Source organism: Leucoraja erinacea, chromosome 11, assembly GCF_028641065.1.
Source record: "Leucoraja erinacea ecotype New England chromosome 11, Leri_hhj_1, whole genome shotgun sequence".
Classification (NCBI taxonomy): domain Eukaryota; kingdom Metazoa; phylum Chordata; class Chondrichthyes; order Rajiformes; family Rajidae; genus Leucoraja; species Leucoraja erinaceus.
Window position 1 is genome coordinate 22,083,134 of NC_073387.1, and position 288,358 is coordinate 22,371,491.

The 288,358-nt window shown below is 44.3% G+C and overlaps 1 protein-coding gene across 1 annotated transcript; it reads right to left on the reverse strand.

Annotated features, from left to right (window-relative positions):
* Nucleotides 1-2,888: 2,888 nt before the first annotated feature.
* Nucleotides 2,889-182,334, reverse strand: LOC129701539 (protocadherin-10-like). The gene is made up of 3 exons (XM_055642787.1): nucleotides 179,600-182,334; nucleotides 22,340-22,435; nucleotides 2,889-4,345 (listed from the first exon to the last, which is right to left on the reverse strand). The coding sequence occupies exons 1-3, from the start codon at nucleotides 182,141-182,143 to the stop codon at nucleotides 4,280-4,282; spliced, it is 2,706 nt and encodes a 901-aa protein (XP_055498762.1). The 5' UTR covers nucleotides 182,144-182,334; the 3' UTR covers nucleotides 2,889-4,279.
* Between the last annotated feature and the right edge of the window lie 106,024 nt (nucleotides 182,335-288,358).

Consider the following 288,358-nt stretch of genomic DNA (forward strand, 5'->3'; position numbering starts at 1 on the left):
CCTGACCGGTCTCAGATCAATACTGACCCCCCCAATCAACAGAGTGAACCAAATTATCAAACAAGAAAAGAAACGTATTTGGAACATTGGGATAAAGAAACCAAAAGCCAAAGCAGATTAGAATGTTACCATGCCCTAAAAAGAGATTAGAAATTGGCAGACTATCTCTCAACTGTTAGAGACATAAAGCAGAGACAGACCCTCATCAAATACAGGTTAAGTGACCACTATTTGGTAGTTGAAAAAGGAAGACAGAAGAGATTCTGGCAACCAAGCCAGGATAATCCAGAGACAGTCAGCACTGCCTCTCCAAGTGCAAAGCTGAGCCACCAGAATAAACTTGTACCATTAAGGGCTCTGTCCCACTTTCCAGAGTTATTCACAAATTCTCTCTAGTTTTCCCCTTGATTCAAACCCGCAGAATGTCCGTAGGAGTCCGTAGATATATCATAGCAGCTCGTTGTGCCAGCCGTAGTTACTTGGGGCATCAGGAAAGTCAGGACTTTTTTTCCAGCCTGATGAAAAGTGTCCACGAGTAACAAAACAGGAGAAAAATTGCAACTCTCAAGGCAAGGGCGAACTGCAGGCAAACTAGAAGTGGCCCAGAAGGCTGAGATTGCCACGCATCCTCCTTCAAAGACCAGGACATTAGTCCCACCTGCTTGAGTTTGTCCCATATCCCTCCAAACCTATCCTATCCATGTATCTGTCTAAATGTTTCTTAAATGTTGCAATAGTACCTGCCTCAACTTCCCCCTCCGGCAACTCGTTCCATACACGCACCACCCTTTATGTGAATAAGTTACCCCTCCGGTTCCTATTAAATCTTTCTCCCCTCACTTTAAACCTATATCCTCGGGTCCATGATCTGAAATGGAAGTCCCTGTGCTTGTTGCCTCAATCAAATTCAGAAACAAAGTACATGGTTATTGGATACAACACATTTATTGCAACAGAAACAAAATGCATTTCACACACAAAATATTTGGCTATTTTAATTTCATTTTAATATATTAATCTCATTTTGGTTGCCGAATACAACTCTCATAATCAACATGTAAATAATTACATATACACAAAGGATGGTAGTTTGTGGCAGAAAAACACATTCCCTTCACATTTTCTTTTCATAATTCATGTACAGTTTTTATTTTTCTAATTAATGTATAGTTTCTGAATCTTAATTTCATTGAACCTCAATTTTTATTAAAAACAATAGAGATAAATTGGTAGAATGGATTAGTTCAAGTATTGCTTTGCAACCTGGCATTAATCATGAAGATAATCTTAATTTATAAAAGCAAAAAAATAATAATTTGATGATATTGAAAGCATAAAGTTTCATATCTTGAAACCAGTGATTTTTACAAATCAACATTTGAAATAGTGTTCTAATTTTGTTTTAAACTTTCTAACTAATCTATCTCATCCATTTCCACAGTGGCACAGCCAAGAAAACTGCAGCCTCACAATTCGATCCTGACCACGGGCGCTGTCTGTGTGGAGTTTGTCAAGCAACCACAAGAGTTCTCTGCGGGTGCTCTGGTTTCCACCCACATCTCAAGGACATGTGGGTTTGTTGATTAATTAGCTACTGTAAGATTATCCCGAATGTGCAGGATAGGATTAGTGTACCAGTGATAGCTGGTCATAAACATACAGATAATATATCATATCATATCTCTATACTTATAAAACTCAGATCTTGGACGTGAATTTATTTTTGTGTGTGCATTTGTTTGTGTGTAATCACATCTTCGCAAAAAAACGATGTATTAACGGTAAAATGTTTACATATTCCAGTAGACATTTTTCCCGTGGATTCCAAAATCGCCTTATCTGAAAATGTCATGCTTTATTTCTCGAGTTATTCCTAACATTGTTCAAAAATCTGACAAAAGTTTGAATTTAAGAACGACTGTCTTCCACTGATGATGCAACAATGGGACTGCGTGCCGTTCTTCCTCGCGCTGCGAGTGATATCATCCCAGCAAATCGGTTCCTGTACTCGCCCCGGGTCCTTGCAACTGGACCTGGGCTGGGGCAGAGCCTGGAGCTAGAGTGAGGGAGTATTGCGTTCAGGAACCTGCCCTCCCCTGTGATGCTGTGCATGCATGGTGTAATGCCCCCCACCCCTCAAACTCTGACCACCTCTCTCTTAGCCCCCGCTCCCTCTCTGCCCCTCCCCCACTCCCTCTCTGCCCATCCCCCTCAGTCTCTGTCCTCTGTCTCTGCCCTCTATCCTCTGCCTCTGCCTCTGCCCTGTAGTTGCCCTCTGTCTTTACCCTCTTTCTCTGCCCACTGTCTCTGCTCCTGCCCTCCATCTGCCCTCCCTCTGCCCCTGCCCTTCCTCTGCCCTCCCTCTTCCCCTGCCCTCTCTCTGCCCTCCTTCTGCCCCTGCACTCCCTCTGCCCCTGCCCTCCCTCTAATCCCACACACTCTCTCCGCCTCTGCCTGCTCTCTGCCCCTGCCCCCCTCCCTCTCCCTCTCTAGCCGCACCTGCGAGTAGGGGGCTATGTGTGTGGATAGGGTGGGGCTTGGGGTAAAAGGAGCAAATGAATAATATTAATATAATATCAAGGTGGGTGGTTAGTGTAGGCGTGTATGTGGGGGGTGTGTGTGGGGGGGGGGGGGTGGTGTGTGTGTGTGACACCTCAGGCTGCCCCCCCCCCCCCCCCCCCCCCCCATTCAATGAGTCCCACTTGGTCTAGTACCTATTAAAAGTCTGATCTTGGATGTGTGTGTGTGTGTGTGTGTGTGTGTGTGTGTGTGTGTGTGTGTGTGTGTGTGTGTGTGTGTGTGTGTGTGTGTGTGTGTGTGTGTGTGTGTGTGTGTGTGTGTGTGTGTGCGTGTGTGTGTGTGTGTGTGTGTGTGTGTGTGTTGTTTGTTTGTTTGTGTATAATCACATCTTCATGAGAAAACAACGCGCTAATGGTGAAATTTTTACATATTCTGGTAGAGATTTTTCCCATGGAGTCCGAAATCTGAAAATGTCATGCTTTATTTCTCGAGTTATTACTGAAAATTTTAAATAAATATGACTTGTCTTTCTCTGACAACGTCACAATGGGTCTGCTTGCTGCCATCGTTCTCGCGCTGAGAGTGACATCCCGAAGCTGTGCGGGTATATAGGTTAATTGGCCCTCTGTAAATTGAACCTAGTGTGTCGAGAGTGGATGAGAAAGTGGGATAACATAGAACTATTGTAAACACGTGATGGATGGGTCGGCAGGGACTTTTCACTTCTAACTTTTGCCAGTTTCAATGAAATCACCTCAAAATGAGACTTTAGATCTCTTTATATTTGACATGCTGCCTGTCCTTCTGCGTATTTCCAGCATTTTCTGTTTTGGCATAAGATGCCCAGTATTTACAGTATTCAATGGTTTTGCAACTTAATGAGCAAAGATACTATGCCATCAGTAACAAAGATGAATGTAAAGTCCCCTTGCATTGGAAAGCTTGCTCAACAAGTACAGTTAGATGTCCTTCAGTGGAAATTAATAAAGTTTAGTTTAGTTTAGAGACACAGCGTGAAAACATTCCCTTCGGCCCACTGAGTCCATGCCGACCGGCAACCCCCATACAGAAGCACTTTGCTACACACAAGGTACAATTTACAATTTTTACCGAACCTAAATTAACCTGTAAACCTGTACATCTATGGAGTGTGGGAGGAAATCGGACATGGTCACAAAGTGAACATCCAAACTGCATACATACAGCACCAGTGGTCAGGATCAAACCTGGGTCTCTGGCGTTGTTAGGCAGCAACTCGACTGCTGTGCCACCCTTCTCAGCAAATTTCCATTTCCTTATAAGAATCAAGTGGAAAAAATACCACAACATTTTGGAACATTATCTTGCTGAAGCAACCACTCTGAAATATTGAGAATGCCCTCTCCCATAAGGAGTGTGATATTTATACCCCTCTCCTCACCCATGGCCACACACCAAGAATAAATAGGCTAGTGAAATAATGGAAGCCACTTCCCCCCAATGCCTGTCCTCCCCCATTTTAAAATGTCACTAGAAAAACATAATTCAATTCATTTTCCAATTTCAATTATTTTCTTACATACGATCATCAATTATATTACAATGGTCACTGTTCATCAAAGTGGAACACACTTAAATATCGAGTTCAAAGCAATTTTTGTTTAGAACCTTTATTACATAATATTTTCATCACTGCTTGGAGATACAACTTCCCAGTGGCATTGTGAACATGAAGATGTTTGCCATATTGACGTGTATATCCATGTAGTCATTTGGAATGTCAAGGAGGTCCATACTTGGAAATCTGGTCTTCGGTCTCCCAGAGATAATGATGTGAAACCATATTCTGAATAAGATAAAAGTTTGCAGAAATCATTATTTTAATAATCAAGCTTTTTGCTTCTCATAAATACTGCCTAAGTTTGGTATGTTCCCAACAATCCTCACCAACTTCTAAAGATGCACTGTAGAAAGTAAGGCCACCGGCATAATCAAGGACCAGTCTCACCCGGTCACTTCCTATTCTCCTCTCTCCCATTAGGGAAGAGGTACAGAAGTTCCAGATTCAGGAACCGTTTCTTCCCAGCTGTTATCAGGTAATTGAATGGACCTCTCATCAGCTAGAGTGCAATCCTGAGCTCCAGTTTAAATCATTGGAGACCTTTGTACCATCTATAATCGGACTTTATTTTACTTCAATGTTATATCTTCCACTAAATGTTGTACTTCATCATTTATCTGTGCACTGTGAACGATTTGTAATCAAGTATAGCCTTTTCTTTGACTGGATAGTACTCAAACAAAAGTTTTTCACTGTACTTTGGGGACACATGACAATAATAAACTAGACTGATTATTTTGGTTTAAGCTCTTGTTTTTTATCTAGTATGTTAACTTATCTTCAGAAAATATTCAATATATATATAGATGTGACAAATAATTGGAGACACGAGGAACTACAGGTGTTGGATCTTGATTAAAACACAAAGTGTTGGAGGAACTCAACGAGTCAGGCAACATCCCTGACTGTCATGGATAGGCATTGTTTTGGGTTTGGATCCTTCTCCAAACAATTAACATAGAAAATAGAAAATACGTCACAGAAACAGCACATTGGCCACAATGTCTGTGTCGAACATGATGCCAAGACAAAATGTTATCACTTTAGATATACAGCATGGGAACAGGCCCTTCAGCCCACCGAGTCAATGCCGACCAGTGTTCACCCTGTACACTAACACTATCTTACACACTAGGAACAATTTACAATTTTACCAAAGCCAATTAACCTACAAACCTGTATGTCTTTGGACTGTGGGAGGAAATGGGAGTATCTGGAGAAACCCCATGCGTTCACAGTGAGAACGTACAAACTTTGTATAGACAACACCTGTAGTCAGGATCAAAACCAGATCTCTGGCACTGTAGGGCAGCAGTTCCACCATGGTGCCCTTTATCTCCCTGCATGTGATCAATGTCCCTCCATTCCCTGCATATCCATGTGCCTGTCCAAAAGCCTCTTCAATGCCAGTATGATATCTGCCTCCACAACCACCCCTGGCAGCACATTTCAGGCACCCACAACCCTCTTTGTAAAACAGCTGCCCCACACATATCTTTTAAGCTTTGTCTCTCTCACCATGTTTGTTGTTTCCATTCAGGGGGAAAAAGTTCTAACGGTCTACCCTACACTAATTAATGAATACTTTTTTCTTGTAAACTAGCTTTTTAAATGTTTGCTTTAATTTTCTCTCACCAGTTGCGTATGATATAATTAACTGTGAAATGCATTGACATTACTCACCTAGACTACTTTAACAACACCTGACAAACCCAAGAACACTAGCACCAAGAAAGACAAGAGATGCAAGTACCACCACCTGCTGGTTCAACTCTAAATCACACACCGATGAACATGGACATTTTTTGTTCAAAATCATTCCCCAGCAACAGCATGGGAGTATCAGAAAGGCAGTAGTGGATCAAAACTGCCTATTCAAGGGTAGTTAAAGAAAGGCAATCAATGCTGCTCATAATGCAGGGTTGAGATCTCAACAATGAGCGATATAAGAAACTGAAGTAAAAGTATGATGAGCATTTGACAACTCTGGGCCTGTATTCGCTGGAGTTTAGAAGGAAAAGGGGAGACCTCATTGAAAGTTACCGCATAATATAAAGCCTGGATAGAATGGAGTGGAGAGGATGTTTACACTAGTGGGAGAGAGTAAGACTAGAGGGCACAGCCTCAGAATAAAAGGACGTACCTTTAGCATGGAAATGAAGAGGAATTTCTTTAGGCAGAGGGTGGTGAATCTGTGGAATTCATTGCCTCAGGCAGCTGTGGAGGCCATCGTTGGATATTTTTATGCAGAGATTGACAGGTACTTGGTTTATAATGGTGTAAAAGGTTACAGGGAGATGGCAGGGGAAAGGGGTTAAGAGGGAAATATAGATCAGTCACGATTGAATGGGAGAGCAGACAATAGGCCAAATAGCATATTTCTGCTCCTCTGACATGAACATGAACATGCATTTGTTTATCAGAACTTAAAAATAATTCACAGCCACATAACATTTTTGACATTGTGTCACTGATGCAATGTAGATAGCCCAACAATCAATCAATCTGCAAAGGTTCAGCTTTAGGCTAAGATTTATTATTGTCACGTGTACTGCAGGTTCAGTGAAGATCTTTGTTTTGCATGCTATCTAATCGGATCAGACATATCATTCATAAATACAATCAGGACAAACACAAGCACAATAGGTAGAGCGAAGGGGAAGATACAGAGTGCAGAATATAGTTCTCAGCATTGTAGCACATCACAAAATCCAATGTCCACAATAGGGTAGAGGTGAATCAGACAGTGGCCTAGTTTATGGATGGACCGTTCAGAAGCATGGTGACAGATGGGAGAGACGGTTCCCGAATCTGGTGGTGCGTGCTTTCAAGCTTCTGTACCTTTACCGGATGGGAATAGGGAGACAAAGGTGGGACAAGTCTTTTATTAACTTGGCTGCTTTTCTGAGAGTGTAAATTGAGTAAATGGTGGGTAGTCTGATCTAATGGACAGGATTACATCTACTACACTTTGTAATTTGTGGCACTCCTGGACAGAGCTGTTCCGAAATAAAACTGTGATGCAACCCATAAATATTCTTTCTACTCCGCATCTGTGGAAGTTTATAGGTGTTATTGAAGGCATAACAAATGTTCTCAGTCTCCTCAGGAAGTTGAGGCATTCATTGGTGTGCCATCTTGGCTGTATCAATGTGGTCGGTCCACATTGGAGGGCGACCTGGAGTATATATGTTCTTCTTCAAACAACATAAAGGATATTCAAAGGGCTTTGAAACCGCATCTTCATTAATATAATGCTCCTCGTGCAATGAACTAACAACCCGTTTTCGATGTTCCCAATCACTTCCATTCCAAGATCATAATACCAATGTGGAGCAATATAACAAAATTAAATCAACTTTACTTTGTATTTTAAAATGAATTCATGTGTAAATTTGGATGTGAATGTTAATAATGCATGAAACAGACACAAGGAATGATTCATTGCAGACACACCGAACTGCAGCTGCAGGTTTACATAAAAAGACTAAAAAAAAGTGCTGGAGTAACTGCGCATCATCTCGGAAGAACCAGGTTCGGTGATGAAGAAGGATCCTGACCTGAAATATCACCTATCCATGGTACACAAAAAAGCTGGAGAAACTCAGCGGGTGCAGCAGCATCTATGGAGTGAAGGAAATGGGCAACGTTTCGGGCCGAAACCCTCCTTCAGACTGATAGGGGGTGGCGGGGAGAAGGAAGGAAAAAGGAGGAGGTGGAGCCCGAGGGCTGGGGGATGGGAGGAGACAGCCCGAGGGCTAAGGAAGAGGAGGAGACAGCAAGGGCTAACAAAATTGGGAGAATTCAATGTTCATGCCCGCAGGCTGCAGACTCCCCAAGCGGAATATAAGGTGCTGTTCCTCCAATTTCCAGTGTTGCCCGCTCTGGCCATGGAGGAGGCCCAGGACAGAGAGGTCTGATTCGGAGTGGGAGGGGGAGTTGAAGTGCTGAGCCACCGGGAGGTCAGGTAGGTTCTTGCGGACTGAGCGGAGGTGTTCGGCGAAACGATCGCCCAACCTCCGCTTGGTCTCACCGATGTAGATCAGCTGGCAGCTAGAGCAGCAGATGCAGTAGATGAGGTTGGAGGAGATACAGGTGGACTCTGTCGCACCTGGAACGACTGCTTGGGTCCTTGAATGGAGTCAAGGGGGGAGGTAAAGGGACAGGTGTTGCATTTCTTGCGGTTGCAACGGAAAGTGCCCGGGGAGGGTGTGGTACGGGAGGGAAGGGAAGAATTGACAAGGGAGTTGCGGAGGGAGCGGTCTTTGCGGAAGGCAGACATGGGGGGAGATGGGAAGATGTGGCGAGTGGTGGGGTCACGTTGGAGGTGGCGGAAATGACGGAGGATTATTTGTTGTATGTGACGGCTGGTGGGGTGAAAGGTGAGGACTAGGGGGACTCTGCCCTTGTTGCGAGTGTGGGGATGGGGAGAGAGAGCAGTGTTACAGGGTATGGAAGACACCCTGGTGCGAGCCTCATCTATGGTGGAGGAGGGGAACCCCCGTTCCCTGAAGAATGAGGACATTTCGGATGCCCTGGTGTGGAACACCTCATCCTGGGAGCAGATGCGGCGTAGGTGGTGGAATTTGGAGTAGGGGATGGAGTCCTTACAGGAAGCAGGGTGGCAATAAGTGTAGTCTAGATAGCCATGGGAGTCAGTGGGTTTATAGTGGATGTTGGTCAGAAATCTATCACCTGCGATGGAGATAGTGTCTCCAGAGTGGCTGCCAGACCCATTAAGTTACTCCAGCACTCTGAGTCGTTTTTTAGTAGTTCATATTAATGGACAGTTTGGTTAACAACAAAGATATTTTGAAATATTAGGCAGCACAGTCCTCTATCTTTCTATTTTATTTGGAAATTTCAAGCCAGCTAATAGCTCAAGGATGAGACATGCACAGTGCAATAATGATAAATGTGGGATATTAACACAATGGGTGTTCTGGCACCACTATAAGAAACATTCCATTAGTGTTGGAAGCATTTCATTTAACAATCATTGTCTTACATAAATAATGTAGGAGTAAAAATATATTCTGGTGAAACTCTTTGCTATCAGAACTTTCAGAATGTTATTCAGACAACAGAGAATTGTTTGAAAAAATGAAATTGTTAATTATTTTGTCTCTGTCTATGAGTGGAACAGTGGCGCTGTGGTAGAGTTGCTGCCTTACAGCGCCAGGCACCTGAGTTCAATTGTGACCAAGGGTCCTGACTTTACAGAGCTTGTACATTCTCTCTGTGACCGCATGGGTTTTACATAAATACATAGATACATAGACTATAGGTGCAGGATTAGGTCATTCGGCTGTTTGTGCCAGCACCACCATTCAATGTGATCATGGCTGATCATCCACTATCAGTACCCCGTTCCTGCCTTCTTCCTATATCCCTTGATTCCGCTAGCCCTAAGAGCACTATCTCTCTCAATGCATCCAGTGAATCGCTGAGGCAGAGAATTCCACAGATACACAATACTCTGTGAAATTTTTTTTCCTCATCTCAGTTCTAAATGGCCTACCCCTTATTCTTAAAGTGTGATCCCTGGTTCTGGACTCCCCCAACATCAGGAACATGTTTCCTGTAGCGTTTCCGAGCCCTTAATAATTTTACATGTTTCTATAAGATATCCTCTCATCCTTCTAAATTCTAGTGAATACAAGCCAAGTCGCTCCATTTTTCATCATTTGACAGTCCCGCCATCCCGGGAGTTAATCTCGTGAGCCTATGCTGCACTCTCTCAATAGCAAGAATGTCCCTCCTCAAATTAGGAGACCAAAACTGCACACGATACTCCAGGTGTGGTCTCACCAGGGCCCTGTACAACTGCAGAAGGACCTCTTTGCTCCTATACTTAACTCCTCTCGTTATGAAGGCCAACATGCCATTAGCTTTATTCATTGTCTGCTGTACCTGCATGCTTACTTTCAGTGACTGATGAACAAGGACACCCAGGTCTCATTGTACTTCCCTGTTTCCCAACTTGACACCATTCAGATAATAATCTGCCTTTGCTATTCTTGCCACCAAAGTGGATAACCTCACATTTATCCACATTATACTTAATCTGCCATGCATCTGCCCACTCACCCAACCTGTCCAAGCCACCCCGCATCCTCATAGCATCCTCTTCACAGTTCACACTGCCACCCAGCTTTGTCATCTGAAAATTTGCTAATATTACTTTTTAATTCCTTCAACTACAGTAAATCATTAATATATATTGTAAGTAGCTGCAGTCCAATTCCGAGCCTTGCGGCACCCAACTGGTCACTGCCTGCCATTCTGAAATGGACCAGTTAATCACTACTCTTTATTTCCTGTCTGCCAACCAGTTTTCTATCCATGTCAATACCCTATCCCCAATGCTATGTGCTCCCATTTTGCCTACTAATCTCCTGTGGGACCTTACCAAAGGCTTTCTGAAAGTCCATGTACACCACATCCACTGGCTCTCCCTCGTCCATTTTACTTGTTACATCCTCAAAAAACTCCAGAAGATTTGTCTCCAGGTGCTTCGGTTTTCTCCCACATCCCAAAGATGTGCAGTTTTGTAGGTTAATTGGCTTCTGTAAATTGTCCCCAATGTGTACGATAGAACTAGTGTCTGGGTGAATGTGTGTTGTTGCAGACTTGGTGGGCCGAAAACACTGTCATTGAATTAAACTAAATTACGATGTTGACTGCCCATTGAAAAAAAAAAAAAAGGACACATAATGCCGGAATAACTCAGCAGGTCAGGCAGTATCCATGGGGAACATGGATATGTGCTGGAGTAGCTCAGCAGGTCGGGCAGCATCTTTGGGAAACATAGATAGGTGGTGTTTCGGGTTGCGACCCTTCAAGCTTAAGCAATGAAACACTTTGTACTTTGCATCACTGAAGGAAGTCAAAGCAACCAAGATTTCTGTGTTTTACTTGGTCAATAACCTAAAAATATGCACATCACATGACAAAGGTTAGGTTTTGCTGGGAAATGTCAATATTTCGACATCATATCCAGATCATTAACTGAAATCATGTGATTTCTGAATATCCTTCCCTTCTACACCAGAAGATGGCAATATTGTCCACGTTTTTCATAATTCCACCTGAAATACACAGTTCTGTTGGAAATGTATGCCTCTGTCCATTATAAAAATAAGACAGCTAATATTAGTCACCAGCCCTCCCCCCCCCCCCCCCCCCCCCCCCCCCCCCCCCCCCACTTACATTCAGGGTCCGAACCCAAAACATCATCTATCTTTTATCTCCCGAGTGGCTGCCTGACCCATTGTGTCACCGCGGCGCTTTGTGTCTATCTTAGGTATAAACCAGCATCTCAGTTCTTTGTTCCAACATTTTGGCTTGCTTCACTGAGAAATCTCCTCAAGGTATGCTTACTTTGAAGAGGTTCTCCTCCTCTCTCGGACGGGAGTTCTGCAAAACTATCTCTCACTACTACCACTCACCACATCTTCCCATCTCTCCCAATGTCTGCCTTCCGCACAGACCACTCCCTTCCGCAACTCCCTTGTCAATTCTTCCCTTCCCTCCCGTACCACCCCCCCCCCCCCCCCCCCCCCCCCATGGGCACTTTCCGTTGCAACCGCAAGAAATGCAACACCTGTCCCTTTACCTCTCCCCCTCGACTCCATTCAAGGACCCAAGCAGTCGTTCCAGGTGCGACAGAGGTTCACCTGTATCTCCTCCAACCTCATCTACTGCATCCACTGCTCTAGATGTCAGCTGATCTACATCGGTGAGACTAAGCGGAGGGTGGGCGATCGTTTCGCCGAACACCTCTGCTCGGTCCGCAAGAACCTACCTGACCTCCCGGTGGCTCAACTTCCCCTCCCATTCCCAATCCAACCTCTCTGTCCTGGGTCTCCTCCATTGCCAGAGTGAGCAACACCGGAAATTGGAGGAACAGCACCTCACATTCCGCTTGGGGAGCCTGCATCCGGCGGGCATGAACATTGAATTCTCCTAATTTTGTTAGCCCTTGCTGTCTCCTCCCCTTCCTTAGCCCTCGAGCTGTCTCCTCCCATCCCCCAGCCCTCGGGCTCCTCCTCCTCCCTTTTTCCTTCCTTCTCCCCGCCACCCCCTATCAGTCTGAAGAAGGGTTTTGGCCCGAAACGTTACCTATCTCCTTCGCTCCATAGATGCTGCTGCACCCGCCGAGTTTCTCCAGCATTTTTGTGTACCTTCTCACTACTATTTGTCCCGGTCTTTTCTCGCCTCCAGTTCTTTCCCTCACCATCATCCCCTCTTTACTGAGGAGATTCTGACCCAAAACGTCACCTATGCACCTATCCTTTTTCTCCAGAACCCATTGGAGTTACTCCACACTTTGTGTCTATCTTTTTTTTTTAATCTGCATCTGCAGTTCTTTGTTTCTACTTCTTATAATTGTACTCTCACTTGTCCACTTTAAAGCTGAACACAAATGATCAATTGGATTTAATTTAATTTTGTTTAATTTAATTTGTTTGTTCACAAGACATGGGCTGTACTGCCAATGGTCTGCTTTTATTTACCATCAATAGTTGTCCCTAACTGAGAAGGCAAGTAAGAAACAGGCACATTTCTGAGCATTGAGTGACTTATAGGCCAGGCCATGAATGTATGGAATATCTCGGCCAATAAAGGACAATGATGACTTAGACGACATTTTTCGTAACAATCAGTTTCATGGTTATATTTTACTGAGACTGATACCTCTTTTTACAAACTTAGGTTGTTTTCGTTAAAGTGTCAATGAGGAGGGATTATAAATCCACCATTTGCATCAATGGTACTCAAATTCAACCTCTGATTAATGACAGACCTCTAGGTCATTTGACCAGCATCAATTCCATATATGTTATACTGTATACCCAGGTTTCCAGTGAAAGAAAGACAAAAAACTTACAATGTTCATGGTCAGAAAATCCCAAAATACTTTATTGCCAGTTTATGTTAACAGCTAAAGTATGATGACTGGTGTAAAGTGGGAAATGTGGCAGACAGCATGTGCATTGAAAACTCCCAAATACATCAGCAACAGGAAAGAGAAAAAACTAAACTCAGACTCACATTCTGATGAATAGTATTTCTCCTGGAATGTTAATAAAGTCATAGGGCATGGAAATAGGCCATTCAGCCCAACTTACCCACGCTGACCACAAGCCCCATCAACACTTGTCTCACCTGCTTGCAATTGGCCCATGTCCCTCTACAACTATCCTATCCATATACCTGTACAAATGTTTTATTTCATGTTGTTATAGTACCTGCCTTAACTACCTCCTCAGGCAGCTCGTTCCATATATCTACCACCCTTAGTGTAAAAAGGTTGCCCTTCGGGTTCCAATTAAATCTTTCCCCCCTCAAATCATTGAGCTCAGGTTCTCAGATTCAGATTCAATTTCGAGCAGAATAGGTTCTTGATTCCCCTACACGTGGTAAAAGACTCTGTGCAATTACCTTGTCTATTCCTCTCATGATCTTAATGTTAATGTTTTAGAAAGTAAGCCTGGAAATTAATAATAGAAATCAAGCAAATGCCAGGGGATATAAAGAGACATTAAGCATCATTCAACAGAAATAAAAATAACACCCCAGAATTAGTTCTAAAAGTGGAAAATTCAAGGTGAAAAGGGCATAGCTTTAAGATGAAAGGATAAAAGTTTAAAGGAGATGTGCAGGCCAAGTTTTTACACAGAGGATAGTATGTGCCTGGAATGTGCTACCAGGAGTCGTGGTGGAGGCACTGATTGATTGATTGGTATGATTGGATAGTTGTGTTTAAGATATGCAGGGAATATGTAGGCCTCTGTAAATTGCCCCAAATGTGTCCGTAGTGGATGAGAAAGTGAGATAACATTGAACTAGTGTGAATGGGTGATCGATGGTTGGGATGGACTAGGTGGGTTAAAGGACTTGTTTCCATGCTGTATTTCTGAACTAAACTAAATAGAGGGATATGGATCACATGCCAGCAGATGAGATTAGTTTAACTTGACATCATGTTTGGCAGGCATATTGTGAGCCAAAGAGCCTGTTCATGCACTGTACATTGCTATGTTCTATGTTCTATATGTTCTAATTGGATTAAACTGAGGAATCCGGAGAGATAATTTTTAATGCACTGGATTTTAATTCATTGTGAATGTTACAAATCTGGCAGCTGCTTTGGTCTAAAATATCGAGGACTGACTCCAAATACAATTTAGTAAGTAAGCAAGCTTTTGATAATATGAAGCAGGTGGAGTCACTGTCATTGGCTAGTATGAAATAGACAATCTACATCTTTCCTTGTAGAAACAAAAGAAGCATCGGTGGCTAAGCAATACAGGTGGAATGTTAATAATACATTTGCAAAATTACACAAAATCGCCATATCTAACGGGTATAACCAATGGCCTGCAAACCCATCCGGCCCGTGTGTGGTACGAGTCCGCCTCACCTCCTTTCACTGGAGAAGATACCGGGTAGAAAAATGGGGAAACAGCCGGCAACCCGACGGGGAGAGAGGATGCCGAGATAGGCGAGCTAGTCGCCAAATGCCGCGGGGAGACCAGGATGGAAACGATAGGTGGCAGCGGGGCCAACTGTGGGAGGGTACATGAAACGCCATACACCAGGATATGGAGTCGCTGGACGCAGTTCCTTCACCGGAAGGATATGTTGACGGTTTGGTCTGTAGATGGCTCCGTCCACTTCGACCACATAAGAGAGCGGCTCTTTAGCAGGGCCGGAGATGAGTCCCAGACAGGCTTAGCCCTTGTTTGTCTGGAGACGGACCACTTATCCACGTGCGAGAGGTTTGTGTGACTTGCTGGATTTGTCAAATAAGTTTCTGCGTGTCACGTTTGAATTGTGGTTGCTTCTGAACTGCAGGCGGGGAACGAACTTGTGACTGCAAAAGCTACTGGGACACAGGCTGTGGAGCACGGGTTTGGCGAGACACCAGTTGTTGGGCTGGAGAACCCAATATGGGATCTTGTGCAATATTCCTTAGGTTGAGCAAGTCCAGGTACACGTCTGATTTAGCAAGGTATGACCGCTCCATGAGTTGTTTTGCACTCCGACAGCACGCTCGGCAAGACCGTTGGACTGTGGGAACTCAGGGCTGCTGGTGATATGTTGAAAGTCCCATCGTTTTGCAAAGTTTTTAAAACTGTCTGCCATTGTCGGACTGGATATGTGCAGGGGAGCCATGCACCGAGAGGTGACACTGCAACTTCTCGATAACTGATTCAGAAATAGTGGTTTAAAGTAAATCGATTTCATACCAGCTCAAGTAAGAGTCAACAAGAACCAGATAGTGTTTTCCATGCCATTCGAAGATGCCGGTGGCTAACGTGGACCATGGGAGAGGAGGGACCGGAAGCGGCAGTAAAGGCTGCTTTTGCTGATGTGGCGTCAGGCTTTTGCAGATGGTGCAAACTTTGTTTTTTTTCTCGTATGTATTTGGTCATTCCGGGACAGTAAAACATGCTTTGCGCCCTTTGGAGGGTTGTCTCCATGCCAGGGTGACCCCTGTGGATGTCGTCAAAGTATTTTTCCCAGAGGGCTGCTGGAACCACCGCCTTGTGGCCCTTGACAATAATTCCGTCCTGTAATACTAGTTCATCGTGAACCAGGAAGTATGGGTGGATTTCAAGCAGGGTGTGGTATTGTTTGGCTGTCCATAAACTCTGTCTCGCTGACAGGTCCTCTCAACAGCTACTCTCTCAATACAAAGAACTGTTTAACAATGAGCTTGGCAAGTTGCCAATCAAATACCGCATTGCTGTTGATCCCAAAGTCACTCCTGTGGTCTGAGTGCCACATCGCGTTCCGTATGCCATCCGTGACCGAATACACAATGAATTCAAGCACATGGTCTCCATGGGTGTTATTGCTGATGTTTCTGACCCGTCTGACTGGGTTTCCACCATGGTGGTTGCAACATAGAAAAACAAGGAGGAGATCCATATCTGCATCAAACCCAGAGATCTTAACACTGCCATCAAACGCCCGCATTACCCAATGCGAACGACAGAATAAATCACTGCCCAGATAGGCAACGCAGCAGTATTCTCAGTTCTGGATGCCAAAAGCTCATTTTGGTAGATTCCACTGGGCCTAGACTCATCCAATCTCACTATGTTCGGCACCCCTTTGGCCGATACAAATTTCTGAGAATGCCCTTTGGCATTGTAGTGTATTTTGGGTACTTGGAACTGACTTAAAAGAACTCTCAGATACAGGAGTAAACTAACCAGCTTCTTTATTGCTGGACGCCACCATGAGTCTCCTCCAGCGCATGCATCCCCTCGCACAAGACATAACATATGCTAATTACATTATATACATTACACTGCTCCCCATTTAACTTGGAGGCAGGTTACACCATTTACATTATATACATTACATAGAAACATAGAAACATAGAAATTAGGTGCAGAAGTAGGCCATTCGGCCCTTCGAGCCCGCACCGCCATTCAATATGATCATGGCTGATCATCCAACTCAGTATCCCGTACCTGCCTTCTCTCCATACCCCCTGATCCCCTTAGCCACAAGGGCCACATCTAACTCCATCTTAAATATAGCCAATGAACTGGCCTCAACTACCCTCTGTGGCAGAGAGTTCCAGAGATTCACCACTCTCTGTGTGAAAAAGGTTCTTCTCATCTCGGTTTTAAAGGATTTCCCCCTTATCCTTAAGCTGTGACCCCTTGTCCTGGACTTCCCCAACATCGGGAACAATCTTCCTGCATCTAGCCTGTCCAACCCCTTAAGAATTTTGTAAGTTTCTATAAGATCCCCTCTCAATCTCCTAAATTCTAGAGAGTATAAACCAAGTCTATCCAGTCTTTCTTCATAAGACAGTCCTGACATCCCAGGAATCAGTCTGGTGAACCGTCTCTGCACTCCCTCTATGGCAATAATGTCAATAATGTCCTTCCTCAGATTCTATGGCAATAATGTCCTTCCTCAGATTACACTGCTCCCCCTTTAGCTTGGAGGCGAATAACACCATTTCTAGTACGTTAAATATAATTGATTAACACACAGTTGCAAAATTATATTATTGCAGTCATCTTACATTACATCCTCATAACTGTAATAATCGTACTAAAACTTAGCACATAATGGTTCATTCCACTCATCTTTCTAATCACTCTAGCTCTACCTGTATCTCTGCCTCTTGCCTTTTTAAATATCCTAATCTAATTTGCAGATTTCTTCCTGTTCTTGAAATTCTGCTAAAGTTAACATTTCCTCTGTTTCTGTTCTTTATTTGTAGGTGGGATCTGACACATGACTGCAGGTTTTCGTTTTTCAGTCGCTCTCTGTCGCTCAATTTCCTGGCGCTACGTATTTATCTGCTCTTGGTGTATAATGACATTCTGCAATGCATAAACATTTGTCCATTGCTCAGTGAAGGAAGCTCCATGCTGGACTATACTGAATTGTTCAAAACCGTAATCGGTCCTGCATACTTTTGTCTCGACCGATAAGCCTCTCTTCTTTAGACTTTTCTATTAACAGTGTTTTGCTCATCGTCACACATTTATTTAACCGTTCTTTGCAACGTTTAAGCATTTTCTGTTGTTCGTCTATTTGTCTTCTTAAATCACCTTTCTGGTTATTCATCAAGAAGTAGGACCTATATTGTCCTTGTCATACAACAGTGGCTTTGATTTGCGCTCTGTATATTTCTCTTACTACATAAGCACGGTAGTGATACTGCACTACAACTGCTGTATAAATCGGTTTGAGGAAGTCTTTCCTATATCGTTTAAGCCTTTTGTATCGTTTCAGCCTTTTCTGTTGTGCGTCTATTTGTCTCCTTAGGTCATTCCTATACCAACTCATACGGAGTAATGACTGCACTTTTACAGTAGCTCTCTTTTGCTTAACCACCATACTCTTGTAGGCAGTTTGAACAGTAATAGTTGCATCCCTCATTGACTGATATTGCACAAACTGGGAATGCCCTATTTTATATGCTTTGTACTATCTCTGGATCGAAATGACTGCTTGTCGCATAGCTCTGTACCGTACCCTTAATCGGTAACCACGGTATGCAGTTTGCAGAGTGACTACAGCCGCCTTTTGCATCAAGAAATGCTTTCTTGTAATGCACATTCTTATGAATGACTTCATACAGCGTGCTGCCTTGGTTTTCTCTACCAATACTCTGGCTTTGATCCCACGGTACAAGGCCTGAATACACACCACCGCTTCTCTCAAACTCTTATACTGTCTCACTTGGACATCTCTTATCTGGCATGCTCTGTATCGTTGCTGTACAGCAATGGCAGACCGGCGTAGTTTCTTAAAATACTGACGCTGTTTATACATCTGATAATAAGTCTGTATGACCTTGACAGATTTATGCATGCCCCGCAGTTGCCTTCGAACAAGCATTCCACGGTAGGCTGCCTGAAGCAGTACAACGCTTCTGTGTACCTTCATGTAAGTTTTGCGATCACTTTCCATTTGAAGGTGTGCCCTATAATGGGTTTGTACTATTATAGCTGCCAATCTCATTGCCTTGTATTGACGGTATACTCTGTGCCTTCTAAATGCTGCTTGTATTACCGTTGCTGCCTTCTGTTTGTTCCGGATCTCTCTCCGTACATTCATACCCCTGAATGCAGCTTGAATAGCTAGGGTTGCCCTTTGGATGGCAATTTCTCTTTGCCTTTGACTTCTGCCACTTTGCATTTGCCCTTTGTCCCTTAGCACTTGACCTGTGTCATTTTACACTTGACTTGTGTCCCTTTGCACTTGACGTGTCCCTTTGCAATTGACTTGTGTCCCTTTGCACTTGACCTTTGTCCATTTGCACTTGACCTTTGTCCTTTTGCACTTGACCTTTGTCCTTTTGCACTTGACCTTGGTCCTTTGAGAGACTCCCTGCCCTCTTTAGTTCAGGCCCCTTGCCTCTGGATGCCCTTGGAGGTTTTGGCGAGAAATGAGCCATTAAAGCCTCCTTACACTCCTCATACATTTTATCCGTGGGCTTTGCTGGCAGCAGTAACATGAGTAAGGTCTGATAACCCTCTCTTCCTAAGCCTAATATGAACCATGCCCTCTTCTTCTCCTCTGCAGCAATATCATTGGAAATGAAACAAGCCTCCAAGACTTTGGTCCATTTCTCAAAATTACACCCATAATCTAACTGGGGCACGTTTCCTACAATTTGAAAAGCCATGCTACCCGTTGCTATTCAGGTGCACTATTTTCTTTCCTCTCACTGTGTATTCTGCACTAGACTTAATCCTTCTACACACTAAGAAGTGATCCAGCCCACTGACTATTACTAATTCTTATAATAATAGATTTATACTATTAACCAACATTTCATGTTAATAGACATTTAGAACATTTTAACCATATTCCTGCTATGCACACAGATTTACTATTAATAACAGTGACCAATGCATTACATCCAAACAGTCCCGCTTTTACTGTGAAGGAATAATGAACAACGCATAACATTCAACAGTCCTGCTTTTACTTTGAAGAATTTCACCGGTCCAGCTTGTCGACCTATGGACTCAAGTGCCTTCTCGACCTCTCGAGCTGTCCCCACCAGTACTTTTGCTGCTGGCCTCACCAGACCTCCCCTTTTACTGCTTTTGCTGGCTCCTCCGGGCTTCACCGTTACTTTTGCTGCCGCTGGCTCGCTGCCAAGTCGACTTCTGCTGCTCTGCTGATTTGCCTGCCCGCTGTCCCCACAGCCCTCATGACCGCTACTGGACCCGCTGCTCGGCTTGTCACTAGTTCCCGTGGACACCCTACGGAAGGTGTGTCGCTGCTAGTTACTGCTGCTAGTCCCTGCTGTTCCAAGCATCAGGACTGTGCCCCGCCATCTGGGGCTGGCTAACCGCTGTGTCCCGCTTCTCTTCGCGCGGACCCGCGTCTCCCTCGGCCAGCTTTCTCTCGCAACCGGGTTTTTTCCACTTTCTCCTCACGACCAGGCTGACTCGACTCCCGACCGGGCTGAAGTGCTTGAGTGCTGTCCTGCTTCTCTCGTGCGGACCCACTCTTTGCTCGGGGCTGGACTTCCTCCCACGTCCGGGCTTTCCCCCTCGGCCAGTCCGCTTCTCTTACGCGGCCGGACCCTCTTTTCTGCTCACGGTCGGGCTGACTCTACTCCCGACCGGGCTTTCTTTCACAACCGGTCCGCTTCTCTCACGGCCAGTTTTCTTTTACTCTCTTTTACTCCGCTTTTATTTTTTCCGCTGCTGGACCGCTTCTCACGCGGCCGGCTTTCTCCCTCGACCGGGTTGACTCTTCTCCCAGCCGGGCTGACTCCGTTTCGTCGGTGGCTTCACTGGACCTGTCCGTGATGTACCCGGTACTAGGCCCTCACTCGACGTCGTTGGCAGCTCCTGGGCCTGGCTGTGGGCTACACAGCGCTGGAAAACGCCCGAAGTTGGTGGCGGCTACTGGGTCTCTTCTGCCCCTTTGCCTTGGCTACACAGCCCTGGAAAATGTTCCAGGTAAGTTGACACCGTCACTGTCCTGCTGGTTAGGCTTCCAGCTTTCGGCTGCTTTCGTCGGTGACACTTACTTACTGCCACACCTGTTTTCCTTGCTTCCTGTTCTGACTTTTCTTTTCATTGGCGCCAATTCAAAACCATTTGGCGCCAAATCTTTTGGCTTGGTGCCGTTCCACTTTGTTTCCAAACACAACCTTTTTTTTCTGACGGACCTTCTTCTTTCCTTTTATGTTCTTTTATCCTCTTCGTGCTGTTGTTGTGTGTTTTGGTGTAACAATTCACCTAAAACTTATACAAAGACTATTCAGCTTGAGGAATTTGACAAAAAGAAAACAACTCAGTCTGAAATGAGTAACAATCCGAAGGACGACATCTTGCCATGTAGACACAACATAGAGATAGCCTGACAAAAGTCACCGACTTGTACAGCTGATGTTTTAAATGCAGTCCCCGGCATAGAGGGATCTGCAGGCCTCTCTTGTCCAGCTCGCAAACAACTGCGACACAACTCCGTATCTACAGTTCAAACTGTTAAACAATCCTGTGTGTTGCAAAACAGTCCTGCGGATGAGTTCACAAACTCTATCCCATCCTCGTCGCCAATTGTAGTGTATTTTGGGTACTTGGAATTGACTTAAAAGAACTCTCAGATACAGGAGTAAACTAACAAGCTTCTTTATTGCTGGATGCCATCATGAGTCTCCTCCAGCACATGCGGCCCCTCGCACAAGACATAACATATGCTAATTACATTATATACATTACAGGCATCAACTCCGCCAGCGAAGTTTTCCAGCGCAGTATGGAACAATTGTTTGCAGAGTACCCATGCGCCATCATTGTTGATGATATTCTCATCTGCAGACGCGATCTGGCTGAACATGACGTAAATCTGAAGAAAGCACTTGACCATGCCAAAGATATTCTGAGCTGAATCCCCTGAAGTACTGGTTTCGAGTTCCAGAGGTTACTTACGTCGGACATGTAATCACAAATTATGGTCTCAGAACAGACCCTTTTGTAAGCTGCAGCTATCAACGAAATGCTTGTTCCTACTGACGTTGTGCTTACAAAAATTCCTCAGAATGGTCAACTACCTGGGAAAATTTATGCCCACACTGACTCTGTGCCCCTCAGTCATGATTCGCAGCAGTGTCAATCTTACAGACTTCTCCTCTTACAAACAATCTTACAGACCTCCCCACACCGGGTCTGCTGTTCGTTGTCAAAATTGCAACAATTTCCATACTACGGGTCGTCAATTCCATGCTGCCTATGGGAAAGCCTGAAATATCTGCTAGAAATTAAACCACTTTGCTCAGTGCTGTCGTTCCCGTGTGACTCCTGTAGCTTCAAGGATGAGCCTGCACCTGCTTCAACATGAGCTTACAGATAATTATTTCCAAGAGCCTGACATGCCATCCCCCGCACCAGTCTCAGAGAGTACATATCCCACTTCCGCACGGGGCCTATCCTGTTATCAAAATTCAGAACTCAATCATTTTGTTTGCACTGTGATGAGATTGAAATTCTTGGTCCCAGAAATTTTGTAGCACCCACTAATCCTGGTGGTGCTGTCAGAGTGACCAAAGGGGGTCTTAGTTGTCATTCCTTAGGATTGACTCTGGGTCTGAGGGCACAGAAATACTCTCCACAGAAGGAACTTATTTTTCTCTCTTTCTTCCTTTACTCCCTCCCTCGCCCACCTATCTTGGTGTAAGATTAGAAACCCCTCCAGAGCACTTACCATGTGCTGAGCTTCATTACTTGGGGCTGTGGGTCGCAGCTGGTTCCTGCTCCAACTTCCGATTTCTTCCACCAGTCCTGACATCACTCCCATGCGCTTTGTAGAAAAGATAGATTTAAACATCAACCAAGCTTAAATCCCGTCATAAACTGCACATTCCCTCCCACCATCCAGACAATCACGCTACACAGATTCACCGCAGCAATAATTCATCCCAGCTTCTCTTCAGATACGGGGCAGCACAGTGTACAGTGGTAGAGTTGCTGCCTTTTAGCGCCAGACACTCGGGTCTGATCTACAGGTGCTATCTGTATGGCGATTGTACATTCTTCCTGTGACCGCGTGGTTTTTCTCCGGTGCTCAGGTTTCCTTCCACAAAGAATTGTGGGTTTTGTAGGTTTATTGGCTTCTATAAATTGTCCCTTGGGTGGAGGATAGATCAGTGGTCGGTGCTGACTCGGTGGGCTGAAGGGCCTGTTTGCATGCTGTATCTCTAAACTAAACTAAGTACTTCAAGATCTGAAAGAAATAATTTGCATTTTCAGATTTTATAAAAGTATGTTCAATCAGATTTTTGTATGCTACTAACACGATGTAGTTTTACTTAGGATAATTTGTTGTTATTTCTGATAAAGGAGATTTGCTATGCCGACAAATACTCTATCAAACTTCTACGGGTGCACAGTAGAGAGCATACTGACTGGTTGCATCATGGCCTGGTTAGGGAACTCGAATGTCCAGGAATTAAGGAGATTGGAGAGAGGGTGGTGGACATTGCCTGCTCCATCACAGGTACTGGCTTCCCCACCATAAGGCAATACAGTGGAGTAGCTGGCAGAACTACTGCCTCATAGTGCCAGAGACCCGGGATTGATCCCGACCTTGGGTGGTGCCTGTGTAGAGTTTGCAGGTTTTTCCCTGGGATCATGTGGGTTTTCTTTGGGTGCTGCGGTTTCCTCCCACAATCCAAAGACATCAACTTTGTAAGTTTATTGGCTTCTGTAAATTGTACATTGTCCCTAGTGCGTAGAATAGTACTAAGTATGGGGTCATTGCTAGTCGGTGCAGGCTCGGTGGACCAAAGGCCTGTTTCCGCACTGCATCTCCAAAGATAGTGTGAAAACAGACCCTTCGGCCCATTAAGTATGAGACAACCAATGGTCACCCACACACTAGTTCTATGTTATCCCAGTTTCGCTTCTTAAACACTAGGGGCAATTTGCAGAAGTAAATTAACCTCCAAACTTGCACGTCCTTGGAAAGTGAGAGGAATCCGGAAACCCGGAGACGACCATAGTCACAAGGAGAATGTACGAACTTCATACTGACAGCACCCGTAGTCAGGATCGAACCCGGGTCTCTGGCGCTGTGAGACCGCAGCTCTACCACTGCATCATTGTGCAGCCCCAAACTGGTTCTCCCATTTTTTGTTTGTAGTTTGCCTGCGTAAATTGCCCCTAATATGTAGGGAGTGGATGCAAAAGCATAAAACTAGTGTGAAGGGGTGCTGTAGAGTCATACAACATTGAATCAGGCCCTTCGGTCCAATTTGCACAAGCTGACCAAGATGCCCATTCTACACTAGGCCCAGCTGCCCACATTCGAACCATATCCCTCTGGTCCACATGGACTTATTGGGTTGAAGGCCCCGTTTCCATGATGTATCTCTAAACGAAACTATTGTGGTGGCTCCCAAGGGTCGGGCCATTTCCACTATCGAACCCCACAACACGGGAATAGATGAGTCCGGGGGCGGCCGTTAGCTACAGGGATAAAGGGCAGGGGCTTAGGTGCAATCTCCCTCTTGCAGACTCGTCTGGTCAGGAGAAGGACAGCAAAATAAATACATCCCGAAACACCTGGCTCCTCGACTTCATTTCGGGATTATCGTCATGCTACACTATCAAAGTTGTAGGGTGTCGCTTTACTGAGTCCAGTAGTAGCGTTTTAAAACAATTTATTCAAGCACAACAGTCCTACAGCATCAGAGCAAACCATTATAATATCTGCAGACCTTAACTAAGAATTAATCATATCATAACTAATAAAACAAAGAAACCTTGGAACTGTAACTAAAGGACTGAAGACTGAGCATGACTGGTAGACAAAAGACACTGGACATTCACACAGGACTTCTACACAGATTACTCTGCTGAGAAACAAGCTTCCTTATCTATCTGGGGTGTTGGTGGTACTTATGACAATTAAACACTCTTGACTTTTGACTGAAGGATTAAATCTGAATCTTAACAAATATTGGATATCCAGATTGCAGTTCCAGCTATTACCACAAGGTGGCTTTGTCCTAGATTAAATAACTGGAACATTAAATGCTGGCGTAACCATATAACCATATAATAATCATATAACAATTACAGCACGGAAACAGGCCATCTCGACCCTTCTAGTCCGTGCTGAACACATAATCTCCCCTAGTCCCATATACCTGCGCTCAGACCATAACCCTCCATTCCCTTCCCATCCATATAACTATCCAATTTATTTTTAAATGATAAAAATGAACCTGCCTCCACCACCTTCACTGGAAGCTCATTCCACACAGCTACCACTCTCTGAGTAAAGAAGTTCCCCCTCATGTTACCCCTAAACTTCAGTCCCTTAATTCTCAAGTCATGTCCCCTGTTTGAATCTTCCCTACTCTCAGTGGGAAAAGCTTTGGGTCTCGATCCATTTTCCAAAAAAAACTCGCCAAGTCCCCCCATAACCTTTTACTGCTCCAAAGAATAAAGCCCACTTGTTACTCTCAGTAACTTAGTTGCTGTCCCAGGCAACTCTAGTAAATCTCCTCTACTCTCTCTATTTGTTGACATCCTTCCTATAATTAGGCGACCAAATTGTACACCATACTATTGGCCTCAAATGCCTTGTACAATTTTAACATTACATCCCAACTCAGCAAGTCAGGCAGCATCTCTTGACGACATAGATTGGAGATGTTTTTGGTCATGACTCTTCTTCAGAGTCTCTGTCTGTCTGCATTTCAGATGACAAGGTATAGACTAATGTCCAGTCTGAAGATGGATCACGATCCAAAACGTCGCCTGTCTATGTCCTCCATAGATACTGCCTGACCCACTGAGTTACTCCAGCACTTGGTGTCTTACTCAGTATTCTAGCATATGTATCCAAATAAATAACATTTAAAATGCCATAATCAGCAACAATGGGCGTGTGGGAAGGATTCCAGCCTGGAACTAAATCTAATGTTGCACATTAAAATAACCCAATTGTATTCATTTGGTAAATAATGATGAAGACAAACTAAATAAAAACAGCAAATTCTGGAAAAACAGGTCAAGATGCATCTGTGGGCAATTGCATTTCCAACAAAGGAAGCCATTTGGCCCACCAGATCCATGCTGGCCCACAGTAGAACAACCGCATCAATATTGTGGATTGACACAACGTGCTGGAGTAACTCAACAAGTCAGGTAACATCTCTGGAGAAAAGGAAGAGGTGTCATTTTGGGTCGGAATCCTCCTTCAGACCCGTTGAGTTACTCCAACATTTTATGTTCATCTCCAATATAAACTTTCTAATCAATAATCTGTCAATCTCCACCTTCAAAATATCCATTAACTTGGCCTCCACAGCCGTCTGTGGCAATGAATTCCACACATTCACCACCCTCTGACTAAAGAAATTCCTCATCTCCGCTCTAAAGGTTTGTCCTTTTATTCAGAGGCTATGGCCTCTGCTCCTCGACTCTCCCACTAGTGGAAACATCCTCTCCACATTCACTCTATCCAACCCTTTCACTAGTCAGTAAATTTCAATTTCATCCTTCTAAATTCCAGCGAGTACAGGCCCAGTGTCATCAAACGCTCATCATATGGAGAGATTAAGTCAGAGATAGATAGATTCTTGATTAATACGGGTGTCACGGATTATGGGGAGAAGGCAGGAGAATGGTGTTAGGAGGGAGAGATAGATCAGCCATGATTGAATATCGGAGTTGACTTAATGGGCCGAATGGCCTAATTCTGCTACTATCATTTATGACCTTATGATATGTTAACCCAATCATTCCTGGGATAATTATTGTAAACTTTTAGATCCTCTCCAATAACAGCACATCCATCCTCAGAAATGGGCACCAAATACTGTATATCGCCTGATTCAGTATTTGCAATATTTTTTCTGGCTTCTAGCATCTGATGCTTTTTGCTTTTATATTTTATATTCTATGATTAAAAAGAAGCATCCAAGAAAGTGGTCACCCCACTACAGGAAGGGTGTGGGAAATTTGATGAGGATGCAGAAGAGGTTTACTATAATGCTGCCTGAAGGAGAGGGTATTAACTATGAGGAAAGGATGGATAGATTTGGATTGTTTCCTCTGGAGCATCGGAGGATGCGGGGGAACCTGATGGAAGTATATAAACTTATGATAGACAGTCAGAATCTTTTCCCCAGGGTAAAAATGTCAAAGACTAGAGGGCATAGCTTTAAGGTGACAGGAAAAAAGTTCCAAGTAGATGTAAGGGGCAAGTTTTTACATGGAGGTAGGTGGGTGCCTGGAACACACTGCCAGGGTTGGAGGCGGAGGCAGATACAATAGTGGCATTTACAAGGCTTTTATATAGTCACATGCATAGGGAATGAGGGATGTGGATCACGTGCGAGCAGAGGTAAAGGGCCTGTCCCACTGCGGCGACCTAATTCGCGAGTTTAGAAGAGTTTACCCTCGACTCATACTCGCAGCATGGTCCACACGAGGTCCTAGGAGTTCTTTGTAACTCTCCTTCATGCTCGAGAGTAGTCCCCACATACTCGAGGCCCCAGCTAGGTCCCAGCATTTTTTTCAACATGCTGAAAAATGCCCGCAAGTAAAAAAAGGTCGCCATGGAAAAAAAAATATATTTTTTTACTCATGGATATAGTCGAGGTAGGTCGTAGTAGGTCATACTGCTATCATAGGTAATCAAAGGCAATCAAAGGTAATCAAAGGTAGTCGAAGGTAAATTGAGAAAAAAAAGGTAAGTAAACCGATTGTTGAATGTTAGTAATGAAATAATGTTAAATGACCGCTAAACTTTATTAAAAGTTGTCTGGTTCCTTAAACGTGGCTCCACTCCTACTCCCCCCCTCTCCCCCTCATTCCCCTTCTCCCCCCTTCTCTCCCCTTCTTTCCCCCTCTCTCCCCGTCTCCCCCCCCCACGCTCTCTAAAGAACTTACCGTAACTGTGCCAGCGGGTGTGTATTTCCTCCTGTTCATCGCGGGTGTGAATTTCAGACAGCGCTCCCCCGCTTTCCTGGCCCCTGCCTTTGCTATGTGTTTGTGTGTGCGTGTGCATGTGCGTGTGCGTGTGCGTGTGTGCATGTGTGTGCGTGTGCATGTGTGTGTGTGTGTGCGCGCGCAGACGGTCGATCCGGCTTGCGGTTTCATCGCTGACGGTCAATCCAGCTCGAGGTTTTTTCAGGGAAGTGCCCTCGAGGTTGAAGGTCGCAGACAGTCGCTGAAAAGTCAAGTCAGTGGGACAGGCCCTTTAGTTTAACTTGGCATTATGTTTGGAAAGGACATTGTGAGCCAAATTACCTGTTTCTGTGCTGTACTATGTTCTAAAGTGGCTGGTGCAATGAATACAAATATGTTTAATAGACAACATTAACAAAAAGATACACATGTTAGAAATTTGAGCTACATGATACAAATAATGGTGTGTGCAATTGTACTGATTTATATGCAGACAGTTGCATATAAAGGGCGACACAGTGCCAGACACCCGAGTTCGATCCTGACCACGGTTGCTGTCCGTACTGAGTTTGTACGTTCTCCCAGTGCCCTGCGTAGGTTTTCTCCGGGAGCTCCGGTTTACCCCCACTGTCCAAAGGCACATACTGTAGGTTTGTAGGCTAATTGGCTTGGTAAAATTCAAAACTGTCCCTAGTGTGTGTAGGGTAGTGTTAGTGTGCGAGAATCGGTGAGCCAAAGGACCTGTTTCCGCACTATCTCTCTACATTAATGTAAAAAAAAGTTGCACGTCAAAAGCCATATCAAACCCTTATCAAAGGCTTTAGGCTTTATTTTGCAAGGCAGTTCATACCATTCTCTGTTACTTACACATGTATTTAATGTTTTGAAATGTTTTGCCCACAAATTTGGTGGAAATGGGAGCTGAAAACAGCAGTAAAATATCTGACAATCATCAGCTGTAGCAAATATATTTGGAGTATTGATTCTAAGTCATAGATCTTCTGTCATGTGCACTTTTCATAACTGGTTACATAGCGTCAGAGAAAAATACTGTGAATGTCAGAAATCTTGAGCGACGAATATGTTGAAAATACTTGGCAGATCAGGGACATCAGTGAACAGAAAATCTATTAAATGGTGGTATCAAGAGGAATTTATAACATGGAATGTGAATGTGAGTGAAATAGCAAGAACCAGGAAATTAACTTGTGCATTTGCTGTTTATGACAAGAGAGTTGGAGCACAGTGTTAGAGCTAGTGCCCGACAGCATCAGAGACCTGGTTCGATCCTGACCTCAGGTGTTGTCTGTCAAGTTTGCACATTCTCCTCGTATGGGTTTTCTCCTGGTGCTCTGATTTCCAGCCAAACATGGACGGTTTTGTAGGTTAATTGGCCTCTGTAAATTGCTCCATGTGTGTGGGGAGTGGATTTGAAAGTTGGATTGCGCAGAACTAGTGTGAACGGGTGATCAATGGTTGGCATGGACCTCTCTACATACTTTAGGAACAAAGAAGTACAGATGTTACAATATGCAAAAGGACACAAAATGCTGAAGTAACAGCAGATCAGGCAGCTTCTCTGTATGTATAGCTCTCTATATCAAAGGTTCAAAGGTACCAATTAAGGTATACGTTTTGGCATTCTACAATTTTGTACAGTGCTTTTCAATTCCAATAACTAACCAGCTATAGATGTAGCTTGTTTGACACTATGTAAACCCATTTAGTGATTATGGTTATTAAAGCATCTTACTCGTACTCAAAACACAGTTAAAGGTATTTCATAATACAAATAGAGTAAATTAACAAACCCATTCAGTCTGCAATTAAAGCTATAGAACACTTGAGATGGTTCATTTCAAGTCAAGAGGTACAGGTAGAATCAGTGGGTCGTGACACATATGGGGGTCATTTGAGGCATTTCCGGGGGTCATGAAGGGGACACAAATAACATATCAATTTGCTGAGTCCATGTTTAGGAACCTAACAAAGGAACATACCACATACAATATTTTGTTTGCGTATGTGTGTACTGGTGCCAAAAAGGTTAAGAACCACTGGAATGATAATCTTGCTTGCAGCAACATCACAGTGGCGCAGCAGTAGAGTTTCTGCCTCACAATGCCAGAGACCCAGATTCGATCTTGACTACAGTTGCTGCTTGTATGGAGTTTGTATGCTCTCCCTGTGACCACATGAGTTTTCTCCAGGAGCTCCGGGTTTCTCCCACGCTCCAAAGATGTACAGGTTTGCAGGGCAGCTAACTGGTTTCAGTGAAATTGAAAATTGTAGCTAGTGTGTAGGATAATGTTAGTTCGTGGGGTGATCGCTGGTCAGCGCGGATTGGGTGGGCCAAAGGGCCTGTTTTTGTGCTGCATCTCTAAAGTCTGAAGTGTAAATTCTAATTCTACCAGAATAGTAGGGCATCTGATCATTTGAGTCAACTCCACCACTCACCAGCATCTTGACTGATCCTGCACCAATCTCCCATACCAAGCTCGTATCCTTTCAGTTTAGTTTGGTTTAGTTTAGAGATACAAGGTGGAAGCGTCACCCATTCCTTCTATCCAGAGATGCTGCCTGTCCCACTGAGTTAATCCAGCATTTTGTGTCTATCTTCGACTCTACCACTGCGCCATGGTGCCATCCTCACCTTGTTCTGAAACTGTGACCTCTGGCTCTAGACTCTGCAGCCAGAGGAAATATCCTCACTGCCTCTCATTTGTCAAAACCTTTAACAATTTTTTTAAAGTTTCAGTGATATCACCATTCATTCCTTTAACCTCTGGAGAGTATAGGCCTTGTACACTCTGTCACTCCTGGTCTGGAAAACCTACCACCCCTGGAACCAAGGAAGGCACAAAGAGCTGGAGTAACTCAACGGGTCAGCCAGAATCTCCAGAGAACATGGATAGGCGATGTTTCGGGACGAGATATTTCTATAAACGACGACGTCACCAATCCACGTTTTTACTATCACAGCCTATGATCTTATAGAGGTGAATAAAATCATGAGATTTAATAGGAATTTATTGTGTAACTTTTTCAGCTGCCAGAGGAGGTGGTTTAGGCAGGGACTATCGCAATGCTTAAGATGCAACTAGACAGATACATGGATAGGACCCGTTTAGAGGGATGTGGGCCAAACGCGGGCAGGTGGGACTAGTGCAGCTGGGACATGTTGGCGGGTGTGGACATGTTGGCAGGTGTGGGCAAGTTGAGCCAAAGGGCCTCTTTCTACTCTATGACTATAACTGTGAATCACAACCACGTGGGCATTGTCCAATATCGAGGATAACACTAGGTTAGCACCTCAGCATTCAGTTTAACGATGGTTAGCTGTGAAGTCTGCACAAAATCCGTGGGCTGCATGGGCCAAGATCAGAGAGTTTTTCAGATGACACACCAACTCTAATTACCCATTAGCATGCCTTTGCAATTCACATATATACATTTGGGATATAATTCACAGAATATTTGTTAAAAGGTGTGATTTACAGTCATGCTGGGTTTTTTTACACAGAAGCAGTAAATTAAGATCATTTCCAGTAGGTTCAGAAAGCAAATTTTACTTACTTAAGGTAATAGACTTCAATTTAGACTTTAGAATTTAGAGATACAGCGCGGAAACAGCCCCTTCGGCCCACAGAGTCTGTGCCGTCAAGCAATCCACACAAAACTAAATGATCACCCAATGAAGCATTACACTCCTAGACTTCCTACCTGAATATTTTGCAGGCTGAAGATTGCCTTTCTTGTTCATATTGTTACATCGAACAAAAGATATACTTTGACTGTTATCAGTCCTGAGCTACTATCCTCCTCATTGGGACATTCAGACTATCTTTAGTCAGATTTTACAGGACTTTATTTTGCATTAAATGTTACTGCCTCTATCATGTACCTGTACATAGCGAATAGCTGAATTGTGCTCATGTATAAGTTTTTCACTGTACCATGGTACATGTGTCAATAAATTAAACTAAATTAAGTGGTAGAGTTGCTGCCTACCAGCGCCAGAGGCCCGGGTTTGGCCTAGATTCTGGGTGCTGTCTTTACTGAGTTGTACCTCCTCCCTGTAACCAGCTTGGATTTTCTCCGGATGCTCCAGCTTCCTTTCACACTCCAAAGATGAACAGGTTTGTCAGCTAATTGGCTAGGTAAAATTGTGAATTGTCACTATTGTGTGTAGGATGGTGTTTGCATATGGGGATCGCTGGCCGGCGCAGTTTCGGTGGACCAAAGGGCCTGTTCCCACACAGTATCTGTAAACTGAATTAAAGTCGACAAATGAGTTAGGAAGGAACTGCAGATGCTGGTTTAAAGCAAAGATAGACACAAAAGCCTGGAGTAACTCTGCGGGTCAGGCAGCATCTCCGGAAAAAAGTAATAGATGACGTTCTGTGACAAGACCCTTCTTCAGGCTGAATCAGGGGAAAGGGAATGAGAAATATAGACGGTACATAGGATAAATTAATTTTCTTCTTCTTGTGTACGGCGTGCACAGCCTAAAGTTGTAGGACAACTTGTTCTCTTTGATCTTATTTGATGGTGCACACCAGGTTGATTGCATTCGTCAAAACGTAAAGGTTGCTATCTCCCGCCCTGGATAAATGAATGAAAGATATGCAATAAGCAATGATGATCAAGGAAAGGTGGAGGCCACGATGGTCCATCTTAGGCTGTGGGGTAGACGATAATGAGTTACACACATAGTGAAACTCAACAGGACAACAGTGAAACTAGTACGACGACTAGGGTGGGAGAGGAGATGGAAGCATTACTTGCAGTTAGAGAAATTAATATTCATACCACTAGGTTGTAAGCTGTCCAAGCGAAATATGAGGTGCTGTTTCTCCAATTTGCATTGGGCTTCACTCTGACAATGGAGAACGCCCAGGACAGAAAGGTCAGTATGGAAATGGGAAGGGAAGTTAAAGTGTTTGGCAACCGGGAACAAAAGTCCTTCAACTCTCCCTGCAATTCCAAACTTAGCCACCATGTGGCGGCGTTGTCCTCCTAGTCTGAAACACTGGAAGTGGTAATGAAGGCGCATGCCAGTTAAAGGCAAATGATCCCAGCAGCAGTTTGGGAAATCTCTGGCAGGTGTACAGTTCCTGCCTGATGAATGTCTGCCATGAAACGGCTGCCAGGCATCAGAGCAGGTGGTGCGCTTATTACAGAGAACATTACAACTCCTTTCATAATGTAACACCATATGATTGATTGCCGTGCAACACCACTGCACAAAAGTCCCAGTTTACTTTTTTCTAAGCGAATTCCTTTCTGGAAGATGTAAATTTTTGCTATCTGCAGATTTTCACTTCTCTCTGACGTGCAGGAAGTGACCCGGCATATAGTTTTAGGATGGATTCTTTCAGTCACATCTGCTGTTGAAATGTTTGACTGATTCAATTTACTGCAATACCCGATGATCTCTCCTCCTGAATGCTCTTACTCCCCAGAGAACCGCCCCGGCTATACCTATTCCAGATGTGTCCCCACTGATACACTGTCACTCACCTGTTAGGGAGGCACAGTGGCGTAGCTGGTAAAACTGCTGCCAGGGCGAAAGAGCCCGGGGTTCGATCCTGACTTCGGCTGTGTGGACTTCTGTCTGTGGAGTTTGCACGTTCTCCCTGTGATCCAATGGGTTTCCTCCAGGTGCTCTGGTTTCCTCCCACTTCCCAAAGACTTGCAGGTTTATAGGATTCTGTGAATTGCCACTAAGGTGTAGGGAGTGGATGAGAAAATGGTGTGAATGGGTAATCGATGTTCGGTGTAGTATCGATGGGGCAAAGGGTCTGTGTCCGTGCTGTATTTCTGAACTCTAAATAACTTTCAGCAATAATGAGTACTCACAAACCTCATTTGAGTACAGAGAACAGTTACGATGAGTTTACCAGCCTGGGTGCAGTCTTGACCTTTCTACCACATTGGCTACCTTTGAACTATCTTGAATCGGACTTTATTGAACTTTATCTTGCACTAAATGTCATGCCTTTTATCTGTACACTGTGGCCAACTTGATTGTAATCACAGATAGTCTTTTTGGTGACTGGGTAGCATGCAAACAAAAGCTTTATATTGTACCTACTGTACACATGACAATAATAATCTAAACTAATGTACAATGAAAATCTTGTTTGCAGCAGCACTTGAGGCAAACATACAAAAAATGAATTATGCATAAATTATATATAAATTACACTTAAAGCATGAAAAAGAAAGGAGACTGCTAAAAAAAAAGCAAGGTATCTGTACAGAAACATAATTAGAAAGTAAAACAAGTCCATGGTAGCACAAATCGTAGTCCGTAGTGTTCAGTTGTCAAGGTAGGAATGGGGTGTGCAGAAGATAGACACAAAGTGCTGGAGTAACTCAGCAGGTCAGGCAGCATCTCTTGAGAAAGAGGATGGGTGACGTTTCGGGTCGGAACCTAAAGGAGGGTCCCAACCAAAACGTTACCCATCCTGTTTTGGCACACATCCACAGATGCTGTCTGATCCGTTGACTACTCCTGCATTTTGTGTCTATCTGCGGTTTAAACCAATATCTCCAGTTCCATTCTACACATTGCGATTGTGCATGTTGGCTCAGGAACTTGCTAGCTGTAGGAAAGTGGCTGTTCCTGAACCTGGTGATGTGGGACTTTAGGCTTCTGTACCTCCTGCCCGACGGTAGCAGCAAGAAGAGGACACGACCCGAAGAGTGGGATCCTTGATGATAGATGCCACATTTTTGAGGCAGTGTCTGGTGTTAATACTTTCGATAGTGGGGAGAGCTGTGCCTGCAATGGACCAGGCTGAGTCCACCACTCTCTGCAGCCTCTTGCTTTCCTACTCAATGATCATCCATACACTAGTGCTACCCTACACACGAGGGACAATATACAGAAGCCAATTATCCCACAAACCTGCGTGCCTTTGGAATGTGGAAGGAACCCGGAGCACCCAGAGGAAACCCACGTGTTCACAGGGAGAAAGTTCAAACTCTGTACAGACAGTGGCCGTAGTCTGGATCGAATCCGGGTCACTGTCGCTGTAAGGCAGCAATTCTACTGCTGTGCCACTGTGCCACCCCTGGTACCACCAGCTTTGTTGGTGTTGTTTTGACCCTTCCAGCGGTGGCAAATGATAACAATGAAAAATTTGCCTAGTAATGTGCAGCGTACAGGCACAGCTGATATACCTGCTGCCTCATAACACCATAGATCAGGTTTGAATCCTGACCTCGGGCACTGTTTGTGTGGAGTTCACATGTCCTCTTTGTGATCGCATGGTTCTCCTCTAGGCACATTGATTTCCCCACAAACCCCCAAAACGAGCAAGTCGGTAGGTAATAGACACAAAATGCTGCAGTAACTCAACAGGACAGGCAGCATCCCTGGAGACAATAGATAGGTGAAGCTTCGGGTCTGAAGAAGGTTCCCAACACGAAACGTCATCCATCCTTGTTCTCCAGGTCTGATCCGCTAAGTTACTTCAGCATTTTCTGTCTTTTTTCGTGTTAAAGATCATCTGCGTTCCCTGTTTCTAAGTTCGTAGGTTAATTGACATCTGTAAAATTTCCTCTAATGTGTGGGTGAATGTCAGAAACTGGGGGAGAATAAAATGGGATTAATATTTGATCACTATAACATGGGAGGTTGATGGCCAGCACCTACGGTGAGCTGAAGGGCCTGTTTTCAGTACCTCACTCCACTGTTCCTGAGACACCATAGCCTCATGCAATGGAGTTTGGCAAAACTGATTCAAACTGGCACAAAGTTTATGACTTTCAACAAAGATTTTGAACCGGCATTTTGGAGTCAAGCAGTGGCATTATAACGGCCAAAAAGGGCAAAGTCAAATCTCTCGGCCAAGTTGATGAAAGCAAAAAAGCATTGAGGTGTGGGATTGTATAGAAAGTAAAAAACAACTCAAGTCATTAATCAGCTTGTGTAACAAATGGTAGTTTCAACCCTTATTGCTAATTGAGTTTGCATATCAACAAAGTACACAGAGAACACAGTGATGCATTGTGCTCAGGCTTGTCCTACACAATTAAAGCTTAAGTAAATGTAGTTTATTGGAGTTCCTCAGGGACAATAACCAAGTATTCTTCAGACTAAATTTAAGCCGTTAATATGCCCTGCATGGAAATCACAAAAGGATAAAATTCAATAAAAAGGAATTGCACATGCTGGTTTATACCAAGGATTGACAGAAAATGTTGGAGTACCTCAGCAGGTGAGGCAGCATCTCTAGAGAAAATGGATGTAACGTTTTGGGTCAATACCCTTCTTCGGGCTTCTGAAGGGTCCCAACCCAAAATGTCAGAGCAGAGATTTGTGGATGTATCATGCAAACCAATGCATGATACAGTGCATTGACTCCATCTGCACTTCACGCTGCCTCACCAAGACCACCAGCATAATCAAGGGCCAGTTGCAAGCTGGTCACTCCCTCTTCTCTCCTCTCCCATCAGGCAAGAGGCACAGAATTCTGGAAACGTACACCTCCAGATTCAGGGAGTTTCTTCCCAGCTGTTATTCAGGCAACTGAACTACCCTATCACCAATTAGAGAGCGGTGCTGACCTCCCATCTACCTCATTGGAGATCCTCGGACTATCTTTAACCGGACTTTACAGTACTTTATCTTGCACTAAATGATATATTGGTTATCCTGTCAGTGTACACTGTGGATGGCTTGATCTTAATCATGCATAGTCTTTTCACTGACTGGATATACTGCAACATATAAGTTTTTCACAGTACCTCAGTACACGTGACAAGAAACTACATTTCTGCTTCAAATATTTGTGATTTAAAGCAATAATGTGGCTGAGAGGAGTGGATATTTTTAAGGTGGATATTGATACAGTCTAGATTAGTACGGGTGTCAGGGATTATGGGGAGAAGGCAGGAGAATGGGGTTGAGAGGGAAATATAGATCAACCATGATTGAATGGTGGAGTACAGTTGATGGGCCAAATGGCTTAATTCTTTCCTATAACTTATGAACTTATGAACTTCTGTTATGTTCACAAATTTACTGTTAATACAAAACCAGGAAGGGCGACGGGTAGGGAGGAAGATATAAATAGGCCTCAAGTGAGTTAACAAATGGAATATAATGCACAAAAACGCAAGATCATGCATTTTCATGCATTTAAGAGGAAGGCAGAGGATTTTTAAATATGAGAGATTAGGAAAGGATTGCATGTGTGGAATAAGATAGATGGCATACACGGACACACGGCAGGCTGAATTACCACCACCAGTGCAATACGCATTCAATGATTCTGAAGATAGACACAAAATGCTGGAGTAACTCAGTGGGTCAGGCAGCATCACTGGAGAGAAGGAATAGATGATGTGACTAAGAATGGTGGAGTCCCTCTCTCGCTGTACCCCCTCTGTGTTCCTTCCTCCATTTTCAATGATTATGTGTGGATTCTATGAAAAACGCTCTTTTGTGTTCTGTAGGTTTTGTCACTGATGCTTCAGTCTGAATGCTTAAGGAGCTGTATTCTCTGTTCCTTCAGGGACAAACAACAGAGAGGCACACACAACAAGTGTGAAATACTACAAAATGCCCACGGTCAAACACAAGAATAATGAAAGCTCAGTTCTCAGTTCACCATTGACACCAGAATCCAACATTATGTGCGTCTTTCATCTTATTCTAAAGCAGCTAACCGGGCCAGTTATATAACTGTCATAAAAAGGAACTGCAGATGCTGGTTTATACCAAAGATCGACACAAAATGCTGGAGTAACTCAGCAAGGTCAGGCAGCATCTCTGGAGAAAATGGACAGGTGATGTTTCACTCTTTTAATGTCTTCTCCTACCATCAGCCTTCCGGGATCACAGAGAAACTGACAATAAATGCCTCCCTTTCCACATCCTGTAAATAACCCTTTGCAATCAAATAAGGGTGGCACAGTAGCACGGCTGGTAGAGCTGCTGCCTCACTGCCAGAGACCTGGGTTCGATCCTTCCTGTTGTTATCAGGCAACTGAACATTCCTCTCATCAACTAGACAGTGGTCCTGACCTCCCATCTCCCTCATTGGAGATCTTTGAACGATCTTTAATTGGATGTTCCTGGACTTCAATATTATCTTTTTGTACTAAATGCTGTACCCTTTATTCTTTGTCATTACACTGTGGATGGCTTGATTACAATCATGTATAGTCTTTTCCTTGACTGGATGGCAAGCGAACCAAAGCTTTTCACTGTACCTCGATCACGTTACAATAATAAACCAAACAAAAAAAAGTTATTGTCCTTTGGCTAAAAGTTGGTTCTGTGATTCATAGCCAGATATATCAGACGATCAAACACTTAGGTCTAACATCAGAAATTTCGAATATGTGGAAATACATTGCTTAGCTTTGTCCTGCTATATCGCTCCATAATTTTAATGCCCCTTGTTATGTCAGTTCTCTTTCCTCGCAAAGAGCATCACTGCGGGTTCAATCGCTCCTGTGGTGCTGGAGTCCTTTTAAATCTTTTGCGCTTTTCCCAGAGCATCTATTTCATTTTTGCAATAAAAGCTGTTGGTGGAGAGCATTCCTTTGTTGCATTCAGCACACATGTTGTGTGCAATCATTATCATCAACATTGGTTTTACTCAGGAAACCTCAGCAGTCTTCAACACAAACTCTTTGCTTCTTCTCCCCAGCTGAAATAAAGCCGTTTTATGTGGTTTCTTAATTCATTTAGAACCTTTTCAGTTAATTAAATGAATGCCAATAGCAATAACAAGAATGACTTGCAAGTACATTTTCATTTTCAGCAGAGCCCAACAGCAGAGACAATAATACAAATAAACTCACTGATGAATTCAGGAATCTATTCTTATCACACCCCCAGATTCAGGAACGGTTTCTTCCCAGCTCTTATCAGGCAACTGAACCATCCTACCAACAACTAGAGATCAGCACTGAGCTACCACCTCCTCATTGGAGACCCTCGGACTATCTTTCATTGGACTTTACTGAACTTTATCTTGCACTAAACGCTATTCACGTTATTCCTTTTATCATGTATCTGTACACTGCGGATGGCTTGTTTGTAATCATGTATAGTCCTTCCGCTGACTAGTTATAGACAATAGACAATTGACAATAGGTGCAGGAGTAGGCCATTCGGCCCTTCGAGCCAGCATCACCATTCAATGTGATCATGGCTGATCATCCCCAATCAGTATCCCGTTCCTGCCTTCTCCCCATATCCCCTGACTCTGCTATTTTTAAGAGCCCTATCTAGCTCTTTCTTGAAAGCATGCAGAGAACCTGCCTCCGCCGCCCTCTGAGGCAGAAAATTCCACAGACTCACCACTCTCTGTGAGAAAAAGTGTTTCACGTTTCCATTCTAAATGGTCCACTCCTTATTCTTAAACTGTGGCCCCTGGTTCTGGACTCTCCCAACATCAGGAACATGTTTCCTGCCTCTAGCATGTCCAAACCCTTAACAATCTTATATGTTTCAATGAGATCCCCTCTCATTCTTCTAAACTCCAGAGTGTACAAGCCCAGCTGCTCCATTCTCTCAGCATATGACAGTCCCGCCATCCCGGGAATTAACCTTGTAAAACCTACGCTGCACTCCCTCAATAGCAAGAATGTCCTTTCTCAAATTAGGGGGCCAAAACTGCACACAATACTCCAGGTGTGATCTCACTAGGGCTCTGTACATCTGCAGAAGGGACCTCTTTGCTCCTATATTCGATTCCTCTTGTTATAAAGGCCAACATGCCATTCGCTTTCATCACTGCCTGCTGTACCTGCATGCTTACTTTCATAGATGGATGTACAAGGACCCCCAGATCCCATTGTACTTCCCCTTTTCCCAACTTGATGCCATTAATCTGCCTTCCTATTTTTGCTACCAAAGTGGATAACCTCACATTTATCTGCATTAAACTTCATCTGCCATGTATCTGCCCACTCCCCCACCCTGTCCAAGTCACCCTGCATTCTCATAGCATCTTCCTCACAGTTCACACTGCCACCAGGTTTGTGTTATCTGCAAATTTGCTAATGTTATTTTGAACCCCTACATCCAACCTTCGTACCTCATCTTTGCTCCCCATATTGTCTTTTTGGTTATCTTCTGTTGTTGTTTAAACATTACCCAATCTTCTTGCTTCCTGCTCATCTTTGCTACGTTGTACTTCTTCACTTTTTAATTTTTATACCATCCCTGACGTCCCTTGTCAGCCATGGTCGTCCCTTTCTCCCCTTGGAATCTTTCTTCCTCCTATGAATGAACTGACCCTGCACCTTCTGTATTATTCCTAGAAATACCTGCCATTTTTGTTCCACTGTCATCCCTGCTAGTGTATCTTTCCAGTCAACTTTGGCCAGCTCCTCCCTCATGGTCCCATAGTCCCCTTTATTCAACTGCAACTCTAACACCTACGATCTACCCTTCTCCCTCTCCAATTGTAGATTAAACCTGACCATGTTATGGTCACTGCCTCCTAATGGCTCATTAACCTCGAGGTCCTTTATCAAATCCGGTTCATTACATAACACTAAATACAGAATTGCCTTCTCCCTGGTAGGCTCCATTACAAGCTGTTCTAAGAATCCATCACGAAGGCACTCTACAAAGTCCCTTTCTTGGGGTCCAGTACCAACCTGATTTTCCCAGTCTACCTGAATGTTGAAATCTCCCATAACAACCACTGCATTACTTTTGCTACATGCCAATTTTAACTCCTGATTCAACTTGCACCCTATGTCCAGGCTGCTGTTTGGGGGCCTGTAGATTAGTCCCATTAGGGTCTTTTCACCCTTACAATTCCTTAGTTCTATCCATACTGACTCCACATCTCCTGTTTCAATGTCACCCCTTGCAAGGGACAGAATTTCATTCCTCACCAACAGGACAACCCCAACCCCTCTGCCCACCTGTCTGTCTTTTCGATAGGAGGTATACCCTTGAATATTCAGTTCCCAGCCCTGGTCCTCTTTCAGCCATGTCTCAGTAATTCCCACAACATCATACTTGCCAATTTCTAACTGAGCCTCAAGCTCGTCCACTTTATTCCTTATACTTCGTGCATTTATATACAGCACTTTGACCTCCGTATTCACTTCGCCCCCTCGCACCGCTCGCATTTGGCCCTGAACTTACTATGTTGTCCCTTCTTGAGCTTTCCTTCCCATTAATTCGAGAATCTTTTGTAATTTCTCCTGTAGTCACTTCCCTTTCAACTCCATCTTTATACTCCCAACTTGTCAATCCCCCCCCCCCACTATTTAGTTTAAACCCACACATGTAGCCCTAACAAACCTGCCTGCCACATGGCAACATGTCTGTCCCCCTCCAGTTAAGGTGTAACCCGTCCCTTTTGTACAGGTGGCCCCTACCCCAGAAGAGATCCCAGTGGTCTATAAATCTAAATCCTTGCTCCCTTGTCCAGCCCCTCAGCCACACATACAGATTCCCTATCTCCCTGTTCCTGTCCTCACTAGCACGAGGTACTGGAAGCAATCCAGAGATAACCACCCTAGAAGTCCAGTATTTCATTCTTCCCAACTCTCTGAACTCATGTTGGAGAACCTCCTTCCTCTTCTTCCCGATGTCGTTTGTGCCCACGTGCACAACTACTACTGGCAGTTCACCTTCTCTCTCGAGGATGTTCTGAATTCGACTCGTGACATCCTGAACCCTGGCACCAGGGAGGCAACAGACCATCCTAGCATCTCGTCTGCTGCCACAGAATCTCCTGTCCTCGGACAATGGAGTCACCCACCACTAGGGCTCTGCCCAATATCGGTCTCGCCGGTCGAGTCCCATCTCTAGTTAGCATGCACGTTTTTCACTGTACCTCGATATGTGACAATAAACTAAACTCAAAGTGAAAATAAACTGAACTCAAGAGAATGGTGAGATGACAAGACAACAGAGAAATGAGGGGTACATTTGGAGATTTGTTACTACAGTATCATAACATTTAAGTGACAGGTACATGGATAGGATAGGTTTAGAGGGTAGACAAAAAACGCTGGAGTAACTTGGCGGGTCAAGAAGCATCTCTAGAGATAAAGGACGGGTGACGTTTCGGGACTGGACCCTTCTTCAGACTCCATAGTGGAGCAGATAAAGTGCGTAGAAAGGAACTGCTGATGCTGGTTTATATCAAAGATAGACACAAAGTGCGGGAATAACTCAGTGGGTCAGGCAGCATCTCTGGAGGAAAGGGATGGGGTAGAATTTCAGTCTCCATCTGAAGAAGGGTCCCAACCGGTTACTCTAGCTGTCTCAACTACTTCCTCTGGCCACCTGTTCCATACACCCACCGACTCTTTGTGTGAAAAAGTTACCCCTCAGATTTCTATTAAATATTTCCCCCCTCACCTTAAACCTAAGTCCATAGGTTCTCGATTCCCCTACTCTGGGCAAAAGACTCGGAGCTAGTACCCGATCTATTCCTCTCATGATTTTGTTTGGCTGAACAAGTTTTAGAGATACAGCATGGAAATAGGCCCTTTATCCCAGCGAGTCCATGCCAACCAAAGATCACCTGTACACTGGTTCTACACACAAAATATCCGACACACAAGGGGCAATTTAAAGAGGCCATTAACTGATAAACCCGCACATCTTTGGAATGTTTTCTCTGAAGCTTCGAGGCTGAGGGGAAACCTGATAGGACTTTATAAAGTTATGAGCTGCATAAATAGAGTCAGAACCATTTATGAGGCTGGAAATATCAAGGGTTAGAAGAGGCAAATTTTAAATGAGATGTGCTGGCAAATTTATTTCAAGAGTGAGTGGTAAGTGCCTGGAACGCACTGCCAGGGGTGGTGATGGAGGCAGATAAGATAGTGGTCTTCAAGAGGCTTTTGAATTGGCACATGGATATGCAGGGAATGGATGGATATACAGTGGCTTGCAAAAGTATTCATACCTCTTGAACTTTTCCACATTTTGTCACATTACAACCACAAACGTAAATGTATTTTATTGGGATTTTATGTGATAGACCAACACAAAGTGGCGCATAATTGTGAAGTGGAAGGAAAATGATACATGGTTTTCAAATTTTTTTACAAATAAAAAACTGAAAAGTGTGGCGTGCAAAAGTATTCAGCCCCCTTTACTCTGATACCCCTAAATAAAATCCAGTGCAACCAATTGCCTTCAGAAGTCACCTAATTAGTAAATAGAGTCCATGTGTGTAATCTAATCTCAGTATAAATACAGGTGTTCTGTGAAGGCCTCAGAGGTTTGTTAGAGAACATTAGTCAACAAACAGCATCATGAAGACCAAGGAACACACCAGACAGGTCAGGTATAAAGTTGTGGAGAAGTTTAAAGCAGGGTTAGGTTATAAAAAAAATATCCCAAGCTTTGAACATCTCACAGAGCACTGTTCAATCCATCATCCGAAAATGGAAAGAGTATGGCACAACTGCAAACCTACCAGGACATGGCCGTCCACCTAAAGTGACAGGCCGGGCAAGGAGAGCATTGATCAGAGAAGCAGCCAAGAGGAGGAGCTGCAGAGATCCACAGCTCAGGTGGGAGAATCTGTCCACAGGACAACTATTAGTTGTGCACTCCACAAATCGGGCCTTTATGGAAGAGTGGCAAGAAGAAAGCCATTGTTGAAAAAAAGCCATAAGAAGTCCCGTTTGCAGTTTGCCACAAGCCATGTGGGGGACACAGCAAACATGTGGAAGAAGGTGCTCCGGTCAGATGAGACCAAAATTGAAGTTTTTGGCCTAAATGCAAAACGCTATGTGTGGCGGAAAACTAACACTGCACATCACCCTGAACACACCATCCCCACTGTGAAACATGATGGTGGCAGCATTATGCTGTGGGGATGCTTTTCTTCAGCAGGGACACGGAAGCTGGTCAGAGTTGATGGGAAGATGGATGGAGCCAAATACAGGGCAATCTTGGAAGAAAACCTGTTAGAGTCTGCAAAAGACTTGAGACTGGGGCGGAGGTTCACCTTCCAGCAGGACAACGACCCTAAACATACAGCCAGAGCTACAATGGAATGGTTTAGATCAAAGCATATTCATGTGTTAGAATGGCCCAGTCAAAGTCCAGACTTAAATCCAATTGAGAATCTCTGGCAAGACTTGAAAATTGCTGTTCACAGACGCTCTCCATCCAATCTGACTGAGCTTGAGCTATTTTGCAAAGAAGAATGGGCAAAAATTTCAGTCTCTAGATGTGCAAAGCTGGTAGAGACATACCCCAAAAGACTTGCAGCAGTAATTGCAGCGAAAGGTGGTTCTACAAAGTATTGACTCAGGGGGGATGAATACTTTTGCACGCCACACTTTTCAGTTTTTTATTTGTAAAAAAAATTTGAAAACTATGTATCATTTTCCTTCCACTTCACAATTATGCACCACTTTGTGTTGGTCTATCACATAAAATCCCAATAAAATAGATTTACGTTTGTGGTTGTAACGTGACAAAATGTGGAAAAGTTCAAGGGGTATAAAAACTTTTGCAAGCCACTGTAGATCAAATGCAGGTAGAGGAGAATAGTTTAATTCAGCATGATGTTCTGAACTACAATGTGAGCCAAAGGGCCTGCTTCTGTACTGTACTGTTGTTTGTTCTAATACCTTGATATTTTGTTTTTTTAATATTCCTTCGAAGCATTATGGAATATTTTACAATGGTAAATAACAATGAGAATACAAGGTGTTGTTCATTCCTATCATGCTATACTCTAACATGTGCTATGGTCAAATGATTTATGCACTGTCACCGAAAACATTATTTAATCCCAAATGCAACTATTTCACAATTTACACATATTCGGTCTTGAAAAGTTGTCAGCATTTCTAACTCCATTTTAATTATTTTATTTCCCTTCTGCCAATGGAAGATATGATACTTCTGAGCAGATGTGCAGGGAAATAGTGAAATACATGCCACAGATTAATTATAATCAAAGTGTAATTTTGGTTTAATCCAAAATTTGGAACATCTGTGTAAATAAGGCTGCTCATTTATGCTTAGCAACATGGGACATACTACAGTGTTTGGTGTGTAAAGCAATTGAGATGGATCTGCACTTTATTATTAATAAAAATGTGTGTGTTTGCTTATATACTCATTATACTTCAAAGAAATCTAAAAAACATGTGCCAGGTGGCAACGTTTCAACACTTCAAACTACTGATTTATTGCCAAATTGGGGAAGTGACCTGTCAAATATTAATTCTTAGACTTTAATATTTTAGTTCATTTCTGCTGAAAGCAAGCAGGAAGGAAGAAAGTGAAGGGTGCATTTTAGTATCCATTTTCAATGTTACTCATGCGTCACTGCTGAACGTAAAATCCGCCAGAGTTAGAATATTCATTAGCATGGCACAGTGCCGCAGCTGATAAAGCTGCTGTCTCATGCCCAGGTTCAATCCTGACATTGGGTGCTGTTTGTTTGTGGAGTTTGCACGTTCTCCCTATGACTGCGTGGGTTTCCTCCGGGTGCTTCAATTTCCTCCCGCATCCCAAAGACCTGCAGTTTTCTAGGTTAATATGTATCTGTATATTGCCCCTACTGCCTCACAGCACCAGAGAGCTGGGGTTGATCCTGTCCTCGGGTGCCGCCTGTGTGTGTGTGTATGGAGTTTGCACATTCTCCCTGTGACCGTAAGGGCATCCTTTGGTTTCCTCCCACAACCCAAAGATGTGTGGGTTTGTAGGTTAATTAGACTCTGTAAATTGCCCCCTTGTGTGTAGGGAGTGGATGAGAAAGTAGGAAAAGTAAGTACGTAAGTTTATTGGCCAAGTATTCACAGACAAGGAATTTGCCTTGGTGCTCCGCCCACAAGTAACAACATGACATACAGTGACAGTGACAGATAATAGAACTAGTGTGAACGGGTGATCGATGGAGGACAGGACTCGGTGGGCCAAATGGTCTGTATTTGTGCTGCATCTTTCAATCAATTTGATCCGTCAAGATTGAACATTAAGCATGGGCATTTGAAACGGAATCAGGCCAGCAAGCAAGGATCCAAAGGAACAGACACAAAGTGCTGGAGTAATTCAGCGGGTCAGGCAGATTTTTTTTTTTAAATTGTAAATTAATGTGTAGGATCGTGCTAATGTATGGGGTGATCACTGGTTGACATGGACTCAGTGGGGAGGAGGACATGTTTCCACGCTGTATGTCTAAAGTAAAGTCTCAAGGCTCCGCCTCTGGAGAACATGGATAGGTTACGTTTCAGATCCCAACCAGATTCTTCAGATGTGTTGCTCATCAAGAAACATTGTCAGAGATATTAAACAAAGTTCTAGGACACATTATCTTTGGAATGAACATGCGGGACAGTTACATAAAAATGATCAGTGAAGATTTAAATACGACCACCACATGGGATGGACCAGGCTTGTATTCTCTTGAAGATGGATAAATAATGGACAATTAGATTGTGATTGTGGTAGATGGAGATAAACGTTTTTAGTCCATAGGGGAATCATAGAATCAGGATGGAAACAGGCCCTTTAGCCCAACTGACCCACGCAGACCAAGCTGCCCCATCTACACTAGTCCCACCTGCCTGCATTTGGCCTATATCCCTCAAAACCATCCCTACCATGTACCTGTCCAAATGTGTTTTAAACATTGTCATAGTACCTGCCTCAACTACCTCCTCTGGCAATTCTTTCCCTATAGCTACCTCTGTGCAGTAAAAAAGAGGGCACTCCGGTACATTGCATCTTTTTTTGCAAACCAGCATCTGCAGTTCCTTGTGTTTCCAATCATTTTCTGAGGTTTTCATATTTCTAGGCCATGGTAATTAGGTACACGGAAGAAACCAGTTAACTTGAACACAAGCCAGTCATTATCTAATGGACTTTGGCATGTAGGGGCAAGAGAACAGAGGGACCCAGCGTGGGGGAGAAGGGGCCACCATGAATGAAGAGGGACAGGGGCAGGGTGGTGTGGGCGGGGTGGTGTGCATGGGGGTTGTGTGGACAGGAGGGTGTGGGTGGGAGGGGTGTGGGGGGGGGTGTGTGGGTCGGGGGGGTGTGGGTCGGGGGGTGTGGGTCGGGGGGGTTGTGTGGGGGGGGGGGTCGGGGGGTGTGGGCAGGGGGGGTGTGGGTCGGGGGGTGTGGGGGGGGGGGGTGGGCGGGTGGGTGTGGGCAGGGGGGGGTGTAGGCAGGGGGGTGTGCAGGCTGGGGTGTGTGGGTTCAGAGAAAAGACGGGAGAAGAGCCTGGGCGAGAGGGGGGTATTACGGGGGAAGGGGGGGGAGGAGCCAGCGAGGGGGATCAGAGGGGTAGTGGCTGGAATTGGTGGTGCGATGGGGACTCACAGCGATCGCTGGTCGCTGGTCGCTGGTCGTTCTCCTCCGCCGGGATCAGAGTCTCCACTTTCCGTTTGGCAGCAACGGCGAGATCTCCGACTGGGCTGGGCAGGGTCTCCGACGCTGGGCTAGGTCTCTGACACGGTGTCTCTGATGCTGGGTCTCCGACGTTGGGCTGCTTGGGGTTGGGCTGTTTCGGGTCCCTCCGAAATTTGTGTCTGGTTGGAAACCGCCGTCGACCATCCTCAACTCCAATAAAGACGCGATGGCGCAGGAAGGGGCGGACCGTCCTGGTGAGTGACAGGTGAAGAGACTAATCCACGCTGCGCTGAACGGCAGGAGAAGAGATCGATTTGCGTCCGCACGGTTTTTAAGATTTTTTAAACCTCGCTAACTTTTATGACATGCAACCGATCGGAACAAAACTTGGTGCAATCGCAGCATAGGAGAACGGCAAGTGAACTGGCGAAAAATCATAGCGCTATCGCGAACAGTTTTTGCTCAAAAAGAAAGACCGCACAAGCCAGAAGATAACAAGATCAGAGTTTTAGAGATAGATAGATAGACAGACAGACAGACAGACAGACAGACAGACAGACAGACAGACAGACAGACAGACAGACAGACAGACAGACAGACGCATGCTATTGTGGGGTTTGAACTTCTGCCTCTGGATTGTTGGTCCAGAAAATGGACTACTTGCCAATTGCCCCTTGTCACACTATTACACCTTATTGAAGAAACAAGGAACTGCAGACACTAGTTTACCAAAGAAAGTCACAAAATGCTGGAGTAACACATTGGGTCAGGAAACATCCTGATGTTTCAGGTTGGGACCCTCCTTCAGGGTCTGAAGAAGCTGAAGAAGGGTCCCCACGTGAAACATGTTCTCCAGAGAAGCTTCCGCACCCACTAATTTAAACCAGCATCTGCAGTTCCTTATGTCTCCACTTACTTTCCGAGGTTTTGTTTCTGGGCCATGGTAATAAAGAAACATGGAAGAAATCAGTGCAATTTTTCACAGGTATGACACCATCTAAATGAAATGGGCTAGAGGAGCTGATTTGACCCACCCCGAATCCTATAATGCTATAGCTGTGAATGTGTGAATAGACTTCATGAAACATAAAGAATAATGATCAATAATTCATGGTAGCAATCAATGTTCAGATTTAGTTTAATTTAGAGATAGAGCACAGAAACTGGCCCACCAAGTCTGCACCGACCAACGATCTCCACTCACCAGCACTCTCCGACACACTAGGGACAATTTACTACTTCACCAAAGCCAATTAACCTACAAACCTGTACATCTGTGGAGTGTGGGAGGAAACCGGAGGACCCCGGGAAAACCCAGGCGGTCACAGGGAGAACGTAAACCTCCGTACAGACAGCACCCGTAGTCAGATGCTGTAAGGCAGCAACTCTACCGCTGCGCCACCATGCTGCTTTAAAGTAATTGCATATTTCTTGTGCACTGACTATGCAGATCTTTCTGTAATACATTTAATAATATTTATAAATATGTATGACAAGATCCTTGCAGGTAATTGCATAATATATTCAATATTAAGCAAATTTCTTCTTGCTGATTGGATCAAATAGTAATATATTCATTTGGGATTTGGATTTAAAACTCCAAATCCATCACACTGCTGGGAGAAAAAATTTCCAAATCACTTTATCTAATGTATTTTTCCTTAGGATCCAAAATATCCTGAAGGTTTTAATTTGAACAGCACTTGAAAAAGTAATTATTTCATAATAAAATTATAATGAACAAATAATATATTTCATGCTATTTCAGATGCTCCCAAAACACTTTGCAAGAATTAAACACTATTGAATTGCTCCGGTAACATAAGAAATGTAGAAAATGGAACACAGAACAATACAGCACGGTAAATGGCCCTGCTGCCCACAATGACCATGCCGAACATGGGGAGATGGTAGAAGAATCTGAGTGGGAAAGTTAGATCAGCCACGATTGAATGGCAGAGTAGACTGGATTTGGTAAGTTTCAACGAAGTTCCCCCCTCATCTTTCTAAAATCCAGCGAGTACAGGCCCAGTGCCATTAAACGCTCATCATATCTTATCTATACTATTACTAATACTCTCATCTTGACCACTTCCGGTCTGCGTTGTAATTAAATTTGCGCAAAAACGATCCCCCATAGCGCTACGATTTTTCACCACCTTACTCACCATTCTCCTCTTCTGCAAATCAAATAAGTTTTGTTCCAATCGGTGAAATGGTACAAAAGTTATGAAGGTTTAGAAATCGTAAAATCGCCCCTTCCAGAACCCGCTGTCACTAATGCGGCGAGGGGAATAAAAAGGTGAAGTGGGCGCAGTGTGTTGAACAGCTTGTGGAGAGTCAGCGGCTCACGGCATGCTTCTGCAGCGACCAGCACGACCAGCCGGAAGTTGCTGAGTTCAACCGGAAGCCTCTGAGTGGAGCCGGAGTGAGACCGGGATCTGCTACGTGAGGCCGAAAGCTGAAGGTGCGAGGTGAGCAGAGTGCAAGTCCCTCCTCCCCACACCCCCCCTTCCCCCCCCCCCCTTCCCCTACCCCCTTTCCCCACACACTCCCCTCCTCCACACTCCCCATTCCTCTACTCGTAACAAGGACAGAGTCCCCCTTGTCCTCACCATCAGCCGTCGCATACAACATATAATCCTCCAACATTTTTGCCACCTCCAATGAGATCCTAACACTAGCCACATATTCCCATCTCCTCTCCTTTCTGCTTTCTGCAGAGATCGTTCTCTCCGTATCTCCCTGGTCAATTCGTCCCTTCCTACCCAAACCACCCCCTCCTCGGGTACTTTCACCTGCAACTGCAGGAAATGCTACACTTGTCGCTTTACCTCCCCCCTCGACTCCATCCAAGAATCAGTCTTTCCAGGTGAGGCAGAGGTTCAACTGCACCTCCTCCAACCTCATCTATTGCATCCACTGTTCCAGGTGCCAACTACTCTACATCGGCGAGAAAAAGCGTAGGCTTGGCGATCGTTTCACCCAACAGCTCTGCTCAGTTCGTATTAACCAACTTGATCCCCTGGTTGCTCAGCACTTCAACTCCCCCTCCCATTCCCAATCTGACCTTTCTGTCCTGGGCCTCCTCCATTGCCAGAGTGAGGCTCAGCGTAAATTGGAGGAACAGCACCTCATATTTTGCTTAGGTAGTTTACACCCCAGCGGTATGAACATTGACTTCTCTAATTTTAGATATCCCTTGCTTTCTCCCTCCTTCCCCCCACACCCCCCCCTTCCCAGCTCTCCCACAAAGCCTACTGTCTCCGTCCCTTCCTTTCTTTTTCCCGCACCCCCCACCCCCCGACATCAATCTGAAGAAGAGTCTCGACCCGAAACATCGCCTATTTCTTCACTCCATAGATGCTGCTTCACCCGCTGAGTTTCTCCAGCATTTTTTGTCTACCTTTGATTTTTCCAGCATCTGCAGTTCTTTCTTAAACATCATATATTAACCCAATCATTCCTGGGATCATTCTCATCAACCTCCTCTAGACCCTCTCCAACACCAGCACATTATTCCTCAATATGGGGCCCAAAACTGCTCACAATACTCTAAATGCAGTCAGGTTTAATCAAAAATAGGAAAATCTGTCGTATTTCACACCGCCTTGAAGATAAGGATATTGCGGTTGTCAAGAATGATTTAAAATCCTCAATTTGTCCTGCACCAAAGTAGACTGGGTCAGCCTTAAACCAGTTCCAAACAAATGGGAGGAAAAGATTGCTTGTCAACGTCATTAATTCATGATGATTTGACATCCTAATTCAATAACACAACAGAACGCAGGGAATGAAAGTATTATGTTGGTTCAGCAGAGGGCACCTGTCAGTAGACTGGAGAAACATAGCCAAGGGAAAAGGCATGGAGGTTTTTGCAACCCTGAGCCCATATTACCTGACCTGAAACTGCTGATTGAAGGGGGAAAAAATATATATATTTCCCAGTCCTGCCAAAACTTGATAGATTATGGATGTAAATTATTTTAAAATACAACTTCAAACTATTTTCCAATTACTTGGTGTGCTCTGCATCAATTCACAGGCTCGAAAGAAACTAGAAGTGCCAGCGCAGAACTTTTTCCTAACTCTACCATAACTAGTATTGACTCAAATTGGAATCTGGGCTTGAGAAGCAGAAGCATTAAGGTCTATTCAATGTCATTGAATTCAGTGGTTTTGAATTTTAGAAGCATAGTTTAGTGAACCTCATTACTTCATCTTTTGGCAACTGCAACAGATATTTTTCCCTTAGAGAGTGAAAACAAAATCAGGAAGTTATACCATTGGGCAAAGGATTAATGGCAAGACCCTTAACAGGATTAATGTCAAAGAGCCATTGAGCCATACAGCATGGTAATAGGGTATTGGTTTATCAGTTGGCTGGACCTTGCCCGAAGGCTTGGCAGTCGACGGGAGCGGAACCTGTCCAAAGTCTCGTCCAACAGCGTAATGGGGAGGTAGCTGGGGATCTCGGATGTGAGGAGTGTGGGCAGGTTGGAGGGTGAACCGGGCATTTGTGGGGGTAAAGAAACCGATGCAAGGTCTCAAGCCAAAATGCCGGCAATTCTTTCCACTATAGATGCAGCCTGACCTGCTAGGTTTCTCCAAGAGTTTGATTTTTACTGTAGATTCCAGCAGTCGCAGTCTCTTGTGTCTCCATTACGTGAAATGACACGTGATAGTTATGCAATTTTTTGGAAATGGAGTATGTTTTGTGTAATACCCACACTGATCTAGTCAATTAGGGGTGGCACAGTGGTGCAGAGGTAAAGTTAAAGCCTTACAACATCAGAGACCCAGGCTCGATCCTGACTACAGGTGCTGTCTGTACAAAGTTTGCATGTTCTCCCTGTGACTGCATGGGTTTTGTCCAGATGCTTCGGTTTCTTCCCACATTCCAAAGACGAGAGGGTTTGTAGGTTAATTTGCTTCAAATGTAGTATAGAATTAGTGTATGGGGATCGTTGGACGGCGAGGTCTCAGTGGGTCGAAAGGCCTGTTTGCGCGCTGTATCACCAAACTAAACTAATCTAAACGAAACATTAAACCAAAATCTAATCTAAAAACTAAACTAAAATAAAAACTAAAGTTAAACTCTTGTGAAGTTCTTTCAACACTGTGGAAATTCCTTGGGGCATCACAGCTGGTAATGATGTCCTTGACAACCTTGTCTAAATTGTGCTTCGTCAACTCCTAGAGTCTCCCAGGCTCCTTAGTTTCCAGTTTTAGTTTTTAGTTTTAGAGATACAGCGTGGAAACAGGGTCTTCAGCCCACTGAGTCCACACCGACCCCGCTGAGTTTCATCAATCAACCAACCGTTCATACTAGTTCTATGTTATCCTAATTTTCTCATGCACTCCCTACACATTAGGGGGAATTTACAATCTACAAGCCCACACATCTTTGGGATGTGGGAGGAAACCAGAGCACCCAGAAGAAACCAGCGCAGGTAAAGGGAAACGTGCAAACTCCACACAGACAGCACTGAGGTCAGTATTAAACCCATGTCTCTGGCACTGTGAGACAGCACCTCTACGAACTGTGTCACTGTGCTGCCCTTCTCTTCAACTAGAAATCCTTCCTCTCTCTCCGTCCCTCTTTCTCAATGAGATGTTTGTCCTCTGGCCAGTCTCTCTCATCCCTCCCACTCTCACAGGTGAGGATATCCATGCACTAGCTGGTGTTTAGCAGTATCTTGTTGCTCGAGCAATCACCCCGTACACCAGCACTATCCCACACACTAGGGCCGATTTACAATTTTAACGAAGCCAATTAACGTACAAACCTGCACGTCTTTGGAGTGTGCGAGGAAACTGGAGCACACGGAGAAAACCCACGCAGTCACAGGGAGAACGTATAAACTCCGAACAGACAGCACCCATAGTTAGGATCAAAGTTGGGTATCTGGTTCTGTGAGGCAGCATCACTACCATTGCACCACTGTACAGCCCACAAATCTGTACGTCTTTGGAAATTGGGAGGAAACTGGAGCTACCGGAGAAAACCCACGCAGTCACAGGGAGAACATACGAACTGCACACATACAGCGTCAATCATCAGGATCCAATCCAGGTGTCTGGCGCGGTGAGGCAACAACTCTAGCACTGAGCCACTGTGCCGCCCCTGTAGATATATTCAGTCAGTGTAGATATATTCAGCTGGTGTATGGAATTTTTGAAAGCTAACATGCAGGTCTCTCAGTGCCAATTCAAAAAACAAACAGCACAATTGACCCTGCTTAATTTCTCAAATATTTGCATAGAGTGCGCAAACAAATTTCACATTTGAACACAAGTGCAACCTGTCACGGTTATCTATACCTTGGTATCTCCCCAGGGTAATCAAGCTTCTAGCCTTTTCCAGTCTAAAATCTCAATACCAGAGTAACTGCAATTACCAAGCACGTTGCAAGCCAATGCCATAAACAAGGCTGTTGCAAAATAGCTATGAAAGGACAAAAACATGTTCAGAATGTGTCTTTACATCTACAAAAAAATGCATAAAACTAAAACTGGTCCCAGATAGCCCCAGTCAATTGAGTTGCAAACAATAAATCAGAGCCCATTGGGTCCTTTTCCAAATGAAAACAAGCAATGAATTTGGACCCCATATCAAATGTGTGACACTGTAAAAAGGAAATTGTAGCGGTTCGTGTGGAGAATGATACACCATAAACCATTGCCACATTTAGTTCCTTGGACACAACGTAAAGAGCTCCATAAATGCCAAATCTATACTAAATCAAAAGACTTAAAGGAGGAAATAAAAATGCTGCTGTAAAATTAATGGGAAGGAATGGGAGGTAAATTGTGGGAAAAAGTATTTATAATCTGCCGAGAGAAGGAGAGGTTATGGAGGATGGAAAATGTTGGCTCAATAATCAAGAAAACCAGGCCACTGAATTGCCCATTGTGTCTACTCTAGTATTCAAACGTGGCTGATCTATCTTACCTGCTCAACCCTATGCATTGTCCCCATAACCCCTGACACCCTTGCCAATCAAGAAACTGTCAATCTCCACTTTAAAAATACCCAATGACTTGGCCTCCACCGCCGTCTGTGGCAATAAATTCCACAGTCACCATCATCTGACTAAAAAAAATTCCTCCTCATCTCCTTTCTGAGAATATGTCCTTTTATTCTGAGGCTGTGCCCTCTGGTCCTAGACTCTCCCACTACTGTAAACATCTTCTTCGCATCCATTCTTTTCAGTCCTTTCACTATTCGGTATGTTTCAATGAGGTCCCCCCTTTATCTTCTAAACTCCAGCGAGTACAGGCCCAGTGCCATCAAACACTCTGATGGCCAGATGACTTTCTAACCAACAGACCCCAGTCTGTGAGGTTAGACAAGCACACCTCTTCAACCCTCACCCTGAACACCGGCGTTCCTCAGGGCTGTGTGCTGAGCCCCCTCCTCTACTCCCTCTTCACCTATGACTGCACACCTGTACATGGTACTGACACCATCGTCAAGTATGCAGATGATACAACGGTGATTGGCCTCATCAGCAACAACGATGAGCTGGCCTACAGGGAGGAGGTCCAGCACTTAGCAGCATGGTGCGCTGACAACAACCTGGCCCTTAACTCCAAGAAGACCAAGGAGCTCATTGTAGACTTCAGGAAGTCCAGAGGTGGCACGCACACCCCCATCCACATTAACGGGACGGAGGTGGAACGTGTTTCTAGCTTCAGGTTCCTGGGAGTCAACATCTCCGATGACCTCTCTTGGACCCACAATACCTCTACTCTGATCAAGAAGGCTCATCAGCGTCTCTTCTTCCTGAGGAGACTGAAGAAGGTCCATCTGTCTCCTCAGATCCTGGTGAACTTCTACCGCTGCACCATCGAGAGCATCCTTACCAACTGCATCACAGTATGGTATGGCAACTGCTCTGTCTCCGACCGGAAGGCATTGCAGAGGGTGGTGAAAATTGCCCAACGCATCACCGGTTCCACGCTCCCCTCCATTGAGTCTGTCCAAAGCAAGCGCTGTCTGCGGAGGGCGCTCAGCATCGCCAAGGACTGCTCTCACCCCAGCCATGGACTGTTTACCCTCCTACCATCCGGGAGGCGCTACAGGTCTCTCCGTTGCCGAACCAGCAGGTCGAGGAACAGCTTATTTCTGAGAAGGCTGTCACTCTACTCAACGACGTACCTTGGTGACTGCCGCCAATCACCCCCCCCCCCCCCCCCCCCCGGACACGGACACTTATTTTTTATTCAAATCGTTTGCTATGTCGCTCTTCAAGAGAGATGCTAAATGCATTTCGTTGTCTCTGTACTGTACACTGACAATGACAATTAAAATTGAATCTGAATCTGAATCTGAGATAGAAACATAGAAACATAGAAATTAGGTGCAGGAGTAGGCCATTCGGCCCTTCGAGCCTGCACCGCCATTTAATATGATCATGGCTGATCATCCAACTCAGTATCCCGTACCTGCCTTTTCTCCATACCCTCTGATCCCCTTGGCCATAAGGGCCACATCTAACTCCCTCTTAAATATAGCCAATGAACTGGCCTCAACTACCCGCTGTGGCAGAGAGTTCCAGAGATTCACCACTCTCTGTGTGAAAAAAGTTCTCCTCATCTCGGTTTTAAAGGATTTCCCCCTTATCCTTAAGCTGTGACCCCTTGTCCTGGACTTCCCCAACATCGGAAACAATCTTCCTGCATCTAGCCTGTCCAACCCCTTAAGAATTTTGTAAGTTTCTATAAGATCCCCTCTCAATCTCCTAAACTCTAGAGAGTATAAACCAAGTCTATCCAGTCTTTCTTCATAAGACAGTCCTGACATCCCAGGAATCAGTCTGGTGAACCTTCTCTGCACTCCCTCTATGGCAATAATGTCCTTCCTCAGATTTGGAGACCAAAACTGCACGCAATACTCCAGGTGTGGTCTCACCAAGACCCTATACAACTGCAGTAGAACCTCCCTGCTCCTATACTCAAATCCTCTTGCTATGAAAGCCACATGCCATTCGCTTTCTTTACTGCCTGCTGCACCTGCATGCCTACCTTCAATGACTGGTGTACCATGACACCCAGGTCTCGCTGCATCTCCCCCTTTCCCAATCGGCCACCGTTTAGATAATAATCTGCTTTCCCGTTTTTGCCACCAAAATGGATAACCTCACATTTATCCACATTAAACTGCATCTGCCAAACATTTGCCCACTCACCCAGCCTATCCAAGTCACCCTGCAGTCTCCTAGCATCCTCCTCACACCTAACACTGCCCCCCCAGCTTAGTGTCATCCGCAAACTTGGAGATATTGCCTTCAATTCCCTCATCCAGATCATTAATATATATTGTAAATAGCTGGGGTCCCAGTACTGAGCCTTGCGGTACCCCACTAGTCACTGCCTGCCATTGTGAAAAGGACCCGTTTACTCCTACTCTTTGCTTCCTGTTTGCCAGCCAGTTCTCTATCCACATCAATACTGAACCCCCAATGCCATGTGCTTTAAGTTTGTATACTAATCTCTTATGTGGGACCTTGTCGAAAGCCTTCTGGAAGTCCAGATACACCACATCCACTGGTTCTCCCCTATCCACGCTACTAGTTACATCCTCGAAAAATTCTATAAGATTCGTCAGACATGATTTACCTTTCTGTGCCTGACCTGCTGAGTTACTCCAACAGTTTGTGTTTTGCCCAAGATTCCAGCATTTGCAGTTCCTTGTTTCTACAATCTGACCTCTATTGATTGTTTAAGGCGGGACCACAAGCTGATGGTTTCAGACATGTCCCTGTGTGCATGGTCCTCCACTACGCCAATATTCAGGTTCACTAAAGTCAATGCAATTAAATATTGGGCATGACTTTTACAAACAGCATCGATGAAACACAATTGATTTTATATCCCGGCTGATCCAATATTATTCTACTTAAGTTTTCAGTGAATTAAAACATTTATGCTTTAAATGAGTTTAGTTTAGAGATACAGCGTGGAAACAGGCCCTTCGGCCCACCATCTTACTTCCTAGAGGCAGCACGGTGGCACAGCGGTAGAGGTGCTGCCTTATAGCGCCAGAAACCTGGGTTCAATTATGAATATGAGTGCTGTGTGTATGGAATTTGCACGTTCTCTCTCTGACCACGTGGGTTTTCTCCAGGTGCTTCGGTCTCCTCCCACACTCTAAAGACGTACAGGTGTGTCAGGTAATTGGCTTTGGTAAATTTGTAAATTGTCCCTAGTGTGCAGGAGAGTGGTAGGGTAGGGGTTATCGCTCGTTGGCGCAGACTCAGTGAGCCGAAGGGCCTATTTCCGCACTGTATCTCTAATGTTAAAAGTCTAAAGAGTCCACACAAAGTGCTGGAGTAACTCAGCAGTCCAGGCAGCATCTCTGGAGATAAAGGATTGGGGACATTTTGGGTGGGACCCTTCCATGCTGGATCTTTCTATTCAATTCAATGTCATTGTTTGGTTGTCAGGACATGTGACAATCCTGAACCTTTTTTCTCAGAATGGAAATGTCCAATATGAGAGGACAGTTTAGGAATGAGAGGGGAAACGTTGAAGGGAGATGGGTGAGACAATTTTTTTTACACGGATTGTGGTGAGTGCCTGGAACATGCTGCCAGGGGTGATGGTTGAGGCAGATACGATAGTGGCATTTAACAGATTTTTGTCCTTGGCTCTTGACTTTCCTTTCCATCAGATTTCTGCTTGGTTTTGGCACTACCTGTACATATGTACAAACATAACAATTAGGTGGAACAGTCTCTAGCCTGCGCCAGCACTTAATAGGGTCATGGCTGATCTGATCCCAAGTGCTATCCCAGTAAATCTTTTCTAAATTACTTTCAATGCTTCAACGTTCTTCCTTAAATAAGGAGATCTATCTTGTATGCAGTGCTCCTGGTGTGGCCTCACGAATGTCCTATAAAATTGGAAATTGTTCCTTTCTACCAATATAATCAATTTTCCTTGCAATAAATACTAGCAATTTGTCGGCTTTCCTAATTATTGTTGGGCTGCATACTAGCCTTGTGCATCAGGATATCTAGATCCCACTGTATCTCAGAATTCTGCAATCTATCATCATTTAGATTATGTTTTATTTTTATTTGTCCTTCCAAAATGACAATTGCGCATTTACCCACAAAATGCTGTTTGGCAGATCTTTGTTTGCTTATATAAGCTTAGGTTTATTTTTGAGATGCCATTTGGCCCACCTAGTCCATGCTGACCATCGATTACCCTTTCACACTCATTCTATGTTATCCCACTTTCACATCCACTCCCTACACACTAGGGACTGTTAATAGATGTCAATGAATCTACAAACCCGCACATCTTAGGGATGTGGGAGGAAACTGGAGCACCCGGTGGAAAGCCATGCAGTCACAGGGAGAACGTGTAAACTCCATACAGACAGCACATGAGGTAAGGATCAAACCTGTGTTTCTGGCTCTGTGAGGGAACAATATTACCAGCTGCACCACTGTGCTGCCCTAAGAAATGCTTACTTGCAGCAACATAACACAATGTAACATAATAAACATAGGTAATATATAATAAATAAAAATTCTATAAATAAATTAATAATCCCAGTGCAAACAAAAAAGGTCCTTAGTGCAACCAAAGACAATCCATAGTTCGTTGCTAATTTTCAATACTACCCCCTAAATCAGAACAGTAACTATAGACAGCACAGTGGCGCAGCAGTAGAGTTGCTGCCTTGCAGTGCCAGCGACCCAGGTTCAATCCTGACCCAGGGTGCTGTCTGTACAGAGTTTAAACATTCTCCATGTGACCGCGTGGGTTTCCTCCAGGCACTCCGCTTTCCTCACACACGTCCGTGCAGGTTGTAGGTTAATTGGCTTCGCTAAAATTGTAAACTGTCCCTAGTGTGTGGGATAGTGCTAGTATATGGGATGGTCAGCACAGACTTGGTGCACCGATGGGCCTGTTTCCATGCTATATCTCTAAACTAAACTAACAAAAAAGTAATGAGCTGGAAATCATCCCTAAATTGTTGTGTCATGCCTTCTGATTCTCTTTTGGTAATTTAACATAGTTCTAACATTCCAATTATACACTTGCCTCGTTAATTTAATTACTCGAATTATCTCTTCCCAAGTTCAAGTCTCACTTCGCGAATAAGAGCACATAATTTATGCTAACACTTCAGTACAATAGTGACAGGGTGCTGTACTGTCAGAAATATGACACTTTGGGTGAGGTAATAAACAGAGGCACTGTCTGCCTTGTCTGTAGGGTGTAGGGAAATAGCAGTGAAATGTTTTGGACCAAAATCTATCTCTAAATCCGCGCACCAAAAAATAATATCACTGTGATAATGCCACTGCCATTATCAGGCCGGCAGAGTGGCGCAACGGTAGAGTTGCTGCCTTACCGCGCCAGAGTCCCGGGTTCGATCCTATCTATGGGTTCTTTCTGTACGGAGTTTGTACGTTCTTCCTGTGACCACGTGGGTTTTCTCTGGGTTTCCTCCCACATTCAAAAGACGTACAGGTTTGTAGGTTAACTGGCTTCTGTAAAATTCTCCCTAGTGTGTAGGGGTGTAGTGTACAGGTGATCATGGACGGCGCGGACTCGGTTGGCCGAAGGGCCTGTTTCCACTATATCTCTGAACAGAACCAAACTAAACTGGACACAAAATGTTGAAGTAACTGCGCAGATCAGGCAACATCCCTGGAGAACATGGATAGATGATGTTTTGGGTTGAGACTCTTTTTCATCCATGTTCTCCAGGGATGCTGCTTGACACACTGAGTTGGTCCAAAACTTTGTCTTTTTTTGGAAACCAGCATCTGTAGTTCCTAGTTTCTACATAGTCCCCAATAGGAACAAATAGTTAACATTGTAATAAATGGCTGAGGCAGTACCATATAGTTGGAAGGCCTGTTCTACATGTGAGATATGTAGATCTTTATGCCTGTGATGGTGTTACAATCAGGTCTCTTATTGTAAATGCAAGAAACTGCAGATGTTGGCATCTGGAGCCAAACATAAAGATCTGGAGGAACTCAACAGGTCAGGCAGCATCTGTGGAAGGGATCCGTGGGGCATCCTGGGGTTGTTATGTAACTCTTTGCCCAAACCTTTTGTAGCGTGCCTTGATCTCTCCCTACCTTGGATAGAGTAGATGTGGAGAGAATGTTTGTAGGACCAGAGGTCATAGCCTCAGAATTAAAGAACATTCTTCAAGGAAGTAGATGAGGAGGAATTTAATTAGTCAGAGGGTGGTGAATCTGTGGAATTCTTTTCCACTGAAGGCTGTGGAGGCAAAGTCAGTGGATATATTTAAGCAGAGAAATATAGATACTTGATTTGTACAGGTGTCAGAGGCTATAAGGAGAAGGCAAGAGAATGAGGTTAGGAGGGAGAGATAGATCAGCCATCATTTAATGGCAGAGTAGATTTGATGGGCAGAAGAGCCTAATTCTACTAACACTTATGATCTTATGATCTTATGACCTATGTCAATGCCAGGTTTTGTGAAAATTCCTTGCTGCATTGGCCCAATTTAATGTAACTTGTTTCCATTGAAACATAACACAAAGTGCTGGAAGAACTCAGCAGGTTTAGTTTAGTTTAGAGATACAGCATGGAAACAGGCACTACAGCACACTGAGTCCGCACCAATCAGCGATCACACTGTACACTAGCACTATCCTACACACAAGGGACAATTTACTATTTTTACCAAAGTCAATTAACTTACAAACCTGTATGTCTTTGGTATGTGCACCCGAGAAAACCCACGTGATCACAGGGAGAACGTGCAAACTCCATACAGACAGCACCCATACTCAGGATCGAACCCAGGTCTCTGATGTTGTCAGGCAGCAACTCTAACCTGCGCCACCGAGCCATCCCACATCAGGCAGCATCTGTGGAGGGAATGGACTGACAACGTTTCAGGTCGTGACCCTTCTTCAGACTGATTCAATCAACCTTCCATTCCCTCCACAAAAGCTGCCTGACCTGTTGAGTTCTTCCAGCACTTTTTGTTTTGATCAAGATTCCAGCATCTGCAGTTTCTTGTGTTTCTATTGAACACATAGTTCTGCAAAATGAATTAGCAGAGAATGCTCAAAAGTGCCGACCAAGCTTATAATGTGATTTTCTTACCTTATGTAGCCTTCTTGAATTTATAATCATGGCATTGATTATCCATACTAATAAAACCATTGCATTTACTATTCATAAAGAGACAAATTATCAACAAATTGCGAAATTCAGATGAGTAGTAATTTCACAATAACGGACAGTCGATGGAAGGAACTGCAGCAAAGACGGGTGTCTCATGAAAAGGACCTATTTTATGACCAAGAAAATAAAATATGTAAAGATTCACTGGGATTCGGAGAGGTTATCTCAAGGTCCATCAAAAATACAAGTAGTCTCAGTCCAATAGATTTGAACTTCTGCAGAAGGATTCAGTTTCAGTTTAAGTGTAGACGCTAGGAGCAGAATTAGGCCCATTGAGTCGACATCACCAGAGCTGATCTAATTTTTCCCTGTCAACCCCATTCTTCTGCCTTCTCTCTGTAACCTTTGACACCCTTACTAATCAAGAACAGGTCAATCTCTGCTTTAAATGTACCCAAGGTCATGGCCTTCAAAGATTCACCATCACCTGGCTATATAAACTCCCCATCTGGACTTTGTATGTTCTCCCTGTAACCACACAGATTTTCTCGGGGTTTTCTCCGATTTCCTCCCACATTCCAAAGACGTGCAGGTTTGTAGGTAAATTGGCTTCTATAAAATTTTCCCCTATGGTGTAGGACATGAAGGTGGGATAACGCAAAACTAGTGTACGAATGATCGTTGGTCAGTGCGGACTCAACGGGCCTGCTTCCACACTGTATCTCTAAACTAAACTAAACATCCACTCTATCTGGGCCTTCATTATTTGGTAGGTTTCAATTAAATCATCCCTCATCCTTTTAAATTCCAGCAAGTAATGTTTGAAATTAATTTCCAGTTACAGCCATCAATTGACTTGTTTTTAGATTTTAGATTTCAGAGATACAGTGGGGAAACAGGCCCTGCAGCCCACCGAGCACATGACGACCAGCGGTCACCCCGTACACCAGCTCTATCTAACACACAAGGGATTATTTGCATTTTACAGAAGGCAATTAACTTGCAAACCAGTAAGGAGGAGGAAACTGGAGCACCCGGTGGAAACCCACGCAGTCACGCGGAGAAGGTACAAAGTCAGGATCGAACTCGGGTCTCTGGCGCTGTAAGACAATAATTCTACTGCGACACTACTGTGCTATCCTTAATATGCTACCACCTTTCAGAAGTTGCCAATGATGACCATGGTGTACAGTGTCTTATAACTACGATTAGCAAAATCTCTTTTGCTTCAGGGTCACTCATGATCTGAGATGTTCCTTAAGGACTTGGGTCACACATGTCAAATAATCCTGCTTACAAGTTAATGGCAGAAGATTGACATTTTTCTGATTTTATTCTCTGCCAAAGGGTCCAATATCAAGAGCAGCAAATTTCAGCGACTTGCACAGGAATATTAATTTGTTATTCATGCTTCTATTTGAATGTTAAATCTTGGCATTCAGAAAACTTTGCATGTCTGCGCATCAATTTAACTGCTTTAATCATGATGCTATTCAGCAAAACTGTAGCAGCAATCTATCATTTTCACTACATCATTTTCAATGAATACCCACAGATGTCGACTGGTGGATTTTACTGAAATATTTGCAAAAAATATATATTTTACAAAAGATTAACAAAATACTGCCTGTTTCTTTGTTAGAAATTGGATGCAGGATTAGTTCATAGCATTTCACAAAGCAAAAGTACACAAAACTGTTTGTTCAGTATTTAATTTGAGAATTTACCCAGAGAAAAGATTAGATGTGGGGGTTTGTATTTAATAGTCATGTCTGGTTTGCTGCATAATGAAAATGAATGAGAAGTGATTTGATATTTTGGAATTCTATGCTTCAATCTGCTGTGTATTTTATTTAGTTTCAATTAGACAGTACCTGACCAAATCCAGCTGCTCTTTCCATACAGCCTCACCCACTCCCACCCCCACATTAATTTTGTTATTCAGATGCAATACCCAGCTCTACAAATGTACCTGGAGGAAAGAGACCAGAAGGGAATGGTGAGGCATTACTGAACCCCAGTACATCTCCTCCAAAATCCTTAACTCACACACCATCAACATTATTGCCGACAAATGCTCTTTCAATATGATACCAACTCAAGACATAAGACTTTTAGACTTTAAAGATACAGTATGGAAACATGGCCTTGGTCCCACTGAGTCCGAGCTGACCAGCGATCACCCCATACATAAGCACTATCCTGCACACCAGTGACCAGTTTACAACTTTCCGAAGTCAATTAACCTATAAACCTGTACGTCTTCAGAGTGTGAAAGGAAACCGGAGCACCTGGAGACAACCCACGTGATCATAGGGAGAACATACTGTCTCCGTACAAACAGCATCCGTAGTCAGGATCAAACCTGGGTCTCTGATGCTGTAAGGCAGCAACTGTACCACTGCACCAGTGTGCCACTCCTCAACTTAGACTTCTATCCGTTATTTATTTATTTTAGCTGTAACAACATTTTGGATCGGCTTTACTATTCCGAACAGATTCAATTTCCCATTTCTTCCACAATGGCTAAACTTTCCATTGTCACACATAAGGCCATCCATAATGTAAGGATTCAAACATTGCATTGATTCTGATGGACACAAAGTGTTGGAGTGACTGAGCGGGTCATGGATAGGTGGCACTTCACATTGGGGCTCTTTGTTATCCATGTTCTCCAGAGATGCTGCCTGACACGCTGACGTACTCCAACACTTGGTGTCTTTTTTTTGTAAACAAGCACCTGCAGTTCCTACATGAAGTGTAAATGGAGTCACTGGAAGGGAGGTTGATTTGTGTGATGGTCTGGGCTGTGTCCACAATTCTCTGCAATTTCTTGCTGTCTTGGATGGAGCTGTTCTCAAACCATGCCGTGATGCATCCTGATAAAATGCTTTCTACGGCGCATATGTAGAATTTGTTCGGGACATGCCAAACTTCCTAAGTCTTCTGAAGAATTAGCATCATAGATGTATTTTGTCAGCCATTGCTTCAATAACGGTAAACAGCACAAATAACCAAAGCCAAAGAGCGTACTCATATTTTTTAACTTGGCTTCCATTGACATAATTTTTCCTTAGAATTTGCAAGCTGCTTTATTTGTGGTTGTTTTTTGTTTTTTTATTATTTAAACATCAAATTTGCCCTCAGCATATTAACATTTTGTACACTAAACATCTTGGTATAAAACTGTTGGGGTTCATTGTTAGCTGCGAGTAGATTCGTAAAGGAAAATATATGGTAGATATTGTTTTGTTACTATGGCTATGTTGGCTCTGCATTGGCAACAAGTATTGCCACATGCTTTCCCTTGGATTGTCCCTGCAGTCTTTGTTAAACCAACTTTAGCTTCATGCAGATTATGTTATCCCTCGTATAAATTATTCATTATTTACCTTTTTACGAGGATGTCGCCAGGACTCGAGGGCCTGAGCTACAGCGAGAGGATGAACCTGAGCAGTAACTTTTTCACACAAAGGATGGTGTATGGAATGAGCTGCTGGAGGAGGTAGTTGAGGCAGGTGCTACAGGAAAGTTTGAGAAACATTTACACAGGAACATGAATAGGACAGGCCTCAAGGGATACGAGCCAAGTGCAGTCAAGTGGGACTGGTGTAGATGGGGCATGTTGGTCAGTGTGGGCAAGTTGTGCCATAGGGCCTGCTTCCACGCTGCCTGACTATGACTTTATACCAGCTGATCTTGGGCAGTGCCAACTACAATGAGCTCACTTTGAATAATATTATAATTAAAAACAAGGCTGCAAATGGACTAAATTCTTAATTGGTCCATATAGATTACCTCATGAAGGATCTTTCATTTAAATGCAGAGGTTTGGAGATGCAGCATGGAAACAGGCTCTTCAGTCTCCAGAGTCCATGCCAACTTTCAAGCAGGGTGAAACCACCCTAAAACCACAAAACACCACACTCACAGTTCAGTAGACATTCAGTGTGTTCAGTTGATTCACAGCTCAGACAGAGTCATGACCCCTCCCTCCCCCATCTTGCAGAGACTGAGCCACATCCACATTTCCGGGTTTTAAATCCCTCCCCCCTCCCATCAGAAGTCGCGTGGCCTTCATGGCGTGATTGACAGGAGAGAGAATCTCAACATTTTTTAAACACTAATAACACTTTCATTTTTCATTGATGGGAAGAATCCTATGCACCTGATGAGCGGAGGGGGACTGAGTAAGATGGCCAAAAATCACAGCCGTAAGTGATAGCGTTTTATCTAAAATCAATATGCAGTGGAAACAGGAAGTTGCCAAGTTTAGACTTTTAATCATTTGCCATTTCAAACCAACCACCACCAACCATTTGCTGTGCTTTATTTCAAACCAACCACCACCAACTATTTGCTGTGCTTTATTTCAAACCAATCACCACCAACCATTTGTTGTGCTTTATTTCAAACCAACCACCACCAACCATTTGTTTTGCTTTTTCAAACCAACCACATTTTCATTTTCAGACCACATTAAGGGGGCACTCAAGGTCAGTAAAACCACATTCACAGTTTAGTTAACATGTGTTCAGTGTTATTCACAGCTCAGACTGTGAGACGTGACCCTCTCACTTCCCCCATCTTGCAGAGGCTGACTGAGGCACTCAACACTTCTGAGTTTTATAGTCCCTCCGGAAGGGGCGTGGCCTTCAGGAGAGAGAATCTCAACATTTTTTAAACACTAATAACTCTTTTATTTTTCATCGATGGGAAAAATCCTCTTGTCCTGCGCAGCAGAAGGACTGAGTAAGATGGCCAATAATCACAGCCATAAATGGCAGCATTTTTTCTAAAATCAATATACGGAACAACAGGAAGTGGTAAAGATCAGACTTTTAGTAATATAGAAAATTATACATAATTATATATGATTACAGTCATACTATATATATATATATATATATATATATATATATATATATATATATATATATATATATATATATATATATATATACACACACATACATATACATATATACACACACACACACATATCTATATTACTAAAAGTCTGTTCTTGACCGGTTTTGGCCACCTGTGCTGCAATTTCTGAGAGAACGCCACCACCTATGGCCGTCATTTTTTGCCACCTAGCTCAGAGCCCCACTCCACCGCACGTGTGCCGAGGATTTTTACCGTCGATTAAAAATGACAGAAATATTAATGTTTTTACAAAATTCCCCATTCTCTCTGCTGCCCCCGCTGGCGGCAGGGGGGAGGGACTATAAAACCAGGAATTGGTGTGCCACACAGTCTCTTCAAGATGGAGGAAGGCAGAGGGTCACACTTCTCTGAGCTGTGAATAACACTGAACACATGTCTACTCAAATGCAAGTGCCCTTAGTAGTTCTAAAATGCTTGCAGAATGTGTCTACTGGTTCTAAAGCTTTAAAAAAAATGTCTATTGGTTCTAAAGCTTACAAAAAATGTCTATTGGTTCTAAAGCTTGCAAAAAAATGTCTATTGGTTCTAAAGCTTGCAAAAAAATGTCTATTGGTTCTAAAGCTTGCAAAAAATGTTTATTGGTTCTAAAGCTTGCAAAAAGTGTGTCTATTGGTTCTAAAGCTTGCAAAAAGTGTCTCTATTGGTTCTAAAGCTTGCAAAAAATGTCCATTGGTTCTAAAGCTTGCAAAAAAATGTCTATTGGTTCTAAAGCTTGCAAATAAATGTCCATTGGTTCTAAAGCTTGCAAAAAATGTCTCTAATGGTTCTAAAGCTTGCAAAAATGTCTATTGGTTCTAAAGCTTGCAAAAAAATGTCTATGGGTTCTAAAGCTTGCAAAAAAAACTGTCTATTGGTTCTAAAGCTTGCAAAAAATGTCTATTGGTTCTAAAGCTTGCAAAAAGTGTCTCTATTGGTTCTAAAGCTTGCAAAAAAATCTCTATTGGTTCTAAAGCTTGCAAAAAATGTCTATTGGTTCTAAAGCTTGCAAAAAAAAATGTCTATTGGTTCTAAAGCTTGCAAAAAAAAATGTCTATTGGTTCTAAAGCTTGCAAAAAAATGTCTATTGGTTCTAAAGCTTGCAAAAAATGTCTATTGGTTCTAAAGCTTGCAAAAAATGTGTCTATTGGTTCTAAAGCTTGCAAAAAAATGTGGTTCTAAAGCTTTGGTCTATTGGTTCTAAAGCTCTTGCAAAAAAATGTCTCTAATGGTTCTAAAGCTTGCAAAAAATGTCTCTTGGTTCTAAAGCTTGCAAAAAATGTCTATTGGTTCTAAAGCTTGCAAAAAATGTCTATTGGTTCTAAAGCTTGCAAAAAAGTGTCTATTGGTTCTAAAGCTTGCAAAAAAGTGTCTATTGGTTCTAAAGCTTGCAAAAATGTCTATTGGTTCTAAAGCTTTCAAAAAATGTCTATTGGTTCTAAAGCTTGCAAAAAAGTGTCTATTGGTTCTAAAGCTTGCAAAAAAACGTGTCTATTGGTTCTAAAGCTTGCAAAAAAAACGTATATTGGTTTCTAAGCTTGCAAAAAAAATGTCTATTGGTTATAAAGCTTGCAAAAAAATGTCTATTGGTTTTAAAGCTTGCAAAAACCGTTTCTATTGTTCTAACTGTTGCAAAAAAGTGTCTATTGGTTGAAAAGCTTGCAAAAAATGTCCATTGGATCCAAAGCTTGCAAAAGAAATGTCTATTGGTTCTAAAGCTGTCCAAAAAAATGTTTATTGGTTCTAAAGCTTGAAAACAAGAATACTATTGGTTCTAAATCTTGCAAAAAAATGTCTATTGGTTCTAAAGCTTGCAAACCAATGTCTATTGGAAAAAATATGTTCTGGTTTCAAAGCTTGCAAAAAGTGTCTCCATTGGTTCTAAAGCTTGCAAAAAATGTCTATTGGTTCTAAAGCTTGCAAAAAAATGTCTATAGTTTCTAAAGCTTGCAAAAAAAATCAATCTATATGAAAGCCACAAGCTTGCCGGTGGGAGGGGTCTATTGGTTCTAAAGCCCGGCTTGCTATTGGCTAAAGTTGCAAAAAATGTCTATTGGAGGAAAGCTTGCGGCTCGCTGTCTTTATTGGCTTTGCACCCTAAGCTTGCAAAAAATGTCTATTGGTTCTAAAGCTTGCACCAAATTTCTCTATTGGTTCTAAAGCTTGCACAAAGTGCTTCCTATTGGCTCTAAAGCTTGCAAAAAAGTCTATTGGTTCTAAAGCTGTCTATTGGTTCTAAAGCTTGCAAAAAAATGTCTATTGGTTCTAAAGCTTGCAAAAAAATGTCTATTGGTTCTAAAGCTTGCAAAAAATGCTCTATTGGTTCTAAAGCTTGCAAAAAATATCTATTGTTTCTAAAGCTTGCAAAAAATGTCTATTGGTTCTAAAGCTTGCAAAAAAATGTCTATTGGTTCTAAAGCTTGCAAAAAAATGTCTAATGGTTCTAAAGCTTGCAAAAAAATGTCTATTGGTTCTAAAGCTTGCAAAAAAATGTCTATTGGTTCTAAAGCTTGCAAAAAAAGTGTCTATTGGTTCTAAAGCTTGCAAAAAAATCTATTGGTTCTAAAGCTTGCAAAAAATGTTCTATTGGTTCTAAAGCTTGCAAAAAAATGTCTATTGGTTCTAAAGCTTCCAAAAAAATGTCTATTGGTTCTAAAGCTTGCAAAAAAATCTTCTTGGTACTAAAGCTTGCCACCAATTGCAAACCACAGTCATTTGGTTCTAAAGCTTGCAAAAATGCTTTTCACTGGTTCTCAGTAAGCTTACAAAAAATGTATACCAATTGGTCTCTCTCTCTGCTTTGCATCAAGCAAAAAGGGCACACTCCTTCCTAAAGCTTTCCAAAAACTCTGTCTCATTTGGTTTAAAGCTTGCAAAAAATGTCTATTGGTTCTAAAGCTTGCAAAAACCGTGTCTATTGGTTCTAAAGCTTGCAAAAAGTGTCAGTTTGGTTTCTAAAGCTTGCAAAATGCCAGTGTATTGTTCTAAATGCTTGCAACAAAAATGCTATTGTTCTAATAACAGTGAGGTCAGGCTATTGTCTAAAAGCTTGCAAAAAATGTCCTATTGGTTTGTGTTGAAACTCTTTGTCATACTGAGCTTCAAAGAGAGCTTGCAAAAATGTCTATTGTTCTAGAAGCTTTGCAAAAAAAACGTATTGGTTTCTAAAGCTCCAAAAATGTCTATTGGTTCTAAAGAGCTTGCAAAAAAAATGTCTATTGGTTCTAAAGCTTGCAAAAAATGTCTCTATTGGTTCTAAAGCTTGCAAAAAAATGTCTATTTGTGTCTAAAGCTTGCAAAAAACGTGTCTATTGCAAAAAATGTCTATTGGTTCTAAAGCTTGCAAAATGTGTCTATGGTATAAATGGTTGCGCGGGTTCGGTGGTTCTAAAGCTTGCGCAAAAAGTGTCTAATGGTTCTAAAGCTTGCATTATAGTGTCTATTGGTTCTAAAGCTAGCAAAAAAAATGTCTATTGGTTCTAAAGCTAGCAAAAAATGTCTATGGGTTCTAAAGCTTGCAAAAATGCATGATGGTTCTAAACCTTGCAAAAAGCTATTGGTTCAGAAGTCTATTGGTTCTCTAAAGGTTGCAAGCTCACAGTTGTTCTATTGGTCTAAAGCTTGCCCCCACTGTCTATTGTTCCAAAGCGGTGCAAAGCTTGCAAAATTGCAGATCTTTTCTACAGCTTGCAAGCTCAAACGGCTATATTGGTTCTAAAGCTTGCAAAACCCGGGTCTATTGGGACCTTTGGTTCTCAGCGCGACCAAAAAAATGTCTTATTGTTCTAAAGCATTGCAAGGACAGTGTCTAGTGGGACAGGCCCTGCACAAACGGTCTATTGGTACAGAAGCAAAGCCCTTGTCCTGGCTTTGTTCTAAAAGCTTGCCTATGTCTCTAGTTGTTCTAAAGCTTCAAAACTCTGTCTATTGGTTGAAAAGTCTTGCAAAAAAACATCATTGGTTTCCTAAAGCTTGCAAAAAGTAATCTATTGGTTCTAAAGCTTGAGAAAAAATGTCTATTGGTTCTAAAGCTGTGAGTATTGTTTTAAGTCTAGATGTCTAAAGCTTCAAAATTTCCTGGTTGCTGCCGCTTGCAAAAAAGTTGTCTTATTGGTTTCAGCAAAGCTTGCAAAAACTGTCATTCTATTGGTTCAGTAAAGCTTAATTAAAAATCTGTGTCTATTGGTTCTAAAGCTTGCAAAAAAATGTCTATTCTATTGGTTCTAAAGCTTGCAAAAAATGTCTATTGGTTCTAAAGCTTGCAAAAAAAATGTCTATTAGTTCTAAAGCTTGCACAAAGTGTCTATTGGTTCTAAAGCTTGCAAAAAATGTCTATTGGTTCTAAAGCTTGCAAAATATGTCTATGAGTTAGAACAAATGGCTTGCAAAAAAATGTCATTTTTTTTAAGAAGGAAAGCTTGCAAAAAATGAAGGTAGACAAAAAAATGCTGGAGAAACTCAGCGGGTGAAAAGCATCTAATGGTGGGAAAAATGTCTATTAGGCAACGCTTGCAAAACATACATATATTGGTTCTAAAGCTTGCAAAAAAAAAATATCTATATTCTAAAAGTCTGCAAAAATGTGTTTTGGTTCTAAAGCTTGCAAAAAAAAATTTATATTGGTTCAAAGCTTGCAAAAAAGTGTCTATTGGTTCTAAAGCTTGCAAAAAGTTTCTCTATTGGTTCTAAAGCTTGCAAAAAATGTCTATTGGTTCTAAAGCTTTTAAAAAAATGTCCATTGGTTCTAAAGCTTGCAAAAAATGTCGGTTCTAAAGCTTGCAAAACAACGATTGGTTCTAAAGCTTGCAAAAATTGTCTATTGGTTCTAAAGCTTGCAAAAAATGTCTATTGGTTCTAAAGCTTGCAAAAAATGTCTATTGGTTCTAAAGCTTGCTGAAAAATGTCTATTGGTTCTAAAAAATGTCTTATTGGTTCTAAAGCGCTTGCAAAATGTGTCTATTGGTTCTAAAGCTTGCAAAAAAATGTCTATTGGTTCTAAAGCTTGCACAAAAAATGTCTATTGGTTCTAAAGCTTGCAAAAAAAATGTCTATTGGTTCTAAAGCTTGCAAAAAAAATGTCTATTGGTTCTAAAGCTTGCAAAAAAATGTTATTGGTTCTAAAGCTTGCAAAAAGTGTCTATTGGTTCTAAAGCTTGCAAAAAGTGTCTCTATTGGTTCTAAAGCTTGCAAAAAAAATGTCCATTGGTTCTAAAGCTTGCAAAAAATGTGTCTATTGGTTCTAAAGCTTGCAAAAAAATGTCCATTGGTTCTAAAGCTTGCAAAAAATGTCTATTGGTTCTAAAGCTTGCAAAAAATGTCTCTATTGGTTCTAAAGCTTGCAAAACAATGTCTATTGGTTTAAAGCTTGCAAAAAATGTCTATTGGTTCTAAAGCTTGCAAAAAAATGTCTATTGGTTCTAAAGCTTGCAAAAAAATGTCTATTGGTTCTAAAGCTTGCAAAAAGTGTCTCTATTGGTTCTAAAGCTTGCAAAAAGTGTCTATTGGTTCTAAAGCTTGCAAAAAAGTGTCTCTATTGGTTCTAAAGCTTGCAAAAAATGTCTATTGGTCCTACAATGGTTCATACTAACGCTCCAGAAATATGGTTTGCGCCCCCTCCCCTCTCCTCCCCTGGTTGGCTTGGCTTGGGTGTGTCTTGAAATTGAAATGCACTACTTACTGCAAATGGTGGCATGGAGTTGAAAGGCACTACTTACTGCAAATGGTGGCTTGGGAGCTTTGGCTTGAAGTTGAAAGGCACTATTACTGCAAATGGTGGCTTGGTTGCTTTGGCTTGAAGTTGAAAGGCACTACTTATTGCAAATGGTGGGTTGGGAGCTTTGGCTTGGATTTGAAAGGCACCATTACTGCAAATGGTGGTTTGGTTGCTTTGGCTTGAAGTTGAAAGGCACTACTTACTGCAAATGGTGGTTTGGTTGCTTTGGCTTGAAGTTGAAAGGCACTACTTATTGCAAATGGTGGCTTGGGTGTGGCTTGACGTTGAAAGGCACTACTTACTGCAAATGGTGGATTGGTTGTTTTGGCTTGGAGTTGAAAGGCACTACTTACTGCAAATGGTGGCTTGGGAGCTTTGACTTGAAGTTGAAAGGCACTACTTCCTGCAAATGATGGCTTGGGTGTGGCTTGAAGTTGAAAGGCACCATTACTGCAAATGGTGGCATGAAGTTGAAATGCACTACTTACTGCAAATGGTGGCGTGAGTGCATTGGCTTGAAGTTGAAAGGCACTACTGTAAATGCACTTACTTCCTGTTTGCACTGTATATTGATTTTAGATAAAACTCTACCACTTACGGCTGTGATTTTTGGCCATCTTAGCCGCCCTCCGCTGAGCAGGTGCAGAGAATTCTTCCCATCAATGAAAAATAAAAGTGTTATTAGTTTTTTAAAAAATGTTGAGAATCTCTCTCCTGTCAATCACTCCATGAAAGCCACAACTTTTCCGGTGGGAGGGGGGAGGGGTTATAAAACCCGGAAATGTGGGAATGGCTCAGTCTCTGCAAGATGGAGGAGGGAGAGGTCACGGCTCGCTGTCTTTAGTGGCTTTGCACCCTACTTCAAATAGTATGAAACTGCACTTGAATTTGGTGGCCTTGCACCCTGCTAGAAGTGGTAAGAAACTGCACTTGAATTTGGTGGCCTTATACCCTGCTTGAAATAAAATTTCAAGGATTAGCCATGAGTCAACTTCCAGCCCACCAGCCGTGAGTGAGTGAGTTGCCAGCACAACAGGCTTGATTGACTGAGACGCCAGCCCAAGAATCCATTTGGCGCACAATTTGCATACTAGCCCTCTGGAAACCAGTCCCTTCAGCCCACAACACCCATATTGATCATCATATCCTAAATGCGGCTGTATCAGCGTCTCATATAACTGCAGCATGACCTCCAAACTTCTCTACTCAAGACTCTGAGTGATGACGGCTAATGTGCCAAAAGTTCACTGTGTAAGTCCTGCCCATGTAAGTGCTCTCAAAATGCAACACACCATTTTTCTGAATTAAATTCCATCAACCATTCCATTCCTCAGCCCACATGTCCAATCGATCAAGATCCTGCTGCAATTTTTGACAACGATCTTCATGATCTACAATACCACCCACTTTTGTGACTTGATTGTACTCACATAAATGATTTCATTTGATTGGATAACATGCACAAAATGCTTTTCACTGTATCTCAGTACATGTTACAACAATATACCAATACCAACTCTCTCTGTGACTCTAAAACATCACCAGCAACAAGGGCACACTCCTTCCGGTTTTGTTTCCGATACTCTGTCTCAGGAGTTAGATTTGGAACCCCTTTAGTTAGAGAATCAAAAGTACCGCAACACAGTCCAACCAAATGCACCCTTGAACAGTTATGTGGCAGAAAGAACTGCAGATGCCAGTTTACACGGAAGAAAGCAACAAAATGCTGGAATAACAGTGAGGTCAGGCAGCATCTCTGAAGAAAAGAAATAGGTGACGCTTTGTGTTGAGACTCTTTGTCATACTGAGAGTCACAGAGAGAGAAACTAAATGTGTAGGAGAAGATTCTCAACCCAAAACGTCACCCCTTCCTTTTCTCCAGAGATGCTGCCTGACCCGCTGACTTACTCCAGCTTTAGGTGCCTATCTTCAGGTGGATTCAGGGCCTGTCCCACTTACGTGTCCTAGGCAAGCAAATTACGCGACCTCGTGGTTGCATTGAGGCGCATGAGCATCGTATATGGTCGCGCGGGGCCGGTCCCACTGAGAAGCGCGAAGGGGTGTGTAGTTGTGCACGACATCGCGCGGGGCTCCAAACTTTTTGTAGTGAACTAAATCTTCGCGCACCAACGGCCTGTCGCGGAACTGACGGCCAAAGTGGGACAGGCCCAAGACCCTGGCATGATGCAACGTCTCACCTTCAACAGCAGCAGAAGCAGGCAAATGGTCGCCAAACTCAGCCTGGGGCTCACAGCCATTGCGGTCCAGATCCGCCCCCACTTCTATTCCCAGAGCGGTGCCAACAAAATTGCAGATCTTCAAATGACATCACGCGCTCCAGACGGCTATGCGGTCGATAAACGTTGCACCCGACCTCCGCGGGACCTTTACGCCTCAACGCGACCATAAGGTCGCGTAATTAGCATGCCAAGGACACGTAAGTGGGACAGGCCCTGTACGGGAAGGTACAGAACAAAGCCCTTGTCCTGGCTTTGTTCTGTACCTGCCTATACCTCTAGTTTCCCCCTTCCTGACTCTCAGTCTGATGAAGGGTCTTGACCAGAAACATCACCTATTCCTTTTCCCCTTGCAAAGTAATGCTGGATAGACTGGAGAAACATGTGGAAAATTCACCTGTGAGTATTGTTTTAAGTACTAGATGTACTCCCTTCAATATTTCCTGGTGCTCGCTGCTCAAGTTGAATTAATATCAGCATTTGTCTTTCAGCTAAACTGTCCATTCTGCATCAGTGCAAATTAATTATAAATCAGTGCATGTTTAACCGTCCATTCAAATGCATTGTGTCAAAAAATAATTGCCCCATGAAGAAAATGATATTTGCAATCTAACTTGTGGATCCTGTTTAAAAATTAAACACTACACTTCAAATAAATTCTTTCAAAAACAGGAATCCAAAGATTAACAAGTTCATTAAATTGATTGAGCAAATTACCACTGATCTTTCAGGTGCTCAAGTAAATGATTTACGGTGACACATGCCACAGTATTTTTATGGATTTTTAATCATCTTTTGTCCCACAAAATAATTTTTAAAATATAGTTGCTGTACATAATTAATTGGTGGAATGAGGTGTCAATAATTAAAGGTGGTTACCTGAAGAGAATTGACAGATCCATATGCTAGAGCATGATCATAAAACACTGTGTTTATCAACTCAGGGTAATAGGGTGATGACAACAGATTCAAAAACAACATTAAAAAAATAACTGAATATGTCTATGAGTAGAACAAATGGATAACTAAGAAATCATTTTTTTTAAGAAGGAACTGTAGATGCTGGAATATCGAAGGTAGACAAAAATGCTGGAGAAACTCAGCGGGTGAGGCAGCATCTATGGTGGGAAGGAAATAGGCAACGTTTCGGGTCGAAACCCTTCTTCAGACAAAAATCGAAATTTTTGTTTAGTTTAGAGATACAGTGTGGAAACAGACTCTTCGGGCCACCGAGTCCATGCTGATCAACAATCACCCATACACTTGTTCTATCCAATACACTAGGGACAATATACAGAGGTCAATGAACCTAACAACCCACACGTCTTTGGGATGTAGAAGGAAACCGGAGCATCTGGAGAAAATCCATGCAGTCACAGGGCGAACGTACAAACTCGGAATAAACAGCGCCCGTAGTCAGGATCAAACCCGGGTCTCTGGTACCATGAGGCAGCAGTTCTACTGTGCCACCCATGAAAAATTGTACATTATAAAATGGCATGTGTTTTTCAAACTGAATGAATGTGCCGGGTTATAGGGTGATGACAGCAGTCCAATCGCAACATTTAAAAATAACTGAATATATATAGGGAAGAACAGATAACTAAAACATCCAAATGACCCACTTCTGTGCAGTACAATGCTATGTCGAATACTAGAATCATGAATTTGATTATAGACACAAAATCCTGGAATAACTCATCAGGGCAGGCAGTATCTCTGGAGAAAAGGAATAGTTGATGTTTTGGGTTGAGACCCTTCCTTCAGACTGAGTCAGGGGGTGAGGGAAACGAGAGGTATGAAAAAGTACAGAATAGATGAGAGCCAGTACTGATGGCCAAAGTGCCCACTATGGTTCATTGGTACCTGTGGAGGAGGTGATTACAAAGAGATACGAACAGTAAAACTAGCAGAACAACTCGGGTGGGGAAGGGACAGAGAGAGAGAGGGAATGCAAGGGTGACTTGAAATGAGATCAATCAATATTCATACTGTTGGGTTGAAAGCTGCGATTATTGTGTAGACTGATAAAATTCAGCTCTGTTCGCTGTAGGGATTTTTTTTTCCTTATTTCCTTCATGTTTCTCCAACTCCCCCACTATTCTCCTGAAGGCAATGTCTTTCATCAGTGTACAGATCCACAGTCAGTTCTCCTCTGCTTCACCCCGGTAGTCATTCTTTACAAATAAGCCTGTGCATTGAGATGCCATTGACAAGTCCGCTTTGAAAGACACCGCAGTTATGTCACATCCCTCACCGAATAGCCCTATATTGGAGGTGACTGTATACTGATTAGGTCTGGATTCTTAACATATTCACTGCTGAAGCTGCCTCCTTAACTAAATTATCCCAAAGACATTCTCAGCGATTGTTGAAATTACTTAGAATTATAGTCATGTAGTACAGAAACAGGCCCTTTGGCCAAACTCATCCATGCCAACCAAGAATGCCCCATCCAAGCTAATCGCATTTGCCCACTTTTGGCCATATCCCTGTGAATCTTTCCAAATGATATACCTGTCCAAGTGTCTTTTAAATGCTGTTATTGTTAATTAAACATTGCTCACAAATCTAATACAGGTACTTCAATGTGGACACAGCCCAGACTATCACACAAACAAGCTCCCTTTCATTGACTCCATCTGCACTTTACACTGCCTCGGCAAGGCATAATCAAGGACCAGTCTCACTCCCTCTTCTCCCCTCTCCCATTAGGCAAGAGGTACAAAAGTTTGAAAACTCACACCTCCAGGTTCAGGAACAGTGTCGACCCATAAAGCTGGAGTAACTCAGCGGTTTAGGCAGCTGCTCTGGAGAGAAAGGATGGGTGACATTCTTGTTGGAACCCTTCTTCAGCCCGATTCCCTGAGTTACTCCAACACTGTGTCTATCTCTGGTAAAAACCAGCATCTACAGTCCCTTTCTACATAGTTTCTTTCCTGCTGTTATTGGGCATCTAAACGGTCCTCTCATCAGCTAGAGTGCAACCCTGCCCTCCATCTGCCTTACTGGAGACCTATGAAATATTTTAATCAGAATGTATCTGACTTCAATATTGTAATTTGCTCAGAATGTTGTACCCTTGATCCGTGCACTGTGGACAGCTTGATTGTATTCATGTCCATAGCATGCAAACAAAAGTGTTTTGCTGTGCCTCAGTACACATGACAATAATAAGCTAAGCTAAACTAAAACTAAACTCAATGTCCTTGCATTGTAATACGACTATTCTAAATTATTAAACTATTCCTCCTGAGTTTTATTTCACAGGAGCGGTGTTTAAAATGCGCAAACACACGCAAAAAAAAAAATAGCATTTGATTATGCAGTGTCAGTTAAACATATAATGTAAATCAATATTCTCCTGAAGGCATATTGTTTAAACTGGACAATGACCAATTAAGTTATTAGCAAATATCCTGAAGGAATTTGGAGTCAGCGATTCAATTTGTTAAGTTGTACAAATGAAGACATTGTCAAAGATAAATTGGAAAAATGTATGATGTTTGTGATTTTGCCTTTAAAATGTGCACATCAAACTAAAACCAAGGGAACAGCTTTTCTCTCAATTGTTGTTAATTCACTATGACTTGATAGAGAGATTAGTTTATTGTCATGTGTACTGCAGTACAGTGCAAAGCTTCTTGTTGTGTGCTAACCAGTCAGCAGACAGACAATACATGCTTAGTATCGACAGATACATGATAAGGGGAAATAACGAAGAGTGCAAGAAAAAGTATAGTAAAGTCCGATTAAAGACTCCAATGATCTCCAAGGTCTCCGATGAGGTAGATAACAGCTCCAGACTGCTCTCTAGTTGCTGATAGGATGATTCAGTTGCCTGATACCACCTAGGAAGGAAATGTCCCCTGGATCTGGAAGTGCCTGTTTTCACAGTTCTGTACCTCTTGTCTGATGGGAGAGGGGAGAAGTGGGAGTGACTGGGGTGAGGCTGGTTCTTGATAATGCTAGTGGCCTTGCTGAGGCAGCGTGAAGCATAGATGGAGTCAATGGAAGGGAGGTTAATTTATGTGATGATCTGGGCTGCGTCCACAATTCTCTGCCATTTCTTTTGGTCTTAATGGTACTGTTCCCAAATCATTTTATGGTGCATCCATATAAAATGCCTTCTACGGCATATCTGTTGAAGTTGTTGAGAGTTGGCGGGGACATACTGAACTTTCTATGCCATCTAAGGAGTATACCTTGCAATCTAGATTGCAATCCCCAAGTATTGGAGGCAGTGCCGGCCCTAGGCCGATTGGACCGATTTTTCCAAGCTGGGCCCCGCGCCAAGGGGGGCCCCGCATTAATTTTCCGTATTTCGTGGCGGCTTCTGATAAGTGATATGTTTCCTCCGCGGGTGCTGCCTTGCCCGCTGAGTTCCTCCAGCACTCTGTGTTTTTTGTTTGCCTCTGAAGTTGAAGGTGGACCCCCCTGTGTCTACCTTAACTCCCTGTCTGTGGTGGCTCAGCGGGACGGGCAGGGGCTCTGGGGAGAGGGTTGCGGTTCTGGTCGAGACTCTTCGTCAGACAATCACAAGTACTCTCACCGACGAAAGTTCAGTTCAGTCTGAAGAAGGATCTTCTCTCCAGAGTCGCTGCATTGCCTGTCTTGTTGAGCTACTCCAGCTTTTGTCTATCTTCAATTTCAGAGTTAGATAAAATTGCAGACTTGATTTTTAAAATCTCAAAATTTTGTAACATTGCTAGAAAATGTACCTGCTTCTTGGAGGCCGAAGGTTAGGTTGTTAGCCAAGAAGGATATACTTTGCTATCCCTCAGTACAGCAACATCAAGAACGATGTACTGAGGTATAGCCAAGTCTATCCCTCATTGCTAGCAGCTGATGGGAAGCGACTGTAAAGTGGGAAGCAGCTGAAAAAGGACAGCGCTGCTGCTGGGGGGGGTTCTTTTCACAGCGTGTGGGTAGTCTGTCCAGGGGTAAAGTTGAGGGGAGGGCAGGGGGGTTGAGAAGGAGGGGGTCGGCCGGGTATCATCCAACTCTAGAGTGGGTCAGCGGGCGATGGATAACAGGCAAGCGGGCGGTGGAACTTACTCCATAGTGCGAGTAACCTCAATTGATCCCTTGTTCGCGCTAACACAAGAGTAAGCTCCACCGCCCGCTGTGATGTAATCCATCACCCGCTGACCCACTCCGTTCTATGATCTTTGCTCTTGAGCTGGTCCCCTCACTGTTCAGACGGAGAGCACTGCCAGATTTGAGCGGGCCGGCAGAAGGCGCTGAGATGGCAGTCGGTTCCATTGTTCGGCGATGGAGGCCGCTCGTAGCCACATGAGCTGCTTCCCTCCCCGGCCACAATGCGGTGGCGCCCGGAGCGCCGTGGCAGCGGTGAGTGAGTGTTACAGGCACCTGAACCCCTCCTTCTCATCGCTCCTTCCCTCCTCGCAACTTTACCCCGGGCTAGACTCCCCACACGCTGTGAAAGGAACTCTCCCCCAAATTGTCATGTTGCTCACGACACCTGACTCATTTATAATTATTTATTTATATTTCTACGAAAAATGTTCCCAATTGGGCCCCGCACCTCCTAAGGCCAGCCCTGATTGGAGGAACTCAGCAGGTCTGGTAGCATCTGGGGAGAGAATGAACAAGCGACTTTTTGGGTCTGGGCCTTTCATCGGACTCATTCCCTCCCCAGATGCTGCCTGACCTGCTGAGTTCCTCCAGCACTTTTAGACTTTAGACTTTAGAGATAAAGCAAGGAAACAGACCCTTCTGTCCGCAGAGTATGCACCAATCAGCGATCACCCTGTACACTAGCACTATCCTACACCCAATTTACAATTTTACCAAAGCCAATTAATCTACAAACCTGTACGTCTGGAGTGTGGGAGGAAACCAGAGCTGCCGGAGAAACCCTACTCGGTCACAACTCGGGAGAGTGTACAAACTTCATGCAGACAGCACCCATTGTCAGGATCGAACCAGGGGTCTCTGGCACTGTAAGACAGCAACTGTACCGCTGCGCCACTGCATTTTGCTGCAAGATTCCAGCATCTGAAACGTCTTGCATCTCCATTATATCCAGTAGAATGCTTTCAATTCCGCTCAATATTAATTTGGAAAACTGTTAAGGACTAGGAGAGGGATCTTAAAGAATTGTAACTCAGCTGAGGAATTACAGTTGCATTGGAACAGGGGTGCAGTGCTGCCCGAGCTCACCGGAGCACCACTCTGGCACCTCTGTAAAAAAAAATCCCCAAAAACAGTGGGAATTTTAACTAGGTGGTGTGTGGTCGGGGTAACCTGGTTGAAATAGTGGGAAGGGGAAGACCAATCACTACTGATGTTCCCTGTAGGAGTGTTGTGGGGGGGAGCAATAGGACTCAGCAGAGTCACACCACTTGCTGTCTGAATCATGGAGGTTGTGGGCCTGGTGTTGAGCCTGGAACTCTGGCGAGGTGACGGCTCTGGCCCGCTGGTGACCAGTGGAGAGGCGAGGGTTGGCGGAGTCACTGGTGGAGGCCCATGGGGGGCTGGAGTAGAGAGATGGGTCGGTGGCAGCAGCATCGATGACCTCGGGGAGACAGTGAAGGATGGCGACAGCAGCAGTTGCCCCAGGAACGCGAAGAGAGTGTGCAGCCGTGGCAGTTTCGGTGGTCCGAGCCAAGGCTTGGCCGAGAAGGCGATCAGGGTCAGAGAGGAGGTGGATGTTGTTGCGGGCAGCAGGTCGAGTCAAGGAGTGTTGATGGAGGGACTGGTCTGGAGGCGGGCAAACGTATGATCCTTTAAGAGTCCAGATAGGCAAGGAAGCATTTGTTGAGGTGTGAATCTGGTGGGAGTGAGTGAGTGAGTGAGTGTGTGTGCGTACGTGTGTATGATTGTGTGTGTGTGAGTATGTGTGTGAGTGTGCATGTGTGAGTGTGTGTGTGTGTAGGTGTGTGTGTGTGTGTGTGTGTGTGTGTGTGTGTGTGTGTGTGTGTGTGTGTGTGTGTGTGTGTGTGTGTGTGTGTGTGTGTGTGTGTGTGTGTGTGTGTGTGTGTGTGTGTGTGTGTGTGTGTGTGGGTGTAGGTGTAGGTGTAGGTGTAGGTGTAGGTGTGTGACTAGGTGTGTGTGTAGGTGTGTGAGTGTAGGTGTGTGTGACTAGGTGTGTGTGTGTGTGTGTGTGTGTGTGTGTGTGTGTGTGTGTGTGTGTGTGTGTGTGTGTGTGTGTGTGTGTGTGTGTGTGTGTGTTGTGTGTGTGTGTGTGTGTGTGCACAGAGATGCGGGAGAGACAGGGCGAGTTGGTGTCGGGCCGGCACATCTGTAAATATACAAGATTACCGTCTTTTTCGTTACATTCTTGATAATTATATTTCATGATAATTAGTGAGTGCAACCGTGCAATATTTTGTCATATTATTAAATTAAGTATTATATGTTTTATTGTAATAGGTGTACACTGCGATGTAGTGATAGACTATAATCTTGTTTTTTTACCCTCTTGGGAGACTAGCTTACCCCCCCCCCCCCCCCCCCCCCCCCCCCCCCCCCCCCCCCCAACAAAACCTGAAATGACGCCCCTGTTTGACAGCTCTGGCAAATTAGCACTGCAACACTGCATAGGAAAACAAGGGAATCTGAGATGATTCACTTTAGACCAGAGGGAGTTAAGTTAAGAAGAAAAAAGACACAAAGTCCTGGAGTAACTCAGCGGGTCAGGCATCTCTGAAGAACATGGTTAGGTGACGTTTCAGGTTGGGACAATTCATCAGACTGAAGATGGTCCTGGACCCGAAACGTCACCTGGCCAGCATGTGCAGCCTGACCCGCTGAGTGACTCCAGCGTGTCTTTTTTTTTGGAGGCCAGTGTCTGCATTTCCTTGGGTCCATGTCAAGGGGAAATAGGTGGCACAGTTTTACAAGTACTAGGCTACAAACAGAGAGAGAGTGTGTGTGTTGTCACGATATGCATTCAAAATATCCAACTACAGAAGCAATTAAAGTAGTTTGAAGATGGATTCTGGAGAGAAGGCCTCGAACTGAAAACCTATTACGATGACGGTACCAAATTAAACAATAAACTCTTCAGCAACCTTAATCTGAATCCACTTGCTTCAGCGAATCCTCTGTAATAGAACTGCCCTTTAGAATTCCATTAATAGTAAAATGACATACAGTACTTGGTTCTGGTATCCAATAAATCAGCAGGCAATTGCTCACTCAAAATTCCAGTGATAAGTGATGAATATGGTTTTAAAGACTTTGAGCCATCGCATCTGGGTGATAGTGAGAAAACAGCGGGGATACAAAGCACTCAGCAGGATTTCTTCTCTTTCCTACTCTTTAATATCATCTGTCATCTAATAATTGCAATCCAGCTGTCTAACATCAGTATGTGGGAACTTTCGTAGAGCATTTACTGAATCTACCACTGTCAGTAAAACAAAAATTGGATTCTACAAAGGGCTCCGAAACAGACCTTTCCACTGACATTCCTAATTCAAATAATGTGCCATGCAATAAGAAACACTGGCCAATAGATAAAAGAACCTTCATGCAGATAATCCTCAAGTGGATGAGAGCAATTTACAAATGAACATCGCACGCCTGCTTGCAAGTGTGAAATAGAATGAGTGCGGCAGACTCAATTCGGAAAGCTTTCTGTTTCTTCCCTGCTGGAATAGATTAATTGCAGATTTAAATCAGGTCCTAATGTTAATGAGTCTCAAGAGTAGCGTTAATAATGTACAAATGAGTTTTAACTTTGCTTTAACTTGGGCTTTCATTGCAGGAGCAGGAAATGCAGGTAATATATCTGGCTAGGATGACTGGGAAGAACAAATAAATAGTTTGTTCACTGTTGGTGTTCTTTATAGCAGAACATTGTGTGACGGTAAAAAAGACACAGCGTGCTGAAGTAACTCAACGGGTCAGGCATCATCTCAGGAAAACATGGAGAGGCAACGCATCAGGTCAGGACCCTTTTTCAGGCTCTGCAGTTTCATAAGTTCTAGGAGAGGAATTAGGCCATTCAGTCCATCAAGTCGACTAAACAATTCAATCATGGCTGATCTATCTGCTCCTCTCAATCCCCTTTCTCCTGCCTTCTTCCCTTAACCTTTGACATCCTTACTAATCAAGAAGCTGTCAATCTCCAATTTAAAAATATCCATTGAATTGGCCTCCACAGCCAACTGTGGCAATTAATTCCACAGATTCACCACAATCTGACTACAGAAATTCCTCCTCATCTCCTTTCTAAAGGCACGTCCTTTTATTCTGGGGCTAATGGCCTCTGGTCCCACACTCTGCTACCAGTGGAAACATCCTCTCCACATCCACTCTATTCAGGCCTTCCACTATTCGGTAAGTTTCAATGAGGTACCCCCTCATCCTTCTAAACTCCAGCGAGTGCAGACCTAACGACGTCAAACGCTCATCATATGTTAACTCAATCATTTCTCCGATCTTTTTTCCCCGTCTTGTAAATCAGCATCCGCAGTTCTTTGTGCTGAAAGTCAAGTGTGTTTTATTGTCATGTGTGCCAGACAGAACAATGAAATTCTTACTTGCAGCAGCACAACAGAATATGTAAATGTGTGACGGTGTTTATACTCGATCAGAAATTGTATTGTATTCTCTACCTTAGATGTTTGTATTCCAGTCACATGTATTATCCCTTTTCATCTCGGTTTATTTAGTTTTTATAGGAAATTTGCATCTGTGTTATTACAGTATCAGATTTGTATTAAATTGCATACAATTCACAACAGAGAAATAGACCATAGAGCCCAGAGAGTGTATTCAAGACGTGTGTATTCATTGCCATCCCAACTTCATTCAATCAGCATGGTGGCACAGCAGTAGAGTAGCTGCCTTAGAGCGCCAGAGACAGGTTAGATAGAAACATAGAAACATAGAAAATAGATGCAGGAGGAGGTCATTTGGCGCTTTGAGCCTGCACCACCATTCATTGTGATTATGGCTGATATCAGTAATCCCGTGCCTGCCTTCTCCCTTGATTCCACCAGCCCCTAGAGTTCCGTGTAACTCTCTTTTAAATTCACCCAGTGAATTGGCCTCTACTGCCATCTGTGGCAGAGAATTCCACAAATTCACAACTCTCTGGGTGAAAAAGTTTTTTCTCATATTCAGGGCCTGTCCCACTTTGGCGTCATTTACGTGTCACGCAGATGGCGCGCGACGATTTTGTACATCCCAAAAGCCTGGGGCGCCGTGCACGAAGGCGCGTCACTGCCTACGTCACCATGTACCATGCACTACGCGCGAATCACGTGCGTCGTGACGCATAAATGATGTAGTATAAATTACACGCAAATGACGCCCAAGTGGGACAGGCCCTTAAGTTTTAAATGGCCTCCCCTTTATTCTTCGACTGTAGCCCTTGGTTCTGGGCTCCCCCATCATTGGGAACATTTTTCCTGCATCTAGTTTGGCCAGTCCTTTTATAATTTTATTATGGTTCTATAAGATCCCTTCTCATCCCTCTAAATTCCAGTGAATACAAGCCCAGTCTTTCCAATCTTTCCTCATATGATAGTCCCACCATCCCGGGGATTAACCTCATGAACCTACGCTGCACTGCCTGAATAGCAAGGGTGTCCTTCCTCAAATTAGGAGAACAAAACGGCACACAATACACCAGATGTGGTCTCACCGGGGCCCTGTACAACTGCAGAAGGACCTCTTTACTCCTATACTTAAATCCTCCTTTTATGAAGGCCAACATGCCATTAACTTTCTTCACTGCCTGCTGTACCAGCATGTTTACTTTCAGTGGCTGGTGAACAAGGACACCCAGGTCTCGTTGCACTTTCCTTTTTCCTAATCTGACACCATCGAGATAAGAATCTGCCTCCTTGTTCTTGCCGCCGAAGCGGATACCCTCACATTTATCTCCGTTAAAATTCATCTGCCATGCATCTGCCCACTCACTTAACCTGTCCAAGACAACCTGCAACCTCCTAGCATCCTCTTCACAGTTCACACTGCCACCCAGCTTTGTGTCATCTGAAAATTTGCTAGTGTTACTTTTAATCCCATCATCTAAATCATTAATATATATTTTAAATAGTTGTGGCCCCAGCACCGAGCCTTATGGCACTCCACTCGCCACTGCCTGCCATTCTGACAGGGACCCGTTTATTCCTATTCTTTGTTTCCTGTCTGCCAACCGAGTCTCTATCCATGTCAATACCCTACCCCATTACCATGTGCTCTAATTTTGCCTACTAATCTGTGGGACCTTATCAAAGGCGTTCCGAAAGTCCAGATACATTACATCCACTGGCTCTCCCTCATCTATTTTACTTGTCAAATCCTCTATAAATTCCAGAAGATTAGTCAAGCACGATTACCCCTTCATAAATCCATGCTCACTTGGACCAATCCTTTTGCTGCTATCCAAATACACCGTTAATATTTATTTAATAATTAACTCCAGCATCTTCCCCACCACCGATGTCAGGCTAACTGGTCTATAATTCCCCGTTTTCTCTCTCGCTCCCTTCTTGAAAAGTGGGATAATATTAGCTTCACTCCGAATCCACAGGAACTATTCTGAATGTATAGAACATTGGAAAATGATCACCATTGCATCCACAATTTCTAGAGCCACCTCCGTGAGTACCCTGGGATGCAGACCATCAGGCCCTGAGAATTTATCAGCTATCAGTTCCATCAGTCTACCCAATACTATTTCTCGCCTAATTCTAATTTCTTTCAGTTCCTCTGTCTCCCTAGATCCTCTGTCCTCAGTGAAGACAGAACCAAAGTACCTGTTCAACTCTTCTGCCATTTCCTTGTTCCTGACTACGGGTGCTGCCCGTCTGGAGTTTGTGCGTTCTCCCCGTGACCTGCGTGCGTTTTCTCCAGGATATTCAGTTCCCTCCCACATTCCAAAGATGTACAGATTTGTAGGATAATTGGCTTGCTAAAATTGTAAATTGTCCCTAATGCATGTAGGATAGTGTTAGGTTGACACAAAATGCTTGAGTAACTCAGCGGGTGAGGCAGCATCTCTGGAGAAAAGGAATGGGTGACGTTTTGGGTCGGGACCCTTCTTCAGACTGATGTCAGTGGATGGGGCGGGACAAATATAGAATGTAGGAGGAGACAGAAATGCCCCTGTCCCACTTAGGAAACCTGAACGGAAACCTCTGGAGACTTTGCGCCCCACCCAAGGTTTCTGTGCGGTTCCCGGAGGTTGCAGGTGGTTGCCGGAGGTTGCAGGTAGTGGAAGCAGGTAGGGAGACTGACAAAAAACCTCTGGGAACCACACGGAAACCTTGGGTGGGGCACAAAGTCTCCAGAAGTTTCCGTACAGGTTTCCTAAGTGGGACAGGGGAATAAGACTGGTGGGAGTACTGGAAAGGTGGAGGGAATGGAGAGAGGAAACAAGTGCTACCTGAAGTTAGAGAAGTCAATGTTCATACCGCTGGGGTGTAAACTGCCCAAACAAATTGTGAGGTGCTGTTCCTCCAATTTGTGCTGGGCTTCACTCTGACAATGGAGGAGACCCAGGACAGAACGGTCAGATTGGGAATGGTAGGGGGAGTTGAAGTGCTGAGCCACCGGGATATCAGGTAGGTTAAATCGGACTGAGCGGAGTTGTTCAGCGAAACGATCGCCGAACCTGCGCTTGGTCTTGCCGATGTAGAGAAGTTGACAAGTGTTGGTATGTGGGGATCATTGGTCAGCGCGGACACAGTGGGCCGATGCGCATTTTCCGCACTGTATCTCCATCTAAACTAAACTAATCCCTGCAACAGTTCAGTTGCTTTGTATAAGACCACAGAAAATGACAGTGCATAACACAAAAATGTTAGAATAACTCAATAGGTCAGGCAGCTTCTGTGGAGAGAATAGACAAGTGACGTTTCGGGTCGGGACCCTTCTTCACACTGTTTGTAGTCGGCCCTTCAAGCCTGCTCTGCCATTTAATCATGGCTAATCTATTTTTCCCCCTCAACCACATTCTCCTGCCTTCTTCCCATAACCCTTGACTCTCTTACTAATCAAGTAGCTATCAAACTCTGCTTTAAACATACCCAATGACTGTGGCAATCAATTCCACGGATTCACCACCCTCTGGCTGAAGAAACTCCCCCTCATTGTAAAGGTGATTCCTTTTATTCTGAAGCAATAACCTCTTGTCCTAGACTTTCCCACTTCTGAAAACATCACCCCTCCCTCTTCCATCCTTCTAAACTCTAAGCCTGTGAGTACAGGCCTAGCCCCATCGAACGCGCCTCATATGTTAACCCAATCATTCCCAGGATCATTCTTGTAAACTTCCTCTGGACCCACTTTGATGCCAGCACATTCTTCGTCATAAATGGGACCTAAAACTGCTCACAATATTCCAAATGTGGAATGACCAGAGCCTTATAAAGCCTCAGCATTAGCTTTTGTATTCTATTCCACTCGAAATGTATGCACTTAACTACCCTTATTACAACTCAATCTTCAAATTAACTTTTTGGGAATACAGCACTCCAAAGTCCCTTTGTGACACCAATTTCTGAATCCTCCTCCCCATTTAGAAAATAATCTACACCTTTATAGCTTTTACCAATGTGCATGGCCGTACCACTTTGCTGCCCTGTATTCCATTTGCAATTTCTTTCCCCACCCTCCCAAACTGCCCAAGTCCTTCTGCAGACTCCCTGCTTCCTCAGCACTACCTGCCCCTCCAACCATCTTCGTATCATACCTAAACCTGGCCGCAAACCCATCAATTCCATCATCCAGATTATTAATATATAACATGAGAAGTTGCGGAGCCAACACCGACCCCTGCGGAACATCACTAGTCACTGGCAGCCAACCAGAAAAGCCCCCCCTATTTTCCCCACTCCTTTTCTTATGCCAGTCCACAAATCTGCTGGCCATGCTAGTACCTTGCCTCCAGCTTGTTGGATCGACTACCTTGTTGGACCCAGATCATACAGCTGCTCTTGTGTACTGACCGAGGCAGTACACAAGAGCTGCTGCGTTTCTGGCAACGACCATGTTACAAAGGTTCACTGAACAGACGCTGTGTCCCTCCTTCATTCTTGACGCCTCCCCCCCCCCCCCCCCCCCCCCGGTCAGGTCTCTCCTTCGTTCTTGGGTCCCCCCAACGTAATTAAGGGGCCGCCATCGGGTAGCTCTCAGTGCCCCTCCTCGCTCTCAACAGATCCCCCTGATGAAGTCGAATTTTAGTTAAAAATATAAGAAGATATTAAATTGGTTTCTGGGCTAGCTTACAGCTTATATTTAGTGTCAAATTAGGCTTTCCTCAGGTTGCGGGGTGTGTGAGATAATAAATCCTATAACATTGTCTCCCAAGTGACAGGCAGAGAGAAGGAGCTAGAGATATCTTTGAAGTAAGATGCCATAAACCAAATGACCAATGTTTATGGGGGGGAGGCAATAAAGGAAGAGAGAAATAGCCAGTCACATCTTTGTAAACAAATGACCTATGTTTATGAGGGACCAAATGACAGAGGAAGCAGCGAAAAGAGCTAGGGTGGTCTATTTGGAGATAAAGCAAATGGCCAATGTTTTTAGTATATCTTGTACCATGTAAACAAAAGGTTTGATGTGATGCATTCTGTGGAAACCTTTTCCAGTACCTCTGACCATGACTAATGTCTGTGGAATGTGCTAAGGGGACAAAAAAACCCTATTTAAGGCAATGTAATTCTGTTGTTAAGGGAAGGTGGCTGAGCACAGTCAAGTGTCTGTGTTGGTCACTTGACTGGAGTTCTCCCTCCCTTCCATCGGCCGATGTTAAGTAAAGTTTTGAACTGGTCTACCAAACAGTTTGTGTGGTGTCTGTTTATTAAGAAGCGAACCTGGTTTAGTAGTTATAAAAGTAACTTTTTTCACCCCCACGCTCTCGCAAGACCTCTCCATAGTCAATCCTATCATTATCGTGTCATTATCATGACAATCAACTGGCTCTAGGGTACTTTGCGGTGTTTTAAGTACGGCATAGATGCTACATCAATTTTTTTATTCTTGCAACTGTAAATATCTTCCATATTGTCTTACAATGACCATGAGAAATTGAAGCCAACTACTACAGCTCAGCAAAGAAGCAGTTGGTGGGCTGGGCCATCTGTTGCCGTGCTCAGCTTTGCACTGTGAACAGCAAGCATGCACATACTCAATTCTTCTTGGCTTCTGCTAATGCTCTGCCTGCAGGTATACTGTACAATGCAACTATCTTGAACCTGTTCGTTTCCCTGCTGACAGGTAAGAAGATTTACTGAGGGTTTATGGCTCAGTGCAGCCCAGGCAGCCTTCTGTTTAATGGAACTTTGAGTTTTGCTCAAGATCCCTCCAGCCGCATCTTCTTGTACATCCAATCAGTCTTCTGGTTAATGTCCATGGTTAGGAATCATCTCAGCCTATCCCATCACACTTTCAATATTTGTCCAATTTAGACTTTTAGAGATGCCCTTCGGCCCACCGAGTCCGCGCCAACCAGTGATTACCCCACACACTACCACTATCCTACACACTGAGGACAACTTACAAATTTACCGAAGCCAATTAACCTACAAACCTGTACATCTTTGAAGTGTGAGAAGAAACTGAAACTGGTGAAAACCCACATAGTCACAAGGAGAATGTGCAAACTCCACACAGACAGCACCTGTCAGGATAGAACCCGGGTTTCTGGCGTTGTAAGGCAGCAACTCTACTGCCGCACAACTGTGTGCCGCTACGTCCTTTCTCTTTCATGTACATGAACCATAGATCAGTACAGCGCAGGAACTAGTTCTACAGCCCGTAATGTCCATGCTGAATATCATGCCAAGATAAACTAATCTCATGATCCGTATCCCACCATTTCCTGCATATCCATGTGCCTATGTAAATGCCTCCTAAATGTAAATGCTGTGAATATTTCTGCCCGTTACAGTACCTGTTATCTCCTTGATAGCCAGAGAGAGGAGGGATGAATTGTGTGGCGGAGATGTACTCGGAGTGTATAGGGACTGGGACTATCCCTTGGCGCACAGGAGGATGAGGGGTGATCCTACAGAGGTGTACAAAATCATGAGAGGAATAGATCGGGTAGACGCACAGAGTCTCTTGCCTAGAGTAGGAGTATCAAGAACCAGAGGACATAGGTTGAGGGGGGGGGGGGGGGGGGGGGGGGGGGGGGGGGGGGGGGGAGTGGAGGGGGAAGGGGAGAGGAAGATTTAATAGGCACCTGAGAGGGAGCTAGTGTAGATGAGACATGTGGGCCGGTGTGGGCAAGTTGGACCGAAGGGCCTGTTTCCATGCTATAAGACTCTACGACTATTAGTCAAAGTTAATGGAACTTTGTGTTTTGCTCACGATCCCTCCAGCCGTATCTTCTTGTATATCCAATCAGTCTTCGGGTTAATGTCCGTAGTTAGCAATCATCTCAGCCTATCCTAGGTTCTACTGCAGTTGTACAGGGCCTTGGTGAGACCACACCTGGAGTATTGCGTACAGTTTTGGTCTCCTAATCTGAGGAAAGACATTCTTGCCATAGAGGGGGTACAGAGAAGGTTCACCAGACTGATTCCTGGGATGGCAGGACTTTCATATGAAGAAAGACTGGATAGACGGTTTGTACCCCATTTCAATGAGAGGGCAAATGAATAGAATTATTCATGATAGAAATTTATATCTTTTTTTTTTTTTGGATGAGTACATGACAATAACAATGGGAAACTGGCTCCAAAAGCATTAATTCAGCAAAGAGCCATTGTTGAACTGAGCCATCTGCTACTTAAAAACCTGGAGCCAATTTGTGTTGTGAGGGGCAAGCAATTTTCAACTTGATTGCAATTTTTTTTTCTTCAAGTCTGGCACTCAACATGCTTCTGGGATATGTCACAGGTGTAGAAGACAGCTACAATGTGTGCCCGAATGTGTAGGAAAGAACTGCAGATGCTGGTTTAAATCGAAGGTAGACACAAAATGCTGGAGTAGCTCAGCAGGACAGACAGCATCTCTGAAGAGAAGGAATGGGTGATGTTTCGGGTTAATCAATTTATTCAGGATACTGTATTCACTTCTGGTCACCCCATTACAGGTAGGATATGAAGGTTTTGGAACGGGTGCAGAGGAGGTTTACCAAAATGATGACCGGCTTAGGGGGATATTATCTACATGGAGAGGTTGGACAGACCTGGATGGGTTTCTCTGGAACACCAGAGGTTGCGGGGAGACATCTCTTCTTGCGTCTGGCGTGCACAGCCTAAAGTTGTAGGACAACTTGTTCTATTTGATCTTATTTGACTGTGCACACCGGGTTGATTGCATTTGTCGAAACAGGGCGGACCACGTGAAGGTTGCAATCTCCCACCCCGGGAGACATGATAGAAGTAAACACAATTATGAGAGACACACAGGACAGAGACAGTCAGAACCTTTTCCCCACCAGCAGGGATATATCAAATACTAGAGGGCATAGCTTTAAGGTGAGAGCAGCAGAGTTTAAAGTATATGTGCGGATACGGAGAATGGTGAATGCATGGAACGGCTGCTGGGGGGATTCAGGGTGTTGGAGGTGGGGGCTGCGGCTGGTTGGGAGGCTGAGCCAGATGTGATAGTGGTACTTAAGAGATGTTTGGATAGGCACATGGATATGCAGGGAACGGAAAAATATGGATTTACTTTACTTTAGAGATACAAAGTGGAAACAGGCCCTTCGGCTTACCAAGTCTGTGTTGACCAGTGATCAACCCGTACACACACGAGAGCCAATTTGTTACAAGTTACGGAAGCCAATTAACTTACAAACTTGGACGTCTTTAGAGTGTGGGAGGAAACCTGAGCACCCAGGGAAACCCACGTGGTCACAGGGAGAACATTCAAACTTCGCACAGACAGCACCTGTAGTCAGGATCAAACCCGGGTCTTTGCCGCTGCAAGACAACAATTGTGCCACTGTGCCGTCCCCAAATATGTGCAGGCAGGTAAGAGTTGGTCTTGGCATTATGTTCAGCATAGACATTGTGGGCCAAAGGGCATGTTCTTAATTCTATATTATTCTGTTCTATGAATTATTTCCCAGCCATGCTTTGTGCTTTCTGAACCTTTTTTTGTAGAGATCTGCTCAGTGTCATGCAGAGATAAGTTTGAATGCATTGGTACGTTGAAGATCATGCTCACAGTTACAGGCAAATTAGCACTGAAATCTATGATTATTATTCATTCTGCATGCATCATTCAGCTGAATTGTGTTAGTGTTTCAATGTGAGGAATACTTTGAAGCCAGAGGTAAGAACTGAAATTAATATGGTCCATAAGGGTTTGATATGGGCCAGAAATAGTTCAGTTTAGTCCCTGTAGGAACCTGGGGTTTAGCTGGATTAGGAACTGATCCTGTAAACCGAGCATGCGGGCAGACTGGACCTAGATGTAGAAATGGTGCCAAAACATAACGTTGCCTCATGTATGAATATCCAGAAAGAAATTCACTGTGCAATTTTACAAGTGAGAAATAAAGCACCATTGAACCACCATTTAGTTTAGAGACACTGTGTAGAAAATGGGCCCTTTGGCCCTCCAAGTCTGTGCCAACCAGCGATCACCCATACACTAGGTCTATCCTACACACTAGGGACAGACTGAAGAAGGGCTCCGAACCAAAACTTCACCTATTCCTTTTCTCCAGAGATTCTACCTCTGTACCTGAATTACCCTAGCTTCAGTTCAAACCAGCATCTGAAGATCCTTCCTATCCAGCGATAAGTTACAGCAGCCAGTTAATCGGCAAACCTGCATGTCTTTGTAATGTGGGAGGAAACCAGAGCACCTGGAGAAAGCCCACGCGCTCACAGTGAGAACGTACAATCTCCGTGCAGAAGGCACCAGTAGTCAGGATCGAACCTGGGTCTCTGGAGCTGTGAGGCAGTAATTCTACCACTGCGCAATTTGTTAGCTAGGTACATTGGCTGAGAAATATTGCAACCTTACAAACATGAGCCATTCGCCTGGTATATGAACCAACATGGCAATACCATTAAGGTTTACCGTACAAGTGCAAGCTCATTGCCAAGTCTTATTGGTTCTAATATATATTGGACTGCCCATAACCATCTGCTGAGTGTCAAGTTGATCAGATGCAGTGGGGAACACAAACATCTTCGGAAACATCTCCCAAACGGAATGATAATTGCACCAGCCTCAAGTAGAAAAAAATAAAGTCTCAAAGTGCTGGAGCAACTCAGCGGGTCAGGCAGCATCTCTGGAGAACTCTGGAGTTTCAGTTCGGGGCCCAGTTCGGGGGGAGGGGGGGGGGGGGGGGGGGGAGCTGGAAGAGAGCTGGGGATGGGATAAACCCAGGCAAGTGATATGTGGATACAGGTAAGGGGCAGGGTTGATTAGCAGATCGGTAGACAAAGGCCAGTTTAGTTTTGTTTAGAGATACGGCGCAGAAACAGGCCCTTTGGCCCACCTAGTCCGCACCGACCAGCGATCCCTGCACACTAACACTATCCTGCACACAATTGGGACAATTTAAATTTATACCAAGCCAATTAGTCTGCAAATCTGTACGTCTTTGGAGTGTGGGAGGAAACCGGAAAAAAAAACTTCACCTGGCAGCTTGTTCCATTCACCCAACACCCTCTGTGTACAAAGGTTGCTCCTCAGGTTCCTATTTCATCTTTCCCCCTTCAGCTTAAACCTCTGTCCTCTGGTTCTTGATTCCCCTACCCTGGGTAAAAGATTTTGTGTATTCACCCTATCTATTCCCCTCATGGTCTTGTGCACCTCTATAAGATCACCCCTCATCCTTCTGTGCTTCAAGGAATAAAGTCTTAATCTGCTCAACCTGTCCCTATAGCCCAGGCACTCAAGTCCTGGCAACCCCCACATAAATCTTCACTGCACCCATTCCAGCTTGACAACATCTTTCCTGTAACAGGGTGACTAAAACAACACGAAGCGTTGCCTTCAATTAAGTGCTTTTCTCCTTTTTGAGCAAACTGCAAGGGGCGAATGCAGCATCTGTTGGGGGGGTTTAATTGATCAGCTCTAGGATGCGGCACCAATTATTTTGCTGAACACATGCTTCAGTGGGGGAAGGCCTACGGGATTATGAGTGTACCACTTCCTCTTCCCATGCACACACCAACCTTTCTGTCCTGGGCCTCCTCCACTGTCAGTGAGGCCATACGCTAAACTGCAGGAGCAGCACCTCATATTTCACTTGGGTGCCTTACAACCCAACAGCATGAACATTGAATTCTTCAATTTCAAAATATACCCTTCTGCTCCCGGCCTCTTTCCTATGGCCCTCTTCCAGTGCACACCCATTTCTCCCACCATCCCAGTCACCCTGCTCCTTTCCCCTCCTTCAAATGCATCTCCCATCCCCAGGTCCTACATTTCCCTTTTATTCCCTCATCTTTCCCCTCCCGTTGTCCTTTTCCATCAATATTCCTCCCTCTGGCTTTACATTTCACTTTCTTCTCTGTATCTGACGGCTTTTCATCTCTTTTCACCTCTAGCCTACGTCCATTATTCCACCCACCTGCCAGTCAAACCCCCCACCCATCTCATCTGTACCCACCTATCATTTGCCAAGCTATACACTGCCATCACCTCTCTTTTCCAGCTTTCTCCCCCCCTACTATGATCAGCCTGAAGAATGCAAAACGTCATCTAGTCCATTCCCTACACAGATGCTACCCGACCTGCTGAATTCATAAAGTCGCAGAGTTGTGGAGTCATAGAGCATGGAGACAGGCCTTTCGGATCAACTTGCCATGGTCGACCAACATGCTCCATCTAAACGAGTCCCACCTGCCTGCTTTTTGGCCCATATCCCTCTAAACTGATCCTATCCATGTTAGCTTGTTCCATACACTCACCATACTTTGTATAAAAAAGTTACCCCTCAGGTTCCCATTAAATCTTCCCCCCTCACCTTAAAACTATGAGTTCCTCCAGCACTTTGTCATTTGCATCTTATTCCAACTGTGGATGAAGCAGAGACCCAAATTGTGCTCACCCCATTAACTTCGGATCCTAGAACAACATAAACAAATGATTTCTTATCCCAATAGACCATCTAAGAAACATGGAAACATAGAAAATAGGTGCAGGAAGAGGCCATTTGGCCCTTCAAGCCAGCACCACCATTTATTGTGATCATGACTGATCATCCACAATCAGTAACCCGTGCCTGCCTTCTCCCGCTTTTGTGCGGAATCCTTTGATTCTGCTAGCCCCCAGAGCTCTATCTAACTCTCTTTTAAATTCATCCAGTGAATTAACGTTCGCTGCCTTCGGTGGCAGGGAATTCAGCAAATTCACAACTCCCTGCGTGAAAATGTTTTCTCTCATCTAAGTTTTAAATGGCCTCCGCTTTATTAAATGGCCTCCGCATTTTTCCTGCATCTAGCTTGTCCAGTCCTTTTATAATTTTATATGTTTCTATAAGATCCCCTCTCGCCCTTCTAAATTCCAGTGAATACAAGCCCAGTCTTTCCAATCTTTCCTCATACGACAGTCCCATCATCCCTGGGATTAACCTTATGAACCTACACTGCACCGCCTCAAGAGCAAGGATGTCCTTTTTCAAATTAGGAGACCAACTCTGCACACAATAGTCCAGATGTGATCTCACCAGGGCCCTGAACAACTGCAGAAGGACCACTTTACTCCTATACTCAAATCCTCTCGTTATGGAGGCCAACATGCCATTAACTTTCTTCACTGCCTGCTATACTTGCATGTTTACTTTCAGTGACTGGTGTACAAGGACACCCAGGTCTCGTTGCACTTCCCTTTTACCTTCTTCTTCTTCTTCTTCTTCTTATCGAGTCCACACACAAGATTAGAAGTTGTTCAGTTTGAGCTGCACACACTTCTCAGCATCTGCGTACAATGGTGTCTGTCTTGTCGTTTCTTGTGCGTGGTGGTGGAAAGATTGGTGGAAACAGGGCCGCGACGTGAAAGCTCTTTCCTTGACCCCACCCCCTTTTCCTAATCTGACACCATTGAGATAATAATCCGCCTCCTTGTTCTTGCCGCCAAAGGGGATAACCTCACATTTATCTACAGTATACTGCATCTGCCATTCATTTGCCCACTCAGTCAAACTGTCCAAGTCACCCTGCATCTTCCAGGCATCCTCTTCGCAGTTCACACTGCCACGCAGCTTTGTGTCATCTGAAAATTTGCTAGTGTCACTTTTAATCCCATCACCTAAATCATTAATATATATTGCAAATAGTTGTGGCCCCAGCACTGAGCCTTGCGGCACTCCACTCGCCACTGTCTGCTATCCTGACAGGGACCCATTTATTCCTACTCTTTGTTTCCTGTCTGCCAACCAATTCTCTATCCATGTCAATACCCTACCCCCAATACCATGTGCTCTAAATTTACCCACTAATCTTGTGTGTGGAACCTTATCGAAGGCTTTCTGAAAGTCCAGATACACTACATCCACTGGCTCTCCTTCATCCATTTTACTTGTCAAATCCTCAAAAAATTCCAGAAGATTAGCCAAGCAGGATTTCCCCTTCATAAATCCACGTTGATTTGGACCAATCCTTTTACTGCTATCCAAATGCTCCGTTATTACTTCTTTAATAATTGACTCCAGTATCTTCCCCACCATCGATGTCAGGCTAACTGGTCTATAATTCCCCGTTTTCTCTCTCGCTCCTTTCTTGAAAAGTGGGATAACATTAGCTACCCTCCAATCCACAAGAACTGATCCTGAATCTATAGAACATTGAAAAATGATCACCAATGCATCCATAATTTCCAGAGCCACCTCCTTGTGTACCCTGGGATGCAGACCATCAGGCCCTGGGGATTTATCAGCCTTCAGTTCCATCAGTCTACCCAATACCATTTCTCGCCTAATGCTAATTTCTTTCATTTCCTCTGTCTCCCTAGATTCTCTGTCCTCTAGTCCACCTGGGAGATTGTTTGTGCCTTCCTTAGTGAAGACAAAACCAAAGTACCTGTTCAACTCTTCTGCCATTTCCTTGTTCCCCTGTTTCCGCCTTCAAGGAACCCACATTTGTCTTTATTAATCTTTTTCTCTTAACATACGTCAAGAAGTTTTTACTATCCTTCTTTATATTCTTGGCCAGCTTACCCTCGTACTTCATCTTTTCACCCCATATTGCCCATTTTGTTACCTTCTGGTGTCCTTTGAAAGTTCCCCAATCCTTTGGCTTCCCACTACTCTTTGCCATGTTTTACACCTTTTCTTTTAGTTTTATTCCAATCCTAACTTACCTTGTCAGCCACGGCTGCCTCTTACTCCCCTTAGAATCTTTCTTCCTCTTTGGAATGAAATGATCCTGAATCATCAGGATTATGCCCAGAAATTCCTGCCATTGCTGTTCCACTGTCTTTCCTGCTGGGATCCTTTTCCAGTCGACCAATCCAGTCAGAGCAAAGACATACAGCAAATGAAATTTGCCTGACACCATAAGGATTTTTCCACACTTTTTGTCACTATTTTTTAAAATTAAAAGCAGCCAGCTAATCTGTTTTCGAGTGTAATTAAAACTAATTAGACTAAGTTCAGTAGAACTGCTGGCTTTCTTCTGCTCATATGAGCTAATTATCTTTTCAGCTGGTGGGGTACTTCCTCATTAAATCTACCTCTGCTGTTTAAATTGACATCGTCCAATTGTTAAAGATTTTTTTTAACAAAACCTTAATAATTGCTTTATCCTGGAGTTAACTGATTAAAGGACAGTTTTAATCACCCCGTCTACTTTAAAAATTAATAAGGTGACATAGTTGGAGAGGGCACAGAGAAGATTTACTGATATGATAGCAGGAAGAAAGAAAGAGACTTCGTCTACGTGAGAAGAATGAAGAAATGGGAGTTGTTGACCAGACGGCAGAGAAGGTTAAGGAAAAATTTAATAGAACTATTCAGAATCGTGATGGGTTTTGACACATGGAAAAAAAAACCCTTTCTGACAGAGAAAGGGTCAGATAATCAGTAACAGTTAAAATGAAGGAATTAGATGTAACATGTAAAATCAAGCACCAGCGTTATGATCACTTATGCATCTAGAAAGAAAGGTGAACATGTATATAAGGGTAAAGTTCCAGATATTATTCGTTTAGTTTATTATTATCATGTGTTATCCAGTCAAGCAGAAACCCTCGCAATAACAGACCACGGTGTGTGGGTGGGGGGTGTGGTGGAATTAAGCTATTTGGCCCATCAAGTCTACTCCACCATTCAATCATGGCTGATCTATATTTCCCTCTCAACCCCATTCTCCCGTCATCTCCTTATAACCCCTAACACCCTTACTAATCAAGAATATATAAATCTCCGCCTTAAAAATATCAGATTTTAATAATTGCCTATGGTCTGCCGTACCTGAGTAAGGGAGGGAAGGTTTAACCCAAGACCGGGAGGGGAAAAAAGTGGCATTGGGGGTGGGGTGAATTCACAAACCTGGGAGCCACAGAGCCCCCGGCCCCAAATGTAGTGCACCAGGGACAGACCCGGTAATCTTGCTGTGTTTGTGCTTCTTGCTCTCTACACTCCTGCAACCAGAGGAACATCACGTGGCGCACGCTCGTTGGGTAACTGGCAGAAGTGGGGGGGTGCAACAGGAGCCTCCATCCGCTATAACTGAAATTCGCTGTATAGAGGCCCGTTTATTGCAAGGGTTTACTGTACATGACTACAATCAAGCTGTCCACAGTGCAAAGATAAAGGATAAGGGGCGCAACATTTAGTGCAGAGCTATAACACTGAAGTGTGATTATAAGAGATTAAAGAATGTAAAATATCTCCAATGAGGTAGATGGGAGGTCAGGACCTCACTCTAGCTGATGAGAGGACCATTTAGTGGCCGGGAAAATGCTTGAAGAAGAAGAATATAACAGCAGAAAATGGAACAGCATTAATTGGATTGAATCAAAGAATCATAGAATGTAGAAAGGAACTGAAGATGGTTTACAAAAAAAGGCACAAAGTGGTGTAGTAACCAGCAGTTCTGGCAGCATCACTGGAGAATGGATCAGGACCCTAATTCAATCTGAAGAAACATCTCAAATCCATAATTGATTTGCTACCTGGCCACTTGAGTTAATCCTGCACTTTGGGTCCTTTTGTGTTCACCATTATTTACAGTTCCTTCCTTCCACCAATAAATATCTACTGGCAATTAGTAACAAATTTAAATTGTTTCTCTCGAGCTTATCTTTTAATTAAAACACCTTTAATTGATAAATTAACTTCAACAACCCTTATTTTGGGAAAAATTGAAAGCATATCAAGACTTTAACTAACTTTCAGCCCATATGATTGTCTTAGGGGAAGGGAATCATTCTAATGTAGAAATTAGGAATTGCAGGTGCTGCCTTACAAAAAAAGGCACAAAGTGCTGTAGTAACTCCGCAGATCTGGCAGCATTTATGGAGAACATGGATAGGTGATGTTTCAGGTCTGGACCCTTATTCAGACCCTTCTTCTGGTAGAACCTTTCAGCACAAGTTCGCTTGGCTTTAACAGGTCAATTGCAGTCAAAGAAAAAGCTGTTTAGATTATTTCTACATCCCAGCACTTGGCTTGGAAATACACATGTCATGCAAAGAATACCAAAGATTGACACAAAAAGCTGGAGTAACTCAGCGTGTCAGTCATGATCACTGGAGAAAAGCAATAGGTGACATTTCTGGTCAAGACCCTTCTTCAGACTGAGAGGCAAGGGAAAGAGAAAGAGTTATAGAATGTAAACAGAGCAAATGAATGAAAGATATACAAAAAGCAACAATGATCAAGGAAAGGTGATGCCCACATGGTCCATTGTTGGCTGCGGGGTAGGTGATAATAAGTATACAGACAATAAAACTCAACATGATGATAGTAAAACTAGTACGATGACTCGGGTGGGGAAGGGGACAAATATCCATATGTTAGGGAAGTCGGCTATTAAGATTATAAGGCTATAAAGAGCATGGCGACTCTTTGCCTGCTGGTCCCAGAAGAAGATCCATTACAATCGCTCCACTCATTTAAATGTTTATTACTTGTACTAGTGTATGGTTTGATGGTACATGTGCATAGTATCATCTGATTTAATTGTATAGCAAGCAAACAAACGCTGTTCTCTGTTCCTCAGTACATGTGACAATAACAAACCATTACCAATTCCAATTCCAAGATCATCAATATCAATACCAGTATAATAACATACCAAAGATAGACACAAAAAGGTGGAGTAACTCAGCGAGACAAGCAGCATCTCTGGAGACCATGAATGGGTGAGGTTTCAGGTCGAAGCCCTTCTTCTGAAGCAGGCATCTGCAGTCCCTTCCTACATAATACCATACCATTACAAATTCCCAAGCCAATACCAATACCAATACACATACAAATACAATATCAATACCAACCCAATACCTTACTAATTCCAATACTAATACCAGTACCCATACCAATACAATACCAACAACCAATCCAATAGCATTCCAATACCAACTCCAATAAGAATTTCAATGCCAATACTAATTCTAATACCAACACCAATACAAATGCCCATACACATACCATTTCAATACCAAAAACAATGTTCACTCCTCGAGCCTGTTCTCTGCTGCTTGGCATTTAAATGTTCATCGTTTTATTTATTTATTTTTTGGGGGGTGATCTATATGTTACTGGCAAGGCCAGTAGTTATTACCTACCATAGTTAACTTTGAGATGGCAGTGGTAAAGTGATCTTTTAACCACTGCAGTCCTTCTGTTGAAGGTACTCCCACAGATCTTGTGAGGATGTGCAAAGATTTTAATGTGGGTAAGAATGGTAATATATTTCCTGGTCAGGATAATGTACGAGTTGAATGGGAACATGCAGCATTCCCATGTAAGTGCTGCCCTCAGACTTCTCAGGCTGATCATGGATCTGAGATCATGGATTTTATATGGACTGCCTTTAGACTTTAGATGTTAGAGGTATAGCGTGGTAACAGGCACTTCGACCCACCGAGTTCATGCCATCCAGCGATCTCCTCATACACTAGAACTATCCTAAGGACAACTTACAATTTAACCAAAATCCACAATTAACCTACAAACCTGTATGTCTTTGGAGTGTGGGAGGAAACCGAAGCACCTGGAAAAACTCATTCGGTCAAGGGGAGAACGTGCAAACTCTGTACAGACAGCATCTGTAGTCAGGATTGAACCGAGATCTCTGACGCTGAAGAAACATCTCCTATCCATGATCTCTGATGCTGAGAGGCAACAACTTTACTGCTGTGCCACCATGCCGCCCATAGATAAGGAATTGCAGACAATTTAGTTGGAAGATTCCTGCTTCAAAGTATTTGTGCCAGGAGTAAAAGCGATGAAAGTTCATGGTACCAATCAAGCAATCTACTTTGTCTTGGATGGTGTCAAATGCCTTGTCTGTTGTTGGAACTATACTCATCCAGGCAGGTGGCGAGTCTTCCATCAGAGACATCATTAGAGATCAGGACCAAACCCAAGCTACTGGGACTGTGAGGTAGTGGCTCAACCATGAACCTATTGCACATACCACGTCACTGTTGAATAGGTGTTCATTATTAGTTAGTTTATTTGTTTAGTTTTGTCACGTGTACCAAGCTACACTGAAAAGCATGTTTTTGTGTGCTATCCAGTCAGTGGAAAGACTATACATGATTACAACCAAGCCGTCCACGGTTTACAGATATGGGATAATGGGACTAACGTTTAGTGCAAGATTAAGTTCAGTAAAGTCTGAATAAAAAGAGTCCGAGGGTCTCCAATGAGATACATGGTACGTCAGGACCACTCTCCAGTTGGTGATAGGATGATTCAGTTGCCTGATAACAGCTGGGAAAAAACTGGAGGTGTGCATTTTGCCTGATGGGAGAGGGGAAAAGAGGGAGTGACTGGAGTGAGATTGGTCCTTAATTATGCTGGTGGCCTTGTCGAGGCAGCGTGAAGGGTGGATGGAGTCAATAGAAAGGAGGTTGGTTCTTGTGATGGTCTGGGCTGCATCCACAATTTTCTGCATTTTCTTGCGGTCTTGCATGGAGCTTTTCCCAAACCATACCATGGTGCATCCCAATCCGAGGTTCACCAATGGGCTAGATGAAAGGTCATGACCGCTCTCTAGTTGATGCAAGGACGGTTCAGTTGCCTGATAGCAGCTGGAAAGAAACTATCCCTGAACCTGAAGGTGTGCGTTTTTAAACTTCTGTAACTCTTGCCTGATGGGAGAAAGGGGAGCGACTGGGGTGAGTGGTTCTTGATTATGCTGGTGGCCTTGATATGACAGCGTGAAATATAGATGGAGTCAATGGAAAGGAGATTGGTTTATGTGATGGTTTGGGCTGCATCCACAATTTCTTGCGGTCTTGGATGGAGCTGTTCCCAAAACATGCTTCCCAATAATTGCTTTCTATGGCACATCTTGTAGAAGTTGGTGAGGGTTGTTGCAGACATGCCGAACTTCATAAGCCTTCTAAGGAAGTAGAGGTGTTGATGTTCAAGAAGGACCTGCAGATGCTGGAGAATCGAAGGTAGACAAAATTGCTGGAGAAACTCAGTGGATGCGGCAGCATTTATGGAGCGAAGGAAATAGGCAATGCTTCGGGTCGAAACCCTTGTTCAGACTGATGCAGGGTAGGGGGGGGGTGGGAAGAAGAAAGGAAGAGGAGGAGCCAGAGGGCTGAGGGAGAGCTGAGAAGGGGAGGAGACAGCAAGGACTACCGGAAATTGGAGAAGTCAAAGTTCAGGCCACTGGGATGCAGACTGCCCAAGTGGAATATGAGGTGCTGCTCCTCCAGTTTCCGGTGGTGCTCACTTTGGCAATGGCGGAGGCCCAGGACAGAAAGGTTGGATTCGGAATGGGAGGGGAGTTGAAGTGCTGAATCACAGGGAGATCAGATTGGTTAATGTGGACCGAGCGGAGGTGTTCGGTGAAACGATCGCCAAGACTACACTTGCTCTCACCGATGTAGATCAGCTGACATCTAGAGCAGTGGATGCAATAGATGAGGTTGGAGGAGATGCAGGCAAACAAACCTCTGTCGCACCTGGAACGACTGTTTGGGTCCTTGAATGGAGTCGAGGGGGGAGGTAAAGCGACACGTGTAGCATCTCTTGCGGTTGCAAGGGAAAGTGCCCGGGGAGGGGGTGGTATGGATGGGAAGGGAAGAATTGACCAGGGAGTTACAGAGGGAGCGGTCTTTGCGAAAAGCAGACAGGGGGGGAGATGGGAAGATGTGGCGAGTGGTGGGGTCACGTTGGAGGTGGCGAAAATGATGGAGGACTATCTATTGTATGTGACGGCTAGTGGGGTGGAAGGTGAGGACTAGGGGGACTCTGCCCTTGTTCTGAGTGGGGGAATGGGGAGAGAGAGCAGTGTTGCGGGATATTGAAGAGACCCTGGTGAGAGCCTCATCTATAGTAGGGGAGGGGAACCCCCGTCCCCTGAAGAATGAGGACATTTACGATGCGCTGGTGTGGAACACCTTATCCTGGGAGCAGATGCGGCGTAGACGGAGGAATTGGGAGTAGGGGATGGAGTCCTTACAGGAAGCACGGTGGGAAGAAGTGTAGTCTAGATAGTCATGGGAGTCAGTGGGTTTATAGTATTGATGTGCTTTCTTGGCCATTACTTCCATATCATTGGTCCAAGACAAGTTGCTGGTGATATTTATGATAACATTACTGCGCTGAATGTCAAATGAACGAGAACCGTTCAGGTTGCCTATTGAATGACTGAACGTGATATTTAAAATGAACAATGCCATGAAAGCTGAAGGAGAGCATGATATCACAAGAACCCAAGATGTTGTGATATCCAAACTTAAAACACCAATACTCTGACAGAGAATGAGCCAGAAGCATATGGCATACTAACAAATCTTCTCATGCCACACAAGGGAAAAGATGTCATGCTTAATGATGTTGTGCTGAAACTGGAAGATCATTTTAATTCGATGCTGTTAGGAATAGCTGAATGCTATGTTAGGAACAGGAGCCAGAAGCAGGGTGAGACAATTAGCAAGTATTTTGCTTCATTAAAGAATTTATCCTTGCACTGCACGTTAGGTGATTTTTTTAGATCATGCATGAGACGATAGACTTAAAGTTTAGAAGGAAGAGGGGGGATCTCATTGAAACCTACCGGATAATGAAAGGCAGAGATAGAGTGCATGTGGGAAAAGATATTTCCCGTAATGGGAGAGTCTAGAACTAGAGGTCACAGCCTCAGAATAAATGGACGGACGTTTAGATTGGAGATGAGGAGGAATTTCTTTAGGCAGAAGATGGTAAATCAGTGGAATTCATTGCCACAGATGGCTGTGGAGGCCAAGTCATGTTTAGTGTTCTCCAGAGATGCTGCCTGACCAGCTGAGTTACGGCAGCACTTTATTCCTTTTTTCCCACCATCTACGTTTAATGCTTTGAGATGAGGCTGATTTGAACTATGAAGGGACAAGCTGAGACAAGCTTTAGGAAGTATATCGTTAAGCTGTAAAGAGTGCAGAGAAGATTTCTGAGGATGTTGCCAGGACTTGACAGGCTGAGCTAAAGGGAGAAATTGGGATGATAGGATTTTATTCCATAGAGAGCTGGACACTGAGGGATGACTTTTAAGAGTCTGGAGAGTCAAGAATATATTATTGTCATATGTCCAAAAATGGAATAATGAAATTCGGACTTGCAGCAACACAACAGATATGTAAACATGGTTTTCAATAGACACCATAATAAGCAACAAATACAAATTCAATATGTAAAAGCAAACAAACAATATAGTGCAAAGTACCACAGAGTACTATAGAGTACTAATAAGAGAGAGATGAATAAAATCATGAGGGGAATAAATAGGATGAGTGCACAGAGATTTTCACCCTGAGTAGAGGAATTAAGAACCGAAGGATATGGGTTAAGATGAGAGAGGACAGATCTAATAGAAACCTGAGGGGAAACATTTTCCATACTGAGGGTGGAGTGTGTATGGAACAAGCTGCTGGACATTGAAGTTGAGGCAGGTACTATAACAACATTTAAAAGACATTTGGACAGATACATGGATAAGAAAGGTTTAGAAGGATACTAGACCGAATGGGACCCGTTGCGGGGGAAGGGTGGGTATGGGCCAAATGCGACATTTTGGTCGGCGTGGGCAAGATGGGCCACAGGGCCCGTTTCTGTGCTGTGTGACACTATGACTCTAAGCCAGTTTGGGAGTATATCTTCAGCACTGATGCTTCAAGCTCTATCCAGACATGTCACTGGAGATGTATGATGGACCATTTAATAACAACTACACTGGTTTACAGGGTACAATGTGCATATTCGCTTCAGACCAGTGGAAGGATCCATCCTATGAAAATCTAGGACAGTATGATATGCTCTTACCAATCAAGGTGAGAATGAAGTAAAATCATTTGATTGTGAAAACCAACCTGAACTGGTGGGCCACATCAATGGTGCCAAGAGCAGCACAATGACACAGCGGGTGGAGATGCTGCATCACAGCACCAGAGACCAAGGTTCGATCCTGACTATGGGTACTGACTGGTGGAGTTTGTCTGTTCTTCCTATGACTGCGTGGGTTTTCGCCGGGTACTCGGGTTTCCTGCCACATTCCAAAGACGTACAGGTTTGTAATTTAATCGGCTTCTGTAAATTGCCCCCGGTGTGTAAGATGCAAAAGTGCAATAACATAGAACTAGTGGATGGGTGATCGATGGTCAGCATGAACGCAGTAGGCCAAAGGGCCTGTTTCCATGCTGCATCTATAAAGCTAAAACTAAAATTAAAACTGAAACTAAAATTCATGCTTATTGGTGCTAACGCATATAAAATGACGTGGAGATGCATTACATCAAGCTGCATTGATAAACTGCAAACAGGCTCTGTTTCTAACCTGAAATGTTAACTCTCTTTCTCTTCCCACAGATGCAGCCTGATGTGTGAGGTGTTTTCAGGATTTTCTGATTATATCGTGGATGAGAACAGCTCTGCACACTGCCACAAGTTTAGAGCTTAATTTACAGGTACAGCATGGAAACATGCTATTCGGCCCATTGAGTCCACACTGAATATCGATCACCCATTCGGACTAGTTCTATGTTGTCCAACTTTTTCATCCACTACCTGCACATTGGCAACAGTCTTACAGAGGCCAATTAACCAACAAACCCGTACATCTTTGGGATGGGGTGGAAACAGGAGCACCCATAGGAAATCCACACATCGTTACAGGGAGAACGTACAAACTAAGCACAGGCAGCATTCAAGATCAGGATTGAACCTGGTTCTCTTGTGCTTGGCGGAAGCAGCTCTACCAGTTGTGCCACTGTGTACCTCCCCTGTTCTCTAATGAGGCTACTTCTCATTCATATGTTCTCATCTGTGCCACCCATTCTACAAACGGTGTAAAATTCTTGATGAGGAAAAGATTGAGTATATCCTTGAACCATGCTCAACTAAATTTGGCTTCAGTTGAGCCACTCACGTCAACATGACACTAATCAGAAGGAGTTCAGATTCACGCAGGATGCACTTGTTCTTGCCAGCAAGTCAAACGCACACAAGTGGGTGGATTATGGAAGCAAGAAATATTTGGCTGAAATTGGGAGGAAGATCGCAAATGCTCAGAGATTAAATAATCTCTGCATGAGTAAAAAAAACATGCAGACTTGTGTAAGTGATCTAAATCCAGGAAAATCTTAAAAATATGTAGACTGTGGTTTGATTTAAAATCTAAATGAAACCAAAATCAGTAAGAGATTTTTTTTTTAAAAACCCTGAAAACTAGGCTCAATTTATTGATTGCATATTTAATTATTTGAAAATTACAGCATGAAAACAGGCCCTTTGGCCCACTGAGTCAACGCCAACCATTGATCACCCATACACACTAGTTATATGTTATCCCACTCTCTCATCCACTCCCTGCACACCGGGGGCAATTCATCTACAAACCTGCATGGGGATGTGGGAGGAAACCGGAGCACCCAGAGGAAACCCAAGCAGCCACAGGAAGAACATGATCAGGATCAAACCCAGGTCTCTAGCGCTGTGAGGCCGCAGCTCGACCACCACCTATTGCTGTAAAATAGTTGGTAGATAGATTACAAAACCTACACCAAACCCAAACCAATTAGGAGCAGACGAGGGCATTAGATCCAATTTGTGATCCCAGCTACAAAGACAGATGTGTACAACAATTTGTTCTTTCCCCGCACAATTAAAGCATGGAATAATCTCCACCTTACTATAGTTACCCAACCAGATGCAACTAAATTTAAAGTAGCTCTTTCTTCCCAATAACCCTTTCTGGCTTAAGTCCTCCCTCCACCACCTCCAGTTTAAATTCCATTTGGAATATTTTGGAGAACCCAAGAACTATGATTATGAGAATTGTGCCTATTGATGTGATATGTCTGTCAATGTTGGAAGTATAAAAGTAGTATAGGCAAGTGTAATCAAACTGCAGATGCAGCGAATGTGAAAATAAATGGAATACTTGTAAGTTAGGCAGGTCACGCATAGAAATGTAATGGTTACGAAGGAGATGTTGGAGACAAGCAGATTTTGTACACAATGGAGAGAATATCCCAATTGATGTCTCAATTTTGCGTATTGTGTTCAATTTCAGTCACCCTGTTATGCGAAAGATGTTGTTCAGCTGAAAAGGGCGCAGGGAAAATTAACGAGGATGTTGCCCACCCCACCCCCCGCATCCCCCCCACCCCCCATCTATTCTCCTCATGGTTTCATACTGTATATCTCTATAAGATCACCCTTCACCTTAAACCTACGGCCTCTGGTTCTCGATTCCCCTACTGTGGGCAAAAAACTCAGTACGATTACCCGATCTATTCCTCTCATGATTTAGTACACCTCTAAGGCAATAAAGCCCAAGCCTACTCAACCTCTACCTACAGTATAGCTTAGGCCCTCGGGTCCTGCCTACATCCTAGTAAATCTTCTCTGCACTGTTTCCAGCTTAATAATATCCTTCCTGCAACGTGGTGACAGAAACTGAACACAACACTCCAAATGTGGCCTCCCCAAAGTCTTGTACACTCGTGCAGTAGTGGGGTCGACATACAGTGGCACATCTGAACACAATACCCGAGAAATATTTTACTTGGGGATTTTTGTGGCTGTAGTAAACCTTCTTCTATTTATATGCTAGCCCTCTAGTACAATAGATAACATTCCATTAGCCTTTCTGATTACTTTTTTGTACATTCTACTATACGCGCCTGATCAATGTGCAACATTCTCCACGGGACTCAAAGGCAGAACAATAATTACAAAGGAGCCTATGCATAGCATTGTTGTGCACCAGTTTCATGTCACAGCCAACTTTATTACCCTTTCATATTAGTTATGCTCAGTGCAGTACTGTTATTTTTATATCAATATATACATTGATTTTCACCTTTATTCACAGCAATATTTTAAACCAGCAAGCAATTCCTTGAAATTACATCCAGCTCCCACCATTCAGGTCTAACAATAAATAGCAGCATTGAATCACCCACTATGATATTGCTACCTCAAGAGATAGCAAATATTTTGCACAGTGGCAAAATTAAGGTCAAATTAAGGTCCACATTTAACGCTAAAAATATCTCACCAAGCAAACTTAAAATATTCACACTCACGATCAAGCTAAACCAGCCCACAACAGAATTCACATAAAATACCCTTGTAAATAAATATCAGATGGGGTACAGATCAAATACTTGTCGAAGAATCTTTATTTACCATACACCACAAGCATTAACTGTCCGGACATTGCAGTATGCTGGTTCTGAATATAGATAGGCACTTCACTCAACACACTGGTCTCAGCAACAAGATTTTATTTATTTCTTCTGCACAAAAAGGCCACAGATGTTACCAAATCTGAGAGGAAAATAATCTTGCATGTGGCGATAACATTAATCAGCAAGAAGTGAAAATTACTTTTTTGAAATTATTAGAGCATATGTTCACAGAGAGCGGCATGGCGGCACACTGTAGAGCTGGTGTCTTACAGCGCCAGAGACCCGAGTTCACTTCTGACTACAAGTGCTGTCCGTACAGAGTTTGTACGTTCTCCCTGTGACCCCGTGGGTTTTCCCCAGGTGCTCTGGTTTCCTGCCATATCCCAAAGACGTGTGGGATTGTAGGCTAATTGGCCTAGTGTGCAGGGAGTGGGCTAGGAAGTGGGATAACATAGACCTGGTGAATGGGTGATCAATGGGCAGCATGCACTTGGTGGGCTGTTTCCTCGCTGTATCTCACTAAAATCTAAACTCTAAACACCATATCACATATCACCCCATTACATTTCCCATCATATATCAGATGTGATTATGTAATCTGTGTGTGTGTGGTGCATGATTCAGACCGACTCAAAGATATTGGATCAATAAGTTGCAACCTTCCTCGTTCACTCACAGTTGAATGAAAGAGTTGTAAGCCTTACCTGAATTAAAAGGTCTCTACTGAGGTCATCATTGTTATTTCCACTGAATTCCCCATATTGATTTTAATTTTGTAGACAGTGAATGCTGAAAAACATCACAGCAAGTCTACACGAGGTGCTGTGATCTATGGTCCCTATGGCAACAGCTTGATAACATCCTGATACAGATCATGGCTCTGGTCTCTTCTCCATAAACCCATTCTCCAATAGAGACATAGAGTGGAAACTGGCCTACACTGACCAACATGTCCATCTACACTTGTCCTACCTGCCTGCATTTGACCTATTTCCCTATAAACCTGCCCCATTCATGTACCTGTCCAAATGTTTCTTAAACATTGCGATAATACCTGCCTAAACTACGTACTGTATCTCCTCTGGCAGCTCGCTCCATATACCCACCATTCTTTGTGTGAAAAAGTTACCTCTCACGTTGCTATTAAATCTTTCCTCCCTCACCTTAAACCTACATCTTCTGGTTCTCGATTCCCCTACTCTGGGCAAGAGACTGTGCATCTACACGATCTGTTCCTCTCATGATTTTGTACACCTCCATAAGATCACAATACTCTGCCATTAAACTCCCACCCCATCTTAATTGCCCCACAACTTTGATATTCCCCCCTCTCTCTCTCTCGCCATTTTTCATCCTTACAGCCAATCACACCTCCAACACCTTGATGCCTTGGAAAAATATCCAACATTAGACGTTAGACTTTAATCTACGGCATGGAAGCAGCCGCTTCGAACAACTGAGTCTGCACCGACCAGCGATCACCCCGTACACTAGCACTGTCCTACACACTAGGGGGACAATTTACAATTTGCATAAGCCAATTAGCCTAAAAGCCTGTAGGTCTTTAGAGTGTGGGAGGAATCCAGAGCACCCGGAGAAAAGCCATGCGGTCACAGGGATAACGTACAAACTCCGTACAGAGAGCACCTGTAGTCAGGATCAAACCTGGATCTCCGGCGCTGTAAAGTAACAATTCTACCGCTGAGCACTGTGCAGCCCCATCAACATAATCAAAGAATCATTCCACCACAGTCATTCCTTCTTCATTTAGCTCCATCGGGCAGAAGCCACAGAAGGTTGAAAGTGTGCACCACCAGACTCAGGAACAGCCACTTCCCCTCAGTCATCTGATTTCTGAAAAGTCCTGTCTGATTCACCTCTACCCCAATGCGGATATTGGACCTATGGACCTCAGTTGCACTGAAATACTGAGAAATATATCTCCATTCTGTATCTTCCCCTTTGCTCTTCCTATTGTACATTTGATTAGATTGTATTTATGTCTAGTATAATCTGATCTGATGGGTTACATACAAAGTTTTTCACTGTACCTTGGTACATATGATAATAATAAACCTCAACCTAAAATACTTTTCCTAATGTCCATGCATTTGTTGCCATCATACTGTAAGTTCATAAGTTATTGGAGCAGAATTAGGGCATTCTGCATTCACTCATGGCTGATCTATCTTTCCCTCTCAATCCCATTTCCCTGCCTTCTCTCCATAATCCCCGACACCCTTACTAATCAAGAATCTGTCAATCTGTGCCTTTAAAATACCCAATGACTGCCTCCACAGCTGTCTGTGGTAATGAATTCCATAGATTCATCACCCTCTGACAAAAGAAATTCCTCCTCATCAGCTTTCTAAAGGTATATCTATTTATTCCGGGGCTGTGCCCTCTGGTTCTAGACTCTCCCACTAGTGGAAACATCCTCTCCAATCCTCTCTATCCAGGCCTTTCACTATTCGGTAAGTTTCAGCGAGGTCCCTCCTTATCTTTCTAAACCCCAGCGTGTTCCATCAAATGTTCATCATATGTTAAGCCAATTATATCAGGATCATACTCGTAAACCTGCTCTGGAACCGCAGCACTTATTTTGCGATGCTACACTGTGATACAGCTTACCAGCATCTCTAACATCATTATTTTATGTTCCAGACATATAACACAATATGTTATAAATTGTGAATACTATCACCTTTTTTGTACACAATAAGGTTGGTAAAATGGCAACACTGGTTGAGCTGCTGCCTCACAGCGCCAGAGACCCAGGTTCAATCCAGACCTCGGGTGTTGTCTGTAAGGAGTTTGCATGTTCTCCCTGTTACCATGTGGATTTCATCCGGGTGCTCTGGTTTCCTCCCATATTCCAAAAACGTGCAGGTTTATAGATTAATTGGCCCTCTATCTATTGCCCCTAGTGTGTAGGGGGTAGATGAGAAAGTGACACTAGTGTTAACGGTGATTGATGGTTGGCGTGGATTTGGCAGGTCAAAGGGCATGCTTCTGTGCTGTATCTCTCAATCATGTAGTCAAACAAAAGAAACAGTGGTTGCTACCATGGAGGGATCTGTTTAACAGCACTGACTCACTTTCCAATGGGCACTAGGTGAATGAGACGGCATCTGTCATCTGTGAATATGCAGTTTTGTGTTCTTTAAGTGTGAGAAAACTATGATAATACTTTCTAAAAGCTAGGATGTCCAAATGTAGCAGTGACATGTAATTTGACACTAGGCAAAATATGGTCCATTCAATGATTGAAAACTTTCAAAATCCAATTTCAACTTACATTTTAAAATTGTGAGAAAAATGTTAAAAGTTATAAAAGGTTTCAAAGAGGAATTTGGAATCCTCTTTGAAAAGAGGATTGGAATCAAGTATGGGATCAATGACTGGCATTAGTGTTGGTTTATTATTGTCACGTGAACTGAGATCCAGTGAAGAACTTTGTTTTAAGTGCTATTGTGGCAAATCATATTATACATGAGTAAATCAACCAAATATGAGTTATAGAGTCTTATAGACATACAGCAATCAATTGATTAATCTGTCAATGTAGGATTTGAATGTGTGCTCTCTGCATAGCAGTGCTCAGCTTTAGAGACTCGAACAGTAACTTAACTACAGTGTTGTCATACCCCAACAGCAAGCATTATCAGGCATCATGGAATCATAGTCACAGAGCCCTGGAGTCATAAAGTCATACGGCGTGGAAATAGGTCCTTCAGCCCACTTACCCATGCCTGGCCAATAAGCAGGTCAGGCAGCATCTCTGGAGAAAAAAGATTTGCGACGTTTCGGGTGGGAACCCTTCTTCAGACCTGAAACATCACCCATCCTTTTGCTCCAGAGATGCTGCCTGACCCACTGAGTTACTCCAGCACTTTGTGTCTATCTACAGTTATAAACTAGCATCTGCAGTTCCTTCCAACACATTCCATCTAAACTTATCCTATCCATGCACCTGTCTAAATGTTTCTTAAATGTTGTGATAGTACCTGCCTCGACTATCTCCTCCGGTAGCTCCTTCCATGCCGCCACAATCCTTTGTGTAAAAATATTGTCCCTCAGGTTCCTATTAATCCATCCCCCCTCTCACGTTAACTCCATGTCCTCTGGTGCTCGATTCCCCTACTCTGGGTAAAATACTCTGTGCATTTACCCTATCTATTATTGGGGGAAGAGAAACGGAAGTCAAAAGCTACAGATATGAATCAAGAACTGAAAACAAAGCAAGCCCGCAGGTCGCATAATGCACAGACAGTGAATAATGGCCGATTAGTATTTTAGGCAGCTTCCTTCACATCTGATGGCTGAGATTTAACAAGAAATATAGAATCAACGCCAAAGGAAGCTAAAAAAAAGCGAGCAATGCGCTGAAATCATAAAGGTGTGTATCAACAAAAGCAGAAGATTGCTCGATAAAATAGGGGATATTAAAACATAAGAGCTTAAAGATTAAGTTATGAGAACAATTGAAAAAGCTAGCCTTGCATCTTCCTTGGATAGGTGTCGGGGAGTTATATGACCAAGGTTGATAATGTTTTTAATAAAAGGATGGAATTGTCTGGGCAACAATTAAGACGGATATTACGGAGACAGAACATAATATTTTAAAAATGATGTTTGGGCAGTCAGCAAAAACAATGAGGAGATCCAATTATAGTCATGTTCATATGTTCATAAATTATAGGAGGAGAATTATGCCATTTGGCCCATCAGGTTTACTCCGCAATTCGATCCAGGTTGATCTACCCTTCCCTCTCAACCCCATTCTCCTCCCTTTGCCCCCTATCCCCTGACACCCCTGAGTCATAGAGTTGTACAGCACTGAAACAGGCCCTTCAGTCCAACCTGTTCATGCTGACCAAGATGCCCCATCTACACTAGTCCCACTTGCCTGCGTTTCTCCCATATCCCTCTTATCCTTTCTTATCCATGTTCCTGTCCAAATGTCTTTTAAATTATGTTATAGTACCCGTCTCAACTACCTCCTCGGGCAGCTCATTCCGTATATCCACCTGTGTGAAAAAATTGCCCCTCAGGTTCCCATTAAATCTTTCCCATCTCACCTTAAATATGTGTCATCTGTTTCATGATTCTCCAACTTTAGATAAAAGACTCTGTGCATTTACCCTATCTATTCCACTCATGATCTATACACCGCTGTAAGACCACACCTCCGCCTCCTGCACTGCAAGGAATAAAGTCCAATACTCAGTTATCAGTAAAAATCAAAAATTAATTTATTAAATAGATTCTGGAACAAAAATGTGAGTACCAATAACCATGATCAAGAACTATAATGAGAATTTATCTGATCCATCAGTGTCATAGAACATAGAATAGTACAGCACAAGAGCAGGCCCTTCAGCCCACAATGCTTGTGCCAAACATGATGCCTAGACCATCATTTATCCACCTGGGCATAATCCACATTCACTATTCCCTGCATATCAATATGCCTATCCAAACACTTTTAAATGTGACAAACGTATCTGTCTCAACGCAGCGCTTTCCAGGGACTGAACACCCTCTGTAATACTTGCCCGCCCATTTCCTTTAATCTTCGTCCCTCTCACCTTAAAGCTATGCCCTCTAGTCCAGAACATAGAACAGTACAACCTTGCAGCTCATAATGTCCATGCCAAACATGATAACAAAGTAAATTAATCTCCTCTATCTGTACATGATTCACATGCCTCTGTTCCATGCATATCCATGTACCTCTTTTTCACACAGAGAGTGGTGAATCTCTGGAACTCTCTGCCACAGAGGGTAGTTGAGGCCAGTTCATTGGCTATATTTAAGAGGGAGTTAGATGTGGCCCTTGTGGCTAAGGGGATCGGGGGGTATGGAGAGAGGGCAGGTACGGGATACTGAGTTGGATGATCAGCCATGATCATATTGAATGGCGGTGCAGGCTCGAAGGGCCGAATGGCCTACTCCTGCACCTAATTTCTATGTTTCTATGTTTCTACCTATCAAAAAGCCTCCTAAGCACCACTATTGCATGTGCCTCCACCACCAGCTCTACCAGTGAGTTCAAGGGACCTACTCCCATCTGTGTGAAAAACTTGCCCACCATATCTTGCTTAAGCTTTGCCCCTTTCACCCTTAAATCTATGCTCTCTAGTGCTGGGCATTTCCATCTTGGGGGAAAAAGGTTCTAACTGTCTACTCTATCTATGCCTCTCATAATCTATACTTCGATGAGGTCTTCCCGCAACCTCCAGTGTTCCAGAGAAAATAGATATGGTACTTGATAGTGCCATCTCTATCCAGCCACCTCTCTATGTGATTCCAGACTCTTTGCCACAATTCTCTCAGTTAGGGTTAGACTGTGAATGCTTGATTTGCCACTTTAATTCCCACTGAACACTCAATGGAGCTCAGTTGCAGATTGTCTGAGATTTAATACTGTATAATGGAATGTAAAGTGAGAGGGAAAAGCTTTACTAAGAACCTGAGGGGCAACATCTTCACACAGTGTTTGGGTGGGTTCATAAGTAATAGGAGCAGAATTAGGCCATTCAGCCCATCTACTCTGCCATTCAATCATGGCTGATCTATCTTTCCCTTTCATCCACATTCTCCTGCCTTCTCCCTATAACCCTTGAAACCCGTACTAATGAAGAATCTGTCAATCTTCGCCTTAAAAACATCCAATGATTTTGCTTTCACAGCCGTCTATGGCAATAAATCCCACAGATTTAGTGCCCTTTGACTAAAGAAATTCCTCCTCAACTCCTTTCTAACAGTACGTCTTTTATCCTGAGCTGTCAAAGGAGGTTGTTGAGGCTGATACATAAAAGACATTTGAACAGGTACATGGATAGGAAAGGTTTAAAGGGATATGAGTCAAATGTGGGCAGATGGAACCAGTGTAGATGGGGCATCTTAGTTGGCATGGGCAAATGATCCGTCTCCATGCTGTATGATTCTTTCACTCTATAACTACATTCAAGCAATGGGTGAACTACATCTATCCTTATATTTTACTGATATTGTGGAATTATCACTTCTAACCAGTCACAAAATTGCAATTTTGATCTTGAAGAGATCTCCTAAAGGAAATCATTCCAACTTCATTTCATTATTTATTCTTTCCTGCTCAATTCCTGTGCTTAAGCCGTTGTGAAGAAGCATTCTTTATTTATATATATTAATTTTGTTGAAATACGTTTGAACGGCTCAGGTAATAACACTGACTCTGAACTAACTCAGTCTTAATACTTGGGTATAACTCTCAAGGAAAGTGTCATGACTTTTATCTGAACACGGAAACCATTGAATAAATCAAGGTTAAGAACTGCAGCAATGCATTCAGATCACAATCTGTGAGTAAATGTTGCAGGATTGCATATTTTATTGGCAAAGTTAAATGCCTCAAGCCTTGTATTATCATTGGCATGGCAATGTGACTTGCTATGATTCATGCATTGGATATCTAAACAAGCAATACAACTCAGTGTGTTTCAGAATGATGCAAAGTCAGCAATAAAACTAGCCACTCCATTTTTCTAAAATGATCCCAACCATAAACAGCTCCTATGTTATTATCTTAAATAATGAAAGAATAGATGAGAATACATTCAATGTGAGATCTGGGTTTTTTTGCTGTTGAGATGTGGAATCAAGTTTGATAGGACAGCTCGATACTTAAATATAAGAGGGGCAGGCTGATTGGTCTATCCTCACTTGCAGACCAAATTGGGGAATATTGGAAAAGTTGCTTCCTATTTGATAGCTGATGTTCCCAGTATTGATGCTTCTTCTGTTGTATGGACACCTATCCTTTCAGGTACCAGCTCTCAGCAGGAGTGTTGTCCTCATTGTCAACAGCTGTACGGCCATCAGTGAGAAACATCATCCGAAACATCAAAGCCATAAACACTGGGGAAAAAAGATAGGATGAGAAAGTTCAGATCAGCATCTAACTGGAACAGATTGTCTTGGCTTTAGCTTAGTTTAGATTAGTTTAAGTTCATAAGTTATAGGAGCAGAATTAGGTCATTCAGTCCATCAAGTTTACACTGATCTATTTTTCTCTCTCAGCCCCATTCTCCTGCTTTCTCCTCATAACCCCTGACACCCTTACAAAGCACCCATTGACTTGGCCTCCACAGTTGTCTGTGGCAATGAATTTCACAGAGTCACCATCGTCTGGCTAAAGACATTCCTCCTCATCTCCTTTCTAAAGTTACAGCCTTTTATTTTGAGGAAATGGCCTCCGGCCCTAGACTCTCCCACTAGTGGAACAACCTCTCCACATCCACTCTATCCAGGCCTTTCACTATTCGGTAAGTTTGAATGAGGTGTCCCCCCCCCTTCCCCCTGATCCTTCTAAACTCCAGCGAATACAGGCCCTGTTTAGTTTAATTTAGTTTAGTTTCATTTAGTTTAGTTTAGTTTAGTTTAGAGATACCATTTGGACAGGTACATTTAGACAGGTACATAGATAGGGTAGGTTTTGAGGGATAAGGGCCAAAAGCAGACTGGTGGGACTCGTATAGATGGGGCATGTTGGTCGGTGCAGGCAAGTTGCGCCTTGGGGCCTGTTTCCCCACTGTATGACTCCATAAAATCTATGAGATACAGCATGGAGCCAATCAAGTATGAGCCAACCAACAATCACCCCATACACTAGATCTACCATAGCCTCTAGGGACCATTTACAGAAGCCAATTAACCTACAAACCTGCACGTGTTTGGAATGGGGGAGGAAACCGTAGCAGCCGGAGAAAACCCACATGGCCACAGGGAGAATGTGCAAACTCCATACAGACAGCTCCCGTAGTCAAGATCAAACCCGGATCTCTAGCGAGGCAGCAACTCTACTGCTGTGCCACTGTGCTACCCTGGAATCTTCTTCATCAGTTCCCAAAACAACAACAGCAATTCATATTTGTAAATAGCAAAATATCCCAACAACATATTTGAGTCATTGTCATAGAGTCATACGGGAAGGCCCTTCAGCACAAATTGCCCATGCCGACCAACATGCCCCATTTTCACTAGTTCCACCTGTCTGTGTTTAGTCCATATCCTTCAAACCCTACCCTGTACATGTACCTGGATAGCAGTAGCAGGATTGGTCTGAGTCAGCATGGATTTACGAAGAGGAAATCATGCATGACATATTCTGGAATTTTTTGAGAATGTAACTAGGAAAATGGACAAGGGAGAGCCAGTGGATGTAGTGTACCTGGACTTTCAGAAAGCAATTGATAAGGTCCCACATAGAAGATTAGTGGGCAAAATTAGAGCACATAGTATTGGGGGTGGGGTGCTGACATGGATAGAAAATTGGTTGGCAGACAGGAAACAATGAGTAGGGATTAACGGGCCCCGTTCAGAATGGCAGGCAGTGACGAGTGGGGTACCGCAAGGCTCGGTGCTGGAACCGCAACTATTTGCAATATACATTAATGATCTAGATGAAGGGAGGAAAAGTAACATTAGCAAATTTGCAGATGACACAAAGCTTGGTGGCAATGTGAACTGTGAAGAGGATGCTATGAGGATGCAGGGTGACTTGGACAGGTTGGGTGAGTGGGCAGATGCATGGCAGATGCAGTTTAATGTGGATAAATGTGAAGTTATCCACTTGGTGGCAAAAACAGCAAGGCAGATTATTATCTAAATGGTGTCAAGTTGGGAAAAGGAGAAGTACAACGGGACCTGGGGGTCCTTGTTCATCAGTCACTGATAGTAAGCATGCAGGTACAGCAGGCAGTGAAGAAAGCAAACGGCATGTTCGTCTTCATAAAAAGAGGAGTTGAGTATAGGAGCAAAGAGGTCTTTCTTCAGTTGTATAGGGCCCTAGTGAGACCACACCTGGAGTATTGTGTGCAGTTTTGGTCCGCTCATTTGAGAAAGGACATTTTTGCTATTGAGGGAGTGCATCGAGGGTTCACCATGTTAATTCCAGGGATGGCGTGACTGTCATATGTTGATAGAATGGAGCGGCTAGGCTTGTATATTCTGGAATTTAGAAGGATGAGAGGTGATCTTATTGAAACATATAAGATTATTCAGGGTTTGGACACACTAGAGGCAGGAAACATGTTCCCGATGTTGGGGGAATCCAGAACCAGGAGCCACAGTTTAAGAATAAGGGGTACGCCATTTAGAACGGAGATGAGGAAAGACATTTTCACACAGAGTTGAGAGTCTGTGGAATTCTCTGCCTCAGAAGGGAGTGGAGGCCGGTTCTCTGGATGTTTTCAAGAGAGAGTTAGATAGAGCTCTTAAAGATAGAGTCAGAAGATATGGGGAGAAAGCAGGAACGGGGTAGTAATTGTGGATGATCAGCCATGATCACATTGAATGGCATTGTTGGCTTGAAGGGCTGAATGGCCTACTCCTGCACCTATTGTCTATTGTCTATTGTCTGTCCAAATGATTCTTAAATGTTGTGATAGTACCTGCCCCAACTCCTCTGGCAGCTTGTTCTATATGCCAAACAACTTTTGTGCAAAGAAAGTTGCCCGTCAGATTCCTATTAAATCTTTTCCCATCTCACCTTTAACCTACGTCTTCTGGTTCTCAATTACCGTACTCTGGGTAAAAATGTTTTTTCTTTATCTATTCTTTTCATGATCTTATTTAATAACAATATTGCATCTAAGGAAAAAGTAAAAGGTGAGTCAAGGTTAGCTGGAGAGATAGGAATTAAAAGACATGTCATATTTAGAGATATAAGAAGGAAAGAACTTTGAGGAACTTAGCAGCTTAACAGGTAGAACCACATGTACTAATCAAGAGACAATAGACCAGCCACAAAGTGCTGGAGTAACAGCAGATCAGGCAGCATCTCTGAAGGACAAGGATAGGTGACATTTCGGATCGAGACCCTTCTTCAAGCCCGAACGTCACCTATCCATATTCTCCACGGATGCTGCTTGACCCACTACGTTACTCCAGCACTTTGTGTCATTTTGTATATTAACCAGCATCTGCAGTTCCTTCTTCCTACAGGGACACTGGAATATGTATAAGTTACAAGAAGACAAAATTGGATGAATGCCAAGATTTTGGGTGTTTTTCTAAAAAGTTATATAGCCAGATGGAGAAGTTTAGTTTAGTTTAGTTTAGTTTAGTTTAGTTTAGAGATACAGCATGGAAACAGGCCCTTCGGCCCACCGAATTCAAGCTGACCATCAATCAACCGTTTACACTAGTTCCATGTTATCCCACTTTCTCATCCACTCCCTCCACTCGGCAACTTTAGAGAGGCCAATGAACCTACAAACCCACTCATCTTTGAGATGCGGAGGGAGACAGTACTAACTCCATATGGACAGCACCTGAGGTCAGGTTGGAACCAGGGTCGAACCAGGGTCTCGGGTGCTGTGCCAAGCCATTCAAAGAGGAATTTAAAATAAAAAGGATGAGAATTTCATGAGACTTTCTAGAAGTAAGGATGTGAAAACCAGAGTTGGCAAGGAGAACATTGAAATGATGGAGTGTAAATAGTCCTCCTAGTGTGTGGACAAGGGGTGGAATCAGGAATCCAAGGGTCTTCAATGAGGTAGATAGTAGTTCAGGAACACTCTCTAGATGTTGCTTGGGTGATTCAGTTGTCTGATAACAGCTGGGAAGAAACACTCTGAACCTGGAAGTATGTGTTTTCACACATCTATACCTCTTGCCTGATGGGAGAGGGGAGAAGAGGGAGAGACCAGGTGAGACTCTTCATTATGCTGGTGGCCTTGCCGAGGCAGCGTGAAGTGTAGATGGGGTCAATGGATGACACTTTTCCCAAAACGTCACCCAGCTTTTTTCCCCAGAGGTGCTGCCTGACCCGTTGAGTTCATCCAGCACTTTGTGTCTATCGATGGAAGGGAGGTAGGTCTGTGTGATGGTCTGAGCTGTGTCTACCCTTAAAAAACCATTAAATGCATGGGAGAGGTGGTGAAGTGGTGGGTGAGAGGTAACTTCCAATGAATGGCTCGGCAAATAAAAGACAATTTGTGTTTCGTACCAATCAGATATCCAATTACCCACCGTGTCTTGGATCAACCTGAACATTCAAAGTGAAGCAGATTTATTTATCTCCACTTTTCATGTGTGAAATTAATGCCAGATTCTCACTGATAGCCATGCATTGCACACGGCAGACATTTTAAAGTAAATAGATTAAAACAAGTATTTTCTTCCTTTCATTTTGAAAAGGGTTTTTTGCCCCTGGAAGTGATTGCTGACTGACTGGGAAACGAACAATTGTGCAAGAGCAATGTGCTATCCATCTTTCAGATGAAATGTCAAAGTAAATCCCTATCTGCTTCTTCATGTGGCTGCCACTGATCCCATTGCAAAACGGCAGGAATTTGCCCCATATCCTAGCTGACACTTCTGACTCGGTAAACATCGATCAAAATAGATTAACCATTTATTAATCTCTGCGCTACCCCTGAGATCTTCCTCGACACAAATTAACTGCTGTGATTGGTGGCATGGCAACGCCAACCAACAAATTCTTGAGAAAGAAGAAAGTAATTTATGAAGAATAAAAGGGGTCTTTCATGTTCTCAAAGTCTCAAAGTGGTGCAATATACCGAATGGAGATGTGATCTCACAAATGCCGTAACCTGGGTTCAGTTTGTACATTCAGTTTGTACATCTCCGCGTGTCAGAAACCAGAGTTCGATCCTGGCTACAAGTGCCTGTCTGTATGGAATTGGTACGTTCTCTCCGTGATCTCGTGGGTTTCCTGCGGGTGCTCCAGTTTCCTCCCACATGCTAAAGACATGCAGGTTTGTAGGTTAATTGGCTTCTGTGAATTGTCCCAAGTGTGTATGATAGAACTAGCGTACGAGGATTGCTGGTCGGCATGGGCTTTGTGGGCTGAAGGACCTGTTTCCATGCCGTATCTCTAAACTAAACTAAATTAAATTAAACTGAACTAAACTAATATGGTCAAAGAAAGTGTAGAAACAGAAAACTGCAGAACTTTATAACAAAGATAGACATAATGTGCTGGACTAACTCAGCCGGTCAGGTAACATGTCAGGAGAAAAACGGTAGGAGACGTCTCGGTTCTCTGAAGTTGGGTCCCAACCCGAAGCGTACCCTATCCTTTTTCTCCAGAGATGCTGCCTGACATGCTGAGTTACTCCAGCACATTGTGTCTATCTTTGGTCAAACAAAGTGTCCATTTCCAGCAAAGTCACTCTAAGTTAACTAGTCTCCTCTGTGCCTCATGATAGTCTCATAATTTTTTATGATTTTAGTTTAGGTTAGATTAGTTTTGAGATACAGCGTGGAAACAGGCCCTTCCGTCCATTGATTCTGCGCCGACCAGCGATCCCTGTACTCTAGAACTATCCTACACACTAGGGACAATTTACAGATTTTTTTAAATTAACCTACAAACATACGCCTTTGGATTGTGGGAGGAAACTGGAGCACACAGTGAAAACCCGCGCGGTCACAGGGAGAACCTGCAAACTCCTTACAGATAGCACCCATGGTCAGGATCGAACACAGGTCTCTGGCGCTGTAAGGCAGCATCTCTACCTCTGCGCCACCATGCCACCCACAAAATATCCTAGCATTATTCCGAATAGGCTTTGATTGGCTCCTGTGGTTCACCAGATCCTTTGCTCAATCATAGCGTGGAATAAAAGAAGACGGTGACATCAACAACTGGGTCTGTGTCATTATCCCTACAGGTGCGTAAAACAGCTATTTAATTAAAAGTTAAAACGCCATGTATTACTGATTATGAGTGTTGAACAGTCTTGGCCATGCTTCATTTTCAGTGCAGAATTAGAATCCAGAAAAGGTAATTTCCTTTATGAAACCTGCACTGAGAAGAGGATTTAACTGTCAAGTTAGATATGAGCTTCTGTCGCTAGATATCACCTTCCTGGATATTAGTCTATCTCCAGTGCCAAATAATTATACCAGTCTGGCAGCTTCCCCTCAGGACTGCACCAGCATCATTTTAATGCATCCTGCACAAAATTGAGCATAAAATTTATTTCCTTCATCTACCGGATCTTTTCATCCATTTAAAGTGATTGTTCGTTGACAAATAACTTTTTCAGAATTTCCTTTTGCAGAACACAAAGTGCTGGTGGAACTCAGTGGACCAGGCAGCATATGTGGAGGGAAATGGACAAGAGATATTTTGGGTTGAACCCTTCTTCAGACTGATGGTGTCCTTCCCTCTGCAGATGCTGTCTGACCCGCTGAATTATTCCAGCATTTTGTCACCTATCGATGTTCTCCAGAGATGCTGCCTGACCCGCCGAGTTACTTTGTGCCCTTTCGTGTACACAAGCATCTGCAGTTCCTTGTTTCAACGTCACAATCTACTCTGCCTGTAATCATTGCACACCACCACACTCATACCTCCCTTGACTAACAATGTTATCCTGCATTCTTTTCAAACATTGTGTTCCCAGTAGTGATCATCTTTAACCACATATCTGCTATAGCTATTAAATCACATACATTTATTGTTATTTCTGTCCTGGACTCCCTCCATTGCCAGGGTGAGGTCACATGCAAATGAAAGGGTCAGCTTGGGTAGGCTTACAGCCCAAAGGTATGAACATTGAATTCTCCAATTTTAGGTAACATCTGAAAGACTGAAGAAGGTCTGAAGAAGTGTCCCGACCAAAAACATCGCCCATCCTTTTCCTCCAAAGATGCTGCTTGACCCGCTGAGTTACTCCAGCTCTTTGTGTCTATCTCAGGTTTGTAGGTTAATTGACTTCTGGGAGAAGGCAGGAGAATGGGATTGAGAGGGAAAGATTGATCAGCCATCATTGAAAGAAAAGAGTGGGACGATTCAATGGGCTGAATGGGCCGAATGGCCTAATTCTGCTCCTATGACTTATGATCTGATTAAGTTGTCCCGAGTGTGTAGGATAGAATTAGTGTATGGGTGATTACTGGTTGGCATGGACTCGGTGGGCCGAAGGGCCTGTTTTCACATTGTATTTCTAAACTAAACTAAACAAGACTTTAAGACTTTAGAGATACAGGGCAGAAACAGACCCTTCGGCCCACAGAGTCTGCACAGACCAGCGATCACGCCGTACATTAGCACTATCCTACACATGAGGGACAATTTACAATTTTACAAAAGCCAATTAACCTACAAACCTGTACATCTGTGGAGTATGGAATGAAGCCGGTGCACCCGGAGAAAACCCACGCAGGTCACAGGGTGAACGTACAAACTCCGTAGAGACAGCACCCGTAATTAGGATTGAATGCGGGTCTCTGTTGCTGAACTGTAGCAGCTCGAGAACTGGCCACTGTGCCGCCCAGTGACTAATGTGTGGGGGTCGGAGGTCGGGGTAGGAGCCAAAGAGTGATTGCGAACATTTGGAGATCATGTATGCCTGACTGGCGTAAATATTGGTGAGGGCTTGCTGTGATCTGTCTGGAACAGATAGAAAGAGGAGGAAATGAATGACAACAGAGCAGAGGGAAAAAAACATGCTGGGAATTTAAAACACAGAACATTGCAATCGGAAATGAAAAAAGAATATTAGTTGTGTCCAGTAGTTTAGACAGCATGAGGGGAATGAGAAACAAACAAATCCATGTTTCACTCTTATAGTTATTGAGTCATAGAGCGACGAACAGGCCCTTTGGCCCAACTTGCCCCCCGGGACCAACATGCTCCATCTACATTAGTCCCACCTGCCTGCATTTAGTCCATATCCCTCTAAGCCTATCCTATCCATGTACCCGTCCAAACGTACCTGTTCTTAAACATTGCCATCGTACCTGCCTCAGCTACCTCCTCCGGCAACTTGTTCCATAAACCCACGACCCTTTTGTGTAAAAAAATTGGCCCCTCAGGTTTCTAATAAATCTTTCCCTCCCTCACTTTAAACCTATATCCTCTGGTTCTTGATTCACCTACTCTGGGATGAAGACTGAGCATGTACCCTATCCTCTCATGATTTTGTACAGCTCTATAAGATCATCCCTCATCCTCCAGTGCCCAAGAAATAGCCTGCTCAACCTCTCCCCATAGCTTAGGCCCTTGAGTCCTATAACATGATGACCCAAACTAAGGTTGGTGAAATTTCAACAGAACTGGTCCGTCATGATACATACTGTAACAAAAATGGCAATCTGAAATTGCTGCGTTCGCTTTGACAGTTGCACAGGAACAAAGAACATTGCAAAAAGTGGTGAAGACTGCCCAATCCATCACGGGTACTGACCTCCCCACCATCAAAGGTATCTACAGGAGTCGCTGCCTCAAAAAAGCAGCCAGAATCATCAGAGACCCACACCACCCTAGCCATGCTCCCATTTCACTCCTGCCATCAGGAAGAAGATATATGTGCTTGAAAACTGTAATGAACAGGTTTACGAACAGCTTCTACCCGACAACCATCATGTTATTAAACACTACAACATAAAACAGTATAGCATAAGAATAGGCCCTTCGACCATCAATATCTGTGCCAAACATAACACCAAGACCAACTCTTATCTGCCTGCACATAATTTATTCTCTGCATATATCCATGTGCCTTTCCAAAAGTGTCTTAAATACCTCTTTCGTATCTGTCTCCGCCACCACCCCCGGCAGTGCATTCCAGGCACTCTCACATTGTGTAAATAAATTGGCCCACACATCTCTGTTAAACTTTGTCCCTCTCACCTTAAAGCTCTGCCCTCTAGTCTTTGACATTTCCACCCTGGGACAAAGTTTCTGGCTGTCTACTTCATCTAAGACCATTCTAATTTTATATAGTTCTATCAGGTCTCACCTCAGCCTCCTAAGCTCTAGAGAAAACAGTCCAAGTTGTCCAATTTGAGTTCAAATCCCACCATGGCAACTAAGGAATTTAAATAAATATTTCTCCTGAAAGGTTAATGTTAATAACGGTGGTCATAATACCTATAATTTAATTGTTTTTTTTCCGAAGGAAAGGAAATCTGGCATCCCTATCTAGCCCGTCCCATTTGTGACTCCACCAGTGACTCTGAAATAGGCCAGCAGACAAGAGCAAATGTTAAACTTCAGACTTTTGAGATGCAGCATGGAAACAGGCCCTTCGCCCACCGAGTCCGTGCCTACTAGCGATCACCTCATACATTAACACTATCCTACACACTAGGAACAATTTACAATTTTCAGAAGCCAATTAACGTACAAACCTGTACATCTTGGAACATGGGAGGAAACCAGAGCACCCCTGAGAAAACCTATGTGGTCACAGGAAGAATATACAAACTACGTACAGACAGCACCCGTGGTCAGGATCGAACCCGGGTCCCTGGCTCTGTACAGCAGCAACTCTACTGCTGTGTCACTGCACCACTCTCTGGACAACATGGATAAGTGATGTTTTGGTACGGGATGAAGAATGGCTCAAGATAGAGGTTTTCTAAAAGAGACACAAAGTGATGGAGTAACTCAGCAGGTCAGCCAGCATCCCTGGAGAAAATGGATAGGCAACGTTTCAGGTCAGGACCCATCTTCAGACTTAATGTAGTAGGGGGACAGAAAACTGGAAGAAAGGTGGGAGCAGGACTAAGCCTGGCGACTGATAGGTGGACACAGGTGAGAGTTTATTGATTAACAGATGCTTGAACAAAGGCCAAAGATGAAAGGACAAAAAAATATGAGATAAGGAGATAGAATAGGGTTTCACTACTGACACTCAAATACCATAAATATATTAAAAAAATACAATTGTTTTCTTCTTACAGTTAAATGGAAAGGATTATGGAAAATAGTATATCGAAATGTACAGCACAAGAACAAGCCCTTCAGCCCATAATGTCGGTGCCGAACATCACGCCAAGTTAAACCAATGTCTGTATGTGATTCATTAACCTCCATTCCCTGCATATCCATGTGCCTATCTAAAAGCCTTAAAGATCACTATTGCATCCGTTACCACCACCACCCCTGGCAGTGTGATTGGTAACATTTAGAATGGTGCAGAAAGCAACCAAGGAAATAAATTTGTAACAATATTTGGCAATATACACCAGAGTTTGAAGTATAAAAATGTTAGATGAACCCTGTGTTAAAAAATAATCAGATAGTTAAATCATTTTTATAAGTTGAAGGCACAGTGCTGAAATAGCAGTTAAGGTGTTCCCAAAAAACAAAATCATACATTAAATTATTTTTGATCACACTTCTGAAACAAATTATTTGACCCAACAGGTTCATTCGGGTTTTGAATTGGTTTTAATGTTCAAGAAGGGACTGCAGATGCTGGAAAATCGAAGGTAGACAAAAGTGCTGGAGAAACTCAGCCGGTGCGGCAGCATCTATGGAGCGAGGGAAATAGGCAACGTTTCGGGCCGAAACCGTACTCATTTAAACTCATCTGAGAAAGGGTTGCTTTCTCGAAACATCACCTATCTACATTCTCCAGGGATGCTGGAGTGACCTGCTGACTTACTTGAGCACTTTGTGTCTATCCATTCCGATTTTGTTCCCCATATAAGCCTCCTTCCTCCTTATATTCATCTAATTTACAACTTTATCCTTATATTTCATTCTCATTCTTGTGTTTACCGAACTTTTCCCTTAACTATATCAATCACCGTTACCTTGAAATGTTAACTTCAAAGTTTAATCACACACAGCGATGTTGAAATCTCTGTGAGGCATAGTGATAACAGTTATGATATCCTTCCCACCTTAAACTTGATTAGATGAATTGCTGTTAGGATTATTCCAGTTATTTCCCATTAACTCTGACATACATGGTACTTCAATTAAAAATGCTGAATCCCTACTCCTGACCAATCCACCTTTGCCCTTTCTAATTAAGTGCATATTAGGAAAAAAATGGTTTTAAAGGATATAAAGGATACAGAGAAAAAGTCAGGCTTTAAAACCATTGCAGCTCGATTGGACTTTGGTTAGGCCGCATTTGGAGTATTGCATACAGTTCTGGCCGCCCTATTACAGGAAGGATGTAGAGGCTTTGGAAAGGGTGCAGAGAAGGTTTACCAGAATGATCCCTGGATTAGGGTGCATTAGCAACAGGGAGAGGTTGGATAGACTTTGCTAGTTTTCTCTGGAATCCCAGAAACTTTTTTCCAGGGTGGAAATGTCAAAGACTAGAGGGCATAGCGTTAAGGTGAGAGGGGGAAAAGTTTAAAGGAGATGTGTGGGAAAGGTTTTTTTCACACAAAGGGTGGTGAGTAACTGAAACATGCTGCCAGGAGTGAAGGTGGAGGCAGATACAATACTGGCTTTGGAGACCCTTTTGGATAAGCCTGACCTGCTGAGTTACTCCTGCATTTAGTCTCTCTAAAGTTATACATGATGGCATAAATATGAACAAGTTTTTAAATAATATTAATTTTCATTAATTTTTTTTAAATCATAGTATTTCTAAATTTTAGTTTAGTTTAGTTGAGAGATACAGCGCGGAAACAGACCCTTCAGCCCACCGAGTCTAAACCGCACACTAGCACAATCCTACACAAACCAGCATCAATTTACAATTTTACCAAGCCCATTAACCTACAAATCTGTACATCTTTGGAGGATGGGAGGAAACCAGAGCTCCCGGAAAAATCCTATGTAGGTCACGGGTAGAACGTACAAAGTCCGTACAGACAGCACCCGTAGTTAGGATCGAACCCTTGACCCTGGCACTGTAAGACAGCAACTCTACCGCTGCACCACCGTGCCACCCTCAGAGAGACCTCAGAGAGATTGGCTCCACAGTTAAAATAATAATTTTTTCCGGGTTGGAGAGGTTGCTCAGGAATTAATGCAGCCTAACATGCATCTCACTCAACGAGGTTTAATGGTTTTATTAGGCTTTACGAAGTCTGGCTCCTTATTGACAGAAATCTCCATCTTTCTGTGCTTAACAATGCATGCTTAAAGGCCAAAATTTGCTATCAGCTTTACACAGTAATGTCAGAGAGAATTGACATTTATTACAATCACAAATTTCAAGGCAATAAATCGGGCTTACTTATCAATAAATTAATCTAAGTCTGCAAGGAGAGGTTGGATGAATTGGATTGTTTTCTCTGGAATGCCAGAAGCTGAGGGGAGACCTAAAATAATATTCTTTAAGGACAGAGCAGGGATCCAGGCCCTTCGGCCTACCGACCAGTGATCACTCCGTACACTAGCACTATCCTACACACTAGTGACAATTTACAATTTACAGAAGCCAATTAACCTACAAACCTACTTTGGAGTGTGGGAGGAAACCGTAGCACCCAAAGAAAGTCACAGGGAGAACGTACAAACTCCGTACTAACAGCACCCACAGTCAGGATCAAACCCAGGTTCTGCAAAGCAACAACTCTGCCGCTGCGCCACTGTGTTATATGAGGCATAGATGGGGTAGATATTCTGACACATTTTCCCTGGGTGGAAATGTCAATGACGAGAGGGCATAGCTTTACAGTGAGGTTTAAAGGAGATGTTTGGGGTAATTTTTTTTACACGCTAAGGATGGTGAGTGCCTGGAATGCAATGCCAGGGGTGGTAGTAGAGCCATATGCAATTGTGGTGTTTAAGAGGCTTTTATACAGGCACATGGATATATTGAAAATGGAGGGATATGGATCATATGGAGGAAGATTAGATTAGTTTATCTTGGCATCATATTCAGCACAGTCATTGTGGGCCAAAGGGCCTGTTCCTGTGCTGTACTGTTCCACGTTATTTTAATAAGCCCTGAAAGTAACAAAAACTGCAGAGGAAATATGCTTTGTTCATGAGCAAACAGAGATTTCTACATCCAGAAGTAAGTGAAGAAATGCAACTAATAAAGAAAGATTCGAAGACAGGTAATCCATGGGGCAAATAGGATAATATTTTACAAATAAATCACTATTGCTTCTGGAAACCAGACTTTCAGCTCACCATAAATCAGTGCAGTAGCAATGTCACGAATAAAAAGAGGCAGAAATTGCAAATCTAAATTGTACAAAATAATATCACCTTGATGACAGGGAAAGGCAGCATCAATAAACCCCCCCACAAAATGGCTCATAATACAGCAAGATCCCAAAATTAGCAACCAGAGAAATATTGGTTGGAACAACAAACAGCAACAATGGGAAAATTGATTAATGATGGTCTTACTACTTGGCACAATACCTTCCCAGTTCAGATCTTAAAAAGAAAAGTTCAGATGAAAGTGGTACTGACCCTACCACCGACCATTGGAGACCCTCAGACTTCTTTAATCGGATTTTAGTTGCCTTTATCTTGCACAAAACATTATTCACTTTATCCTGTATCTGTAATCTGTGGACGCCTTGGCCGTAATCATGTACAGTCTTTCCACTGATTGGATAAAATGTAGTATAAAACGATTTAAACCAGCATCTGCAGTTCTTTCCTGCGCAATACAAATGCTTTTCACTGTAGCCCAGTACACGTGATGATAAACTAAACTAAACAAAACGAAGGTCATCGACCTGAAACAGGAACTGTTTTCTTCTCACTGCAGATGCTGCCTGACCTGCTGACCAGCACCTACACACAGGGACAATTTATAATTCTGCAGAAGCCAATTAACCTACAAACCTGCAGGTCTTTGGAGTGTGGGAGGAAAGCGGAGTGTGGCAGAGAACCCGGTGAAAATCCATGCAGTTACAGCGAGAACGTACAGACTTCATACAGAGAGCACCAGTATCAGGATCAAACCTGGATCTCTGGCGCTGTAAAGCTGCAACTCTACCGCTGAACCACAGTGCCGCCCCTATTGTGCAGTAAGAATAGATAGAATGCAGAACATCACAGCGTTGGACCAGGCCCTCAGCCTACCATTTCTATGCCACGCATGCTGCCAGTCTAACTAATACCATATGCCAGCACATGGCCCATGTCCTTTTCTTCCATGTCTGTTCATGTCTCTTCATATCATGAATACACTCAGATACAGGCAACATTCTGGACAACCACTTCTGCACCCTCTCCAAAAACTCCTCTAGTTTGGCAACCAGAAATGCACCCAGTTCTCCAAATGTGGCCAAATCAAAGTTTTGTGCAGCTTCATAGAAACATAGAAAAACAGGTGCAGGAGTAGGCCATTCGGCCCTTCAAGCCAGCACCGCCATTCAATATGATCATGGCTGATCATCTAAAATCAGTACCCCGTTTCTGTTTTTCCCCCCATATCCCTTGATTCCTTTAGCCCTAAGAGCTAAATCTGACCATCACGTCAGAGTTTAAGAATAAGGGGAAGGCCATTTAGGACTGAGATGAGGGAAATCTTTTTCAGCCAGATAGTTGTGAATCTGTGGAATAATCTGCCACAGAAGGCAGTGGAGGCCAATTCAGTGGATGTATTCAAGAGAGAGCTAGATATTGCTCTTAGGGCTATGGACTACATTCCAACATGATAAATAACAACCTGATCAATGATGTATTGTAGGGTTTCTTCCCATGAAATAAGAACAACCCAACATACCACAAAAATACTCTCCCAATACAAGCATTATTAAAACCCACTGAGTCTAGCCTTTCATCAGTCTACTTCAGATTGCATTGAAGCCTCTGACTATCAACTTTCCCATAAGATCCCAGGACAAATTGGGTTAACATATGATGAGCATTTGACGACAATGTACTTACTGGAGTTTAGAACGATGGGGGGGGATCTTCATTGAAACTTACCGTTTAGTTAAAAGTCCAGGATAGAGTGGATGTGGGAGAGTCTAGGACCAGAGGCCATAGCCTCAGTATAAAAGCATGTACCTATAGAAAGGAGATGAAGTGGAATTTATTTTCGTCAGAGGGTGGTGAATCTGTGGTATTCATTACCATAGACGGCTGTGGAGGCCAAGTCAATGGATATTTTCAAGCTGGAGATTGACAGATTCTCCATCAGTAAGGGTGTCAGGGGTTATGGGAAGAAGGCAGGAGAATGGGGTTGAGAGAGGCAGATAGTTCAACCATGATTGAATGGTGGAGTAGACAATGGGCCGAATGGCCTAATTCTGCTCCTATAACATATACGAATGAACTATCTCCTCTGGCAACTCATTCCATATACCCACCACCCTCTCCGTGTAATGTTCTGATTTTGGATTTCATTACTAGCTCTTATTTCAGCCTCTAACCACTTCCAACACTTTCCTGTACATGTGTTATCAAGATTGATTGGAAAATGTCAATGGGGGCAATTTTCTGGAGTAGAGAAATGAGCTCTGGAGTTCTTTGTCTCAATTACTCCAAATTGAAGTCGGATGCCTCTCATCAAGTGGAGGGAAATGGAGAACACTGCAATAAAACAAGTTATTGTGCACAAAATCCACTGCATCGATGAGATTTTTCATACCGATGATCATTTTTTTTATTTTCAAGGTTTTTAATTTTCCCAGAAGTGACGAATCTGCCTGAGCACCAAAGGCCAACTTTTATTTCTGCTATTAATTAGAAGTAAAGGTTGGCACAAAATGTTTCACAAATTCCCATGGGATTCAATCAACGCTATTTCATATTCTCATAATCCAGAAGAAAAGCAGTGGTAATAATTGTGATTAAAACAAATCCTTGTAATTTTAATAATCTTATAGTCAAGCAACCTCCTTAACTCGATCTGAAGGCAAAGTGAAACTGAGCGTTAAACGTGAAAACAGAGCAATTGTGTGGACACGTTGTGAGGCATAGAAACATAGAAACATAGAAAATAGGTGCATGAGTAGGCCATTTGGCCCTTCAAGTCAGCACCGCCATTCAATAATATCATGGCTGATCATCCATAATCAGTACCCCGTATCTGCTTTCTCCCCATATCCTTTGATTCCATTAGCCCTAAGAGCTATATCTAACTCTCTCTTGAATACATCCAGTGAATTGACCTACACTGCCTTCTGTGGCGGAGAATTCCACAGATTCACAACTCTCTGGCTGAAAGAGTTCTAAATGGCCTACCCTTTATTCTTAAACTGTGACCCCTAGTTCTGTACTCCTCCAACATGGGGAACATTTTTCCTGCATCTAGCCTGTCCAATCCCTTAAGAATTTTGTATATTTCTATAAGATCCCCTCTCATGATCCTAATTTCCAGTGAATATAGCCCAGTCTCTAGTCAGAGAGTGGCGACTCTGTGGAATTCATTGTCACAGAAGGCCATGGGAGGCAAGTATAACTCTATGACAGAGGTGTCAGGGGGTATGGGGAAAAGTCAGGAGAATGGGATTGAGAGGAAATGATAAATCAGCCATGATTGAATGGTGGAGTTGACTTCATGGGCCGAATGGCATAATTCTTCTCCTATGACAAATAAAATGAAGAAATAAACAGTGAAGGCTACGACATTATTCCATACAGTGTAAGAGACTGATGTTAATCTTATAAAGGTGTATACAATCATGAGAGGAACTAAAAGGATGAAGGCACAGAGTATTTTACCTAGAGTAGAGGAATCAAGAATGCATAGGTTTAGGGTGAGAGGGGAAAGAACTAATAGGAACCCAAGAGACAACCGTTTCACACAGTGAGGGTGGTGAGTATAGGGAACAAACTGCCAGAGGAGGTAGTTGCGGCGGGTACTATAACAACATTTAAAAGACATTTAGAGAGATACTGTACATAGTTAGGAAAGGATTAGAGGGATTTGGGCCAAACATGGGCATGTCAGACGTGTAGATGGGGCTTGGTCGGCATGGGCCAGATGGGCCAGAGGGCCTGTCTCTGTACTTAATGACTCTATAAGAGGGTCTCTTAATTTATTTTCTGACTGTCCAAACATTATTTTTTTTAATACAACTATTATGTTCTGTTTCCCAGGATAGGGAAAGCAAGAACTAGAGGGCATAGATTTAAGGTGAGAAGGGACAAAATAAATAGGAACCTGATAGTGTGGCGGCACCTGGTGGCAACCCAAGGGCACAACGAACCATCGGCTCTAGAGGGCGGCGTCTTGGTGTGGGAGGCGCTAGTCAAAGGGTCTGTACCTGAGTTGGCATTTAAGGCCGGGCAACGCCCGTGACTTTGAGAGAGTAGGAAGCTGTATTGGAGAGAATAAACACGTCTAGTGCACACAACTCGTGTCCGATTAGTTTTTGGATGGACTTCTGCGAGTCCCCACTATAATGGCCTATTTTCATACAGAGGGTGGTGGATATAGGGAACGAGCTACCGGAGGGGGTAGTTGGGGCAGGTACGAGAACAACATTTAAAAGACATTTGGACAGGTACGTGGATAAGAAGGGCTTAGAGAATTATGGGCCAAATGTGGGCAGGTGGGACTAGCGTAATGGGACATCTTGGTCGGCATGGCAAGTTGGGCAAAAGGGCCTGTTTACACGATGGATTACTCGATACTCCAGGGCATGACCTACACAGTAAAATGTAGAGCATTGGAGAACATCACTGTTGTAGAACAGAAAACTAGGAGTACGGCTGCATTGTTCCCTCAAAGTGGCGCGTCAGGTGGATAGGGTGGTGCAGAAGGCATTTGGCTTGTCTTCATTGAGTAGGGCACTGACTACAAATATTAAGACATTATGATAAAGCTGTACAAGTCGTTGGTGAGACCACACTTTGCGGATGACACTAAGCTGGGGGGCAGTGTTAGCTGTGAGGAGGATGCTAGGAGACTGCAGGGTGACTTGGATAGGCTGGGTGAGTGGGCAAATGTTTGGCAGATGCAGTATAATGTGGATAAATGTGAGGTTATCCATTTTGGTGGCAAAAACAGGAAAGCAGACTATTATCTAAATGGTGGCCGATTGGGAAAGGGGGAGATGCAGCGAGACCTGGGTGTCATGGTACACCAGTCATTGAAGGTAGGCATGCAGGTGCAGCAGGCAGTAAAGAAAGCGAATGGTATGTTAGCTTTCATTGCAAAAGGATTTGAGTATAGGAGCAGAGAGGTTCTACTGCAGTTGTACAGGGTCTTGGTGAGACCACACCTGGAGTATTGCGTACAGTTTTGGTCTCCAAATCTGAGGAAGGACATTATTGCCATAGAGGGAGTGCAGAGACGATTCACCAGACTGATTCCTGGGATGTCAGGACTGTCTTATGAAGAAAGACTGGATAGACTTGGTTTATACTCTCTAGAATTTAGAAGATTGAGAGGGGATCTTATAGAAACTTACAAAATTCTTAAGGGGTTGGACAGGCTAGATGCAGGAAGATTGGTTAGGGAAGTCCAGGACAAGGGGTCACAGCTTAAGGATAAAGGGGAAATCCTTTAAAACCGAGATGAGAAGAACTTTTTTCACACAGAGAGTGGTGAATCTCTGGAACTCTCTGCCACAGAGGGTAGTTGAGGCCAGTTAATTTGCTATATTTAAGAGGGAGTTAGATGGGGCCCTTGTGGCTAAGGGGATCAGGGGGTATGGAGAGAAGGCAGGTACGGGATACTGAGTTGGATGATCAGCCATGATCATATTGAATGGCGGTGCAGGCTCGAAGGGCCGAATGGCCTACTCCTGCACCTAATTTCTATGTTTCTATGTTTCTAAGTACTGTGTGCAGAACTGGTCACCCAGCTGCAGGAAGAATATAATTGTCGAATAGGGTGCAGAAGTGACTTACCAGGATGTTGCAAGTTCTTGCAGACTTGAGTTACAGGGAGAGGTTGGATAGTCTGGGACTTGGCAGCATAGAAGGCTGAGGTGTGACCTTATTGAAGTGTACAAAATAAGTTGGGACATGGGTAGAGTGAATGCTCACAATCTATTCCCCAGGGTAGAGTATTCTGAAACTAGAGGGTAATGTGAGAGAGGTTTACAAAGGACTCTCACTGCAACATTTTCACTCAGACAGTAGTCCCTATCTAGAATAAAATGCCAGCGAAAGCTATAGAAGCGGATGCAATTTGGAATTAGCTTTTTGAGTTTGTTTGGAGACTCTACATGGGACCAGACCCTTCGGCCCACCGAGTCCGCGCCGACCAGCAATCCCCGTACACTAGCTCTATCCTACAAACTAGGGACAATTTACAGTTCTTACTGAAGCCAATTAACCTACAAACCTGTATGTTTTTGGAATGTGGGAGGAAACCGGAGCTCCCGAATAAAACCTAGGTGGTCACGGGGAGAACGCATAAACACCAAACAGACTGTAGTCAGGATTGAACATGAGTCTCTGGCGCTGTAAGGCAGTAACTCTACCGCAATGCCACTGCACTGCCCCAAAAGGCATTTTCTCAGAAAAATGCACAGGAACGGATCAAATGAAGGCAAATGGGACAGAATGCCAATTTGGTCAGCAAGAATAAGTTGGGCCGAAGGGCCTGTTACCATGATGTATAGCTTTGTGACTATGAATAGCTTCATCGTGTATTGTGTACAGTATCATTTTCCACATTGCAACAGGGATATTAATGAGAATATTACTAGTTCTGGAGAATATTAATCATAGCAAAAGCTGGGCTGAGGTTCATTTTGTGACACAAAAGGTCTAAACAAGGTGTTTAAGATTATGAAAGACTTAGGTTGCCTCTATGTCCATTGTTGTGTAACTTTTGGAGGATTATGAAGTGTTGTGGGTGTAGCCCAGTCAATCACACAGATGAATCTCCCACATCGACCATCAACACTTCACACTGCGTGGGGAGAGTAGCCAACATAACCAAAAAACTTTCCCTCCCCAGCCATCCGCTCTTTAGACTTTAGACTTTAGAGATAAACAGGCCCTTCAGCCCACTGAATCCACGCCGACCAGCGATCACCCCGAATACTAGCATTATCCTACTCATACTGGTATTTTTCTTTCAGCACTACCTGCTGCCCTTGTGTTTCACTCAGTTGCACTCACGTATGGTATGATGGGTGTACTCTTTACTTTCGCACCCGGGTCTCTGTCGCTGTGAGGCAGCAACTCTACCCGCTGCGCAACTGTGCCGCCCTAATGGCTATAATATCCCAGTCCTTTGAACAGGTCCACATGCTGAAATTCCCAGAAGAACATGAGATGTAGAAGCAACAATGTCAAAATAATCCCAGGAGTGTGGTTTAGTTTAGTTTAGTTTAATTTATTGTCACCTGTACCGAGGTACAGTGAAAAGCTTTTTGTTTTGTGCTCACCAGTCAGTGGAAAGGCTGTATATGTTTAAAATCAAGCCGTCCACAGTGCACAGATGCATGATAAAGGGAATAACATTAAATTCAAGATAAAGTCCAGTAAAGTCCGTTTAAAGATACTCTGACGGTCTTCAATGAGGTGGGTAGTAGCTCAGGCCACTCTCTAGTTGCTGGTAGGATGGTTCGGTTGCCTGATAGCAGCTGGGAGAAACTGTCCCTGAATCTGGAGGTGTGCATTTTCATACTTCTGTACCACTTGCCTGATGGGAGAGGGGAGAAGAGAGAGTGACTGTGGTGAGACTGGTACTTGATTATGCTGGTGGCCTTGCCGAGGAAACATGAAATGTAGATGGGAGGGAGATTAGTTTGTGTGATCTGGAAGTGGTCTGGACGGGAGATTGTTTGGTCTGGGCTACGTCTGGGCTACGTCCACAAGGCAGCAGAATACCATTCAGCAAGATTGTGGCTGATCTTCCACCTCAGTTCCACTTTCCTGTGCGGCTCTATAACCCTTCATTTCCTTAATATCCAGCGGTCGATCTATCTCAGCCAAAAATGTAATCAATCACGGAGCATCCAGAGCCCTCTGAGAGAATTGAAAGTCAGAACAGTCTCCGTGAAGACATTCTCTTCATCTCAATCACAAAATGTTAACCCCTTATCCTCACACTGTGAAACTATTTCTTCCATTTTAGCCATGTCCTATACAGAAACAATCGGTCTTGTGAAATATACCTACATTTGCAGCGGGAGTAGGCCACTCATCCCCTCCTGTCTGCTTTTCCATTCAGTAAGATGGTATGGCAACGCAGCGGTAGAGCTTCTGACTTACAGTGCCAGAGAGCTGGGTTCAATCCTGACTACGGGTCCTATCTGTATGGTTTGTATGCTTGGGTGGGGGAGGGGTAGAGAGAGAGGGCGCCTTCTTGTATTGTTTCTCATGACTCATTTGCTGCAGGTCAAGAGGTAAATGCAGACAGACCCATCTCCAATATAATGCAACAACCTCACATGCTATATCTCTAAAGTCTAAAGTAAAAACTTTGGTCAGGCCGCATTTGGATTATTACATGCAGTTCTGTTCAGTTCTATTCACCCCATCACAGGAATGATGTGGAGGCTTTAGAAAGGGTTCAGAGGAGGTTTACCAGAATGATGACTGGATTAGTGGGTGTTAGCTGCAGAGAGATTTTGGACAGACTTGGATTGCTCTGGAATGACAACTTCTTCGGGGAGACGTGATAGAAGTATTTCATTGTGAGAGCCATAGACAGGTAGACAGTCAGAACCTTTTTTCCCCAGGATGGAAATACCAAATACCAGAGGGCATAGATTTGAGGTGAGAGTAGCAAGTTTTTTTACACAGTGAGTGGTGAGTGGTGGTTGAAGCAGGTGCGTTAGTGGCATTTAAAAGGATAAGCACTTTGAGATGCAGGGAATGGAGGGATATGAGTTATGTGCAGGTAGTTAAGTGACAGTCGGCATCATATTGGGCACAGACATTGTGGGCCGAAGGGCCTGCTTTTGTGCTGTACTGTTCTATATTCTATGGGCAGCAGATAGTTGCTTTGCCAGCATTGCCTGCCTCCTGCAGAATAATAGAATAATTAGAAAGAAATTATACAAAGTACTGGAATAACGCAGTGGATCAGGTAGCATCACTGGAGAACAAGGCTAGGTGCCGTTTCGGGTCGAGACCTTTCTTCACTCAGAACATGGTGATAGAGCAGCAGGAATCACAGAGGGAGAGCAGTGAGAGAGGGTCTCACAGAACTCCCATTGAAAGAGAATATCTTCAAAGTAGGCATATCTTGAGGAGATTTTGCAGTGTTGCAATAAAAACGAGATACATGGAACAGAAATGTGGCACAGCGGTAGAGTTGCTGCCTTACAGCAACAGAGATTCAGGTTCGATCCTGAGTATGGGTGCTGGCTGTACAGAGTTTTTATCTTCTCCCTGTGCTCCAGTTTCCTCCCACATTCCAAAGACATGCAGGTTTGTAGGTTAATTGACTTCTGTAAATTGTCCCTAGACCGTAAAATAAAACTAATGTACGGGTCGGCGGGGACTCTGTGAGCCAAACGGCCTGTTTCCATGCTGTATCTCTAAAACTAAAACTAAACTAAACTAAAGATGACCATTTACAAAAAATAAGACATGAAGTGTTGGAGTAACTTAGCAAGTTAGGCAGCATTCTGGAGAACATGGACAGGTGATGCTTCAGATTGGCAACCTTCTTCAGACTGAGTCAGAAGATGATCGTAGAGCAGGAGGGCAGCAGGAACCACAGTGTGGGAGCAATGAAAGAGGGTCTCACAGAACGCCCATCGGAGAGGAGGAGAACCTATACAATAGGGTAACAGAGCAGCCTTTTGAATGAAAAGAAAGGGGTGGCACAGTGGCGCAGCAGCAGAGTTGCTGCCTTATATCGCCAAAAACCCAGGTTCGATCCTGACTTCGGGTGCTATCTGTACTGAGTTTGAACGTTCTATCTGTGACAGCGTGGGTTTCACCTGGGTGCTCCGGTTTTCCCCCACACTCCAAAGACGTGTGGGTTTGTAGGTTAATCGGTTTCAGTGAAAAAAAATTGTAAATTGTTCCTAGTGGCTGATGGACTGAAGGGGCCTGTTTCTGTGCTATATCTCCAAAGTCTAAATTTCTTCAAAGTAGACACACTTTGAGGCGTGCCTCTAGAGGTTTGTCTTAATGTATGAAAATCTCACTGCTGAGCATTATTATACTGTACAGGTTCATAATTAAATGTACATTGTGATAAATAGGTTTGGTGCAGATTTGAATAATAATTTCCCCAATTCATCTGCTTTAGGGTAGATTGGACCATAAGGTCATCAGACTGGGAGAGGAATAGAATTTCAACCAAATCAATTTCATGATCAAGGACACCTTTTTTTTAATGTCTTCAATATTCTCCAAAGAAAGTGCAATCTCTCAATGCGCCAAGGTGCTAATAAACCACAGCAAAGGAGCTACATTGAGAGGGCTGTAAAATTGTCCTACCTCTTCCTGCTGGAAAGATTTATGTGAGGCCTTAACTGCAGAGGATATGATTTTGACTTAATTAAAATCTTTCAAGTATCAAACACCTGCATGGGAGGTGAACAAAATTGAAACGGCTCCTCTGAAAGGCGGACATAAAGTTGCTTTGAGTTAAAGGGGCAGGTTGTACTTGACTTTAGCTGGTGGTTCCACTGAGCGATCTGCTCCTGGTGTTCACCTCATTTCTACCACATATAGAGTATTGTGTTCAGCTTTGGTCACCCTGTTATTGGGAAAAATGGTGTTAAGCTGGAAATGGTGCAAAGAAGATTTAAGTTTGAATTTAATTCATTGTCACATGTACCTAGGTACAGTGAAGAGCTTTACTTGCATGCTAACTAATCAACGGAAAGACAATACATGACTGTGATCGGGCCATCCACATGGTACAATAACGTGTGCACTGGTTGCCACGGTGGCGCAGCGGTAGTGTTGCCGCCTTACAGCGCTTGCAGGGCCGGAGACTCAGGTTCGATCCCGATCACGGGTGCAGTCTGTACGGAGTTTGACTGCGTGGGTTTTCTCCGAGATCGTCGGTTTCCTCCCACACTCCAAAGATGTACAGGCATGTAAGTTAATTGGCTTGGTGTATGTGTAAATTATCCCTAGTGTGTGTAGGATAGTGTTAGTGTGCGGGGATCGCTGGTCGGTGCGGACTCAGTGTGCCGAAGGGCCTGTTTCCATGCTGTATCTCTAAACTAAACTAAACTAAACTAAACATGATAAAGGGATAGCGTGAATAATGTTTAATGCAAGATAAAGTCCTCAAAAGTCTGATCGGTTAGTTTGAGTGTCTCCAATGAGATAGATAGAAGCTCAGGACACTCTCTAGTTGTTGATCGGATGGTTCAATTGCCAGATTACATTTGGGATAGGATATTGCCAGGACTCGAGGGGGCATGAGCTATAGGGAGAGGTTAAGCAGGCTAGGAATTTAATCGTTGGACCATTGGAGGATGAGGGATGATCTTATCGATGTGCATAAAATCTTGTGATGAATAGATAAGGTAAATGCACAGAGGCTCTTACACAGTGTAGGGGAATCGAGAACCTCCTACAGCAATCAATCTGAAAAAAGGCCCCGACAAAAAACGTTGCCTGTCCATTCCCCCAAAGATGCTGCCTGACCCGTTGTGTTCCTCCGTTTTGCATTTATTTATTTTACTTTGTTTAGCTTTGTTTTTTTTTAATTTGTTGTACATTAATGGCTTTTCAATTTTTTATTAATCTTTGACTTTTTAAAAATGGTGTTTTAATTATTTAATTCCACAGAAACATTCTTTAAATGTCTTGCATTATTTTCTGCTTACTATGGTAGAGAGGTTTAGTCTCTCCAGTCTGGGCAGCACAGTGGTGCAGCGGTAGAGTTGCAGCCTTACAGCGCTGGAGATCTAGGTTTGATCCTGACTACGGTGCTGTTTGTGCATACTCCCGTGACCGTATGGGTTTTCTCCGATGCTACGGTTTCCCCCCACATTCCAAAGATGTGACGGTTTGTGGGTTAATTAACTTCTGTAATTTGTCCCTAATGTGTTGGATAGAACTAGTGTATGGGTGATAGCTGGTCGGTGCAGACTTGATGGGCCAAAGGGCCTGTTGCAACACTGTATCTCTGAACTAAACTCTAAACTGAACAATTAAAGACAATCGTGGTGTTGTAAGAACAGGGATTCACTATTTGACACCTGAAACCCAATTGCTGCTCAAAGCCTGTCCAATCCTGAGAGTCATGGAATCAAACAGGCCCTTTGGCCAAACTTGTCCATGCCGACCAAGATGCCCCTACTACGCTAATCCCACTTGCCCGCATTTGCCCCATATCACTGTAAACTTATCCTATCCATGTATCTGTCCAAATGCCTCATAAACATTATAATTGGACCGGCCTCAACTACTGCCTTCGACATCACGTGTGTAAAAAAAGTTACCCCTCAGGTACCTATTAACTTTTCCTCCCTCATCTTCAACCTACGTTGTCTGATTCTAGATTCTGACAAAAGTGTGTGCATTTACTCGATCTATTCCTCTCATGATCATATACGCCTCTATAAGACCACCCCTCATCCTCCTGCGCTCTAAGGAATCAACCTGTAGCCTGCTCGACCTCTTCCCATAGCTCAGGGCCTCGCTTCCTGTTGACATCCTCGTAAATCTTCTCTGCACTCTTTCCAGCTTGACAATACTTTTCCTATAACATGGTGACCAAAACTGAACACAATATTCTAAACGTGGCCTCACCGATGTCTAATGCAACTGTAACATGATATCCCAACTTCTATACTCACCTTGACCAACACTCTGTATCCAATGCAACATGCTGAGGCAGGTACCAATGAAGTGAGATTGGCAGGCAATCTTGATCCCGTATATTCCAGCTCAGTACATGAAGGATAATTAGTTCAATTTCAATAGTATTATGGTTATTCATGTTGGATGTGTGATAAATCACACACGACTTTTTAATATTCCATGGATTGCGAACGTTGCTGAGATTTTGCTGAGTATAAAATTCTTCTTTGATGCAAAAAAACCCAACATAAAATAACTTTGTCACAATAGCTGCCATTTAACTATCCAACATCTGGTTAATTTTGCTACATGCACAAGAACATTGGTTTATGTTGCATAACAGCCGTCTCATTTGAGTGATACCTTCAGAAGTGCGCTGTGTCCCGCTGATGACATAGGTTGCTAAATTATGTTGAGCTGTCAAACGAGTCCTAAGAAACAACACAAGAAGGCGCCCCCTTTATAAATCCCATTGAACGTCAGTGGTGAATGTCAGGAATCCGGAGCACACAAAAAAAACCACGCAATCACAGGAAGAAGTACAAACTCCAGACAGACAGCAGCAATTGTCAGGATTGAAACGACACAAGAAGGCACCCCCTTTAAAAATCTCGTTGAATGTCAGTGCTGTCACTGAGTTATGACTTCACTTTAGACTTTAGAGATACAGCGTGCTGCTTCGGTTTAGGCCAAACAGCGATCACCCCTACACACTAACCTACACACACTAGGGCTAATTTTACAACTTACCACAGCCAATTGATCTACAAACCCGCACGTCCTTGGTGTGGGAGGAATCCAGAACACCCGGTGAAAACTCATCCCCCGTCACGGGGAGAATGTACAAACTCCATACAGAGTGCACCTGTAGTCAGGATCAAACCCAAGTCTCTGGTTCTGTAAGGCAGAAACTCCACTGCGGTGCCACTGTGCCACCTCTTGATCAATAGAAATTACTCTCATCCCTGTCTGGAGCAAGGCTTTAAAGAAGTACACAGCAGAACAGTCCTGACAACGCTCAAACTAAGCATCAGTAAATAGATTATTAGTAGGCGTCCCTAGATAGCTTTATTAGTGGGATCCATGTCTCTGCTGATTACTGAACACAGTCCGATTAAGTTGTATTTGAGTTAGATTATATATGTGCTGCTCTCTGTGACAGGGCAAGTCATAGTCATATAGTCATACAGCGTGGAAACAGTCCCTTCAGCCCAACTTGCCCACACCGACCAACATGTCCCTTCTACACTAATCCCACATGCCTGCACTTGGCCCACATACCTGTCCTATCAATATATATATCTAATAACCGAGTTCGGTATTTCAACTGCGCATGCCCAGGTCAGAGGTCACTCGAGATAAACATTCTCGGCAGCTGATTTGCTGCGTATATACAGATCTGCAATTCATCCATAGTCAGGATCGAACACAGGTCTCTGGCGCTGCAAGCACTGTCCAATTGCTACTGGAGTTAGATAATGTAGAGTGCCAACAAGTGATCGCACTACCGGCCTTGTCCCCTCCCAAGTGTCCCATCCCTGTCCGGGGGCAGCCAGAGATGTCCGGGGTGATGGGACATCGGCCCGGAGCAGGGGCGGCCCCAGGCTTACAGCCAGTGCTAACTCCAGCTCAACTCTGCTCCAACTCCCGAGGAACTGCTGTCAAGTTGGAAAAAGGGGAAGTACAACGGGATCTGGGGGTTCTTGTTCATCAGTCAATAAAAGTAAGCATGCAGGTACAGCAGGCAGTGAAGAAGTCGAATGGCATGTTGGCCTTCATAACAAGAGGAGTTGAGTATAGGAGCAAAGAGGTCCTTCTGCAGTTGTACAGGGCCCTAGTGAGACCACACTTGGAGCATTGTGTGCAGGTTTGGTCTCCAAATTTGAGGAAGGACATTCTTGCTATTGAGGAAATGCAGTGTAGGTTCACAAGGTTAATTCCCGGGATGGCAGGACAGTCATATGCTGAGAGAATGGAGTGGCTGGGCTTGTATACTCTGGAATTTAGAAGTATGAGAGGGGACCTTATTGAAACATATAAGATTATTAAGTGTTTGGACACGCTAGAGGCAGGAAACATGTTCCCGATGTTGGGGAAGTCCAGAACCAGGGTCCACAGGTTAAGAATAAGAGATAAGCCATTTAGAACGGAGTTGAGGAAACACTTTTGCACACAGAGAGTTGTGAGTCTGTGGAATTCTCTGCCTCAGAGGGCGGTGGAGGCTAGTTCTCTGGATATTTTCAAGAGAGAGCTCGAGAGGGCTTAAAGATAGCGGAGTTAGGGGATATGGGGAGAAGGCAGGAACGGGGTACTGATAGAAACATAGAAACATAGAAATTAGGTGCAGGATTAGGCCATTCGGCCCTTCGAGCCTGCACCGCCATTCAATATGATCATGGCTGATCATCTAACTCAGTATCCCGTACCTGCCTTATCTCCATACCCTCTGATCCCCTTAGCCACAAGGGCCACATCTAACTCCCTCTTAGATTCTGGTTGTGGATGATCAGCCATGATCACATTGAAGGGTCGAATGGTCGAATGGCCTACTCCTGCACCTATTGAACACATTCCCCGACTGTCAGCTACACCTCTCGCCTTATCCAGTGGCTGTCGGTTAACCCCCTTGGAGAGAGAGAGAGAGAGACAGACAGAGAGAGAGAGAACGTCGTCCGACGCTGCCGGGAAAGGCTCTGCGGAATATCAGAGGGTGGGTTTGTGAAGTGAGATAGAAAAAAGATTGAATTAATGTTCATAAAAGAGCGATGCCTGTCTGCTATTGAGTTGACAGAATTCTAGATTAATTAATTGGTAGAATACTTAACAATTTACACACAGTTTATACAGCTAGCGCTTCATTCGCTTTTTCTTTATCACGAATGACCTTTAACAAATCCCATGATTCCTTGCGTTTTTCGGAATACCGAACTCGCTTATGGTTTCTTAAACGTTGCAATAATAATAATAACAATAATAATAATAATAAATTTTATTTACGGGCGCCTTTCAAAGTCTCAAGGACACCTTACAGAAATTAACAAGAGAGAAAAAATATGTAGTCGGAGTAAAATAAAATAAATAATAAGGGCATCACCAATACACAAATTAAAGACAGAATTCGCTCCAAAGACAAAAAATCAGAAACACAATGTGAAGAGAGAGCAGCGGCAGCTAAAGCGCGCCAGCGTCCACTCTCCCTTCCGACAGCTACCTCAACTACCTCATCTGGCAGCTTGTTCCATACACCCACCACCCTTTGTGTGAAAATGTTACTCCTCATTTTCCTATTAAACCTTACTTTAAACCTGTCCTCTGGTTCTCGATTCCCCAACTCTGGGCAAGAGACTGTGCACCTACCCGATCTATTCCTCTCATGATTTTATACAACTCTATAAGGTCACCCCTCATCCTCCTGCGGTCCAAGGAATAGAGTTCCAACCTGCTCAAACTCTCCCTATAGCTCAGGCCCTCGAGTCCTGCCAATATCCTCATAAATCTCCTCAAGGCAATTTTCCACATGATCAGATGAACACCAGTGTTGAGCTGTACTGAAACAATAAAATGGAGGCACAAGAGGCTGGAGGCAGAAGCACCACTAGTTCTGACGGTACAAGACTTTGGCAGTACGTCTGTGACATCTTTGAGTTTCCAAGCCATTTGCAGCACACGGTGAATCGAAAACAATGAGTAATGTCACCACCCCATTTGCCGATGGAACTTTATCTGGGGCTCGATTGGATTGGGCAGCCAAGAGAACGAGAGCATGGACCCGATGTGGCCTGCAGTGGCGTGGAGCAGTGGAGCACTGGTGGAGGACACCTGCAACTTAGCTTGGCCAGGCCAACCCTGCTACGCTGCCAGGACAACAGGCCTTTATGGCCAGCTGCACTCAAAGCAACTTGGTTTTGGTTGGTTTAGTTTAGTTTTGAGATACAGCATGGAAGCAGGCCTTCAGTCCATCGAGTCCGCACCGACCACAATCACCTGTACACTAGTTCTATCCAACACACTTCTTGACAATTTACAGGTCAATTAACGTATACACCTGAATATTTTTAGAATATTTAAAGACCCAGGAGCACCTGAAGGAAACCCATGCAATCGCAGGGAGAATGTACAAACTCTGTTCAGACAACACCCTTAGTCAGGATCAAACCCGGGTCTCTGGCACTGTGAGGCAGCAACTCGACCATTGCACCATCCTGCCGCCCACAGTTTGGCAGTTCATTTTCATATAGCCTGCTACTGCTCTAGATAATTGGTCCACCGCTATACATTGAATGAGATTTAGTTCCTTGATTCAATGGTCAAAAGTCAAGAGTCAAGTCAAGAGTGGTTTATTGACATATGTTCCAAAATAGAACAAAGAAATTCTTCCTTGCAGCAGCACAACAGATACAGTATGTAATCAGTAGACACCATAATAAACAACAAGAAGTTCAATATGAAACAAAAAGGAAGGCAGTTTGTAGATCGGGGTGTCTGACATGAGGTGACAGATATGAGTAGCATTACAATCCTGTTACTATTGAAAGGTCACACCACATAGACTTTATGATCTAGAAACAAAGAGTATGCTGATTTACACCAAAGATAGACACAGATGGTTTAGAGACACAGCATGGAAACTGGCCCTTCAGCCCACCGTGTCCACGCGGACCAGTAATCACCCATACACTAGTTCAATCTGTACACTAGGGACAATGTCGTTAATTCATGTCATGGGAACAGAATTTGACCATTCAGACCTTCGAGTCTACTCCGCCATTCAATCATGTCTGATCTTACTATCCTTCTCACGCCCATTCTCTTGCCTTCTCCCAGAAGCCAATTAACCTGCAAACTTGAGATAGACACGAAGTGCTGGAGTATCTCAGCGGGTCAGGTGGTATCTCTCGAGAAGAATGTGAGATAACGGTTTGGGTCGGGACCTTTCTTCAGACAGGGTGCGAGTTATATCCTACACCCACACACTTCCAAGGAGGCTGTGTAAACACAGCCCACAGTGGATGGTGTCAGAATGATAATAACCCAAAGGCATGCACATTGTCACACCTAACAATGCAGATAAACAACTGCTGGGTGACTGAGACACAGTGTTGGAGTAACTCTGCAGGTCAGGCAACGTCCCTGGAAAACATAGATAGTTGATGTTTCGGGACCCTTCTTCAGTCTCAGGGCACAGAATCATAGAGTTATACAGCGTAGAAACAGACCCTTCAGCCCAACTTGCCCATGCTGACCAACATGCCCCATCTAAAATAGTTCCACTGGCCTGTGGTCGCCCCACATCCCTCTAAACCTATCCTATCAATGTACGTGCTAAATGTTTCTTAAACGTTGCAATAGTACCTGCCTCAACTACCTCCTCCAGCAGCCTGTACCACCCATTATGTAAAAATGTTGCTATTAAGTATTTTCCCCCCACCTGAAACCAATGCCCTCTGGTTCTATGCCCTCATCGCTTTTCCCTTTGTTGATTCTCTCACCCTCAGCCGTTCGATTGATATGACAGCTACATAATTCATGCTGGACACTGAGAACCTCCAACCACAACACTTAATTCATTTGCTATCCTCTGAGTCTCTTCCAAGGGATGAGTGCAAATTCAACAACCCTATTCTACTACCCTATTCACATCTACACCATTACAGACATTGGACTTTGTCTATGGAACTGGTGCACTACAATGCTGAGAACTATATTCTGCACTCTGTATCTTCCACTTTGCTCTAACTATTTTACTTGAATTTGAACGGATTGTATCTATGGACGGTATATCTGATCTGATTGGGGAACATGCAAAATAAATTGTCACTGTACCTTGACTTGTGACAATAATACATCTATACCTAAACCTGAACCTGGGAGAGTTCCGTGACCATACTTGACCTGCAACCAAGGATGTATGCACTCCAAAGATGATGTGTGAGTTAAAATTAATGGACGAGGAAATGGATAATGATCACTAGTGTGCGAATGGACTGTAAATATAATCTAAAATAGGAAAAACTGTAAAAAGAAAAATATAGTCTCTTTGGCTGAACGCATAAAACATTCACAACAAGATCACAGAAATTAAATCAGTATGATCGTAGAGGCAATCAAACATAGGCACAAAGTGCTGGAGTAACTCAGTAGGTCAGGCAGCATCTCAGCATCTTTGGAGGAAGAAATAGGTGAAGTTTCGGGTCGGGACCCTTCTTCAGACTGAAAGTGGGGGGGGGGGGGGGGGGGGGGGGGGGGGGGGGGAGCTGACGGCGAGGAATGACCAGGACAAATCAGGGCCGGCAATTTGTCAGGCAGGGTGGTTTCCCTGGTCGGCCAATTGTTGGCTTGGGTAGGTGTGATCTCAAGAGAAATTCTAATTAAGTAAGTAAGTTTATTGGCCAAGTATTCACATACAAGGAATTTTCCTTGGTGCTCCGCTCACAAGTAACAACATGACATACAGTGACAGTTACGAATGACTCAGAAAACACAAAACATTAATAATAATAAAACATGAATGATAAAACACCATTGATCAAGCATGTGAACCAACAAAATACCAGATCAAAGGGAGCCCACAGATTTTTGGCTGTTGAGTAGAGCAATTACTCGTGGACTGTTTTTTATGTCTGGCTGTGACAGCTTTGACAATCCGGAGTTGCTTCCAGCGGGAAGTGATTCAAAGAGTTTGTGGCCAGGGTGAGAAGGGTTTGAGGACTATGTTGCTTGAGCAATTTCTTAGAATTTCTTAGAATGATATCCTGTGACATTGAGCAGGGAATAGGTCTATTATGGAGGCGCTGAAATCTTGAACAAAGCACAAATTGCTCGCGTAACTCAGAGCAGCATCTGTGGAGGGAATGTTGGGGTCAATCAGTCTGAAGGAGTGTACAGACCTGAAACGTCACCTATCAGTTCCCTCCATAGATGTTGCCTGAGTTCAAGAGGGTCGAAAGTGAAGAGTCAAGATTGTTAAATTGGCATATGTACCAAACTGGAACAATGACATTGTCTGGTTTGTAAACAGTCTACAAGCCCCCCCCCCCCCACCTCGATCACGACTGACCATGGGTGATGCATCCTAGTTTGGAGGGGATGTGTGGTCGGATGCAAGCTGGGCAATGTCATATGGAGGACAGGGTGTTGCCCACACAGCACTTCCCCTCTCTCCACGTCGCTGATCGATCCAAAGGAACAGCAGGGCCATTACAGTTTGGCACCAGCGCCATCACAGGAGCTGCCAGAGCGAGGTTGTAGACAACGACAAACTACCTTAAGGGCTCCGACTCCGGATTTTCTTTAGGTCTGCTCTAGGAGCCTTTTCCATGACTGGATATGGCCACAAGGCAGTGGAGGTTTTAAATAAGAGTTTTCCCTCTTCTAGATTGACCGCCCTCCCAGGCTGACGAGCCCCATCTGCCCGAGACTCATGGGGGCGGGAGCATATACCTTCCCGTGCAGGTCTAAAGCACCTGCCCACTGCCCAGAAACTGTACTAAATAGATAATATAATAAATAAAGATTTAAAAATTAGTTTTTGTGGAACTCCCTGCCACAGAGGGCAGTGGAGGTGAGGTCACTGAATGGATTTAAGAGAGAGTTAGAGCTCTAGGGGCTAGTGAAATCAAGGGATATGGGGAGAAGACAGGCACGGGTTATTGATTGGGGTTGATCAGCCATGATCACAATGAATGGCGGTGCTGGCTCGAAGGGCCGAATGGCCTCCTCCTGCATCTATTTTCTCTGTTTCTAAGTTCTAGTAATAAAAAAAATAATATAGTGCAAAACAAATCAGACTTGGTGGGCCGAAGGGCCTGTTTCCACATTACATCTCTAAAGTCTGAATTATAGTCTAAAGTCAAATTCTCAACAAATATATAACTTCAAAAGTGCAAAACTGCAAAGAAAGAAGATAGCATAATGAAAGAAAAGACAGACAACGTTGCAACGATTATTGGTAACCCTGGTGATAAAAAGTATTTAAGAAATCAACAAAGTTTGACTTCAAAAAAGAGGCAGACAATAGATTATGACAGCAAGCTAGAAATGTATACAAAAGCTTCCACAAGTATATGAAATACAAAGTTGCTGGTTTGTCCTTACAGTATAAGAATGTAAAATTATTAATAGAAATAAGAAACTAGAAGACATTGGAAAAACATTTTGTGAAAAAATAACTGAAGGAATCGGCCAAATCTGCTCCACTATTCAATATGATAGTCGTTAGTCTTACACATTTAATAAGGGGTGGCACAGCGGCGATAAGTTGCTGCCTTACAGCTTCAGAGACCCTGGTTCAATCCTGACTACATGTGCTGATTGTACGAAGTGTGTACCTTCACCCTATGACCGCGTGGGTTTTCCCCGGGTATTTGGTTTCCTCCTACACTCCAAAGACCTGAAAATGTTGGTGAAAATGTAACTTATCCCTTGTGTGTAGGTTAGTGCTAGTGATCGCTGGTCGGCGTGGATTTGGCGGGTGGAAGGGACTGTTTCTGATTTGCATCTCTAAAGTAAAGTCTAAAGTTTAATCTTAATTCTATTAAGGTGGAAAGAGTGCAGAAAAGATTTACGAAGATGTTGCCAGGACTTGGTGGATTGAGCTATAGGGTGGGGCAAGCTAGGACTTTATTCCTTGGAGCTCAGAAGGATAAGCAGTGATCTTATAGAAGTGTGCAAAATCATGGGAGGAATTGATAGTCCTTTATTCAGGATAGGGGAACTAGGCAACAAGTTTAAGGTTGGAGGGGAAAGATTTAATAGGAACCTGAGGGAGCAGCTTTTTCATATCAGCCCTTACCAACATTTAAAAACACTTGAATGGGTACATGGATAGAAACTGTTCCAATTTGCCTGCATTTGGCCCATATCCCTCTAAACCATTCCATTCAACTACTCATATAACTTCTAATAAACTCATATAATACTTCAAATTAGGCCTAACCAAAGTTTTATAATGCTGCAAAGAGATATTATGAAGAGACACAGAGTAATCGAATTATACAATCGAGAAACAGATCCTTCAGCCCCACCTTTCCATGACACCTAAGTTGACTTCTTGCACTGTTCCAATTTTCCTGCATTTAGCCAATATCCCTCTCGACCCTTCCATTCACTTACTCTTTTTCCAATTTGAAACATTCTTTATGCTATTGCATAGCAAGCCAATCGTTAAGGTTGTTGGAGTCTCATTTCTTTTTGCTTCCAGAACTGAGAATCTGTCACTTCAAAACTACAGAAAGATTGGTATTTTATTCAGAGAACACATTTGAAAAAAAAAACCCCCATAGCCTCAAAATAATTGCTGGTGTCACATTGAAAGAAAAAGGCAACAACAGCATGACAGGGCTGCCTAATTTCACAGCAATGCTGGATTCCCAAAGTACATAAGTTAATAATGCCACCAAAATAACTTGCTGTGCAACCCCTCCCACAGGCATAATGCTGTGAGCTTATGAAAAACAAGAAAGGTTTTTGCTCCATCAATGATAACCTGAATGGTGATCACAGAGGCCTCGATTACACAGACCCTGCTTCTTATTCACTACCAGCCAATTTACACTCTGCTAGATCCCTCTTACCAATACGTGATAATGAACAGGTAAACTGTTTTAGTAACAATATTGCAGAATAAACATTAGCAAGGAACCTGGTGAAAACTTTGCCGCTCTTTTCTCCAAGAGTGATCTTTAGTGGAGCTGCTGCCTCACAGTGCAAGATGCCCAGGTTCGACCCTGATCTTAGGTGCTATCTATGTGTGGATTTTGCACCTCCTTCCTGCGACCATGTAGGTTTCCTCCAGGTGCTCCGGTTTCCTCCCACATCCCAAAGATGTGTGGTTTTATGGGTTAATTGACCCTCTGCAAATTGCCCCCGAATGCATAGGGTGTGGATGAGAAAGTGGGATAACATAGAACTAGTGAACGGGTGATTGATGGTTGATGTGCACTCAGTGGGCCAAAGGGCCTGTTTCCTTGCTGAATATCTGAGCTAAAAAAATTCTCACATCCGTTTGTTGTATAAATGCACTTTTCACATTTTACAACTATAATATTCAAAATTTGGACAGGTACATGGATAGGAAGGATTTTACAGGGATATGGGCCAAATGCAGGTTACAGGGGCTAGTGCATTAATAGGCAACTTGGCTGACATGGACAAGTTGGGCTAAGGGGCCCCTTTCCATGTTCTAGTATTCAATGACCCTATATAAAACTCTGCTTAGGTAGCATGTGGGGTAAAGGGTGCAGTTCTGGCTGCCCCATTACAGGAAAGATGTGAAGGTTTTAGAGGGAGTAGAAGAGGTATACGAGAATGCTGTCTGAATTAGACATCAGCTATAAGGAGAGGTTTAACAATTTATATTGTTTTCTCAAGAGAGTCGGAGGTTGAGGAGAGACCGGATAGAAGTTTATAAAATCATGAGAGGCATGGATAGGGTAGACAGTCAGGACCTTTTCCACAAGGTGGAAATTTTAAATACTAGAGGGCATAGCTTTAAGGGAAGATGGGGAAACGTTACGGGAGATGTGTAGGGAAAAATGTTTACAGAGAGAGTGGTGGGTGCCTGGATTACGCTACCAGGGGTGGTGGTAGAGACAAATACAATAGTGGTGTTTATGAGGCTTTTGGACATGTACATGGATATGTAGAGAATGGAGGGAGATGGATCACATGCAGGCAGAGGAGATTAGTAAAAATTGGCAAAATATGCAGCACATACATTGTGGGCCAAAGGGCCTGTTCCTGTGCTGTACTGTTCTATGTCTCTATGACTCTAAAAATTGCAGTAAAGGGGTGAAAGGATTTAATAACAATCTTTTTTACAAAAGGGTGGTGGGTGTATGGAACGAGCTGCTGGAGGAGGTAGTTGCGGCAGGTACTATCACGACATTTAAGAAATATTTACACGGGTACATGGATAGGATAGGTTTAGAGGGATATGGATCAAATGCAGGCAGGTGGGACTATTGTAAATGGGGTATAGATATGCCATTTATTGTCACTATACATGTACAGTGAAACTGAAAGCTGCTCGTACTCAGTGCATACATACAATTTAGCACAAAAAACAAGAAACAGAAAAAAAAAAAAACAAAAAACGGAAGGGAGATGGGGGGGGGGGGGGAATAGGTGCACAAATTCTGCGGCGCTACATTCATATATACATATATACAGATGGAAGTCCGTGTTGGGCAGTGTAGTCAGTGCATGTGTGAATTTGAATTTATAGTAGATATAATTCTCGGAAAGCAACTATTCCTGAGTCTGTTTGTCCTGGATTTGATGCACCTATAGCGCCTTCCAGAGGGCAGCAGGTCGAACAGTCCAAACGCAGGATGGGAGCTGTCTTTGATGATCTTCTTTGCCCTGCTAAGGCAGCGGGAGGTGTAGATGTCCATCAGGGAGGGGAGAGGGCAGCCAATGATCCTCTGCGCTGTCCTGGTTACCCTCTGAAGCCTCTCCCTGTCTGCCATGGTGCAGCTGCCATACCATGCTGTAATGCAGTATGTCAGCAGGCTCTCGATGGACGAGCGGTAGAAGGTCAGCAGCAGGTTAGAGTCCAGGTTGTGCTTCCTGACGACCCTCAGGAAGTGCAGCCGCTGCTGAGCCTTCTTGATGACCGCTGTCGTGTTGTCCGTCCAGGAGATGTCAGCAGCGATATGGACACCGAGAAAGCGGAAGGTGTTGACCCTCTCCACACACTCGCCGTTGATGTGTAGGGGGGCTAAGTCGGTGCTGTGCCTCCTGAAGTCGACAATGAGCTCTTTTGTTTTCCTGGTGTTCAGAGCCAGATTGTTTTCTGAGCACCAGGTTGTCAACTTCAGGACTTCCTCTCTGTAGGCTGCCTCGTCTCCCTTCGAAATAAGTCCGACCACAGTAGTGTCGTCAGCAAATTTGACGATGCGGTTGTTGTTGTGGGCCGGACTACAGTCGTAGGTGTAGAGACAGTATAAGAGGGGGCTTAGCACACAGCCCTGTGGGGAACCGGTACTCAACCTGCGAGTGGAGGAGAGGTGGGGGCCGAGTCTCACAGTCTGGGGCCGGTTGGTGAGGAAATCCTTTATCCAGGCACATGTGACAGTGGGGAGGCCGAGAGTGACCAGTTTACCTATGAGAATGTCCGGAATGATTGTATTAAAGGCTGAACTAAAATCCACAAAGAGCATCCGGACGTAGCTCTGCCCCTGCTCCAGATGGCTCAGCACAGAGTGGAGAGCTACGGTGATGGCGTCTTCTGTGGATCTGTTTTTGCGATAGGCGAATTGGTGGGGGTCGAGGTCTGGTGGTAGATAGTCCTTGATGTGCTGGAGGACCAACCTCTCGAAGCACTTCGTGATTACCGGAGTGAGGGCCACAGGACGGTAGTCATTAAGGCTGGTGATGGTAGATTTCTTCGGCACAGGGACGATTGTGGCTGATTTTAGGCAGGACGGAATAACTGCCTGGGCCAGGGAGAGGTTGAAAATTCTGGTGAAGATGGCAGTGAGCTGGTGGGCGCACGCTTTGAGCACCTTACCAGGTACTCCATCTGGGCTGGTAGCCTTCTTGGGGTTCACTGCCAGGAGCACCCGTCTGACATCGTGCTCCGTTACAGTGAGTGGAGTAGTACAGGAGCTAGGTGAGGGTGGAAACAGGGCTGTAGCAGGTGAGTGCTGCTGTTGTGATGTTTCAAAGCGGGAGAAGAAGCAATTTAGCTTTTCTGCCAGCGGCGCACTCAGGTATGTTGATCGATGTGGGCAAGTAGGGCCGAGGGGCCTGTTTCCACGCTGTACGACTTTACAACTTTAGATCAGTTTAGTGATACAGCGCAGAAACAGGTCCTTTGGCCCACCGAGTCCACGCCAACGAGCGATCCCCACACACACACATTATCCTACACACACTAGGCACAATTTACAAATTTAACAAGCCTATTGGCCTACAAACCTGTACGTCTTTGGAGTATGGAAGAAAATCAGAGGTTGCGGAAAATCCCACACAGGTCACGGGGAGAATGTACAGACAAGCACCTGTAATTAGGATCGAACACGGGTCTCTGGCGTTGTAATGTGGCAACTATACCTCTGCACCACCATGACGACTCTATCAATCTAAATCAAGAAAGCAGTTCTTCCTCATATTTTCGAAAGCAATTATGTTAGTCATTAAATATTGGTCTTGACAGTGGGGTCCATTTTGTGTCATTAGGCAATGTCGTTCTGTACATTGCCTTGTTTACCCTCTCCAAATATATCATTGCTGTATTGAATTCCATGTGAATGAATATAACGAATGGTGAAAAAGAAAATCAATATGTAAGAGCGGTCTAACATCTCATCTTCAAATGAACAGCACCAACAATGCGGCGTATCCTTGGTAACTTTGTAACAATCTGAAGTGGGACTTGAACTTAATACCTGTTCCATCAGAGTGTACAATCACCGAGGCACAGCTGAGATTTAAAATGAAGGCAAAACTTCTTGAACAGAATTACATTTTCTCTCTTCAACTGGACTAATAACATCATTTCTTCCAGGCAAACACGAGAAGAACAATGAGTCTTATTCAGCAGCTAAGATAATTATGAGACATGCCACTGCCATTGTTAAATAGTAATATCAATTACCCTGATAAATCAGCAAGCATCCGCACTTTGATTTCCAAGCTTCCTAATGCCAGATGCACAGATTTGCAGTAAATAGGAATCCAGTCATACTGGAGAAAGATGAGCTTATAATCACATCTAGAGAAAGGGGTCAAAAGGATAGAACTGCAAAAATATCGATGCAACGTAGAACAAAATAAACAACTGAGATTATATTACAGACCTCAACATGAGGCTGAGGAGAAATACATAGGCAAATTTACATAGAAACATAGAAAATAGGTGCATGAGTAGGCCATTCGGCCCTTCGAGCCTGCACCGCCATTCAATATGATCATGGCTGATCATCCAACTCAGTATCCTGTACCTGCCTTATCTCCATACCCCCTGATACGTTTAGCCACATGGGCCACATTTAACTCACTTAAATATAGCCAATGAGCTGGCCTCAACTACCTTCTGTGGCAAATAATTCCACAGATTCACCACTCTCTGTGCGAAAAATGTTTTTCTCATCTCAGTCCTAAAAGATTTCCCCCTTATCCTTAAACTGTGACTCCTTGTTCTGGACTTCCCCAACATCGGGAACAATCTTCCTGCATCTAGCCTGTCCAACCCCTTAAGAATTTTGTAAGTTTCTATAAGATTCCCCCTCAATCTTCTGAATTCTAGCGAGTACAAAATTTATGAGAAACACAAGAGGTCACGGGGGCAGCACAGGGGAGCAGCGGTCGAGTTGCTGCCTTACAGCGCCAGAGACTCAAGTTCGTTCCTGACTATGGGTGCTGTCCGTGCGGAGTTTACACGTTCTCCCTGTGAGTGCATGGGTTTCCTCTGGGTGCTCCCACTCTCCAAAGACATACAGGTTGGAGGTTAATTGGCATTGGAAAATTGACCCTAGTGTGCAGGATAGTGCGAGTGTACAGGGTAATTACTGGTCAATGCGGATTCAGTGGGCCGAAGGTCCTGTTTCCACGCTCAATCTCCAAAGTAAAGTAAGTTGAAAGGCATCATTTTAAGGTGGAAGTGGACAGTTTAGTTTAGTTTATAGATCCAGCATGGAAAAAGATCCCTTAGGCTCACCGGATCAACATCGACAATCGATCGCTTGTTCACAATAGTTCTATATTATCCCACCTTTGCATCTATTCCCCACACATTTTGAGCAATTTACAGAGACCAATTAACCTATAAAACCGTATGTCTCTGGAATGTGTGAGGAAACTGGAGCACCGAGAGGAAACCCACGCAGTCGCAGGCGGAACGTGCAAACTCCATACAGCAGCACCCAACGTCACGATCGAACTCGAACCTCTGGCAGTGTGACAAGTGGGCGATGTGCAGGACATGTTTTTTTACACAGTCGGTGGTGGGTGCCTGGAACGTGCTGCCAGGGTTGGTGGTGGCGGAAACAGATACGATAGTGATGTTTAAGGGGATTTTAGATAGGCACGTGAGAATGCAGGGAATGGAGCAACATGGATCACGTGCATGCAGCGGAGATATCAGGTTTAGCACAGACATTGAATTGAATTGAATTGAATTGAATTGAATTGAATTCCTTTATTGTCATTCAGACCTTACGGTCTGAAGGGCCTGTTCCTTTGCTCTAATGGTTTGTATTCTATTTTCAGTTCAAAACAATATGACAGAGGATCGTAACTACCAGTTAGAGAGCAAATCTTAGGTGGGATGGAAGGAGTCGGGTACATTTCGGCGCTGCCGTTCCAGCGCCGCCGATTCGGCGCTGCTGTTTCGGTGGCGCTGTTTCGCCGCCTCCGTTTATAATTCTGTACTCATCAGAACCCTAACCCTAACCCTAACCTCTGTAAATACCTCCAGATAAATAAAAGTGTTCCATGCATCACAATTCTCCGGGATAGTGTATTCCAGAGATTCATCACCCTCTGCAAGAAGTTCCTATGCCAAGGGTATTGCAAGTGAGATAAGCTTTATGTTAACAAGTTTGGAAATTGGTTTCCAATGGCCCACCGCTGTGGCACCCTAACCCTAACCCATACCCTAACCTTAACTCCAACACCCCGAAACGGCAGCGCCAAAACGGTGGCGCCGAATGGTACCATTCCGGGATGGAAGGAGTTAGCATTTTGATTTTGTTTCAGTTTTAGTATTAGTTTTAGTTTTAGAGTTACTGCAGCATGGAAACAGGCCCTACAGCCCACTGAGTTCATACCAACCAACAATTACCCCGTACACTAGTTCTATCCTACACTCTGAGGACAACTTACAGAAGCCAATTAAACTACAAACCTGCACGTCTTTGGAATGTGGGAGAAAACCAGAGCACCCAAAGAAAACCTACACAGGGAGAATGTGCAAAGTCTGTATTGACAACATCCATAGTCAGGATTGAAATCTGGTCTCTGATGCTGTAAAGGCAGCAACTCTACCAACTGTGCTGCCATTGATTTTGAAAATTGATATATCAGCAGACACGGCTAAAATATATCTCATGTTGTAAGGCCTGCAGAGGAGAAATAGTGAGTTTCTGATCATTAATTTCCATTCCTCTCTGTAGTGTGGTGTCAAGACCAGAAGACTGCCCAACAATGTACCATTGTTGTAACAAGCAAGAAGAGAACAGATCAATAATTCAAGTTAGTCAGCCTAGATAATATTTTGGGAGAAATTTGACTTAGCTCTATTTGTATCTAACTGACTCAATTGATTTTCTTATGCCAGTGAAAAAATTAAATGAATGTTATACACTTGGTGTTGTGTATGTTGATTTCAACAAGGCAAATGACAATAAAAAAAAAATATATATATATTATTATGTCCTATTTTGCAAGTCGGACACTACGTGACATTGTGACAGAGAATTGGATATAAATTTGTCTCTAATGGTGAAAAACAAAGAGTAATAATCATTTTTTTATGTAAGGCTTTCATAATGGGACTGAGAAAGTCTGAATATGAATACATTTACTTTTTCAGATTTATATAGGCAGCTGCAGAGCAGTACTCAATCAATCAATCAAAAATGAACAGATTGATAAAGGGTCCTGACCCGAAAGGTTGTCGATCCATTCCGTCCAGATTCATTCCCTCCAAACATGTTGCCTGAACCACTGAGTTACTCCAGCACTTTCAGTTTTGTTAAATAAGATGATGGTGCTATTCGTGGTAATTGGGCATTATCGGGTTGGCACAGTGGCGCAGTGGGAAAGTTGTCTCCTCACAGCATTAGACACCTGGGTTTGATCTTTACTACGGCTGTTGGCTGTACGGAATTTGTACATTCTCCCTGTGACCGCATGGGTTTTCTCCGGATTTATTGGTTAATGGGCTTTGGTAAAATTGGACATTTATCCTAGTGTGTAGGATAACGCTAGTGTATGGGGTGATCGCTGGTCGACATGGAATTGGTGGGCTGAGGGGCCTGTTTCCACACTCTATCTCTAAAGTCTAAAGTCTAAAGACTGAGACATTTGCACATTTATTGGCTATTTGGTTGATTAGACGCAAGAAAGTTGCAGATTGCAGGAATATCTCAATTGCCTGGTCAAGTAGGTAGACAAATGGCAAATGATATTCCATAAATACCATTTTACAGAGGTCCTCATAGATATTGGTTCAATCCTGACCTCGAATGGTCTCTATATGCAGACACAAGGAACTGTAGATGCTGGGATCTTGCAAAGAACTGGAGTAACTTAGTGGGCCAGGCAGCATCTCTGAAAGACATGGACAAGTGACATTTCAGATGAGGATCATTCAAACCTTCCCAGTCCCAATGCGAAACATCGGCTATCATTGACCTCAAGAGAGAGTGCTTTATTGTCATATGTCCCAAACAGAACAATGCAATTCTTACTTGTAGTAGCAAAACAGAATATGTAAACATGATAATCTGTGGGCAATATAATAAATAAGAAAATACAAGTTCAGTATATAGATATATATATATAGATATACACATGCACGCACACATATAAACAAACAGTAATAGTGCAAAAAGACAAAACCTATGCCCCCAAGTTAAGTAGTTCAGAGCTTATTTGGAGCTTCTAGTGCTTAGTGTAGTGTAGGCTGATGGCTGTAGGGAATAAGATGCTCCTGAAACTTTAGTTTTCAGCCTCCTTCCCGATGTCAAGAGTGATATTAGTGTGTGGCCTGGGTGTAGTGGGTCTCCGACGATGCAGGCTGCCTCAACAAGTGCTGCCTGACCAGTTGAGTTACTCCTGCGTTTTGTATTCTCTGCTCAGTTTATGGAATTTGTACATTCTCCCTGCAACTGTATAGATTTTGCCCAGGTACTCAGACTTCTTCCAGATGCTCCATCATACTCCCACATCCCAAAGACATGCAGGTGCGCAGACCTGTTGGAAACAGTAGATCGCCCCTAGTGTATAGGTGAGTGGTAGATTCCAGAGGGGAGTTAATAATAATGTGGAATGCATGTAGAATTATTGCAAGTGAGTGGTTGATAGTCGGTGCAGACTCCATGGGCCAATGGGACTGTTTCTCTGCTGGATTGCTCCATGAATCTATGACTTTAATGTAAGGTAATATATTTGGAGAGTAACAACAAGGAGAGGTGTCAAGAGACCCAAAATGCATTTCCACACATCCCTGAGGGTGGCAGTTAAGACATACTGTATGCAGCATATATATTGCCAATGCATAGAATTAGGAAGAAAGAGACTATACTACAACTGAATAAAAAACAGTTAGCCCAAAGATATTGTGCGTATCAGATAATAAAGGGAACATTTAAAGGACACTGCAAGAACTGAAGAATTTTAGCCATATGAAATATTTGTTTTGACTGAATTTATTTTTATTTGAATCAGAGAAACAGTAGGAAAAATTAATAATGTGGCTTGGATAGAAGTGGGGACCTATTTTGCATGGTAGGGTGGTCAATAATTTTCGAGGGTGTAGATTTTAAATAATTGGCAGATAAATGGGGGAATCATTTTTCAGTCATAGTTGATGGACATCTGAAACTCAAAGATGAAGAGCATACTAAAAGCAGAAACGTTGATCAAATTCCCAAACCCTTGAAGATGCGTTTGTAAGGCCAGAACATTCAAGGTTTCACACTAAATAACTGTAAGGTGGAATTTGGTAGGATAGTTCTTTTTTGTCAGCCTGGATGCTCATCTTTTATGGTGCATTATGTTCTGATTTCACCAGTTGATTATCTTACAGTCATTATTTTGAGTTTCTGCCGTTCCTTTAGTAGCATGTTCTGTTCCCATTTTTCCAATTGGCCAATTACTATGAATGGTAACATCATCTTATTTGACAAAAGTGAAAGTGGTGGCGTAACTTAGCAGGTCAGGCAGCATCTCTGAAGGACACAGAGTGCTGGAGTTACTCAGTGGTTCAGGCCGCAACTCCGGAGGAAATGATTCAACAACTTTTTCAGTCAGGACCAATCTTCAGTCTGTTCATGTTCGATTTATTGATTGATTTATTTATTGGTTCAAACACTCATCATACCATCAAATGCATTCATTCTGTTAAACACGCATCAGATGCAATGCTTCTCTTTTATACAATTCCAGATATTCTATTTTTCCCTTTCTTAATCTTCATGATGATGTGTAAAAGTCACTTCAAAATTACTTTCTTGAATTTGTTCTAATTCTCATTCCTTCCTCTGGAGTAACTTTGATGTTGGGTCATTCACTTAAAACATTATTCCTGTTTCTCTCTCATAGAAACATAGAAAGCTAGAAACATAGAAAATAGGTGCAGGAGGAGGCCATTCAGCCCTTGAGCCAGCACCGCCATTCATTGTGATCATGGTTGATCATCCCCTATCAATAACCCGTGTCTGCCTTCTCCCCATATCCCTTGACTCCACTAGCCCCTGGAGCTCTATTTAACTCTCTCTTAAATCCATCCAGTGATTTGGCCTCCACTGCCCTCTGTGGCAGGGAATTCCATAAATTCACAACTCTCTGGATGAAAAAGTTTTTTCTCACCTCAGTCTTAAATGACCTCCCCTTTATTCTAAGACTGTGGCCCCTGGTTCTGGACTTGCCGAACATTGGGAATTTTTTTCTGGCATCTAGCTTTTATAATTTTATGTTTCTATAAGGATCCCCCTCATCCTTCTAAACTCCAGTGAATACAAGCCTAGTCTTTTCAATCTTTTCTCATATGACAGTCCCGCCATCCCAGGGATCAATCTCGTGAACCTACGCAGCACTGCCTCAATCACAAGGATGTCCTTCCTCAAATTAGGAGACCAAAACTGTACACAATATTCCAGATGTGATACAACTGCAGAAGAACCTCTTTACTCCAATACTGAAATCCTCTTGTTATGAAGGCCAACATTCCATTAGCTTTCTTCACTGCCTGCTGTACCTGTAAGCCAACTTTCAGTGTACAAGGATGCCCAGGTCTCGCTGCACCTCCCCCTTACCGAACCTAACCCCATTGAGGTAATAATCTGCCCCCTTGTTTTTGCCGCCAAAGTGGATAACCTCACATTTATCTATATTATACTGCATCTGCCACGCATCTGCCCACTAACTCAACCTGTCCAGGTCACCTTGCAACCTCCTAACATCCTCTTCACAGTTCACACTGCCACCCAGCTTTGTGTCATCCGCAAACTTGCTAGTGTTGCTCCTAATTCTCTCGTCCAAATCATTAATATATATGGTAAACAGTTGCGGACCCAACACCGAGCCTTGCGGCACTCCACTTGCCACTGCCTGCCACTCCCCACAGTTGATGCTCAAAACATTTGGCATTTTCTATTTTTATTTCAATTTTCAGTATCTGCTGGGGTTTTTTCTATCAATTTTATAGGAATTATTTTCATAGTATTATGGTCGCTTCTTAATTTTGCTAAGGGCTTAGATACTTCCCAGTCATAATCTTAAAGTCGCCCTATAACATGTTTAGTTTAGTTTAGTTTAGTTTAGTTTAGTTTAGTTTAGAGATACAGTAAATAGGCCTTTCGGCCCATCGTCCTCACTGACAGCGGTTATATATACCGTACATTATGATTCTATACATTAACACTATCCTATCCACTAAGGACAATTTACAATTTTACTAAAACCAATTAACCTACAAACCTGTACGTATTTGGAGTATGAGAGGAAACCGGAACTCGGAGAAAACCCACGCAGGTCAGTGGGAGAACGTATAAACTCCGTACAGACAGCAGCCATTGTCAGGATTGAACCTGGGACTCTGGCAGTGTAAGGTATTAACTCTACCACTGTGCCCTTGTTGCTTGCCATTATTTTAATGTCCAGTCTTCCAATTCTATAAATAAAGACTGCTGGAGTAACTCAGTGTGTCACTTTGTATCTTTTTTTGTATTGACCCGTTGAGTTACTCCAGCACTTTGGGTCTTTTCTTTTTGTTGTAACATTTGCAGTTCCTTGTGATCTTCCTTTTAGCAATGGTTGAAAACATTATAGAATGAATCTTAATAGAGCCATGCAGCATGGAAACAGGTCGTTCGTCCCAACTTGCCCATGCCGAGCAAGATACGCCATCTACGCTTGTTCCATCTGCCCATATTCCTTTCCTATCCATGTACCTGTCCAAATGTCTTTTAAATATTGTTATAGTACCTGCCTCAACTAACTCTTCTGGCAGTTCATTCCATATGTCCACCAACGTCTGTGTGAAAATGTTGCCCCTCAGATCCCTATGAAATCTTTCCCGTCTCACCTTAAACCTATGTCCTCTGGTCCTTGATTCCCCTACTCTGGGTAAAAGACTCCATGCATGCACCCTATCTATGTTTTATTTAACTTTGCTTAACTTTGTTTACAACCAATATTGCAGCATCTGAGTGTTCCCATGTGTTTTATTATAGACTTTGGAAGAGAAGAGCCTTTTTTGAGTGCATTGATTCAGTGAGCGAAGTCCTTCATATTCGCACCCTGACCTTGCCAGTATTTCACCAGAATCAAGAAATTGCTAATCTGATTCATTCTACATTTGCTTTTGTAAGCAGACTTTATGCATTGCAGAAAACCTGGTTCTTTCATCAACAAAGGTAAACAAGCTGTTTTTCTGAATCTCAGCTGCCACTGCAATCTCCTCAGGCGCATTATTTAGTTTAGTTTATTGTCATGTATACAGTGAAAAGCTTTTTAATTAACTCCTTCCAACTGGGTTGGGGATTTGCTGGATATAGAAATAAGGTCTATATGAGAGCAGAACAGTGGGGCAGCTGATAGAGCTGCTATTTCACAGCACCAGAGACCCAGGTCCGGTCCTCAGATGCTGCCTGTGTGTGAAATTTGCACATTCTCTCTGTACCGCGTGGGTTTTCTCCAGGTGCTCCGGGTTTCTCCTGCATCCAAAGTCGTGTAGGGTTGTATAGTTCAATTAGCCTCTGTAACTTGCCCCCAGTGTGTAGGGAGTGGATGAGAAAGTTGGGATAACATGGAACTAATGTGAATGGGTGATCAATGTTTGGCGTAGACTCGGTGGGCCAAGGGCCTGTTTCCATCTCTACACTAACAAAAACTAGACTCCATAATGCCAGGAAGTTCAGCGCTAGCCAGGATAAAGCCATCCACTAGATTGGCATCAAATGCGCCTTCAGCAACATTCGCTGCAGCATCTGTCCAAGGATTCTTCAGTAATTAAGGAGGTTACGGGCAGACCTGATAGAAGTAGATAAAATAATGAGAGGCAATGATCAGGACCTTTTCCCACGATGGAATTATCAAATACATAGCTTTAAGGGAAGTCCAGAACCAATGGGTCACAGTTTAAGGATAAGGGGGAAATCTTTTAGGACCAAAATGAGAAAAACATTTTTAAAACAGAGAGTGGTGAATCTCTGGAATTCTCTGCCACAGAAGGTAGTTGAGGCCAGTACATTGGCTATATTTAAGAGGGAGTTAGATGTGGCCCTTTTGGCTAAAGGGATCAGGGGGGTATGGAGAGAAGGCAAGTATGGGATACTGAGTTGGATGATCAGCCATGATCATATTGAATGGCGGTGCAGGCTCGAAGGGCCGAATGGCCTACTCCTGCACCTATTTTCTATGTAAGGTGAGAGTGGCAAAGTTTATAGGTTTACAGGACAGGTTGGGGGGTTCCTGGAGAATGCTGCCAAGGGTGGTAGTGGAAGCAGGTAAGATAAGAGGCACTAAAGAGGCCTTTTGATAAGCACATGGGTATGGGTATGCAGGAAATGGAGGGATATGAATCACGTGCAGGCCAATAAGGGTTGGTCTTGGCATCATGTTTGGCACAGACATTGTGAGCTAAGGGTTCATGTGCTATTTGCTATTTTCTATGTTCTATCCCTAAACGTGGGCAGCACCTAAATTCATGGTATCTCCAGCATCTCCAAGCTAAAGGGCAGAAGGCATCTGGGAACACTTGGAGGTTTAATCCAATTCATATCGCGTTATAGAGTGACATAGTGTCATACAACATGAAAACATGCCCTTTGGTCCAAGTTGCCCACGCTGACATCCCCATCCACACTAGTCCCACTTCCTTTGCATTTGGCCCCTCAACCTATCCTATCCATGTACCTGTCCAAACATTTTCTAAATATCGTGATAGTACCTGCCTCCGGCTGCAAATTCCATATACCATGTCCACAACCCATGTCTCAAGTTTCACTGAGATTTCGATAATGAGTGGCTCTAATCAAAAGAAAAGCCAAATCAATACTACAGATCACATCAAAGTGAAGACTTTCAAACTGCAGTAATATTTTTTCTTCTTATACATATATGAATATCAATTTGAGTATGAGACATTTTTAACAAAAAATTGCTCACATTATCAATAATGGGGGAGTGCTTGCTTCATCTACAGTACATGTCAAATGCGATCAATATCAGTCAATACTCCTTAAGTATATGCTCCTTCCAATCATGAACTCCCTTCCACAAACACAGAAGCAGGATTAAGGTAGTGAAACACCTTAAGCACATATAGAACATAGAACATGACAGCACAGGAATAGGCCATTTGGCCCACAATGTCTCTGCCAAATATGTTGCCAAGTAAAACTAACCTCCTTTGCCTGCAGCTGACACATATCCTTCCATGTGTAGACACAACATGCTGGAGTAACTCAGCAGGACAGGCAGCTTCTCTGGAAATAAGGAATGGGTGACTACCCGAAACGAGATGCTGCCTGTCCCGCTGAGTTACGCCAGCATTTTCTGTCTATCTTCGATTTAAACCAGCATCTGCAGTTCATCCTGCACATTCCTTCCATGTGTAATTTAGTTTAGTTTAGTTTATCGTCATGTGTACCGAGGTGAAAAGCTTTTGTTGTGTGCTATCCAGTCAGTGGAAAGGCAACACATAATCTCAATTGAGTCATCAACAGAGTACAGATACACGATAAAGTGAATAATGGTTAGTGCAAGATAAAGCCAGTAAAGTCTGATCAAAAATAGTCTGAGAGCTGCCAATGAGGTAGATAGTAGTTCAGGACTGCTGTCCAGTTGTGGGTAGGATGGTTGATGGGAAGGAACTGCAGATGATGGTGTTCCAAAGATAGACACAAAATGCTGGAGTAACTCAGTGGGTCAGGCAGCATCTCTGGAGAAAAATAGATGTTTTTCATGTGTAGATCCCCCCTCCTCACCCCACCCCACCCAGTCTTCCTACCAGTTCCACTGTTCACATCCTTGTATCACTCTTGTTATCACACCTTCCCCAGCCAACAATGGGCCAATATGGGCTCCAACCTTCCTAAGGTCAACTGTTGCTGGCCCTGATTTGCTCTGGCCTTTTCTCGCCTCGAGTTTATCCCCCCACCCCACCCCAACCTCTACTTTTTCTGTGAAGAAGGGACCCGACCCAAAACATCACCTATTATTTTTCTCTAGAGATGCTCCATGACCCGTTGAGTTGCTGCAGCATTTTGTGTCTATCTTCCTTGACAGCGCGTTCTGCGCATCCACCACTCACTGAGTAAGAACTTGCCCCGCACATCCCCTTTAGACTTTACCCCTCTCACTTTAAAGCTCTGTCCTCTGGACTTTGACATTTCCACCCTGGGGAAAAAGGTTCTGTCTACACTATCTATACTGGATATCGTTTTATATACTTCCATCAGATCCCCCCTCAGCCTCCGGCATTCTAAAGGAAACAATCCAAGTGTTATTTAGTAACAACCCAGTCTGCATTCTGTGTGCTACAAGACATGCAATGATTAGGCACTAGCACATGCATTTTATAAAATAGACCTTTAGCTTGCAAGATATCTTTACATTGCAAAGGGAATGTTTGGTGCCAGAGGCCAGTCGGGCCCGTGGTGGGGGTCAGAGGTCGGTGGATGACATGCCGCCAAGACCAAAGACGACCTGGCGTGGGGGGGTGCACTGAAAACAAAGAGGGACCCGGCGTATGGTGAGGGGGGGGGGGGGCACCAAGGGAACAAATATCCTCTCAACCTCTCACTATGGCTCAGGCCCTCAAGACCTGACAACGTCTTTGTAATTATTTTATGCACCATTTTCATCTTAACAACATCTTACCTATAACAGGGTGTTCAAAATTAAACACAGCACTCTAAATGTACACTCACCAATGTCTTATAAAACTGTAACATGACCTTCCAACGTATCTGACCTGCCAACTTCTACACTCAGTTGGCTGCTCCGGTTTCTTCCCACTTTCCAAAGACATGCGGGTTTGTAGATAAGAGACCAGTCTCCCGCGTGTTTTAGTTTAGTTTAGTTTACAGATACAGCGCAGAAACAGGCCCTTCGGCCCTCCGAGTCCGCACCGACCAGAGATCCCCAGATAGCACTATCCTACACACTAGGGACAATTTACCCTCTTTATCAAAGACAATTAACACACAAACTGGCACATCTTTTGAGTGTCAGAGGAAACCGGAGTACCCATAGAAAACCCACGCAGTCAAAGGGAGAACAAAACCACACAGACAGCACTCGTAGTCAGGATCTAACCCGAGTCTTTGGCCCTGTACGGTAGCAACTCTATCTCTGCCCCCCCCACACACCTTCCCCTCTCCCCTATCCATATGTTATTTTAGATATTCCAGACAGTTCCCCTCTGGGGAAAAGGTCTAGAATCCGATTTCATGCATCAGCACCTCCACTTCTCTATCAGCAAGCCCAGCAGATCTTCCATTTGACTGGTCCATTAGCAAAGAATAAAACCAATTTTCTTCCAAAGCCCCTTCTAACACTACCTCTAATACAGCACCGTAAAAGGCAACTGCAGCAGCATGCCAATATCCCGATCAGGTAAATGCAAACCCCAGCATGGATTACACTGGGCAGACCTGAGGGTCATTAACAAGAAACTTTGAATTATAGATAAGATTAGACATGAACAAGTCAGGAGAATTTACACCACTCCATTCCTGACAACTGTATCTCCACATGGGGATTATTAGAAAGGGATTGATAGTGTGAATGTGCAGGGTAAGAGAATCAAAAACCAGAGAACATAGGTTTAAAGTGAGAGGAGAATGATTTAATAGGAATGAGCAACTTTTTTCACTCTGAGTGTGGCAGGTGTATGGAATGAACTTCGAGAGGAGGTAGTTGAGGCAGATACTATAACAACATTTAAAAGACACTTAGACAGGTACTTGTATGAGAAAGGTTTGGGGCGGCATAGTGGCACAGTGGTTGGGTTGCATCCTTACAGCGTCAATGACCCGTGTTCGATCCTGCCTTTATGTGCTCTCTATATGGAGTTTGTATGTTTACCCTGTCACAGCGTGGCTTTTACTCTGAAGGCTACGGTTTCACCCCATACTCCAAAGATGTACCCATTTGTAGGTTAATTTCATAGAAACATGGAAAATAAGTGCAGGAGTAGGCCATTCGGCCCTTTGAGCCAGCATCGGCATTCAATGTGATCATGGCTGATCATCCAAAATTAGTACCCCGTTCCTGCTTTCTCCCCATAGAAACATAGACATAGAAAATAGGTGCAGGAGTAGGCCATTCGGCCCTTCGAGCCTGCACCTCGATATTCGATATGATCATGGCTGATCATCCAACTCAGTATCCTGTACTTGCCTTCTCTCCATACCCCCTGATCCCTTTAGCCACAAGGGCCACATCTAATTCCCTCTTAAATATAGCCAATGAACTGGCCTCAACTACCTTCTGTGGCCGAGAATCCCAGAGATTCGCCAGTCTCTGTGCGAAAAATGATTTTCTCATCTCGGTCCTAAAAGATTTCCATTTTATCTTTAAACTGTGACCCCTAGTTCTGGACTTCCACAACATCGGGAATAATCTTCCTGCATCTAGCCTGTCCAACCCCTTAAGAATTTTGTAAGTTTCTATAAGATCCCCCCTCAATCTTCTGAATTCTAGCGTGTACAAGCCGAGTCTATCCAGTCTTTCTTCATATGAAAGTCCTGCCATCCCAGGAATCAGTCTGGTGAACCTTCTCTGTACTCCCTCTATGGCAAGAATGCCCTTTGATTCCGTTAGCCCTAAGAGCTGTATCAAACTCTATCTTGAAAACATCCAGAGAGTTGCCATCCACTGCTTCCTGCAGCAGAGAATTGCGTAGATACACAACTCTTCAAAATTGGTTTTGGTAAAATTGCAAATTCTCCCTGTTGGCTCGGATAATGTTAGTGTACGGGGTGACCGTGCGCCTGGTCAATGCAGAATGAGTGGGCCGAAGGGCCTGTTTTCCGCAGTGTCTCTCTAACATATCTAATTCATCAGGTCAGGCAACATCTCTGGAGGACATGGGAAGGTGACTTTTCAGATCGGGAACCATCTTCAGGAGTTGCTCGACCCGACATGTCACCTAGCCGTATAAGCCAGAAGAGGGGTCCCAAACTGACATGTCACCTATCCATGTCCTCCAAAGATGTTGCCCGACCCGCTGAGTTACTCCAGTACATTGTGTTCTATGCAAGATTCCAGCATCTATGCTCCCATGTGATCCCATTTGCTTCTGCACTGAATCAAGTGCCTGACACTTTCTAGGCTTTCCTTGATTCCATAACATAGAATTGCATGCCAAGCTTTATGGAACAATCATGCAGGTACTTGAGAAACTTAAATAAGTTCTTCCCAGCTATTATCAGGCAACTAAACCATCCTAACAACAACTAGAGAGCAGTCCTGACGCTACTATCTATCTCATTGAAGACCCTCGTACTATATTTAATTGGACTTTACTGTACTTTATCTTGCACCAAATGCCATTGCCTTCATCATGTAACTGCACTTTCAATGACTCGATTGTAATCATGTATAGTCTTTCCACTGACTGGTTAGCATGCAACAAAAGACATTTCACTGTACCTTGGTACACATGGCAAAATTAAACTAAACTAATCTAAAGCAAGACCATTTCCAATTGAGATGCTTTAGGAATGTGACATTTAAGGTGATTAAGTAACGAACCAAAGAAAACATGAGGTTCAATTGGAGATACAAAGAACTGCAGATGCTGCAATCCTAGGCAAAGCACAAAGCACATTAACACATTAGACAGCATCTGTGGAGGGAATGGATAGGCCATGTTTCGGGTCGGGATTCGGAGACCTGCTCAGTTCCTGTAGCACTTTGTGTTTTGCTCGTAAGATTCAACTTGAATGCCCTTACAAATAGCTGGGTCAGACTTATTGTGCCAAATGAACACTTACTGTGCTGAGATTCTAACAATTGGTCCTCTGTGACCAGAATCAGTTGTGTTTTCCATCTCTAAACTTCACCACTTTAGCTCAGTTTAGTTTAGAGTTACAATGTGGAAACAGACCCTTCGACCCACCTAATCTTTTGACTATAGAGATACAGAAAGTGTGTGCCAACAGGCCCTTTGGCCCACCGAGCCCGCGACGACCAGCGGCCACCCCATACACTAGCACTATCTTGTACACTACATACAATTTACAGAAGCCAATTAACTTACAAATCTGCACGTCTTTGGAATGTGGGAGGAAACCGGAGCAGCCAGAGAAAACCCATGAGGTCACAAGGAAAATGTACAACCTATGCACAGACAGCACCCATAGTCAGGTTTGGAACCTGGGTCTCTGGCACTGTGAAGCAGCAACTCTACCACTGTGCCACTTGGGGTGGGAGTTTGCAACCTTCACTGGGTCTGCCCTGTTTCAACTATTGCAATTAACCTGGCGGGCACAATCAAATAAGATCAAATAGAACAAGTTGTCCTACAACTTTAGGCTGTGCACACCATACGCAAGAAGAAGACTGTGCCGCATCACTTAAATATCTTATTAACGGCTTTGTCAAATTATGATGTTTACCCATCTTGCAAAGCAAAAAAGGGACTGCTGCTGGAAGGAATTAGCCTGTCCGACAGCACAAGTGGAGTGAAATGAACAGTCGACGTGTGAACAGTCAAAATGAACGGAGGCGAGGAAACACTTTTTCTCACGCTGAGTGGTGAGTCTGTGGAATTCTCTGCCTCAGAGGGCGGTGGAGGCAGGTTCTCTGGATGATTTCAAAAGGGAGCTAGATAGGGCTCTTAAAAATAGCGGAGTCAGGAGATATGGGGAGAAGGCAGGAACAGGGTACTGATTGGGGATGATCAGCCATGATCACATTGAATGGCGGTGCTGGCTCTAAGGGTCGAATGGCCTACTCCAGCACCTATTATCTATCATCTATTGTCTATTGACATTTCAGGTTGAAACACTCCATGTATCTCTCTAACCATGCTACTTGGAAAGGTTTCACTGTTCAGTCAACTACTACTAACTGTCCTGCAGTCCCTTAACCCCAGTTAGTTTAAAGTTTCATGAGTAATCATGAAATTAGGGATCTTAGGCTCTAGCTGGATAGGATACTGCAGGTGTAGAGAGATATGGGCCAAAAGCAGGCAGGTGGGACTAGTGTAGATGGGGCATGTTTGTTAGCATGGGCAAGTTGCGCTGAAGGGTCTGCTTTCACACTGCATGACTCTATGACTCAAGGGACCTGAATGATTTTATTGTCAGAGATTGGTAAATCTGTGGAATTCATTGCCACAGATGGCTGTGGAGGCCGTCATTGGATATTTTTACGGTGGAGATTGACAGATTCTTGACTAGTAATGGTGTCATGGGTTGTAGGGAGAAGCCAAGAGAATTGGGTTGAGAGGGAAAGATAGATCAGACTATGCGGAGTAGTCTTGATGGGTAGAATTACCTAATTCTTCTCCTAGAACTTATGAACTTTTGAAGTTATACAGGAATCACCAACTGTAAGTCTATAAACTCCCTGAGAGTGGCAACACAAGTGGATAGTGTGGTAAAGAAGGCATATGGTATACTTGGTTTCATAGGTCAGGACATTGAATCTCAGAGTGAGGAATTCATGATGTACTTTATTTGGTTATCCCATGTTTGAGTGTATTGCATGCAATTCTGGTCTCCCCATGACAGGTAGGATATGGAAGCTTTGGAAAGGGTGCAGAGGAGATTTAGCAGAATGATGCCTGGATTAAGAAGGGGTGTTAGCTACAGGGAGAGGTTGGACAGACAAGGATTGTTTTTTCTAAAATGCCAGAGGTTGCGGGAGGCCTGATAGATGTGTATAAAATCATGAGGGGCATAGATAGAGTAGACATTCAGAACCTTTAACCCAGAGTGGAAAAATCAAATACTAGAGGGCATTGCTTTAAGGTGAGATGGCCGATGTTAAAAGGAGAAGTGCGGGACAGGTTTTATACACAACGGTAGTGAGTGCCTGGAATGAGCTGCCAGGGGTGGTGGTTGTGGCATGGTGGCATACATGATGGTGGCATTTAAGAGAACTTTGGATAGGCACATGGATGTGCAGGGAATGGAAGGGGATGAATTATCTGCAGGCAAGTAAGAGTTGATCTTTGCATCATGTTCAGCACAGACATTGTGGGCCAAAGGGCCTGTTGTTGTGCTGTACAAAACAATGCTCTATATAATCTCATTATCAAGCATGATAGTCTCTCTATCTCTCTCAGGGTCTGCAATTAGCAAGAACTGTACATTTGAGTAAAATTCATTGTTTCCAAACCCAGGGTACGGTATCAAATATTTACTGATCTACATATGTCGGTGACCGATTAGGAAAGGGGGAGATGCAACGAGACCTGGGTGTCATGGTACACCAGTCATTGAAAGTAGGCATGCAGGTGCACAGGCAGTGAAGAAAGCGAATGGTATGTTAGCATTCATAGCAAAAAGATTTGAGTATAGGAGCAGGGAGGTACTACTGCAGTTGTACAGGGTCTTGGTGAGACCACACCTGGAGTATTGCGTACAGTTTTGGTCTCCTAATCTGAGGAAAGACATTCTTGCCATTGTACAGAGAAGGTTCACCAGACTGATTCCCGGGATGTCAGGACTCTCATATGAAGAAAGACTGGATAGACCCGGCTTGTTCTCACTAGAATTTAGAAGATTGAGGGGGGATCTTATAGAAACTTACAAAATTCTTAAGGGGTTGGACAGGCTAGATGCAGGAAGATTGTCCCCGATGTTGGGGAAGTCCAGAACAAAGGGTCACGGTTTAAGGATAAGGGGGAATTCTTTTAGGACCAAGATGAGGAAAACATTTTTCACACAGAGAGTGGTGAATCTCTGGAATTCTCTGCCACAGAAGGTGGTTGAGGCCAGTTCTTTGGCTATATTTAAGAGGGAGTTAGATGTGGCCCTTGTGGCTAAAGGGATCAGGGGGTATGGAGAGAAGGCAGGTACAGGATACTGAGTTGGATGATCAGCCATGATCATATTGAATGGCGGTGCAGGCTCGAAGGTCCGAATGGCCTACTTCCGCACCTATTTTCTATGTTTCTATGTCAGAACCTGTATTTTTCTTCATAGCTAAAAATTTACACACATGACGACCATTCAACAGGAACATTATCAAAAGAATAGATTATTTTCCTTGATAGACACAAAGTGCTGGAGCAACATGAGGGTTAAGGGGCATCTCTGGAGAAAACATATGGGCAACCTTTTGGGTTAGGACCCTCAGACTTTGGAGATACAGCGTAGGAGCATGCCCTTAGGTCCATCAAGTCCACACCGACCAACGATCACTCCATGCACTAGCACTATCCTACACACTAGGGACAATTTACAATTTTACTGAAGCCAATTCATCTCCAAACCTGGCTGGCTTTGGAATGTGTGGGAGGAAACCAGAGCACCCGGAGAAAACCCACGCAGTCACAGTCACAGGGAGATCGTACATACTCTGTACAGACAGCTCCCATAGTCAGGATCGAACCCAGGATCCTAGTGTTGGAAGACGCTTCAAACTCTGAGCATCATTCCGATAAACCCCCCCTCTGCACCCTTTCCAAAGCTTCCACATCCTTCCTACAAAGGATACAAAGGATATTTATTGTCACATACACCAATTGGTGTAGTGAAATTTGACCTGCAATGGGACGACGAGAAATGCATGCAATACTCATGGAGTCTGAAGAAGGGTACCGACCAGAAAAGTCACCCATCCTTTTTCTCCAGTGATACTGCCTGACCCGCTGAGTTACTCCAGCACTTTATGTCAATCTTTGGTATTACAGTTCTTTGTTTCTACATTCTGATTTTTTTCCCTTTGTTGTGGCTAACAAAAATAACATATCAGCCAATCGGAACTGTCTTGTGTGTTCCAACCGGCCGCTGCTGTTTCTCCCCCATTTGACCCAGAGTCATACCACTTGCCCATGGCATTATGTTACAGTTATTAATCCTCAACCACACAACAGAAATAAACAGAGCCATCCTTGAATAATGTATAAATATCAAATATAACATTATTAAACCCACCGTTATAACCCACAGCAACAGTGATCATTGCCCTTAGAAACTCCATTTCCGAAAACCTGAAAATGTAATAAAACTGCACAGCATAAAAAAAGCCAATTGAACTGCTTTTGGCACGGTGGGATTGTACTGTATAATGAAAAAAAAAATCGTTAACAGACCACTGTGCAATTGCAACAGAGTATTGCCTTATGCTGTGCATCGCGGGTCCCCAAATTACAATGCTACTTGGTTCTGATGCTAATGTTTCTCTGTGCGTAGCGGTGGGCTACAAAGAATGTCGTGCTAGAATGATTGTTTCCCAACTTCAAGTACACTTTTCATAAGGTTAATAGAAATGATAATTCGTGTTGAAAATGAAAGTAGAGTGAATGATAAGGAGACAGACATACATAGGGGGACAACAAATGTTCACTCATTAAGCAGAGGGGAGAGGGCAATGGAAATCACGTTTTAAAAGCCCCATATGCACAGCAGAATAGCGTCGCTGGTTGACCAGAGAGACCCGGGTTTAGTTTACACTTTAGAGACACAGCGCGGAAACAGGCCTCTCGGCCCACCGAGTCCGCATCTAGCTGCGACTCCCCGGACGCTACACCAAACACTGGGGACCTATTTTTTACAACTTACCAATGCCAATTAACCTGCAAACCTGTACGTCTTTGGTGTGAGGGAACCGGAGCATCCGGGAGAAAACCCCACGCGGCCGCAGAGAGAATGTACCGACTCCATACAGACATCACCCATATTCGGGGTCGAACCCGTGTCCCTGGCGCTGTGAGGCAGCAACTGCACCATTGCGGCACTTGATCCTGCCCTCGAGTGCTGTCTGCGTGGAGTTTGCAAGTTCTCCCTGTGACCGCGTGGGTGCTCCGGTTTCCTCCAATATCCCAAAGACGGGCGGATTTGCAGGTGAATTGGCCCTCTGTAAATTGTCCTTAGTGTATGGAGCGGCTGAGAAAGTGGGAATACATAGAATTAGACTCGGTGGACCGAAGGGTCTGTTTCCATGCTGAATCTCTGAACTAAAGTTTAAACACGTATCACCCTCTGCGCTGGCGTATCATTTCATTGTGAGTTACACATAAACATACAGACACTCTCCGGCGAAGATACAAGCTCCAGTATGGACGTTTCCAAAACAGTGATGCCCAAATACTATGTCAGACTGTGTGCAAGGAAGAACTGCATATGCTGGTTGAAATCGAAGGTACACACAAAAGTAACTCAGCGGGTAAGGCAGCACCTCTGGCGAGAAGGAATGGGCGACGTTTCGGGTCGAGACCCTTCTTAAGGCTGATGTCAGGGAAGGGGGCGGGGCAAGATATAATGTAGGCGGAGACAGTAAGACTGGTGGGAGAACTGGGAAGGGGAAAGGGATGGAGAGAGAAAGCAAGGGGCTATCTGAAGTTAAGTCAGTGTTCATACCGCTGGGGTGTAAACTACCCCAGCGAAAGATAATGAGCTGTTCCTCCAATTTGCGCTGGGCCTCACTCTGACAATGGAGGAGGTCCAGGCCAGATTGGGAAGGGGAGGGGGAGTTAAAGTGCCGAGCCATCGGAGATCAGGTAGGTTAATTCGGACCGAGCAGAGGTGTTCAGTGAAACGAACCCCCGATGGTGAGAAGTTGACACCTGGAACAGTGGATACAAGATGAGGTTGGAGGAGGTGCAAGTTCCTCACCTGGAAATACTGTTTGGGTCCTTGGATGGAGTCGATGGGGGAGGTAAAGGGACAGGTGTTGCATCTCCTGTGGTTGCAGGGGAGAGTACCTGGGGAGGGGGTGGTTTGGGTGGGAAGGGACGAGTTGACCAGGGAGTTTAGGAGGGAACGGAAGGGGTGGAGATGGGAAGATGTGGCCAGTAGTGAGATCCCGTTGGAGGTGGTGAAAATGTTGGAGGATTATATGTTGTATGCGACGGCTGATGGGGTGGAAGGTGAGGACAAGAGGGACTGTGTCCTTGTTACGAATGGGGGGAGCGGGAGTAAGAGCGGAGCTGCGGGATATCGAGGAGACCCTGGTGAGAACCTCGTCTATAATGGAAGAGGGGAACCCCCGTTCCCTAAAGAATAAGGACATCTCCGATGCCCTGGTATGGGACACTTCATCCTGGATGCAAATGCGGGGTAGAGGAGGAATTGGGAGTAGGGGATAGAGTCTTTACAGGAAGTGGGTGGGAAGAAGTGCAGTCAAGATACTTGTCAATAGGTTTGCAGTAGATGTGACAATAGTCTGTGAGAACTAGAAATGGTAGGGAGATGTCGGACACGCTATGTCAGACCGCCGTGTATGTCAACAAACTGCGAATTAACAATTTTTTTATTAAAAAATAGTCCGGTTTGCAATTAAGACCCAAGAAAAGCCTGACATGCTTGATTTAACAGAAAGGAGAACCATGCAGTTTCAGACTTTTAATAACGAGAATAGTTGAAGGGCAGAATGTTTTAATCAATAGAGAAGGGAAAAAAAGGCTTCTTTGCCGAAAAGGGCAGCTTTTGATTTACACACCGCCGCTGGCTCGCAGGGAGAGTGAAGAAATAGTATTTGACGTGAATCAAACGCGCGGTCATATTGGTTCGACTTACCCTTTACCGGGCTGTGTACATCTCTGGCAGTAATGCCCTTTCTCCAAACTTGCTACATATGGATGATTTATAACTTGGCCCCAGGCAAACTGTTGTAAACTCCGTCCTTTTTTTTTCTCCCCCCCCCCCCCCCCCCCCCATTCTGTACATTAACCTTCTCCGATATCTTAATATTTTTAAATCTCATGTTAGTTTAGTTTTGAGACACAGCACGGAAACAGGCCCTTCGGTCCATCGCGTCTGTGCCGACCAGCGATCACCCCGCACTCTCCTACACAGTAGAGACAATTTTACATTTTTTACCGAAGCCAAATTAACCTACAGAACATGTACGTCTTGAGAGTGTAGGGGGAAACAGGAGCACACGGAGAAAACTCAAGCAGTCACGGGGATAACGTACAGACTACGTACAAACAGCAACCGTAGACAGGATCGAACCCAGGTCTCTGGTGCTATAAGGCAGCAACTCTACAGCTGCGCCACCATGCACGCCCAGCGTTTGTAAACCAACGTTTTTTTTTTTCGCCCGCAATATGCCCCTGTCCCACTAATAATGCCCCTGTCCCACTTAGGAAACCTGAACGGAAACCTCTGGAGACTTTGCGCCCTACCCAAGGTTTCCGTGCGTTTCCCGGAGGTTGCAGGTGGTTGCCGAGGGTTGCAAGTAGTGGAAGCAGGTAGGTATGAATGCTCATCTAAAAATATACAATGCGTTTAGGGTACCTCAGCGGGCCAAGTAGCATCTCTGGAGACGTTTCGAGTGGAGACCCTTCTTCAGACTGAAACCATCTATCCAATGTCTAAAGGAGGAGCACCACCCGAAACGTCACCTATCTTTTTTCTCCAGCGATGCTCCCCGGCCATTGATTATTATTTTGTAAACCAGCACCTGCACGTCCTCTTGCCCACACGCCTATCTGGAATGCAGTCATGCAATTAATAGTTTACCTTGAATTGTGTGGAGCTGGCAATTGAGGGAAACTGGATCAACTCTTTGATATCTAGTATTGAAATCAGAATTGCAATCGTCCAAATACTTAAAAGAAACGAAGCCTTAAAATAATTGTCAATCCACGTAACCCCAGGGGCAGTAATGGTGGTATTTCAACGCTGGTGTGATCAAAATAGTTTATATTCTCTCTATTAAGCCCGACTTAATCAATTGCGATCATTTTATTGCAAAGCAGCTTTACCAATCCGTTAAAACATGGGTTTTTTTTCCTGGCCGAGAGTGATCACAGCAGTTCAAAGGGTTTCTGTACAGGGCTGCTCCCTTTAATGCAGTTAATTAAATAGCACTGTTTATCAGATTTGCTTTCGGCTTCTATGCCCGTGTCCCTGCCTTTCTAATTTACTGAAGGTAGTCTAGACGCAGATTTGATTCGTGGTAGAAGCAATTTTCGGCAGGCCAAGAGAGATAGAAGTACTTTGAATTCACAGTTGGGTTAAGAGTCTGTGAGCATTAAATCCTGAGCTACACTGGGGAAATCACGCGAGAAAGGGTCTCTTCATTAATTCCCATTCAAGGAATGAACAACCCGCCGTGGAGACCTGAAACCTATGAAAAAGATAAATCACAGATTATGGATCATTCCAGACGTGACATTATCCCGTTTATGGCGCCCGATCTTCCAATAATAGCACAATTCGAGCAATGTTCTTTCCCTTTTTTTTCTCCCGCCACCATATCTGAGGGTGAACTCTCGCCAGTCCAAGCTGACTCTTGTCTAGTGGGCCAGTGACGCAGCGCTGCTGCCTCACGACGCCCCAAATCCGGGTTGGATCCTGACTACGGGTGCTGGCTGTACCGAGTTTGCACATTCTCCCTGTGACCGCGTGGGTTTCGTCCGGATGCTCCGATTTCCTCCCACATTCCAAAGACATGTAGGTTAATTGGCTTCTGTAAATTGTTCCTTGTGAGTCGGATAGTACTAGTGTACGAGTGAACGTTGGTTGGCGCGGGCCAAAGGGCCTGTTTCCACGCTGTCTCTCTAAAAACTAAAACCTATCTGACCAGCCATAATTCTTATCCTAAACACCTAACTTAGTTCTCAGGACTAATGCTCTACAATGCTGATATATATATTCTCCATCTCCCCCTTTGCTCTACCTATTGTACTTCAGTTTGGCTTGAATGTATTTATGTATGTGGATATCAACCAAAACAAAGCTTTTCACTGTACCTTTGTATTCACCTGACAATAAGAAATCTAAACCCAAATAGCTGATGGTCATTTTATAATCTGCCAAATCCAAAGCCTGAACCTATCCACTTTAGTATATGAAACTGAAAGTTTAATTATCGCCAGCGGGTGAATGCTCCGGTTCATTGTCATAGTGTCGTACAGCGTGGAAACCGGCCCTTCGGCGCAACTTGGCCACGCCGACCAACATGCCCCATCTACACTGGTCCCACCTACCAAATGTCTCCAAACATATCCTATCCATTCCTCTAAACCTATCCTATCCATGTACCTTTCTAAATGTTTCTTAAACGTGGCAATAGCACCCGACTCAACTACCTCCTCCGGCAACTCGTCCCATGCACCCACCACCCTTTGAGTAAAAAACCTACCTCTCAGGTTCCTATTACATCTTTCCTCCTCACCTTAAACATATGTCTCCTACTCTGGGCAAAACACTGTGCATCCAACCCATCTATTTCTCTCGTGATTTTGCACACTTCTATAAGGTCAACCCCTCGTCCCCTGCGCTCCTGCAGTTCAATGGATAAATATCTGATCATGCTTTGTCTCAACTCACCTCGCTGGACCCGTTGCTTCCAATATTAGTCCCGTCTGACCCCTCTTTTCTGGCTGTACTCACGTGGGGGCTGACGGGTTTGGCTTTGGTCCCCCCGGTCGTGGATGAATTGTAAGGTTTGAGGAACATTAAGTCGCTCTTGGCCGATTCGGGACTCAGGCACACTTTGTAGCAGTAGGTCTGGGAGAGCGTGCCACCGCTGCCGCCCGCTACATCCACTGAACTCGGCGGGGCTTTCACACTGGGTGGCATCTGGAAGTTTGTGTGTGAATTATTCAACACGTCCCTGGAGTGTTTCCTGCGGAAACGGCAGCAGCGGCGGGAGCCCCGGAGGCAACAGGTACTGAGAGGGCATCGGTCGCCAAGGGTGCCGTGCCTATCCTTGTGACACTTGATGGAGATCAGGGCGATGATAGCCAAGAGGAATACGAAGGAGACGGAGCCGAGCGAGACGATTAAGTAAAGGTTGAACTCGGAGAAGTATTCGATGGTTTGGGGCCCCTCTGTTAAGTCTGCGATGACCTCGGGAATACTATCGACTATTGAAACGCTGATGGTGAGCGAGGTGGAGAGCGGTGGCTTCCCATTGTCTGTGACATGGACAACCAACTTCTGGCTGGGGGCATCATAGTCTTCAAGGCGGCGCGTCGTCCTGATCTCTCCCGTGAAGGGTGCCATGCTGAACAGTCCCGGGTCAGTCGCCTGGGCCAGCTGGTAACTCAGCCGGGAGTTCTGACCCGAGTCATCGTCCACCGCCGTTACTTTGGCCACGAGGTGACCGGCATCGGCGGAGCGTGGCACCCACTCGACCGAGCCGTTGGGAGGAAGCGGGTACACGATCGCGGGAGCGTTGTCGTTCTGGTCCAAGATGATCACGGTCACCGTCACGTTGTTGTGAAGGGATGGGAAGCCCGCGTCTTGCGCTTGGATTTGAACTCGGAAATTCTTGAGTTGCTCATAGTCAAAAGAGCGCAGCGCATAGAGGTTGCCCGTGTTCAAGTTGATGGAGACATAGGATGATATAGGGGTGCCTTTGATCTTACTGTCCAAGATGCAGTAAGACACATAGGCGTTCTGCTCGGAATCGGGATCCCAGGCTGACACCGAACAGATAGACGCACCGGGCGCGTTATTCTCCATTAGATACACCGTGTAGGACGGGTGTGCGAAGCGGGGCGCGTTGTCATTGACATCCGAGACCTTAACGAGAATGGTTTTGACGGTGGAGAGGGAAGGGGTGCCGGAGTCGGTGACAGTAATGCTCACATTGTACTCAAAAACCCGCTCGCGATCCAAGTGATCGTCCGTAACCAGAGTGTAATAGTTCTTGAAAGACGACTGGAGTTTGAAAGGGAGATGAGACGGGATGCGGCAGTAGGTCTTCCCGTTGTCGCCCGAATCGCGGTCGGTCACACTGATCAGAGCGATCACCGTCCCCAGCATCGCGTCCTCTCTGACGGGACTGGACACAGAGGTCAAGATCAGCTCGGGCGCGTTGTCATTGACATCGATAATTTCCACCACCACCGTGCAATGCACGGCCGCCGTGTAAAGACCCTTATCTTTCGCCTGGACATAAATCTCGTAAACACTCGCCTCTTCATAATCCACCACACCCTTGACTCGAATTTCGCCCGTTTGGGGGTCGACCCGAAAGAGCTGGCGCAAGCGGGCTGGGGCATGATTACTAAAGGAGTAGGTTACCTCTCCGTAGGACCCTTGGTCCAAGTCGGTGGCGTTCAGTTTGATCACCAAGGTGTTTCTCAGCGCGTTTTCCACCAGACAGACGGTATACACAGCCTGGTCGAAGACAGGAGCGTTGTCGTTGACATCCAGGACGGTGACAATGACCAGAGCGGTGCCCGACCTCTCCGGCACCCCGCCGTCCACGGCCGTCAACACCATCTGGTGCACCGCCTGGTTCTCCCGGTCTAGTGACCTGTCCAGCACCAACACGGGGAACTTATTGCGCCCCTTGCGAGTCTGCACCTCCAGCTGGAAGTACTGGTTGGGACTGAGCCTGTAGGTCTGCAGCGAGTTGGTGCCAACGTCCGGGTCGTGAGCGTTCTCAAGCGGGAAACGCGAACCCAGAGCCACCGACTCGGCGATCTCCAAGCGGAATTCCCTCCAGGGGAAACTGGGGGAATTGTCGTTCACATCCAATATCTCCACCTCCACCCGGTGTAACTCCAGCGGGTTTTCCACCACGATCTCCAGATGCAGGAAACAGCTGGAAGTCAAATCGCACAGCAACTCTCTGTCCATTTTTTCGTTCACGAACAAAATCCCGTTCTCCAGATTGACCTCCAAGTACTGAGTGTTGGCCGCAGGGACGATACGAAACCGCCGCGCCGACAGCTGCCTGACATCAAGTCCCAAATCATCGGCGATATTCCCAACAAACGCCCCGTGTTTCAACTCTTCGGGAATAGAGTAGCGGATCTGACCGCTGATAAACTCCCAGAGGCAAGTCCAGATGACAAAGGTTATCAGACGCCACTTGGGGCAGGTGTCTGAGTGAGAACTAGCCATCGCTCCGCGCATTCCTTGTGCTGTATCGCAGAGCCGGCAAGTTGTAGTTACATTCAGCACTGGGGAGCGGAAGGCAAAGCCAAGCCGAGCGTTGTTTTTTCAGCGGGGGTTAACTAGCGATATGCGTAAAGACGCACATCGGTCGATCCTTCGCTTCAAGTCAGACAGCCGGCGGGCGGGCACGCTCTCACAATGCAGCCTCTGACAAGCAGGCGTCTATGCCTTCCACTACGCGCCTACCCTTCGCTTCATCCACACTCCGCTCTTTCTGAATTTTCACTGTATCTGCTGGAAAGGCGGGAGTGCAGTTTTTGATGTAACAAATTCTCAGCTCCAATTCACCATCTCATTGGAGGGGACTAGCCAGGCTGGATTAACCCTTTACTCCCTGCAATGGTAGATGATAGCAGTAATTTACGAGTCAAATAAACTATACAGTGCATTCAGAAAGTATTCAGACCCCTTCAGACTTTTTCCACATTTTGGTACTTTACAGCCTTATTTTAAAATCGATTAAATTCATTTTTTTTAAATCATCAATCTGCACACAATACCCCAGAATGAAGAAGTGAAAACAGGTGTTTAGAAATTTTTGCAAAGTAATTAAAAATAAATAACTGAAATATTATAGCGAGACACGTGGTGTTAAACAAGTGATCTTTATTAGATTAACACAGAACCACAACAAGGGGCAAGGGTGTTACCAGCAGTATTTACCCCCCCGGAGACCCGTGCCCCGCTCTTCCCGCCAAACCAAGTCACACGGCCCAACCCCCAGAGCCGAGGGTTCGCACCACAGTGGCAAACCACCAGGGGTCCTCAATATCAAGAGACATTTTGGTACAGTGAAATTTGGGGGTCACCATACAGCCATACACATAATAAAGAACACAACACATGATAGACTTTAACACAAACATCTCCACACAGCGGAATCAAAGTTTCCCACTATGAGTATAGGAGCAGAGAGGTTCTACTGCAGTTGTACAGGGTCTTGGTGAGACCACACCTGGAGTATTGCGTACAGTTTTGGTCTCCTAATATGAGGAAGGACATTTTTGCCATAGAGGGAGTACAAATAAGATTCACCAGACTGATTCCTGCGATGTCAGGACTTTCAAATGAAGAAAGACTGGATAGACTCGGCTTGTACTCGCTAGGATTTAGAAGATTGAGGTGGGATCTTATAGAAACTTACAAAATTCTTAAGGGGTTGAACAGGCTAGATGCAGGAAGATTGTTCCCGATGTTGGGGAAGTCCAGAACAAGGGATCACAGTTTAAGGATAAAGGGGAAATCTTTTAGGACTGAGATGAGAAAAAAAAAATTTACACACAGAGTGGTCAATCTCTGGAATTCTCTGCCACAGAATGTAGTTGAGGCCAGTTCATTGGTTATAGTTAAGAGGAAGTTAGATGTTGCCCTTGTGGCTAAAGGGATCAGTGGGTATGGAGAGAAAGCAGGTACAGGATACTGAGTTGGATGATCCGCCATGATCAAATTGAATGGCGGTGCAGGGCCGAATGGCCTACTCCTGCACCTATTTTCTATGATTCTATGTCTATGTTTCTATGAAGTAAGGCACCAAAGTTCAGTCATCCTCCCCCTTGTTGTTCACCCTTGGTCGGGGCCTCCCGAGCCCTCCGCAGTCGCCGCTATGGGTGGCCCGATGCTCAGGCTTGTATCCAACTCAGGATGATGGAACCCCGACGTCGAAAGGGAAGAACATCCTCAGCGGCTTGGATGATCCCCATCCAACCTGACAGAGCTTGAGAGGATCTGCAGAAAAGAATGGGAGAATTTACCCAAATACAGGTGTGCCAAGCTGGTAGCATCATACCCAAGAAGACGAGGCTGTAATTGCTGCCAAAGGTGCCTCAACAAAGTACTGAGTAAAGGGTCTGAATATTTATGTAAATGTGATATTTCAATTATCTCTTTTTAATTACTTTGCACAAATTTCCAAACACCTGTTGTCGCTTTTTTATCATTGGGTATTGTGTATAGATTGATGATTAAAAAAATGAATTTAATCACACACACAATAAGAATCCAGAAAAACTCAGGAGATTCAGCGGCTCAAAATGTTCAAAATTATTATTTTTAAAAACATTCCAAGTCATTTATACAGAGTGCTCCATCAAAGCCACCAACATAATCAAGGACCAGTCTCACCCCGGTCACTCCCTCTTTACCCCTCTCCCATCAGGCAAGAGGTACAGAAGTGTGAAAACACACACCTCCAGATTCAGGGACAGTTTCTTCCCAGCTGTTATCAGGCAACTGAATTATCCTCTCACCAACTAGAGAGGGGTCCTGAACTACCATCTACCTCATTGGACAGTATCTATACTGGACTTAAGATAGACACAAAGTGTTGATGTAACTCAGCAGGTCAGCCAACATATCTGGAGAGAAAGGATTGATGACATTACAGGTCGGGACCCTTCTTCAAACTGAAAGAAGAGTGGAGGTAACTGGATGCAAGAAAAAGCCAGATCAAAGCAGGGCCACCAACAGGTGACCAAGGAAAGAGTCAATTATAACAATGATGAAGAAAAGAGTCTTAGGCTCATACATCATTTGTGGCACTGTACTGTCACACAGCGCCAGAGGGTTGTTCTCCCTATGACTGTGTGAATATTCTCCGGGCATTCTCGATTCCTCCCACACTCCAAAGATGTGCAGGTTTGAAGGTTAATTGGGTTCTGGAAATTGTTCATAGTGTGTAGGATAGTACAGGTAATCGATTGTCGACATGGCCTTGGTGGGCCAAAGGGCCTGTTCCCTATATCTTTAAAACAGAACTAAAATTAAGCACGGAAACGGGTCCCATGACCCACTGAGTTCACCCAGCATCAAGCAACTCATCCTACACATATATTTTATAGTCCCCACGATCATCCACAATCAGTACCTGTTTCTGTCTTCTCCCCTACCTGTTTCTGCCTTCTCCCCATACCCTCTGAGGCAGAAAATTCCACAGACTCACAACTCCCTGTGAGAAAAAGTGTTTCCTCGTCTCCGTTCTAAATGGCTTACCCCTTATTCTTAAACTTGGCCCCTGGTTCTAGACTCCCCCAACATCGGGAACATGTTTCCCGCCTCTAGCGTGTCCAAACCCTTAATCTTAAATGTTTCAATAAGATCACCTCTCATCCTTCTAAACTCCAGAGTATACAAGCCCAGCCGCTCCATTCTCTCAGCATATGACAGTTATGCCATCCCGGGAATTAACCTTGTAAACCTATGCCGCACTCCCTCAATAGCAAGAATGTCCTTCCTCAAATTAGGGGACCAAAATTGCACACAATACTCCAGGTGTGGTCTCACTAGGGCCCTTTACAACTGCAGAAGGACCTATTTGCTCCTATACTCAACTCCTCTTGTTATGAGGCCAACATGCCATTCGCTTTCTTCAGAGCTGACTTAACAGTATTATAGGCCCCCAGGCAAAGCAGTGCACTCGGGCCCCGACACTTCCAGTTTCTTTATGTCGAATCAAATATGCCGTCATGCACTTGCTATGTTCTTCTCCGTTTTCATGTTCTACAATAACATTCTACAAAACATAGATTAGCATGGGGCCACTATGCTCCGGGGACCCGGGCAACTAGCCAGCATGCCCATGCGTTAAGACAGCCCTGCCCCAGATCCCATTGTACTTCCCCCTTTTCCCAACTTGACACAATTTAGGTAATAATCTGCCTTCCTGTTTTTGCTACCAAAGTGGATAATCTCACATTTATCCGCATTAAACTGCATCTGCCATGCATCTGCCACTCACCCAACCTGTACGTCACCCTGCATTCTCATAGCATCCTCCTCACAGTTCATACTGGCACCCAGCTTTGTGTCATCTGCAAATTTGCTAATGTTACTTTGAATCCCTTCATCTAAATCATTGATGTATATTAGCAGCGGTCCCAGCACTGAGCCTTGCGGTACCCCACTAGTCACTGCCTGAAATTCTGAAACGACCCGTTAATCCCTACTCTTTGTTTCCTGTCTGCGAACCAATTTTCTATCCATGTCAGCATTCGGCCCCAATACCATGTACCCTAACATTGCCCACTAACAAAATTAGGGATAACACACACAAACAAAAGCTTTACACTGAACGAGGCAATAATAAACTTTGAGTATAAGTATAAGTATAAGGATTTGAGTATAAGGGGTGACAGGAGCCGTCTTTGTTGATCTGTCTGCCGCGTATGACATTGTGAATCACCGCCTCCTCCTAAAAAAGATCTTGGAGAATACCAAAGACCTGGCACTCACGGACCTCATCGGAGCCCTCCCGAAGGATAGGCGCTTCTATGTTGTCCTTAACAACAAGCAAAGTCGGTGGCGACGCCAACGGAATGGCTTGCCTCAAGGTAGTGTGCTGGCTCCACTACTATATAACATCTACACCAATGACCAGCCAATGGACCAGAACACTGAGCGGTTCATCTACGCCGACGACCTCTGTGTAACATCCCAAGAGATGACGTTTGAAGCTGTAGAAGCGAATCTCACCTCAGCCCTAGATGAGCTACACCTCTACTATGAGCGCAACCACCTACACGCAAATCCTGCGAAGACCCAAGCCTGCTCGTTCCATCTCAGGAACCGGGAAGCAAACAGACCCCTTAACATCACATGGTCTGGAACACCTCTTGAGCACTGCACCAACCCTGTCTACCTTGGTGTAACACTGGATCGCACTCTCTCCTATAAGGAACACGTCAAAAACACCAAACTGAAAGTTAACTCCCGAAATAACATCCTCTGGAAGCTGATCAACTCCAAATGGGGAGCCACAGCACACACATTAAGATCTACTGCTCTGGCCTTGTGCTGCTCCTCTGCGGAGTATGCGTCTCCTGTTTGGGAGAGATCATCCCATGCCAAACAACCAGACCCAGCGTTGAATAACACCTGCCGCTCAATCACTGGCTGCTTGAAGCCCACCAACATAAACAACCTGCACCTCCTCGCTGGCATTGCCCCAGCCGATGTGAGACGGGAAGTCGCCAGCCGAGTAGAGATGACCAAGGCCACCAGTGATGAACGCCACCTCCTCTACGGACGTGTACCCCCGGCCCAATGGCTGAAGTCCAGGAGAAGCTTTCTCAGCCATGTCCAGCCCCTAATAGCATCACGGGAAGAAACCAGACTCCAGCTATGGACAAAAAGGCTTGAGGACGACCCCCCTCCTACTGACATGGGTATCCCTCCTTCTGAAGCCCTCCCTCCGGGCTCAGAAGCACCATGGGTCAAGTGGAAGATGCTCAACCGCCTGAGAACAGGAACAAGGTGATCAAAAGCTGCCATGGCCAGATGGGGCTATGAAACTGGCCAAACCACCTGTGAATGTGGAGAAGAGGACCATACAATGCAGCACTGCCTTGTCTGCCCCCTACTACCCAACCAGTGCAGCCCAAAGGATCTTGCAGTGTTCAATAAAAACGCAAAGGACTGTGTAAAGGAATGGGAAACTGTCATATAACCAACCAGCTTCAAAGACACGAAAAGAAGAAGAAGAGTATAAGAGCAGGGAGATTCTACTGCAGTTGTACAGGGTCTTGGTGAGACCACACCTGGAGCATTGCGTACAGTTTTGGTCTCCTAATCTGAGGAAAGACATTCTTGCCACAGAGGGAGTACAGAGAAGGTTCACCAGACTGATTCCTGGGATGGCAGGACTTTCATATGAGGAAAGACTGGATAGACTTGGCTTGTACATGTTGGAATTCAGAAGACTGAGGGGGGATCTTATAGAAACTTACAAAATTCTTAAGGGGTTGGACAGGCTAGATGCAGGAAGATTATTCCCGATGTTGGGGAAGTCCAGAACTAGAGGTCACAGTTTAAGGATAAGAGGGAAGACTTTTAGGACCGAGATGAGGAAATCATTTTTTACACAGAGAGTGGTGAATCTGTGGAATTCTCTGCCACATAAGGTAGTTGAGGCCAGTTAATTGGCTATATTTAAGAGTGAGTTAGATGTGGCCCTTGTGGCTAAAGGGATCAGGGGGTATGGAGAGAAGGCAGGGATGGGATACTGAGTTGGATGATCAGCCATGATCATATCAAATGGTGGTGCAGGCTCGAAGGGCCGAATGGCCTACTCCTGCACCTATTTTCTATGTTTCTATGTTTCTATGTAAACCAAACCTGATTTACCAACTGACCTGCATGTCTTTGGGATGTGGGAGAAAACCAGAGCACTCACCTGTTAGAAGTATGTAAAAAATGATGAGAGGCTTGGACAGAAGAGAAATCAGACTGTTTTTCCCAGGGTAGAAGGGAGAAGATCTTAACCAAGGTAAGTATAGAACTTATCTGAGGTTGAAAAGGTATTCTATGTCAGGAATCAAAGAACATGCATTGTTCTTCATGAATACTTTATGGATTCAGGAGGAAGATGTTACCAATTCTGCAGTTAAGGAAGATGTGTGGAAAATTGGATGCAGTAAAGAGAATAAAAGAGGAGCTAACAATTTGAAAAGTTGATAAATGACTAGATCCAGGCAAAATACATAACAAACTGTTAAAAGAAGCTAGGGGCCTTTTGGAGGAGTGCTTTCGACTTGATAAGCAGAGCCTACGGCCAGACTATTCCTCCAAACCCACTGTCAGCCATTTTCGGTACCCCTCCCAACACCAACCTCTCTGTTGCGGTGAAACGGGTTCTAGCTTTTACAACCTTGTTAGCCCGGAGGCTGATCTTGCTTAACTGGAGGCTCACCTCTCCCCCGACACACACCCGCTGGATTAAGGAGGTGCTTTACAATTTAAAGCTTGAAAAACTTAGGTTCTCTCTCAAAGGCTCTACCAAGACATTCCTAGATACATGGAACCCTTTCTTGGAACTTGTTAACTCTCTCAACTTGTCCCCGGACTCGGAAGAGGACTGAGTGCTCTCCACCATGTTCTGCTCTACTGCAGCTGCTCTCCCCTTAACCCCCCCCCCCACTTATTTATTTAATTGCTTACTTATTTACTGTTATTAGTGACCCCCTTTTTTCTTTTTTTTTTTTTTAGTACTTTTTGTTTCGTTTATCTTACCATATTTGTGTGGATGTGTATGTATGTGAGTGTTGTTTGTCCCCGTTTGGTTCCGACCTGATTCGGGTGGGTTGAAGGTGGGTAAGGGCAAGGGCTTTGAGGGCCGCTTACATACTGTTGCACAATTATGCCTTGACTGTCACTGTCTGTTATCATTGTATGTATGCAAATTGCTGTGAAATTCAAATAAAAAGATTTAAATCAAAAGAAGCTTGGGGCAAAATTACAATGGGTTTAACCTATATTTTTCATTCCTCCTTGACCACTGAAGTGGTCCAAGAGGTTTGAAGGACTAATAATGTTGCACGGAGCAACAAACTATCTGCTAGGGGAACTCAGTGGGTTAGGCAGCATCTGTGGAAGGTAAGAAATTGTCAACGGTTCAATGGTACATTATTGTCATGTGCAAAGGCGCAGTGAAATTATTTTCTTACAGACAGTTCAGTAGAGTATTGCCGTACCTAAGCACATCCATGATGTTGAAAAGTTGGAAAGGCACAGAGAAGATTTACGAGGATGTTGCCAGGACTCTGTGATCTGAGCTATTGGGAGAGGTTGAGCAAGCTGGGACTCCATTTCTTGGAGTGCAGGAAGATGAGTGATAATCTTATAGAGGTGTACAAAATCATTGAGAAGAATACATTGGTTGAATGCACAGAGTCTCTTACTCAGAATAGGGGAAATCGAGAACCAGAGGACATAGGAATCTAAGGAGTATTTTTTACACAAAGAGTGTTGGGTGTATTGTACAAGCTGCCAGAGGTGGTAGTTGATGCAGGGGCAATTGCAACATTTAAGGAACAATTATACAGGCAACTGAAAGAGGACAGGTTTAGAGGGATACAGGCCAAACTCAGGGAGGTGGGACTAGTGTAGATGGGACAGGTTTGTCAATGTGGGAAAGTTGGGCCAAAGGGCCTGTTTCCATGAAGTATTACTTTATGACTATGAACCATAGCTGGGCATAATTAAACTTTCAGTTTCATATACTAAAGTGAATGACTCTATCCCGATTAGCAAAGTATACAGAAATAGTCTACGCAAGAAGCGTCATTTTTTGGCACTCTTTTCAAAGTCCAGTCCATACCCTAGTTCTTATGAGCAATGCATGTTCCAGGTAAGCCCCAGGCTGTTGCGGGCCTCAGCCATCATCTTTCGTTGGACGTGCGGATTGACCTGTGAACTGACGTTCCTCTCCTTGCCCATCCACCATTGTTCCCAGGGGGTGCCTCTCGCAGTGGTAGTCCAGACCCCAGTTCTCTCTCTTATCGGGCTTGCTCCTGGTCATCTTCACCGGCTCCACTCTCCCAGTCTCCGGTCTTCGGGGAAAAGCAGGGCCTACTTGGTGGCCTCCACCCTACCGACGGCAGTCCACTAGGTCTTCATACGTCCGGCCATGGGAGATAAGCTGGGGCCGGATCAGTAATTTCCTGCCAACTGGCCGAAGACCATTGAGTGCTTCTGCTGTGGAGCGGCCCACTGGTACTTCTACAGGTTGAAACACTGCAAAAGGACTCTTCAAGACAATGTTGTATGGTTGTCTAATAAAGGAGGTGGGAATATAATGTTATTAGGACCAATTTAGTTATTCATAAGTTCAAAAGTCTTAGGCGCAGAATTAGGCCACTTGGCTGATATATGTTTTACTCTCAACACCATACTCCTGCCTTTACCCCATACCTTCAACACACTCACTTACCAAGAACCTGTTTCATAAATACTCAATGACTTGGCCTCCACAGCCGGCTGTGTCAATGAATTCCACAGATTCACCACCCTCTGACTAAAGAAATTCCTCCTCATCTCCACTCTGCATGGGCAAGTTGGGCCGAAGGGCATGTTTCCATGCTGTATAACTCCATGACTCTGGGGACCTGAATGATTCTATACAGGAATCAGTGAAGGGGCACATGCTGGTACAGCAAGCAATTAGGAAGACAAATTAGTAAGACAAATTAGTCTGAAGAAGGGTCTCGACCCAAAATGTCACCCATTCCCTCTCTCCAGAGATGCTGCCTGTCCCGCTGAGTTACTCCTGCATTTTGTGTCTACCAAGCCAAATTATACATTGGATTGTTTTTGTGAGGTGGTTTGAGCATGAGTGGAGTCACTTTACTCCAATTATAGGACACCTCAGGCAGTGCAACGCTCACTCATAACACTCTGAGAAGTAGCCAAGATATTTATCGCCTCTAGCTGCAGGCTGTTTAAATAGACTTTGCCCAATTGTGTAGTGCACTGGTGGATCTGGATTTTAATTGCTCCGTTAATTGCCCTTTCTTCCAAAACCACAGTGCCTCTATCATTCTTTCTCCCTTTATAATATCATGTTTTGACCAAGCCCCCAATCAACTGAATTGAATTGTTCTCCAGCGTAGGTAGCAGTTCCCCAATCACCCAGTCTCCAGTTTTCAGTGAAGATACTACTAGTAAATGTGCTCTCACAACGGAGAAATGGAACCAAAGATAGGCCGGCACTTGGATAAGTAATTACCGTTGGAGGCAGGTAGGAATGTGTCATTTATCCTATCACAGAGGCTCTGCTTTAAAAATACCCAATGACTTGGCCTCCACCATCGTCTGTGGCAATTAATTCCACAGATTCACCAACACCCTCTGACTAAAGAAGCTCCTCCTCATTTCTAATCCAAAGGTACGTTCTTTTATTCTGAGGCTGTGCCCTATGGTCCTAGATGCTCCCACTACCATAAACATCGTCTCCACATCCACTCTATCTAGGCTGTTCATTATTCAGCAAGTTTCAATGAGGTCCCCCCCTCACCATTCTAAACTTCAGTGAGGACAAGCCAAGAGCCTTCAAACGCTCATCGTATGTTAACCTAATCATCCCTGGGATCATTTTCGTAAACCTCCTCTGGACCCTCTCCAATGCCAGCACATCCCTCCTCAGACATGGGACCCAAATCTACTCACAATACTCCAAATGTGGCCTGACCAACACTTTATAAAGCCTCAGCATTACATCCTTGCTTTTATATTCTGGTCTTTTCGAAATGTATGCTAACATTACACTTGCCTTGTGAGAATGCAAAAGCTGCAATAACGTTCCGTTTTCAGTTTAGTGTAGATATACAGTGCAGAAACAGGCCCTTCAGCCCACCGAGTCCATGCCAACCAGTGATCCTTCGTACACTCGCACTATCCTACACACTAGGGACAATTTATGATTTTTTTACCAAAGCCAATTAACCTACACACCTGAACATCTTTGGAGTGTGGGAGGTATGTTTATTATAGTTTGCAGCAGTTCTTATCCTGGAAAACCCATATAATATCTTTTGTATTTTCTTGTAAGATCTCGTGTTACGTTATTTATGGTATTTTTTTATTATAGTGTTGTTTAGTTTCAATATTTTTTTAAAGAGAGATTTGAGCTGCCCGAGTCTTGGCCTGGCTTTACCCCAACTGGTTGAAGTCTGAGCCAAACACTGATATCTGATCATCAGAAAAGACTGTCGACCAAGTCTAGCAGTCCCAGAGTACATCGTGCATTCAGCACATCGGCTTGAGTGCAGCCAGATTGAGTGTACAAGCAACAACAATGAACCCAGGCCATCAAACACACCTGCCTCCCTTCCATTAACTCCAGCTTCACTTCAAATTGCCTCGACAAGGCCACCAGCATGATCAAGGACCAGTCTCATCCCGTCACACCCTTGTCTCCCCACTCCCATCAGGCAAGAGGTACAGTGTGAAAATGCACACCTCCAGAATCAGGGACAGTTTCTTCCCAGCTGTTATCAGTCAACTGAACCATCCTATCATCAACTAGAGAGGACTGGTTTGCTGCTGTGCGAAGATAAGACTGTCCGATTAAATTATTGTAACTTGGTCGGCGCCAGAAACGTGGTGACTCTTTGTGTACTGCCGAGGTGAGGTCTGCTGTATAATTTTACCAAATTGTATGCAGAAAACAAATAATTTCACTGTACCGAGGCGCATGCGACAATAACGTATCATTGAATCAATTTGATCTGATAAATATACCCATTTGAGGGATCTCACTTTTGGTGTTGGAATTGAAGCTTGTCCTTCAGATATCCATATGGAAGGGTTAGAAATGGGCCACAGCTGTATCCAGGCTTTCTAAAGTCCTTCAGCACCAATGGATTATTTTCAAAGTACTGTTCCTCCTGCGTATGTAACAGCTCCAGAATTGCAAGTAGACATTGAATGACCAGATGTCACTTGAAGGAGAATGCACTTCTTTGAATAAGGCAAAGTATTTTGTTTTCAGGCCATTTGTCAAGAGAATCTCATGCAAATAAAGCAAGTTTATTTATGCAGGAGGCAGTAAACACTGCCCTGCATTAATGAATAACATTCAACATAGTAAAATATTTAATGACACTTCACAGGAGCAAGGTCTAGTTAAATTTAAAATCCAGCCAGATAAAGGAGATATTAGTGTAGGGAGGAACTGCAGATGCTGGTTTAATTCAAAGACAGACAGAAAAAGCTGGAGTAGCGGGGCAGCATCTCTGGAATAAATAATAGGTGACGTTTTGGGTCAAGACCTTTCTTCAGACTGAGAACCAAGGGAGAGAGGAACATTAGGTTCATCACAGATCACAAGGAGACATATGGTTGCTTATTGCATAAACTGATCTGTAATCAAAGACAGGATACAATGTACTGGAAGAACTAATTGGGTCAGGCAGCATCACTGGAGAACGCAGATAGGTGATGGAAATACAGGAATTAAAGATGCTGGTTTACCAAAAATGATACAAGTGCTGGAGTAACTCAGCAGGTTAGGCAGTATTTGTGGAAAACATGGATAGGTGTAATTTTGAATCGGGATCCTGTGTGTTGATTATGTGGGGGGGTAGGGGGGGGGGTGAAAGCTGGAAGAGAGGTGGGCCAAGGACAAAGCCTGGTGGGTGATATGTGGATACGGTGAGGAGGTTGCTAGATAGGCAAATGATTGTACAAAGGCCGGAGATGAAAAGACTAAAAGTATGAGATCATTGTAGGCCAACACAGGAATAGGCCCTTTGGCCTACAATGTTTGTGCCAAACATGATGCCTAGCTGAACTGATCTGATCTGCCTGCACATGATCCATATCCCTCTATTTCATACATTTCCATGTGCCTATCCAAAAGCTTCTTAAATGCCACGACCATATCTGTCTCCCCTGCCATTCCTGGCAGTGCGATCCAAACCCCCATCACTCTCTCTGTAAAAAACTTGTCCTGCACATTTCCGTTAAACTTTCCCCCTTTCACCTTATAGTTATGTCCTCCAGTGTTGGACATTTCTATCCTAGGATAAACTGCCTACCCCATCTATGCCTTCCTCACATTTTTATATACTTCTGTCAAGTCTCCCCCAATCTCCGACGTTCCAGAGAAAACAATCCAAGTCTGTCCAACCTCTCCCTCCAATGAAACCTTCTAATCTGGGCAGCATTCTGGTAAATGTCCTCTGTACACTCTCCAAAGCTTCTACAATTTTCCAATAATGGGGCAACCAGAACTGCACGCAATACTCCACATGGGCTTAACCAAAATCATATTGAGCTGCATCACGACTTCCTACCTTTTGCACTTAATGTCCCTTGCAACAAAGGCAAATATACCACATGCCTTCTTTACCAACCTATCTACTTGTGTGCCCATCTTTAGTGAGCAATGAACTTGGACTCCAGGATCCTTCTACACATCAATGCTGTTAAGGGTCTTACACTGACTGTATAGGGTATGATTGGCCACACACTCATTTCACCACTGCCATTGGGAAGAAGGTACAGAAGCCTGAAAAATGTAACGTCCAGGTTCAAGAACAGCTTCTTCCCTACAGCCATCAGGCTATTAAACACTACAACCTCAAATAAGCTCCTGATCCTCTTGACTCCTTACATTCAACCTCCTAAAGTGGATCTCCGTCTGGCATCTCTCCACCCATGTCTATATCCCACTTTTGCTTCTAGCAGCCTTCTTCTAACCTGTACACTCGCACTATCCTGCACACAAGGGACAATTTACAATTTTACTGAAGCAAATTAACTTACAAACCTGCACTTCTTTAGAGTGTTGGAGGAAATCGGAGTAACACCGTACAGACAGCACCAGTAGTCAGGATCGAACCCGTGTCCCTGGCGCTGTAGGGCAGTAACTTTACCACTGTGCAGCCCTACTTTACATTTTCAGGCACCATTGTGGTAAACATCCTTGGTACCCTCTCCAAAGCACCCATATCCCTCCTGTCAGTAAACTAATAGGATACAGGTGCAAATGTTAAAACGTGAGCGGGGTGGGTGGAGGATGAGTTCAGAGTAAAATGTCAATGCAGGGGAAAGGATCTTTATTGGAAATATAAACAAGAAAACTTCCTCCGGAATCTACGATTCCTTCCACGCCCCCAAAGGACTGCGGACTGGTAAGCTAATTTTGCCGTGGTGAGGTTCCATCGATGGGCAGGCGAGCGGTACAATTTGGGGAGAAAGTTGATTACAAACTGGGGGAAACTAGCGTAAAGAGATGATCTGTGATCGCAATGAATGTGATGGGCCGAAGAGCCTTCTGGCTTGCTGATGATAGTGGCCCCGTGGAACCGTTTGATTGCAACTCGATGTGTCCGTTTTACAAAAAGTCTGCCCACCCCCCGTCCTTTTATTAAGGAGCCGTTGTTATTTACTGCTCTTTGTCCCTCATTCACAGAGTCCCACCCTAACAATCTGGCCTCTTCTGGCAGTTAAATCGACAATCCCTCTTGGCCAAGTCTGTTGTTCCGCTAGTTCTGCCGAGAGGCGTCCTTCCATTGAAGCCAACAAAAGCTTGGCGGGACGCTATACTCAAGCGGTCCCCAGATTATTCCAACGGTCATTCGCCGTTGCGAATAAATCTCAAGGGATTTTCAAATCAACATTTTCAGTTGCATCCCCGTATCCTGTTTTCCGTCTGATAATTCAACCACGAAGACTATCCTGACAAGTAAAGGATTTCAAACTAGTCCAAATCAAATCAATGTTATAATAATTTGATCCACGTGGTGTATTGGGTCTGAAGAAGTATCTCCACCGGAACCTATCCTATGTTTAGTTTAAGAATGAAGATAGACACAAAGCACTGGAGTCTGGAGTCAGCGGGACAGGCAGCATCTCTGAAGTAAAGGAATACGTGATGTTTCGTGTCCGAAACCCCGTTTAGTTCAGTTTATTGCCACCTGTACCGAGGTACAGTGAAAGGTTTTTTGTTGCATGCATTTAGCGGAAAGATTATACATGATTACAATCAAGCTGTCCACAGTGTACAGATACAGGATCAAGGGAATAGTGTTTAATGCAAAGTAAAGTCCCATTAAAGATAGTCCTAGGGTCTCCAATGAGGTAGATGGTAGCTCAGGGCCGCTCTCTAGGTGATAGGATGATTCAGTTGCCTGATAACAGATAGAAACAGAAACATAGAAAATAGGTGCAGGAGTAGGCCATTCGGCCCTTCGAGCCTGCACCGCCATTCAATATGATCATGGCTGATCATCCAACTCAATATCCTGTACCTGCCTTCTCTCCATACCCCCTGATCCCTTTAGCCACAAGGGCCACATCTAACTCCCTCTTAAATATAGCCAATGAACTGGCCTCAACTACCTTCTGTGGCAGAGAGTTCCAGAGATTCATCACTCTCTGTGTGATGGGAAGAAACTGTCCTTGAATCTGGCGGCGTGCGTTTTCACACATCTGTAAATCTTGCCTAATGGGAGAGAGAGAAGAGGGAGTGGCCAGGGTGAGACTGGTCCTTGGTTATACTGGTGGCCTTGCAGAGGCAGCGTGAAGTGTAGGTGGAGTGAATGGAAGGGAGGTTGGTTTGTGTGTTGGTCAGGGCTATGTCCACAATTCTCTGCTATGTTCTCTGGAGGAGATGCTGTCTGACTTGCTGAGTCACTCCAGTGCCTTGTATCATGTTGAGTATTAGGTTCTATGTATTGATACGTTTCAATGAATGGATATATTTACGGTGTTTCTTTTATTCAATTAAGTAGAAGAAGGGTTCCAACCCAAAACATCACATCCATTTTCTCCATAAATGCTGCCCGGCTCACTGAGTTACTCCAGCACTTTGTGCTTGTTTTGTTAACCAACTTCTACATTTCCTTGTTTCTATCTATCTATCTATCTATGGCGTACATTCCAACTTGGGATTGAGTGGTTCCATCTGCTTCATGATGTCCTGCCACTCTCTCCTGTCCTTAGCTGACTGGCCAGCTCTGACCAGAGTGTTGATGTTCTCTTTGCTGCAGTCTGCTTTCAGGCAGTCTCTTCATCTTTTTGGTGGTCTTCCTCTTGGGCAGTTGGAGAAATCAATGTCCATACCTCTGGGATGTAAACTGCAGGCCCCTATATTTTGCTTGAGTAGTTTACACCCCAGCGGTATGAACATTGACTTCGCCAATTTCAGGTAGTCCCTGCTTTCTCCTCCTATCCCCTCCCCTTCCCAGCTCTCCCACAGCCCACTGTCTCCGCCTCTTCTTTTCTTCTTCCCGCCCCCCCTACCCCCACATCAGTCTGAAGAAGGGTCTCGACCCGAAACGTCGCCTATTTCCTTCACTCCATAGATGCTGCCTCACCGTTGAGTTTCTCCAGCATTTTTGACTACCTTCGATTTTCCAGCATCTGCAGTTCCTTCTTATACATTAGTTCTATGTTATCTCACTTTCTCATCTATTCCCTATACACTAGGGGGAAATGTACAGTGGCAATTAATCGACAAACCTGCTCATCTTTGGGATGTGGTAGGAAACCAGATCACCCAGAGAAAACCCAAGTGGACTTGGGGAGAATTTGCAAACTCCACACAGACAGCACCCCAGGTCGGCTTCGAACCTGAGTCTCCTGGGCTATGAGGCAGCTACCACCTGTGCCACCCAAGGTGCACAGATTCTTTAACCCAGAGTAGGGGAATCTGGAAGACCTAGGTTCAAGATGAGAGGGAAAAGATTTAATAGGAACCTGAGGGGCAACTTTTTCAAACAGAGGGTGGTGGGTATATGGAACGAGCTGCCAGAGTAGGCAGTTGAGGTAGGCACTAAACAACATTTAAAAGCCATTTGGACATAGATAGTATAGGTTTAGAGGGGTATGGGTCAACTCGGGCAGGTGGGCCAAGAGTAGATGGGGCATGTTGGTTGGCATGGGCAAGTTCGGCCGTGACTGTGACTATCGGTGCGTTCCAATCCCATTGATGTGGTTTGTGGATTTAAATTCACCTTTGAAAACCTCCAAGTAAAATATTGATAGATTAATGAGCTGCTCAATCTAACTCGTTCACAGTGGGGATAAATTTCTGCCCATCGCTAGCATTTATATATTTGTTTAGTTCAGAGATGCAGTGAAGAAACAAACCCTTCGGCCCACCGAGTCATCACCGACCAGCGATCAATTCATACAGAATGTCTACTGTACACACATGTGGGACAATTTACAATTTTACCAAAGCCGATTAACCAACAGACCCGTATGTCTGGAATGTGGGTGAAAACCAGAAAAAACCCACACAGGTCACGGGGAAACTGGACAGACTCCGCACAGACATCATCCGTAGTCAGGATTGAAACCAGGTCTCTGGTGCTGTAAGGCAGCAACTCTACAGCTGCGCCACCGTGACGCCTCTATATCCTTGTAGATTTTTAAAAATAATTCTCCTTTTGTATAGTCCTTTCTTGCAGCAGAATGTAGAATGATTGAACTATTGTGTTGTGAAGCTTTTTTCTACAAAATATAGCAACGGTAACCAGAGATAATAATGTAGCAGGGCTGTACTTGATGCCTACTCCAATAGTCCACGCACAATGGGTTGCAGTCTTTGCCTGCGGTATATTTTAATATTCACAATCTGAGGACAATTTCGCAGGGAGCTGTCCATATTACAGAAACAACCCTGCTGGCAGGACTCGCTTTCATTTGGACTTTAAAAAAAAAAGCATATTTGTGTGTTTCTGGAAGTGCTGTGAGTATTTGGAAGAGAATTTCTCTTTTGCCACAATGGATCAGTCGCAAATGAGTGATTCCTCTGTTTTGTCCAACAATGGAATAAAATGTATAAATGCAACTCTTTTATTCTCCAAGCTTTCCTGTGGTCACTACATGCAACAACATCAGTAATGTATCCATGAAGACTTCCTCTGTTGGTCTTGCTGGCAAGAAACACATTAACAATCTCGCTAGAGATGCCAAGCAGAGCAAATCATGAATTCATTTACCATGTCATTACACAAATTAACTGGAGAATTTTTGTCTCCTGGTATGGCAAATCGCCAGCCTCGAATCATATTGCACTGTTTTGATTTGTACTTTTATTTTGGCTGAGAACTAATGCCCAAACTGTTACTTTAGAGATACAGCACGGAAACATGGACCTGAGTCCGCGCCGACCTTCGATTACCCCGTACACTAGCACTATCCTACACACGAGGGTTAATCTACAATTTTACCGAATTCTACTGAAAAAAAAGTCAAGTAAATCAGATATTGTAATTATTTCATAATAGCTTTGTTAATTTTTCTGCATTATGAGGGCTTGTAAGCTACGCAGACCTAATCTCATTACTGACTCCAACATTGCTTCAACATTTTTTAAATCTTTCATAGCATGCAAATCTTTTCTTTAATATATAGCATGGAAACAGGCCCTTCAGCCCACCAAGTCTGCACTGACCAGCGTTCACCCCATCCTACACACTGAGGTCAATTTGCAAATTACAGAAGCCAATTAACCTACAATCCTGTATGACTTTGGAGTGTGGGAGGAAACAAGAGCACCCGGAGAAAACCCATGCACGCGGTCACAGGGAGAACGTACAAACTCCTTACAGACAGCACCCATAGTCAGGATAGAACCCAGGTCTCTGGCTCACTAAAGCACGAGCTCTACCGCTGCGCCACTGAGCTGCCTGTTATTTCATAATAGCATTGTTCGCTTTTCTCCATCATGATGGCTCTCCAGCAGCAGATCCAATCACATTACAGACTTGCTTCAGCATTTTTAAACAGTTTTCACACCTTTCAATTCTTTGGAGTTTGGTGTTCAATTTTGGTCACCCTGATGTAGGAAAGCTGCAAAGGGTGCAGGAAACATTTACGTGGATGTTGTCAGGACTCGAGGGTCTTAGTTATAGCAGCGGGACGACAGATGGCGCAATGGGCTAAGTGTTCGGCTGGCGACTGGAAGGTAGTGCATACTGTCGTTGTGTCCTTGGGGCAAGACACTTCACCCACCTTTGCCTGTGTGTAAATGTAATGTAATTATGTGAAGCACTTTGGGGTCAATGCAAGTTGACTAAAAATGCGCTATATAAATAAGATTATTATTATATTATAGAGAGGTTGAGCAGGCTAGGACTTTATTCCTTGGAGCGCTGGAGGATGAGGGGTGATCTTCGAGAGATGTATAAAATCATGAGGCAATAGATCGGTTGAATTCAGAGAACCTTTTACCCTGAGTAGGGGAATCAAGAACCAGATAATCAAAGGCATTTCCCTGTCCCACCCCAGTCATTCCTCAGGAACCAGATAATATAGTGTTTAAGAAGGAACTGCAGATGCTGGAGAATCGAAGGTACACAAAAAAGCTGGAGAAACTCAGCGGGTGCAGCAGCATCTATGGAGCAAAGGAAATAGGCAACGTTTGTGAGATTTAATAGTAAGATTAAATGAGAACTTACCAGTTTGAAGTTTGATCTGTATTTTATGAGGAGTTACGATGAGGGATTACGTGAAGAACCCCGCCAGGACGCATGCGTGTCATTCTTCAAAGCAGCGGTGTGAAATCACAGACAACTGTAATGACTAAACATAGTAAGATTAGAGAAGAGATACCAGTTAAGTATATGATCAAGGGTGGGAGCGGAGGGCATGTAATCCCTCAACGTTACTCCTCATAAAATACAGATCAAACTTCAAACTGGTAAGTTCTCGTTTAATCTTACTATTTTACTTCGGAGTCACGTGAGTGACTACCTGAAGATTTTAAAGCTCTGTGATTTCATGCCGTGGAAACAAGTCCATGCATCACGTCTGCCTTGACTGTAGGAGGAATAGTGTTAACATAATTCGGACATGAATTCGATATTGAAATCATAAAATTTATTAACACAAATTATGACCCTTTTATGGGTTTGAATTAATTTACAGAACTTAAATTTTTTTCTGCAAATGTTCCAGGTTTCATTACTGGTTTATTGTAAAATAATTGGAATGTTCGTTCCCCTGACCATCCTGCTGCTTCGAGGACTTGGTCCATGGGCACATCCAATTGTATTGCTGCCGATGTAGCTGCAGCCCTGGTGGAATGAGATTTAAAAATGTTAGTATCCACCCCAGCCTGTGTAAGCACCTGTTTCAGCCATCTGGAGATGGTCTGGACCGTCACTCTTTTGTGAGGTTGCTTGTGGCTGATCAGAAGTCCCTTCTCATTGCCTCTTAGGATTTTAGTTTTCTCTATGTATAATGACAGGTGTCTAACTATACAGAGATGGTCATCTGTAGGGTATGACCTAAATAGTATATTGAGGCCTGCTGATCCCTGTCTGTTCTGCTTTACTAGCTCGTAGATGTGGAACGTAATATTGTCAGGTGAGGAAGTCATGTTGTCCAGTCTGAGTTTATGCAGTGACTGTACCCTCTGTGCCGTGACTAATGCCATTAACATGACTGTTTTTAAAGTCAGTCTGTGTAGAGACAGAGCTGATGCTGGAGACCAGTTCCTGAGCGTTTTCAGGACAATGCTTACATCCCAAATTTGGGAGTACCTGGTTTTTCGGGGATTAGTATTAAAAATTCCCCTCATGAGTTTTGAGTTGGTGAGTCCCCACAGAGTAACGCTCTGTCCCTTGCCATAGGTAAGTCGACAGGGCACTTCTGGCGCTGTTGATGGCACTGTAACTGAGCCCCTCATCATAGTGGAGGCCTGCCAGATATTCCAGAACAGACGGGATGTTCATGTTTCTGTTGGTGATGTTGTTTTTATGGCAGTACATTTCCCACTTCCTGATGTAGACCAGATACTGTTTTTTAGTCGATTGTCTTTGGGCCGCCAAGATCATGTTCGCTGTTCGGTCCATTAGTCCCAGTTATAGAAGTGGTGTTTTTAAACTCTACAAATTAATAGGTTCAAATATTTATGGCATGGGTGGCTATCCCCTGTTATGGGATGTAGCAATAAGTCTGGTCTATGTGGGATGGTAATACATGGTTCTAACACCATGTTTTGTACCACTGGGAGCCAAATAATTGTAGGCCAATCGGGTATTACCAAAATACCAGATGCAGAGTTTTGTTGTATTTTCCTTAATACCCGACTGATGTGGCAGAAAGGAGGGAATGCATTAATAAACAATTTCCCCCAATGCAGCGAAAATGCATCTGTCGCTGCTGCCCCAGGGTCTGGTTCCCATGAAACATAGTTTGGTATCTGGTTGTTTAGTATGGATGCGAATAGATCGATATCTGGTGTTCCATATTTTGCTGTAATATCAGCAAATACTATTTTGTTCAACATCTATTCGGTGTTTTCATTAAATTTGCGTGACCTGGTGTCTGCCACTAAATTTAGTCTCCCTGGTAGGTAAGTGGCTGATATACAAATATCTCTTTGGATGCACCATTGCCAAATTGAGTTAGCCAGATTGTCACATGATATCGATTTGTTTCCACCCATGTGGTTAATGTATGCTACCACGGTGGTATTGTCTATTTGTAGTCGAACATGCTGGTGATATGACCCAGTACAATATGACTTTAGGCCATGGAATGCACCTAACATTTCCAAGTAGTTTATGCCCAGTGTGAGTAAGAAAGATGCCTCCTGTGCAGTCCATCTCCCTCCACAGCTGGTGATGGTATTGGTGGCTCCCCACCCAAGTGCACTGGCATCAGATTGTAGTACCATAGAAGGGTTACTGACAATGATTGGGTTGGAACAAAGCCAGATGTTGTCTATCCACCATATTAGTTCCGTTTTGGCTTGGATTGGTAGTCTCATAGGTCTGTCAAAGTGACCTGCATTAATTTTGAGCGCTTGTATTTTTGCTCTCTGTAAGTTTTGGTAATGTAGAGGTCCAAATTGTGTGGCTGGGAAAGCAGCCACTATTTTACCAATTACTTTTGCTACCAATCTGATGGATGGTTTTCTGATGTCAATGAGGTTATTGCAAGCCTCTATTAAATTTCTACCCTTTCCCTTAGGTAGTATCACCGTCATGTGAACTGAGTCAATGGTGAACCCCAAATAGTCCATAGTGGTGGACGGCGTTAGTTTAGATTTAACTGGATGGATGATAAATCCCAGTTTTTCAAATAGCTGTTTTGTGGCTGTTACAGTCTGTATGGCCAATTCCAAAGTTTTGCCCACAATGAGTATGTCATCTAAATTTGCCATAACCATGTGTTTATGTTTCCGTAGAAATGCTAGGGCTGGTTTTAAAATTTTTGTGAACAGCCTGGGGGCTGATGATAGCCCATTTGGCAGTGCTTTATACTGCCAGAGTTGTCCCATCCAGTTGAATTTTAAGTAACATCTGTGGTCACCTCGTATAGGCACTATATAGTAAGCATCTTTTAAATCGATGCTGGCCATGAAGTAACCTTTGGAAATTAATTGTTTAGCAGTAACAAAGGTTTCCATTTTAAAGTGAATATATTGTACAAATGTATTTAATTTTGTTAGATCGATGATGTTGCGACAACCACCATCTTTTTTGATTTTGGTAAAATTATTGGACACAAATTCTAATGGTTCGTGTTGTGTTATCTCAATTACACCTTTTATGTAGAGCCGCTCCAGTTCAGCTTGTGCCTCTGATTTTTCTTTATCAGAGAGCAGGAACACTCGGTTCGGTATATGTTGAACTGGAGGGCTGTACTTGTGTATAAACTCTATTGTATATCCTTGGATACTGCTTAAGATGTAAGTATCGGTTGTTAATATGCTCCATGCATTCAAAAACCAGTGTAGTCTCCCCCCAACCTCCATGCTCTCCATATTTTTTAGGGAACCAGACCCACCTACCTCCATTGTTACCAGTGGCAGGTTTACTTCTTTTTGTAGTTTTTCCGCTGTTGTTGTTGCGCTGGTGCCTGGTTTTTCAGTTTGGTTGGTGTTGGGGTTCCCCGCATCTTCCAAGAAGGCTGGCCTGGTCCATGGCCTAAAAAAGATTCATGTTTGAAATACCGTGCCTTCGAGCTTTCACCAGTTCTGCTGGTGGGTGCGTAGGGATACTGTCTTTGGCTGCAGTGGGTTTTTGTTGGTGTTCCTTTTATTAATCCCAAGGTCTTGGCTTCCTCATCGAGCTCTTTTACCTGCTTCGATAGGTTGCCTCCGAACAAGAGTATGGGTGGTTTCGTGGTCCCAGGTTTGCACAGTCCCGCGAATTCTGGGTTCAGCGTGGGTTGAATGGCACTTTTCTTGATGTTATTTATTTCATGCTGGGTGTTGCAGAATAGTGCCAGTGCATCTTGTTGATCCTGGGACATGTCCCTGTCGTCCACTGTACGGGCAAATGCTGTTATCCCTGCGGTCAGTACTTTCAGTACTTTTTGCAATTTTACATCCATGCTCCTGACTCCTGTTCCAATGTGTTTCCATATACAGTTGTTAACTATTGGAACGTTCAGAGATATGCAATTGCCCGGTGCCAGGTGTCTTTCTGTGGTGTCCAGTACAGCCTGCTCTTGTAACTGGTTTAGAGACATGTAGTCTATACTGGCAGCAAGCTTTGGCTTCAGATTTTGTCCAGTCTGTTCCGGCTGTATAAAATTGGCCACCATGTCCAGTAAGTTCTCTTTTTCCTGCACCCCATGCACATTTGTCTTTTCTTCTGCGGACCCCTCTTCCAGGTCAGCCCAGCACTGACCCGCAGTGCTCCCCTCCGATGAAGTAGAAGCACTGTGCAGCACTTGAAAAGGTACTGCTGTGGGTTTACCATAGGGCCCACAGTGACCCGACTCCTCCGTCACGTTGGAGCAAATGCTCCACACACCGTTCCATCCGGGTCCAGCGATCTCGGTCACTGGCCGCCCGCGGTGGCTCAAAGTCGGACTCCTCTGAGTCCACGACCTTGTTAGTTTTGTGTCTAGCCTTGCCGCCCTGCCGCGTGAATTTGGCCGGTGCGGAGGCGACATCGGGCACAGCTGATCCCACTACGGGTGATCCAAGTGCCGTTAGCTGCTGTTGCTGTCTTCCCGCTACTCCGCGGTCCTCCCTCACCAGCTTTGTCGCAGCCCTTGTCTTCATTGTTTTCTCCATTTTCCTACCTGTAGTTGGAAATGGGAACAAAAAAAACGCAGAGTAAACGCTTACCTGCAATTAGCGGCTTTTAAACTGCCGCCACGGGGGAACGTCCTTCCACCGCGTCTGACGTTTCGCAATGCGTGTAGCGATATGACACGCATGCGTCCTGGCGGGGTTCTTCACGTAGTCACTCACGTGACTCCGAAGTAAAATTAAAGATTTATAAGGAACCTGAGGGGCACCTTTTTTACTAAAAGGGTGGTGGGTGCATGGAACGATCTGCCAGAGGAGGTAGTTGAGGCAGGTACTATCACAACATTTAAAAGACATTTGGACGGATACATGGATTCATCACGTGGGTATACGTGGGCAAGTTGGGACAGTTTCCACGTTGTATGACTATGATTCTCTATAAAGGCCTGTTGTCCTGGTGGTGGTACTGGGTTTGAGTTGCAGGGGTCGTCTTAGCCAGGTGATGTTGTCAATGTCCTCCTCTACTGCTCCATGCCGCTGCAGCCCACGTCAGATCTATACACCTGGCCTCTTTGACCTAGTCGAGCCCCAGGCTGCTGCAGCAGCCTATTCCACCCACGCCTCGATCCGGTCAGTTTGTTCAAGCGCCGTCCCCTCACCTCACGTGCCTCCACTCAATGGCCGTGCCCTGAGGCGCCTCAGAGAGCTCAGGAAGTGAGCCCCCAGCCTGCGCACCCGCACAATCTTTTCCTCCATCCATTGCTGCCGCCATCATGAAGATTTTTATGTTATGGGTGACACTGGTCAGAACGGCATAGCTGAGCACATCTCTGAAGTCATGGATGTCATAGGACCCCAGTCCATCCCTCGACTATGGTTATCCAGACCTAAGCACTCCTCTCTCATCCAAGCCGACCCTTGAGGGAAGCGGGTTTAGTTGTGCATCAGTTGCCTAGGGAAAAGGCTACAATTATCTGCATGGGTAAAAAAACCACAAACAACTGGAGGACCAACTAAGCGGGTCAGGTTGCATCAGAGGACACTGCGAGGTGATGTTTCAGGTCTGGACCCTTCTTTCTTCAGACTGATTATATAGTTGGGGGGTGAGAAAGAGTTGGGGGCGGGACAAAGCCTGGCAAGTGATTGGTCGATACAGGTAACATTCCCAACTTTTCCAGCTTTCTCCGCTCCTACTAGAATCAGAATGAAGAAGGATCCCAACCCGAAACGTCACCTCTCTGTGTTGTCCAGAGATGCGACCTGGCCCGCTGAGTTATTCCATCACTTTGATTCATTTGTAAAAACAGCATCTTGTGTTTCCATTATATACATGATGTTTAGTGGCAGACTGTTGCAGGGGAAAGAATAGTGAGAGTTAATAACTAATAAAGAGGGATGTGGACGGGGCTGATGTGGTGACAGGGAAACGCAGCCAAAGCCTAAACGTAGAGACCTGGAAAGCAGCAATGACGACATCTGTTTCAGGAAATTCATTGATTATGTTATACCGTGCACCCATAATCAATCAATCAATCAATTCTTCCCTTCCCTCTCGTACCACCCCCTCCCCGGGCACTTTCCCTTGCAACCGCAAGAGATGCAATACTTGTCCCTTTACCTCCCCCCTCGACTCCGTTCAAGGACCCAAGCAGTCGTTCCAGGTGCGACAGAGGTTTACCTGCATCTCTTCCAACCTCATCTACTGCGTCCGCTGCTCTAGATGTCAGCAGATCTATATCAGTGAGACCAAGCGTAGGTTGGGCGATCGTATCGCCGAACACCTCCGTTCAGTCCGCAATAACCAAGCTGACCTCCCGGTGGCTCAGCACTTCAACTCCCCCTCCCACTCCCCCTCCGACCTCCCTCTCCTGGGTCTACTCCATGGCCACAGCGAGCAGCCCCGGAAATTGGAGGAACAGCACCTCATATTCCGTTTGGGGAGTCTGCATCCCGGGAGCATGAACATCGAATTCTCCCAATTTCGTTAGTTCTTGCTGTCTCCTCCCCTTCCTCAGTCCCCCTGCTGTCTCTTCCCATCCCCCAGCCTTCGGGCTCCTCCTCCTTTTTCCTTTCTTGTCCCCGCCCACCCCCGCCCCTGATCAGTCTGAAGAAGGGTTTCGGCCCGAAACGTTGCCTATTTCCTTCGCTCCATGGATGCTGCTGCACCCGCTGAGTTTCTCCAGCTTTTTTGTGTAACAATCAATCAATCAACCTTTATTGTCATCTTGCAAGCAACAGTTGTACAGTGCAAAATGAAAAGACGTTTCCCAGGGAATAGCAGAGCATCACACATGAAATTTAAAACGTTTCACACATAATAACACTAAAAACAATCCAGTCCCTGATGGAACAGTATAAATAAATAGTTAAAAGCAGGTAAAACACAACGTTAAAATACAATAAACCAATCATAAAAATGTCCGGGACAGCTAATTTGAGTGGCCAGTGCCAGTTATTAAAGTGTCCGTGCCAGCCGCAGAATCAAGTGACTGTGAGTACAGAGTGACTGTTTAGCAGCCTCACCGCCTGTGGTAGGAAGCTGTTTAGCAGTCTTGTAGTCCGGGCTTTGATGCTTCGATATCTCTTGCCTGATGGCAGGAGATCCAGGTGTATGTGGAGGGGGTGCAGTTTGTCCTTAGCAATTCTCTGAGCTTTTTTTCAGACAGCGGCTCTGGAACAGTTCTTGTACCGAGGGTAGGGAGACGCCAATGATCCTCTCTGCTCCCCTCACTACCCTCTGCAGAGCCTTCCTGTCCTGAGCAGTTGCAGGTGGAGTACCACGTATTTATGCAGTACGTGAGTACAGACTCCACCGTACCCCTGTAGAATGTCCTGAGGGTGTTGGTGGGGAGTGAGGCCTGTTTTAGTTTCCTCAGGAAGTGCAGTCGCTGATGGGCCCGTTTGACGGTCCCAGTGGTGTTCCTGGACCAGGTGAGGCTGTCTGTAATTTGCACACCGAGGAACTTTATGCTCTCCACTCTCTCCACTGCAGTGCCACTGATGTTGAGGGGTGTATGCTTTACCCATCGTTGTAATAGAAAATTGGATCTACTGACAACTAACTTAGACTTATGGATAAGACTTAGTTTGGTTCCTAATTAAGTCTTTATTTAACCATTATGTAACCAAGACCTAGTTTTACTGTTAATCAGGTTTCTGTGTAGTCTAAATGTGTAGGAAGGAACTGCAGAAGCTGGTTTACACCGAACATAGGCACAAAAAGCTGGAGTAACTCAGCAGGTTAGGCAGCATCTCAGGAGAAAAGACAGGTCTGAAGATGAAACTCGACCTGAAATGTTACCTATTCCTTTTTTCCAGAGATGCTGCCTGACCCATTAAGTTACTCCAGCTTTTTTGTGTCTATCTTATGTGTAGTTCTGTCAGCTGAGAATGTAAAAGTTGTACCAAAGTCGGGCTCAGGAGATCAGCATTGACTGGTCTCCTGGTATACACCAGTTTTAATAAATCGTCCTTTACTTCGAACCACAGCACTGCGTGGCCTTTCCATTTGCTCCAACACAGACCAAGAGAGAACTCACTATCGCATGCATGGCCACAATTCATTATATTTATGTGGATGGTGCCTTTCTTCTCTATCACCAAGAACAAGAGCTGGAAAGTTTAGGGAACAAACTTTCAATTCCCCTCTTTCACATATCAACAACAATATCCCCATCTGTCCAGCACCTTAAGTGCGAGGAATCTCCAGCCAATTTACAATGCTGACGGACACAAAATGTTGGAGTAACTCAGCGGGTCAGGCAGCATCTGTGGAGAAAAGGAATGGGTGACGTTTCGGGTCGAGAGCCTCCGTCAATGCTGGCACTAATTCACAGTGGGGGCGATTAGGCCAATAGACCAGGGATGGCACGATGGTGGAGAGGTAGATCTGCCTCTGTACTGCACCTGGGACCCGAGTTCGATCCTGACTACGGATGCTGTCTGTACATAGTTTGCTCTTTCATCCTGTGACCAGATGAGTTTCCACCAGTGCTGCAGATTTCTCCCACACTCCAAAAAGTTACAGGTTAGTAGGTTAATTGGCTTCTGTAAATTGTAAATAATCCATAGTGTGTCGGATAGTGCTAGTGTATGGGGTGATCACTGGTTGATGCAGACTCGGTGGGCCTAAGGGGCTGTTGCCGCTCTGTATTCTAACGTCTAAAGACCAAAAGGTTGGTCAAAGAGGTAGGTTTTAAGGACAACCTTAAAGGCAGTAAAGATTTATGGAGAGAATTCCAGAATGGAGGAAGGCATAATCGCTAATGGCGATTATTTAATAAGCAATTAAATCTGATGAGAAGCAGAAACCAGCGACAGAAGATTTGTAGATATCTCGGGAGGGTTAAAGTGCTGAAGGTGATCACTGGCAGAGACAAAGGGGGATTTCACAACAAGAGAGAGAATTTTTGAGTTCAACATGTTGCTTATCTGGAAGCTATTGAACCCCAGGGTGTAAAGTTTCTAAGCATGGTGTGAGTTCAAATATAGACAGCAGCAAAGTTTTGGATAAGTTTACAGAAGAGAATGAGGAAAGTTAGGCTTCACTATAGTTATGCCTCATGTTACTTGATTGATTACAGAAACAAAGCACTGGAGTAACTCTGTAGGTCAGGCAGCATCTCTGGTGAAAAAATGGGTGTTAGTTGTCTGAGAAATGACTACTGAAGTTTCCAACAAATCTTTATTCAAAAGTTCGATATCCAGCATACAGGTTCTTCAGACACGTCTGCCCACAACGGTGGTCAGTGCTGAACTAACGCCCGCAAGTGAAAAACCGCGGGAAACAAACAGCCCCTCCCGAGTCACGTGACCGCGGCTTCCGCACGCCGGGTTCGATATCTGTGTGCGCTAGCAGGCGCCGCGACAGGGTAATGTTTCGGGTTGGAACCCTGCTTCATGCTGGATTCTGAAGTCTGAAGAAGGGTTCCGAGCTGAAACATCGCCCATCTTTTTTTCTCCAGAGATGCTGCCTGACCCACTGAGTAACTCCAGCACTTTGTGTCTATCTTCGGTATAAACCACTATCTACAGTTCTTTCCTACACATTAATTGATTGGTTGAAAGATACAGCATAGAAACGCACTTCAACTCTCCAAGTCCACGCCAATCATCGATCACCTGGTCATGCTAGTTATATGCTATCACATTTTCTCAAGCACTCTACACACCAGGGGCAATTTACGTAGGCCAATTAACCTACTAACCTGCACTTTGGAGTGTGAGAGGAAACCGGAAGGCCCAGAGGAAACTTGCAGAGGTCACAGGGAGAACATAAAACTCCACAGACACACACAGCACCTGAGGTCAGTATTGAACCAGAGTCTCTGTCACTGTAATAGCCCTGTCCCACAGTGCAAGTTCATTCCAAGAGCTCTCCTGAGTTTAAAAAAAAATCAAACTCGTGGTAAGCACGGAGAATGAACGTAGCAGGTACGTCGGAGCTCGGGGACGTCTCTTAGCGCTAACGGCAGGTACTCGGGAAGACTCGCTAACAGCAGGTAAGGAGGGGAAGACTCGTGAAGATTTTTCAACATGATGAAAAATGTCCACGAGAGCCCCGAGTACCGACGAGTGGCCATTACCGTAAATCTCCGAGTTCGAATCAGGGCAAACTCGGGAGAACTCTTGGAATGAACTCGTACCGTGGGACAGGGGTTTAAGACAGTAGCTCTACCAGTTGTTGCCGCACTTAAAGACAGTGATAAGGATTTTGACATAGAAGTGCTAGGACATCGGCAATATAAAAATAAATGGAAGCAAGCAACTCACCACCAGATTCACGAACAGCTCCTTCCCCTCTGTTATGAGGTTTCTAAATGGTTCTTCCAAATACATCAGATAATTTTATACATAAATACAATCAAGTCATTAATGTACAATAGGTAGAGCAAAGGGGAAGGTACAGAGTGCAGAATATTGTTCTCAGCATTGTAGTGCATCAGTTCCAGAGACAAAGTCTAATGTCCACAATGGAATAGAGGTAAATCGGACAGTACCCTGGCTTATGGAAAGATCGTTTAGAAGCCTGAAAATAGAGGCGAAGAAGTCTGGTAGTGAGCACTTTCAAACTTCTGTACCTTCTGCTGGACGGGAGCAGAGAGACAAAGGAATAATCAGGGTGGGACAGGGACGTCTTTGATTCTGCTTTTCTGATGCTGCGTGAAGTGTAGATGGAGTCAATGGTTTGGTCTGTGCGATGGACTGGATTACATCTACAACTCAGCAATTTCTTGTGGACTTGGGCAGAGTTGTTCCCAAACCAAGCTGTGATGAATCCTAGCATCTGCAGTATTTTTTTTATTCACCACAATGGCCGCAGTAATGTGCGATGAACTGGAAAACTTTCAAACGTTTTCTCGTACCTCCCAGGAAGATTGCATTTAATTTTAAACCTTTATTTTGTTGTTACCAGAAACACCGAGGACAGCTGGCTCTTTGCAAACGTTAGAATTCAATCAGCAAGTGAGGCTCCGCCTGTGCAAAGCCTTGTTTTGTCTTGTCAGTGAGTGATGTACAGCCAGTATTATAACATGAGTCCACTGGCCCCACATCAATCTCAGCATGTATTGATCAAAACGTACTACTTCCATTCTTACCCAGTCCTGCAAGCTACCAATTGCTTTGGCTTCTGTTTTGAATTAAAAAATCTTCTTCAATCATTTAAAAATCTTCCCACCGAAGCTGGGCTGATTGCAAACAGAGCAGCAAATCACAGATGTATTTCCTAGCGACAGTTGTGCAGTGGTGAATACAATTAATAATAATTGAAAAGGTAATAAAACACACAGCGGAACTAACAAAATAATGTGTTCTAAATAAGACACTAATAACAAAACTATGTGTTCTGGTGAAAAAAAGACATAAAGTGCGGTTGTAACTTTGTGACGGCACAGTGGCGCAGTAGTAGAGTTGCTGCCTTACCGCGCCCGAGACACGGGTTTGATCCTGACCAAGGGTGTAGTTTAGGTTAGTTTTGGTTAATGTCACCTGTACGAGGTACAGTGAAAAGCTTTTGTTACGTGCTAACCAGTCAGCGGAAAGACAATCAAGACATTCACAGTGTACAGATACTGTGCATGATAAAGGGAATAAAGATACTGTCTGTAAGAAGCTTGTACGTTCTTCCTGGGACCATGTCGCTTTTCTCCAGGTGCTCTGGTTTCCTCCCACACTCCAAAGATATGCAGGTTTGCAAGTTAATTGGCTTCGGTAAATATTGTAAATGTCTGTAGTGTATAGGATAGAGCTCGTGTATGGGATGATTGCTGGTCAGTGCAGACATGTGGGCAGAAAGGCCTGTTGCCGCGCTGTATGTCTAAAGTCTAACTCAGTAAGTCAGGCAGCATTTCATAATAGGTGACGCTTTGAGTTGGGATCCTTCTTCAGACTTTGTAGAATACATACACTTTTCTCCTCACAGGGTGGTGAATCTCTCATGTTTTAAATGTTAATAAATTTCCAAACACATACAGATTTGAAGGTTAATTGGCTTCTGTAAATTGTCCCCAGTGTGAAGGACAGGGTTGCTGATGCTGACCTTGAAGGCGTGGAAGGTAAGACCCCGGTTCACTCTCTCACCGGCCCATGCTCTCATGTCTGCCATTGCCGGCTCCCTCCGGCCTCCTCTCTGGTTCTCAGGTAATCGGGGGACGAGCAGAGGCCAGGCTCCGGAGGCCCCCTCTATAGGCCGCGGCCCGCCACATCTCACGTCCACATTTACGTTTCAGCATCTTTACGTTGTAATAAGTTTTACTTTAAAGATGCAGAATGGAAACAGGCCCTTCGGCTCACCAAGTCTATACTGACCATCGATCACCTGTTCACACTAGTTCTACGTTTTCCTGCTGTCTCATCTACTCTCGACACAACAAGGGCAATTTACAGAAGCCAATTAACCTACAAACCTCAAACGTCTTTGTGATGTGGAGGAAACCAGAGCACCCGGAGAAACCCCTCGCATGGTCCTTACTCTTGCTCTTAGTCTTCTCGACCAGCGCCCGATCCAGGTGGCATAGTGACAATAGGTGCAGGAGTAGGCCATTCGGCCCTTCGAGCCAGCGTGATCATGGTTGATCATCCCCAATCAGTACCCTATTCCTGCCTTCTCTCCATATCCCCTGACTCTGCTATTTTAAAGAGCCCTATCTAGCTCTCCCTTGAAAGCATCCAGAGAACCTGCCTCCACCACCCTCTGAGGCACAGAATTCCACAGGCTCACCACTCTCTGTGAGAAAAAGTGTTTCCTCGTTTCTGTTCTAAATGGCTTACTCCTTATTCTTAAACTGTGGCCTCTGTTCTGGACTCCCCCAACATCGGGAACATGTTTCCTGCCTCTAGCGTGTCCAAACCCTTAACCATCCTATATGTTTCAATGAGATCACCTCTTATCCTTCTAAACTCCAGAGTGTACAAGCCCATTCTCTCAGCATATGATGGTCCCGCCATCCCGAGAATTAACCTTGTAAAGCTACGCTGCACTCCCTCAATAGCAAGAATGTCCTTCCTCTAATTAGGGGACAAAACTGCACACAATACTCCTGGTGTGGTCTCACTAGGGCTCTGTACAACTGCAGAAGGACTTCTTTGCTCCTATGTTAAATCCCTCGTGTTATAAAGGCCAACATGCCATTCGCTCTCTTCACTGCCTGCTGTACCTGCATGCTTACTTTCATAGACTGATGTACAAGGACCCCCAGATCCCGTTGTACTTCCCCTTTTCCCAACAAAACGCCATTCAGATAGTAATCTGCCTTCCTGTTTTTGCTACTAAAGTGGATAACCTCACATTTATCCGCATTAAACTTCATCTGTCATGCATCTGCCCACTCCCCCAACCTGTCCAAGTCACCCTGCATTCTCATAACATCCTCCTCACAGTTCACACTGTCACCCAGCTTTGTGTCATCTGCAAATTTGCTAATGTTACTTTGAATCCCTTCATCTAAACCATTGATGTATATTGTAAATAGCTGCGGTCCCAGCACCGAACCTTGCGGTACCCCACTAGTCACTGCCTGCCATTCTGAAAGGGTCCCGTTAATCCCTACTCTTTGTTTCCTGTCTGCTAACCAATTTTCTATCCATGTCAGCATTCTACCCCCAATACCATGCACACAAGAATGGTACAGTGTCGCAGCGATCGAGGTGCTGCCTCACAGTGCCAGAGACCCTGTCTGTACAGTGTTTGTACTTTGGCTGCATGGGTTTTCTGGGCGTGCTCCCACACATCAAAGATGTACAAGTTAGGAGACTGACTTCGGTAAAAATTGTAAATTGTCCCTAGTGTGTAGGATAGTATTAGTATAAGGTATGATCGCTGGTTGCATGGACTCGACGGGCCAAAGGATCTTTTTTCGCACTGTATCTCTAAGGTCTAAAGTAAAGTCAAAAGGTCACAGAGAAAACGTGCAAACTCCACACACAGCCAGCAGCCAAAGTCAGGATCGAACCCTGGTGTATTAAGGCAGTGGCTCTCTCTCTCAGCTGCACCACTATGCCACCCTAAAGTTCTGAGCTGATTTCATCAAGAATTGGCTCCTCTGTGGGAAATTTACCATCAGCAGCGTGGAGATGCCGGGAATTGAACCCAGGACCACATACATGCAAAGCCTGCATTCTGCCACTGAGCATCATCCCTGATTTGAAACCTACTAATAAAGTTGCATCTCCTCCAAAGCAGAGAATGTTGTATCATATCTGCATGAAAAACATATCCTCATGTTATCTTTTGATCTTTTAACAAACACCTTACATCATGCCCTTTGTCTCTTTGCTCTTGCAGTGATGGAAAACCACTTCATTCACACTTCCTGGACCCATCCAATAATCAAAGTTCTATTAGGGCAGCACAGTGGCACAGTGCTGCCTTACAGTGCCAGATACCAGGGTTCGATCCTGACCTCGGGTGCTGTCTGTGCAGTTTTGTGCAGTTCAGATTCAGATTCAGATCCTTGTGACCGTGTGGGTTTTCGCTGAGTGCACTGGTTTCCTCCCAGATTCCAAAAACATGCAGGTTTGTGGGTTAATTGAGTTCTATAAATTGTTCTTGATTTGTAGGATAGAAAAAGTGTACAACATGGTGAGCCAAAGGTCCTGTTTCCATGATGTATATCTAAACTAAACTAAACTCAACTAAATTTAATATGTTGAAAAACTGACTGGAACACACTGATGAAACTATTAAGTGGTTAAGCTCAGGTTATTAAGGAGATTGTATGTAATTTTGTTGTGTCTGTAAAAAAAGTAAGACTTTCATTTTTCCGGTTCATATCCGGTACATATGACAAAGAAAATGGTCATTAAACGTCTTGAAGACTACCTCAGGTCAGGTTACCTCTTTCATAACTCGTAGATTACATTAACATGTGAAAAAATAGCGGTAAATATACTCTATTATGCTAAAGCAAAAGGGCACTGAGTGCTGGAGTAACACAACGGGTCAGGCAGCATCTCTGGAGAACATGGATAGGTGACGTTTCCGATCCAGACCATTCTTCAGACCCGAAATGTCACCTAAACTGAAGGGGACTACCCCCCAAAACAAGTATAAGCTAAAGATGGCTGCAATACAGGCCTGGCAGAGCATCACCAGAGAAGACACCCAGCAACTGGTGATGTCCATGAATCGCAGACTTCAGGCAGTCATTGCATTCAAAGGATATGCAACAAAATACTAAACATGATTACTCTCATTTACATGACATTGTTATGTCCCAAACATTATGGTGCCCTGAAATGGGGGGACTATGTATAAACACTGCTGTCATTTCCACATGGTGAAACCAAAATGTGTAAAAATGGCGTTTATTAAAATCTGACAATGTGCACTTTAACCACGTGTGATTTTTTTCTATTACAAATCTCAAATTGTGGAGTACAGAGGCAAATACATTTGATGTATTTGAGTAAAAATGATGGGTCTTTGTCCCAAACATTATGGAGGGCACTGTATCCATATTCTCCAGAGATGCTACCTGAGCCCTGGATTTACTCCAGTACATTGAGTCCTTTTTTGTAAACCAACATTTACAGTTCCTTGTGTTTATTTTCCCCTTTCGCTCTATCTATTGGACTTGAGTTTGAACTAATTGTATCTATGTATGGTATGTTCAATGTTTGGAAAGCATAATAGTAGTGCAGTGGTAAAATTACTGCCTCACAGAGCCAGAGACCAGGTTCGATCCTGACTACGGGTGTTATTTGAGGTCATGTTACAGTGAAGTCACATTTAGAGTATTGTGTTCAGGTTTGGTCACCATGTTTAGGAAAGATGTTGTCAAGCTTGAAAGGGTTCAGAGACGATTTAGCAGGATGTTGCCAGACCACGAGGGCCTGAGCTATAGGGAGAGTTTGAGCAAGCTAGGACTCTATTCCTTGGAATACAGGAATATGAGAGGTGATCTCATAGAGGTGTAAAAAACCATGAGATGAAACGATTTGGTAAACGCCAAGACTCATTGAGAATCAAGAACCAGTGGACATAGGTTTGCGAGGGGGGAAAGATTTGATTGGAACCAGAGGGGTAACTTTTTTACACAAAGGGTGGTGGGTGTATGAGACTGCTGCCAAAGGAGGTAGTTGAGCCAGGTACTATTGCAATCTTTAAGATTCATTTAGACAGGTACATGGATAGGATGGTTTTAGAGGGATAGGGGCCAAAAGCAGGCAGGTAGGACATGTAGATGGGACATGTTGGTTGATGTGGGTATGTTGGGCCGAAGGGCCCATTTCCAAACTGTAGGACTAGGACTATAAAATCTATTATGTTGCCAAATTCTGCTGAATCATAGAAAATTTGATGTTGGGATAATACAAATGAATTTACTGTGGAAATTTGGATGGTAACCCAAGCAGCATATCTTTAAGTGCATTTTGGAGGTAATTTCTCAATTGCAGTCAGAGAGGAATTCTTCCCCCAAATTATTCTTGCTGAAGCACTGTTAGTCAATTTATATTCATGAGGGGCTTGTACATGGTGAAAATGGCTTCTTCAACCAATTAAAAATATATTTTCGATAAAATTGTATCCATGGAGTTTGACAATACACCACAACAGGATAGGACTTGCACCCAACTGATTTATAGTGATCACACTTTATCAGGGTTAGATATTACCGCAAGTCAAACCGAGTCTAATCTAACTCAGTAATCATATTACTGCCCATTGACTAGCCCCGTAGAGCAGTACATTGCTTTAAAAGAATTGAGTTTCTGACAACAAAAAAAGGATATTTACTTCTAACACAGAAATATGAGCCCCGGGAAAATCTATACTGAGATCTAAAACTATCTGTGGTTTTAAAAATAGTGGACAGCCCTTACTTGAAGAGTGGGGATAAAAATAATCAGAATATACAACTCATTTGCAAGCAGGATGCATGTTTATTCATGTGCAGCTGTGGCTTTGTTGCTTTGCAGTTATATGATGACAGATAAATATGCTTAAATTCTGTGCTGAGAAGCACCTTTCCCGAACGTTAGGCCTTTTAAAAAGCCGTCATAGCTTAATTCAGGGGTTGAGGGGGCTGATTAGTCCAGTGTAATACTCTCTTTATTGTCTTTAGACTTTAGAGATACAGCGCCATAGAGATACAGAGAAAAGGTCCCTTTGAGTTCAGATGACCAGCGATCACCCCATACACCCGCACTATCCTACACACTGGGGACAATTTTACCGAAGCTAATTAACCTACAAACCTCTACATCTTTGGAGTGTGAGGGGAATTTCGAGCACTGAGAGAAAACCCACGCGGTCACAGGGAAGAGGTATAAACTCCGTACAGACATCACCCCTAGTCAGGATCAAACCTGGGTCTCTAGTGCTGTATGGCAGTCACTCTACCACTGTGCCACTATGCTGCCTTGCACCGATTCAGTAAGGATGTTGTAATATTCTCTCGACAGCAATCTAAGAACACTTCCCTGTTGACCTGAGTCTTCAATTGAGTCTGAAGAAGGGTTACAACCCAAAATGTTATCTGCCCTTATCCTCCACAGATGCTGCCTGACCCATTGGGTTCTTCCAGCACTTTGTGTTTTGCTGCAGATTCCAGCATCTGTTGTTTCTTGTGTCTTCCCCAAATATTAGTAAATGAGATTTAGGATCAATATGCTGAAGATCAATATGGGTGGTGAATCTGTGGAATTCTTTGCCACAGAAGGCTGTGGAGGCCATGAATAGATATTTTTATGGCAGAGATTGATTCTTGATTAGTATGGGCGTCAGGGGTATGGGAAGAAGGCAGGAGAATGGGGTTAGGAGGGAGAGATAGATCAGCCATGATTGAATGGCGGAGTAGACGATGGGCCAAATGGCCTAATTCTGCTCCTATCACTTATGGCCTTATGATCACGTGTAGCTTGTAAAATACATGCACAGTTTTAGTTTATTTTAAAGGTACTGGAAACAGGCCCTTCGGCCCACCGAGTCCGCGCTGGTCAGCAATACCTGCACACTAATACTGTCCTACTTACGCCAGGGACAATTTACAATTATACCAAACCAATTAGTCTACAAACCTATATGTCCTTGGAATGTGGGAGAAAACCAGAGTACACGGAGAAAATGCACGCAAGTCACGGGGAAAGCGTACAAATTCAGTACAGACAGCACCCGTAGAGTCACAATTGAACCCAGCTCTCCGGCGCTGTAAGGCAGCAAGTCTATCGCTACACCACCGTGCCACCCACTGATGTATCACACCAGCACCAGTCTCTCCGATAGATTTCAAACCACAACACAAACTGGAAGACAAATCAACAACTTAAAAAAAGAAATAAGATACAGCCGCATTATTAAAGAGATATTTCCACCTTGTGGCGAATTCTCAACAGCTCCACATTCTTGAATAGATTTGGAAGAACTTCTTAATTAATTAGTTTAAAAGAAGAATGAAACTGCAAGTGCTGGAATCTTGAGCAAAACACAAAGTGCTGGAGTAACTCACAGGCTCAGGCAGCACCTATGGAGGGAGATGGACAGCCGATGTTTTGGGTTGAGGCCTTTCTTCAGACAGAGGAATTTTAGAATCCGCGAACTGTTTTAATTCCCTTTCCAATTCTCACTTTGACCGTTTATTCCTGAGCCACTTCCATTGCCAGAGTGAGGCCACACTGGAGGAACAGCACCTCATATTACGCTTGGGTAGCTTACAACTCAACAGTACGAACATTGAATTCTCTAATTCTAGGTGGCCTCTAACAACTCTGACTCTTTCTCCCCCATATCACCCCTGTCTTTCACCCGCTCCCTATCTCCTGTGCCCCACCTGGATTATCACCTATTTCTCCCCTCCCCCGCATCCTACATTCCTTCCTCTGGCTTCATAATTTGCAAGTCTTCAACACATCTGTCTCACACCTCCTGCTCTAATCTCTGACCTTTGTTCCTATCAAAGAAAACCCTCACCTGTGTCTGCCTAATACCTGCCACAGTTTGCCCTACCTTTCTTTCACCTAGCTTTAAACTTTACTTTAGACTTTAGAGATACAGTACAGTAACAGGCCCTTTGGCCGAACAAGTCTGTGCCGACCAGCGATCACCCTGTAACCAGCACCATCCTACACAATAGGGACAACTCACAATTTTACCAAAGCCAATTAACCTACAAACATGCCCATCTTTGGAGTGGGGGAGGAAACCGGAACACCCCGAGAAATCCCACGAGATCACAGGGAGAACATACAAGCTCCGTAAAGACAGCGGCCATAGTGGGTATCGACCCCGGAGTAATGTCCCTGTCACACTTAGGAAACCTGAACGGAAACCTCTGGAGACTTTGCGCCCCACCCAAGGTTTCCGCATGGTTCCCGGAGGTTTTTGTCAGGCTCCCTACCTGCTTCCACTACCTGCAACCTCCGGCAACCACCTGCAACCTCCGGGAACCACACGGAAACCTTGGGTGGGGCACAAAGTCTCCAGAGGTTTCCGTTCAGGTTTCCTAAGTGGGACAGGGGCATTAGGAGACAACTCTGCCACGGTACCACTCTTTTCCCCATACCCCCTACAATCAGTCTGAAGAAGTGTCCTCCTGAAACGTCACCTCTCCACGTTCTCCATGGATACTGCTTGATACTGATTGTCCAGCACTGTGTGTCCTTTTGTGTAAACCAGCATCTGTAACTCCTTGTTTCTACATTCAGAAGAATTTTCGTTTTGTTGAATCATGGTATCAACTCAGCTCATTAAATCCATATCAGTTCTTTCAGTCTATTCAATCCTCTTCCCTTCACTCTTTGTCCATGTTTCTGCAACTTACCTTCCCAGGACTACCTATGCACTTCCAGATTATGAGCACCAAAGCATAAAAATGTATTTTCCCACATCTCCCTTAAATCCTTTGGCCATCACTTTGTAGCCATAACCCCTGATGCCTGAAGTATCCATTAATGGAAAGACCATTCTTCTATTGACCCAGTCAAATGTTGATCCCCCTCTACCAAATGTCCCAAATGTTTTTCCTTTTTTTAGATGCAGCGTGAAAACAGGCCCTTTAGCCCACAGAGTCCACACTAACCAACAATCACACGTACACTAGGTCTATCCTGCACATTAGGGACAATTTGCAGAGGTCAATTAACCTACAAACCCGCAGGTCTTTGGAGTATGGGAGGAAACTGGAGCACCTGGAGAAAACCCATGTGGTCACAAGGAGAAGGTGCGGACTCCACACAGAGAACACCTCAGATCAGGATCGAACTCTAGTGTTGCGAGGCAGCAGCTCTCACGCTGTGCCACTGTGCTGCCCTGTAAAGAATAAACCATGCTCCTGTTGGGTGTAGGGTTTGGTTTGTTATTGTAACTTGTACCAAGGTATAGTGAAAAGCTTTTGTTTCCATCCTATCTAATCAAATCAGATAATACTATACATGAATACAAACATAAGCACAACAGGGAGAGGGTCTAAACTGGATTGTTCTGCTTGGGATATTGTTCTCAGTCTTGAACTTTATGAAGGATGTGGAGGTGCTTCAGAGGGCATGGAAGAGGGCACTTAAGTGGTTCTTGTTATGAAGGACTTCACCCTTCTGATAAATCTCGCCTGCACTTTCTTTGACATGTCCAAATCCTTAATAAAGTGCAGTGAGCAGAAGCAATATTCGTGCTTTGTCTTCACCTAGTGTATTATTAAGATTCAACGTTATCCTTTGATTTTGGGCCTGTACTCGCTGTAATTTAGAAGGATGAGGGGGGACCTAATTTTCCTGCCTTCTCCACAGAGCCTTTGACACCCTTACTAAACAAAAACCTGACAATCTCCGCTTTTAAAATACCCAATGACTTGGCCTCCACAGTCGTCTGTGGCAATGAATTCCACAGATTCACCATCCTCTGGCAAAATAAATTCCTCCAAATTACTGAGTAGTGAAAGGTCTGACTGGAGTGGATGTGGGGAGGATTTTTCCACTAGTGGAAGAGTCTAGGACCAGAGAACATAGTCTTAGAATAAAAGGACGTACCTTTCTTTAGTCAGAGGGTGGTAAATCCGTGGAATTCATTGCCATGGACAGCTGTGGAGGCCGTCATTGGGTATTTTCAAAGCAGATATTGATAGGCTCTTGATTAGTATGGGTGTTAAAAGCTATGGGGAGAAGGCAGGAGAGTGGGATTGAGAGGGAAAGATATATAGAGACATAGAAAATAGGTGCAGGAGTAGGCCATTCGGCCCTCCGATCCTGCACCGCCATTCAACATGATCATGGCTGATCATCCAACTCAGTATCCTGTACCTGCCTTCTCTCCATACCCCCTGATCCCTTTAGCCACAAGGGCCACATCTAACCCCCTCTTAAATATAGCCAATGAACTGGCCTCAGCTACCTTCTGTGGCAGTGAATTCCAGAGATTCACCACTCTGTGTGAAAAAATGTTTTTCTCATCTCAGCCCTAAAAGATTTCCCCCTTACCCTTAAACTGTGACCCCTTGTTCTGGACCTCCCCAACATTGGGAACAATCTTCCTGCATCTAGCCTGTCCAACCCCTTAAGAATTTTGTAAATTTCTATAAGATCCCCCCTCAATCTTCTAAATTCTAGCGAGTACAAGCCGAGTCTATCCAGTCTTTCGTCATATGAAAGTCCTGACATCCCAGGAATCAGTCTGGTGAACCTTCTCTGTACTTCCTCTATGGCAAGATTGTCTTTCCTCAGATTAGGAGACCAAAACTGTACGCAATACTCCAGGTGTGGTCTCACCAAGACCCTGTACAACTGCAGTAGAACCTCCCTTCTCCTATACTCAAATCCTTTTGCTATGAATGCTAACATACCATTCGCTTTCTTCACTGCCTGCTGCACCTGCATGGCTACTTTCAATGACTGGTGTACCATGACACCCAGGTCTCGTTGCATCTCCCCTTTTCCTAATCGGCCACCATTCAGATAATAATATCAGCCATGATTGAATGGCAGAGTAGTCTCGATGGGCCGAATTACCTAATTTTGTTCCTATGACATATGAACCCATGAACTTATAAATCTCCCTAATTTTACATTTTGGGTTTAGTTTTGTTTAGTTTAAAAATACAGCATGGAAACCATCGAACCACCGAGTCAACGACAACCAGCGATCACCTGAACACTAGTCTATACTACACATTAGGGTCAATTAACAGAAGCCAATTAACCTACAAACACCCTGTAGATCTAGGCTCTTTGTCTGCATATCTCAAACCTAACATCACGAACCTGGGGATTAAAGTGGACCCTGAGCTTAGATTTGACTGTCAGGTAAGGGCTGTTGTTAAATCTTGTTTTTATCCATCTGAGGCAGCTGGCAAAAATAAAGCCAATTTTGTCGAGGCAGCACTTTGAGACGGTAATCCACGCCTTTGTTACCACTCGGCTGGATTACTGCAATGCACTGTATCTGGGGGTTAGTCGGTCCTCCATCGCCCGTCTCCAGATGGTACAGAATGCAGCTGTTCGTCTCTTGACTGGCACACGAAAGCATGATCACGTTTCACACATGTTGGCCTCTCTCCACTGGCTGCCTGTTCAGTATAGGATTCATTTTAAAATCATTTTATTTGCTTTTAAATCCCTAAATGGTCTTGCCCCGTCCTACCTATCTGAGCTACTTCACCCTTATACACCCTCCCGCTCTCTCAGGTCAGATGATCAGCTGCTCCTGATTGGGCCAAAAACTAAGCGGAAGCTCAGAGGGGACCGTGCCTTTGCTGTGTCGGCTCCGAGATTATGGAATGAATTGCCTCTGCACGTTAAACAGGCCCCTTCTCTAGCTGTTTTCAAGTCACTCCTGAAGACATTCTCCATGGCCTTTGTAGACCAGTAAGGTGTCGACTTATTTATTTACTTTATTTGCTTGGTTTGCTGGTTTTATGTCTTTTAATTTATTGTTGGATTTTCGTATGTAATTTATGCGCCTCGTGTTAGCTGTATGTTCTGTTGTTCTGCCTGTTTTATGATGTCTTGCTTATTTTTTTCTGTACAGCACTTTGGTCAGCTTTGGTTGTTTTTTAAGGTGCTTAACAAATAAAGTTATTATTATTATTACAAACCAGCACATCTTTGAAATTCGGGAGGAAACCGGAGCACAGGGAGAATGTACAAACTCCATGTAGACAGCATCCTTACTCAGGATCTAACCTGGGTCTCTGGTGCTGCAAGGCAACAACTCAACCGCTGTGCCAATGTTTTGTCCTAATTATGTAGTCCAGGATCTTATACGCTTCACTAACATTGTATTTCATTTTCTACTTGTCTGCTTGTTCAGATAACCTTGCATTCTGTTATAAATGTCATCAATTGTTTACCACATCAAGTTTGCTGTCGTATGCAGGTTCTGAAATTTTGCTCAGCACACCTTATATCCAAGTCATAAGAAACTAAGTGTTCCAAACTCTGATCTTTGTGGAGCTCCACTCCACACTGTTATCCAATTGACCAACAGCCATTTGCCAGAGAGATGCAAGAGACCATGGATGTGTGGAATCGTAAACAGGGTTTCTGAACAGTCCTTCCATAAGCTAGGGTACTGCCCAATTCACCTCTACCCCATGGAGGATTTTGGGTATTGTCATCGAGTCAGACAGAGTGGAAACATGCCTTTGGCCCAACTTGCCCACGCCAACCAACATGTCCCATCTACACTCGTCCCACCTGCGTGCATTTGGCTTATATCCCTCTAAACCTTTCCTATCCTTGCACCTGTTCAAATGTTTCTTAAATGTTGCGATACTACCTGCCTCAACTACCTCCTACAGCAGCTCATTCCATACACCCACCACCCTCCGTTTAAAAAAGTTACCCCTCAGGTTCCTATTAATATTTTCCCCCCTCACCTTAAACCAGGTTCTCTGGTTCTTGATTCCTTTACTCTCGACAAGGGACTCAGTGCGCCTACCCAATCTATTCCTCTCATGCATTTGTACACCTCTATAAGTTCACCCTTCTCATCCTTCTGCGCTCCAAGGAATAGAATCATAGCCTGCTTAACCTATACAGGCCCTCGAGTCCTGGCAACATCCTCATAAAACCTCTCCAAATCTAATTCCAGCTTTATCTCTAGAACTGGTGCGCTACAATCCTGAGAACTATATTCTGCACTCTGTATCTTCCCATATTGATGACATTGTCCATGGAACTGCTGGAGTAACTCAATGATTCAGGCAGCATCCCTGGAAAACATAGATAGAAGATATTTCAGGTTGGGAAGAGAGGTCCAGGTGCGACAGAGGTTTACCTGCATCTCTTCCAACCTCATCTATTGCGTCCGCTGCTCTAGATGTCAGCAGATCTATATCGGTGAGACCAAGCGGAGGTTGGGCGATCATTTCGCCGAACACCTCCGCTCGGTCCGCAATAACCAAGCTGACCTCCCGGTGGCTCAGCACTTCAACTCCCCCTCCCACTCCGTCTCCGACCTCTCTGTCCTGGGTCTCCTCCATGGCCACAGCGAGCAGCACCGGAAATTGGAGGAACAGCACCTCATATTCCGTTTAGGGAGTCTGCACCCCGGGGGCATGAACATCGAATTCTCCCAATTTTGTTAGTCCTTGCTGTCTCCTCCCCTTCCTCAGCCCCCCTGCTGTCTCCTCCCATCCCCCAGCCTTCGGGCTCCTCCTCCTTTTCCCTTTCTTGTCCCCACCCACCCCCGCCCCCGATCAGTCTGAAGAAGGGGTTCGGCCCCCGAAACGTTGCCTATTTCCTTCGCTCCATAGATGCTGCTGCACCCGCTGAGTTTCTCCAGCTTTTTTGTGTAACTTTCAGGTTGGGATCCTTCTTCAGATTCAGGTGAATGAGGACAGGTCGCAGAGGTTTCCCCTCACTTGATTCTTACACCCTCAGCTGTTCAATGGGCTCTGACAACTATATTATTCAAGTTGGTCACTAAGAAACTAGAACCAAAACAGATCATTCATTTGCTATCCTCTGTGTCAAGAGTGTTTTATTATCATATGTCCCGGATGGGACAATGAAATTCTTACTCGCTGCAGCACAACAGAATATGTGAATATGTAAACATAGTACATAACGGGGGAAGAGGCAAAAAAAGAAAAAGTTAAATAAATAACATATATGATGCAATAATAATATAGTCTTTTGCAGTTCAGAGATCAGAGCTTATTTGTTGTTGCGTTTAATAGCCTGATGGCTGTAGGGAAGCAGCTGTTCCTGAACCTGGACGTTGCAGTTTTCAGGCTCCTGCGCCTTCTTCCTGATGGCAATGGTGAAATGAATGTATGTGGTCCTTGATGATTTTGGCTGCCTTTTTGAGGCAGCAACTATGATAGATCCCTTCGACGGTGGGGAGGTCAAAGCTGGTGATGGACTGGGCAGTGGTCACAACTTTTTGTAGTCTTTTTCACACCTGGACGTTCAAGTTGCCGAACCAATCAGAATGCTCTCTACTGTGCACTGTAGAAGTTTAGGAGAATCCTCTTCAACATGCCGAATCTCCGTAATCTTCTCAGGAAGTAGAGTCGCTGATGTGCCTTCTTTATAATTGTATCGGTGTGCTGGGTCCAGGACAGATCTTCCGAAATATGCACGCCCAGGGATTTGAAGTTATTGACCCTCTCCACCATCGTCCCATTGATGTGAACGGGATTGTGAATCCTCATCCTTCCCCTACCAAAGTCCACAATCAGTTCCTTGGTCTTACTGATGTTGAGCGCCAGGTTGTTGTGCTGGCACCATTTGGTCAATCGGTCGATCTCACTTCTATACTCTGACTCGTCCCCCCCCCCCCATCTGTGATTGGTCCAACCACAGTGGTATGGTGGCGAACTTGATGAAGGAGTTAGCATTATGTCCGGCTACGCAGTCATGGGTATAGAGTGAGTAAAGCAGGGGGCGGAGCACGCAGCCTTAAGGTGCTCCCGTACTAATTGTTACTGAGGATGAAGTGGTTCCTCCAATTCGAACGTCTGTGGATGAGGAAGTCGAGGATCCAATTGCAGAGGGATGCACAGAGGCCCAGTTCCGTGAGCTTGGTAACCAGCTTGGAAGGGATGATGGTATTAAACACCGAGCTGTAGTCTATAAACAGCAGCCTGACGTAAGTGTTTTTATTGTCCAAGTGGTCCAATGCAAGTGGAGAGCCAGTGAAATTGCATCCTCCATTGACCTGTTGTGGCGGTATGCGAACTGTAGTGGGTCAAGGTTCTTGGCGAGGTAGGAGTTGATATGCACCATAACCAACCTCTCAAAGCACTTTATCACCACAGATGTTAGTGCCACTGGTCGATAGTCATTGAGGCACGTCACCTTACTCTTCTTGATTCTCTTCCACATAGATGAGTGCAGATTTATCAGTGAATACTGCCCTATTCAACTATCCCATTGCAGACATTCGACTTTGTCTCTGGAACTGGTGCACGACAATGCTGCAAACTTTATTCTGCACCCGGTACATTCCCATATGCTGATTGGATTTATGTATGGTACATCTAATCTGATTGGTTAGCAAAGCATTTCACTGCACCTCAGTACATGTGACAATTAGGGTGTCACAGTGGTACAGCGGTAGAATTGCTGCCTCACAGCGCCAGAGATCCGGGTTCAATCCTGACTATGGGTGCTCTCCAATCGTAGTTTGTACATTCTCCCTGTGACCGCATGGCTTTTCTCTGGGTGCTCCGTTTTCCTCCCATACTCCAAAGACGTACAGGTTTGTAGGTTAATTGGCTTCGGTAAAATTGTAAATTGTGCCTAAAAGTTTAAGGTTGATCGCAGGTCGGCGTGGACACGGTGGGCGGAAGAGCCTTTTCCGTGCTTTTTATCTCAGAGTTTAAACTAGAGTCTAAACCCATATACAAATTGCTTGAGGATCAAGCAGCATCTGTGGCAAGGGGAGGTGGGGGAGGGGAGGGTGGTAAGGAATTGTCAACGTTTCGGTGTGAGACCTTTCCTCAGGACTGAGCGGAGAAGAAAGATAGATGGTATAAATCTGTTATATGTTTTAAGTTCTAGGTTATTACCCAAATTAAGTGACTTTGCCTTATTCTAAAATAGATCTTACACAGATTGAACCAAAGATAAAACCTTAATCATCAAATCCTTAGGAAGGACCTTACTGAACCTGAAAATGCTTGATAACAGTGTAGTAATTTACAATCATCATTACTGATTATCAGCCCTTTTAATCCCAACTTTTCATTTAACCATTTGATTAAATTCACCAGCTTCTTTGGTGAGAATTGACCTCATGTTATTCCAATCATTATTCTGAGTTTCTGAATGAACACTACAGTAATTTAAGGTTTATTGAGGTGAAGGGGGATAGATTTAATAGGAGCCTGAGGAGTAACTTTTTTACACAAAAAGTGGTGGGTGTACATAATGAGGTAGCTGATGCAGGTGCTATCACAGTGTTTGAGTAATATTTGGGTAGGGCAGGCTTAGAGGGATATGGGTCAAATGCAGGCAGGTGGGACTAGTGTAGATGGGACATGTTGGTCGGTGTGGGCAAGTTGGGCTGAAGGGTCTGTTTCCATGCTGTTGGACACAAACTCGAGCACCCAGAGAAAATCCATTCAGTCACAGGGAGAACGTTAAAACACCACACACAGACAGCAATGAGGTCAGGATCAAAGCCAGGTCTCTGGCACCATGAGGGAGCAGCTCTACCCGCTGTGCCACTGTGCCGCCATTCCAATGCCTTGAAGATGCACAACACCACATAGGGTCATATGGTGAAACCATCAGTATCATTTCAATTCAGTGATGACAAGCAGAACCATGGCCTTCCCGAGATGTCGAGCGGTGGAAGCCTTCCCGAAGCTCTGCAGTGCCTTCCCGAAGGACCACAAAGGATCGTCGGTCAGCGGAACAATGAGGGAGCTGGAGACGTCAGAGGGCCGGTAGGAGGGTGAACCAGGGTAATGGTTCAAAGACAGCAGCAGGAATCGCCCCTGGGACATAACGATGGCCAGACAAAGAGGACGTTGGTTCACGGGAACTGCTCCACTATATTGAGTGCACGGGCCGACCGTACTTTGGACTTTGGAATTGGTGCCAAAACATAGTAGTGCCTTCATGTATAAATGTGCAAAAAACAGTTGCACATGTACAAATAAAGCTCCATTAAACCATTGAACCAATGTAGGTAACGGCAAACACAGAACAATGAACAGTTGGTGAAAATGGAGAGATGGCTATTAAACACATGGAATTGCAACAGCAATTTCACTGGGCTGGGAGGAGATTTGCAATGAAGTCAATAGATACCCTTAGGATCCTTCGTGATGAATTGCCTTAATAGAAAAAACACAGGCAGTATTGGCATGAATTGTGTGGAATTGACTGTTTTATTATCTCCCTGGAAATTTTCCCACAAGCAAGCTGGAAAACAAAATAGCTGGCTTAAATTTTGGTTGACCACTGGGTCTAATTGTTCTTTTAAGATAACTGTCATCGCCAAGGACATAATCATTACTTGCCCGTGAATCAACAACCCTGCTACGACGACTGAGGGTTCAAGATGGTCAAATCCCACTCGAATCATAGAGTTACAGAGTCACGCAGTGTGGAAACAGGTCCTTTGGCCCAAGTTGCCCTTCGAGAGCTGCCCCACCTTGCAGAAACTTATAGTCATATAGTCACACAGCTTGGACACAAGCCCTTCAGCCCAACTTGTCCACATCAACCAACATGGCCCATCTACACTAGTTGCACCTCCCTGCTTTGGGCCCATATCTCTCTAAACCTACCCTATCTACGTAGCTGTCTAAATATTTCTTAAACATTGGAACTACCTGCCTCAACTACCTCTTCCGGTGGCTCATTCCATACACCCACCACTCTTTGTATAAAAAAAGTTATCAGACTGGTTCCCCCCCCCCCCCCCCCCCCCCCCCCCTTACCTGAAACCTATGTCCTCTGGTTCTCGATTACCCTACTCGGAGCAAGAATCTGTGCATTTACCCAATCTATTCCTCTGATGATATTGTACACAAATCTCATGGAGTCATAGAGTAACAGTGCTCGGAAACAGGCCCTTCAGCCCAACCTGCCCTCCCAGAAGAGTAGGTTAATTGGCTTGGTGTAAATGTAAAATTGGCCCTAGTGTGTGTAGAATAGTGTTAATGTGTGGTGATCGCTGGTCGGTGCAGATTCGGTGGGCTGAAGGGCCTGTTTCCGCACTGTATCTCTAAACTAAACTAAACAGCCTACCATGCCGAACTTTATCTCCTTCAAATCTCTTTCATATTTCTCTTCACTCATTGCTATGGCAAGTTGCAAAGACAGCATTGTTACAGCAACTGTCAAGAAAGCAACTTTTCATAGAACATAGAACAGTACAGCACAGAAACAGGTCCTTCAGTCCACAATGCTTGTGCCGAACATGATGTCTAGCTGAACTAATCTCATCTGCCTGTACAAGATCCATATGCCTATTCCCCCATTCCCTGCATATCCATATGCCTATCTCAAAGCCTCTAAAACACCATTATTTTATCAGCTTCCACGACCACCCCTGGCAGCCACCACCATCTTGTAGTGTTGGACATTTCCATCCCGGAGAAAAAGATCTGACTGTCTACCCTATCTATGCCTCTCATAATTCTCGATCAAGTCTCCCCTGAATCTCTAACATTCCCAGAGAAAACAATCCAAGTCGGTCCTCTTGGCCCAGTCTAATCCAGTCAGCATTCTGGTAAACCTCCTCTGCACCCTTACCAAAGTCTCCACATCGCCCCTGCAATGGAGTGACCAGAACTGCAGGCAATACTCCAGATGTGGCTTATCCAACATCCAACCAATCATTCACCATGCAGACCCCATCCATCATGAGAAGATCCTGGCCAACAAACAATGCTGAACATTCATTGGTCTCAGCGGTACTGCAAACAGCATTTCATTAAAAAATACGAAAAACAGCATTGGATAAATATTACTCCTCATTAATGTTGGAAACACTTTGTTTTTGGTGGGGACAGAGAACTACTCCCAAACATTCATAAATAAATAAAACGGAGCCATCTCAGGTGATTTCTGTTGGTCCATAAATAGTGCAGACTCTTTCGCCTTGATCTCCTTGTGTCAATTTTTATTTGAAAGTGGTTGGAAGACGAAATTCTTGTTAAATTTGTTTGATAAATGACTAATTTTGTTCAGCTACTGTTCTGAAACGGGTCCTTTGGCCCATCAACTCCATGCTGGCCTGCCATCCCTTAACTCAGTATTTTAAATCTTCCAGACTTGTAGTAGTTCCTATGTTCAACAAATTAGTTTAGTTTAGATTTGTTTTGTTTTGTTTAATTTATTGTCACGAGTGAAAAGCATTTTTGGAGCGTGCTAATCAGTCAGTGGAAAGACTATGAAGCCGACCACAGTGTACAGATACACGATAATGGGAATAACATTTAGTGCAAGGTAGTCGGTCCAGTAACGTTCTATAAAATATAGTCAGAGGGTCTCCAACGAGGTAGATGGCAGCTCAGGACCGCTCTCAAGTTGGTAATAAGATGGGTCAGTTGCCTGATAACAGCTGGGAAGAAACTGTCCCTGAATCTGGAGGTGTGTGTTTTCACACTTCTGTACCTCTTGCCTGGTGGAAGAAGGGAGATGAGAGAGTGACCAGTGTGAGACTGGTCCTTGATTATGCTGGTGGCCTTGCAGAGGCAGCATGAAGTATAGATGGAGTCAATGGAAAGGAGGCTGGTTTGTGTGACGGTCTGGGCTGCATCCACAACTCGTTACAATTTCTTGCGGTCTTGGATGGAGCTGTTTCCCAAACCATGTTGTTTTGCATCAAATTAAAATGCTTTCTGTGACACATCTATGGAAATTGGTTGAAAAATGTTGTTGATTTTTGTTTGGTTTGGAGATACAGCATGGAAACAGGCCCTTCGGCCCATCAAGACCACATCGACTTGTTATCCCTCAACTCAGCATTTTAAAAACTTCTGTAGTAGTTCCTATGTACAACAAATTAGAAAATGAAAGGAATGCAATGATTTTCTAGGTTGAAGAAAATCTATCAGATTTTATACCTTTATAACTTAAATTCAGTTAATTTACAACCTTAACTATAATGATAACTCCAACTACTTTAGCTGCCATCTTGTACTGTTAAATATAGGCTCTGTGTGGCTGAGTCCTGCAAGTGAGCAACTAATTGGCTCAGCATAGTAGAGCTGACGCCTTACAGGGTTCAATCCTGACCTCTGGTGCTGCCTGTGTGGAGTTTGCATGTTTTCCCTGCTACTGTTTGGATTTCCTTCTGGGTGTCTGGATTCTTCCCACACACAAAGGGCACATGGGACGTGCTGCATGGGCAACAGCCTGTCCTCCATATGACATCGCCCAGGCTTGCATCACCCATGGTCAGTCATGACCGAGGGGGGGGCTACTAATTTAGTTTAGTTTAAAGTAGTTTAGTTTACTTTATCCTACCTTAACATAATTTAATTTGCATGGATGGTTTAGAGGAATAACGGCCTGTTTTCACGCTGTATGACTCTATGAGTGTATATTTACAGTGGGTGTAAATATGAACCCTTGGTTTTTCTCTCACTGTGTGCAGGGCTGGGTTGTAATACACATCCTTATGCCTAAACAGCGGCTATGAAAGAAGATTAATGTTGAAGGAAAGTACGCTTTTATTAAACGTGTTAGTTATTACAGAAATAAGATGATAGATGTTCCCTTACAGAATATAATTACGTCTAAAGAAGAATTGACAAAATATTTAGCATTAAACTGTTGTATTAAATGCCTTAAATAATCTTTTCACAAGCGAATTCCATTGAAGACTGGTTACTAATGTTATGTTTGTAAGTCTCCAGATTATAGTTTGTTCATAGCTGCCAATCATTTATATGGGTTCTTTTTATTAAATTGTTCTGTTTTGCAGCATTCTCTGCCCTTATCAGTCACTGTGTGAGAAGTGATTCATCACAATATCTATCCAGGTTTGGTGCAAGCCAAAGGACTTATGACTTTAATGGATGGCGATCTATTAAGTGATCTGGTGAGTTGTGACCGTGCACACACACACACGCACACGCACACGCACACGCACACGCACACGCACACACACACACACACACACACACACACACGCCCAAGCAGCGATCACCCCGTACACTGGCACTATCCTACACATGACAGATAATTTATAATTATTACCGAAGCCTGTACATCTTTGGGATGTGGGAGGAAACCAGTGCACCTGGATGAAACCCACATGGTCACAGGGACAATGCACAAACTCTGTACAGACAGCACCCGTGGTCAGGATCGAAACTGGGTTTCTGGATCTGTAAGGCAATAAGTCTACTGCTGTCCACCGATGCTGCCTGACCTACTTGGTTAATCTAGCATTTTGTGTCTTTCAATATGAATGGTGGTGAATCTGTGGAATTCCTTGGCACAGAAGTCTGTGGAGGCCAAGTCAATGGATATTTTTAAGGTGACATTGACAGATACTTGATTAGTATGGTTATCAGGGGTTATGGGGAGAAGGCAGGAGAATGGGATTGAGAGGAAAAGATAGATCAGCAATGAATAAATAGTGGAGTAGACTTAATGGGCCGAATGGCCTAATTCTGTTCCTATAAGTTATGAACATGAATATTCGTGCCATTAGGTTGTGTTGCTGAACAAAAGTAACATTCAGAGATTATTTCTGAAAACTATAGATCATCACAGAATGGTGTTTGGATGTGAACATAGAAAAGTACAGCAGAGGAATGTGCCCTTCAGCCCACGATGTTTGTGCCAAACATGATGCCTGGTAAAACAGAGTTCATCTGCCTGTACATGATCCATATCCAACCATTCCCTGCACTTTCATGTTAGGCAACAGACAATAGGTGCAGGAGTAGGCCATTCGGCCCCTCAAGCCAGCACCACCATTCAATGTGATCATGGCTTATCATCCACAATCAGTACTCCATTCCTGCCTTCTAAAAATGAAATGATGATGATTCAATTTATTGTCATTGTCAGTGTACAGTACAGAGACAACGAAATGCATTTTTAGCATCTCCCTTGAAAGGGAGACACAGGGCGTCGCGGTGTGCCCGCGCCTGCCGCCGTAACATTCCATTACAGGCAAAGGTGGGTGAAGTGTCTTGCCCAAGGACACAACGACAGTATGCACTCCAAGCGGGATTTGAACCGGCTACCTTCCGGTCGCCAGCCGAACTCTTAGCCCATTGTGCTATCTGTCGTCCTGTCGTCCTGTCTCCCCATGTCCCTTGACTCTGCTATTTTTAAGAGCTCTGCCTAGCTCTCTTGAAAGCATCCAGTGAACCAGCCTCCACCTCCCTCTGAGGCAGAGAATTCCACAGACTCACAACTCTCTTTGTGAAAAGGTTTTTCCTCATCTCGGTTCTAAATGGCTTACCCCTTATTCTTAATCTGTGGCCCCTGGTTCTGTACTGCCCCAATATTGGGAACATGTTTCCTGCCTCTAGAGCAGTGGTTCCCAACGTGAGGCGTACGCCCCACAGGGGGGCAATTTGAGTTTTAAGGGGGGCAATTGTATTTCTTTTTTTTTACAATTTTTTAGTAATTTCTTGCTCAGAAATTTAACTGTCTTTTGTTTATTTAATTTTTCTTTTTCATGGATGCCATGGTCTTTTGAAGCTTGTTTAAACCAAGGTATTGGCGATTTAAGCTTCTTCAGCTGAAACGGAGTTCACTTTTTAAATGATAAGAATTATATATCACCACATGGGGGGGGGGGGAATCAGGATTTTAGAGGTGATTAGGTGGGGCATGGCCAAAAAAAGGTTGGGAACCACTGCTCTAGAGTGTCCAAACCCTTAATAAACTTATATGTTTCAATAAGAATCCCTCTCATCCTTTTAAATTCCAGAGTATACAAACCCAGCCGCTCCATTCTATCAACATATGACAGTCTCGCCATCCCGGGAATTAACCTGGTGAACCTACGCCACACTCCCTCAATAACTCCCTGTTCCTGTCTAAATGCCTCTTCAACGCTGCTGGCATATCTGCCTCCACCACCACCCTTGGCAATTTGTGCAGGTTTACAGATTTATTGTCCCTCTGTAAATTGCCCCCTAGTGGGTAGGGAGTTGATGAGAAAGTGGTATATCATAAAACTAATGAGAACGGGTGATCGATGGTCAGCATGAACTCGGTGGGCGGAAGGGTCTGTTTTCACACTGTATCCCTGAACTAACATTGTCCCTAGTGTGTAGAGAGTAGGTGCAAAGGTAGGACAACATAGAGTGAACGGGTGATCAATAGCCGGCGTGAATTTGATGGGCTGGAGGCCTGTTTCCATGCTGTACTTCTAAAATGTCTGTGTGTGTGAAATTTGCACATTCTCTATGACTAGGTGAGATTCCATTTGGTGCTCCAGTTTCCTCCCACGTCCCAAAGATGTATGCGTTTGTTAGCTGATTTTCCCTCTATAAATTGCCCCCTAGTGGGTGAGAAAGTGGGAGAACCTTGAACTAGCATGGATGGTCGGCATGGACGTGGTGGGGTGAAGGGCCCGTTTCCTTGCTTTCTATCTAGACTAAACTAAACTCCATGAATGAGTGGGTTAGCATATGATGAGTGTTTGACAGCACTGGGCCTCTACTCACTGGAGTTTAGAAGGCAGTGGAGGGACCTCATTGAAACTTATAGAATAATGAAAGGCATAGTGCAAGGGTTCCCAACCTGGTGTTAATTTCGCCTACCCAAGGGGGTAAATTTGTTTATTCTGGATTTGTACATATTCTTTCTCATTGACTGTCTGTGTTTGTTTCTGGTATACCGGTATCTGTTCATCATTAGTTGTTCATAAATAAGTGAAATAACATTGTTATGTGGTCAGAAGAAGGGTTTCGGCCCGAAACGTTGCCTATTTCCTTCGCTCCATAGATGCTGCTGCACCCGCTGAGTTTCTCCAGCACTTTTGTGTACCTTGTGTGCTATTAACGTTGCCATGGGTAAATGGGATGAAAAAGGTTGGGAACCCCTGGCATAGTGGATGTGGAAAAGATGTGAAAAGGATGTTTCCACTGGTGGGAGAGTCTAGGACCAGAGGTCATAGCCTCAGAATTAAAGGGTGCTCTTTTAGAAAGGAGGTGAGGAGTAACTTCTTTAATCAGAGGGTAGTTAATCTGTGGAACTCATTGCCACAGAGGGCTGTCAAGAGACCAAGTCAGTGGATATTTTTAAGGCAGAGATAGACAAATTGATTAGACCGGGTGTCTAGGGTGATGGGGAGAAGACAGGAAAATGGGATTAGGAGGCAGAGATCAGCCATAATTGAATGGCGGAGTAGACGCGATGGGCTGAATGGCCTAATTCTACTCCTGTAACTTGTAAACAAAATCTAAACAAACACAGACCCAGGTGCCTGGCACTTAGGAACACCCAAAAGACATGCAAACTCAAGCGTACAAGATTATGCACACATCCAGAGACAGAGAAACACAAAAACTTGTGACCTTTTCAACAACTTCCTATTTATTCAATTCAAATGAGCATCCCTTGGGTCTTGCTATTAGCCACGAGCATGTCTTGTCTGGAATAATTTAACTTAAATTTATGGGCTGTTCTACAAATACTAGCGTCAGAAGCGAGTGATCTCTGGTTGTGTTTTGAATGAGATGCAGAGTTATAGCCAGCATTCCCACCTGCATAGCAAGGACACAGCACAATTGTTATTCTGCAGCATATAAATTACTGGAATATCGCATTTGGCTGAAGTATGTGCCTTATAAATCGTCCCATCCAGGACCACGGACAGAGATCTTTTACAGCAAAATTGCTTCCCCAATAAATTATACATTGCAACAATAAATGCCAGTTATCAGTGCAATTAGTACGGTAAAAAATAAATGCTTCATCTTTAGATTTGATTATGCATCTGGAATTTGATTGAAGGACTCTACTTCATATAACTACAGTGGATTACAGTTGATGCATCTGAGCATAAATTATTTTGCTTCTTTAATAGAAACTTGCATATTTGTTTCAAAAGGGAATGATTTCTTTTTAAACCATGCGTGAGGTTTAATTGTTTAGATTTTAGACTTTAGAGATACAGCGCGGAAACCAGCCCTTTGGCCCACCGAGCCCCGGCCGACCAGCGTTCAACCCACATTCTAGCAGTATCACACATGCTCGAGACATTTTGCAATTATACCAAAGCCTTTCTTCTCCCCGCCTCCCCCCACCCCCTATCGGTCTGAAGAAGAGTTTTGGCTCGAAAAGTTGCCATTCTCCTTCACTCCATAAATGCTGCTGCACCCGCTGAGTTTCTCCAGCATTTTTGTGTACCTCAGATTCAGATTCAGATTCAGATTCAATTTTAATTGTCATTGTCAGTGTACAGTACAGAGACAACGAAATGCATTTAGCATCTCCCTTGAAGAGCGACATAGCAAACGATTTGAATAAAAAAAAATAGTAAGTGTAATAATAAGTGTCCGGGGGGGGGTGGTGATTGGCAGTCACCGAGGTACGTTGTTTAGTAGAGTGACAGCCGCCGGAAAGAAGCTGTTCCTCGACCTGCTGGTTCGGCAACGGAGAGACCTGTAGCGCCTCCCGGATGGTAGGAGGGTAAACAGTCCATGGTTGGGGTGAGAGCAGTCCTTGGCGATGCTGAGCGCCCTCCGCAGACAGCGCTTGCTTTGGACAGACTCAATGGAGGGGAGCGTGGAACCGGTGATGCGTTGGGCAATTTTCACCACCCTCTGCAATGCCTTCCGGTCGGATACAGAGCAGTTGCCATACCATACTGTGATGCAGTTGGTAAGGATGCTCTCGATGGTGCAGCGGTAGAAGTTCACCAGGATCTGAGGAGACAGATGGACCTTCTTCAGTCTCCTCAGGAAGAAGAGACGCTGATGAGTCTTCTTGAGCAATTACCTCCAATTAACATACAAACCTGTACGTGTTTGGAGTGTGGGAGGAGACTGGAGCGCCTAGGCAAAACCCACGCTGTCACAGAGAGAACATGCAAACTCCATACCGACAGTACCCATAGTCCATATCGAACTTCTGTCACTGGCGCTGTATGGCAGCAGCTCTACCGCTGCACCACTGTGACGCCTGTGTTTTAGCCAGCTTTCAATTTAATCCAGGTCATTAGTGTATATTAACAGCAACATAAAAGAACTAACAATTATTGAATAAAGCTATTTTTCCTGCCTCTGGCAGAAGTAGAAGATAAGATTTTGTGGGAAAATACTGAGATTTGCTCAATGGTCTTTTATCTTCTTGAAAGCATAATAAAAATTACTGCTAACTTAACAGCCGGTCATTTGTAATTGACTGTCCGTGATAATGTTTAGGCCTATATCATGCAAAGTTATAACTCCACCAAAACAATGTACTACCGAAGTGGAAAATCTGTAATAGAAATTAAAAATGCAAAAAGAGCTTCGCAGGTCAAGCAGCATCTGTGAAAAGACAAATGACGTTAACGTTTTAGGTTATGGATCTTTAGAATTTGACATTCTTTCCACTTGCCGTTCCTGTCCGGCAGAAGGTATAGAAGCTTGAAAGCTGCACCACCAGACTGAGGAACAGCTTCTTCCCATCAGTTATCAAGCTTCTTCACAGTCCTTCCATTCGCTAAGGTATTATCCGATTCACCTCTACCCCATTGTGGACATTGGACTTTGTCTATGGAAGTGGTGCACCTTCTTCTTTCAAGTCCATCATCGATGTTTCAAATGTTCGTCCAGGCTCTTGCACAGTGGACAGCCTTCTCATTTGCCACCGCTAGATCTTCCAGGCAGCATTGTTCACCAAGAAGTGGGCACCTTAGCAGGTGTGGCATGGATTGTGTAGATGTTCACCATTCACATTCTGTGTCTGCCGCATTTGCTTAGCATTTGCTCATATTGGTCTTGCATCGGCTCATCCCTGTATGAAGCCTATTGAGGGATTTCCAGGTCTTCAAGTCACACCTGTGACCAGGTGGTAGCTGTTCCTTGGTTGGGATTGGCATCTTTACGTGGTGGTGGTTTTCACTGCGTTTCTTTTCCCACAAGGCTAGTCTGGTTGCGTAAGGAGACTGTGACAGTGGCTGGACTGTGTGAAGGAAGCTCTTCCTCAAATTCAGCCGTTTTGGGGCTGGGTGATGGAATGTCAGGAATGTCGGGGGTCCCCAACTTGCCTACTACGTTCAGTACTACCGGCAACTGATCTGCAGATTCCTGGTGGAGCAATACCGGCCAAGACATGCAAGTTATCCACATCCGTTGGTTTCAGGCAGCCAATGATGCAACTGCATCTGTCATTAAGGGCGGCATCACCTTTCTTCGCATGAGATGATCTCTCCCAAGCAGGACAAGCATACTCTGCAGCAGTAATTATTTCTGAACTCTGTATCTTCTCCTTTGCTCTAGCTTTGTATTTGAGTTTGATTTGATTGTATTTATAGAACATAAAGGATAGAAGAGGGCAGCACGGTGGCACAGCGATAGAGTTGCTGCCTTACAGCGAATGCAGCGCCGGAGACCCGAGTTCAATCTCATCTATGGGTGCTTGTCTGTACGGAGTTTGTATGTTCTCCCCGTGACCTGCGTGGGTTTTCTCCGAGATCTTCGGTTTCCTCCCACACTCCAAAGACGTATAAGTTTGTAGGTTAATTGGCTTAGTAAATGTAAAAATTGTCCCTAGTAAGTGTAGGATAGTGTTATATATGCAGGGATCGCTGGTCGGCGCGGACCCAGTGGGCCAAAGAGCCTGTTTCCACGCTGTACCTCTAAGCTACAATGCACGAACAAGCCCTTTGGGCCACAATGTCTTATACCAAGACAATCACTTATCTACCTGCACATAACTCATCTCCAACCATTCCCTGTATATCCATGTGTCTATCCAAAACTCTTAATTGGCTTTGGTAAAACATTGTAAAATTGTCCCTCGTGTGTAGTATGATATTAGTGTACGGGTGATCATGGGTCGGAGCTGACTCAGTGGGTCAACGGGCTGTTTTCGGGCTGTACTCTGGGTCTCTGGCACTATGAGGCAGTGGCTCTACCTGCTGTCAAAAGGCCCAAGCTCAATTGGCTAAATCATCTTTTGCCTTTTCATCCTTATAACATGAAAGTGATGAAAGACAGCCTCCTGATTACAGTCTTTCTCTGTCTGGTGCCAACATCTCCATGATGTACTGCTGACACCACTGTACTGAAAATCTTGTGTTGCTGCCACTTAGAAACAAAATCTAATCAGTGTGCAGCAAATGATTAAGTGCTTTGTGATCAGAAGCCATAGTGTTTTAATGTACTGTCAGGGATAATCTGCCAGGTCGAATGGACACATCAATGAAAGATTCATTTTTGATTTTCATTGTAAGTTTCATTATAATCAAATCAATTAAACGTGACCTGAAAAAACGTTAATGCCAGGAGTTAATACCTGAAAGCACTAATACAGCATGACCTGTAACTCTTTTAGTTGAGGCATGAGGTGGATAGGGAGACTGCACAGAGTCTTTTGCCCAGCGTATGGGAATCAAGACCCAGAGGACATAGGATTAAGATGAGAGTGAAAAGATATGGGGAAAGATGTTCATAAGTTATAGGAGCAGAATGAGGCCATTCGGCCCATCAAGTCTACACCACCATTCAATCATGGCTGATCTATTTTGCCCTCTCAACCCCATTCCCCTGCCTTCTCCCCATAACCGCTGACACATTAATTAGGAATCTGTCAATCCCCGCCTTAAAATATCCATTGACTTGGCTTCCACAGCCATCTGTGGTAATGGATTCCACAGATTCACCACCCTCTGACTAATGAAATTCCACCTCAACTCCTTTCTAAAGGTACGTCCTTATATTCTGAGGATATGGCTTCTGGTCCTAGACCCACTAGTGGAAACATTCTCTCCACATCCACACCATCCAGATCTTTCACTATTCTGTAAATTACAATGAGGTGTCCCCTCATCCTTCTAAACTCCAGCGAGTACAGGCCCAGTGCAATCAAACGCTCAACATATGTTAACCTTATCATTCCTGGGATCAATCTCAAAAATCTTCTCTCAACTCTCTGCAATGCCAGCACATCCTTCCTCATATATCGGGCCCAACTTTTTCACATGGAGAGTTGTGGGTGTATGGAACAAGCTGCCAGAGGAGGTAGTTGAAACCGGTACTATAACAACATTTGAAAGACATTTGGACGAGTAACTCAGGATGTGGGCCATTTCGGAACTGAAGACCTTCAGTCTAATGAAGGGTCCCGACCCAAAACGTCACCCATCTTCTTTCTCCAGAGATGCTGCCTGACCCGCTCAGTTACTCCAACACTTTGTGTCTATCAACAGTATAGCAACATCTGCATTTTCTTTCTACTAATCATTGCTATATTGTTAATAAGCTTCCCATTACACCAGGCATTACGGAGTCAATGAAGTGTCAGAGCTGCCAGAGGAGTAAATTGAGGCAGGTACTATAACAGCCTAACAACAAAAACTATAATAACATTTAAAAGTCATTTGGACGGGTGCATGAATAGGAAAGGTTTAGTGGGATATGGGCCACACACGGGCAGGTGGGACTAGTTAGATAGGGCAACTTTGACGTCTTGGTTGGAAACCACGGAGGAGTTCTGATGCGGAAACCACGGGGAGAACTCCGACGTGGAGACCATGGGGGAGCTCCGATGCAGAGACCAGAGGGGAGCTTCGAGGCATAGGGGAACTCTGCCGAGGAGACCACGTGCGAGCTCCAATGTGGAGACAATGGGAGGAGCTCAGATGCGGAGACCATGTCAGTGGGCTTAAAGAATTGTTTATGTGCGTGCAAGTTCGCATCAATTGCCTATTATATAAGTTGGTGGTTCCTGTAGGATTTTAGTTGTTCCAAAAGACTTTTGTCCATGCTGCATGACTCCATCGAGTCACAGAGCTCTACTGTGGTTTCCACGTCAGAACTCCCCCGACCAAGATGGCCCATCTCAGCCACTTCCATTTCCCCTGCGTTTGGCCCACATCCCTCTAAACCTTTCCTGTCCAATTATCTGACCGAATGTCTTTTAAATGTTGTTATCATGCCTGCCTCAACTACCTCCTCTGGCAGTTTGTTCCATATACTCACCACCCACCAAGAGAAATAGTTGCTCATCAGATTCCTATTAATTCTTTCCCCTCTCACCTTAAAACAATGTCCTCTGGCTCTTGATTTCCCCAACGCCGGGTAAATGTGCATTCGCCCTATCAATTCTCCTCATGATTTTATAAGATCACCCTCCTGCCTCCTGCGATGCAAGGAATAAAATCCTAGCCTGCTCAACCTCTCCCCGTAGCTCAAGACCTCATGTCCTGGTAACATCCTTGTAACTCTTCTCTGCGCTCTTTCCACCTTAATGATATCTTTCCTATGGCAGAGTGACCAAAACTGAACACGATACTCCAAATGCAGAAACAAGGAACTGCAAATGCTGGTTTACAAAGTAAGACACAAGGACAAAGGGTCAAACAGCATCAACTCCAAATGCAGCCTCACCGATGTCTTGTACAAATGAAAGATAATGTCCCAACTTCTATACTCAATAGTACTAGAGTTGCCAAGTAGGTCAGGCAGCATCTCTGGAGAAAAAGGATAGACGACATTTCAGGTCATGACTCTTCTTCAGACTGGGAGGAGGACATCTTCAAAATAGGCAGACATTGAGGAGATATCACAGTAGAGCAGTCAAAATGTAGAAACAAAGAACTACAGATGCTGGTTTATGCATAAAAGGACACAAAGCAGTGCAGTAACTCTGCAGGTCGGGCAGCATGTCCGAAGAACTTGGATAGGTGATGTTTGGGTTTGAAGTTGGGTCTTGACCTGAAATGTCACTGATCCATTTTCTCCAGAGATGCTGCCTGACCTGTGGAGTTGCTCCTGCTCTTTGTGTCCTTTTCAGTATTAACTAGCATCAACAGTCCTTTGTTTCCATACTCAAAACGCTGACTGATGAAGGCCAATGTACCAAGACCCTTCTTTACAATTCTATCTACCTGTGACATCAAGACAACCTGGTATTTGGAATAAAGGCCGACCTTGCCCAAGCTAACATAATCTGACCATGTATTATAGAGTAACAGCAAACTCATTGCTATTGACGGGAATTAGAGATAATCATTTCACCAGTCCACATCAACGTCTTGTAAGCAGTACTTTATTACTTGGAGAATCGATGGCCACATCATCAAAAGCAAAACACTTAGCTCAGGAAGCTTGCCAATACCGATTCCCTTACCTGCTTTTATTTCCATAATATTACATTTAAGCCAAGCAGTCAGAAAAATACAGCTGACAATGTCCATGGAGACATGTCTATTAGCCCCATATCTGAGGCAGGATGTCCTGGCATTGGAGAAGGTCCAGAGGAGATTTACGAGAATGATACCAGGAATGATTAGGTTAACATATGATGAGCGTTTGACGGCACTGGGCCTGTACATGCTGGAGTTTAGAAGAATTAGGAAGGAATCTCATTGAAACCTATTGAACAGGGAAAGACTTGGATAGGATGTTTCCACCAGTGGGAGAGTCTAGGACCAGAGGCCACAGCCTCAGAATAAAAGACGTACCTTTAGAATGGAGATGAGGAGGAATTTCACATGACATGATGAATCTGTGGAATTCATTGCCACGGATGGCTGTGGAGGCCAAGTCATTGGATATTTTTAAGGCAGAGATTGACAGATTTTTGATTAGTTAGGGTGTCAGGGGTTATGGGGAGAAGGTTATGGGGTTGAGAGGAAATGATAGATCAGCTATGATTGAATGGTGAAGTAGACTAGATGTGCCGAATGGCCTAATTCTGCTCCTTTAACTTATGAACGCATGAAATATCAGATAAAAAGGTGCTTCAAATGCAGTGCTCAACAGGGGACCTGGAGGATGGAGCCAGCGACAACGACAGAGGTGATTGGTGAGCAGTAAGACAGGACAGAGAACCAATGTCTGGTCTACCGCGCCCTTGAGGTTGCCTGCGGGAGACACCCCAGGACACAAAGGTGAACGGGCAAGGAGAGGGATGTCGGCTCGTTGGCCTTTCTACACAACCAAGGGTAGGCGACAGCTGGAGGCCTGCTACAGCCTGGAATGGGCACCACTCATAACAACTAGAGCGTGGACTGGACTTTGAAAATGGTACCAAAACATGGCACCTCTTGCATGCTAGATCAGTAGACTTTCTGTACAATTTGCTAATCGGAGATGTGCTTGGGTATGGCAATATTCAACTGGAGTCTATGTAAGAAAATAATTTCACTGCGTTTGCACTTTGCACATGTTGCAATAAAAGCACCATTGAATCATTTTCTTGATTCCCCCATTTAAGTCATTATATTTCAAAATATTATCCAAACTACGACCAAATATTAACAATTGAGGCTACACAAACTCCCTCAATGAGGCTCCCTGTTATTCACCAGTCTAGTCTAGTCTAGTCTAGCCTAGTTTAGTTTAGTTTAGTTCGGTTTAGTTCACTGTCACGTGTACCAAGGTAGAATGAAAAGCAATTGGTGCATACTAATAGTCAGTGGAAAGATTATACTTGACTAAATCCACAGTGTACAGCTACATGATCAAGGGAATAACGTTATCTGGTTGGTAGGATGGTTTGGTTGCATGGGAAGAAACTGTCCCGAATCTGGAGGTATGCGTATTCACACTTCTGTTCCGCTTGCCTGATGGGAGAGGGGAGAACAGGGACTGACTGGGGGTGAGACTGGTCCTTGATTGTGCTGGTGGCCTGCCCGTAGCAGCATGAAGTGTGGATGGAGTTAATGGAAGGAAAATTGGTTTGTAGAATTTTGAATAAAACAACTTCTGTCCATTTCTTTGATTGGAGGAAGAGCAAAATTCAAAGTATATGACCATGTCTCCCTTTGGACGGCACAGTAGCGCAGGGATAGAGTTGCTGCCATATAGTGCCAGTAATCTGGGCTCGATCCTGTCCATGGGTACTGTATGTACGGAGTTTGTATGTTTTCCATGTTACTGCGTGGGTTTCCTCTGGGTGCTCCGGTTTCCTACCACATTCCAAAGACGCGCAGCTTTGTAGGTTAATTGCCTTCGGAAAAATTATTCTTAGTGTGCAGGATAGAACTAATGGACAAGTGATCGCTGGTCAGCATGGACACGATGGGCTGAAGGGCTTCTTTCCATGCTGTACCTCTAAACTAAACTAAACCTCGAAACTAAACTAAAACTGCGGCAGATGTGGTCGTGGGCAAAATTCTGTCTCCGTAGCAACTGATAGCAACTGGAGCATCATCAACACGGCCAATTTGAATGAAAAGAGATGATAATAAACAAAGGTTCAAAGCAGCAGATCCTGAATCTGATGCAATGATGGATTTAGATTCTGACGTTATACTGGGCGGAAATTAGAGATAAAATGGGCATAAATGTCACGATGCACATTGTTAAAGTTCACTATATGATTCATTATATTTAGTTTTAGTTTGTTTAGTTTTCGGGGCGGCACGTTGGCGCAACAGTATAGTTGTTGCCTCAGAGCGCCAATTCTAACTATGGGTGCAGTCTATACAGAGTTTGTATGTTTCCCCTGTGACCCCATGGGCTTGATTGTCCCTAGCGTGTAGGGCAGTACTAGTGTACAAGTATTGCTAGTCAGCCCATGGAGCATGGACTCGGTGGTCAGCATGGACTCGGTGGGCTGAAGCGTTTATTTCAGCGCTGTATCTTTAAACTAAACTAAAGTGTTGTTTATTTTAGAAATACAGGAAGGAAACTGGCTGAAGAAGGGTCCTGACCCAAAACGTCTCTTAGCCATGTTCTCCACGAATGCTGCCTGGCCTGCTTAGTTACTCCAGCATTTTGTGTCTTTCTTTGACAAACCAGCATCTGCAGTTTCCTGTTTCTGCACGGACCATCGCTGACCATCGATGACCCGTTCACACCAGTTCTACATTATCCCTCTCCCTGCACATTAAGGGGACTTTTACAGAAACCAATTAACCTACAAACCTGTACATCTTTGGAATGTGGGAGGAAACCAGAGCACCCGGGGAACACCCATGCGGTCACGGAGAGAGTGTACAAATTCTGTACAGACAGCACCCGTAGTCAGGATCGAACCCGTAGGCAACAACTCTACCGTTGTGCCACCGTGTTCTGATTATATGTAGCATGTAGGATAAAGTCAAGAGTCAAGAGTGTTTTATTGTCATATGTCCCAGATAAAAACAATGTAATTCTTACTTGCTGCAGCACAACAGAATATGTAAACACGGTACATAAAGGGAGAAAAAAAAGTTCAGTGTGTGTATATATACATATACACACACATACTCATTAAACAAACAGAGCTAGTGTGATCGCAGGTCAGCGCGGACCCAGTGGGCTGCGGGGCCTGTCTCCGTGCCGTGTCTCTAAACTAAATTAAACTGAGTTTCTTCCTGGAAAGGCATTTAGTGAGCCAAATGGAGCTTTGTAACAATTTGAGTTGAATAGCATTTGTAGCTTGAGAAAATGAATGTTGTCCAATTGGTCTGAGTCAGTCTTATGTTTTGTGCTTACCTTATGCACAGCTTGATCTTATATGTTTGGCATGACCTTCTATTCCCTTCCCCCTTAGTTATTCTCCAAGCTTCTTGTTCATGCATCCCTGAAGAAGCTTGTTACCACTGTAATCAGTAACGGTTCAATGTTTCAGTGGCACTTTACTGTCACGTACCTAGGTACAGTGAAATCCCTACAGTTCTGTAAAAATCTTACTCTACACAAACACAATCATACTTGAAAAATAAGTAACTATTTTCATGTTAGCTTCTTTGATCTGGGATGAAATGACTTTGAATTTCCACTCGTGTTTTCTCATTGTGCTCCCACAGTGTAGACAGCACTCCTCCCTACACCACATACTAATGATACTCCACGATATACTACCTGACCTCAGAGGTACGGAGAAAATAAAGTGAGAATGTACGGCATAGAATAGTACGGCACAGGAATGTTTGTGCCGAACATGATGGCAAGTTAAACTGATCGCTTTTGCCTGCACATGATTCATATACCTCCATTCCTTGAACTTTCATGTGCCTATCCAAAAGACTCTGAAATGCCACTTGGGTATCTGCCTCCACCACAATCCCTGGCAGCTCGTTCCGGACCCTCACTACCCTGTCTGTAAAAAATCCTGCCCCATATATCACCATTCAACTTTCCCCCTCTCACCTTAAAGCTAAGGGGGCGGCACAGTGGCGCAGTGGTAGAGTTACTGTCTTACTTTGCAAAAGGCCTAGGTTTAATCCTGACTGCAGGTGCTGTCTGTACGGAGTTTGTACGTTCTCCCTGTGATCACGTGGGTTTTCTTCGGGTGCTCTGGTTTCCTCCTACATTCCAAAGATTTGCAGGTTTCCGTTAATTGGCTTTGCCACATTGTCCCTAGTGTGTAGGATAGAACTAGTGTACAGGTGATCGCTGGCCGTGCAGATTCGGTGGGCCGAAGGGCCTGGTTCCATGCTGTATATCTAAACTAAACTAAACTAAGCTATGCCCTCTAGTATTGGACATTTCCACCCATGGAAAAAGGTTCTGATTGTCTACCCTCTCCATGTCTCATAATTTTAAATACTTTTATAGAATGTATCAAGAAAGGTGATCAAAATAACAGTGACGCCATTACTTCTGACTTTCAGTGAATGCAATTACAATGTTAAATCGCTTGCAGAACTGAAACCCGGATCAGCAATGAAAATTTTCACTGTTCACTAAATATCAAATACTAAAGGGCACAGCTCTAAGATGAGAGGGGCAAAGTTTCCAGGAGATTTACTAGAATGTTGCCTGGGTTTCAACAACTAAGTTACAGGGATAGGTTGAATAAGTTAGGTCTTTATTCTCTGGAGCGCAGAAGGTTAAGTGGGGACCTGATAGAGGTCTTTAAAATGATGAGAGGGATAGACAGAGTTGATGTGGACAAGCTTTTCACTTTGAGAATAGGGAAGATTCAAACAAGAGGACATGACTTCAGAATTAAGGGACAGAAGTTTAGGGGTAATATGAGGGGGAACTTCTTTACGCAGAGAGTGGTTGCGGTGTGGAATGAGCTCCCAGTGGAAGTGGTGGAGGCAGGTTCATTGGTATAATTTAAAAATAAATTGGATAGGCATATGGATGAGAAGGGAATGGAGGGTTATGGTATGAGTGCAGGCAAGTGGGACTAAGGGGAAAAATAAATTTGTTCGGCATGGACTTGTAGGGCCGAGATGGCCTGTTTCCGTGCTGTAATTGTTATATGGTTATATGGTTATATGGAGATATGTGAGGTAAGTTCATACGCAGAGGGTGGTGAGTGCCTAGAACGTGCAGTTAAGGGGGGTGGTGGAGGCAGATATGGTAGTTATGTTTAAGAGGTATTTGGATAAGCACATGGAGTGAATGGAGGGATATATATTATGTGTAGGCATATGAGTTGGCCTTGGCATTATGTTTGGCATAGACATTGTGGTCCAAAGATCATGGGGAAAAATCTCAGGGAAAAGTTTCTGACTGTCTACCCTATCTATACCTCTTATCATTTTCTAAACCTATCAGGTCTCCCCTCGACCTCCAGCGTTCCAGAGAAAACAAACAACGTCTGTCCAACCTCTTCCTGGAGCTAATACCCCGTAATCCAGGCATCATTAATAAAGAATGTGTCATATGGACAGTCATTCATTACGTACTCAAAAACCACCAGGAGAGGAAAACAAGATCATTAATAGAAGGTCACAGAAATGACAGCATCATTCAACCCATCTGGTTTGTGGCATTTAAACACCTTCCATCCCTCTTCATTATCACACCCATCTATTCGTTCCATTACTTTTTAAATGCATGCATGCTATTATCTTATCGTCTGAAAATGAAGTTGAGGATTTGCTTTTCATCCTGTGGATGGGAAGGTTGACAAGTTCAATGCATTCAAACAATGTTTGGACGAGCGCTTGAATAATGCTGGTCATAATGCAAAAGGCTATGAATGAATATGTACAGAATTGGCTGAAGGTTCCTGTGTGGGACGTTCTTGTGATTCAATGATGACACTAGGCACAAGAGTGCAGTTGCTGCAATCTTGAATATGTTGTTGGAGGAACTCTGCAAATCAGGCAGTATCTGGAGAGGGAATGGACAGGCAATGTTTCAGGTCGGGCCACTTCTGAAAAAGCACACAGCCTTTTCTCCAACAACATTTTGGATCCTCTTCCTCTTCCCCTCTCCCTGCCAGCAATCTCCCAATCAATTGTTCATATGAATAGCCTATAGCCAGACGGGGATGAACAAGAAGAAGGTATGAAGGTACACTAATAGATTTCCCCTTTGTTTTGTGGAGAGATTGCTTAGGATTGTCAATGTATAGAAACTTACAAAATTCTTAAGGGGTTGGACAGGCTAGATGCAGAAAGATTGCTCCCGATGTTGGGGAAGTCCAGGACAAGGGGTCACAGCTTAAGGATAAGGGGGAAATCCTTTAAAACCGAGATGAGAATAAACTTTTTTCACACAGAGAGTGGTGAATCTCTGGAACTCTCTGCTGCAGAGGGTAGTCAAGGCCAGTTCATTGGCTACATTTAAGAGGGAGTTAGATGTGGCCCTTGTGGCTAAGGGGATCAGAGGGTATGGAGAGAAGGCAGGTACGGGATACTGAGTTGGATGATCAGCCATGATCATATTGAATGGCGGTGCAGGCTCGAAAGGCCTACTCCTGCACCTAATTTCTATGTTTCTATGTTTCTATGCCTTCCTCACAACAAGGGACAGAGAATACATCTTAGATGCTTATAATGGGTGTGGGTCTCCAATGATTTTTCAATCATTCAATTTAGCCTAATAGGAAAATGGTATTGAGGTTGTAAATCAGATGTAATCAGGTCCATTGGGGAACCAGGTTAGAGAGGTTGGATGTACATTCCTGATCCTATATGGAACAGTACAACATAGGAACAGGCCTTTTGGCCCACATTGTCTATGCTGAACATGATGCCAAAAGCAACTCTCACCTGCTTGTACATGATCCACATCCCTCCATTCCATGCATATCCACATGCCTCTTAAACACCACAAGGATCTGCCTCCACCACCTCCCCCAGCAGCACGTTCCAGGCATTCACCACCCTTCATGTAAACGAACTTGCCCCGTACACCTCCTTTAAACTTTTCCCCTCCAATCTTATGTTTTATGGTCCATCTCACATGCGTGATTTAAAACAGCATTAACAATTTAAAATACACCATTTTGATTCTCCGGGTGCTCCGGTTTCTTCCCACATTCCAAACGTGTGCAGGTTCGTAGGTTAATTGGCTTCTGTAATTTGCCCTTATAGTGTAGGACGCGAAACTGACATAACACAGAAGCAGTGTATGGGTGATCGTTGGTGGGCCGAAGGGACTGTTTCCCTGCTGTAACTCTAAGCTGAACAAAGATCATCTGTACACTAGTTCTATGTTATCCTACTATAATCCCCTGCACACTGAAGCCAATTAACCCACAAACCTGCTCGTCTTGGATAGGCCTGGAGAGAGGATGTGGAGAGGATGTTTCCACTAGTGGGGGAGTTCAGTACCAGAGGCACAGCCTCAGAATAAAAGGACGTGCCTTCAAAAAGGAGACGAGGAGGAATTCCTTTCTTCGGGGATGGTGAGTCTGTGGAATTCATTGCCATAGACAGCTGTGGAGGCCACGACATTGTTTTCTTTTTAAGGTGCAGAGGGAAAGATAGATCAGCTATGATTGAATGGTGGAATAGATTTGATGGGCCAAATGGCCTCATTCTGCTCCTCTAACTTACAAACCTATGCCTTTGGAATGTGTGAGGAAGCCAGAGGACCCAGACTAAACCTACTCCACACAGACAACCCCGTAGTCAGGATCAAAGCCGGGTCTCTGGCGCTGTGAAACCACTGTGCCGCTATAGGTAGTTAATTACAATGCACGGCATATCAGTTGGCAGCTGCGAATGAAAGATACGTTTATAAGGAAATAAAGAACAGTTGCTAATTTTCAAATATTTAGTTTTATGTTGTGATGTCTACTTCTATTTTTGTTTATATCTCAGTCGTAACACCCTGGAAGCAAGCCGAACATTTTAATGAGGTTTCAAACAAACCATACTGGATTCTTGGCTTTATAAAGCATACGTTTACAAAAGCAAGGTTTGGCAAATCTTTATAAATCACAGATTAAAGCTCTGCTAGAGTGTATGTACATTTATAAGGACCACATTGTTAACGGAGTGCAGAGAAGATTTACTGTAATGGTACCGAGAATGAAAGATTTCAATTGGTTTCTGCTTGGAGAAGAGAGAGCGAGGAGCGAAACGTGATTGTTCAAACTTACCGAATAGAGAAGTTAAAGTGAAGGTGGAGAGGATGTTTCCACTAGTGAGAGAGACCCAAGGCCATAGCATTCGAATAAAAAGATGTACCTTTAGAAAGGAGATGAGGAGGAATTTCTTTAGTCAAAGGGTAGTGAATCTGTGCCACTTTAAGGTCACAAGTGATAAGAGTAGAATCAAGCCATTTGGCCCATCATATCTACTCCACCATTCAATCATGGGTGATCTATCTCTCCCTCCTAACCCCATTCTCCTGCCCTCTCCCCACGACCCTTACTAATCAATAATTAAGGCGAAAATTGACAGATTCTTTATTAGTAAGGGTGTCAGGAGTTATAGAGTCATGATTCAGTGCGATGCTTGCAGTATGTGGGAGGTCAAGGACACCGCTGGTGCCTCTGGCTTCTACAAATGCGAAAAGTGCATCCAGGTGGAGCTCCTGAAGGGCCGTGTTGGGGAACTGGAGAAGCAAGTGGACGACCTCCGGTTCGTACGAGAAACGGAGTCGTTCCTCGACAAGTCCTACAGTACGATTGTTACACCTAAGGTACTGGAAGAGAGAAGGTGGGAGACAGTGAGAAAGGGAGGGAAGCATGGAATGCCAACGTCCCCGGGTGATGTACCTCTTGTAAACAGGTTCATCCGCTTAGAAGCTGTTGGGACAGAAGACGTGAGCGGCGGACTGGGTTGCGATGCGAATAGGGCTGATGAGCCAAAACCAAAAAGGCCTAAGGCAGGCAAGGCCATTGTAGTGGGAGACTCCATCGTGAGAGGTACGGACAGGGGTTTCTGCGGCAACAGACGGGATGCGAGGATGGTGTGCTGCCTTCCCGGTGCCAGGATCCAGGATGTCATGGACAGAGTGCAGAAAATCCTCAAGGGCGAAGGTGAACATCTGGAAGTGGTAGTGCATGTTGGCACAAACGATGTCGGAAAAAAGGGGATGAATATTCTGCAGCGTGACTTTAGAGAGCTCGGAAAAATGTTGAAAAGCGGGACCTCCAGGGTTGTTATCTCCGGTTTGCTTCCAGTTCCCCGTGCTAGCGAGAGCAGGAACAGTGAGATACGGGACCTGAACGTGTGCCTGAGGAACTGGTGCACGGGGCAGGGATTTAGATTCTTAGATCACTGGGATCTGTTTTGGGGCAAGGGGGAACTGTACAAAAGGGACGGATTGCATCTTAACAGGTGTGGGACCAGCATTCTGGCAGGCAGGTTTGCCACTGCTACACGGGTGGCTTTAAACTGAATAAGGGGGGTGGGGTGTTGAAAGGGATAGTGGAGGATGGAGTTAAAGGGAAAGGGTTTCTTAAATGTGTGAGCGTAGAGACCGAGGGGTGTAAAATGAGGGTAGAAGAAATAGGTAGCAAGGTGAAAAGTAAAGGTGGCAGGCAGACAAAACCAGGGCAAAAATCAAAAAGGGCCACTTTTCAACATAATTGTATAAGGGGTAAGAGTGTTGTAAAAACAAGCCTGAAGGCTTTGTGTCTCAATGCAAGGAGCATTCATAATAAGGTGGATGAGTTGAATGTGCAGATAGCTATTAATGACTATGATATAGTTGGGATCATGGAGACATGGCTCCAGGGTGACCAAGCTGGGAGCTGAACATCCAGGGATATTCAATATTCAGGAGGGATAGAGAGGCAGGAAAAGGAGGTGGGGTAGTGTTGCTGATTAGAGAGGAGATTAACGCAATGGAAAGGAAGGACATTAGTTTGTAGGATGTGGAATCGGTATGGGTAGAGCTGCGAAACACTAAGGGGCAGAAAACGCTGGTGGGTGTTGTGTACAGGCCACCTAACAGTAGTAGTGAAGTTGGAGATGGTATCAAACAGGAAATTAGAAATGCGTGCGACAAAGGCAAAACAGTTATAATGGGTGGCTTCAATCTACATATAGATTGGGTGAATCAAATTGGCAGGGGTGCTGAGGAAGAGGATTTCTTGGAATGTATGCGGGATAGTTATCTAAATCAACATGTAGAGGAACCAATGAGAGAGCAGGCTATTTTAGACTGGGTATTGAGTAATGAGGAAGGGTTAGTTAGCAATCTTGTTGTACGTGCCCCCTTGGGCAAGAGTGACCATAATATGGTTGAGTTTTTCATTAGGATGGAGAGTGACATTGTTAATTCAGAAACAATGGTTCTGAACTTAAAGAAAGGTAACTTTGAGGGTATGAGACGTGAATTGGCCAAGATTGACTGGCAATTAATTCTAAAAGGGTTGACGGTGGATATGCAATGGAAGACATTTAAAGGCTGCATGGATGAACTACAAAAATTGTTCATACCAGTTTGGCCAAAGAATAAATCAGGGAAGGTAGTACATCCATGGATAACAAGGGAAATCAGGGATAGTATCAAAGCGAAGGATGATGCGTACAAATTAGCCAGAAAAAGCAGCATACCGGAGGACTGGGAAAAATTCAAAGACCAGCAGAGGAGGACAAAGGGCTTAATTAGGAAAGGAAAAATAGATTATGAAAGAAAACTGGCAGGGAACATAAAAACTGACTGCAAAAGTTTTTATAGATATGTGAAAAGAAAGAGATTAGTTAAAACAAATGTAGGTCCCTTGCAGTCAGAAACAGGTGAGTTGATCATGGGGAACAAGGATATGGTGGACCAATTGAATAACTACTTTGGTTCCGTCTTAACAAAGGAAGACATAAATAATCTGCCGGAAATAGCAGGGGACCGCGCGCGGGTCAAAGGAGTTGGAGGAATTGAGTGAAATCCAGGTTAGTCGGGAAGTGGTGTTGGGTAAATTGAATGAATTAAAGGCTGATAAATCCCCAGGGCCAGATAGGCTGCATTCCAGAGTACTTAAGGAAGTAGCTCCAGAAATAGTGGATGCATTAGTAATAATCTTTCAAAACTCTTTAGATTCTGGAGTAGTTCCTGAGAATTGGCGGGTAGCAAATGTAACCCCACTTTTTAAGAAGGGAGGGAGAGAGAAAACGGGGAATTACAGACCAGTTAGTCTAACATCGGTAGTGGGGAAACTGCTAGAGTCAGTTATTAAAGATGGGATAGCAGCACATTTGGAAAGTTGTGAAATCATTGGACAAAGTCAGCATGGATTTACGAAAGGTAAATCATGTCTGACGAATCTTATAGAAATTTTCGAGGATGTAACTAGTAGCGTGTATAGGGGAGAACCAGTGGATGTGGTGTATCTGGACTTCCAGAAGGCTTTCGACAAGGTCCCACATAAGAGATTAGTATACAAACTTAAAGCACATGGCATTGGGGGTTCAGTATTGATGTGGATAGAGAACTGGCTGGCAAACAGGAAGCAAAGAGTAGGAGTAAACGGGTCCTTTTCACAATGGCAGGCAGCGACTAGTGGGGTACTGCAAGGCTCAGTGCCTGGACCCCAGCTATTTACAATATATATTAATGATTTGGATGAGGGAATTGAAGGCAACATCTCCAAGTTTGCGGATGACACTAAGCTGGGGGGCAGTGTTAGCTGTGAGGAGGACGCTAGGAGACTGCAAGGTGACTTGGATAGGCTGGGTGAGTGGGCAAATGTTTGGCAGATGCAGTTTAATGTGGATAAATGTGAGGTTATCCATTTTGGTGGCAAAAACAGGAAAGCAGACTATTATCTCAATTTTGGCCGACTAGGAAAAGGGGAGATACAGCGAGACCTGGGTGTCATGGTACACTAGTCATTGAAAGTAGGCATGCAGGTGCAGCAGGCAGTGAAGAAAGCGAATGGTATGTTAGCTTTCATAGCAAAAGGATTTGAGTATAGGAGCAGGGAGGTTCTACTGCAGTTGTACAGGGTCTTGGTGAGACCACACCTGGAGTATTGCGTACAGTTTTGGTCTCCAAATCTGAGGAAGGACATTATTGCCATAGAGGGAGTGCAGAGAAGGTTCACCAGACTGATTCCTGGAATGTCAGGACTGTCTTATGAAGAAAGACTGGATAGACTTGGTTTATACTCTCTAGAATTTAGGAGATTGAGAGGGGATCTTATAGAAACTTACAAAATTCTTAAGGGGTTGGACAGGCTAGATGAAGGAAGATTGCTCCCGATGTTGGGGAAGTCCAGGACAAGGGGTCACAGCTTAAGGATAAGGGGGAAATCCTTTAAAACCGAGATGAGAAGAACTTTTTTCACACAGAGAGTGGTGAATCTCTGGAACTCTCTGCCACAGAGGGTAGTCGAGGCCAGTTCATTGGCTATATTTAAGAGGGAGTTAGATGTGGCCCTTGTGGCTAAGGGGATCAGAGGGTATGGAGAGAAGGCAGGTACGGGATACTGAGTTGGATGATCAGCCATGATCATATTGAATGGCGGCGCAGGCTCGAAGGGCCGAATGGCCTACTCCTGCACCAAATTTCTATGTTTCTATGTTTCCCCTAACTCTCTCTCCCCTCTGTTTCCCCTAACTCTCTCTCCACCCCCCCCCCCTCTCTCTCTCCCCTCTCTCTCCTCTTTCTCTCCCTCACTCTCTACCCCCTCTCTCCCTACCACCTCACTCTCACCCTCTCTCGTTCCCTCTCTCTCGTCCCCTCTCTCTCTCTCCTCTCTCCCCCCTCTCCCTCTCTCTCCCCTCTCTTTCCCTTAACTCTCTCCCCCCCTCTCTCTCTCCCCCTCTCTTTCTTCTTTCTCTCCCCCTCTTCTCTCTCTTCCCCCCTCTCTCTCTCTCTTCTCCATCCCTCTCTCTCCCTCTCTACACTCTCACTCTCCCCTCTCTCTCTGTCTCTCCTCTCACCTCTCTCTCCCTCCCCCCCCTCTCTCGCATCTCTCTCTCCCCTCTCTCTTTCTCCTCTGTATCTTTCTCTTTGCCCCCCCATCTCTCTCTCTTTCCCTCTCTCCCTCTCTCTTTCTCTCCCTCTCTCTGTCTCTCTTTCTCTATCTGTCTCTCCCTCTCTCCCTCTCTCTCTTCACTCCCTCTTCTCTCTCTGTTTCCTCTCTCTCTCTCTCCCTCTCTCTCCCCCCCTCTCTCTCTCTCTCTCTCTCTCTCTCTCTCTCTACCTCTCTCTCTCCCCCCCTCTCCCTCTTCTCCCTCTCCACTCACGCCCCCTCTGTCTCCCCCCTCTCTCTCCTCTCATCCCCCCCTCTCTCTCTCTCCCCCCTGTCTCCCTGACTCCTTCCCCCCTCTCTCTCTCCACCTCCCTTTGAGAGTCTGTCCCTTCGGCACAGAGACTCTCGCGGCAGCGGCACAACGCCTCCGACGGCTCCGCGGCCCGGGACACTCGCACTGTCCGGAGTGCTCCATGGCCAGAGCTGCAGCGAGCCACTCGCAGCGCCGCAAACACTCGACAGCGCCGCAAACACTCGCAGCCCGGCTCCCCGCCTCTGTTCCCGCTGCTGGTTCTGCTCCCATCCCTCCCGCAGCCCCTGCTCTTCAACACCCGCGGACCAGGCAGTTTATCCGAGTTTTGAAATTTTCGTTGATCACAAAATTTCTCACCACTGAGCGTGAGAAATTTCTGATGAGCGTGAGGGCGTGAGAGTTTGCTTGAGGGCGTGAGTCTCACGCTCAAAGCTTGAGAGTTGGCAGCCCTGTCTTGTCCTCAATTCCCCTACTCATGGCAAGAGACTCTGCGCATCACCCAATCTATTATTTTCATGATTTACACACCTCTTTCAGATAATGGGTTGAGAAGGAAAGATAGATCAGCCATGATTCAATGGTGGAGTGGACTTGATGGGCTAAATGGCCTAATTCTGCTTCGAGAATATATGAACGAACAGCTTTAACGGTGTAGACTAACATTAACTGTATCCAGTGGCGGGAGGACTGGTAGTCATGGATTTAAGTTGATTGGTCAAAAAGAAAACCAAATCTACCAGAGGAAAGTTAAACAAATTGCAATCTGCAATGTAGTTTCTGAAAGAGCAGATAAAACAGATTTAATGGTAACTGTTAAAAGGGAAATACTTCAATGAACAAATATTAGGTGGATTAGGAGGAAAAATGTGATCTAGCAGGGTTATTTGAGCGATACAGCATGATAAGAGGCCCTTCGGCCCTCCGAGTCTGCACCGACCAGTGTTCCCAATGCACTAGCACTATCCAACAGACTAGGGACAATTTACAGTTTTTACCAAAGTCAATTAACACACAATCCTGTCTTTGGGGTGTGTGAGGAAAATGGAGCACCTGGGGTAAACCCACAAGGTCATGGGTGAATGTACAAACTCCGTTCAGACAGCACCCTTGGTCAGGTTCGAACCCGGGTCTCTGGCGCTGAGAGGCAGCAGCTCTACTGCTGTGCCACCATGCTGCCCGATTGTTTTAGCAAAGATAGACACAAAACACTGGAGTAACTCAGTGGGCAGGCAGCATCTCTGGAGAAAATTGATAGGTGATGTTTCAGGTCGGGGTCTTTCTTCAGACCAAAGGATGGGAAAGAACTAGACCCCGATGCATGCGTCCTCTCTGCTTTCCCTCCCCCCAGACAAGGACAGATTTCCCCTGGTCCTCACCTTTCACCCCTCCATCTTCACATCCAACATATATCTTTGGTATAAATCAACAACTGTATTTCCATCCTATTACGTATTCTACTAAAGACCCAGTACAGCACAAAGAATCAGTCTGAGGAAGGGTCCCAACCGAAAACGTCATCTGTCCATTTTTCTCCATTGATGCCGCCTGACCTGCTGAGTTGCTTTGTGTTTGTCTCAAGATTGCTGCATCTGCAATTCATTGCATCACTTGTACAAGCACAATGGGTTACTGATTGATTGAAAGATACAGCATTGAAACAGGCCCTTAGTCTACACCAGCCATCAGTTCACACCAGTCCTATGTTATCTCTCTTTCCCATCCATTCCCTGCACACTAGGTGACAATTAACCCACAAACCCTCCACCCGATTTATCCCTCTCATGATTTCGTACACCACATAATAAGATCACCCTTCCCTTCCAACCTCTCCCTATAGCCCACTCTAAATGTGGTCTCACTAACATCGTATATAACTGTAACAAGGTTCCTATTACATCTTTCCCCACTCACCTTAAACATGTGTCCTCTGGTTCTCGATTCCCCTACTCTGGGCAAAAGACTGTGCATTTACCCGATCTATTCCTCTTTGAATGAGGCTTACAAGAGGATCATCTTTGGATGGCTCGTTCCAAGGGCCAACAGAGTCATGATGGGTGGAATGGCCTCGTGCTGTGTTTGACAATGAAAAAGATCGGAAATGATGACTTCATCCAGTGTAAACATCTACCGATCGGATGTAATGTGTGAATAATGATACTGTGCACTGAAGTGACATAGGCAGTCCAAAAATAAGCCAGAATAGAATAATTTAGTCTACTATATAACAAAATGTTAAGATGATTGCTCATTATATTTACGTTGAAGCCCATATACATTAATCATTGTAAAATTATAAAGCTCAAGATAGATTTATTTTAAATCTTGGGTTGAAAAATGTATTTGAATAAAGAATATTTCTCAATAACATGGAGTGACTCATGAGGTCTTGCCATAATTCCCAGGCCTGTTTTCACCAGAGGCAGTTTTAAGTCTGTTCAGTGGAAACAAAACGGAAGTAGAAGTCGATGCAAGGAGTCAGTGAATCAGTGCTGAAATTTGGCAAATGCAAAACTCCAAGCTTGCTGGGCCAATAACAAGAGCACACATTTATACAGCACTAGGATGGATTTAAACGCAAGGGTGTTTTAAGCCACAGGAAGAGATGGCAGGACAGGACCATGAGAGGAGGGGTAGCACAGTGGCACATCTGTCTCATAGCATCAGAGTCCCAGGTCAAAAGAGTCAAGAGTGCTTTATTGTCATATGTCCCAAACAGAAAAATGAAATTCTTACTAGCAGCAGCACAACCAATATGTAAACATAGTACTCTATCAACAATGTATATTTTAAAAAGTTGTACATATATATCTGGTTAAAAAAATCAGTATATATATATATATATATATATATATATATATATATATATATATATATACACACACACACACACACACACACACACACACACACACAGCACGCACACACACACACACACACAAGATATATATATTTGTCACCAATATATATATATAAATGTCACCTATTCCTTATCTTCAGAGATGTTGCCTGATCCGCTGAGTCACTCCAGCATTTCTATCTTCAATGTGTATGTGTATATATATATATATATATATATATATATATTATTGACTTAGCGGATCAGGCAGCATCTCTGGAGATAAGGGATAGGTAACATTTCAGGTAGAGACCTTTCTTTAGACTGATGAATAAATATCTATACTGAACTTTTTACTCTGTGTGTGCGCGTGTGTGTGTTTCAAAAGTTTCAAAAGTCTTTTATTGTCACGTGTACCAATTAAAGTACAGTGATATGCGAATTATCATACAGCCATACTAAAAAAGCAACAAGACATACAACTACATAAAAGTCAACATAAACATCCACCACAGCCGATTCCCCATATTCCTCACTGTGATGGAAGGCAATAAAGTCTAATCTTCTTCCCTCAATTTTCTCCCACAGTCAGGGCAGTCAAACCATCCGTCGGGACAATCATAGCCACCGCATCGGGGCGATCAAAGCTCCCACGTCGGGGCAGTCGAAGCTCCTGTGGCTTGGAGTTCCCAATATCGGCGTCTACCCAGAGACCGTGAGCTCCACGATGTTGAAGTCTGCAGGCACCCGTGTGGAGCTCAGAGGTCAATCCCTGGCAAAGGGGTCGTGGACTCCGTGATGTTACAATCTGCAGGCACCCCCGGTGGAACTCTCGAAATCAGTGTCCAGCAAAGGCCGCCAACTCCTCGATGTTAGGTCGCTGTGCAGACAGAGATACGATACAGAAAAAAAATCGCATCTCCGTCAAGGTAAGAGATCAGAAAAAGTTTCCCCCAACCCCCTTCCCGACCCCCCACATAAAACAAGCTAAAGAATACTAAAAACATACATTTAACACATACTAAAAAAACAACTAAGAAGAAAAGGACAGACAGACTGTTGGCAAGTCAGCCATTGCTGGCACCACCCACAATATATATATATATATATATAGAATGACTTTAAAATATATATATATATATATATAAAGGTATGTGTGTGTGTGTGTGCGCTGGCCACTGTACTGCCCAGGTTTTCTCCGAGTGCTCCAGTTTCTCCCCACATCCCAAAGATGTGCAGGTTTGTAGGTCAATTGGCTCTCTGCCCCAAGTGTAAAATTGAGTAGGATAAATTGCCCTAGTGTGTAGGATGCGAAATTGGGATAACACAGAACGGGTGATTAATAAATGGTGCGGACTCATTGGGCTTGTTTCAACGCTGTATTTCTAAACTAAGCTAAGCTAGTAATGAGAGAACCTGCATTTATATACCAGCCTGCAAGACCGCCACTTTTTCTAAAGTATCTTTTAGCCTCTGTAGCTTCCGTTGAAAACTCATCTACAGGAAATATTAACTGCTAGGTCTGTGGTGCATTTACACTGTGCACTGTTTTATTTTTAAGCTATTTTGGAAGTCTAGAAACTCTGATAATATGGAAAAAGTCAATGACTGGAGGGCATAGCTTTAAGGAGAGAGTGGCAGTTTAAAGGAGATATGCAGGGCAAGATTTGTTTATACAGAGGATGGTGGGTGCCTGGAACGCGCTGCCAGGGGTTTTGGTGGAGGCAGATACGACAGTGGTATTTAAAAGGCTTTTAGATATGCAGGGAATGGAGGGGTCTAGACCACATGCAGGCAGAAGAGATTAGTTTAATGTGGCATCATTGTAGGCCAAAGGGCTGTTCCTAAGCTGTGCTGTGCTATTTTTTTTTGATGTTTTGACGTGGATCTTAATTGTTGGGGAGTTGATCCACAACGGATCATTGGGAATATTAATATCGAACAATCGGTGCAGTAGCACAGCAGTAGAGTTGCTGCCACACAGCACCAGAGACCCGGGTTCGATCCTGACCACAGGTGTTGTCTGTATAGAGTTTGTACATTCCCCCTGTGACCACATGGGTTTTCTCCGGGTGCTCCGGTTTCCTCCCACACTCGGAAGACATGCAGGTTTGTAGGTTAATTGCTTTCTATAAATTGTAAATTGTCCCTAGTGTGTAGGATAGTGCTGGTGTACGGACGGGGTGATCACTGGTCAGCAAACACTCAGTGGGCCAAAGGGCCTGTTCCCGCGCTGTATCTGAAAAGTCTAAAACCCAGGTGGTCACAGGGGGAGGTCAGGATCGAACCCAGGTCTCTGGTGCTGTAAGGCAGCAAATCTGCCGCTGCGCCACCGTGCCGCCCCATCTCCTGGAGTATTGAAAGGCTTGAAAGGGTGCAGAGAACATTTACGAGGATACCGCCAAGATTCGAGGGCCTCAGCTGTAGGAAGAGGTTGAGCATGCTAGTACTTTATTCCTTAGAGTACAGGAGAATGAGAGGTGAGCTTATACAGGTATACAAAATTATGAGAAGAATAAATCAGGTAAAAGCACAGTATTTTGCCCAGAGTAGGGGAATCAAGAACTAGAGGGACAAAGCTTTAAGGTGAGGGAGAAAGATGTAATGGAAACGTTACGGATCATTTTTCTACTCAAAGGTTGGTTAGTGTATGGAACGAGCTGTTGGAGGAGGTCATTGAGGCAGGTGCTATCACAATGTTTAAGAAACATTTAGATAGGTACACGGATAGGACAGATTTAAACGGATATGGGCCAAATGTAGACAGCTGGGACAAGTGTCGTTTTTAAAAGTTTTTTTAGTTTTAGAGAATTATTGGGGAAACAGGCCCTTCGGCCCATCAAGTACGCACCAACCAACGATCCCCGCACACTTAAGGGCCTGTCCCACCAGCATGTGACTGCATGCGGCGAGCGCGACCTAACGTGGTTGCTTGAGCCGTACGGCCTCGCGGGGCCGGTCCCACTTCGATCGCCGGAGCCGTATGGAGTTGTGCGGGGCTGGTCCGGACATCGCACAGGGCTCCGAAAAACTGACACTGTCCAAAAATCCTGCCTGCCGGCCCACAGCCGCATTGAGGCCATACGCAGCACTCGACGGGCGTACGCAGCGTCTCAACGCCGTACGCAGCATCTTGACGGCGTACACCTAGCACGTGGCGTTGAGCGATGACGTCACTGCCCGGCGTGCCGTTGCATGATGACGTAACCGCCCGACGCCGTGCGACGTCCAAATTCAGTCGGCCCGCCTCCTGCCCAGCTGATTGGTGAGTATGATGTCGGGGCCAGCTCCAGACGGCTCCGCGGTTGTAAGTAGGACCGGACCCGCGAGGCCGTATGCCTCAAGCCACCACATTTGGTCGCACTAGACGCATGCAGTCGCATGCTGGTGGGACAGGCCCTTTACACTATCTTGCACATACGAGGGACAATTTGCACATATACCAAGTCAATTAACGTACAAACCTGTGCGTTTTTAGAGTGTGGGAGGAAACCTAAGATCTCGGAGAAAACACGCAAGAAAAACGTACAAACAGATAACACCCTTAGTCGGGATTGAACCCGCGTCTCCAGCGCTGCAAGCACTATAAGGCAGCAACTCTACCAGTGTGCCACCGTGCCGCCCAGCGATGGAGCACATTAGTCTACATGGGTAGGCAGAAGGGCCTGTTTCCATGCTGTATGGCTATGACTATTGAGAAAATAATTCACTGTGACTCCATTTTGACTGCACTGAAACTCTGAGCTCAGCTGGGCAGTGAATGTTTCAGTTTCTAACAGTAGAGTTGAAGCATACTACTTTATTACTGCTGATTATTGAAATTGTGGCCAAGCAAAGGGATAATTGATTTACCTGCAATGTATCCCAATGCCAATACAGAAGCCAAGGACAATCAGCTGTCCATCATAAGTGTAATCCATTCTGCCTGGCCAGGGAACTAGTGCTTTGTGAATTCAATTAAGTTTGATGCCTTAAGGCAGCTTACAATGTTTTTGAGATCTATTTTCACTTCATGTTCAGTTTCCAACATCATCTCCGTTTATTACCTTTTCCTGATTGTCGGAATCACGGCCATATATGTTGCAGCCTCATAATCAAGTGAACATCGATGATTTATTTTCCACATCCACCAAATCTCTGGAGTCTTTTCCCTTCAAATTGCCATCTATATCATTCAATGTTGTAGATATCTCCAGCAGTTTGATGCCATTAACAAGATGCTTTGGTATTTATACATAGAACTGTGGCGCAGCAGTAGAGTTGCTGCCTTACAGCACCAGAGACCACCAGTTCAAAGCTGACCAAGGGTGCTGTATGTATGGAGTTTGCACGTTCTCCCTGTGACCGCATGGGTTTTCTCCGGTTTCATCCCACTTTCCAAAGGCGTGTGTGTTTGCAGGTTAATTGGCTCTATAAATATTCCCTAGTGTGTGGTATAGAACTAGTGTACAGGTCAGTGCGGACCCGGTGGGCCAAAGGGCCTGTTTCCATACTATATTGCTAAAATAAACATAAAACATAGAACAGTGCAGCACAGTAACATCCCCTTCGGCCCACAATGTTTGTGCCAAACATGATGCCAAGTTAGACTGATCTCATCTGCCTGTAAACAAGCTATATCCATTCCCTGCACTTTCTGTGCTTGTCCAAAACCCTCTTAAATGCTACTATCATATCTGCCACCCATGCCAGTGCATTCCAGGCCCCCACCACTCTCTGTGTAAAAAACTTGCCCCGCACATCTCCATTAAGCTTTGCTTCTTTCACCTTTTAACTGTGCCCTCTAGTGTTGGCCATTTCCACCCTAGGAAAAAGGTATTGACAGTCTACCCTATCTATGCCTCTCATAATTTCATTTATTTCTATCATTTCCGATGCCCCAGAGAAAACAATCCAAGTCTATTGAACCTCCTCTCCCTGTGGCTGAAACCTTCTAATCCAAGCATTGTTCTTAGTAATCCTCATCTGTACCCTCCCCAGAACTGCATGAACTGAATCACACAAGAATGGTACAGTGGCGCAGTAATAGAGTTGCTGTCTCACAGCGCCAGAGACTTGGGTTTGATCCTGACTACAGATGCTGTCTGTACGGACTTAGTACATTCTCCCTGTGACCATGTGGGTTTTCTCCAGGTGCTCAGGTTTCCTTCCACACTCCGTAGACATAAAGATTTGTAAGTTAATTTGCTTCAGTAAAATTGTAACTTGTCCCGAGTGTGTAGGATAGCGCTAATGTACGATGGGCCGAAGGGCACATATCTGCACTGGATCTAAAGTCTAAATGAGGTTAATTGAAAAAGAAGTCAAGATTTACTTTTCTTTCAGCACCCTAAAAGGGCTTTCTCACGGTGTGACCTGACGCAAGACTTAACAAGAGTTTAACATCGTGGGTACCTCCTGCGATAACAGTACGGCATTCGTGGACCTCCGTGGCGCTAACGGCAGGTAGTCGTGTAACTTGTTCACGATGTTAAACTCTTGTTAAGTCTTGCGTCAGGTCGTACCATGAGAAAGAGACATAACTGTGATTGATTCACGATTATTATGCATATTTTGCATTTTTTTGTTCATTTGAAAGATTAACTATCTTGAATAGGGAAGCAAAATATAAGTAGTGGTGGAGGCAGAAACGATATTGGGGTTTAAGGGACATTAAGATGGATACATGGATAGGCAGGAAATGGAGGGATATGGATCACGTGTGGGCAGAAGGAATTAGTTTAATTTGGCATCATATTCGGCACAGATATCGTGGGCTGAAGGCCCTGTCCCTGTGCTGTACTGTTTTATGTTCTATTTTACTGCGGGGCACAATAAATGTCACACATAGAGTCTGGCTTTGAATATAAAGCAGGACAATGAATTTAAATTTCTCCCCTCTCAGCTGGCTGCAATTTTTCACACTGAAATAAGCTGGAACCTTGAGCAAAACACACAGTGCCGAAGGAACTTAGCGAGTCTGGCAGCATCTGTGGACGGAATGGACTGGCGACATTTTAAGTCGGGACCCTTCCTCAGACTTATTCTTTGTGCTGGACTGGGTCTTTAGTAGGGCACGTAATAGTATGGAAATCTAGTTGTTGGTTTATACCAAAGATATATGTTGGATGTGAAAACTAATTAGAGAGTCATAAATCAAACAACACGGAGACAGGTCCTTCATCCCAACCTGCCCATTTCAGCCAAGATGCTCCATTTACACTTCCAAGAAGGGTCTCACCTGAAATTGCTATTAACCGTGTTCCCCTCAGATGCTGCCCGACATACTGAATTATTTCAACAATTTCTGTCCTTTTGTGTTTAAATCAGCCTCTGCAGTTCTTTGTTTCAATGGTTCAATGTTGCTTTTATTGCCATGTGCAAGAAATGCTAACGCAGTGAATTACTTTATCTTACAAACAGTCCAGTAGAGTTTTGCCGTGCCACCGCTCCTCGATTAGCAAGTGTACAGAAATACTCTACTGAGCCCGCATGCAAGAGGCGCCATGTGTTGCCGCCATTTTCAAAGTCCATGCTCCAATTCCCATTAGCGGCACCTGTTCCAGGCGAGTCCCAGGCTGCTGCGGGCCTCCAGCCATCTCCTTCCTTGGACACCGCGTCCCTTTCCTCGCCCGTCCATCTTTGCTCCTTAGGGGGTAGGCCAGACCCCGGTTCCCTCTCATCTGCTACCAGCCTCACTCCTCGCCCTTTGTCCCATTTCTACAGAAGCATTTGGAATCGGTGGGAAATACTTCAATATTGTCAACTAATAATTAGCAGTGAGAAGCGACATGGTGAGGGCGGCACGGTGGCGCAGCGGTAGAGTCGCTGTCTCACAGCATCAGAGGCCCAGGTTCAATCCTGACTATGGGTGCTTGTCTGTACGGAGTTTGTATGTTCTCCCCCTGACCTGCGTGTTTTTTTCTCCAGAATCTTCAGTTTCCCCCCCCCCACTCCAAAGACATACAGGTTTGTAGGTTAAATGGCTTGGTAAAATTGTAAATTTTCCCTAGTGTGTAGGATAGTGTTAGTGTATGGGACCTCTGGTAGGTGCAGACTCGGTGGGCCAAAGGGCCTGTTTCGACGCTGTATCTCAAAGCTAAATTAATACAAAGATTAGAAATAAAATGATTTTTGTCGGGTTGGAAATCAACCAGTTTTTTCCATTGAAGTTAATAAAAAACAATTCATCAATTTTCAAGTCACAGTTTAACAAGATATTTTCTCAGAACCTGACCCTTTTGTAAAGGGATACAATTAGCGACACCAATTAGTGTACATCTGACATCAAGGAAGGTGTCAGGTATTGAATTGTGAATGCCCAATCCAGCTTCTTGCTGATAGGATTTTATTGAGAAGTAATTGCACAGGCAGTCTTACTCTGGGTTAATTAGGAGTGCTACAGTAGTGCAGCTGGTAGAGCTGCTGCCTTACAGCGCCAGAGAACACGGGTTCAATCCCGACCTCAGCTGCTGTTTGTGTGTTGAGTTTCCATGTTCTCCCTGTGATGGCATTGTTTTCCTCTGGGTGCTCAGGTTTCCTCCCACATCCCAAAGACATGGGTTTGTAGGTTAACTCGTTTCTGAAAATTGTTCCTGGTGTAGGAGAGGGCAGTAGTGTACGGGAGGTTACTGGCTGGCGTGGACTCGGTGGGCCAAAGAGCCTGTTTCCACAATGTATTTCAGAACTGGGGTGGGAGATTGCAACCTTCACGTGGTCCACCCTGTTTCGACTAATGCAATCAACCCGACGTGCACAAACAAGATCAAATAGAACAAGTTGACCTGCATCTTTAGGCTGTGCACGCCATACGCAAGATGAGAAGATTTCAAAACTAAACTAAAAGTGGCACAGTAGTGCAGCTGGTTGACATACCCCCTCACAGCACTGGAGCCCAGGTTGATCCTGACTTTGGGTCAGGGACGTGCGGGCAGATGAGGCAGGGGAGGCAGAGCCTCACCCGTCATACTCCCAATGAAAATAGCTGTTAAGAAAAGCAAAGAAAAATAATAATAAAATAAAATAAATATAGAGAATTTTCCACTGATCTGTGTTATAAATTTCATTTCTATATGAATCTAATCATCTTTTATAGTAAAAATCACAAATTTTGCGGAGCTCCGCTGCAAATACAGAGAGATATTGAGAGGTGAGGCAGCCACGAGATGAGCCTCCCCTCTGATTGCGCAACCCCTTAGAAACTGCATGGAGCGCGGGCAATAAACATATGCCTGTTACTATCTTTATGAATGTCACCAAAGTAATGTGTGTAAACCCCTTCATTACATGTCCTTACCTTCCATAGTCCAGGTAATGTATTTCACATATAAAGATATTAAATTTGTGCTCGCTGGTCTCATCATAAAACTGCTATGTAAAAGCTCCTGGGGAGGCAGCGATCACATCTGCCTCACAAGGGGGCGTGTCTTGAGCCCAGTGTAGGAAGAGTGAGCATCAATTACGTAGGCTCAGCCCACGTAATTGGCGCTACCTCGCTCTCCCTCCAGGTTAGCTAGCTCCAGCAGCGGCGATGCAGTACTGCATTCCACCGCTGGAGGCGCTGACTTTCCAGACGCGGGCGGCGTTGACCCATTGACCTTAACATCACGGGGGTCGCCAGCTCGGCCTGTGGACTTTGGAAGCTGCGGTCTCCGGTAGGAAAGTGGCTGATTCTGAGGATCTGGGCCTTAGAGGCGACTGCAGAGGTCTCAATAGGCCCCGACCACGGGTGAACAGAGGTAGAGGACTGAACTTTCAAAGATCAGTCTCCTTCATCTGTTCACACGTGGTCGGGGCCTGTTCAATTTTGGTGCCTTCCCTCACAGTGGGAAACATTGATTCCACTGTGGGGGGATGTTTTTATGTTTAATGTTAAATTCTAAAGTGTTGTGTTTATCTTTTTTGTGTGCTGCATTGATAAGGCTAAATGACGTTAATAATATAAGAAATATATTAAATGGATTTCTGGGCTAGATTAGAAACCTGGAAACATAGAAAATAGGTGCAGGAGGAGGCCATTCGGCACTTCGAGCCAGCATAGCCATTCATTGTGCTCATGGCTGATCGGCCCCAAGCAATAACCTGTATGCATGCGTGTGTTGTAAAGAATGCTGATATGAAATATGAAACATACGGTTGCCTATCCAATAGTCATTGCGCAACCTGCCAATTGGATGGTGAATTTAAGCTACTTCTATTGGGTTCATATGTGTGTAAATCTGTCTCTGATACTAGCCAGTGCCTCCCCAGCCATTGACCTCACCGCATGTCCCGCATTTGGGTGCTGTCTGTGTGGAGTTTGCACGCTTTCCCTGTGACTGTGTGAGTTTCCTCCGGGTGCTCTGGTTTCATCTCACATCCCAAAGACGTGCGGGTTTTTTAGGGTAATTGGTTTCTGTAAATTGTTTCCAAAGTGTAAGGAGTGGATGAGAATGAGGGATAACATGGAACAGGTTCGTGCCATGAATTATTACTCAGGGTAGGCAGTCAGTCGGTTTAATTGGCCAACCAGACAAACTATAAACACAATCATAACACACATATACCTTTACATCATAAATAATGGAAGGAAAAGCGTTCAGTAGAGTTAGTCCCTGGTGAGAATGGCCTCTGGGAAGAAACTCCTTCTCAACCTCTCTGTTCTCACCGCATGGCAACAGAGGCGTTTGCCTGACCGTAGCAGCTGGAACAGTCCATTGCAGGGGTGGAAGGGGTCTCTCATGATATTGTTGGCTCTGGAGTTGCACCTCCTAATGTATAGTTCCTGCAGGGGGGCAAGTGAAGTTCCCATAGTGCGGAATAGTCCAAAATAAACATCAAATGGATTTTAAGATACACTAAAAATGATTTAAAGTAATTAAACCAAAAATCTGCAGGACCTCCAGGCCATATTCAATACGCAAGACAAATTAAACTAAACAATATACAGTAGCTGACACAAACCTTGGAGGTGTAATGAGCTGATAAAGACCAAGATGTTTTATCTACCGTACATTAGTTCCACCGGCCCATGGTTCAATGGTTCAATGGTTCGTTATTATCACATGTACCAAGGAACAGTGAAATTCTTTTTTTGCATACAGTTCAGTAAAGTTATTGCCGTATAAATCCCAGATTAAGTATAAAGTGTATAAAAACAGCCCACTGAGTCCATCGGCTAGTCGTCAAATTTCGGCACTATCTTCAAAGTGCCAGCCGTAGTTGGCCATAAGGGCCCATTGTAGCCATCGTCTCCGTCCAGATCATCCTGCGAATCGTCATCCCTCTCCTCGCCCATCCACCGTTCTGCCTTTGTGCCCATGAGGATGCGGAAGGTAAGATCCTGGTTCATTTTAGCGGCCCTACATTTCATCATCCGCCACCATCGCCGACTCCCTCCACCCTCCTCTCCGGTTCTGCGGACCTCGCGGGCGAACAGGAGCCAGGCTCAGTGGCTTCCCACTCCAGGCTGGTTCCCGGTTCCACGGTGAACAAGCCAGGCCTGCTGCCGGGGTATGGCAAAGAACCAAAGCCCAGCGGGAGCTTCTGCTGTGTGACCCATCAGGAGCCTGTCTTTTGTCCTATATCCCTAGACCTTTCATATCCATGCAGGTCTTTTAAATGTCATTATAGTACCTGCCTCAACTACCCACTCTGTCAGATTGTTCGATATAACCACCACCTGTGTGAAAAGGTTGCCCCTCAAGTTCCTATTAAATCTTTCCCATCTTAACTTAAAACTATGATCTTGATTCCCCTACCCTAGGTTAAGGACTGTACATTTATTCCTTTCATAATTTTATAAAACAACAAAGCCAAAGTTCCCAAACCCAATCCACAAACTCTTTTAGCATTCCTTAGCATCTCAGGATAACATGGATGTGATGTTTTGGGTTGGGACCCTTCTTCAGTCTGAAGACTGAAACGTCACTGAACCATGTTCTCCTGAGATGCAGCCTACACCCACTGAGTTACTCCAGCACTCTGTATTCGCTTTTGTACGCCAGCATACGCGGTTCCTTGTTTCCACAAACTCGTTGAAGCATTAGCATTAGACTTTAGACTTTAGAGATTCAGCATGGAAACAGGCCCTTGGACCCATCGAGTCTACGTCAACCAGTCATCACCCGTCCTCCAGCACTATCACTAAAACTAGGGACAAATTCCAAAAGCAAATTAACTTACAAATCTGCCCGTCTTTGGAGTGTGGGAAGAAACCGGAGCAGCCAGAGGAAGCCCATGTTTTCACATGGAAAAACGTGCAAACTCGTACGAACAAACTCGAACATACGAACGCACAGACAGCACCCATAGTCAGGATCGAACCTGGTTCTCTGATGCTGTGAGATACTAAGTCTACCGCTGCACCACTGCGCTGCCTTTTAACTTGGCTCTCAACTTTATGTCTCTACCTGACTACTGTCTCTGTGAATTAGCCAGTAGCATTTGAATGCCGGCATTTTAACAAGATTGGTACCTGCTTCCTGTTGAATTCACGCAAGAAGATCCACTGATGTGCCGGCATGGTGGTGCAGAGGTAGAGTTGTTGCCTCACAGCGCCAGAGACCTAGGTTCCATCTTGACGACGGGTGCTCTCTGTACGGAGTTTGTACGTTCTCCCTATGACCGCGTGGGTTTTCTCCGGGTGCTCAGGTTTCCTCCCACACTCTAAAGACGTACAGGTTTGTAGGTTAATTGGCTTGGTATTATTATAGAAATTGTCCCTAGTGTGTGTAAGATAATGTTAGAGTGCGGGGATCGCTGGTCGGTGCAGACTAGGTGGGCCGAAGGGCCTAGTTGCATGCTTTATCTCTAAATCAGACTAAACTAAGATGGGGTGGCACAGTGATGCAGAGGTAGGGTTGCTATACTGGGTGATCGCTGGTCGGCGCGGACTTGGTGGGCCAGAGGGCCCATTTCCACACTGTGTTTCCAAAGTCTAAACTAAAACATGGTGTCTTGCTGAGATTTAACTGATGAAATAAACACTTCTCCCAGGCTCCATCAGGCCCGTCCCACATCGCCAGATCTCACTCATCTGACTCATCTAAACTTCAAAGACTAAACTTATGTAGAATTTGAAAACAGACTGAGGTTTGCTCTCAATTACATAAAATATATTAAAATTGGATGCAGAAACAGACCATATGGCCTTTCAAACCTACTCCATCATTCATCATGGTCATGACTGATCTTCTATCAGTGATACATTTTTCTTCCCCTTCCACATATTCTTTGATTCCACTAATATCCAGAAATCTATCAGCCTCATTATTGAGACACACATAACAAAATACCTGGATAGTGTTGATGTGGAGAGAGGCTGTGGAGACTGGTGGGAGAGTCTTCGACCATAGGGCACAGCCTCAGAATAAAAAGGACGTACTTTCATAATCTGAGGAATGACATTCTTGCCACCTAATCTGAGGAAAGACATTCTTGCCATCGAGGGAGTACAGAGAAGGTTCGCCAGACTGATTCCTGGGATGTCAGGACTTTCATATGAAAGACTGGATAGACTCGGCTTGTACTCGCTAGAATTTAGAAGATTGAGGGTGGATCTTATAGAAACTTACAAAATTCTTAAGGGGTTGGACAGGCTAGATGCAGGAAGATTGTTCCCGATGTTGGGGAAGTCCAGAACAAGGGGTCACAGTTTAAGGATAATGGAAGTCTTTTAGGACCGAGATGAGAAAAACATTTTTCACACAGAGAGTGGTGAATGTGTGAAATTCTCTGCCACAGAAGGTAGTTGAGGCCAGTTCATTGGCTATATTTAAGAGGGAGTTAGATGTGGCCTTGTGGCTAAAGGGATCAGGGGGTATGGAGAGAAGGCAGGTACAAGATACTGAGTTGGATGATCAGCCATGATCATATTGAATGGCGGTGCAGGCTCGAAGGGCCGAATGGCCTACTCCTGCACCTATTTTCTAAGTTTCTATGTTTCAGAAAGAAGAGGAGAAATTTATTTTCTATGTAGTTTGTTCTGTGTTAACAGAATATAAGTAAATTTAATGGTGGAAGTAGATTGTTGTGTGTGCCGGCATAGACTCTATGGGCTGCTTCTTCTTTCAGCAGCAGCTTCTTCCCTACAGCCATCAGGCTATTAAACACAACAACGAATAAGCTCTGAGCTCTGAACTGCAAAATACTATATTATTATTTGTTATTTGCAGTATATTTGTTATTTATTGAACATTTTCTTTTTTTCCCCGTTATGTACTATGTTTACATATTCACATATTCTGTTGTGCTGCAGCAAGTAAGAATTTCATTGTCCCGTCCGGGACATATGACAATAAAACACTCTTGACTTGACTCTTGAAATGGCCTGATTCTATGTTGTAAGGAAAATTACATAAAGTTACATTTGAAGTTAAATTTGAAACCTACTGAATAATGAAAGGCCTAGATAAAGTGGATATGGAGATGATGTTTCCACCAGTGTGATAGTCTAGGACCAGAGGCCACAGTCTCAGAATAAAAGGATGTACATTTAGAAAGGAGATGAGGAAGAATTTCTTCAGCCAGAGGGTGGTGAATCTGTGGAATTAATTGCCACAGTTGTGAGACTGGGTCGTTCTTAAGCAAACATTGTTATGTTGCCAGTTCGTCTTTGTCGGACATTATCTTGCAATAAACATTATTCACGTTATTCCCTTAATCCTGTATCTGTAACACTGTGGACAGCCCAATTGTAATCATGTATTGTCTTTCCACTGACTGGTTAGCACGCAACAAAAGCTTTTCACTGTACCTCGATACACTTGACAATAAAGTAAACTAAACTCTTGATTAGTTCGGGCGTCCCAGGTTACGGGGAGAAGGCTGGAGAATGGGGTTGAGAGAGAACGATAGATCAGCCATGATTGAATGGCAGAGTACACTCAATGTGCCGAATGGCCTAATTCTGCTGCTGTGACATCTGAACAATTATGATCCTATCAGTCTGAAGAAGGGAACCAACCTCCAACGTGACCCCACCACTCGCCACATCTTCCCATCTCCCCCCATGTCTGCCTTCCACAAAGACCGCTCCCTCCATAACTCCCTTGTCAATTCTTCCCTTCCCTCCCGTACCACCCCCTCCCCGGGCACTTTCCCTTGCAACCGCAAGAGATGCAACACTTGTCCCTTTACCTCCCCCCTCGACTCCATTCAAGGACCCAAGCAGTCGTTCCAGGTGCGACAGAGGTTTACCTGCATCTCCTCCAACCTCATCTATTGCATCCGCTGCTCTAGATGTCAGCAGATCTATATCGGTGAGACCAAGCGGAGGCTGGGCGATCGTTTCGCCGAACACCTCCGCTCGGTCCGTAATAACCAACCTGACCTCCTGGTGGCTCAGCACTTCAACTCCCCCTCCCACTCCGTATCCGACCTCTCTGTCCTGGGTCTCCTCCATGGCTAGAGCGAGCAACACCGAAAATTGGAGGAACAGCACCTCATATTCCACTTGGGGAGTCTGCATCCTGGGGGCATGAACATTGAATTCTCCCAATTTTGTTAGTCCTTGCGGTCTCCTCCCCTTCCTCAGCCCTCCTGCTGTCTCCTCCCATCCCCCAGCCTTCGGGCTCCTCCTCCTTTTTCCTTTCTTCTCACCGCCCCCCCCACCCCCCATCAGTCTGAAGAAAGGTTTCGGCCCAAAACGTTGCCTATTTCCTTCACTCCATAGATGCTGCTGCACTCACTGAGTTTCTCCAGCTTTTTTGTGTACCAACCCAAAACATTGTCTATCCATTTCCCTCCACAGATGCTGCCTGACCTTTTGAGTTCCTCCAGCACTTCGTGTTTTGCTGAAGAGTCGAGCGTCTGCAGTTCCTTGTATCAAATGGACGGTGAAGATTCAGATTCTGTGCTAAATTACACCATGACTCTCTGACATTGACTCTATAACTCTGCACTGCCATCTTCAGGAAACCTTGGATTGTACAGCAAGTTCTGTTTGAAGAAAGACACAAAGTGCTGGAATAAATCAGCGGGTCAGGCAGCATCTCTAGAGAACATGGATTGATGACGTTTCAGGTCTGGACCCTTCTTCAGACTGGTTGTTGTGATGGGGGGGGGGTGGGTGAGAAAGCTGGAAGAGAGGGGGAGAAGGACCAAAACCCAGCGAGTTAGCGAGTAATAGGCAGAAACAAGTCACGGGATCTTTCATAGGCAGTTGGTTGGACAACGGCCAGAGATGAGATGCCAAATGGTGTGAGATATCTTCATAAGTTCATGTTATATGAGCAGAATCAAGCCATTCCACACTGCAATTCAATCATAGCTGGTCTATCTTGCCCTCTCGACTCCATTCACCTGCATTCTCCCCATACCATTTGACACACCTGACCTGACGTGGATAAATGAGGTGAAAATTATGAAGCAAAAGAAAGGAATGTAGGTGGAAGTGGATGAGAAAGGGGAGAAATGGGTGCGAGTCAAGGTGGGGCACGGGGAGAATTTGTGGGGGCGAGGGGGTGGAGAAAGAGGGTGTTGTTTGTAGCCTAGTGGCCTAAAAATAGAGAATATAATGTTCCCTAAAACTGGAGAACTCGTTGTATGGGAAGGAACTACAGATTATGGTTTATACTAAAGATAGACACAAATATCTGGAGTAACTCAGTGGGACAGGCAGCAAAGGAATAGATGACATTTTGGGACGGAACACGAGAGACTGAAGGTGGGTCTCGACCAAAAACATCACCTACTCCTTTTTCTCCAGAGATGCTGCCTGACCCGTTGAGTTACTCCAGCTTTTTGTGTCTATCTTTAGTTTAGTTCAGAAATGCAGTGTGGAAACAGGCCCGTCAGCCCACCAAGTCCGAGCCAACCAGCAATCACCCTCTACACTGACACTATCATATACACTGGGGACAATAAGCGAGCTCGGTACCTCACGCGTGCAATTAATCATGGGATTTGTCAAAGGTCATTCGGGATAAACAAATAAAGTTGCTGGTGATCGCGAATGCAACGCTGTATAAACGGTGTGTATGTATTGGGCTGAACTCTGTGTAAAAATAACATTTTCGGTCCAGAAAATCAGGGGTTTCAGTTGGATGAATTCATTCATTCATGCATTCATACATTCAATCATTCATTCATGGCTAGGAATTTAATACGTATTAAATATTTTAGAAAATGTACCCCCACTAAGTCCAAACAAAGTCGCGAGAAGCACCATCGACTACCCAAGGTGCAGCTTCAACAACACGAGTACCATTTCATCCTTGATGCTGAGTTTTGATCTGGGTCCAGACATCATTGGTGATGGTTTAAATATTCTTGGTAGTTTAGTACTGATGACTTTTGTCTTCCCTTCCCAATATCGTATTTTCATTGCTTTATGCTTCACATACTCACATAGGTTGTCTAAGTCTTCCTTCGAAGAAAGCCCCATCAATCTTCTCACATTTTTGTTGGTCTTGATATTACTACAAAAACGTTTTTTAGCTGCAGCATTCTTCAGCTTTAGTTTCCATTCTTCCACCTTGCCTTCCAACATTTCAACTTGTCGGTCAGTTTGTTTATGTCCTTCTGTTTTCGGATGCGTCCTGTGCAATTACAGTTCTCTTGACAGCTGCATTTGTACACATAAGCATGATCTACAGCAACAGCTCGTAAACGCCTGTTGTCTGGTCCATCATCAACATGTTGGTCAACATTGGTTTGCGTTGCTGTCATCGACTTTCTCCATTTAATTGAAGGTTTTCCATCTCTGCGAGGCAGTGCATGTGGGGACATTGGGGAGTCCGATGGCAAATAACCAAGAATCAGGACCGGACCTGGATTAGCGTTGTTGGCTTGCCGTCCACAAAGTGCTTAGAGCACACGCGGCTGTTGACTTTGGGGTCAGGCTGCCAATTTTTGTCTTTCTCGTCGTTTCGGTTGACCGGTTTGGTCCAACGCAACCGGGCTGCTCCACCCTTCTTCTCTGTCGGAAATGAGTAGATTTTGAAGGGAGGAGGGCAGAAACAGTTTCCCGTTGCAACTTTACAGTTGTGGCTGTCACACACATTCTGCATCCACTTATTCAGGTGATACGTGCTGTTCCCACAGCCCAAAATTACACAAATGCACATGAGTTTGCCCTGTAACATATAACAAAATAAATAACAAAGTCAATTGTATGTTAATTCAAATTCTGTTACAAGTTACAATACAAAAGAAAATGGTGCAAGAAAATTGAACTAATTTATACAATCACAAGTTTATAACAGAAAATTAGAAAGTCAAATGCTGATTAAAATTATCCAATATAATGGGAATCGGAAGAGACATGATTAGTCAGCAGACTCGTGACTACGTTTTGTACTACACAACTTTACTTACACATGTACATGCAGAACTCATTCAGAAGTCAACAAACGTGCATAAAGCCCGTGGCCGTGGGCTCGTATAATAAGAAGCGAGAACCACACAAATACTTTTTATATTATCTATTGATAGTTATAGAAATCATACATTTGATTTCCTTCTCCCTCTCCCTCCCTCCAAAACAAAAACAATGCAAAATGGTTGTTATTCATCATCACGATCTCACTCACTCACCGAAGCGGGCCAGCAAGCGACCAAAGAAAAGCCAATAAAACCACCAAAATCATCGTAGTTTTGTACAAATGACCCACAAATACATCGTTAATAGTTTCGAAAGCAGTATTTTCTTACCTCGAAGAAGTAAAACGCAGGTCAAAACAATTATCGATCATAATGTATACACACAGTAGCTCAGCTGGCGAGAATGTTTATCCCGAATGACCCATCACCTGAACAAACTCACGCATGCACAGTTGTAATACCGAACTCGCTTATTTACAATTTACAGAAACCAATTAATCTACAAACCTGTATGTCCTTGGAATGTGGAAGGAATGCTGGTTTACAACAAAAAAGGAGTGTCCTGAAGTGAGAGCAGGTTATACAATGTCTCTGGAGAACTACAATGTAGTGGGGGGAACTACAATCACAACTACAAGTAGTCCCGGCCCGAAACGTCACCTATCCACGTTCTCCAGAGATGCTGCCTGACCCACTGAGTTGCTCCTGCACTTTCTGTCTGTACTTTCAATGTTGCATATTCTATGTTAACAGAATATGAGTAAAATTGGTGGAATTAGATTGTTGTGCGGCCTCATTCTACGATATGATATGATACGATAAAACTTTATTCATCCCCGGAGGAAAATTGGTCTGCCAACAGTCACAACACACTACAAGAAAATCACACGAAAATTGAAATTAATATTAAGTTAAAAGTGAGAGGAAAAAAAAAAAAGACAAGCGACTGTTGGCTCGCTGCCGTATGTTCAGCGCCTTCACTGGGACAAACAAACAAACAAACAAACAAACGAACATAGGCTTATCCCCTGGGCAGAGGATTCCAAAACTAGAGTGCCCCCCTCCCTCCCCCACACGTGTCCCCCTTTGTTCTCCCACCACCTATGCCGGGTTCCCATTGTTCTGCACGGCAATTCCCCCAAGTCGGGTCCTCCGTTGTTCTTCACAGCGGTCCACCCCTGCCGAGTCCTCCATTGTCTTCCCCTCACCCCCTCACGCTCATTGACCGCTGATCTCGGGACGATCGCAAGGCCACTAAGGCTCCCGCTGCCGCCGTGACCCTACCACCGCCGATGCCCTACCGTCGCCAAGGCTCCCCCTGCGCCGAGGCTCCACCACTGCCGAGGCTCCTGTTGCTGCCGAGGCTCACGCTGCTGCCGACGCCGCACTGCCGCTCACGCTGCCACTGAGGCACTTGCTATCGCCACCGAGTCAGTCCAGCCCAGTCAGTCTTCGCCGCCCGGCTTCTCTGCAGTCCCCTGGGAGGCCTGGGAGGCCTGTGGGGCGAGCTGGGCCTACTGGGGCGCATTCCAGTCGGCAGCGCAGTTGTTCGGCAGGTTGATCGGGCCCATGCGCCTTCCCGGGACTCTCCCACCAGAACACTCCCGCCACGCTCCCCAGTATAACTGACTTTACTATGCAGTAAAGAAAGTTAAACTTAAAGTTAAATTTGATACCTGCCTAATAATGAAAGGCCAAGATAGAGTGGATGAGGAGAGGATATTTCTGAGGCACAGAGTCGAGTGTAGAGTCGTATGGGACAGATGGCCCAATTCTGCTCCTATGTCTTTAGACTTTACTTTAGATACAGTGTGGAACCAGGCCCGTCAGCCCACCCATTCCATGCTGACCAGCGATTACCCTGTACACTGACACTATCCTGCACACTAGAGACAATTTACAATTTTTACCGATAATAATTAACCTACTACCTGTACATTCTTTGGAACGTGGGAGGAAACCGGGGCATCCGGACAAAACCCACGCGGTCACAGGGAGAACCTTTAATCTCCAGACAGACAACACCCGTAGTCAGGATTGAACCCAGATCTCTGGTGTTGTGACGCAGGCAATCTACCGCTGCACCACGTGCTATGATGCTTTATATCTTGAATGACAGAACATGAAAGGTCTCGAATATGTGAGCCTATGAATGGGTTAAGTTGCACCCAATTAAAAATAGCAAGTGCTTGCAAAGGAAGATTGTGGGTCACAGCTGTGAGCTTCAAGGAGATAGAAAATAATGAACTGTTGAAAAGTAGCAAGCCAACAGCTTTAAGGCTGGTTAATAACAAGATTAGAGGACTCTGAAATTAAGATAAGCCAGCAAGCTGGTCGCAAAATCTTGGTTTATTAAGAGCAAAGAAACGAAATGCTAACTGATCCAACATAATTCACGATTCAATTCTATTTGATTTTCACATGTACCTAGGTACAGTAAGATTCTTTGTTTTTGCCTTCAATACGCAAAGTACGCAAAGAGTCGCCAAAGTTACAACGTACTCATTAGAGTCTCGATGGTCCCTCTTGTATCTCCGGGTCCCTGTTTGTTCTCAGCACTGCCCCATCCACCGAGAGACTCTCAGTTCCCCCCCCTGGTCCCCTTTGTTCTTGACCCCTCCCCCCCCTCTTGTATGTATGTATGCTTTATTGTCATTTCCATTCACATACCCTCGTTGCTCAACAGTGTCCATTCAGTGTGCATTAAAAATAAATAGAAATAAAAATACATATATCATGAACAAATTTAACACTCTACTAAACATCAACAGGCGTTCCGATCGGCAGCGGCACAATGCTGACAGGTTGGTGGTTGGTTCATTGGACCCGTTTAGCAGGTCTTATAGCCTGCGGGAAGAAGCTAGGAGCAAGGTACTGCAGCTAATGCTCCTGTACCTCTTCCCAGATGGCAGGCTGGAGAATATGTGATGCGATGGGTGGTAGGGGTCTTTGATGATGGAGATGGCTCTGCTGATACATCTCTTCCTGTATAAGTCCAGCAGGAAAGGGAGTGGAGCACCAATAATCCTGCTGGCGGTCTTCACAATCCTGTCTAGTTGGTGCCGTTCGTACGCCTTGCAGCTCCCGAACCAGGAAGTGATGCCGTAGGTCAATGTGCTCTCGATTGTCCCCTTATAAAAAGTCCGTAGGTGTGTAGTGGGGAGACCTGCTTTACGTAGTCTTCGGAGAGGTGGTTCCTCTTTGTTCTCAGTTCCCCCTCCCCTTTCCCCCTTCGGCAGCCCAACCTCCTCACCGCAGCCCACCCTCATCATCAGACAAGATGGACAATTGACAGTTCATTGACCCAAGGTAAAAATAAAAGGTACTCAGCAGGTCAGATGGTATCGATGGAGATATCTTATAGAGGGGTACAAAATCATTACAGGAATAGCTCAGATAAAAGCATAGTCTTTTGCCCAGACTAGGAGAATTGAGAACCAATTGAGGACATAGGTTTACAGTAATACGAACCTGAGGGGTAACTGTTTTACACAAAGGGTGGTGGTTTACGGAGCAAGCTGCTGGGGAAGGTAGTTGAGGCAGGTACTATTGCCACGTTTTAAGAAATATTTAGATAGGTACATTATAGGACAGGTGTAGAGGCACATGGGCCAAACGCAGGTAGATGGGATTAGTATAGATGGGGCATGTTGATCGACGTGGGCAAGGGTTGTGCTGAAGGGTTTGTTTTCCACTGTGTATGGCTGACTCTATCTGGCAATATTTATGTACCACTTAGAAGGAAATAGAGTGCTGGATTAACTCAGCGGGTCAGGCAGCATCCCTGGAGAACATGGATAGGTATAAAGAAAAACTATGTATCTCTCTCCACATTTGACAATAGACAATAGACAATAGGCACAGGAGTAGGCCATTCGGCCCCTCGGGCCAGCACCGCCATTCAATGTGATCATGGCTGATCATCCACAATCAGTGCCCCGTTCCTGCCTTCTCCCCATATCCCTTGATTCCACCATCTTTAAGAGCTCTATCTAACTCTCTTTGCATGCATGAATTGCTGAAAACATTTAATATTTAAACGCAGTGTTGGAATAACTCAGCAGGTCAAGCAGCATCCCTGGACCACATCAATAGGTGACATTTTGGGCTGGGACCATTTCTTCAGATTGGAGAAAAGTCCCAACTGGAAATGCCACCTGTCAATGTTTAGAGTTTTAGTTTGCAATTTAAATGTTAGAGTTTAGAGTTTAAAGATACAGCATTGAAACAGCTTCTTTGGTCCGCTGAGGCCACACTGAACATCGATCACCCGTTCACACTAGTTCTATGTTATCCCACTGTCTCATACTACACATTAGGAGCAATTTACAGGAGGCAATTAACCTACAAACTAGGTTTTCTCTGGGTGCTCCGGTTTCCTCTCACATTCTAAAGACGTGCAGGTTTGTAGGTTAATTGGCTATAATTGGTAAATTGGCACTAGCGTGTAGGATTGAACTAGTGTACAGAGTGATCATTGGTCGGCGCAGACACAGTGGGCCAAAGAGCCTGTTTCCACGCGGTATCTTTAAACTAAACTTTTAAATCAAAATCGAGGCAATACTTAACTTAAAACCAGAGACTAACTGGTTAATGAGATTCTGTGGAATATGCTTTAAGCAACAGAGTTCTCCTTGGTTTTTTTTACTTCTGTGACTGTTGACAAACTGAGTGACTGATGATCTGGCAGATGGGCAAAGACTCTCTGAGGAAAGTAAGCAGAAGGTTGTGGATAATGTAATGCTGAAATATTAACTGATTAGAAATAAGCATGGAATATCAATGCCTGTTTCCCTGAGTCATAACACAACCTACGTAACCTCACTTTAAACTTTAGAATGGAAACAGGCCCCCATCTGCCCACCAAGTCCAAGCCAAAAAGCAATCACCCGTACTATCCCGCACGCTGTGCTGATGTTCCATAAGGTGCTGGTAAGGCCACATTTGGAGCATTGTGAGCAATTTTGGGCACCATATCTGAAGAGGGATGTGCTGGCTCTGCAGAGGGTCCAGAGGAGGTTTACAAGAATGATCCCAGGAATGAGTGGATTAACATATGATGAGCGTTTGACAGCGCTGGGCCTGTACTCGTTGGAGTTTAGAAGAACGAGGGGGACCTCATTGAATGGTACAGAATAGTGAAAAGCTTGAATAGAGTGGGCGTGGAGGGAATGTTTCCACCAGTGGGAGAGGTCATAGCCTCAGAATTAAAGGACGGTCCTTTAGGAAAGAGATGAGAAGACATTTCTTTAGCCAGAGGGGAATTATTTGCCACAGAAGGCTGTGGAGGCCAAGTTAGTGGACATATTTAAGGCTGAGATAGATAGATTCATGATTAGTATGGGTGTCAGGGTTTATGGGGAGAATGGGGTTAGGAGGGACTTGATTGGCCAAATGGCCTAGTTCTGCTCCTATCACTTATGACATTATGACACTAGGAACAATTTCTAAATTTTACCAAAGCCAATTAATCTCCAAACCTGCACGTTTTTGGAATGTGGGAGGAAAACGGAGCAACCGGAGGAAATAGGGAGAACATCGATAATTCTGAGTGGCACAGTGACACAGCGGCAAAGTTGATGCCTCACAGCGCCGGGTTCGATCCTGACTACGGGTGCTGTCTTTAGGGACTTTGCACGTTCTCCCTGTGCCAGCGTGGGTTTTCTCTGGCTGCTCTGCTTTCCTCCCTCATTCCAAAGCCATGCAGGTTTGTAGGTTAATTGGCTTCTGTAAAGTGCCCCTGGTGTGCAGGATAGAATGAGTGTACAGTTGATTGTTGGTCACCATCGGTGAGCCGATGGGCCTGTTTCCATGCTGCATCTCTAAAGTCCAAAGTCTGAAAGTAATGTCTAAAGGCTAGGACTTTGTTCCATGGAGTGCAGGAGAATGAGGGATGATCTCAATGAGGTGTGCAAAATCATGAGAGGAATAGATTGGGTAAATTGTTTTCTTACCCAGAGTATGGGTATTAAGAACCAGGGGAAATAGTTTACGGTGAGGAGGGAAGATTTAATAAGAACCTGAGCGGAAACGTTTTTACGCAAGGGGTAGTGGGTGTATGGAACCAGCTGTCGGAGGAGGTGGTTGAGGCAGATACCATTGTAACATTTAAGAAACATTTAGACAGGTACATGGATAAGATAGGTTTAGAAGGATTGGGGTGAAACGCAGGCAGGTGGGTCTAGCGTAGATGGGGGCATGTTGGTCAGTGTGGGCGTTAGAAACATAGAAACATAGAAAATAGGTGCAGGAGTAGGCCATGCATCTATCTAGCCTGCACCGCCATTTAATATGATCATGGCTGATCATCCAACTCAGTATCCCGTACCTGCCTTCTCTCCATACCCCCTGATCCCTTTAGCCACAAGGGCCACATCCAACTCCCTCTTAAATATAGCCAATGAACTGGCCTCAACTACCCTCTGTGGCAGAGAATTCCACAGATTCACCACTCTCTGTGGGAAAAATGTTTTTCTCATCTCGGTCCTAAAAGACTTACCCTTTATCCTTAAACTGTGACCCCTTGTTCTGGACTTCCCCAACATCGGGAACAATCTTCCTGTATCTAGCCTGTCCAACCCCTTAAGAATTTTGTACGTTTCTATAAGATCCCCCCTCAATCTTCTAAATTCTAGCGAGTACAAGCCGAGTCTATCCAGTCTTTCTTCATATGAAAGTCCTGACATCCCAGGAATCAGTCTGGTGAACTTTCTCTGTACTCCCTCTATGGCAAGAATGTATTTCCTCAGATTAGGAGACCAAAACTGTATGCAATACTCCAGGTGTGGTCTCACCAAGACCCTGTACAACTGCAGTAGAACCTCTCTGCTCCTATACTCAAATCCTTTTGCTATGAATGCTAACATACCATTCGCTTTCTTCACTGCCTGCTGCATCTGCATGCCTACTTTCAATGACTGGTGTACCATGACACCCAGGTCTCGTTGCATCTCCCCTTTTCCTAATCGGCCACCATTCAGATAATAGTCTACTTTCCTGTTTTTGCCACCAAAGTGGATAACCTCACATTGATCCACATTATACTGCATCTGCCATGCATTTGCCCACTCACCCAACCTATCCAAGTCACCTTGCAGCCTCCTAACATCCTCCTCACAGCTAACACTGCCCCCCAGCTTTGTGTCATCCGCAAACTTGGCGATGTTGCATTCAATTCCCTCGTCCAAATCATTAATATATATTGTAAATAGCTGGGATCCCAGCACTGAGCCTTGCGGTACCCCACTAGCCACTGCCTGCCATTCTGAAAAGGACCCGTTTACTCCTACTCTTTGCTTCCTGTCTGCCAGCCAGTTCTCTATCCACATCAATACTGAACCCCCAATACCGTGTGATTTAAGTTTGTATACTAATCTCTCATGTGGGAACTTGTCGAAAGCCTTCTGAAAGTCCATATACAACACATCTACTGGTTCTCCCTTATCCACTCTACTAGTTACATCCTCGAAAAATTCTATAAGATTTGTCAGACATGATTTGCCTTTCATAAATCCATGCTGACTTTGTCCAATGATGAAGTTGGGCAGAAGGGCATTTTTCCATGCTGTATGACTATAATTCCACAAGAAATTCCAGAGAGATGAAGGCACAGGTGAGTCTATCACGCAAACCAGGCTCGCCATATTCACTGAATCTACACCATGCTGTCTCTTGAACGACTGGGTGGGTTTCCCCCAAGGTGTCCAAAACATTGATCACTTCTTCCCACCCACACATGCTACTCAACCTACTGAGTTCCTCCAGCAGATTGACAAATACTCCTTTGAACTTCTGCAAGTAGTAGAGAGCATATTGATCTAAACCTCTAGGGCAAACGGAGAGAGCATATTAAATCTAAACTCTAGGGCAAACGGAGACTTTTTAAACTCTGTACTTACTGATCCAACATGGCCAGCAGAGATCAACAGAAGCTGCTGCAGCAACAACAATGGGAGCTCGGCTACAAGGAAAACATCGAGGGAAGCGGGGGAGGGATTCGGAATAGGCTGAAAACCCAAGCCTTTCGTCCCCCTCTGCCCAGCATTCTTCTGGCGAATGTCCAGTCCCTGGAAAACAAGCTGGTGACCTCAGGGCGAGGATCAGATTCCAGCGGGACATAAGGGACTGCAACATCCAGCCTGACTGAAACATGGCTGACCTCGCTGAATCCGGATCAGGTAATCTGCCCAACCAAGTCCTTCACTGTCCACCGTGCTGACAGAACAGAAGCATCTGGGAAATCCAAGGGTGGAGGAGTCTGCTCCATGACCAATAACAACTGGTGCAACCCTGGAAATATCAAGATGCTCTCCCGTTCCTGCTCGCCGGTTGTGGAGCACCTGACGATCTCATGCTGCCCATTCTACCTTCCCCGGGAGTTTGGCTCAGTGATCATCACAACCGTCTACATTCCACCGCATGTGGACACCGACGAGGCACTATCGGCCCTACACGATGTGCTATGTCGACATCAAAACAAGAACCCGGATGCGGCTATAAATCAAATCTCAACAAGGTCATGCCGAACTTCTACCAACACATCACGTGTGCCACCAGGGGGGAGAGAACATTGGACCACTGCTATACGCCATTCAGAAAGGGTTCCAAAGCCATTTCACTCCCACCCCTAGGAAAATCTGACCACGCTGTCATTTTCCTGCTGCCGGAGTATAAACAGAGGATAGTTCGGAAAGCGGTAGAGACGAGGGACGTAAGCGGTGGTCCGACCAGTCAGAGGCCATGCTGCAAGATGCACTGAGCGATGTCAACTGGAAATATGTTCGAAGCAAGTTCCAGTGACGTCAGTGAGTTCGCGGAAGCAGCCACGGACTTCATCGCAACAATAACTGACAACATCGTCCCCACGGTAAGGGTAAGCACCTTTCCGAACCAAAAACCGTGGGTAGACAGGTCCGTTCGTGTGGCCTTGAATGCTCGCACCGCTGCCTACATCTCGGGCCTGGCATCCGGAAACATGGACATCTACAAGGTAGAGTCCTACCGACTGCGAAGGGCGGTGAAGGACGCAAAAAGGAGGTACAGGGACAAGATGGAGTCACAGATGGAGCAGCAGGACACCAGACGCCTGTGGCAGGGGCTACGCACTGTAACCAACTACCGGAGCACCCCACCCTCATCCGCAAGTGCCGGCACCTCCCTAGCTGATGACCTGAACTCCTTTTACACTCGTTTCGAGATGGGCAACACCACCCCAGGTCTGCCGACTATCAACCATACCGCCAGCGAGCTGGCTACCGAAGCGGAAGGGAGGAATGTGCACACATTCTCGCTGCCCGAGCACGACGTGAGGAGGGCGCTGACACGGGTGAACACGAGGAAAGCTGCAGGCCCCGATGGCATCTCGGGGCGAGTACTCAAGTCCTGTGCTACGCAGCTAGCTCCAGTGCTCACTACATTATTCAACCTCTCCCTGGACAAGTCCGTGGTCCCTGCCTGCTTCAAAAAACACCCCCCTGTGTGCCTGGGCCCTGGACTTTCTCACCGCCAGGCCCCAGGTAGTCAAGATGGGAGTGAATACATCGAAGTCCCTCACCCTGAGCACAGGATCACCCCAGGGTTGTGTCCTCAGCCCCCTATTGTACTCCCTATACACACATGACTGTGTGGTTCAGCTCCAACTCAATAATCAAGTTTGCTGATGACACTGTGGTGGTGGGCCTGATCTCAGACAACGATGAGAAGTCCTACCGGGAGGAGGTGGCTGATCTAGTACTCTGGTGCTAGGACAACAGCCTCCTCTTGAACATCAAAAAAACTAAGGAGCTGATCATGGACTTTAGGAGGGCACATCATCCGAGGACGTACACTCCATTGAGGATAAATGGGGATACTGTGGATAGGGTGAACTGTTTTAAATATCTGGGAGTCCACATCTCTGAGGATATGACATGGATATCACACGCCGCAGCACTCATGAGTAAGGCAAGGCAGCGCCTTTACCACCTCAGGCAATTGAGGAAATTCAGAGTGTCTCCGAGGATCCTCCAGTGCTTCTACCCAGCGGCTGTGGAAAGCATCTTGTCCGGAAATATTACCATCTGGTTTGGGAATTGCTCTGCCCAGGACAAGAAGGCTCTGCAGAGAATCGTGCATTCGGCCAAACGCACTATGGGAACTTCACTCGCCCCCCTGCAGGAACTATACATCAGGAGGTGCAACTCCAGAGCCAATAAAATCATGGGAGACCCCTTCCACCCCTGCAATGGACTGTTCCAGCTGCTACGGTCAGGCAAACGCCTCCATTGCCATGCTGTGAGAACAGAGAGGTTGAGAAGGAGTTTCTTCCCAGAGGCCATTCGGACTGTAAACTCCTATCTCACCAGGGACTAACTTTACTGAACGTTTTTCCGCCCACAATATTTAATATGTAATAAGAATATGTGTGTGTTTATGATTGTGTTTATAGTTTGGTTGTTTGTTTGTTTGTCTTTTTGCACAAAGTCCGCGAGCATTGCCACTTTCATTTCACTGCACACCTCGTATGTGTATGTGACGAATAAACTTGACTTGACTTGACTTGACTTGATTGACTGGTTACATCTCAGCCTGGTTCGGCACCTCAAACACAGTTTGAATGAAGAAGGTTCCAAAAATTGGTGGACACTGTCCAGTCTATCACGACCTCCCCACCATTGAAGGGGTCAACAGGAGGCTCAGCCTCAAAAAGGCAGCCAGCGTCATCAGAAACCCTCACCACCCTGGCCACGCTCCCATTTCACCCCTAACATCAGGTAGAAAGTATAGGAGCCTATATAACTCCAGCTTAAGGAACTTATTTTACAGCTTCAGGCTATTAAATACAGTAACCTCTAAATAGGCTCCAAACTACATAGACTTGTGGACATTTTGAGGGAGGCAAAGTGGCGCAACGGTAAAGTTACTGCCTTTACAGCGCCAAAGCCCTGTGTTCGATTCTGACAACATGTGCTGTCTGTATGGAGTTTGTGCATTCTCCTCGTCTCCGTGTGGGTTTTCTCTGGGTACTCCAGTTTCCTCTTGCACTCCAAAGACGTGTTAATTTGTAGGTTAATTGGCTTTGGTAAAATTGTAAATTGTCCATTGTGTGTAAGATTGGGCTAGTGTATGGGGTGACCACTGGTCAGCGCGGAGTCGGTGGGATGAAGGCTAAGTTTCTGCGTTTTATCTCTAAAGTCTATTGTTTTATTCTGAACTCTTTGTTGTTTGTTATGATGTTTACAGAGTACTATGTTCATATTTTTTGTGTTGCTGCAAGTAGAAATGTCATTGTTTCGTTTTGGGACATGTGGCAATAAAACACTCTGGACTACAGATTCCAGCATCTGCTGTCTCTTTTGTCTTCATTTAAACATTTTCTCAGGAACGCTTAACACAGTGGCAGATCCAAAACTAATTTGTTCCCCTTCAAATCAATCACATCTGCCTTTTAAAAAAATACTATGTAAAAGCCTAACATTTCAAGACTTTTCTTTTTCTGAAACCCTTTTCTAAACATTATCAACTAAAATAAAATCTGAATTTAAAAAAAGTTTATCCCACTAAAATTAGAATTGTCACCAGCCCAGATGGTTTGCATCCCAGATTTCTGACGTAAGCTGAAGACCCAAAGGAAACAGATTTTGCTCAAATGTTTTTTTGAAAATCTAAATAGTGCAAAAGAACTGGAGGATGGCCAATGTTCAGGTGAGGAAAAGGGTTACTCCTAAGGAATTATAGGCCAATCAGTATTTTGTCATCTGTGGTCAGTTTTACTGTGCAATGGGCTACATTGTACTCACCTTTGGACAGTAATTCCCTAGAATTGGCCATGGCTCAGCTTATCTCGGGCATGGAGTCAAGTCAAGAGAGTTTATTGTCATATGTCCCAGATAGGACAATGACATTCTTGCTTGCTGCAGCACAACAGAGTATTGTAAGCATAAATACAGAAATTCAGTGTGTCTATATAGCAGAGACCATACATATACACATAAAAAAACAAATAAAGTACAATGTTTA

Bases quoted from the DNA above. Each gene is read 5' to 3' on its own strand.
- LOC129701539 (XM_055642787.1), bottom strand. From the start codon at position 182,143: ATGCGCGGAGCGATGGCTAGTTCTCACTCAGACACCTGCCCCAAGTGG. The intron at 22,436-179,599 runs GTGAGTTGAGAC...TTTTCTACAAAG, and splicing joins GAAGCAACGGGTCCAGCGAG to CGCATGGGAGTGATGTCAGG. The intron at 4,346-22,339 runs GTAAGTGCTCTG...TATCTTATTCAG, and splicing joins GTAATGAAGCTCAGCACATG to AATATGGTTTCACATCATTA.